This window comes from Carcharhinus amblyrhynchos, chromosome 11, assembly GCF_965287045.1.
Source record: "Carcharhinus amblyrhynchos chromosome 11, sCarAmb.v2.hapA, whole genome shotgun sequence".
Lineage (NCBI taxonomy): Eukaryota > Metazoa > Chordata > Chondrichthyes > Carcharhiniformes > Carcharhinidae > Carcharhinus > Carcharhinus amblyrhynchos.
In genome coordinates, this window is record NC_137334.1 from 27191700 (window position 1) to 27419085 (window position 227386).

The following is a 227386-nucleotide window of genomic DNA, read 5'->3' on the forward strand; positions in this document are numbered from 1 at the left end:
TGTGTGCAGTTTTGGGCGCCGCACCTGCGCAAGGATATTTTGGCCCTGGAGGAAGTGCAGAGGAGGTTTACTAGGCTGATACCGGAGTTGAGGGGATTGAGCTATGAGGAGAGGCTGAATAAACTAGGCTTGTACTCGTTAGAGTTTAGAAGAATGAGGGGAGATCTCATTGAGACGTATAAGATGATGAATGGGATGGATAGGATAGAGGTGGAGAGACTCTTCCCGCTCAAAAAAGACAGTAGGACTAGGGGGCACAGCCTCAAGATAAAGGGGAGGCGGTTTAGAACGGAGTTGAGGAGGAACTTCTTCACTCAAAGGGTGGTGAATCTCTGGAATTCTCTGCCCGTTGAAGTGGTGGAGGCTGCCTCGCTAAATATTTTTAAGAAGCGGGTTGATGGGTTTTTGATAAGAGAGGGGATTAAGGGTTATGGGGAGAGGGCGGGAAAGTGGAACTGAGCCACAACAGATCAGCCATGATCTTATTGAATGGCGGGGCAGGCTCGAAGGGCTAGATGGCCTACTCCTGCTCCTATTTCTTATGTTCTTATGTTCTTAAGGATGAACAAATCCTGAAGCCTGGCATCTGGCTTGGAGCCAGCTGAATCCTCACCTCCAGCCTGAGCCCTCGGATGTGCCCACTTCCAGCCAATGTACACTAGCAGCTGTGATGTGCTCACCAATAAGTGACCCAGAAGCCTCAGCACTAACATGACCAATCATGGTGATCATCTCTATGTTGACATTGGTGAGTTACGTTGTTAATGCCAGTGCTGATTCACTGGTGCTGAGCTCGGAGGATTCCTCAGGACCTCCCTCCAAGGTATTGTCTGAAGTGTCCAGGGGGTTATCTTCAGAAGCAGAAGGGAGGGGGGCTCCAACATCAGAAGGGCCTAGTACATCAGAATGAAGCACTTAAAAGAAGAGCACACGTTAGGGGAAGGAAAGGAAAACAGCTTGTGCAGTATGGCACTTACTTCAAAGAAGACTTAGAAGTAGGATTAAACTGATGCTGACTTGCATGCCAGATGCTGACCTAGCTGCCGGTGACCATTTGAGGCACGACATTCCCACCCGGGGGTGCGGATCACAGGAGTTGGAGGCAGTACTGGGGGATGTGGGGAAGGCCTTGATGGCTGCCTTTGAGGGGATGTTTTGACGTTGTAGGCACAGCACAGGTTGCAGAAAGTGATGCACGCTGACTGTTGCAACCTGAAGTATGTCATTCATTTTCTTGCAGCCAGTGATGCCCGGGTCAGCAGGGGATGGGGAGAGCAGTGATTTTGTTTTGCTGGGGGAAAGAGGGTGAATAGCCAGCAATGTCCGTGGGGGGTTGAGGCCAGCGATTTCAATGCTGGGAGGATTTGTTCAGCAATCCTCCAGAGATGAACGTGGCGACCAGGTCAGAATGCTGATTTCAGCCTCTGCAGGGCACAATGTGGGAGATTCATTTTGAAATTCCACTGAGAAAACTAGTGCAATTTACTCTTGTTACGCAAATTCAAGACCTAGAATTTCTTTGGGAGAGTCGCTCCTTTACTCTTTCATTTTAATTTTACCTTTTTCTTGACAGATACTGATGTGTTTAATTCTGTCCCAATTGTTTTGAAATTGGTTCCCCTATGGAGTATGTGTCAGTATCTTAAACATTTAATGATGCTGTTTGACTCTACTGGCCCCATTAATAATTTTGTGCAATGTTGTTTGTCAAATCCCTGAGGCCTGTGACCAGCGGTGTGCCTTGGATCGGTGCTGGTACCACTATTATTTGTCATTTATATTAATGATTTGGATGAGAGTATCGGAGGCATGGTTAGTAAGTTTGCAGATGATATCAAGATTGGTGGCATAGTGGACAGTAAGAAAGGTTATCTTGGATTGCAATAGGATCTTTATCATTGAGCCAGTGGGCTGATGAATGGCAGATGGAGTTTAATTTAGATAGATGCGAGATAATGCATTTTGGTAGATTGAACCAGGGCAGGGCTTACTGAGTTAATAGTAGAGCACTGGGGAGAGTTACAGACCAAAGTGATCTAGAGGTACAGGTTCATAGCTCCTTGAAAGTGGAGACACAGGTGAACAGCTTGGTGAAGAAGGCATTCAGCGTGCTTGGTTTCATTGGTCAGAACATTGAATACAGGAGTTGGGATGTCTTATTGAAGTTGTACAAGACATTGGTAAGGCCACACTTGGAATACCGTGTACAATTCTGGTCACCCTATTATAGAAAGGATATTATTAAATTAGAAAGAATGCAGAAAAGATTACTAGGATATACTGGGACTTGAGGGTTTGAGTTATAAGGAGAAGCTGGATAGACTGGGACTTTATTCTCTGGAGTGTAGGAGGCTGAGGGGTGATTTATAGAGGTCAAAAATTATAAATAATGAGGGGCATAGACAAGGTAGATAGTCAATGTCTTTTCCCAAAGGTAAGGAAGTCAAAAACTAGAGGGCTACAGGGCATATGTTTAAGGTGAGGGGGGAGAGATACAGAAGGGTTCAGAGGGACAATTCTTTCACGCAGAGGGTGGTGAGTGTCTGGGACAAGCTGCCAGAGGTAGTAGTAGAGGCGGGTATAATTTTGTCTTTTGAAGAGCACTTAGACAGTTACATGGGTAAGATGGGATAGAGAGATATGAGCCAAATGCAGGCAATTGGGACTAACTTAAGAGCTTTAAAAAAAAGTGCAGCATGGACAAGTTGGGCTGAAAGGCCTGTTTCCATGCTGTAAACCTCTATGACTCTAAATAGTGTGCATGTCTGAAATCTGTTCAGCAATATATAATTGCAAGCTCTTCCAGACCCTTAAATGGGCCCAATTTAGACTGATTTCCTACATATCAGTTTGTTCACATGTAACCCATCTGCCCATGTTTGAAGTCTTTACCCATATGGTCCAGATGCCTCGGGCGGCGGTCAGAGTATCAAATTTTGCTCTCTTAAAAAATGAACAAGAACACAAATATCACCAAAAGAAAGCTATCAGTTTACTAGCCCGTCAATACTTCCCTTTCGCTAGAATATATATTTGTTCCAAGTCAAAATACTCCAATGAATTCAATTGCACTCAATAATGCTGTTTAAATTCTGATTTCTATGTTCTCAATTACTTAATTCTATTCATTTTGCTTCATAACATCTTTAAAACAGAAATCAAATCTTTCTATTTGATTTCAGGCAATAACATATTTTGATTTTTTTTATCTTAAATAGCCTCATTTGTTAGGTAACTTGCATACAACACTATTTCTTATGTCAGAATTGTTCAAATCTAAAGAGTGTTGTGGGCTTTCAGATGTCCATTAGTGCCTCTTATCTCTTTTTTTAAAAATTCTCCCTACGTCCATAACTACCACCTAAACTGTGTTTTTACTTTTTTCTCTTAGAATCCCTTTAAAAGTCATTTTTCACCATTGTTGCTCTCAATATCCATTAAATGAATCCCACCTTTAATTCTATCCTTCTGTTCAATTATGAGCTCTGCTATAATGGCTCTTCTATTGCCCTGTTCACTTCCTCACATCTCATCTGCACATCACATACATGGTCCTTTAATGTTCATCTATCCCATTGGGTTATTTCTCTCATCCCTAACTATAATAATCTGTCAGTTTGTTGCAGGACCCGGCTTTCCCATTGAGCACACATCACTTCTGAAAGAGTTTTCAACCTCCCCTTTTTCAAAATTTGCACCAACGTGTGCTCTGTGTTTAGAACCATCTTTCCCAGCAATGTGATCAGTTCACTAACTTTGAACACCCACGCCACACAGGCCAACTAGAATGCTGTTGGGTCACTATGGCAGTGTAATAATTCCCATCATTATCTGCATGCATTAAGCCGGTACTGTTGCTAAAAGTTGTTCAAAAGTTGTGAATAACCTCAGGTTGATAATTGCTGCTATATTGAAAGTCTACAAATAAATTCTCAAATGTTTTAAAGCTACTGCAAATCTTGCTTTATTCACAGTTACCTGCAAAACAAAAACAAGAATATCCATCGTGCTTGGTTTAGAATGGGTTAATTAGCCGGAAGACATCTGACAATTCAAAACTTTAAAATCTTAAGTTGTTATTAGACAAGGGTTAATTCTCTGCTAGTTTCAAAAGGGGTGGAGTAAAGTTCTCAAATGGACATCATTATGTCATAGTCCAGGAATCATTCTCTCTCCTTTTCTTCCCCAGTATCTCAGAATTGTCCTTTTCGTGGTTCTAATTGTGTCAGGAGTAAATCTTTTGACCAGACAAGAAGTTTTAACCCAAGATCAATCCAACACAGGAATTGTCATAATCATTTCAAATATCCCAAATTTTAATCAACTATTCCAGTTAAAACTATCTCAATCTCATATGAGTTTGTATCTGGTTTAAAATTCTCACATGTTTCGCAAAATATCCTGGAATCGTGCTTCTGGCCATTGAAACATGAATCCATGAAATCTATAAAAAGAAACTTCACTAATTACACTTCCTCTATTTTTAAATTTATTTGACTTAGATCACAAACTATGATCACAAAATCATGCAGAAAACATTAAAGCAGAGAAACTTGGCACCCATTTTAAAACAACAATGAATTCCATAGCATTCTCCTGGTTCTGTTTTTAATCTTCTAAATTCCTGTAATTAAAAAAACCATGAAGTTATCTCCTTGGATAGAAAAACTTTTGAGTTTAAAACCAAAATAAACATCTATGAATGTCTAGATAAACCAAGCAGAACTCCTTACTTTATAGCTGCAATTCAACCCTTTCTCTAGACAGGTATTAATTAGTACCTAATTTAAGAGAGAGCTTGGCTTTCGCAGATTTGTTTCAAAAAAAAAGTTTTGAATATTTTTACTGCATCTCTTCCTATTCAATAATAAATTCAAATTCCACCTTCTCGGCTTCCGCCTGGTTGGCATTCACTTTCTTGGCCTTCGCCAAAGCGCATGTCTTGTTGACCACCACGCACTCACAAGGTTTTGTTTTAAAAACCTTTGAGGCCCTCCTGTCACCTTTTCAGTCCTCTTGTCTGGTCCACTTTACTTTGGGTTTGGATTTCACTTGATAAATTGGCTGCTGGATTGAGAATAGCACTCAGCTCAGAGTATTAATCAGACAATTCATGCTCACTGCTATCCCCAGCAGACTTGAGTAAAGTCTCATCTTCATCGCCAAATTTGTTACGAGGCTGTTACGATGGTTTTTTTGTTGTATTTAAAACTATTGTTCCCCTTAAGTAGCCTGACAAAGTCAGAGTGGTTTAAGATGATTTATTAAAGAAAACTGGTATTTAAATATGGCGCACGGACTTGGAACCCGCCAGCTGAGGGCAGTTGGACAAACTAGCTGCTGGTTTGCTGGGAGATTCAGAGGGCAACTTGCCTGTGCATAATTAATAAGGTTCCAAGCATTGAATCTGGTGCATAGAACATAGAACACTACAGCACAAACAGGTCCTTCGGCCCAAGAGTTGCGCCGATCACATCAACACCTACCAATCTATAGACCTATCTATAACGCCTAATCCCATTAAATCCCATATACTCAACCAGAAGTCTTTGAAAAGACCCCAGCGAGTTCGCCTCCACCACCACTGACGGCAGCCGATTCCATTCACTCACCACCCTCTGAGTGAAAAACTTACCCCAACATCACTTCTGTACTTGCCTCCCCGCACCTTAAATCTGTGTCCTCTCGTAGCGACCATTTCAACCCGGGGAAATAGCCTCTGAGAATCCACCCTATCTATTCCTCTCAACATTTTATAAACTTCTATCAGGTCGCCTCTCAACCTTCGTCTCTCCAGGGAAAAGAGTCCCAGCTCCCTCAACCTAACTTCATAAGGCATGCCTCCCAGTCCAGGCAACATCCTTGTAAATCTCCTCTGTACCCTTTCAATAGCTTCTACATCTTTCCTATAGTGAGGCAACCAGAACTGCGCACAGTACTCCAAATGAGGCCTGACAAGGGTCTTATAAAGTTGCAGCATTACCTCCCGATTCCTAAACTCAATCCCTCGATTAATGAAGGCCAGTACACCATACGCCTTCTTGACCACATCCTCCACCTGCGAGGCCGATTTAAGAGTCCTGTGGACCCGGACCCCAAGATCCTTCTGGTCTTCAACACTACTAAGACTCCTGCCCTTGATAGTGTACTCGTTCATCCCGTTGGTTCTGCCAAAATGGACGACTACGCATTTATCCGTGTTGAAGTCCATCTGCCACTTCTCCGCCCAGTCCTGCATCCTATTTATGTCCTGCTGCAACTTTTGACATCCAGACCATCCACAACACCACCGACCTTCGTGTCATCAGCGAACTTACTTACCCATCCCTCCACTTCCTCATCTAGGTCATTTATGAAAATGACAAACAGCAAGGGTCCTAGAACAGATCCTGGGGCACTCCACTGGTAACTGACCTCCATGCCGAAAAAGACCCATCCACAACCATTCTCTGCCTTCTGCAGGCAAGCCAGTTCTGGATCCACAAGGCCAAAGGCCCTTGGATCCCATGCCCTCTCACCTTCTCAAGAAGTCTTGCATGGGGGACCTTATCAAACGCCTTGCTGAAGTCCATGTACACCACGTCCACTGCACTTCCTTCGTCAATGTGTTCAGTCACATTTTCGAAGAACTGAACCAGGCTCGTAAGGCACGACCTGCCCTTGACAAATCCATGCTGACTATTTCTGATCATGTCAAACCTCTCCAAATGCTCGTAAATCTTGTCCCTCAGAAGCCTCTCCATCAGCTTACCAACCACTGAGGTCAGACTCACTGGTCGGTAATTTCCCAGGCTATCTCTGTTCCCTTTCTTGAAAATAGGAACTACATCCGCAATCCTCCAATCTTCCGGAACCTCTCCCGTCTCCATTGACAACGCAAAGATCATCGCCAGGGGCTCTGCAATCACTTCCCTCGCCTCCCACAGTATCCTGGGGTACATCCCATCTGGTCCCGGCGACTTATCTGTCTTGATAGAATTCAAAAGTTCTAATACATCCTCCTTAATATCCACATACTCAATCTTTTCCATCTGCTGCAAATCCGTAGCAAAATCTCCCAGATCAGTTTCCACTGTGAATACTGAGGCAAAGTACTCATTAAGCACCTCTGCCATTTCTTCTGGTTCCACACAGACCTTTCCCCCTTCGCCTTTTATAGGTCCTATCCCTTCTCTTCTTATCCTTTTACTTTTTACATATTTATAGAAGGCCTTGGGATTCTCCTTAATCTTACCCGCCAAGGTCTTCTCATGACCCCTTCTGGCTCTCCTAATTTCCCTTTTAAGCTCCCTTCTACAGTCCTTATACTCCTCAAGATCCTTAACCTCTCCTGGTTCCCTGAACCTTTTGTACACCTTCCTTTTCCTCCTGACTAGGTTCACCACAGCCTTCGTGCACCACGGTTCCCTCAACCTACCAAAACCCCCTTGTCTCATCGGAACGTTGTCATGCAGAGCTCCAGACAAACATTCCTTGAATATCCGCCACCTTCCTTCGGTACTTTTCCCTAAGAACGCCTCCTTCCAGTTTATTTGTCCAAGTAACTTCCTGACTTCTTCGTATTTCCCCTTACTCCAGACAAACACCTTCCTAGCCTGCCTGATCCTATCTCGTTCCAATGCAATTGTGAAGGAGATAGAATTATGATCACCATTCCCAAGATGCTCTCCTACCGAGAGATCCATCACCTGCCCTGGTTCATTCGCCAGTACCAGGTCAAGTACAGCCTCTCCCCTCGTGGGCTTATCCACGTACTGTGTCAGGAAACCTTCCTGAACACACCTAACAAACTCCTCCCCATCCAAACCCCTTACCCTAGGGATATTCCAGTCGATGTTTGGGAAATTGAAGTCTCCCATCACGACAACTCTGTTATTACTACATCTCTCTAGAATCTGTTTCCCTATCTGCACCTCAACTTCCCTGTCACTGTTGGGCGGCCTATAGAATACACCCTGCAAAGTTTTCGACCCTTTGCTGTTCCTAACTTCCACCCACAGAGATTCTGTAGACGGTCCCTCCACGGCATCCTCCTTCTCTGCAGCTATGACACTGTCCTTGATCAACAGTGCCACTCCACCACCTCTTCTGCCACCCTCCCTGTCCTTCCTGAAGCATCTGAATCCTGGCACCTGAAGTACCCAGTCCTGTCCCTGAGACATCCAAGTCTCCGTAATGGCCACCACATCACATTCCCAAGCAGCAATCCACGCCCTAAGCTCATCTACCTTATTCACTACACTCCTGGCGTTAAAATATATACACTTCAGCCCCTCAGTCTGGGCATTTCCCATCTCCACCCCCTGTCTAACCTCCCTCTCATACTGCCTGCAGTCCTCCCCTACCTGGGAGCTAACCTCCTCCGTCCCAGTCTCCCCATCACAATTCCCTCCCCCCATCCTTTCTAGTTTAAAGTCCCCATAATGGCAGTATCCGTCATTCTGGTCAGCAAGACTGGCATTGCCAGAGCTGTGTGTCACTGCATTAGTTTCAAAATGGTAGAATCCTACCCATTCTGTTGGTGAATGAAGATAGGGAGACCTTGGTGGGAGGATGTGCACTATTGTTTTGCTTGCAATGTCACAGTGCAGTCCCAGTGAGAGCCAGGAACTGAAGTAAGAGGAGGTTCTTCAGATTTGGGTAGTGTTCTTCCTGGGCCAACTAAAGGGCCACCCTAATAATCATATGTCAGTGGATGGAGAAACATGCTCAGGTGCTCTGTGATCAAACCCTGAATATAATAGCTGCATTCCTCCATAACTTGTGGGTCTTGTTGCAGCTTCATTCCAGCAATGTCTGGAGTAATAATCGAGCTGAAGACTCTTGACTATGGCTCAGTGGGTCAGTTGGAACCTCATGATGTCCAGGTGGTTAATGGTAATGAGTGGTGGGTGTTAAATATATGATGGTAGGACAGTGTCTACCACGTGTGTCTCAAGGGTTTTTGGAGAGAAGCTCAGTAGTGTCTGAGGGAGTGTCTGCAGACACGGCTTTTGCAACTCCAGAGCAGATAACATGTATCCATAAATAAGGATGTCTGAACAAAAGAATCACTTACCTGCGGTCCTCCAGTATGGCCTTTGTTATGCTGGTTTGTGTGTGGGAGGGATGTCAGGGCTAAGTACAGTCCTTTTCAATAAACTGAATTGATCAGGGACAGAAGGTGCATTTCAGACAATGTGATGGCTACATGGGTCACAGTACTGTGTTCACAAAACACCTCAGGCATCCCAGATGATGGCTGAAGGCAAACTTGCCATTTTGAGGAGAAGCAGGTGCAGCATAGCCCAGTACCAGGAACAGCAATAGCCAGAGCAACAAGTGTCTGAGGTTGCTTAAAAAGGCATTCTGAGGGATCTTAATTGGATCACAAATAGCTGCTTAGTGGCCAGATCTGCAAACCAAGATTTCAACTTCAACTGTGATGCCCAAGGATGTCTCCTACACAGTTCAGGATACTTATACCTTCCACAATAGATGAAATAAGACAATAAATGGTGGTAGCATAAGCCCATGTCATCCACAAGTGCTCAGGAATACAATAAGTATGGTGCAATGATACATTTATTTACAAATGTGATTGATGCTTACCTGTGCCACCTTTGTATCGTTATAATTTCTTAATCATTTCCTCTTATATGTGTAGGTGGAGGCAGCCTGCTGATTGCTATGGCCTGTTGAACTGTGATGACTTTGACAGATGGTCTGAAGTCTATAGGCTCTGGCTTGTTAAGGGCCACCAATCCAGATGCACCCTCCTTGGCCTGACCTACTGGAGGCGATGTGATCACTGGCCGGAAGGAAAGTTGAGCAATTGGAATATTATGGGATGAATCCCCCATGATGCCTTGCTAATATAGGTCTTCCCTGTGGGTGTGCAATGCCACTTCCCCGCCTCCTTGATGAGAAGCACATGGTGGAAGATCAATGTGCCCCATCCCCCTCTCACTTAGCCATTGCTTCACTGCACCCATAGCTAGAGCAATAGAGTGCAGATTCCAAGTGCATATCTGACAACTGCCATGTATTTTGCTGGATCTGGGTCTCCAAGATAGATGCAGCTCTTTCCAAAGAGGCAGCCAAAAGCTCACATGCTGGAAACACAACTGCAGACAGAACATGGACGGATTCCTCCAGCCTTTGGTCTAGCTTGTGCATGGCCTCTGGCACTTCTGCCTGATGTTCCGCTTGCACTCTGTCTATGCATCACCATCAGGAGTCTTATGACCAAGTCCAGTGGGCTTGTCATCTGCATGGTGCTATGCAGAGGCCCAGTGTCCAGAAATACCCCAGTATCAGAGACTCTGCCTATTAATACCTACACCAGCTGTGATCCTATGTCTATGATATGCTCAACAGATTGTGAACCTGAGCCTTCTCCAGAACATGAGGTGAATGTCAGTATAGGTGGAGGGTTCGGGTGAATGCCATGATGGTGCATCATCTGAAGCACCGTCCTCGGAGGTGAAATTGGGGATGGATCTTTGAGAAGTCTCCCATCTTTGCTTCTCCTTTTTCTTGCTGGATCTGTAGTGGAGAATAGAAAGATTTAATCTTAATGCAAGTTCTCTTACCAATGTCTCCCTCTATGGACACATCTGACACTGCAGACTGGAGGCATCCTCACTGGCTTCCTGGGGGAAAGGCTTGGTCCTGCTCTTCTCCAGCTGGTTCTGTGGTCTCCATTGTGAAGCTGGTTAGAATTCTAATGTCAGGCATAGCGCAGATGGCTTGGGATGGTTTTGCCTGCAGATAGACAGAAGGATTGATTATAATCCCAATAGATACATAAGCAGTCTAGAGGCATGCATGCCTATGCCAGCTCCTGAGCCCTCCTCAGTAAGTAATTAGCAAGCAGGATTTCTACAACTGATAGAACATTGAAAGCATGAAATGGCTGCCATAAATTCAGTACACATGTCCTGTCTACAGACTTAACTTCTGCCTGACAACTGTATGCACTTAGGCAGTTATACTGCCTCATGCCCTTATGCCTTTATGAATGTCATTTTGCAATCAGTATATGGTGCCACTTATCCCAATGTTTGTTCATCCTTTTCCAACATTGTTTGGCTGTTCTCCTGCAGGCCCCACGGGCACTAACTTCCACAGCAACTCCATCTAAGCCGTCATGATCAGACAGGAAAGCCTCCTGTTGCCATCCCAGGGAATTAGCATCTCCCACTTTCTGTGGACAGCCTGGAGGAGATCCTGAATCATGGGGCCACACATTGTCTTCTCTGGGCAGACTCCAGACTTGCATTGAGTGAATGACTATCCATGTGCTTTTAAAAATGACACCAAGCCCCTTGACCCCATGAGGTAATGACGTGGGTGGTGACTTCCTGCCCTGGGACTCACCTTGCATCTCATGCATGTGTAATAAGCTGAATAGTGCAAGATCACATGTGGCCAGCCATCCTGCTGTTCAACCAGCTCACACCTCCACCCCAGCAAGCCATGAAAATCGTTCACTTCCACTTGTGCCACCCAACCTATACTCCAGAACAGAAGATTACATCAAGAGTGTTCAATTTGTAATTTTGTTTTAACATAACAGGGCAAAATTACAAATTTTAGAAACACAATTTAGTTTGGAGATTGTGGCTGCTGCCTCAAGTTTGGAAAAATCAGTGAGTCAAAGTTCTTAAATACATAACATCAGTTTGTATTTATAATTTACTTAAATGTCCCAAGGTGCTTAACAGGAAGTTTATAAAATAAAGTATAACACTGAACCACAGAATGAGATATTGGATCAGAAGACCACAAGCTTGGTCAGAGATAGGTTCTAAGGAGTGTCTGCAAGGAGAAAAGCAAGGTAAAGAGACAGAGAAGATAAGGAAAGGGATTCCAGAGCTAAGAGCTATGGGAGCTGGCGAGCCGGCCACCATGGTGGAACAATTATAAGAATGCTGAAGAGGCCAGAATCTAAGGAGCATAAATATCTTGGCAAGCTATAAAGCTGCAGAAGATTATAAAGATGGGGAAGGCCAACGCCACAGAGGGATCTGAAAACAGAAATGAGAATTTTTAAGTGGAGGTATTGCTTAGCCGTGATCCAATGTAGGTCAGCAAGCGCAGGGTGATGTGTGAACAGGACTTGGTTTTGGAGAATATCAACTTTGCAGAGGGTAGAATGCAGGAGGCCAGCCAGAAGTGTGTTAGAATAGTCATATGCGGAGCCTTCATATCAACTTCCCACCCACTTCCATGCCATTCATTTATCCTCGAGAGCCACTTGCCTAGTATCCATTGTGGGAAGACTTCAGGAGCCATGTGGAGATGAAAACTAATTAAAGTTCTAATTGAGGTCTCACTCAAACACATTTGGCACTGAAAACTTTTGGCAATGTGAGATTGTAAGATCACATGAAAGGGAAAAAAACAGTGTTATGGTTCAGGTCAGAAACTCCAAAGTGTTTTATGGAGCTCATCTGGATCCTAAGTTTTGCATCTTGAATTTGGCCAGGATAAGCATGATATATTTCACTTGAGTTATGATTCAAATGATCCACTAGGGGCCAAACAAAGTGTAATTAAGAAAATGGTTAACATGTTTGGAAAGAAAATTAGCAATTAATTTTACCAATGAAAAACAAAAACAAAACAACCACGATAATGTATAACCCTCAACAAATATATATTTGTTCACTGTATAGGCAACAGGGAACAAATAAGATGCTTGAGGAGTATAAAAAGTGCAAGAAACTACTTAAGAAGGAAATCACAAGGGCTAAAAGAAGACATGAGGTTGCTTTGGCAGTCAAGGTGAATGATAATCCTAAGAGCTTCTATAGGTATATTAAGAGCAAAAGGATAGGAAGGGATAAAATTGGTCCCCTTGAAGATCAAAGTGTCGACTTTGTATGGAACCAAAAGAAATGGGGGAGATATTAAATGGGTCTTTTGCATCTATATTTACTAAGGAAACTGGCATGAAGTCTACAGAAATAAGGCAAACATCTGAATTATACCTCGCCCCTCTCACCCTAAGCCCGTGGCCCCTCGTGATTTTCGTATCCAACCTGGGAAAAAGCTTCCCACTGTTCACCCTATCTATACCCTTCATAATCTTATACACCTCTATTAGATCTCCCTGCATTCTCCGTCTTTCCAGGGAGAACAGCCCCAATTTGCCCAATCCTTCCTCATAGCTATGACCTTGCATACCAGGCAACATCCTGGTAAACCTCCTCTGCACTCTCTCCAAGGTCTCCACGTCCTTCCGGTAGTAAGGCGACCAGAACTGGATGCAGTACTCCAAATGCAGTCTAACCAACGTTCTATACAACTGCAACATTAGACTCCAGCTTTTATACTCTACACCCCTTCCTTTAAAGGCAAGCATACCTTCTTCGCCATCTTCTCCACCTGTACTGCCACCTTCAAGGACTTGTGTACTTGCACATCTAGGTCCCTCTGTGTTTCTATACTCTTAATAGTCCAACCTAGGCAGAGAAATGGTTCAGCACAGCCAAGAAGGGCCAACCATGCTGTAGTGTTCTATGGTGCTAACAGTACAGTACAGGCCCTTCAGCCCTCAATGAATATCTAAGATATTCCAATCAAACCAAAACCTTCCATAGCAAAAACCCTTTAAACAAATTCAACACAGAAAGTCTAATGCTCACATGATACTAGAATTGAGTCCTTTGGTAGAGAATTGACAACTCTCAGTCTTGTAAGCTCTAGTAGTTCTCCTGACACACCCAGAATAGTTTGAAGTCAGAACAGCTTCCCAGAACCCCAGGTATACTCTGGTCAAGCCACCGAGGACAGATTTCCTATTCCAGGAAGGCATACCTTATTTTCAGATAACCAGCAGAATTGCCAAATAAAACTTCTTTTCAGTTCGCTGTCCCTTCTAAAAACTAACCTGCAGCTCAGAACTGAAAATGAAAGAGCTCCTGTTACCAGTTTTCCTCTGAACAATGCAGGGCCACAAAACTAATCCCAGAGTAAACATAAACAACATCCATTTAAACAACTTTAGGAGCAATAAAAGGACTCCTTGAAGGCAGCCCAACAATAATTACATTAGCTAAGGCTGTGAGCTGCAGAGAGCATGATATTAAAAAAAACCCTTAAAGGTACACTAACATCACAATGTGAATCACACACATTGTCCCACCAGTTTCTATTTTACCAAACAGTCTTCCCAGGTGTGATGAGGAGCATGCCCAAGGTGATCAAGACATTAATTTGCATGCATTAGCATGCATCTCAATGTCATTAACACAGTTTTCTCACAATCATCCCTCTTCAGTTACCTTAACAACCTCATCAGCAAGACATCATGCTAGTGAGGAAAACATCTGCTCCATAAAAGTCTGCCACAGGCGCAGCAGTAGCAATGGGGAGTGAGGAGGTAAGTTGCTCTGACCATCATCCCCCATGTTGCAAGGAGAGGGGGGGGTGGTCATAGATGCAGCCAAGATGTATCTTGGGATGGGGGAGCCTGTTTGTGTGTCGGAGCTATTGGGGAAATGGTGCCAGTCATGGCTTTGCTGAGCTCAGGGCTTGGCCTGGTTGGGACCAGCAGTGGGGAGAAGGGGTGTGGAGTCTCCTTTGTGGGGATGCAGTACTCAGGCCACCAGGTGTGAGGGGAAGGGGGGGGCAGTGTGGAAGCAGCTGCAGTCTGGTGTTGCAGAGCTCAGGGATGGGGGGTTAGGGGCAACCTGAGCCTGCAGAGCCCAGGGTAGGGGGAGGGTGCAGAGCTTAGTCTTAGAGGGGAGAGTCTGGGAATGCAGTCCTTGGCGTGGGGCAGTCTAAGGGCTCAGTTCACGAGGTGGGGGAGATCAGAGGCTGGGGGTACAGAGGTTGGGAGTTGCCACTGGCTGCTGAGTGATCCCCAGTCGCCATGTCACACATCCATCAGCTACCATAGACCGAGTGGCTGACTGCTGACATTCCACCCCAGTAACCCCACTAACAGAAACAACAAGCAGGTTTCAGAGCTGCTGCTCCAAAAAAGGAGCACAGATGTTAACATGGCTCCTCACACAGCACAGACTCATCCATGGGAACCCATCATGTGATGGTAGCAAGGTTGTCTCTCCTCTGTCTGTATGAATTGCAAGCCATTCCTGGAAGACACTTGATGTGAAGATGCCTGTGTTGGACTGGGGTAAACACAGTAAGAAGTCTCACAACACCAGGTTAAAGTTCAAAAGGTTTATTTGGTAGGAAACGCCACTAGCTTTTGGAGCGCTGCACATTTGTCAGTTTGTGCCTTTATATTGCCTGTTTGTGATCAGAACTCCCCACTCACCTGATGAAGGAGCAGTGCTCTGAAAGCTAGTGGTGTTTCCTACCAAATAAACCTGTTGGACTTTAACCTGGTGTTGTGAGACTTCTTACTGTGGAAGATACTTCACCAGACTTCCAAGTGGCTGTACCCATGTTATGCTTCAAGTCTTTCCAATGGGGATCCTGCACAACCACCCATAAGCTCTCCATGCCCCATGACAAGGGTGCAGTGGCGTTCGCCATCCCATCCAGGTTCAGCATAAGATCAGACATATTGTCGGGTTGCCACCATCCACAACTCCCTGGGCTGCTGGGAGGGAGTGCAGCTCCCCAGATGGAACACCTGATGGAATTTATATATTGGTCTCCTCTCTCTCACTTCCCCCAAACCCCCCCTTCCCCCACTCCCACCTTCCAGGACAATGATGGACTTCGCCATGGAGCCAGAAGACTTGGCGGTCATTCTTGTAGCTGCGGAGGAGGAGGAGGAAGTGCAGGCACTGCATAGCCAGAGGCTGCAGCAGTAGGAGAGTCAGGCACCAGTGAGGGGCAGGAAGTGGGTTCCCATCGACCTGATAGGGTCCACACAAGGTATTGTGACCCCAGCAGTTCAGGGCACTCATATCCTTCGAGGAGCTGCCAGACTGTTTGTGCCGTTGTTGCAGGCTCCAGCTCTGCAAGGAGACAGTGGGGAACATGTGTCAGGTCCTCACGGACGTGGTTCTTCGAGGGACAGGGTGGGGACCCATTCCCAGTAGCAGTGAAGTCATGGTTGCCCTCAATTTTTATGCCATTCAGCGCTTCCAGGCCACCAACGGCAACTTATGTGGGATCTCCCAGTCCTCAGTCCACAGGCGTGTCTGCGAGGTGATGGAGATCCTGTTCACCCAGGCTGGCCAGTACATAAATTTCAATCTGGGCCACACCCAGCAGGAAACTCGGGATGCTGGATTTACCACTGGGATGATAAACATGCAGGGACAATCAATTGCACACACGTCTTCCTGCGTTCCCCACAATGCCACTTGCTATGTTTTGTCAACAGGAAGAGGTTCCACTCCCTGAAAGTTCAATTGGTGTGCAACCATAAGATGCACATCATGCGCATGTAATGCACATCACCCAGGGAGCATGCTTCATCCACAGGAGCTCTGACATTACAAAGTCTTGGAAGACCAGCCCAGGTCTTTTGGGATGGCTCCAAGGGGACTTGGCTGATGACGCCAGTGCGGAGACCACACATTGAGGCGGAAACCCATTATAATCAGGCCCACAATGCCACCAGATCTACTCTAGCGGGGCACTCCAATATAGTCCCCTGATAGTCTCCCGCATCATGGTGATCTCCTGTGCACAACCTGGTGCATCAACTGAGAGACTTATTAGATGAAGAGCAGGAGCAAGGTGATCAGCTTGACAGCCCTCGGAGGAGGTAACTCTGGAGGATCGGAAGAGGAGGAGAAAGTGCAAGAGGTGGATGACAACAAGGCTGAGGAAGAACCATGAAATGGAAAATTGCCAGCAGCAAGGATCCAGCATGGCAGGATGTGTGGGAGGCTTTTATCACCACAAAGGGGATGTGATGCTACAGCTGCAAAACCCACAACCTTCCCCTGTCCACCCACCCCTGGTGCTACAGTAGAGGGGAGGGCTATGCCAATGGTGAGGGCAAGTATGTGGGAGGGATCTCTGTGGGGTACCGATGCCCTTGAGGGGTGCCAATGTCCATGGGGCGGGGGGAGGTATATGTCTGTGGCAGGGGGTACCGCAGATCTCCCATTAAGCTGGGAGATTGGGATGCATGTATAGTGGCGCTCTTCGAGCTGAGCAGCCTGCTTGCTGACAAGATCAGGCCCCACCTTCCCCTCCCCCTGCTGGTGAGAATCACACTGGCTCTTTTTTTCAACTACGATTGGAATTTTTTCACTTGTCAAAAAAAGCATGTGTCAAATTTTCCTATTTTCTTACTCATTATGAACTTAGAATTTTTATCATATGATAGAAACATAGAATCGCCTCCCTAATTAATGAAATCCATTTTTCACACCTGTGATTCACACTCTGCCCTCTACACCTTGATGGCAAACATGAGAACTACAGAATTATTGAATCCCTGTAGTGCAGAAGAGGCCATTCAGCCCATCGGGTCTGCATCGACTCTCTGACAGAGTATTATGTACAGGCCCTCTCCTTTGCCCTATGCCTGTATCCTGACATATTTGCCATGGCCAATCCATTTGGCCTACACATCTTGGGACACTATGGGACATTTAGTACAGCCAATCCACCTAGCCTAAGGGGAAGTGATGGCCTAATGGTATTATCACTCGACTATTAATCCAGAAACTCAGCTAATGATCTGAGGACCCGGGTTCAAATCCTGTCACCGAAGATGGTAGCATTTCAATTTGATAAAATATATCTGGAATCAAGAATTTACTGATGTCCATGAAAACATTATCAATTGTTGGTAAAACCCACCTCGTTCACTCATGTCCTTTAGGGAAATCTGCCATCCTTACTTGGCTGGGCCTATATGTGACTCCAGAGCCACAGCAATGTGGTTAACTGTCAAATGCCCTCCAAAGGCAACTAGAGATGGGCAACAAATGCTGGTCATCCCACAAGTGAATTTTTTTTTTAATTTTTTAAACCTGCACGTATTTGGGAGGAAACTGGAGCACATGGAGGAAACCCACACAGACACAGGGAGAACATGCGGACTCCACACAGACAAGTCACCCAAGACCAGAATTGAACCCAGGTCTCTGGAGCTGTGAGACAGCAGTGCAAAGACCCACCATTTTTAAAGGTCTGCTGAGTCATCCAAAGTGAAAGCCCAGCCCCATATATTTCTTCTTTAATTGCAAAAATTTCAGTTTCAACTCCTTTAACCATCATTTCTTCACAGATGGAATTAAGTCAAGTTTTGTTTTGAGTATTACATATACAAACTGCATTAAACACTAAAATGTTGAAATACTGAGGTCACTTTGGTGCTTCGATACAAATGTATTGGTCCGCAGTTTTGACTGTAACTAGAAGGAAAAGTAACATTTCTACTCACTTGAGGCAATTACATTCATTACAGACAATAAGATATGTAATTACATGATTCCTTGTCACAGAAAAATTTCAGACCTTTCTGCCTTAGACCAAAGTTTTTGGATCTTTTTATCTTCAGTCTCATCCCTGGGTAATTCACTAGACTAGTCATCAACATATCCCTTGGGGAGACAGGTTCAAATCCCATTCAACAGCTGGTGCAACTTAAATTCTAAAGTAAATTTTAATTATTTAATAATTCTGGAGTTGAAAGCTGGTCACGATAATGGTGACTATGAAACTATCATCAATTATTATAAAAGCCCATCTGCTGTCACCAGTGTCCTTTAGGGAAGGCAATCTGCTGTCCTTACTTGGACTGACATACACGTGACTCCAAACCCACAACAATGTGGTTGATTCTTAACTACCCTCTGAAATAGCCCAGCAAGTCAGTCAATTATACCAAACCACTACAGAAAAGTCAAGAAGGAATAAAACCAGATAGACCATCTGTCATCTATCTAAGCACCAAAAATGGCATACTCAGTCATATTGATCCTGCAAAGTCCTTCTTACTAATGTCGGAGGCCTGTGCCAAAATTGAGAGATCAGTCCCAACAGCCTGTCATGGTCATATTCATTCCTTACAGCCAATGTCCAGACACCATCATCAAATTATTTGGTTGTGACCTGTCCCACCAACACCAAAGATTGGCAGCACAGTGATTTAAACTTGGGAAGGACGTTGTCCTGAGTGTCCTCATGGTGGCTCTGAATTCAAGTCTAACGGCAACAGGCCAAACATGGGTAAGGAAACTTCCTGATGACTACCATCGACAACAGCCCCCTCAGCTGATGAATATGAGTAAAGAAGTACAGAGTCTTCAGATGGCAGAATGCTTTGAAGGCTATGTTGAATCTAAAATTTGGTACAGATGGAATGTATTTACCAGCTCCTATTACCAGCCCTCCCCTGGTAGAATTCCAAAGGGACCGTTCTCTCCACAAACACCCTGGTTCACTCCTCAGGATCTCCAACATTTGTTCCTCCCCATGACACCTTTCCATGCAAATGTAAGGAATGTAACTTTTGCTCTTTTACCTCCTCTCTCCTTACCATCCAAGACTCTAAATATTCGTTTCAAGTGAAACTGTGGTTTACGTGCACTTCTTTCAATTTAGTATGCTGTATTCACTGCTCACAATGTCATCTTCTCTACATTGGGGGTGACCACACTATGGAATACCTCTATCATCAGTCTGCAAGCATGATCATGAGCTTCCGATGACCTACCATTTTAATTCATCACCTTGTTGCCACATGGACACCTTCATCCACGGCCTGCTGCAATGTTCCAACGAAGCTCGATGCAAACCCAAGGTACAGCACCTCACCTACTAATCAGGTTCCTGCAGCCGCCTGGACTCAACAATTTCAGACCATGAACTCTGTCTCCCACATTTTATTTCTTTTCTTTTGCTGTGCCTGTACAGAATATGAACCTAGTACACCCTCAATACAACAACATTCATCCTCCCACCCAGTGCAGTTCCACCAGTGCTCTCATTCTCTGCCAGCCAGACAACCCAGACTGCTGCTGTGCATGCCAAGATATTGCAGTCTAAAGCCAGGCCTAGAGATGCTGAAAGTCATCCTATCAGATATCAGATATATGCCATCTGCAGGTATCGCACTGAAAATTGGAAGTAAGATATGAAGAAGTAGGACAGACAAAGGCACATAGAGGACAGGAACTAGGGGAATTCATAAAGGTAATTAGTTATTGTTTATATGCAGCTTTGCAAGGTTTGATACGTAAATTTGGCTTGGAATTTTTTTTGTGTGGTGGCACACTGAAGTCACGTCATCAAAACATCGTTCTTGACACTCAGCAACCACCTTCTAGCTTGTCTTGGTAATTCAAATGCAGATTGTCTCTGTTACAGAATGGAAGTGTAAATGCTGCCAGGATACTGGGCATTGCTGTGCCTGTTACACTGAGACTGGGCAGAAATCAGCCTGGTTGTTATGTAGTCTGCATCAGAGGGAAGCCAGCAACCCTTGCAAAGCCACATGCTTAGTCCATCTGATTCTGATGAGAGAATTAAATGTCATTAGCTCTGAGAATACAGAGATTCAGTGACCTTTGTGCAACTGTCGATGGGAAACTGGGAAATGTTGCAAATATTGCCTGATCAAGCCTAGAATGAGTGAGATGCATAAAAAAAATGGCAAGTCAGCTTCACAAACAATGCAGTCCTTGTGCTACTCTGAAGCTGCAGGTGTGACCACAGCTGTTAGCAGCTTTCACTGAACACCTCCTCAGTAAAGTAGTTCTTATACGAATTGCTGCTTAACACGCTGAGGCAGCTAAATCCTTCTGTTGACAGCCCTTAATTTTCCCCCTTCAACATTTGCTCTACTTATTCTCCCTGTCATGTTCTAGTCCAAGTGGGTGCAAACTCCCATGTCTGAGAGCAAGTGGTTTGTGCCAAATCCCTGAAGTCAGCAAATGCCACACCTCAGCCCCAAGACTTCAGCAAAATAACTAAAAACCACCAAATATTTGTACAATCACAACAAGAGTCAGTCAAAATCAATCCACCAAGAGTAATAAAGGACAAAGGAGGGGAGCTATGTATCGAGTCTGAGGGAATGGGGGAGATCCTGAATGAATACTTTGCGTCGGTATTCACGAAGGAGAGGGGTTTGGTGTCTTGCAATGTCTTGGAGGGAGCTGTAGATCAGTGGAAGGAAATATCCATTACGAGGGAGGAAGTGCTAAGGTTTTTAGGTAACATAAAAACGGATAAAGCTCCAGGGCCTGATGGTATTTATCCCAGGCTGCTTAGGGAGATGAAAGTTGAAATTGCTGGGCCTCTGACGCAAATCTTCGTCTCTTCTTTGGACACAAGTGAGGTCCCAGAAGACTGGAGGGTAGCTAATGTAGTAGGGATAACCCTGGTAATTATAGACCAGTGAGTTTGACATCGGTGGTAGGAAAATTATTGGAAAAAATTCTTAGGGATAGGATGTATGAGCATTTGGAGCGTTGCGATCTGATTAGGGATACGCAACATGGCTTTGTTCGGGGGAGGTCTTGACTTACGAATCTGGTAGAATTCTTCAAGGAGGTGACAAAAACGGTTGACGATGGGCGAGCCGTTGATGTCATCTATATGGATTTCAGTAAGGCGTTTGACAAAGTCCCTCACGGTAGGCTGGTAGAAAAGGTTAAGGCACATGGGGTACAAGGACAGGTAGCTAGGTGGATTGAAAACTGGCTGGGCAATAGGCGACAGAGAGTAGTAGTGGAAGGGTCCTTTTCTGGCTGGAGGTCAGTCACCAGTGGTGTGCCGCAGGGCTCAGTACTGGGACCTCTCCTCTTTGTAGTATATATAAACGACTTGGAAGAGGGCGTACGTGGTGTGATCAGCAAGTTTGTGGATGACACCAAGATGGCAGGATTGGCAGATACTGAGGAGGACTGTCAGGTGACACAGCAGGATATAGATAGGTTGGTATATTGGGCAGATAGATGGCAGATGGAATTTAATCCTGACAAATGCAAGGTGATGCATTTTGGAAGGAATAATGCAGGGAGGAGTTACGTGATAAAAGGTAGACCGATTAAGAGTATAGAAATACAGAGGGACCTGGGAGTGCAGGTGCACAAGTCTCTGAAGGTGTCGACACAAGTAGAGAAGGTTGTGAAGAAAGCTTATGGAATGCTAGCCTTTATAGGAAGGGGTATAGAGTATAAGAGCTGCCGTCTAATGCTTCAGTTGTACAGAACGTTGGTTAGACCGCATTTGGAGTACTGCGTCCAGTTCTGGTCACCTTACTACCGGAAGGACGTGGCGACCCTGGAGAGGGTGCAGAGGAGGTTTACCAGGATGCTGCCTGGTATGGAAGGACTGAGTTACGAGGAAAGGTTGGAGAAACTGGGGCTCTTCTCCTTAGAAAGATGGAGGTTAAGGGGGGATATGATAGAGGTGTATAAAATAATGAAGGGAATAGATAGAGTCAACAGTGGTAGGCTTTTCCCTAGATTGGGGACAATTATGAGAGGTCACAATCTAAGGGTGAGGGGGGAGAAGTATAATTTGGATACAAGAGGAAGGTTTTTCACGCAGAGGGTCGTGGGGGTATGGAACGCGCTACCGAGTAGGGTGGTGGAGGCAGGCACGTTGGACTTGTTTAACGTTTACTTAGATAGGCACATGAACAAAACAAGGATGGAGGGTTATAGTAGAAGGTATTAAATAGGGTCAGAGCCTCGGGACGACACCGGAAATGTAGTATTACATGTTAATGTTTCGACTTTTTATTCCACAGATGTTGGTCCACCTTGTTGTCAAATGAGGGGCATGCACACGGTGGGTCGTGAGTGGGCTGCTCTTGGAGGTTCCGGGAGTGGCCTAGTACTTCGTGTCGTTGTGTATGCTTAATCCTGGACCAGCAGACGGGCACCACAACAGCTCAGTGACTATCACTGCTAGCTGTGCAGATACATGGATTTGGGCCTGTGTCTGTGGGAGTTTGCGCATTCTCCCTGTGGTTGCGTGGGTTTCCTCCGGGCGCTCCGGTTTCCTCCCACACCCCAAAGGTGTGCTCTTAGGCTGATTGGTGTACCAAATTGACACTATTCTCCCCTGAATCTGGCTACATTAGGGGTTCCACTCACATACACACAGGGCAGGGTAGGTGTAGGAAGATGCGGCGGCGTGGGCTCGTTGGGCCGAAGGGCCTGTTTCCCGTGCTGGGTTGTTCTTTGTTCTTTGTTCTAATAATTTCTCTCTGTCCACTTTACTGATACTATTCATGATTCTGAGTACGTCTGTCCAACCTTCTCCAAGAAGCACAACCCCAACTTTTTTGGGTGTTTGGCATAACAAGAGTTAACATGGGACTGAAGAACAGTGTCACCCTCAGTATGATATAGAGACACATGACAGGAGATAGAATTGCATGGAAATAGTCAAGAAGAAGTCAACATGAAGTTACCTCCTAGTTTGGGCTATGTTTTTAACATATGTAAATCATAGAATCAAAGAATTCCTACGATGCAGAAGGAAGCCATTCAGCCCATTGATTCTGCACCAACTCTCCAAAAGTGCAACCCCAGGTCACATCCTATCCCCATAACACCATGCATTTACCAAGGCTAATCCACCTAAGCTACACATCTTTGCACATTAAAGGGAAATTTAGCATGGCCAATCCATCTAAGCTGCACATTTTTGGAGTGTGAGAGGAAACCGAGGCAACTGGAAGAAACTCACACTGACACAGGAAGAACATGCAAACTTCACACAGGCAGCATCCAGAAGTCAGGATCTGAACCTGGGTCCCTGGTGCCGTGAGGCAGCAGTGCCAACTACTGTGCCACCATAAACAGTTACGTTGTTACCAATAAATATTACTGTTCAACCTTACAAGCCTCTAAACTTCTTAGTAAGACCAACTGCAAACCCTTACAACATGGTGGCAGCTCATAAACACAGAACCAAAGAAACCAATGAAGAACCCTAGTGTTGAAAGGAACACTAGCATGTTGACCTCACTGAACTAGAGTCACAGTCAGTAAAAAGAAGCTCTATTGCAGACATGAAGGCTGAAGGGTGGAAGAAAAATCCATAGTACAGCTAAAGGACTCCACTGCTGCATGTGGAGGTCCACTTTGAATCCCCATTGATTGCAGAGGCAAAGGACCTAGCAGGACTGAGCAAAGATTCACTTCCACATGAAATTTGTCTTTAACAGTCTGTAGGCAGTCAGTTTCGTTAATCACCGTACCCAGCACAGGTTTAGAGTCAGCGCCATACTATACCATGCAGCACTTCTCCGTCTTGTAAATAAAAGGTTATGATGATGGAAGACTGGCCTTGGTGAGATTATTACAGAGAACTTGGCTGAAACTTCAGTGACAGTAACTGTTCTATGTTACTGTCCATGAGCGTTGAGAAGCTCTCCATTTTCCTGATAGAGCTCAGCCTCAGGCTTCACATTACTTACTTTGTGAATTAAATCCATTTTATTGTAAAGCTGCATTATATGTAATAGAATCCACTATGATACTGTAGCCTGTCATTTTGTCACATAAATCCTTCGTAGAAAATTAAAAGTTTATTTGACTCACCTCACGTTAAAGTAATGATGTCAAGGTGGCCTTTAGAGAACTTTGGTGTGATGTTGTTATGGATCAGTAATGCTGAATGTGAATGTCAAAGATATCTGCTGTTTCCTGGCATAGATTTATAAACTGATGCAGATCAGATGATTTAATGGACTGATGAGCACGTAAAATAGCATTTTTACAAAGTACTTTAGAAACACAGGTTTTAGTACTATGTTATGTATTGCACAGTAACGTTCAGTACTTAATATTAAAGTTTTCATATTAATAATATGCAAACTTTAATATTAAATACTGAATGTTACTGTGCTGCTCTATTACTGTTTGTTTTTGTTGGGATCTAGGGTCATGTTCACCAGAGCCATCATCAAGCACACTATTGGGCTTCTCAAAATACACTTCCAATGCTTTGACTGGTCTGGAGGGACTCTACAATATGCTTCCCAGAGGTTGTCACAAATATTAATGGTCTGCTCTGCACTTCACAGCCTCAAGCTACAATTGCAAGGAGAAGAGTGTAAGGAGCATCAGCCCTCCTCAGATGATGAAGTATTGGAGGAAGCCATAAATTCAAATGAGTTTTCATGAATGCCAGAGTTACAGAAAGGTGTGCAAAGGATGCCAGGAACAACCTGATATACACAAAAGTTGCACAACAAGAATGTATCTGCATGACCCATCATTCCTTTGCCAGACTTCCATCACCCTCCTGGAGTGTAGACCTAGCCCTACTATCCTCCCTTGCCATGTTAACTATAAACCTGTGTCCTCTACCACCTATAATAGAATGGAGAGTGAAGCTTTGTCACACACACTCGCTAGTGAATGTTGATATGTAGACTATCTTGGCGGTACATGGATAGCCTGTTTCACCCAATTATTCTGATCCAGCACCATCTTTCAAGTTCTTTGAATGAAACTGCACCTGTCTCATTTCTACCCATTGAGCGTGAAGTGGACCAGTGTTGTCCAGAGTGCATAGATGGTTGGGGAACATGAGGTGCATCATGACTAATAACATTTGATACAAGAACAGGCTCCAATAAGTCTCAATAATTATAACAATTATGGAAAACAAACTTTATTTTACATCTATAAATGACTGAGACAGACATGGAACAATTACTGTGCAACCTGATGTTCACCGTCTTTTAAGTTTTCTTTTTCTTCCGCTGCATAATTATTATGATTATGCCTAACCATCTGACTCAATAACTTGTTCCTACTTGCCCCATATCCTTTAATCTGTTTAATCCAAAAAGCAACATCTAACTGCTTGTTGAAAACATACAATGTTTTGGCCTCAACTGCTTTCTTCGGTAGAAGATTCCATGAGAGACTCCTGTTAAATGCTGCGATACTAGCACTTATCTTTGTAGATTGGAGCAGGCCATTGACTCCTGCACTGAACCTAAGTTTGGCACATGACCCCACAGTTGCTCACTTGGTCTGTCACCGCTGTCCAGGCTGCCTTGGTCTGTTGGGAGCACTTTCTTATGTCATCATTATTTTTCTGATAGTCTGGAGGAGATTATGCAGGGAAAGTGTCACTGAACCATGGGGCTGGTCTGTATGGCAGTCACACATTTCTACATAAAATGTGGCACTCTCAGTCAATGGAGGATCCTGGCAGTGATGCACAGTCACCCTTTTTGAACACATGGATGGAGCATTGTCAATTGAGAGAGGGTTTCACCAATGAAAAGTTTCTCCTGTCATTAAATTGCACCCAGAATTTAAATTATAATGAGGCAGGATAGGGGAAATAGAGAGAAAGTAGAAGTGATGCACAACTCAGTTACAATATTGGTAATTAAATGCTGTTCACAAATTTTCAGCCTTTAGAAAAGACTGCCTGAAACAGTCCCTCCCTGCACCAGGGATGCAATATGTTGGCAATGTGTACCATCCCCAAAATGCACAAACTTTCCTTAAACAACATCTTCCAAACCCAGGATCCCTATCATTTATAAGAATAAGGGCAGCAGACGCACCACCACCTGCAAGATCCCTTCCAAGTCACACACTATCCTGATTTGGAAATATTTACCTATTTATTCATTAATACTGGATCAAAATCCAGGCAACCCCTAACAGCATTATGTGTGTACATAAACTACCTCGCTGCAGTGGTTTAAGAAAGTAGCTCACCAGAGGTTTCTAAATGGAAATTTGGATTGGACAATTAATACTGGTGTTGCCAACAATGTCCACATGCCATGAACAAATATAAAAAATGTCTACTCAATCTAATTGTAGTTATTTGTACATACTGTAAGTTATTTTATATTCAAGACGTGTTTACTCAAATTCCTATGTTCTGCACAGAGGAGATTATTTTTGTGATGTTTAAGAATTACATTTTTATTCATAACATAATTTCCTGATTTATGAAAAGTTGTAGAGCTGGTATGAATATTGTAACCCTCGTGGATTCTTTAAAAATTTGAATCCATTTCAGCATCATCTCTGAAAGGTTTATGGCTACTATAGTTCGATCTTGTCTAATCCACTATTTTTAAACTTTACCAAGAAGGCCTTTCTGTGGGAAACAGAACAAATTATAATATTTTCTTCCTGCTTATCAGTTTATCCTTATCATATGTGACAAATTTATTTCCTGAAACAAACTCTTGATTTGATGTGGTTTTCCAAATATCCAGGAACTATGCTTCAATTTGCAAATGAATGGCTTCAGCAGAATCTAAATCTCTCAGTGTGTTAACCATTCCTCTCAGATGCCAGAAACAGTTTCCTCTCAGGGATTTTACTTCCTTTCTGGAAATGATTTTAGTCTACAACCATTTTGGAACTTTCTACTTCAGACGGAGTTTCCATCTGCTGTTTGGACAGCCATCTGACTGGTTCCAGAGCACTTCTTCTCATCGCAGGTAATTCCATCCAAGTTTCATTCTTGCCTTTTATTTACTTGTTACTAACCCAGTTTAAGTCTGTGGGGACAGAAAGCTTGTGCCCACTATTATATTAATTAAGGGCCTTAGTATAGACTGACGTGGCATGAAAGGCTGTGATAAAGTGGAGCTCTGTGTGTGCAGCATTAATGGTTGTAACTAACTTTTAATTCCATGCTGCATGCAGGGTTTATACTTCAAGGGGTGGGGGACGCAAATGAGTGACATATGGCTTTAAAAGCATATGTAGAGCAACAGCTATGCTGTTTTTGTGAGTTCAGGGGCCCAGTTTCACTTTTAACTGACTTCAGGATTTATGGAGGCCAGAAGGCATAAGAGAAATTATAACTGCCCTTTGTTGAAATCAGAGCCACAGAACTCATGAGTTCTGACTTTTTGCAGAATCTGCCATGGGTTGTGGGCTAAGAAAGCTGGAAGAGCCTGATGATTGTAGCCCTGGCAAAATATTTTCGACCCTGAAGAGACCGCAAGTGGAAACAAAGACCGATATTTCATATGAATACCTTTTGCTGGATTTTACTTTGGATATTGGTGAGTCTCTTTTGCTTCACTGCTTTTTCTATTTGAAACTTCATTGCTGCTAATAATGCAGAGTTAAAAGCCTGTTAATAATCACTTCGATCAAAAAACTGTCTGTTATTTAAATATCTGTTTATACACATCACAGCCAGTAGTCTTCTAATTAATCAGTCCGATAGTTGTTCCACAGCATAAACATCTAACACCTCCAGAAGTGTGAGAAAAGCAATTGTGATTAAAGTTGTTTTATTTAAAAACAAAGAAATTTCAAAAGTAGTACCAAGGCACCCATTTGTTTCAATTTTGTAAAGTGAGACTTGAGTGCATATCATTAATGTAATGTTAGTTCTGTGTGTGCCATTACTTTTCTTATTTCAAAGTAGCAGCCTTCTCCACAGGCTGCAAATTTCACAAAGTCAGCACCCTCATCTTAAACTGAGCTATCTGCTGTTCCCAAGACAAATGCTGGTGGCATTCTGGAAACAGAATATCATTTTAATTTGAGGTTCAAATTGTGATAACAAGCTAAAATAGTTAACTCATAATTCTTTGAAAGCTTTTCAGTCACTCAATAATAAAGCCAGTGCAATCTGACTGTTGTTGGTTATTAAAATAATATGTTGTATTCAGTGAATGCTCCATGGTTGAAGTTAGTAGGATGAAAGTTAATGCCGTTTGTTCTTTCTTCCCTAGCTCTGATAAATTTCCATTCCCCTCTCCCCCCCTACTGAGCCTTTCTGAAGGTGCTCAGTCCTGTGCTGGTCTATGGTTTCATTGAAGCCAAGTGCCACACTGACTATTTGTCACCAGGTAATCTTATGCAGTGATTGTCAGCATTTTTTTCAGCTATGGTGTCCATTACCACAGAACGGATTTAACACAGCATCCATAAATAAAATATATATATCTGTAGAACATGGTCACTAGTAATTAGGAGTAAAAATCCTGACTGGATTTTCCTTGACCGCCTAAAGAATACTGAAAGCAATTGTTCCAATCCCACCGAGCCCCTGGCAATTGACACTGGAACCAGTTAGCGAGGATGAATCAGAAATTGGATATAGAACCGAAATGATCCAGAAAAGGAGATTTTATTCCTGAGCCCACAAGAGCAGCAAGTTCCTATTATTTAACTATTTTGGTGTTAAACAGTTCATATAATCCATACAGTGCAAAAGGAGGCCATTTGCCTCATTGACAACTCATGAACAACAATCCCACTCAGGCCCTATCCCCATAACCCCACATATTTACCCTGCTAGTCCCCCGAGACTAACAGGCAATTTAGCATGGCCAATTAACTTAACCCGCACATCTTTGGACTGTGGAAAGAAACCAGAGCACCCGGAGGAAATCCATGCAGACACAGGGAGAACGTGCAAACTCCACGCAGACAGTGGAATGAGGCTGGAATTGAACCCGGGTCCCTGGTGGTATGAGGCAGCAGTGCTAACTATTATGCCACCATGCCACCATGTTTTAAAGCATGAGTAGAAATCTTTTGATGTCCATACAAAAATCTGGAACTACTCTTCGTTTCTTTTTCATTCGTGGGGCATGGGCATCTCTTTTATTGCCCATCCCCAATTGCCCTTGAGAAGGAGGTGGTGAGCTGCGTTCTTGACAACTGGCTTGCTAGGCCATTTCAGAGGGCAGCTGAGAATCAACCACATTGTTATGGCTCTGGAGCAACATGTAGGCCAGACCAGTTAAGGATGGCAGATTTCAAAGAACAAAGAAAAGTACAGCACAGGAACAGGCCCTTCAACCCTCCAAACCTGCACCGATCACGATGCGTGCCTAAACTAAAACCATATGCACTTACAGAGTTTGTATCCTTCCATTGCCATCCTATTCATGTATTTGTCTAGTTGCCCCTTAAATGCCGCAATCGTACCTGATCCCATCACCTCCCCAGGCAGCATGTTCCAGACATTCACCACCCCCTGTGTAAAAAACTTGCCTCACACATTTCCTCTAAACCTTTCCCCCACGCACCTTAAACCCCTGTCCCATAGTACTTGACTTTTCTACCTCAGGAAAGAGCATCTGACTATTCACTCTGTCCATGCCATTCATAATCTTGTACACCTCTATCAGGCCACCCATCAATCTCTTCTGTTCCAGTGAGAACAAACCTCTCATCATAGCTAATATCTTCTAAACCAGGCAACATCCTGGTAAACCTCTTCTGCACTCCCACCAGAGCGTCCACATCCTTCCGGTAGTGTGGTGACCAGAATTGTACACAGTATTCCAAATGAGATCTAACTAAGGTTCTGTACAGTTGCAGCCTGACCCACCAATTTTTATACTCAATGCCCTGACCAATGAAGGCGAGTATGCCCTATACCTTCTTGACTACCTTATCCATCTGAGTTGCCACTTTCAGTGATCGGTGGACATGTATGCCTAGACCTGTCTGCCTGTCAATACTCCTAAGGTTTCTACCATTTACTGTATAATTCCTACATGCATTGGACCTTCCAAAATGCATTATCTTGTCCAGATTAAACTCCATGTGCCATTTCTCCACCCAACTCTCCAACCGATCTATATCTTGCTGTATCTCTGACAATCCCCTTCATTACCCATAGCTCCATCAGTTTTTGTGTCATCTGCAAACTTACTAATCAGACCATTACATTTTCCTCCAAATCATTTATATATACTACGAACAACAAAGGTCCCAGAACCTTCCATTCAGAAAAGCACCCTTCTACTGCTACCCTCTGTCTTCTATGGCCAAACCAGTTCTGTATCCATCTTGCCAGCTCTCCTCTGATCCCGTGTGACTTCACCTTTTGTACCAGTCTACCATGAGGTATCTTGTCAAAGGCCATGTAGTCCATGTATACAACATCCTTCCCTAAAGGAGATTAGTGAACCAGATGGATTTTCCCAACGATTAACAATGATTTCATGGTCATCAGTAGATTCTTCATTCCAAATACTTTTTTACAGAATTCAAATTCCACCATCTGTCATGGCGGGATTTGAACTGGGCCCCCAGAACATTAGCTAAGTTTCTGGAGTAATAGTCTAGTGATATTATCACTAGGACGTCACCTCCCAATAATATACCTTTTGTCATCTTGTCTTAGTCTCAACTTGGCTCAAACTTTCAGATGTTTCCCAAAGATATTCGCAGTAGACATATTCTAGGTGTTTTCTTAAAGTCCTTTGAACAAGAATTTATTAACAAAAACAGAAAATGTCAGAAATAGGTGCAGCTCCAGCAGAATCTGTGAAGAGAAAAGAAAGAACATTTCAGGTGTAGACCTTTCAATCAAAACTGCAGACTGGGTGATAATAAAATTCTTCATTGGTCTAAATGAAACAAAGGGAAAGCTGAAAGGAAAAGGTTGACTTCTATTTCATGGAAGAGTTAATGGACTGGATTTTTCTTTGTATTCCACCCAAGATTGCAGGAAAATGAAAATCAATCACAGTGCCCATTACTATATCCCTACTTTTACAAGTACAATTTCTATTCCTGTTACACTAGAGGAATATTAGCCTCGCAATGCTTGCCTGTCCTGACCCAATTAATTGATTGTGGAGATGAAGAGTACCTTGAAGACTTCCCTCCGCTGCTTGGCTATTCTCTTGCCTCTTTTTGTAAGTTGGTCAACTTGTGAAAAGGTTTAAAATTTTATTTGAAGTTACTTTGCCCTTTGCCTGTGCCTCTTATTTCTTTTGCTCCTTTCATGGATATCTCACTGCAAGACATACTGCTCCTTAATAGCAGAATGATCCCTCTTGGTAGCTGTCTTACATGCAAAATGTGCCATGACTCTGGGGTGGGGCTGGAAGTCCCAGTCTTACCCTCTGTTGCAGACAATCCCAAACTGGAGGAAGATTCAGTCCAATACACTTAAGTAGCAACATCTGAAGAGATGGAAAGAGCTGAAACTTGGATGAAGCATAAAACTTATTTTAAGTAAACAATGAACACCAAATCAAAGATTAAAAAACGTAAGTAGGAGCAGGAATAGCTAATCAGCACATGAAATCTGTTCCACCATCAACAAGATGTGGTTGATTCTACATCCTCAGCTCTACCTTCCCACATTATCTCAAATCCCCTGATTCCCCTAGTTTGGAAAAACCTCTTTTTTATATGTTAATGTTTTTCTATACTAATGTTGCTGTATTCTGGATTTCCACTGCTGGTTGATCTGTTTGTGTTCTCACAGAAGTCCTGGGTGTGAACCTGTCCAGGTCCCATCATAGCCTCAAAAAGGGGAAGCCCTTCTGCCCATCAGATGGAATTAGTCTGTTAAAACAGAACTAGCTTCACCCACACTAGGAGGTATTCTGAACATGTCACATGGAAGCTGCCGGAATACAAAAGGTGTATGCCCAAGAAATGTAAAGGTGTTGGATTCTAAAACACTGGAGTAAGGATAGACTAGACATTTCACCAGATGGCCACCAAGTTACAGGTATCAGCTAGGTCCCTCAGCTTTCCCATCACTACCCAGTAATACAGGTTACCAGAGTGGTCACTCGCCTTGTGGATACAATTAAAATCTTCCCCAATTATGCACTTGTCAGCATCAATGGAGCCAAGATGAATGGATACTTGTTTGAAGTAGCATGCTGCATGATGTTCTGGGGAGTGAATACATTCTCTAAGTGATATGTCCCTTAGCTGAATAGCGAAGTAAATGGCCTGGCACAAGCTCCCTGACTTCCAAGATCTCCGGCTGAAAATGTGGAGTCAGCAAGGTAACTACCCCTCCTTGCCATTTCTGGAGACTGGTCTAATCTTGCCTCCTGGAATGATACGGATGGAAACACAACACATACTCAACAAGAGCAAAGTACTGTGGATGCTGGAAATCTGAAATAAGAACAAAAAATGCTACAAAAAGTCAGCAGGTCAGGTGGCATCTGTGGAGAAAGAGAACTAAGTTTGAGGTTGATGAGCTTTCATCACAGCTGAAGAAATATATAAATAGAAGAGTTTTTAAGCTAGTGGGAAAGGGATGGGGACAGGAAGAATAAAGTAGAAGAGCTATGAGAGGGCAAAGACCAGGGAAGGCTGAATAATAAAAGACTTATTGATGCAACAGCCAAAGAGAATGGTAATGGAAATGATAAAGAAATAAAGTTTATGTCCAAATGAGGCATAATTATCTACATAAAAAATATCTGAATGCAACATGAAAGAATGTAGAAAGAGAAACGAGACTAACTCAGCAAAAGAAGAAGAAGATATATCGTACAAGATGAAGCAGAGGTTATGATCCAATGCTGTTGAACTCCAAATTGAATCCAAAAGGCTGCAGAGTGCAGAGTGGAAAGATAAGTTCTGTTCTTTGAGCTTGCAGCACTATTATACATAGAAACAGAAAATAGGAGCAAGAGAAGGCCATTCGGTCTTTTGATCCTGGTCTTCCATTCATTATGATTATGGCTGATCATCCAATCCAATGATCCCTCCCACACCTTCCCCACCCCCTGCAATATTATTTGACCCCCTTTGCCTCAAGCTATTTCTAGCTGCTACCAAAACACATACAATGTTTTGGGCTTCAACTACTTCCTGTGGTTGTGAATTCCACAGGTTGACCACTTTCTGGGTGAAGAAGTTTCTCCTCATCTCTGTCCTAAGCAGTCTGAGCTGTATCCTCAGACTGTGATCTTTGGTTCAGGACACCCTCACCACTGGGGACAACTTTCTTTCATCTACCCTGTCTAGTGCTGTTAGAATGTTATAGGTTTCTATGAGACCCTCCCCTCACTGCAATAAAAAACAAAAAGCTTTAAAAGAAAACATATGGGGTGGTGACAGGGGAGGGGGTGGGGGCGATTCTCCCATCCCGCTGCGCTGCTTTTTTAGTGCAGCAGGACAGGAGACTTTAGTGGTGGCTGATTTGCACGATTCGCACTGGATATCCGAGCCTCCACGCATCTCCTAGCGGATTTCTGCCGCCTTCAGCTCCGTGCTGATGGCTGCATAATATATGCAGATGATAATTTAAATCTATTTTAAATAGTATTAGTGGGCCTGGGGCTGCAGTTTCTGGGCCACTAGCGTCTTCACCCCACCCCGCCAGGAGTGGTTCACTCCAGCGGGGTTTACTATAGCTCCCCACATGCTAGTGACCTGACCCCCCTGGAGTGAAGAGAGGGACAATCAAGGCCAGCCAGAGGGTCAGTCATCTGTCACTTCCCAAGGAACAAAGTGCCAATGCCCAGGGGGCATGTGACACTGCCCACCAGGCATAGGGCAGTGCCAAAGGGACGGGGCCTGATGGGGGCAGGGCCTCGGGGGGGTGGTTGGAGTGATCTGTGGGGTGGGGACTCCACTGCCACTCTGCATTTGAGCTGAATGACAGAAGGGGGGGAGCCAGTGATCGGGGCTGGCCATCAGGGTGGGGTGGTCAGCCTACTGAGGGGTCAGAGCTGCAGGAGGCATGTCAGGACTGTGGGGAGGTTGTCAGGCTGCTGGGGGAAGGGGGGTGCTGTGGGGATCAGGGCTGTGGAGGAGGAGTTGAGACTGGCCTGAGCATTTGGGGGGGTCAGCAATCGGGCTGTGGGTGGCATGCAGGGCAGCAATAGGGGGTCATGGCTGGCCAGCAATGGTGAGGCCAGCAGACAGGGCCACTGCACATGCGCCAATCTCGACACTGACATATCAGCCAATACCCATCATTTTAATTTGAATCAGACTGGTGCACTCTGCAATGTACAGAGTGTGAGAGATACTTTTTCAAACTCTTGTTGAAAAAACCAGAGGGATTTGCCCCTGTTTTTACATGAATTCAATACTTAGAATCTTTTTGGGAGAATCGCCATGATTAACTTCAATTAAAATGTGATGGTGCACACCAGAACCGCTCCAGCCCCACCAGCCATTGGTTGTGGAAGGCTTCAAGATTATTGGTGGACACTGCATGCCCCTCTCCAGGGAACACCCAGATGTAGCTACAGCCATGGAAGAGAGGCAGATAGTCAGGATGAATGGCCCTTTAGAAACTGAGAAGCAGTCCCTTCCAGTAATTGAAGAAGGACTGCAAACTGTCACACTGAACTTAACAGTGAAACAAAGACTCCTCCAGGCTGCGTAAGTTACAGGAAATCGGTAAAAAAGTGCAATCACCTAGTGCAGAGGACTGCTGCACGTGACACGTCAAATGCCTGATGCTGAGTCCTTTATTGGAGTTAAAGTAAATCTCTCATTAATACTCACCACCTATTTATTTAGAACGCAATCAATATGCAATGAATATGCACATGTGCTGCACAACCACAGGAATGGCATGCAATTAGTGCCATGCATATTTTTGGAATGACTTATGTTTTTCTCATTAAGCTATTCATTGCTATGTTAGCTGTCTTATGTGGGAGGCTGCAGTATTTAGACTGTGGAGTTCAGTGTAACAACAATCAATGCTGTTCTGCTGCTGGTCTGCCTGGAAGACAAATAAAATACTATTGACAGAACACAGGTTACATAGAAATTACAACACAGAAACAAGTTGTGTTGTTATTGATTCTCCACATATGTGGTAGCTATGCTGTGCTCCTTTTGCTTTAATCCCTCTTTCCTTCAACAATCTAGCTTATTAAATGTTGTTATCTAGCTGAATTTTGCAGATACCCTCTCGGTAAGGCCAAAGGTTTATGACATTGATTCAGCAAGAAGTGGGAACTTCGGCTGAATTTTGCTGGTTGTAAACAATTAATTGGCTGCCACCATATTAAGTATGTGCCCTAGCCCTGAGAGCTCCTGTATTTAGAGGGATACAAATTCAGCAGCACCGCCATTAGTGGCGGCCACTGCTGGGGCTACAACTGGAAGAAGAAGATACATCAATGGGCATATATCCTCAAAGTAAGGTAAAGTAAGGCAGGCCCCAACAAGATGGATGCAGGTTGCCCTGGGCAGCATCCATACTACTCCAGTGCTCCTCCTTGGACCATTGACTATCCCTAAAGGAAAACCCCTCTCCCATCCTCCCAAACCAAAATCCACTGGGAGGTCATCAAAGTTCACCCAATGATCTCCCCAAGAGGCAGTGAGTGCCTTTGCAATTGGTAAAATGTCACAGAGGTGGTTGGAGCCATTTTAGTAGATCAATTGGGCTCCAGGCCAGCTGTCTACCACCTTTCTTACCCATGATAAAGTAGCTTCCCAGTGGCTTCATACACCATTTTACCAGCCTTCCCGCCTCCCAGTCTATCCACTAATTCCAGTAGTAGTGCATTCCACAGTCTCACAATCCTCTGTGCAAGGAAGATTTTCTTGCAGTCAACTCTATGGATCACATTTAATCTGATACCTGTGTATCTTATTGTAGACCCCTCAATCTCTGGAAAGCCAGTTTCAATCTAATCTGCCCTTTATTTTCCCATAGGTACCTCTCATTGAATAAGCATTAATTTTTGCCCTGACAGAAGTAGCTCCAAACTTTTGTCTTTCTTTACATTTCTATTTCTTCATATTCGGCAGCATTTATAGAGATTTCTTGGTAGTAATGTGAGGATTGTGATCAACTTCAAGAGAAGGTGAAATGGGCAGACATGTAGCAGATGAAATTAAATGCAGTGAAGCATGGGTAATTCATTTTGGTAGGAAGGAGGCGGAGAGGCAATATAACTTAAAGGTTACAATTTTAAAGGGGGTGAAATAGCAGAGAGATATGGGGTATTTGGGCACAAAACATTAAAGGTGGCATGACAGTTTGAGAAAACGGTTAATAAAGCATACAGAATGCTGGGTTTTCTAAATAGAGTAAGAAGTCTCACAACATCAGGTTAAAGTCCAACAGGTTTATTTGGTAGCACAAACCCTAGCTTTCGGAGCGCTGTTCCTTCATCAGGTAAGTGGGAGTTCTGTTCAAAAAAAGGGCATATGAAGACACAAACTTATCGTGATCTGTAGTCCTTTCGGTATCTTGTCTGCTTTCTTGCATCTTTATAGAAACTTGATGTCTGTGTCAATATGCACTATCTTCTTGGAGATCCTCTCCACTTGGAGCTGGCAGTTTGTGGTGTCAATTGGTAGCCATGATGTGGAGATGCCGGCATTGGACTGGCATAAACACAGTAAGAAGTCTCACAACACCAGGTTAAAGTCCAATAGGTTTATTTGGTAGCACAAACAACTAGCTTTCGGAGCACTGCTCCTTTATCAGGTAAGTGGGAGTTCTGTTCACAAACAGGGCATATAAAGACACAAACCCATCAAGATCTGTCCTAAACGCAGTTTCTGTCTTCTAAACCCTAGTGAATATAATTCTAACCAATTTAGTCACTCCTCATATGACAGACCTGCCATTTCAGAAATCAGTCTGGTAAACCTTTACTGTACTCTCTTTATAGCAAGGACTTCCATCCTCAGACAAGGACACCAAAACTGCACACAATACCCCAGGTGTGGCCTCATCAACACCCTACACAATTGCAGCAAAACGTTCCTATCCCAATACTCAAATTTTTTTGCTATGAAGGCCAACATACCATTTGCCTTCTTTACTGCCTTCTTTACAAGTGCACTTGCTTACAGCAACTGATGCACAAGAACACCAAGGTCTCGTTGAGTATCCACCTCTTTCAATTTACACCCATTCAAATAATAATCTGCTGAGCTAATTTTGCTACCAAAGTGGATAACCTGACAAATCTTGAAGCAGGAGGGCAGCAACTGTATAGTGCTCCTGCTACTTTACAGATTGGAAGACAGGGCACCATATTTAAGGGATATCCAGGCTGGTAATTCATTGTCAGCAATCAAAGAATGGCTCACTTCATCATCAAGCACCACCTTTGGAGATTGACACCCTCCCCCCCACCCCATCACGCCCATTCGAAGAGAGATGTCTGACACCAAACATCATGTGGCCTCCATTCACTTCACTGCAGACTGGTTCACCTCCAGGCTGTCTGGAAAAGGAGAGAGAGCTATTCTCTTTCCCAAGGGTGACAGCAGGACGCCGCCCACCAGACCAAGGCAGCCTGGATGGAAGTTGCCATACAGGTCAATACTTGTGGGGATCATCAGAGAACCTGACTCCAGTGCTGCAAGGGGATGAACGACCTGCTATAAGTGCCACCGTCTACTCGATGCAGTGTCACACTCATCAGGTCATGAAACGTTGCAAGTTTGCGACTGCAGAGAGCTGTCACAAAGAAGATTCAGTGATGGGCATTTTCATCAGATACATTATGTGGGCTGAATGTAATACTCCACATATTTTTAGTAGGTCTCATGCCTGTGCAGGGATTTAAAATAAAACAGAAAATGCTGAAAAATACTCAACAGGTTAGGCACTATCTGTGGGAGAAATGAAGTTAATATTTCAGATCTGTGACCTTTCACCAGGACTAGGAAAAGTTAGAGATGTAATGGGTTTTGAGCAAAGTGTGAATGGGACAAGGGCAAAGGCAAAAAGTGGTTTATTTTTTGAACAGGACAGAGATTATCTCAATTATACAAAAGTTATAATGCATGCCATTTTTATTCAATTTAAGTCTTTGCCAAAACAAGAACAGCTTATATTTAACAGCTTTAACTTTTCAAATTCCCCAGAGCAGATTCTTCTCACAAGTTAGGCAAACACAGCTGTGGGGGCCACAAGGGAATATAAATGCTGTGAAACTGCTCATGTATCCATGCCCATGTCTCTCAATGCTCCTCCCTGTCTGCAGAAGAACATGTACAATAAACACAATGTGCACAGACAGGAGGAGAGATGTCTGACATCAGGATTTTAACCCTGTTTGAGGAAGAGGCTGCGGAGCTGGGAGGAGAAAAAAATGACCGGGTCTGTGCTGGGACATTAGACTTGTCCAGCCATCTAGCAAGAATGCCTCCAGTCTGCTCCTTTCAGCTGGACATGTAGAAGTAAATGCTTTATACATATCTTCTGTATTGATTCTTTATTTTCTTCAATGCTGCCTCTGGAACCCATTCCCACTTCAGGCATAAGAGGCCCCTGTCCTTCAAGCCACCCCATCCCCACATCTGAATAGGAAGACTAAGGACCTTCAAGGGGTATACCATCAAGGCATTCATCTGCACCCTCCACCAACACAGAGACTTCCACCGCAGTGGGTATATGTTCTAGATTAGGTTCAGTCACAATCTGGTGACCACATCACTGACATGGGTTCGCAGATAGCAGAGGATGCGACAGTCAGGTCTCTGACATTCAGAGGGCTGCTGGAGACCAGGCCCCTGCTGAGCCCCATGCAGATGACGAGCCTCAGGATTCAGCCATTGGAGACCTGCTGGAGAAGCAGACAGGGAACATCAGGCAGCGATATCAAAGGCCATGCACTGACTTGAGCTATTCTGTTTGCTGTCATGGCTTCAGCATGCAAGCACTTGGCTGCTTCCTTGTGAAGGCTAGTGTCTGCTTTGGAGACCCAGGCCCAGCAATACAAGTGGCTACTAGATATGCACTCAGACATGCACTGTATTCCTCTAACCATGCATCAATAGCAAGGTAAGAGGAGGACAAAGCACCTTGACCTTGCTTCCAGGTGTACCTTCTCCTTAAAAAGCCAGGGAGATACCATTGTGCACCGACAGGAATGGAGGAGACACAGCCAGGCACTTTGGGGGCCTCATCCTAAGTAACTCTAAGGTTGCTGTGCACTCATACTCCTCCCTCCCAGTAACCGCATTGCCTCAAGTAGGTCGGGCTGAGGAGAATGCACCTGATTCTGTGCAGGAGACCTTCAGCAGGTCAGGGTCCACTAAACCTTGGGCCCCCAAAGTCATCACAGTCAACAGGAAATAGTAGTCCGTCTTCACCTCAGCTGTGGATGTCAGGGCTTCATTTAGGCATAGCAATGGAAAACAAATTAAGAAATTTTGAAGGCACACAGGTGACACTGGTGCCCAATGATTATATAAATCAGTCTACAATATTCAGTTTTGCTATATTATCATTCTGCTAGTTGCTGCAGTGCACATGAAGGATTTAATGACATGGCACTTTGTCCACAGATTCCAATGATGCAGATCTATCAATACATCATCTATTGTCTCACATTACCATCAATATGCATATGTTTAAGCCTTGGCCAGTATTCATGATATGAGGCAGAGGCATACGTCAGGCAACCCTGCAGAATTTGTTTACCTGGTTTTGAGCCCTCAGAGAATGCTGTCTGTGCAGCGTTTGCAGCCAGGTCATTGCATGTCCTGCCTTAATGTAATTTGTGAGGAGGATGTAAAATGACCTCAAAGGGAGATAGACAGGCTAAGTGAGTGGCCAGGAATGGAGTATGAGGGTCAAAAGTGTGAGGCCCTCCACTGTAGGCTGAGGAATAGAAAATCAGAGTCCTTCCTGGATAATGGGAAATCTAGATGGCCAAATGGACCTAGTTGCCCTTGTTCACAAGTAACTGTGAGCAAACATGCAGATGTGGTCAGCAAGTAAGGGGGCAATGGCAAGTTAGCCTTGATTATAAGAGAGATTGAGTGTAGGATTGAAAAGCTCCAGCAGCAGTTAACAACAGCCCTTCTGATACCTCACCTGGAGTTTTGTCTCCTGTAGGTCTCCTTACCTAGTAAAAGCTAGACCTCCCATCAAGGAATTGCAACGAAAGTTCACCAGGTTGATTCCAGGGACTGTGGGATTATCCTATGAGGAGACAGTATGGAGAATGACATGCATTCTGAGAGTGCAGAGGACTGAAAGACTATCTATGAGAAGCATGAAAGCTTTCCCAGGGCTCTGCAGGCTGTATGCATGAAGAATGTTTCCCATGGTTGGGGTGCTCAGAATCAGGAGTCATTAAGGAACCTTACCAAACTTTCTAAGGCTCAGACAAAAAATTGGAGCAAAGCTCTCCATCTCTAAAGACCAGCTTTCTCTCAGATTTTGAGTCACGGGATTGAAAAAAAGAGTGGGCATAGCTTATAGCATCACTATAGCTCGGTTGGCACCCAATCAGAACAAGAACTTCACAGCACCCGCCTCACCCCCCCCACCACCATGGAGGTATCTAGGATTCTCCCACTCCCATCCCACAATCAGCAACCAATATTCCCATTTCCCCCTACAGTCATCACCAACATTCCCAACTGCCCCCAGTGCCCATTATCCCCCTCTCACCACACATATATGAATCTGCCTCCATGAGGCTCCCAACTAGGATCATCTGTGCCGGGGGCAGTGCCAGGGCAGTGACCAATTATGAACCTCTTCCCCTCTACACTCCTGGGGCTATGCTTACGTCTGCTCCCCTCAACGAGATCCTTTTGACTGTCCCTCCTTTCACCAAACCTATTGTGAACTTTGCCAATGTGGCATCATGTTGACATAGTATGAATATTTAGTGAGGAGGGTATCAGGTGATGAGGGCCATTAATGATATATGAATACATTGAAATCTGTGTGTCTGTGGATGTGTGTCCTTTTGTGGGTATGAATCTCGTGACATTGCTGGCAAGGGACATGGAAAATCAGGAAACACCATCCCTCCAGAGAATATTGCGTTTCCTGATTCTCCCTGAATTATGTGTCCACACCAGTGATCGCATGCATGGAGAGTGTATCAGAGTGATATGTTGGCCACCTAAGATTGAGATATATAGAAACTTCTGCACGGAGGACGGTGGATGTTGGTAGTCTCTGTCATTATATATGCTCAATTAGGTAGATAGATTTCTAGCTGATAAAGATGTTAATGGAGATAGGGATATTGAGGGAAACTCGCCCGATCAAGCTGAAAGGTGAAGCATTCACCAGGAGCCAAATGGTTGACTCATGCTGCTTTTTCCCATATTTCTATGGCAAGAATTTTATACTCCACCCTCCATAACCCCTCCCCCTGCAGTAGTGGGTTTTAAGGTGGGGACAGCATGAAATTGCTCACGCCACCCCAGAAACAATTTTAAGGCGGAGTGGGCAGGATCCCGGGCAGTGCCTCAGGAATGGGGAGAGCCTGCCCTTCTCCTATAAATGATCATAGGTGATCATTTAATTGCCACGAAAAGGCCTATTCCCATCCAGCCTCAATTATTAGGCTGGTGGATGAATGACAGATTGGGAATAAGAAAAAATGACTACGCCTACATCTCGGGTTGATAGGGGCATGTGTGTGGGTGGGGAAGGAGAGGCCTCCATCAGAAGTCCCTTTCTGACCTAGGACAGTCTCCCCTCAAGACCCAGAGACAAAAGCCCATGGAATTGGAGGAAATGTGTTAGCATGAATTGAAAACTGGCTGTCAAATAGAAAACAGAGAGTTGGAATAAATGGGTCTTTTTCAGAGTGGAAAAATGAAACTAGAGCTGTACTGCAGAGATCAGTTCTTGGCCTGCAACTGTTCACTATTTACATTAATGACGTGGAGAAAGGAACAGAATGTAAGGTTTCCAAATTTGCCAATGATACAAAAATAGGTGGAAGGGTATATTGTGATGAGGATATTGTGATTCTGCAATGGGGTATAGATAGATTGGATGACTGGGTGAAAACTTGGCAAATGGAGTTTCATGTGGGAAGTGTGAGGTCATGCACTTTGGTAGGAGGAATCAAAAGGCAGATTATTATCTAAATGGAGAGAGACAGCAGGTGAGAGAAGTACAAAGGGACTTGGGTGTTCTAGTGCATGAATCACAAAAAGCTATCAAGCAGGTCTAACAGTTAGTTAAGAAGGCAAATGGCATTTTGACCTTTATTGCAAAAGAGTTGGAATTTAAAAATAAGGAGGTTTTGTTGCAATTGTACAGGGTGTTGGTGAAGCCTCATCTGGAATACTCCATACAGTTTTGGTTCCCTTACATAAAAAGGATATAATAACATTGGAGTCAGTCCAAAGAACATTCACCTGGGTAGTTCCTGGAATGAGAGGGTTGACCTGTCAAGAGAGGTTAAATAGCTTGGATCTGTATTCCTTGATCTTTAGAAGAGTGAGGGGTGACCTTACTCAAACATATAAGATCATGAAGGGACTTGACAGGGTAGATGGTGGGATGTTTTCACGAATGGGAGAATCTCGAACAAGGAGACATAACTACAAAATAAAGGACCGGTCCTTTAAGATTAAGTGCATAAAAATTTCTTCTTGCAGAGGGTGGTGAAGCTGTGGAATTCTCTGCCCCAAAGGGCAGTGAAGGCTGTATCAGTAGAAATATTTAATGTGGAGGTGGATAAATATTTGATAGGATAAAGGAATAGACGGCTATGGGGAAATGGCACAGAAAAGGAGTTGAGGCCAGCACAGATCAGCCATGATCATATTGAATGGCGGGGCAAGCTTGAAGGGCCTTGTGGCCTCTCCTGCTTCTATTTCTTGTGATCTTGTGATAGCAGCTTACAATCAATCTGAGTTCCATTGGCACGGTCTTCACCAAAATAGTTTGCCTGTCCAGAACCTTCTCAGTTTTGCTCATGACAGTCTTGATGGTGTAGATCCACAGAATTATCCTTATCCCAATCCTCAGTGCACTATATGGTCAAGTTTGGTCAGTAACTATCTTTGAGCAACAAAAACAGCTACCACCGGATCCTTGTATTTTCCTGTTGCCAGCTCCTGGATCCAGCCTTCCTTTTCTTCAACTATCCTGCGCTGCACCATCGAGTGATGAATGTTCAGGTGACTTCCAGTACTTTATCTGGTTTCAACCAGTTTCAGTTTCCCCTAAAATCTGAAGTTTTGGTTTCCTTAGAAACTTGAAGATTCAGTTTCCTAAGAAACCTGAAGATTTGGTTCCTATAAAAACCTGAAGATTCAGCTTTCCTAGAAATATGAAGATTTAGTTTCCCTTTCATTTAGGGTCTGACTCAAAAAAAATCAGCCTTTGAAATCAGGGTGAGTGCATCCAGCAAAATGTTTTGACATGCCGTCTGTTTAGACAACAGTTTGTACACTCTTCCCCTCTGGTCCCTCAAACTGTAGATTCCTTCACAAACATAACAGTAACTTTATGGTGATATGATTGTTATATTGTAAATGAATATAGACTCAGGGGCATGCGTCTGCCAGATGGAAATTAATAGTCCACGTGTTTCAAATTTTAGGAATTAGGATGCATCTGAATTCAAACTGTGTTCACCTTTAATGAGAGTGCTCACTTGCCCATCTTTTGTTCTTAACATTATAGGTTCTTCGAATCCAGATGTTATCAAGATCTCCTCTCTCCTGGACCTTAATTCTAAATTGGAAGGGTATTACAGGAAAGGATATGTTGTTGCCACCATTCACCCTACAATTCTTTCTGTGGGGCAAAGGAAACGGTCCCCATTGAGTTACATCTACAGAGTTATATTAACTAAAATGAAATCAGGGTAAGTTAAAGTTTTGTGATTTTTTTTGAATGTGCAATTAAGAGTTCTATATCAAAAATTGCAAGGGCTTCAAGTCAGATGCTTGTAATAATCGTCACATATTTGAAGCAGGGTATTATCATAGTGAAGCTAAAAAGTCAAAATCCAATTCTAATTCCAGGAGGACAGCATTGAGGCAGTATAACTATTTGTCTGCTGTGATCATTAGAATTTAGATGTAGTTAGCAATTTCTTTCATAATATACTCTCCTTGATCATTCAATTTGAAAGATGGCAAGGTGATACAGTGGTTGGCACTGCTGCCTCACAGTGCCAGAGACTTGGGTTCAATTCCGGCCTTGGATGACTGACTGTGTGGAGTTTGCACGTTCTCCCCAGGTCTGCATGGGTTTCTTCCGAGTTCTCCACTTTCCTCCCACAGTCCAAAGATGTGCAGGTTAGGTTGATTCACCATGCTAAATTGCCCTTAGTGTCAGAGAGTCTAGCAGGGTAAATGTGGGGGGCCACGGGAATAGGGCCTGGGTAGGATTGTTGTCAGTGCAGGCTTGATGGGTCAAATGGCCTCCTCCTGCATTGTAGGAATTCTATGAAAGAAGTTTTTTTAATTCAACACCAGCCTGAATCATATTCTAATTCAATGTGCTGCATACATAGCTGCTGACGTAACACTACTGCCCTTTACTTCAGGGATCTTCCAATTACAGGTGATAGAGAAACATCCAGCATCTCCTGGAAAGCTTCACCGGATCACAGTAGAGTCATGGGGTGGGGTGGGGGGAGCACACCCTCCTTTATATTTTGCTAAATATTTAAAGGTCCTGTCGGTCAATGAATGACTGGGGATGAGTGCATTGGTGTGTGAGTGAATGGGTACATGGGTGAGTGAGTACTTGGATGTGGCATATTCAGGTCTGGTTGGATGAGAGTGTACAAACAAAGAAAAGTACAGCACAGGAACAAGCCTTTTGGCCCTCCAAGCTTATGCTGATCATGATGCCCTAACTATCTTCTTTTCCCTCCCTATTCATGTTCCAAACCGGATGCCTGTTACCTATTGCTAATGTGCCTGCTTCCACCAATTCCTCAGGCAGAATATTCCAGGCACTCCCCACTCTCTACATAAATAACTTCCTCTGCACATCTCCCTTAAACTTTCCCTTTCTCACCTTGCACTTGTTCCCCCTGTAACTGACACTTTCACCCTGGGAAAAAGCCTCTGACCATCTACCCTGTCTATGGCTCTCATAATTTTGTAGACCTCTATCAGGTCTCCCCTCAGCCTCTGTCTTTCTAGTGAAAACAATCCTAGTTTATTCAACCTTTCCTCATAGCCTACACCCTCGAGGCCAAGCAACATCCTGGAGAACTTTCTTTGAACTGTCTCCAAAGCTTCCGTCCTTTTGGTAGTGTGGTGACCAGAACTGCACGCAATACTCCAAATGTGGCCTAACCAAGGTTTTATATAGCTGTAACATGGTTTGCCATCTGTAGTACTCAGTGCCCCAGCTGATGAAGGAAAGCATGTCATATATCTTGTTAATCACCTTGACCACCTGTGTTGCCACTTTTAGGGACCTGTGGACTGCATGCCCAGATCCTTCTGTATGTTAAATTTCCCAAGGGTTCTGCCATTTACAGTATAATTCGTACCTGAATTTGATCCTCCACAGTGCATCACCTTGCATTTGTCCAGATTAAACTCCACCTTCATTTCTGTTCCCAAATCCCCATTCTACCTATCTTCCCTTTGACAATCCCCAGCACTATCATCAACTCCACCAACCTTCTTGTCATCCACAAACTTACTAATTAGACCACTCACATTTTCCTCCATATCCTTTATATATACTACAAACAACAGAGGTCCCAGCACTGATCCCTGCAGAACACTAGTAGCTACAGATCCCCATTCTGAAAAACACTCTACCCTCTGTCTACACTGACCAAGATGTGGAGATGCCAGCATTGGACTGGGGTAAACACAGTAAGAAGTCTGACAACACCAGGTTTTCGTCCAACAGGTTTATTTGATAGTAAACTCACAAGATTTCGAGGTTCCCCTCTTCATCAGGTGAATGAAGACACAGGCGAATATATACACAGGATTTGCTCAGATGAGGAGGATCATGACAGACACCTCCAGACACTGAAAGATGCCCTCATAAGAACAGAATATGGCGCTCAACTCATTGATCGACAGTTCCAATGCGCCACAGAGAAAAACCGCACCGACCTCCTCAGAAGACAAACATGGGACACGGTGGATAGAGTACCCTTCGTCGTCCAGTACTTCCCCGGAGCGGAGAAGCTACGACATCTTCTCCGGAGTCTTCAACATATCATTGATAAAGACAAACATCTCGCCAGGGCCATCCCCACACCCCCACTTCTTGCCTTCAGACAACCACGCAACCTCAAACAGACCATTGTTCGCAGCAAACTACCCAGCCTTCAGGAGAACAGTGACCACGATACCACACAACCCTGCCACAGCAACCTCTGCAAGACATGCCAGATCATCGACATGGATGACATCATCACACGTGAGAATACCATCCACCAGGTACACGGTACATACTCTTGCAACTCGGCCAACGTTGTCTACCTAATATGTTGCAAGAAAGGATGTCCCGAAGCGTGGTACATTGGGGAGACCATGCAGACGCTACAACAACGGATGAATGAACCTCGCTCGACAATCACCAGGCAAGACTGTTCCCTTCCTGTTGGCGAACACTTCCGTGGTCACAGGCATTCGGCCTCTGACCTTTGGGTAAGCATTCTCCAAGGCAGCCTTCACGACACACGACAGCGCAGAGTCGCTGAGCAGAGACTGATAGCCAAGTTCCGCACACATGAGGACGGTCTCAACCGGGACCTTGGGTTCATGTCACACTTTCTGTAACCCCCATGACTTGCCTGGGTTTGTAAAACCTCACTTACTGTACTGTCTGGAGACAATACACATCTCTTTAACCTGTGCCCAGTGCTCCTTCCACTCACATTGTTAGCCACTTTAAGACTTGAATAGCAGGTTATGTGTAAAGATTCGCATTCTAATCAGTAATCTGTAAACTGTCTGTGCTTTATATGCTATGTCTGAGGCCAGAACTCTTCCTTCACTGACGAAGAGGGGAACCTCAAAAGCTTGTGAGCTTACTATCAAATAAATCGGCTGGACTTAAACCTGGTGTTATCAGACTTCTTACTCTGACCAAACCAGTTCTGTATCCATCTAGCTAGCCCACCCCGAATCCCACATGATTTTGGTTTTTGTACCAGTCTGCCATGTGGGATCTTGTCAGATGCCTTACTAAAGTCCATGTCAACTACATCCACAGCCCTGCCCTCATCAATTATCTTTGTCACCTCTTCAAAAATCTCAATCAAGTTGGTGAGACATGACCATCCCCATACAAAACCATGCTGCCTGTTACTAGCTAATCCATTTTCTTCCAAACTTGCATATATCCTGTCCCTCAGTATTTTCTCCAAAAGCTTCCCCCCCACTGACATCAGGCTCACTGGCCTTTAATTTCCTGGATTATCAGTGCTTCATTTCTTAAGCAAGAGAACAACATTAACTATTCTCTAGTCCTCTGGAACTTCACCTGTGGTCAAACAGGATGTGAAGATATTTATTAAGGCCCCAGCTATTTCTTCTCTTGCCTCCCGCAGCAACATGGGATAGATCCCATCTGACTCAGGGGACTTGTCTATCTTAATGCAATTTAGGATATCCAACAATTCCTTCTTCGATATATTGACATTCTCTAGAGCATTCACACAGCTGTCCCTGATCTCAACATGCATCATGTCCTTCTCCTTGGTGAATACCAATACAAAGTACTCATTAAAGATCTCACCACTTCCTGTGGCCTCCATGCATAACTTCCCTCCATTGTCCTTGAATGGGCAGAGTAGCCCATTCTCTTGTGACCCTCTTGCTCCTAATCCTTGGGATTCTCCTTAACCTTGTTTGCTAAAGACATTTCATGGCCCCTTTTAGCTCCCCTAATTCCACGTTTAAGTTCTTTCCTACTTTCATTATACTCCTCAAGAGCTTTGTCAGTTTTTAGTTGCCTGGACCTATCGTATGCTTCCTTTTCCCTTTTGACTAAGCTTACCATTTCCCTTGCAATCAATGGTTGCCTTTTCTATCATTCATTTTTTCAGGGACATGCCTGTCCTGCACTTCAATCAACTGGCCTTTAAAATCCTCCCACATGCCAGATATGGATTTGCCCTCAAATAGCCGCTCCTAATCCACATTCCCCAGTTCCAGTTTAATTTGGATGTAATTGGCCCTCGCCCAATTAAGCACCCTCACCCAAGAACCACTCTTGTTCTAATCCATTGACAACCCAAAATCTTATGGAATTATGGTCACGAAGCCCAAAATGCTCCCCCACTGAAATATCAATCACCTGGTCCAGCTCATTCCCCAATACCAAGTATAGTGTGGCCTCTTCCCTGGTTGGATTGTCAACATACTGTATCAAAAAACCCTCCTGGATACATCTAACAAATTGCTCTCCATCTGAGCCCCTGACTGCAAGGGAGTCCTCGTCAATATGGGGCAAGTGAAAGTTACCCACCACAACTACCCTACTTTTTTCACACCTTTCAGTATCTGACCATAGCGGTTTACAGCATGGAAACAGGCCCTTCAGCCCAACTTGTCCAGCTTATACAACTGCTCCTCTTTCTCCTGTGGGCTGTTGGGACACTTCCAATATTGTGATTTCACCCTTCATATTCCTGAGCTCCACCCATATCGTCTCACTGCAAGATCCCTCCAATGTGTCGTCCCTCAATGCAGCTGTGATGTGCTCCCTAATCAGCAATGCAAATCTCCTACCCCTTCTGCTTCCCCATCTGTCCCACCTAAAACAACGATATTGTGGAATGTTAAGCTGCCAGTCCTATCTCTCCTTTAACGATATCTCTGTAATTGCAACAACATCATAATTCCATGCAGTAATCCAGGCTCTCAGTTTGTCTGTCTACTTGTTATACTTCTTGCATTGAAGCAAATGCATTCCAGACTTCCAGCCCCGCTGAGCTTTGTGGCTTCCCTCTGCCTGCTCTTACTTTGTGCTGTGTTTATGTCAGTCTCATTTTCTTCTCCAGTCTCTGCACTTACTGAGCTGCTGTTCTGGTTCCCACCTCCCTGCTACTCTAGTTTAAATCCTTCAGAACAGCACTAGCAAACCTCCTGCCCAGGATATTGCTGCCCCTCCAGTTCAGGTGCAAGCCATCCTGCTTTTACAGCTCATACCTTCGCCAGAAGTCATTCCAGTCATCTATACATCTAAAGCCTTCACTCTTACACCAGCTCTTTAGCCACATGTTCAACTGTACCATCTCCCTGTTCAAAGCCCCAGTAGCATGTGGCACAGGGAATAATCCTGAGATTACTATCCTAGAAGTCCTGGTCTTAAGCTCCCTACCTAAATGCTTGAATTGTCTTTGCAGGACTCTTCCCTCTTCCTGCCTATGTCATTAGTGCCAATGTAGACAATGACATCTGTTGGTCTACTCTCCCATTTCAGGATGCCCCCACACAGAGGCAACACCATTCTACAGTCCCGTTTCCAGCCACAGGAACACCTATCTGTTCCCCTGACTATTGTCCATTGACTGTTGTCTACTTATCTTTGATACCTCCACGTGTTTGGCAGTGTTTCAGGACATTCATGACTTCCAGATACGTTTTTAAACCCTTATTTTCTAAGGCTAAGTTTAATTTAAATTTAACTACATATGTTTTTTATGTAACTTTCTTCAACACTGCTGCCATTCACTTCTGCTTGCCTAATGTTCAAAGACACCACCCACCATTATGCCAGATGCCACCACAAGATGTGTCCTTGCATCAGTGTTCCTGTTTTTGGGTATCAGGATTCAAAGTTGTGATTCCATCCCTGCCTCCTATCCTCATTTTGCTCCTCCTGACTCTCCTACCTGAGTCCTGCTATATCCTTTCCACAGCTCTGCAGGCTTAGCGGAATTTATCTTGAAAATGATTGTAATGCTACATTCTATTTATAGTACTAAAGAAACTGGCCCGTGGAAGGGATGAGGAGATGGGAAGAAAAGGGGTGGAAAGGAAAGGGGATATGAGAGGGAGGTTGGGCAACATGAATGAAAAAGAACATAAGAACTATGTACAGGTGTAGGCAATTTAACCCTTCAAGCCTGCTCCGCCATTTAATATGACCATGGCTGATCTCACCTTGGGGAGGCGATGACCTAGTGCTATTATCACTAGACTGTTAATCCAGAAATTTAGCTAATGTTCTGGGGACCTGGGTTCGAATCCTGCCACAGCAGATGGTGGAATCTGAATTCATTAAAAAATATCTGGAATTAAGAATCTACTGATGACTGTGAATCCAGTCAATTGTCAGAAAAACCCAACTGGTTCACTAATGTCCTTTAGAGAAGGAAATCTACTGTCTTTATCAGGTCTGGCCTACATGTGACTCCAGACCCACAGCAATGTGATTGACTCTCAACTGCCTTCTGAGATGGCCAAGTAAGACACTCAGTTCAAGGGCAACTAGAGATGGGCAATAAATGCTAGAGAGCCAGTGACTCCCGTGTCCCACAAATGAATAAAAAAATCTTGACCTCAATTTCACTTTCCTGCCCATTTACCATAGCCCTTCAAACCTTTTCTAATTAAATATCCAGTCCAAGACAGCACCAGAGCGAGGAGACTTCTTGCAAGCTGTGCCTAGCATACCTTCTAATTCTGCCTTTTACTCTTGTTCTAGGCTTCTGAAACTTCATTCTAACTCTTTTAAACTACACCCTAGCTATGACCATAACACTACATTCTGCACTCTCTCGTTTCCTTCTCTATCAATGGTATGTTTTGTCTGTATAGTGCACAAGAAGCAATATTTTTCACTGCATGTTGAAAGATTGACAATAATAAATCAAATCAAATCAGATATCTATCCACCAATTCCTTAAATTTACAAAATGTCCTGGCATCCACCATGCTCTGAGGTAGTGAATTCTACAAATCATAATTACTGCTGAACAACCTCACCGGCTCCGATAAGCTAATTTTATAAGCGTGCAGTATCATTCCCGCATAATATACAAAGAACAAAGTAAAGTACAGCACAGGAACTGGCCTTTTAGCCCACCAAGCCTGTGCCAATCATGATTCTTTGTGAGAAGGAATTTTCCATCATCTCTGTTTTAAATCTGCTACCTCTTATCCTAAAACTATGACCTCTTGTTCTAGATTACCTACAAGAGGAAACCTCCTCGCCACGTCTACTTTGCAATTTCCCCTCATCATTTTGTTCACTTCAATTAGATCTCCTCTCATGCTTCTAAACTCCAGGGAGTATTGGCCTAAAGTGCCCAATCTCTCTTCATAAGACAAACTTTTCTTATCTCTGGAATCAATCTTATGATGATGTGGAGATGCCGGCGTTGGACTGGGATAAACACCTGTCTGGAGACAATACACATCTCTTTAACCTATGCTTAATGCTATCTCCACTCACATTGTCTGCAGCTTTAAGACTTGATTAGCTGTAAAGACTCGCAATCTAATCAGTATTCTGTAAACTGAGTGTGTGTCTTTATATGCCCTGTTTGTGATCAGAACTCCCCACTCACCTGCTGAAGGGCAGAACCCCGAAAGATAGTGGTGTTTGCTACCAAATAAACCAGTTGGACTTTAACCTGGTGTTGTGAGACTTCTTACTGTATCAATCTTGTGATGATGTGGATGTGCCGGCGTTGGACTGGGGTAAACACAGTAAAAAGTCTGACAACACCAGGTTTTAGTCCAACCGATTTATTTGATAGTAAACGCACAACCTTTCGAGGTTTCCCTCTTCATCAGGTGAACAGAGAGTTCTGGCCTCGGACAGAGCATATAAAGCACAGTTCAATCTTGTGAACCAGAGAAGGGAGAAAACCTGTTTATTTTAAATATACAATTAGCATTTCAGAAACAGTTTTGTGATTTAGTTTTGTGATTTATTATTCAGTTAAAAATGCTGACTAGTAAATGTGACTAACTTGATCACAATTTAGCCACTAGCACTAGTTTCAGTGGAACACAACTTTCCTTACAGGCAAATGGACTTTGGTGTACATGTACATTTCTACAGGTAATAAAATATTGGCATGAAATTTAATTTGATGGATTTTACAGCATTACAAAATGTATGCACTCATCATCATTACTGTGTAAAAGTTACAGCAGCTTCCGACATCTACACACAAGCAATTAAGTGTGGAAATCTGATTCTTTCATAGGATATTCTGTTTCAATTTTGCTGATGTGGAATCGATACATAGTCAATGATTTGACATGAATTTCAAATTTTTACATATTATTCTTGCTGTAAAAATCATTTAAAATGTTAAATTTTGTTCAATGAAGCGCAACTGAGCTTTTAGTGATGTTTGAAATCATAATTACTGCTGAACAACCTCATTGATGCCAAAGAGCTAATTTTATAAGTTTGCAGTGTCATTGCCTCATAGTATACAAAGAACAAAGAAACAGGAACAGGCCGTTTAGCCCTCCAAGCCTGTGCCAATCATGATTGCCTAACTAAACTAAAAAAAACCTTCTGTCCTTAGTGCATATCCCTGTTTTCCCTTCCTATTCATGTACCCATCCAGATACTTCTTAAATGTTCTGCCTGCTCCACCAGCTCCTCTGGCAGTGCATCCAGGCACCCACCACTCTCCTCGTAAAAAGCCTCCCCTTAAAAAAAGCCTCTGACTATCCACCCTATCTATGCCTCTCATAATTTTGTTGACCTCCATCAAGTTTCCCCTCAGCCTCTGTCTTTCAAGTGAAAACAATCCTAGTTTATTCAACCTCTCCTCATAGCCAACATCCTCGAGACCAGGCAACATCCTGGTGAACCTTCTTTGCACTCTCTCCAAAGCTTCCATGTCCTTCTGATAATGTGGTGACCAGAACTGCACGCAATACTCCAAATGCAGCCTAACTATATATTGCTGCAACATTTCCCAACTCTCGTACTCAATGCCCCAGTCGATGAAGGCAAGCATACCATATGCCTTCTTAATGACCTTGGCCACCTGTGTTGCCACTTTAGGGAACTGCGGACCTCCAAGTCCAGATCCCTCTGTATGTTCATGTTCTTTAGAGTTCTGCCATTTACAGTATAATTCACACCTAAACTTAATCCTCTAAAATGCATCACTTTACATTGTCCAGATTAAACTCCATCTGCCATTTCTGTGCAAAAGTCTCCAATCTATTAATATGCTGTTGTATCCTCTGCCAATCTCTGGCACTATCAGCAACTCCACCAATCTTCATGTCATCCGCAAACTTGTTAATCAGACCACTCACATTTTCCTCCAGATCATTTATATGTACTACAAATAACAGATGTCCGAGCACTAATCCCTATGGAACACCGCTAGCTACCGATCTCCATTCTGAAAATCTCCCTTCTACCACTACTTTCTGTCTTCTATGACCAACCCAGTTCTGTATCCATCTAGCCAGCCCACCCCAAATCTCATATTGTTTTCAAATTTGCATTTGTTTTTAAATATTTGATTTTTCATGTTAATTTATTATATTTCAGCTTCTACCTTAACCCCATGTTAAAATTTCCAATTTTTTATTTTGCTTAGTGGAAAATTAAATTGAATTATAATCTGTGATTTTTACTTTCTGCTTTATTATCTGAGGATTTTAAAATCTGATTTCCTGATCAGTCTTCTTCATTACTTAACTGTTGCTGGATGCCACAGATCTTCTAGAACCCACTAAATCTTTGTGAGCTGCTTTCTTGAAGTCAATGGCAAGTTCTGTCTCTCTATTACTTACACAATTGCTGGCATATACTTTTGTAATCCAGAATACAAAGTCATTTCTAATAGGGGCTGAAGTTCTGTAATGGTTGCACCAGTCCACTGCGGGCATTATGGCAAGAGACTGGTAGAATTTCACTCCCTCCAACTTATTTTGCTCTTAATGTTATAATAGTGGAGTTTTAAGAATGAAGATTTTGAATTTACAATAGGAATACAAGGAAAAAGTAAACAATTTGCTTTGGTACTTCGTTTAGAGAAAAACAAACTGATCTCATCCAAAACTTTTTTATAAATTTGCAAGAGTTCTTTTCTCCCCTTTATGAGACAATGACTGCTTTAAGCAGAAACTAACTTGGATTGAAATATTTTATGATGAAATCAATTCTAAGATGAACATATAGCTATTTCCTCCAAATATCTAAAAGGAAACCGTAATTCTTAATTTATCATTCACTACTCTTATATGATTTCTGTTCATTTTACTTTAATACAGGAGAAAGAAGGCAGAACAAGGAGAGCAAAGAAACTGCAAGTTAGTTGTTGAAGAATGGTCCATAAGCAATCAAACACTCTCCACTGATGTTGTGAAGGGACTGTTAGACAAGGTATTCACTCTCAATGCTCACCTTAGTGAATCTTGTTCTGTCACTGTCAGAGTTGCGTCCACAGTAGATAATTAATAGATAAGTACTAAGTCAGATCAATGAGATAGTAGCCCAAAACTTCCAATCACAGCTAGAACCGCTGTGCCTGACACAGATCACACAGTAAACTACACATTTACATCCATTTAAAAGGCTCCAATCCACTTCTGATCCCCAGTGCTGAAGAGTTTCCTCAGTGCAGGAATCTTCAAAGAAAGCAGCAAAGAAAATCCACACAGAAGCCACACACACATTTTACAGCGCTCGTTGCCATGTTCTGGTAAGTTTTTAAATCTCCCCACAGGCTTCTCAATGTGTTAGTAAATTGGTGTGTAGTTTTGTAAATAGGTGTGTCAGTTTGTAAATGGGTGGGTGGATAAGGTGGCAACTGGGTAGGGTGGTGGATGGGTAGGGAAGTAATTGGGTAGGGTTGGTCAAGAGGGATTGTCAGGTCAGTGATAATCAAGTCAGGTCATGGGGAGTGTAAATTGGGTTTTCTGAGAAGGACGGGGAGTCTATGAGGAGTCTTCTTATTGTTCCTTAAGTGGTTTAAATGGGGGTTGTTTATGTTTACTCTGGGGTTAGTTTTATGGCCCTGCATTGTTAGGAGGAAAACTGGTTGGCAGGTCTGGTGACAGGAGCTCTTTCATTTTCAGTTCTGAGCTACTGTTAGTTTTTAGAAAGGACAGCAAACTGAAAAGAAGTGTTTCTCTCCCTGATTTATTTGGACATTCTGCTGGTTATGTGAAAACAAGGTCTTCCTTCCTGGACTAGAAAGCCTGCTGTCAGTGGCTTGACCAGAGTCTCCCTGGGATTCTGGGAAGCTGTTTTGACTTCGATCTATTCTGGGTGTGTCAAAAGAACTACTAGAACTTTCAAGACTGAGAGTTTTCAATTCTCTAACCAAAGGACTCAATTCTAGTATCATGTAAGCATTAGACTTTCTGTGTTGAACTTGTTTAAAGGGTTTTTCTATGGAAAGTTTTGGTTTGATTGGAACATCTTAGATATATTTATTAAGGGCTATGCATTATCATGGTTGTTTTGTTTTGTTTTTCATTGATAAAAGTTGTTGCTAATTTTCTTTCCATAATGTTAACTATATTCTTAATTAAACTTTGTTTAAAAAAGGGTACCTAGTGAGTCATTTGAATCATACCTGAAATGAAACATATCAAGCTTATCCTAGCCAAATTCAAGATGCAAAACTTATGATCCAGACAGGCTCTTTAAAACACTTTGGAGTTTCTGATCTGAACCATAACACTTTTCTTATTGCTTGTTCTTGCTATGCGATAATAGAGCTCCACTCTTGAAGTTGCTTAATAGGTAACCTCACTGAGCCACCAACTGCTGCATATGTTCCTTATGCACATTACTGCCAACCAGTTTTTAAAAATATAAGAATGTGTTAGTTTTGAAACTGACAGAAATGCAGTTTTTGCTTCAGTGTTGTTTAATTTTAGGTGAATGATTTAGCTTTAAAATTTCAATCTTGGTGTTTGCAATGGAATTGCTGTCACAAATATATACTCTGCATACATAGTAGTAACAACTACTGGCTGGACAGACATATCTTTCACAGTTGTGACCAGAGTGGATGTATTTCACTTCTATGAGCAAAATGACAACATTTGCTGATTTATTTGGGAGGCAGAGTGTGTTGCTCAGACTTAGAAGGCAGTAAATTTAGTGTATGTGTCAACTTTACCAGAACAAACCCTTTCTAAAATATACAATAAATTCCAATGGAAGTGTACACAGTCAAAATAATTCAGTACAAGGAGCCATAGGAGGAATGCAGCCCCCTTTCTGGAGTTGCACATCACACAGTTACTTTGGGGCAATGTTCAGTACAAGGGAGTGCTGTGCGATAATGGAGCTCCACTCCTGAAATTGCTTAATAGGTAATCTCACTGAGCCACCAGCTGCTGCACATGTGTATATGTTCCTTCTGCACATTACTGCCCAACCAGTTTTTAAAAGTATAAGAATGTGTTTGTTTTGAAATTGACAGAAATGCAATTTTTGCTTCTGTGTTGTTTAATTTTAGGTGAATGATTTAGCCAAAAAAGGAATGAAGTTTATTGGATTTTTAAATCAACTCAGTTCCCAGTCAAAGAACTGCAATGGCACAAAATCATCAAGAGAACCTGATACAGATTGCGGACAGGATGTCTACTTAAAATTGCCAGATCAAAGAAAGCATAATCCTGAGAACTACATAAAATGCAATGAGGGGACTTTGATCAGAAAAGCTGTGGAATTTGCTGCAGAAGGAGAACACTTATGCAATAAAGTCACTAATGTTTTAGAGAATGGGCCAGTCACAGATGAAGATCTTTTACATGGGAGAGAGAAAGGAATTGGAAATGAAAGCTGCCCACCTGGCCAACCAAAGGAAGGTTTGTCTTATTTATTGATCTTTAAAAATCAGTCTCCTCTTTCCTCTTTCATTCTGTGGTTAAAAATGGTATTTATTTGCAGACTACATTTTCATGTAGTCAGATACTCAAATATAGAAAGTTCACTCCAGTTTCATTATTATGGAACATCTGTTACAGTGTATGTCCAGATGAAATATAATCTGAAAAAGTTATACTCAATCCAGGATCCTATATAAGAATGAACCACTCTTAATACAAACAGAGGAATGACAAACTTTTTTTTATTTTGAGCGCGTACAGCTAGATTCTAATGCAAACTGTAGTGCGGTTTAAGTATCTGATCCTGTAGGGAACCCTTTGAGGGTCACATGCATGTCAAACTGAGGATGGAAAATCAGCTTATATTTCTGATATTGTTGTTCCTGTAAAAGCTCATGATGTAGAGGGTAGTATATTGGCATGGATTGAAGATTGACCAGCTAATAGGAAGCAAAGGATGGGTGTAAATGGGCCTTTTTTCTGATTGGCAAGATGTAACAAGTGATGTGCTACAGACATCAGTGCTAGGGCCTCAATATCTTACAATTTATATAATTGACTTTGATGAAGAGACCAAAGATATGGTTGCTAAATTTGCTGTTAATACAAAGAAAGGTAGGATAGTAAGATGTGAAAAGGACACAAGAAGGCCACAACAGGATGCAGATAGGTTGTGAGTGGGCAAAGATCTAGCAAATGGAGTATAATGCGAGAAAGTGTGAAATGGTCCATTTCGGCAAACAAAATAAAAAAAGAAACATATTATCTCAATGGTGAGAGATTGCAGAGCTCTGAGATGCATAAGGATATGGACATTCTTGTGCATGAATTGCAAAAAGCTAGCATGCACGTACAGCACCTAATTAGAAAGCTCACAGACGGTTATCAAACGTCTCAAGGGGAATTGAATACAGAAGTAGGATGGTTATGTTTCAGTTATACACGGTATCGGTGAGATTATGTCTGGAGTACTGTGTACAATATCGAACTCCTTATTTAAGGAAGGATATAAATGTATTAGAAGCAATTCAGAGAAGGTTTACTGGACTAATACCTGGGTTAGACTAATTGTTTTCAGTTGGACAGGCTAGGCTTCTATCTACTGGAGTTTTGAAGAATAAGAGGTGACTTCAATTAAACATATAAATTCCTGACGGGTCTTGACAGGGTGCATCTGGAGAGGAAGGTTTAATTTGTGAGAGAATCCAGAACTAGGTGTCACTTTAAAAATAAGGGGTGATCCAGTTAAGACAGAAATAAGGAGATATTTTTTCTGTCAGAAAGTCATGAGTCTTTGGAACTCTCTTCCTGAAAAGGCAGTGGAAGCATTCTTTGAATATTTTTAAAGCGGAGATAGATTCTTGATAAGCAAAGGGGAAGTGGTGAAAGGTTATGGGATGTAGGTGGGAGAGAGGAGTTGAAGTTGCAATCAGCCATGATCTCATTGAATGGCAGAACAGGCTCATAGAAACATAGAAAACAAGAACTGGAGGAGGTCATTTGGCCTTCGAGACTGCTCATTCATTACGATTCTGGTTGATCATCCAACTCAATAGCGTGATCTTGCTGTGTCCCCCATATCCTTTGATCCCCTTTGCCTCAAGTGGGACATCTAACTGTTTCTTGAAAACATACAAGGTGTTGGCCTCAACTACCTTCCTGACAAGTTCCATAGGCTGACCACTCCCTGGGTGAAAAGATTTCTCTTTATCTCTGTCCTAAACAGTTTACACTGTAGCCTTAGACTGTGACCCTGGATTCCGGGCTCCCCCTCATCGGAAACATCCTTCTTGCATCTACCCTGTCTAGTCCTGTTAGAGTTTTATAGGTTTCCATGAGAACCCCCCTCATTCTTCTAAACTCCATTGAATACATTCCCAACTGACTCAATCTCTCCTCATACATCAATCCTGCCATCCCAGGAATCAGTCTGGTAAACTTTCTCTGCACTCCCTCTGCAGCAAGAATATCCTTCTTCAGATAAGGAGACTAGAACTGCACACAATGGCCGTTATTCTCCCAAAAGTGCTGAATTGGTGGGAGAACCAATTCAGTTCTAAATCCCAACTGTTTTCTCAGTTCAGCTTCTCACCTCATTCTGTGCACTGTTGAGGTCCCAGTCACTCATTAAGCCTTGTGGAGCGGGGCCTATTCACGCCAAAGAGCCTGAAATCAGGATGTGCAGGAACCCATGCATGCGCATATCACTGGGAGATCACATAAAAGACATCCCAGCATCCAGATCACTGCCATCCAAACCCCAGACACATCGCTGGCCCCCACAACCCCCCCACACTCATCGTTGGCTCCTACAATCCTCCCACACACACTACTGGCCCCCACAACCCCCTCCACCTCCCCAACACATTGCTGGGCCCCACAAGCCTCCAACACACACAATACTGACCTCATTGCTGGCCCCTACAACTCCCCCACAGAAACAAGGCTGGCCTCATCGCTGCCACCCCACCTTGTCTCGCCCCACACACAGACATGGCCGCCTGCTCTCCTCATCTCCCATGGACCTGGATAATGCGGGTATGCAATCCCTCCATCCCTTAAACATACTATCCCCACTGCTGCCCTGCAGAGAACTAGCAATGTGCTGACATGCACAATCCTAGCTTGTGATCATTCCATCTTGAGTGGGAGTCTTGAGTATTGCACACCACCACCAGACCACCTCCCCCCTGCAACCCCACACACACACACACACACACACACACAGCAGCTAATCCATTAGGAGTCCTAAGAATTGCACCTCCCCTGAACACAACAGCCTATTGAATGGCAGCCAATCAGCAACTTGAGGGATGAATGACATTCAACTGAATGCAGCCTTCAAAATCTCTCAAGTATTTGTTGCCAACCGGCCCATAACTGGCCACATTCACAGCACCTGCAGTCCCCTAATAAGCCAGAACTGTATATAAGCTGCAGGAATGGACACACAGCCAGTCACACCTCAAAGATGGCTGCATGGAAACTGGCTCCAAGATTTTTGGAGGCAGACCAGGAGCACCTGCTAGATGCCATAGAATGAAGCATGATTGTCTGTTCCTAACCTGGGGGTGCAGCTGCCAAGGCATTGTGGGAGGAGATGGCAGAAGCAGTGAATGCCAGGAGTCTGACACTGCGCTCTGGCCAGCAGTGTCGAAAAAGATGTACGACATTCTGCAAGCAGCAAGGGTGAAAGAGCATCCCACTTGGAACCTGCAGATGCTTGGCATGGAATTCCAACCCTGCCTAGACACCTGAAGGGCATTCCCGAGGAACAGAATTTAACCCCTTCCTCTCATCCCTCAACGAGCACCCTTCAGTGGAGTCCGTTTTCCCCGGAACTGTCAGCATAATGCCCGAGACACAGGCAAGCATTGCACACCATGTACTACAATGTGTTGATGCTTGCTATCCACCTAGTGTCCCCACAGGAAAAGAAAATCCACAGCACATGGGAGACAACACAGACTGGTGGTGCTGTGCCTGACCTGGGGCAGCTGAATAGCATGGAGGAGCATGCCATGGAGCTGGCAGGGGATGATGGCAGTAAGAAGTTTAACAACACCAGGTTAAAGTCCAACAGGTTTATTTGGTAGCACAAGCCACAAGCTTTCGGAGCGCTGCTCCTTCATCAGATGAGTGGGAGTCATGTTCATGAACAGGGCATATAAAAACACAAACTCAATTTACAAGATAATGGTTCGAATGCGAGTCTATACAGGTAATCAAGTCTAAAAGATACAGATAATGTGACTGGAGAGAGCATTAAGCACAGGTTAAAGAGATGTGTATTGTCTCCAGACAGGACAGTTAGTGAGATTATGTAAGCCAGGCAAGTCATGTGGGTTACAGATAATGTGACATGAACCCCAGATCCCAATTAAGGCTGTCCTCATGTGTGTGGAACTTGACTATCAGTTTTTGCTCAGTGATTCTGCTTTGTCGTGTGTCGTGAAGGCCGCCTTGGAGAACGCTTACCCGAAGATCAGAGGCCAAATGCCCATGACTGCTGAAATGTTCCCCAACAGGAAGAGAACACTCCTGTCTGGTGATTGTCGAGCAGTGTTCATTCATCCGTTGTCGTAGCGTCTGCATGGTCTCCCCAATGTACCATGCCTCTGGACATCCTTTCCTGCAGTGTATCAGGCAGACAACGTTGGCCGAGTTGCAAGTGTGTACCTGGTAGATGGTATTCTCATATGAGATGATGGCATCCGTGTTGATAATCCAGCACATCTTGTAGAGGTTGCTGTGGCAGGGTTGTGTGACGTTGTGTCACTGTTCTCCTGAAGGCTGGGTAGTTTGCTGCGGACAATGGTCTGTTTGAGATTATGCGGTTGTTTGAAGGCAAGAAGTGGGGGTGTGGGGATGGCCTTGGCGAGATGTTCGTCTCCATCAATGACATGTTGAAGGGTCTGGAGAAGATGTCGTAGCTTCTCCGCTCCAGGGAAGTACTGGACGGTGAAGGATACTCTGTCTGCTGTGTCCCATGTTTGTCTTCTGAGGCAGTCGTGCGGTTTTTCATTGTGGTGCGTCGGAACTGTCGATCGAAGAGTCAAGCGCCATATCCTGTTCTTATGAGGGCATCTTTCAGCGCCTGGAAGTATCTGTTGTGATCCTCCTCTTCTGAACTGATCCTGTGTATACAGAGGGCTTGTCCGTAGGGGATGGCTTCTTTAATGTGTTTAGGGTGGAAGCTGGAGAAATGGAGCATTGTGACGTTACCTGTGGGCTTGAGGTACTGTGAAGTGCTGAGGTGACCGTCCTTGATGGAGATGCGTGTGTCCAAGAATGCAACCAATTCCGGAGAGTAGTCCGTGGTGAGTCTGATGGTGGGATGGAACTTGTTGATGTCATCATATAGTTGTTTCAGTGATAGTTCACTATGAATCCAAAGAAAGAAAATGTCATCAACATACCTTCAACGTTTGCATCGGTTGAAGGTCCTGTGCATGAAGATGTTGGCATATTGAGGTGCGAATTTAGTCCCCATGGCTGTTCCATGTTTCTAGATGAAGAACTGGTTGTTGAAGGTGAAGACATTGTGGTCCAGGATGAAGCAGATGGAGATGTAAAATTGCATCTGGAGATTGGCAGTTGTTGACGTTGAGTACTGAGGCAGTTGCAGCAATGCCACCATACACCTGATGAAGGAACAGCGCTCCAAAAGCTTGTGGTGTCTTTATATGTCCTGTTTATGAACATGACTCCCACTCACCTGATGAAGGAGCAGTGCTGCAAAAGCTTGTGGTTTGTGCTACCAAATAAACCTGTTGGACTTTAGCCTGGTGTTGTGAGACTTCTTACGGTGCTTACCCCAGTCCAACACCAGCATCTCCATATCAGGGGGTGATGGGCCATATCGAATGGTCACAGACAGCTAGGTCGGCGTACAGCATACAAGTGAGCAGAAGTGCACTCTCAATCTTGGTCCTCCTATAAAGAAGAGCGATGCTGCATGGAATGTTTTGCTCCCTCCCCCTAATGTGTGTGTTCTTTTTCCAGCTCTGGACCCAGAGGAGCCCGGCCCTTTGGGTATTGTTGCCACCCCCGCTGCTCTGGAGCACACTGTCCATGACCTCCTGGGTGACACCTCGGAGGGAGGTGCTGAGGAATCCTCCAAGGGCAGCACAACTGAAACATCATCAGCATGTACCACACAACACAGAGGTGATCACCACGGTGGGTAATTTTAGGGTTGAGGTTTCTGGGTCACAATTTGGTGAGCATATCACAGCTGCTGATGCACATCGGGTGGAGGTGGGCACATCCGAGGGCTCGGGCACACAGAAGTCTGCTGGAGGCCAGGATTCAACCGTCCCCGAGCCAGCTGCTGGGCCTCTGTTTGTTCCTCCCAAGGCTGGTGGAGATGCATCAGGAAATCCGGGCTGTCAGCAACCATGCTGCGACTGCAAGGCTGTTTAGGGAAGTCAAACAGAGTGCTGTTGCAGGAGGTGGTGCTGACACAGCATGAGACCCAGACCAACACTGCAAGGATGGTGACTGCAGTGGAAAGTCTGGCTCAGGAGTCTGTCCTCATGGGTGACAGGGTCCGTGCCATCCTGGAGACACTATGGGCCAGAGGCGAGTGTGTTTCTGGCATCCAAGAGGCACAACGTTTGATGGCCATGGGTGTCAGGGGCATGTGAGAGACACTGCTGGCCGTGGCTGGGATTCTCGCTGGCATTCTGGAAACACAGCAGACTGTGGCTGTGAGCCTCGACAACTTACTGCTGAGGGGCCCCAGAGCCTGGCTCGCTCACAGAATGCTATAGCGGAGGGACGCCAGAGCTTGGCTGAGTCTCAGAGGGCCAGGACTGAGAGGTCACACATCAAGGGCAGACACATCTAGACCTCCAGGGCTGGCAGAGCCAGCTGACACCAGAGCTTCTGGAACTCAGTCCAGCTACCCTGGCATTCCATTGAGTGCCCCTGGAGCCACTGGGCACCCCAAGAGAGGAAGAAGGGCTTGAGGCCATGTTGGTGTCTTCCACCCAGGAGATCCCGGATGTCCAGAGACCTTTCGATTTTCCTTCTCTTCTCACACCGGGGCATTTCAGGGCCAGCGAGATGAATAGGGTGACACCAAAACAGTACCATCCGCAAGCCAGTCGGGGCCCTCCAAGTCCTAGCCACCCGGGGACGTCCGCCAAGGGCATCACAGGCAACAGGGCGTGCATCACAGCCGGACACCTCGACCTTCACCTGTGATAGCGCCTAGGAGAAACAGTAGACAGCACCTAGTTGGAAAGTTGTAGTTCGCTAGAGGGCACATGTGAAGGTCAGCATTAGCCAGGGTTTGGTAATCATTTATGTTAAGAGCACAATAAACTGTTAATTGCACATCACGCTGTGATTAATGTGTTTCTAATTCTCTCCCCTCCCAACCCCCACTCCCCCCCCCCCCCCCCCGCCCCCATCTCAGTGTTCCCAACTCCTAAAGATAGAGGTGCTGTCTGTTGAGCCTTGCAGACTCAGCCCATGTTTCAGAGTGCCTGCCCTACCTTCCCCAACATCCTCCAGACCCTGGTACAAGTGCCTCTCTTGGCCAAAAAACATATGTCCCAATCCTTACAGCTACATGGACCAGGGTGGCAGTATGCATTTGGAGTACAGGTAGGAATTAGACTTGAATTGTGCCAGGAGCAGGATCCCAGGGTGCATCACAGCGAGTTGTCATCATCCTCCAGCCTTCAACCAAGACTCACAACCATTGCCAGTCCAGGCACATTGATAGAGTCGGGTGTTTCTGGGGGATAGGATGGTGGGATGACAGAAGTGGGGAAGGGTGATGTGGTGGTTTAAGGGCCCAGGTTGGTTTGGAGGGGGAAGAGCGGCTGCACTTGCTCCTGGCGTGTGGTGGATGTGTGGTGGTTGCATCCCCCTCATAGCACAGCACCACTAGGTGAAGCGGGATGCAATCAAGATGTCCTTCCCTGCCGGATACCTGCCATTGCCGCCCGCCGTCTTTTCTCCAGCTCTTCATATGGCTGGGCACCCATTTCGCTTCCTTGCTGCTCCTGCCCCTGCTCCAGCTGGCCTCCCCACTGCTGGGCAATGTTGTGCAGAATGCAGCAAACGATGCGTGAAGCATGCACAGGGTCATACTGTAGGCCTACCCCCAGAGCGGTCCGAGCAGCTGAACTGCAACTTCAGCAGGTCGATGCACCACTCAACGCATGGGTCTCCACCTCAGTCTGGGGCCTCCACACAGGAGCCATGACCTTAACAGATAACCCTTGTCACCTAGCAGCCATCCTGGGAGCCTGGGCTGGTCAAGAGCCCAGGGATGTCCGAATGCCAGATCACAAAGTTGCCATAGACACTCCCTGGGTAACACGCATCAACCTGCATGCTCTTCAGCCATTGGTCGCAGACAATTTGAACGTTCAGGGAATGGAATTCCTTCTGGTTCAAAAATTGCTGCAGGTCTGGATGGGGGGCCTGCAAGGCAATGTGTACGCCATCCACTGCGTCCTGCACATTTGGAATCCCAGCAATGGATGCGAAGCCGAGAGCCCGGGCCTCCTGCTGCTGTGCATGGCTCACATCGAAATTAATGTCCCTGTCCAGGCATACAGGATATCTGTGATGTCCCACACACATCTGTGCAACGAGGCCTGGGAAATCCCAGCTAGGTTGCCACCAGGAGCCTGGAATGACTTGGAGCCATAGAAATTGAGGGCTGCCGTCACCAAAGAGCAGGGACTGCTGCTCCCCCAAGGTGCCAGATGTGACAGCACCTCACAAATCTGTCGCACCGTGGTCTTGGACAGGTGCAACCAGCGACGGCATATCCCCTCAGAGGGCCTCGAAGGAAGTGTGGGGCCTGTACCTCCTTGGCTTCGGCACCATCCGCTTTTTGTGCACCCTTTCGGGAACCTGCTCACCCACCTCCTGGTCTTCAGAGGCAGCCCCCTGCCCTCCTTCCCGAGGGTCTAGTGGTGGCTGCTCTTGCGGTGGTGTCTCCAAGCCCACTACTCCTGAGCCTCCTCCTCCTCTGCCCCTGCTGCAACCAACACGGCCAGCTCCAGATCAAGCAAACCGAGATCCATCTGCACTGGGGTTTGGAAAGAGCATAGAGTGACGGATTATTATCATTGTCTCCACAGACCTAGCACCATCCCATTCCCTCATTTGGGCCCGAACCCCCACTTGTGAGAGCTGGCAACCCCACACAATCCATGGTGCCATGCATGGCCCAATTAGGGTTGCATGAGATTCCCATTATGATAAATGCTGGCACAGATTTTGCAGGTCAGTGTGCAGACATGGGCAATGTGCACCCTTGAGCCATTGCTATGTGTGCAACTGCAGCATCTGTTACAGGCATGTGTTGCAGGTTCATGTCACAGGGCAGGGACAGACTGCAAATCAGCACCGGATGTATGGCCGGTGACAGCAGATTCCATGCAGTCCATGTCTGAACCTCTGCATCCTGGCCTGGAGCAGCAGCTGCTTCATCTGGTTAGGCCTTAGTCAGCACATGGTACACTCCTCCCCCACCCCAGAACACCAACACTCAGTGGAGGCCCTGACTTCACTCTACGTCAAGACAACGCCATTGCAAAGTGCTGCGGAGGGGGAGGAGGGAGCAGGAGCCCATGAGGTTGCTTCCCACAGTGCACTACAGTGTTGTTTGGAGTGAGAGAGGGAGCGGGAGCCTTCAAGGCTGCTTCCCACAACGTGTGACAGAGCTGCCCAGGAAGAGGGGGGAGGCCAGTGAGACTCCCTGACGGAACCTCGCCTAGCAAGCCACCCCACAGGTATCACTGGTCCATGGGCCAACACCTGAAGGCAGCAGGAGGAAGGCCACCAGGTGTCTCCAGGACCTGCCTGCAACATCCCCGTGCTCCACTAGCAACACTTACCTCCTCACGCCAGATCAAGGCTGCCACACCAGGTTGCAACTTTTAAATATCTATTCTGATTTGCACGAAAGTTAACATCACACCAAAGGGTAAAGCAGACATGGGCAGAGATTGCCATGTGGATTCCAATAATTGCATGCAAAAGTATGTAAACTCATGCTAATCAGCATGTTGTGGGTTGCAATGTGAGAATTGCAGCCAATATTTCAGTGTGGCTTCACCAAGACATCTTTACTCACGTACTTGAGTACACTCACCATGAAGGCCAATGTACCATTTGCCTTTTTTTACAGCCTGCTATTCTTTTATATACTTACCTTCAGAGACTGGTATACAAGGATACCCAGGTCTTGTTGAATCTCCCCCTCGCCTAATTTTGGCCAGAAGGGTTGAGTATCCTACTCCTACTCTTCATTCATATGTTCAAGTGAGCTTGATATTTTATGAGCAAAAGCGTTATAATACAGCAGCCATAAAATATAAGGCTGGATTTTCAAATGCCAGTGAAAATGGGAACAAGTGCAGCTACACTGGATCCCACGTCCTCTGGAACACAATGCAATTTTAAAAGGGAAGGCAAGAACTATTTTGAAACCCACCCACTTCCAATTAAGTGCTCATTGAACTCATTAACAGACCTCAGAGGAGCAGCCTTTGCTGGTTAATCGAGGACAGTATTTGTCAAGGGAGAGGTAGGAGTCCTGGGAGGATCTTCAGGTTGTGGCATCACTTGCACAGTAAAGGTTGGCAGAGGAAGGCCTGACGGAATGGAATTTGGATCAAGTCATTCTGACATTGGACAAAATAGTGAGGAGAAACTTCAATAGAGGCATCCTCCTGATCAGAAGGAGACCCAGTAAGAAGTCTTACAACACCAAGTTAAAGTCCAACAGGTTTATTTGGTAGCAAAAGCCAGTAGCTTTCAGAGTGCTACTCCTTCATCAGGTGAGTGGGAGTTCTTTTCACAAACGAGGCATATAAAGACACAAACTCAATTTACAGAATGATTGGAGTGCAAGTCTTTACAGCTAGTCAAGACTTAAGGTACAGGCAATGTGAGTGAAGAGAGCGTTAAACACGGTTTAAAGAGATATGTATTATCTCCAGACAGGATATTAGTGAGATTTTGCAAGTCCAGGCAAGTCATGGGGGTTACAGACAGTGTAACATGAACCCAAGATCCCGTCCTCGTGTGCGGAATTTGGCTATCAGTCTCTGCTCAGTGACTGCGCTGTCGTGTGTCGTGAAGGCCGCCTTGGAGAACGCTTACCTGAAGATCAGAGGCCGAATGCCCGTGACCATCATGCCCGAAAACATGAAGGTAAAATCACCTCCATAGTGTCGGGTGGAATTAGCAGAGTGAGGTTATGGGGATGGGGCTTGGATGGGATTGTTGTCGGTGCAGGCTTGATGGGTTGAATGACTTCATTCTGCATTGTAGGGATTTATGATTCTACGAAACCCATTTTAAGACTGCGGGCTAGCACAGGCACAGAGGGCATTGGTCTTTGCTGTATTCCCATGGCTCCTGGGGGTCATTGATTATACACATGTAGCCATCAAGGCACCGACAAACTGGCCAGCCGGGATCCTGAACAGAACATTTATTCACTAAATGTCCAGCTGGCCTATGATCATTGGAAATGAATCTTACAGGCTGTGCTTGATTTTGGGCAACTGTCATGATTCCTTCATCTTTTGGTGTCTCAAGTCTTCAGACCAACATCCAGACTCCACGAGTGCCTGCTGGAAGATAAAGATTATCTTCTGAGGAGGTACCCATTCATTACCCTTTAGGGGTGGCACAGTGGTTAGCACTGCTGCCTTGTAGCGCCAGGGAACCGGGTTCGATTTCTGGCTTGGATCGCTGTCTGTGTGGAGCCTGAACGTTCTCCCTGTATCTCCGTGGATTTCCTCCAGGTGCTCCAGTTTCCTCCCACAGTCCAAAAGATGTGCGGGATAGGTTGATTAGCCATGTTAAATTGCCCCTTAGTGTCCTGGGATGCATAGGTTAGCGGGATGAGTGAGGTAAATACATGGAGATAGGGCCTGGGGGGGAATTGTTGTCAGTGCAGACTCAATGGGCTGAATGGCCTTCTGCACTGTAGGTTTCTATGATTTCTATGATTTACCCTCTGTAACACTGATGGGAATTGTGACAGAGTGAGATCAATTTGTAATTTCACCACCTGATCAAAATATACTGAATTGTTTTTAAAGACAAGAAAAGTCAGGGACCGAGGATGGCTGCTACAAGTTGCCTGATGTCTGGTATTATAAGTTAACCACCTTGCTAGAAATTTTCTATATGGATTGCATTGCAGATGTGCTCTGACATGTTGCTTATGGAATTTCACATCTAATGGTGTCAAGGTTCCTTTCAAAAGGAAACATTGACATATCATTTGCATCTATATAAGACTACCTCTCCTGTGGAGACAGAAAATATACCAGAACAATAGCTACCTGGAAGAGGATCATCAAAATGAAAAATAACTCCTTCAGAAGCTTATGATTGGGACATTTTAAGCCACGGAACAAACAACAGATTCAGACATCAACTAAATAAATTTCTTCTGAAATTATTGTGAGGAAATAAGGTCACATGACTACTAATCACATTTGAAATCTCTTGATACAGCGACTGAACTCAGAAGTAAAGGTAGTTTGCAGAAGCTGCTAATCGAAGAGTGGAGGTATTCCCTCCTCTCTTATTCAAATGTAAGATGGGTCTTTTTCTGCATGGAGGTCGGTCACCAGTGGAGTGCCCCAGGGATCTGTTTGGGACCCTTGCTGTTTATAATTTTCATAAATGACCTAGATGAGGAAGTGGAGGGATGGGTTGGTAAGTTTGCTGATGACACAAAGGTTGGTGGTGCAGTGGATAGTTTGGAGGGATGTCAGAAGTTGCAGCGTGACATAGATAGGATGCAAGACTGGGCAGAGAAGTGGCAGATGAGCTTCAACCTGGATAAATGTGTAGTGATCCAATTTGGCAGGTCAAATGGGATGAAGGAGTACAAAATAAAGGGTAAGACTCTTAGCAGTGTAGAGGATCAGAAGGACCTTGGGGTCCGGGTCCATAGGACTCTTAAATCAGCCTCACGGGTAGTGGATGTGGTTAAGAAGGCATATGGTTTACTGGCTTTCATCAATCGAGGTATTGAGTTTAGGAGTTGGGAGATAATGCTGCAGCTTTATAAGACCCTTGTTAGACCTCTCTTGGAAGACTGTGCGCAGTTCTGATTGCCTCATTACAGGAAGGATGTGGAAACTATTGAAAGGGTGCAGAGGAGGTTTACAAGGATGTTGCCTGGACTGGGTAGCATGCCTTATGAGGATAGGTTGAGAGAGCTCCGTCTTTTCTCCTTAGAGAGACGAAGGATGAGAGGTGACCTGATAGAGGTGTATAAGATGTTGAGAGGTATAGATCAGGTGGATTCTCAGAGGCTTTTTCCCAGGGCTGGAATGGTTGCTACGAGAGGACACAGGTTTAAGGTGCTGGGGAGTAGGTACAGAGGAGATGTCAGGGGTAAGTTTTTCACTCAGTGGGTGGTGGGTGAGTGGAATCGGCTGCCATTGGTGGTGGTGGAGGCAAATTCAATAGGGTCTTTCAAGAGACTTTTGGATGAGTACATGGGACTTAATAGAATTGAGGGTTATAGGTAAGCCTAGTAGGTACAGATATCATCAGCGCAACTTGTGGGCTGAAGGGCCTGTTTGTGCTGTAGTTTTTCTATGTTCTATGTTCAGATTAAAGCTCTATATCTTGCAGTTTAAAACCCACCCAGGGATGGTGAATTTCCCTCAAAAGAAACATCAGGAGTAAAGTTCATTTGAGTTCTGGAAAAGACTGATTATGGATTAAAATGGGAATTGTCACTGGCAATTGCAGTTTCACATAAACTGCAACTCAATCCCTGGAATTTAAAGGAAACTGAACAATTGTAGCCATAATGTCCAGCAAAGAATTCAAACTGTGTATCTCTTACCTTTTCAGTATTGACCTTTTAATTTGCTAAGAAAGTAAAAAGCTCCAGTATAACTTAAAAATGTAAAACTTTGGGCAAGTCTGCCCATGCAGACTTGACCATGCCAATGCCAGCCCATTCAGCACCTTCTTGAGACATATTCTCAGTGAAAGACAAGCCCAATCATGGCTGTTGCTCGCCTTTTCAAAGGGTTCTCCAGATCCCCGTCCTGTCACCGGCACTGCTGATTAGCCATTGCTCTTGCCTCAGGTCAGTTACGTATTTTACATTTGAAAATCACATCATGTCACTGACTCTGACACGATGCAGTGTTGGGATCCTGATTCAGAAATCCAGCCCACAGACCCAGCAAAAAAGGAGTAGTGAGAAATTATAACAAAACTTAAAAATAGACAATTTTACTTACAAGCATTTTTTGGGTCCATCAAGCTCTATAGCAGAATCCACTCCTATTTTCTAATCAACGGAATATATTATTAATTTAGAAATATTACAATGAACAGTGATATTAATATTAAGTAACATTAAGAGCACTTGTTTCACAGATCACATACTCGAGTACTAAAGATTTGTGACATTTGGTTGACTAATGACTTTTGATGAGATAGCTTACTTTCTCAACCAGATTTTCAGTGGAGCATTTCCTATGGGTCAGATGCATCTCAGCCATTACTTAGAAACATCCAATTGACTCGTGTTTTCTATTGACTGAACTGGTCAGAGTTGTTGCAACATGTTTTGGAGCATCAAATTGACGGAACTGGTGGAACTGCTGTTTGGTAATACATGCTGATGAATTACTGATCAATGGTACTGTGAAATATTATCAATCTGAGGCTAATGGAAGAGAATCCTAGCTTGCTGTTCTATTTCGCCTTTTGGTTCAATTTAATTCGGAAGCAATTTAGCTGTCTTCTTTCACTTTAGAAAATTCACAAAACTCTCAAAGAAGTGAAAGTGAAAAGGGCAGGGTAAGAACATATTGTTTCTTTCTGCACATCCACCACCAGTTCTGAAAAAAAAATCCGTAAATGGGGTCACTTTAGCCTAACCCATCTAGTGGAAAACTGGCAAGATTTGATCAGCCTCCCATTTTATAACCCTTTTCCCGATGAGGGAGTCACTTGTTTTAAACCCCCAATCTCCACAAATGGGATTGGATCAACTGTTCTCTCCAATGTAAAGTACAGCTTGCCAGTTGAGTTGTTAAAAAAAAAGACAAAATAAATAAAGTACCGTAAACGCTGAAATCTGAAACAAGAAGAGGATGCTGAAAAATCTCAGCAGGTCTGGAAGAGGAGAAAAGCAAAGTTAACATTTTGAGTCCTTTCAGCTCTTCGTCAGGACTCTATTTTCACAGTAACTTCATTGCAGTGTTAATGTAAGCCTACTTGTGACACTAATAAATACACTTCACTTCTGTCCTTCAATTCTGACAAAGAATTAGTTCAATGGCAATGAACTTCAGTTCTGACGAAGGACAAAACAGATTCAAAATGTTAACTCTGTTCTTTTTCCTTCCAGATGCTGCCAGACCTGCTGAGTTTTCCCAGCAACCTCTTCTTCTGTAAAAGTTACATTGATTTAAACCCATCAGTTTCAGTGCGAGGGAAGTTACCTATTCTATTATTCAATTACGTTTTGAATTATATCTCTCTAGGAAAAGTATATTTGATCTGTTGTCTTGCAACGTTTTGTGATTTTGTGCATTTTCCAATAATCTGAGAGTTTATTAATTATTATTCTAGATTTGAAACTGTTTGCTGTTTTCAATATTTCTGATGAAGACTTCTGTGGGCGGTCGTACCACGAAGGCAATATCTCTCTCCGAGTAACAAGGAAAGGCCAAACCATCTGTACCCTGGAAGCAGATTGGTTGGAGATCACAACAGCTTATTATAAAAGTGGCATGTCATTGGTGGATTCATTCATTGCCTGGGAAACAATGAAAGGTAAATATATACTGCATCAAAATTTACAACGAGAAGCTTTTGCAAATGCCACATCATCTGAGCTGGATACAATAATTTTACTTGTTCGAAGGTAATTGTCTAAAAGTTACTGCATTAGAAAATTGATAAATGTGTGTGCAATGACAAATGATTTGATTAATGTAAACTGAATGATTTGATTAATGTAAACAGGTAAACTGAAACATTCCTATCTTGTAAGATTTATGGGAACAAGCAAAGGACGATGGTTGTTAAATTTTGATTGAATGTAATCTCTCACAATAAATTACCTTGTCAGGATGTTAGAAAGTGTTTCAGTAACTACCAGGAAAAGGCATAGGAACCAGAATGGTGAGCAGTGGATCCTCCATTCAAAGATCACTGAAACTGTTTTGATTAATTTCAAAGATGCTTCATAGAATCCCTACAGTGCAGAAGGAGGCCACTCATCCAAGCCTGCACCAACAACAATCCCACCCAGGCCCTTTCCCTGCAACCCCACGCATTTACCCCACTAATCCCCCTGACACCTGGGGCAGTTTAGCATGGCCAATCAACCTAACCCACACATCTTTGGTGTGTGCGAGGAAACCCATGCAAACGCATGGGAGAACGTGCAAACTCCACACACATTGTCACCCAAGGCCAGAATTGAACCCAGGTTCCTGGTCCTGTGAGGCAGCAGTGCTAACCACTGTGCTGCCCTATGCACCACTTAAAAGTAATTGGAGAGCAGGATGCTGATTGGACCATTAGTGATTCTAGTAGGTGTCTTCGGGTGTGGTTGGGATTCTGTTGGGCTGACGGGCATCTCATCCAGCGAATAGAGAACCAGCAGGGAAGGCCTGTCAGCTCTATTGAGGAGGCCTTTCAGGCATTTAGGTGGCCACCATTGGGCCTTTCCCAGTATTAAGGTTTCCACAATCTGATCAGTCTCATATAATCTCATGAAATGATGGAGAAGTCTGGATGCCACAGGGAGTACCCCTACTTCTAATTTATATTTTTGTATGTATTTATGACATTCACTATTTCTCTTTTGTTTTTGATTCCAATTCTGAGTTACTGTTCAATTTGTTATGAGGCAGACATTGCAAAATAACAATTGCTGGTGATAGGAAATTCAGCTGGAATGTCAGAATTAGATTTGTTTATCTTGATGAATCTTAACTAGATCCATTTAACCGTAGTTTTCAAAGTCATAATCTAATGATGATTTCATTCTTAGTTATGTGTGAAATGATATTGGCATAAATCAATTATCTACTCTTCCAGTCCTATAACCTTTCAATTAGATGCTGTAAGACCAGTAAGCACCTGAATCAGAGGCCCAAGTATTGATGGGAATTGCTCCTTACATATTTGCTATACTGGTTACATTGCTTGAACAGAGATCTTAGTGGCCAGTTGATTCTGTGGCAGCAGACAAGTCCTGGGAGGAATAACTGGGAACTGTGTTAAAGAAGCACTTTTGTTCACTCCACAGGGTAAGTTTTCTCATAAGAATATTTTTAAATGACCTACCTGGAGCTGGGCCAGGTAGGCGATTGAAGTAGACCAGGCCCAATACCTACTCAATTTACTGCTGGTGCAGTCATCAGTGGAGTCCTTCAACAGACATTAGCGTCAAATTTACATATTTAATAGATGTAATACGCTTAAAAATACACCCTATCCAATGTAGCAGTTGGACCAATGGCTACACAAATCACCATAGTGCTTTGCGCTCATTTTGTACCCAAAAATAGGCACAACGCTTACAATTTCTACCCAATAATTTTTCTGCCCAATGACTTCTGTTGCCAGTTTGAGAATCAACTGGCAAAAAAAAGACTACCACAGTGAAGTGACATTCTTTTACAATTACTAAAAGTTTTACCCAGCTTGTTTGTTTCCCAGTGAACAAAATGCTATTTAAAATCTAACGTTAACTGATTTCCTCTCCATCTGAAAGCCAGCAACAACACACTGGTTTGCAATATGACTACTAATTGAATCAAATTTGTTACAACTTCAAAAGGAATGCTGCAAGAAGGGTTTTACATTTTGACTAAATTAATTGGGATGACCTCAAGCAAGAACTTGCAGTCTGATCATCGTGATCTGGAAGTTGAGCTTTGTATTGTCAATAAGAAGGGCAGCATGGTTTACAGTGGTTAGCACTGTTGCTTCACAGCTCCAGGGACCTGGGTTCAACTCCAGGGAGCTGGGTGCTGTCTCGATGGGCCAAATGGCCTCTTTCTGCACTGTAGGGTTTTTATGATTTCTATAAGTCCATCTCAGATGTAAATAACAATATTGAACACGAGATTGGCCTGTAGTATTCACCACCGTAGTACAAGGGACTGATTCCAGTTTTTGGCTCCCTCTTAGAAACTGGACTAAACCAGATGGACCATGCATCATGCGTGCTCTGGTTTTTCCAGATCCTTCAAAGAGACCACTAGAGGTCGCCACAGACATCAGTTTATGCAGGCAAAAGAAAGGCAAGTATTGCTGTATCTCAGATAAAATCAGAAGATGTCAGGATAAAAACACATCACTGCGGTTGCTGGAAGCTGAAACCAAAAGAGAAAATGCTGGAAAACCTCAGCAGGTCTGTTGCTGGAAGATGAGAGTTGAATTTGAATTTGAGACCAGAAGGCTGTAAACTGGAAGAACAGCTTCACGTCTTCCAGCGAGGCACATGACAGCCTTCCGGTCTCAACATCAAATTCAACAACTTCAGATGATTAGCTCAACCCACCTCAACCCCTTTGTTTTCATTTTATTTAACTTTTAACTGTTCTCAACCTTTTATTTCTTTATTGTCTTTAGCTTCCCCCCCCCCTATTTTATCCCCTTTACCTTTTATGCCTCCTTTGCTTCCCTTTTCTCACTTTTTCTCAATTTTACCTCTCTCCCACCCATCTCCCCCCTCGCCCCCCCCACATCTTCATCTGCCATGGTTAACCTCTGATTTCAGCTTCTCTGCTGTTTGGCCATTCATATCTTCTATTCTCTCTATGGAATGCCATTAACAGTCTTTCTCCTTTTTTTTATGGCTATGACTCATCTTTCATCCCCTCACCCTACAGTATAAATACCTTCCACTTTCTATGCCTTTGTGCTTTGACAAAGGGTCATCTGGACTCAATGCCACTCTTTTCCCCCCTTCCAGATGCTGCCAGACCTGCTGAGATGTTCCAGCATTTTTTCTTTTGGTTTCAGAAGATGCCAGAAATGCTCCGCAGGTCTGACAGTATTTGTGGAGAGAAAGAAATAGAATTAGCAGGCAGAAATTTCCTCAGGTGGGTTTTGTAGACCAAGTGGTCACACGAGAACGTGATGATATAGCTACAAAAGCATGGTGGGAGCACAGGCATTATTCCCGAAGTGTGGGCAGAGCACAAGTGTTGAAGTAGATGCTAAACTAGTGAATAAAATAATCTATGTTGAAAGTCCTTGCTGTCAGTGATTCAGGAAGCCAGTACATTTACATAGTGTCAGAGGTTGACAGTATGGCACAAGGATTTTACTGCATCCACCCACTCATCCTTGATGAAAATAATGCAGATTGGGAAATGTTTGAGAAGGAGTTGCATATTGACTCAGGTGATCATAGATCATAGAACCCCTACAGTGCAGAAAGAGACCCTTCGGCCCATCAAGTCTGCGCTGAACACAATCCCACCCAGGCCCGACCCCCATATCCCTACGACACTAAGGGGCAATTTCTTAGCATGGCCAATCAACCTAACCCACATATCTTTGGACTGTGGGAAGAAGCCAGAGTACCCGGAGGAAACCCACGCAGACACGAGAAGAACATGCAAACTCCACACAGACAGTGACCCGAGCTGGGAATCGAATCCAGGACCCTGGAGCTGTGAAGCAGTAATGCTAACCACTGTGCTACCATGCCACCCCAACGGTAGGTGCTGCATTGTCTGACAAGTCTAAAGAAGATACAGGCTTATACTCTATTAAATATAGCAGACCCCGAGGCCATCGAAAAATTTGGTTGTCTTCCAGGCAAAGGAAGAAAGAGGTCCCTGAAATGATCCTCAAATGTTCTGAGAATCTCTGTCCTCTGGTAAAAAACATAATCCTCTATGGACATGCATTCAATCCAAACTAAAGAGTGGAGAAACCAATACAATCTTACATGGCCATTCTGAAAATATTGGGAAAGAAATGTACGTTTGGAACTCTCACTGATGAACTAATTTGAGATCCAATGATTAGTGAATTATTATTGACAATTATTGTCAATTATGGGCAGCATGGTGGCACAGTGGTTAGTACTGCTGCCTTACAGTGCCAGGAACCCGGGTTCAATTCCAGCCTTGGATCACTGTCTGTGTAGAATTTGCACATTCTCCCTCTGTCTGTGTGGGTTTCCTCTGTGTGCTCCGGTTTCCTTCCACACTCCAAAGATGTGCGGATTAGGTTGATTGGCCATGATAAATTGACCCTAGTGTCAGGGGGATTAACAGGGTAAATAAATGGGGTTATGAGAATAGGGCCTGGGTGGGATTGTGGTTGGTGCAGACTTGATGGGTCGAATGTCCTCCTTCTGCACTGTAGGGTTTCTATGAACTCATAGTGATTTAGTCCACAAGCAGCTGCTGCAAGAAAAAGCTTTGGGGGGAGCGGGGGAGGAGGAGCCGGAGTCGGTGGAGGGAGAGGTGCAATCTTATGAAACAAATTCTAGGGCCTGGATGAGCATGAAAATATGAGACTTTCTGATCCATTTTTCGGGCAAATCCAAATCTGCCATATTGTGCACACAGTGCACGAAAAAGCAAAAACCACTTTTCGTGCATTGACATAGGGCGCAAAGCTTAAATCGCCCAAATGCTGGTTGAGAGCAGCCGAGGGTGCAATTGCACATGTGCAGGTCCCTCAGCTGTGAGAAGAGAAAACGTGTCATTCAACCTCTGCTGCTCTCAGCCAACCTCCATGACCTAAAGCAGTCAGCCCCCAGTCACAGCGGGGGCCCATGGCCTATTGCAACATTCCCCCACCAGACCTGTGACCCTGGACCAATCCCACCTCCCTCCTCTCATCGATCGCCGATCTGCAGAGTGGCAGCAGGTACTCCCTGCCACCACTCATCGCCCTACCTCAGCCTTGCCCCATCCCCCGGCACTGTGCAGTGGGCAGTGCCAGGCTGCCAGTCAGCAGTGTTGGGGGCCAGTCTGGTATTGCCCAAGGGGCACCCCCCATGCCCCCAACCTCCTGGGTGGAGCTTCAATGCCCTCCAGTCCTACTGGCTAGGCCATCATACCTGATCCCCATTACTGGGGACCAGTTGTGATTGTCACCAGAGAGAACCTCTCTTAGTGAGGCCACAGAGGCAAGTGAGCCCAGATGATATATTTAAATAATTGACCTTGCCAGATTTCTGCTGCCGGTAAGATTGCAAGGGATGAGAAATTGGACTCAAACCTGATTGCTCGCCTCTTGAGTGATCCTACCGGCTCACCCCGCCCATTGGCCAGTGAGGCACGATGGTAAGATTTCTCCCCCCTTCCCTCCCCCACCCCACCTCAATGTCATAAGCGTTATGTTAAATGAACAATCAGAAAAATGATGCCAAGATTTTCAGTGGGAAACAGAAGTATTCACAGTTCAGAGGGCACTCTGCTCTAACTGCAGTTGTCAGCATCCTCAGAACAGAACAGTTTGTTTTACACATGGTCAAATGCAACAAATGTGGGACATGCAATCACTTTGCTAAGTGCTGCAGATCGAAACCATGGCAGTCCTTCCCTGCCATAGCAACGTAGCAGCTAGTTGGGTGTCCACAGGTAGGAGCTTGAATGAATTAATAGGTAAATGGATTGGAGCTCAGCCGAAGCAACAAAGCTAGAGAGACTGTATTGTGAGAGTGTGGTCACTGTCACACATCCTCACCACCCTCAACATAATTGGTAGAAACACAAGGCTGAAGATAAAGATTGACATTGGAGCAAAGTGTTACATATTATCTAGCTAAATGTTATGGGAACTAGACCCATATGCAGCACCAGACCCCAGCATCCAGGCAGACCCCATGGTTTATAATCGACAAACCATCTGCACCGAAGGTGTAGGTACCATCTACTACCCACAGTAATCTAGGTTTTTGTATTAAATATTTCAGTTCAATAGCAAACTCTATCAGTGGTCTTGTTCTACAGATTGAAGAAACATGAATTTATATACATAATTCCCGTAGCAAGTTCTCCTTCTTGACCATCTTAGCTCAAGGAGTTGACCAAGGATGATGTGTGGTTTAACACAATAAAACTGAGAAAACCATTGCAGCAAGTTAACAGTCTTATGATCTCTACTGGTGATAAAACTTCAGATCAGGAGAAGCAATGAGGGAAAAAAATTATCAATGGTATTTTACTGTGTCATGTGCGATCTGTCTTCTATATATGTCTAATACTAAGCTTTTAGTTCATGAAGCAGGTTTATGAGGCAGATTTTTTAAAGGAAATAATCCACAACACTGCTTAATAATGACAGCAGTATTAGGTGCAATCACCAAAGATATTTTCTCACAGTCAATGATTATTTAGCACTGTAACAAGAAACAAAAAAATCGTGTTGAATATATCTTTTAGTAACATTTTCACATGAACAAATTACTGTATTAAGATTACCCACCAGGAGTGTATTTTTGGAATTGAATTCAATAACCTTTGGCAAAGATTAGTATTCCATAGTTAAGAATCACTAGACAGTGAAGGTTAGGTATCTACCTTCAAACAGCAAGAACAAGAATGAGTGCATTGTCATGTCCTGATTCCATATGGCTTGCATAATATTTTGGTACAGTTTGCACATTGGGCAATTTTTGTGTGCACCTAAAATTGATTTATGCATAACTATTTTTGTGTGTAACAAATCAGATATTTGTTAACACAACTTACTGGTAGGCACATTTTGTAACATGTCAGATGTCAATTTTATCCAATAAGCAGAAAATGTGTAGACTTTGATTTTTTTGGTGTTTCCTTTTTAAAAGACTCAGCTGAGCCATCAGGTACGCCACCTTATGGTGGTGTATTTATTAGAAGTAACAAATTATGTGCCAAAAGCATCTTTACACAGTATTGCAGCAAGAGACTAGGCACTGATAAATAAGGGATTGTGTGAAGTTGCCGTACGTAGCTGACACATACTCATTAAACAAGGTAGATGAAGCTTGTCTATTCCTTGTCTATTCCAGCGTAAGTAATTTTAATGGTATGATAAATCTTACATATTGCTAAACAACATTTTGGGCACTGAAAAATCATGTTTACAATTGTAGGAACTCATTACTTCAGCTTTTAACTATTAGAGAGCTTTTCAAAAAGTGAATATGCTTGAAATGTTATCTTTTTGTCTCACTGACCTCCTTTATTTATTTTTTATATCCCTCTTTGCTTCCAATATATGATTTGACATTGAATTAATATTGTAATAGTCACTTTCTGGTTCAAACTCTGCTCAGCTCAATATTGACTGTTTACTAAGGAAATAGACAGTTGACTGCCTTGTACAGAGAGGTGTTTGATCCTCTCAAAAAGCTGTTACACCAGTATGGCTTTCCAATCACAACATGTTCCAATGTAAAATCCCATTAGGAAGTCTGCAGGCAAATGTAACTGTGATAACAGTTCATGTCCTACTTTCATCACTGGCCATAAAATTTGTCCAATTGCTTTTATCTTTTTTATATATATTCATTTTCAATTCTAGGAGACTATTTATCGAAGTTTGTAGATGGAATGTTTATTTATGAAGAAAATCATTTTGGGGCAGTTGAGCCAAGAAAGGTACCAAATGATGCAATTGTTGTAGAACAGTGGACTGTCATTGAGGTAAGCATGTTAATATTTCAATCATATATATTTCCAAAATGTTTAGGATGTAGAAGGAGAAAACTATGTTTAGGCAATCTTTGCTGATTTTCTTTCAGAAGAGTATCTCATTTGGTTACTTTCTAAATGTACAGCAATGTTATTCCTTATAAATCATGCTGTCTACTATATAAAGCGAGGATTCTACCCAATTAACTCTGCATTTATCGATTTACTGGATCAATGTGCACACACATACAAACACATGTATTGAACAGGAAATAGGTGATTATTTAGTGTTTGATATGCTTATTGTTCTAATTAATTGTACACACTTTGAATAAGCCACTGCATGCAGCTGAGGAAATTAATGGGTAACTATCTTTGCTTCAGACCAGAAATCTCTCAATTCTACTTTACTACATATTGCAAGAACAGTATTATTTTTCAATGGAAAAGTATTTTCATTAAGGTTCTGCAATGAGACTTTGTACTCCAAGGGAGGTAGGAAGCTATACTCTAGTCATGCTAGTGAACATAAAATGTATTGCAGCTGGGTGGAAACAGCACACTGGTGTATTAAACTTTGTGTCGTGTAGAGATATAACCATGATTCTTAACTGTGGTTACTCTTTAACTTGCACTGTCACTGGCAATGGGAAATGATGTGGGTATGCCGGCGTTGGACTGGCGTAAACACAGTAAAAAGTCTGACAACACCAGGTTTTAGTCCAACCTATTTATTTGATAATATACTCGCAAGCTTTCGGGTTAGCCCCTTCGTCAGGTGAATGGAGAGTTCTGGCCAGAACTCTGGCCAGAGTTCTGGCCAGAACTCTCCATTCACCTGACGAAGGGGCTAACCCGAAAGCTTGCGAGTATATTATCAAATAAATAGGTTGGACTAAAACCTGGTGTTGTCAGACTTTTTAATGGGAAATGAGGCAGGCGAGTGCACATAATTGTGCAGGGGGTGGAATGTTGCTCCTCAGTGTCAGGATGAAAGTAATGAAATTAGGATGTCAGAAGATTGAAGGTAAATTGAGATTTTTGAGAGCAACCTGCAGAGCCTATTTGCAAGTCTTGTTTCTCATTAAAACACAAGTTCGCTATATTAAATGGTATCTTTGCAATTAATTCAGCCAACATGAACTATGAGATTTCAGATCATGATTGGTTAAAGATGGTCTGAAGCAGAGAGGGTAGTTTCCCGGTGGATTTGGGCTTTGTAGGAACATGCTTCTTTCATGAGAAGCTTTGTTGGCCACAAGAAAGATGACATTGTTGCATCAAGATCAGGTAGCAACCATACAGGGGAAAGGAACAGGAGGGAAGGTGCACCATTTTTATAAATGATCTGGATGAGGGTATAGTTGGGTGGATTAGTAAATTTGCTGATGACACCAAAGTCGGAGGTGTGGTAGATAGTGAGGAAGGGTGTCTTAGTTTACAGGGGGACTTGGACAAGTTGCAGAGCTGGGCTGAGAGGTGGCGGATGGAGTTTAACGTGGAAAAGTGTGAGGTAATTCACTTTGGCAGGAATAACAGATGTGTAGAGTATAGGGCTAACGGTAGGACTCTGAATAGTGTGGATGAACAGAGGGATCTAGGTGTATGTGTACATAGATCCCTGAAAGTTGGGAATCAAGTAGATAGGGTTGTTAGGAAGGCATACGGTGTCTTGGCGTTTATTGGTAGGGGGATTGAATTTAGGAGCTGCAGCGTCATGTTGCAACTGTACAAGACTCTGGTGCGGCCACACTTGGAGTATTGTGTGCAGTTCTGGTCCCCACATTATAGGAAGGATGTGGAGGCTTTGGAGAGGGTGCAGAGGAGGTATACCAGGATGTTGCCTGGTATGGAGGGGAGGTCCTATGAGGAGAGACTGAGGGATTTGAGGTTGTTTTCGTTAGAAAGAAGGCGGCTAAGAGGGGACCTTATTGAAACATATAAGATGATTAGAGGTTTAGATAGGGTGGACAGTGATAGCCTTTTTCCTCGGATGGAGAAAGCTAGCATGAGGGGGCATAGCTTTAAATTAAGGGGTGGTAGTTATAGGACGGATGTCAGGGGTAGGTTCTTTACCCAGAGGGTGGTGAGGGATTGGAATGCCCTGCCTGCTGCAGTTGTAAATGCGCCTAGTTTGGGGGCGTTTAAGAGATCCATGGATAGGTTTATGGATGGAAAGGGTTTGGTTTAGGTTAGAGGGTCATTGCTTTTTAACTGGTCGGCGCAACATCGTGGGCCAAAGGGCCTGTTCTGTGCTGTAACGTTCTACGTTCTATGTTCTATGGCAACTCATGAGGGACAGAGCGAGGAAGCTGAGCTGCATGAGGAAGGTCAGTGTCTATAGGCAGGATTTTCATTTAGTTTATGTATTAGTGTCATGTATAGGCTTGCATTAACATTGCAATGAAGTTACCATGGAAATCCCCTAGTCGCCACACCCCATCGCCCATTTGGGTACACTGAGGGAGAATTTAGCATGGTCAATGCAGCTAACCAGCACGTCTTTTTGGACTGTGGGAGGAAACTGGAGCATCCACACAGACACAGGAGAAAGTCAAAACTCCACACAGTGACCCAAAGCCAGAGTTGAACCCGGGCCCTGGTGCTGTGAGGAAGCAGTGTTAACCACTGTGCCACCGTGACGTCCCAGATTGTTGGGGGTGGGGTAGTGCAGCAGATCAGTGGTGATGGGATTGATCGATCGTGACAGAGGACAGCTCTAGGATGAATATAAGTCAAGCAAGAATGAAGGTGAATGGCTGGGGTAAAACAATAGTCAGGTTTGGCTGAAGAAGTGATGGTTGAGGATGATGAAGGGAAGATCAATGGTGACTCAGTGAGGGTGCAGGCTCGCTACTCCAGGATCAGTGTAGATGTTTGGATTTTCCATAGAATCCCTACAGTGCGGAAGGAGGCCATTTGGCCCATCAAGTCTGTACCAACTCTTCAAAAGAACATCTTATCCATGAATTAAAAACTATGCATCTCACATCCAGGCAGAAAAAAGTAACTTGTGCGATTCTTGCAAAGCAACCTATTATTGAATTAAAAGATTTGTGGATATAACAAATTGCTCTAAACTTGTATTGATTTTTGTTGGGTAAGGTTGACCAAGGATTGAGTAAGGGTGAAGGACTAACTGGAGTGCACCGTGGAGAGCTGGCATGGAATTGATGCACTGAATGGCCCCCTGCTTGTGTCATAAATAACTCCATGATATGATAATTTAACACAAGTATATTATTTAGCTTACATATTGAGAATTTAACCAGAGGGCATGGAGACAGATTTGAAGAGCTTGACTTAACTAGAGCAGTGGCCTGAGTTGGGACTTAATTTGGAGAACATTTACTCAAATGAGTGAATAAGTGTGATAGATTCATAGTGTAATAGCAAGGTCATATTTTATTAATCACGTTTCTTACTTACAAATTTTGGCCCATGTAAAAATGGTAAAGAGATGTTAGTTTTTTGTGAAGTGATAGAACTTGGATATTCATCTTGGGACGCCTATTATTGGGTGTGAAAAAACCCAGGAGGGTTAGTTACTAGAGGGCAGACTTGAAGACAACAAAAAGAACCAGGAAGGAAATGGGAAGAATTTTAGTTTAGAAATGCAGCAAGTTGTCTATGATCTTTGCTGCCTTAAAGGATGATGGGAGCAGATTCAATAGTAATTTTCAGAAGGGAGTTGGATATATATTTGAAAAGGAAAATGTTATGCGGCAATGAGGATTAATTGGATATCTTCGTTGAAAGAGCAGCCACAGCTTGATGAACCAATTAGCTTTCTTCTCTGCTGTAAGTTCTATTCTATATATTTTCTATCTTTGAATTATTTTGATAATTGATTCTTAATAATACTTTATTTGTTCCTACAGGGCTGTGAAGTAAAGACTGATTATGGCCCTTTGCTGCATACATTGGCAGAGTTTGGGTGGCTTGTTACTTGTGTGCTTGCCACACCTATCATTCGTCATGACAGGTAATATAGGTTTGATGGATGATTGTTTCAATGTCTTGTAATATTTTTTACTATTCATATATTTATATTCGTTTAGGTAAAGTATGTCAATGCTGTAGAAGTGGAATACATTTCCACTTTAAACACCTGATCCGACCACATGTGGAAGACTGAAATGACTTCTCTGTTCCCCACTCTGGGTTTAACCATAACAACAGGGTTTGTGCTTCACCAATAAAGAGTCCTTTTATTTATGCTTTTAGGCTTCAAGGAATTAGATAGGTCTTCTTAGGTTAAACAAAGAACAAGATAAGTTTATTGAAGTTTTAAAACCTAGGCAAAATGCAACCTTATACGCACATTTGTCTGGGCCCACATACACACACACATCAATATAGCCAGCAGGGTAAGAGATTAGGCTTATAGGACTTTTTATAGTTCATGAAAGATAAAACAAAGAGCTTACTTTTAGCTGTTCCTTGGCTGGTCTCGATGTGGTGGTTCCATGTTGTGGTCATTTTGTTCAACTGCCTTCTTGGGTGTAGTACTATGGAGCAGATTTCCATGTTTTTTTTTCTGAAAGTATCTCGGCAGATGTTAGATTTCTCTTCTTAGGATAGTTATTTTGCAAACCAGGGCAGAGCATTTCTGAAAGAGAGACATAGAGTACCCTCAGCTCCAAACAGCCTGTGTTCAATACAGCATTGTACTTTGTGTTCTCTTCTGCTTGCTAAGGGATCTTTGAAATACTTCGCTGGATGTATATTCCAGAGAAATTTGATTAATTTGTGTCTGCTGCAGTTATTGTTTCAGAATTTCAAAGGGGTACAGGTTCATGGTGAGGGGGGGGAAGTTTAAGGGAGAGAGTGGTGGGTACCTGGAATGCACTGCCAGATAATATGGTAGAAGCAGGCATATTAGCAACATTTAAGAGGCATCTGGATGGGTACATGGAGGGAATAGAGGGATATGGACCAAATAAAGGCAGAAGGTTTTTTAGTTTAGTTCGGGCATCATGATTGGCACAGGTTTGGAAGACCGAAGGGTCTGTTCCTGTGCTGTACTTTTCTTTGTTCTAGAACAGGCATTTTGATGTCTCATCTCAGGAACCAATGAACAGTCTCAGGAAGGTATTAGCCAACAGAAGATGGGGTCCTTCATGCTCCCCATGGGATTGAGTGTCTGTCTTCATCCTACTTGGTGGAATATGAATTATGTGTATAGAAAGGCCAAGTGCTGGTAAATGAGGTTAGGTGGGAGATTAGGTGTTTCACACGTGTTAATGAGACTCAGTGGGCAGAACTTCTGTACTTACGATTCTTTGAGTCTGCACAGTTTTGTCCTTTTCTACCTGCTGTCAACTACAGTAGCCATCTGTGATCCTGCAATATCATTCACTAGAATGAATTGAATACTTTAATGGGTATTGTTTTGATCACGCCTACCATGACTTCTCCTGTCATCAAGCTATTCTCTAAGCTTACTTTTATTAAATTTTTTTTTAGTTTTTCCATATATTCTGTGAATTAACACCTTCTTCTGCAACATCCTGTATCCCACTGCGTCAGAGATTGACTCACTGGTTTTTGTAATATTTTAATCTCCTTTCCTATTCCACCTGCCCACATCGAAATATTTTACCATTGCACTCAAAATCCTACGAGTCATTCTGCCCCTGTGCAGCTGGTGCACACCTTGTCATCCCTTTTGTCCCATCCCGCCTGCCGCAGGAATCGTAATGGGCGGAGAGCAGACCATGCAAAGGTAGGTTGGGTCTCGGATGGGATTTCCCGGTTTAGGGGCGAGTGCAGATGGAAAATCCCACCCCTGGTGTATCTATGTGACTGGCTTTTCTGCTTCCTCGGTTTCTAAATTTTCTTGATCCTATGAACAATTGATAACACCAATGGGATGACTGTTTAAACTTCAGCATACTCCCTGGTATGGCCCAGTTTATTGCAATGCCAACATCTGACTCTTTTCAATCTCTCACTCCACCAGTAGACTCGGGTTTATTTGGAGCTTCCTACCGCTTCCTTTCTTCCTGGTCTGTCTGGTCTCGCACCTTCCCAGTTTCTAGCTTTCTGTGATTTGAAGGTGGGTCTAAAGAAAAGCTTTCTTCTGTGAAGCAACTCAAAATTGTTCACAAGCTCTGACTCTTCCAACTTTTTCTTCCTTGACATGCGTTCTAATCATGGTAGGTCTTTAAATTCCTCCAGCAAAATTGCTTCATAGCTTTCAGCTATTTCCAGTGACCTTATCCATTTGTCAAACTGACTTTGGTTGACCCTTTCAAATTCAAGGTACATCTGCTGAAACTGTTTTCTTATAGCTCAAAACTGTTGTCTGGGAACCTCTGCAGCCAACCCATAAGCATTCAGGAAAGCTTTCTTTACTGCCTCATATTCTCCAGACATTTCCTCGGACAGAAATGCACAAATTCTACCTACAAATGTAGAGGAGATTCCATTGGCCTGGGCTAGTGCCTCCCAGCACTGGATTTCCAGCAGCGTCACATCCATGCTGGAAATCAGCTGGGAGGTACATGAATTATGGTAATACCCACTACCATATATTTTAAATGTGATTAGCATTCCCCCTGACCTCTCCCCAGTCAGAGTGGTTCACTCTAGCAGCGATTACTATAGCTCCCCACTTTTGGGGAGCTAACGACTTGGCCTCACTGAAGTGAAGGGAGCCCCACAGAGGGTCGGACGGTGGGGAGTGGTGCCCCTGGGCATTGGCACCTTGGCAGTGCCAGCCTGTGCATCCAGGGGGCACATTGGCAGTGACCATTAGGCAGAGCCAAGGGGTGGGGCCTACAGGGTGAGACCAGCTGGGGTAATCGATGGGGATCCCACTGCCATTCTTCATTGAGACTGGGGGGAGGGGGAGACAAAAGGCAGGGAATTATAGGCCGGTTAGTTTAACGTCTGTAGTTGGAAAAATGCTAGAATCCGTCATCAAAGAAGAAATAGCGAGGCACCTAGAAAAGAATGGTTTGATCGAGCAGACGCAGCACAGATTTGTTAAGGGGAAGTCATGTTTAACAAATTTATTGGATTTCTATGAGGATGTGACTAGTGCGGTAGACGGAGGGAACCGGTGGATGTGGTGTTTTTAGATTTCCAAAAGGCATTTGATAAGGTGCCTCAAAAGGTTGCTACAGAAGGTTAGGGTGCACGGAGTTGGGGGTAAGGTGTTAGTGTGGATAGAGGATTGGCTGTCTAATAGGAGGCAGAGAGTTGGTATCAATGGGTGCTATTCTGGTTGACAGTTGGTGACTAATCGAGTGCTGCAGGGATCGGTGCTGGGGCCTCAACTGTTTACCATTTATATAGATGATCTGGAGGAGGGGGCTGAGTGTCGGGTGTCGAAATTTGCTGATGACACGAAGATGAGTGGGAAAGCAAATTGCATGGAGGGTGTGGAAAGTCTGCAGAGGGATCTGGATAGGCTGAGCGAGTGGGCAAGAACCTGGCAGATGGAGTATAATGTTAGCAAGTGTGAGGTTATCCACTTTGGCAGAAATAATAGTAGTAGGGATTATTATTTAAAAGGTGAAAAGCTGCAGCATGCTACAGTGCAGAGGGACCTGAGGGTCCTTGTACACGAGTCGCAAAAACCCAGTCTGCAGGTGCAGCAGGTGATCAAGAAGGCGAATGGAATGCTGGCCTTTTTAGCGAGGGGGATAAAATATGAAAGTAGGGAGGTCTTGCTGCAACCGTACAGGGTACTGGTGAGGCCGCATCTGGAGTATTGTGTGCAGTTTTGGTCGTTGCACTTGCGGAAGGATATATTGGCCTTGGAGGGAGTGCAGAGGAGGTTCACTAGGCTGATACCAGAGATGAGGGGGTTAGCCTATGAAGAGAGACTGAATAGACTGGGTCTGTACTCGTTGCAGTTTAGAAGGATGAGGGGGGTCTTATAGAGATGTATAAGATAATGAAGGGGATGGATAGGGTAGAGGTAGAGAGATTCTTCCCGCTTAGAAAGGACAGCAGGACTAGAGGACATAGCCTCAAGATAAGGGGGGGTGCAGTTTAGATCGGAGTTGAGGAGGAACTTCTTTACTCAAAGGGTGGTGAATCTCTGGAATTCTCTGCCCGTTGAAGGCTACCTCACTAAATATATTTAAGTCACGGGTAGATAGGTTTCTGATAGACAGAGGAATTAAGGGTTATGGGGAGAAAGCGGGAAAGTGGAACTGATCCACTTCAAATCAGCCATGATCTTATTGAATGGCGGGGCAGGCTCGAAGGGCTAGATGGCCTACTCCTGCTCCTATTTCTTATGTTCTTATCATGAAGGAAGCCAGTGATCAGGGTTGGAGGGTGTCATGACTGCAAGTGGGGCAGGGAAGATTTGGGAGGGGGTGGGTGGCAGGAGATCAGACTGTTGGGGGTGGGGGGTGTGGAGGGCCGGCTTTGTGGGAGTGCGGGGCTGGCCAAATCAGGAAGCTGGCAGTGTGGGGCCACTGCACATGCACTGATCTTGGCGCTGACAAATCAGCACATGCGCAGTGGCTCACTCAGTGCTATGCTGCCGGCCTCCCAGGTGGGGATAAGCCCCACCCCCGAATGCTGGAGTGAATTACACTACTTCGTTCTGTAGTTCACAGGGGGGGGTGTGGGAAAATCATTTTGAAACTCCCACTGAAATCCCAGTGGTAAACATTGCTGCCTCACAGTGCCAGGGACCTGGGTTCGATTTCCAGCTTGGACATTGTATGGAGTTTGCACATTCTCCCCATGTCTGTCTGTGTGGGTTTCCTCCGGGTGCTCTGGTTTCTTCCCACTGTCCAAAGATGTGTGTATTATGTGGATTGGCCATGCTAAATTGTCCCTTAGTGTCAGGGGGACTAACTAGGGTAAATGTCTGGGGTTATGGGGATAGGGCCAGATGTGATTGTGGTTGGTGCAGACTTAATGGACTGAATGACCTACTTCTGCATTCAATGAATCTATGAAAAAAGCAGCATGATTTACTCTAGTTTTCATGCAAATTCGACACTTGAGAGAACTCCGGCCCAAATGTTCTGTGGCCATCGTATCTGTCTAGTTTTTCAAAAACACCAAAAGCAAGTCTCAGTTTCCTTTTCATCAGATTTTGGGATAACTTGTATATATTTGAACATTTCCCACTTTCTTCCTCATTCAGCTCTGTACCTGCAGACATTTGTTGCACTTTAATTTCAAGCTCTCCCTCTTTCTCTTTCTCTCTCGCTCCCTTTCTTCCATAGCTAACAGCTGTGTTTCAAATTCCCTTTGGAACTCTCTCTTTGGCTCTTTCCCTTTCTTCGTGTTCTTTCTCTCTTTTCCACATCTCTAGCTTCTTAATTGCTATGTCTCTTTCTACTTGAAGCTTAGCTAGTTCGATATCTTCCCTTCTCGGAAGGGATCTGGCTAACCCCTCTTGTAGGTTTAAATGCATTACTACTTTTAATTATCTCAGCTTTCTGAACACTTTAGATAAAGCCACATCCAATTCCGTCAATTTAGTTTTTGGCACACTTTTTAAATGCACTGCAGTTTTATTGTCTACTTCTAGGTAAGAGTGTATTACCTCCAGAGTCATTGTGCTGCTTTCCAATTTTAAATAACGTATTCTCACTTGGTTGCAAATGGCCCTTACACTTGTTAGGCTCAAAGACAAAAATCCCCTACATTCCTTACATTTAAGCGTTCTTAGAATCCAAGACGAGCCCCCAATTTTCTGTCACAAACCTGGCTGATGTTAACTGTGAGGGTATCCTAAATTAAAAAAGCCTGTCTATGGGGGAGTATAGTTTTGCTTTCAGGAACGGTATAAGGGGCCATGTGTGATACTGTTACAGGAATTGAATGAATGGTCCACGAGACTGTATAGAGCTTCAACAAAAACAGCTTTATTCAACATGCATGAGGGAGAGCAGCACTCGGAGCTGTAATTCAGCTTGCTTCTGAGCTACTCTGCTAATCATAGTTCTTACACATTCTTATACATTTTGTGTTACAATATGTTACATGCGAGATTTTAATTAGGTCATCATCTTGTTACCTTTAAACTTTCTAAAGTTCTATTTTTATCACATTGTGCTACTCCATTGTCCTGTGTGCTTTTATCTTCAATTGTTCATTGCACATATCCTGTTTACCTTGTTGTAATACCAAAGCCCTACAGTTACCTTCGAGCTTGCAAGTTTTAACTGTGTATGTCAATTGTCACCATCTCCCGATAATTGTTTAGTTTTCTACAGGCACAATGGATCTTGTGTATCTTCCCTAGATATTGTGAAGTCATGATAAGTGGTATTGATACTTTATTGTTGCTGTAATTTCTGAAGAGTATCACCTGGGGTGTGACTGTCTAGTGCTGTCTGAGAGGTGGTAATTTGTAATTTGTCATGTGTCTATCTACAGTCAGGCTGCCTGTTTAACCCTTCCCATTCTTTCCAATCTTGCTGAAGCCCAAGCTTCCCAAGGGAGCCCTACTGCAGATACCCAGCTTTAAGGCGCAAGGGGTAAGGTTTAAAGGGGATATGGGGGCATAACTATAAGATTCACAGTGGGAGATATAGGAGGAATGTCCGAGGTAGATTCTTTACTCAGAGAGTAGTTGGGGTGTGGAATGCACTGCCTGCTGTGATAGTGGAGTGGGACACTTTAGGAACTTTCAAGTGGTTATTGGATAGGCACATGGAACACACCAGAATGGTAGGGAGTGGGATAGTTTGATCTTGGGTTTGGACATAGCTCGGCACAACATTAAGGACCGAAGGGCCTGTATAGTGCTATACTGTTCTATGTTTATGTTCTATGAGATGTAACCACCCCAGACATAGTATAACACTTATGAAAAGATTATTTATTACAATAATGAAAAGGCACATATTCACAAACAGACTATAATAATCTAAGACAGTTGCATATAAGACTACTAAACATACACACAGTTTAAGTAGGAATTACCCTTCTGATCCAAAGTATGTGTGCAAGATCTGAACTCTTTCAGGATTTCCCTCTTCCCAAACAGCACCTAATCCAATCGATCTATAAGTAAAGGCCAGCTTGTAGTTAACACACTGTGTATATGACTGAGTAGGTATTTTGGAGAACATCACTTCTTGGTTCGATGAAGATTTGGGTTTTAACTGCCCCCACAAAAGTACAGGCTGTTAGCTGCACTCTGTGCCTCAGGATAATAGGTGGGTACTGCTTTCTGCTTCCACAGAAAGATTGCCAATTATATCATTGTTCCACTTTGAAAATTCTCTCTGTATATTTGGCTGTTTGTTCCCTCAGCTTCTAGAAAAAAGAAAATTACAGCACAGGAACAGGCCCTTCGGCCTTCCAAGCCTGTACTGACCTCATCTTAACTAAAACCACCTACCCTTCCGAAGACCATTCCCATCCTCTATGTATTTGTCAAGACACCCCTTAAAAGTCACTATCGTATCCGTTTCCACTACCTTCCCTGGCAGCAAGTTCCAGGCACCCACCACCCTCTGTGTAAAAAATCTGTCTCATATATCTCCTTTAAACCTTGTCCCTTGCGTCTTAAACCGGTCCCCCTAATAATTGACTCTTCCACCCTGGGAAAAAGCTTCTGACTATCCACTCTGTCCATGCCACTTCTATCAGGTCACCCCTCAACCTTCGTTGTTCCAGTGAGAACAAACCAAGTTCCCCCAACCTCTCCTCATAGCTAATGCCCTCCGTACCAGGCAACATCCTGGTAAATCTTTTCTGCTCCCTCGCCAAAACTTCCAGATCCTTCTGGTAGTCTGGTGACCAGAACTGAACACTATATTCCAAGTGCGGCCTAACTCTGTTAGTTCTAACATTAAGATATATATGGCTTCCCTGAATGGTACCATCACTTAGAATCATAGAATCCCTATAGTGCAGAAAGGGGTCACTCAGATCACCAAGTCTGCATCAACAATAATCCCATCCAGGCCCTAATCCCTTAACCCCATGTATTTATGCCGCTAATCCTCCTGACACTAAGGGGCGATTTAGTATGGCCAATCCACCCAAACCGCACATCGTTGGACTGTGGGAAGAAAACGGAACACCTGGAGGAAACCCACCAGGCTGTTAGCTGGGCTCAGGGAGAATGTGCAAACTCTGCCAGAATTGACCCTTGGATTCCTGGCGCTGTGAGGCAGCGCCAGGAATCCAAGGGTCAATTCTGGCAGCGCCACAGTGCCGCCCTGAAGTATTTCCTATTAGCAGGATGATGTATTTGTTTTGGGCTGTCTACAACTATTCGTTTTGTTATTGGAATTCACATCCTGTGAAATGGTGGTGACTTCCTACCTGCAGGGACATTCATGACAAAATGGTGCCAACAACAACTGATTACAAGTTCACCAGGCTGAACGTATCTATCCCAAATCCCATTGTGGCTTCAAAACTGGAGGATTTGCAACTGACATGATCATCTCTGTCCAGCAGCAACAGGGGAAATGCTATGATCAAAGGAGATAACTATATATTGCCTAACTGAATCTCTCTAAGATATGTGACCTTGTGAACTGAGACAGCCTATTTAAGCTCCTGGAGAAAATTGGCTGCCCACAGAAGATACTCAATGTGATCTCCTCTTTCCATGACAACAAGATGGGTAAGGTCAGGTATCAAGGGGCAGCATTGGAATACTTGAGATCTGCAGCGGGGTCAAACAGGGATGTGTCCTGGCACTGACTGTCTTTGACACAGTCTTCTCAATGCTGTTGTCATGTGCCTTTAGGTCATCTATAGAGTATGTCTACTTACTTGCCAGAGCGAATGGAAAGGTGTTCAGATTTGCTCGCCTATGTGCCAGGATCTTATCAGAGAGTTGCACTATGCTGACAATGCTGCACAAGCATCTTGAGGAACATCTTCAGTGACAGATAGTTTAATCAGCATCAGAAAGAAAGATTAATGTTTCAGGATGTTGCCATGTATCAGCATTGACATGAACCTAGAGGTTGTTGATAGGTTCACATATCTACAATCATACAGTGCAGAAAAGGCCCTTCAGCCTATCAAGTCTACACCGACAATAATTACCACTAAAAGTGTCTCATCCCATTTTCCTGCATGTGACCCACATCCTTGAATGTTGTGATATTTCAAGTGCTCATCCAAATATCTTTAAAGGTTGCAAGGTTTCCGGCCTTCACTACCTTCCCAGGCAGTGCTTTCCAGCTTCCCACCATCTTCTGGGTGAAAAGATTTTTTCTGAAATCCCCTCTGAATCTCCTGCTCCTTACTCTAAAACTATACCCCTCATGATTGACCCCTCAACCAAGGGGAGCAGCTGCTCCCTACTCACCTGTCCATACCACTCATAACCTTATACTCCTCAATCATGACCCCCCCCCAACCTTCTCTGCTCGAGAGAAAACAATCGAAGCCTATCCAGTCTCTCCTTATAGCTCAAATGCTCCATCCCAGGCAACATCCTGGTGAACTTTCTCTGTACCCCCTCTAGTGCTATCACATCCTTCCTATGGTGGGGTGACCAGAACTGCACACAGTATTCCAGCTGTGATCTAACCAATGCTCTATACAACTCCAACATTGCCTCCTTGCTCTTATACTCTACACCCTGACTGATGAAAGCTGATGTCCCATATACCTTCTTAAATATCCTATTCATGTTAAGCTCCACAATCACCAGCAATCTATCACTTGATGTTGGAATCAAGCTGCAGCTGTGATGTCCAATCTGACTAAGAGTGTGGAATAAAAGCCACCTGACTGCAAAAACCAAACTGTGAATCCACCAAGCTGTGTCTTCAGCACACTTCTCTACAATGGACAGACCTGGAAAACATTTGTTGGCAGAGAAAAGACTGAAAAGTTTCCACTTTTACTATCTCATAAGTAGCATGGCATCTTTTGGCAGAACAAGGTCACCAACTCAGAGGCCCTGCAGTATGATAATTCCATCAGTATACTCAATCAACAAGGTCTGGGCTGGTTTGCCCATGTTCATTGGATGGATGAGAGTCATATACCCCGTTCTATATGAAGAACTAGCCACAAGGGGTCATGACCTCCCGAGTGTCCATACCTCTGATGAAAGGATATGTGCAAGCAAAATTTGTAGATGGTGACACTGACAAGTGGGAAACAGTTGTTGCTAGTGACATCTGAAAGTTGTCTGTTTGGAAGGGCTTTGGAAGAGGCAAGTAGAAACAAAAAGCTCAGCATGCTGAGAACAGAGCCCAGAGGAAAGAGGTCAACAAATGGTGCACCTTTTCAGTCACTATCTTTCTCTGCACCAGGGGCTGCCATGCCAGAGTGTGGTTCTTGAGTCACATCAGGCAATACATAACAGAGCTGGCCACCATGGCACAAACCATCATCTTACAAGATGCAAGCCTGCCACTATCTTCTGGAATCACCACTCCGTCCTCCATTTTGCTGCCATATTTCCTGAGCACTGGGAAATGCAGCTGACAAATTTAAACCAAACTCCCAATTGCGCTCTGGAAGCCTTTCCTACTCCCTCGAGATGGCACACTGGTCTACCAGGAAACCTGTTGCTGTAAAAATGGCGATAAGCTTGTATGCCTCAGATTAAAACAATTTCACTTTTTATTGCATTTAACCCCCATCATCTTCCCACATTTTGCAAGGTGGTTATTATCAAGGGTCAGGTTTTCTTGGGGAGAATGGGAAAGTTTAAGGATAGAGGTGCTAATATCAATCAATATACATGAATTACTACCCATAGGGGTACCTGCACTATCATCACTACACTGTTCCAAAAAAAAAATACAGTTTCTATTTTGTTTTACTTCAGTATTCTGCATTCATTTATACCTAAAGTAACATTTCAGAATCTGATGCTCTTAGATGAGCTAAATCTGGCAAATCCCCAGAGATGTGCATTGTCTTTGGATGAATCAAAGAATCTCACGAAAGATACCCAACATTTAGCCAAGAGGGTGATTGGCCTTTGATACTATGCTCAACCATTGCTAGCAGCAATTCTGCAAAATCCAAAGAAGGTAGGTGATTTTTCTTTTCAACAAACTGCTCCCCGATCTCTGCTGAAGCAGTGCTTTGGGAAATCCTAAGTGAACTGAATTAGATAAAACTTGTTGGAGATATCATAGTCAATCACAGAAACCTTCTTTTAAATTTGATGGGGAATGGGAAAATGATCGTGTATCTTATCTGTTAACTTCTGAGCTTCCCACCCTCAAAAGAACAAAATGTATGAAAATAATTGCTGTTGACATGCCTATTGGTTTTTTTTTTACAGTAATTCAGATCTTAATCCAATTTCACATGCATTTTCATGTTTCCAGTGAAGGAAATTTAGCAACAAAACAAGTGATATTCTTACAGAGACCTGCTGCACCCAGCCCTGATCTGCATTTGGAAACATTAGAGGTAAGATAAATTAATGTTAACTCCAGGATTACAGCATTTCGTTTTTTTTTTGTGATTATCATTTTCTTAGTATTTCAAAATATTTGATCATGTGTACTGAACATTCCCAGTGACAGTGTAGATAATCTCTATGTTAATTCTGCACTGCTCTAATCGCAAATAAACAACCTGAGTTTGTATGTTCTACTTAGATAATGAAGTACATGGGGGGGAGGGGGTTGCTAAAATTGAGGGTGGTGTTAGGTAATGTAGCTATACCAGTCATAGCAAAATAGAAAATAGGTGTAGGAGTAGGCCATTTGGCCCTTCAAGCCTGCACCACCATTCAATATGATCATAGTTGCTCATGCACTTTTAATATCCCATTCCCACTTTCTCTCCATACCCCTTGATCCCTTTAGCTACAAGGACCACGCCCAGCTCCCTTTTGAACGTATTTAATGAACTATCGGACTAACAACACAGCGACACAGTGGTTAGCACTGTGTCAGGGTTCAGATCCAGATCCTGGCTTGGGTCACGGTTTGTGTGGAGTTTGTACATTCTGTCTGTGTGGATTTCTTCTGGGTGCTCTGGTTTCCTCCCACAGTCCAAATAAGATGTGTAGGTTAAGTGGATTAGCCATACTAAATTGCCACTTAGCATCAGGGAGGCTAGCTGGGTAAATGTATGGGGATAGTCCCTGGGTGGGATTGTGGTCGGTGCAGACTTGATGGATCGAATGGCCAGTTTCGGCACTGTAGGATTTTTTGATTCTATGAACTGGCCCCAACAGCTTTCTGTGGTAGAGAATTCCACAAGTTCACAATTCAGAGTGAAGAAATTCTTCCTTATCTCAGTCCTGAATGGTTTACCTCTTATTCTTAGACTTGACCCCTAGTTCTGTACTTTCGCATGGGGAATTCATAGAATCATAGAACCCTACAGTGCAGAAAGAGGCACTTCGGCCCATCGAGACTGGACCAAACACAATCCCACCCAGACTCTACCCCCATATCCCTACGTTTTTTTTTACCCACTAATCCCTCTAACCTATCATCCCAGGACACTAAGGGGCAATTTTTTTTAGCATGGCCAATTGTTGTAGGTAAAGATACCTCTGAGACTAATTGTGAGTCAAAGTACAGTAAGTTTATTCAAAAGCTTTTAGGAGATACACCTGGTACCTAACAGTGGTTCCTCAGGCTTCTCCCCGAACACAACTTAAGAGTATATATTTATACCCCCCAGTTACGTGTGCATCTTCTTGGTCTCAGCAGTTTCCCAGGCTGTGGGTTGTCCTCCATCGTGGGAACATGGCTGCCTCGGCATTTCTTCATGGTTATCTCAAGGCTGCAATTGACATGTGTGATTAGCCCTTAGCTAACATACAGGCTGACAAGACAAGTTAAAATTAACGGGACTGGTGTAACAATCTATGTTCATAAGTTGTATAGCATATAATATGTTGGTACATGACACATAAGCAGTACATAATGAGTAATAATAAATATATATTTAGGACATGCAAGCTTCACTATGTTAGGCGAAAGTCCACAAAATTAAAGACACAAACATAAATACAAGCTGGGTCAGCTACATTTCTGGACTATCATAAGCTTGTGTACAACAGCAAGGGCAGCTGCAGCCTCCCTGTCTGGGCACAGGAAAACAAAGTTTGTATCTATCTGAGATATATGAAAACAAGCTGCATGTAAGTTGCGCAATATTTTTTTCATTCTCCCAAGTATTACAAAGTTCATTAACCCATTCGCTACTGCCCTCCCCTCTGTTGGTCACGGGCCATTCAGACATGGCCCCATGACCAATTTAGAACCAATTGTTACTGGCCTTTGTCAGGAGGTCCCTGTACACTTGCGCCTGGTATGACTCGGGCTGTTACTGTTTTACGATAGATGTTCAATAATGTCCTACAAATACAGCAAGCAATAACAATTACAATTAATACAATTAATCCATGCATCAGGTAGGAACCCCACGACCCAAACCACTGCCCCAGCCAGCCTGGAGGATTATAGTCATGATATTTGTTCCCTTCATCTTGTATTGTCTTGGCTATTTGTTTGATATGATCTGCCAACGGAGTTATATTCTCCGAGGCATTGGGAATATACGTACAACATTCAGAGCCAACTATAGCACATGTTCCTCCTTGGGAGGCTAGCACATAATCGAGAGCCTATTGGTTCTGTAAGGCAACGGTCCGGAGAGCTACACCTCTGCTGATATCTCAGAGATGGTTATGCTTACCCCTCCGAACCCTTCTTTAGTCTCATTTGCAATTCTCTCTAGGGTCGAGGCCCTAAGTATAAGTTCCTGCGCTGCCTTTGCTGTCCCGTAGAATGGGTATGCTAGCATGAGGAATTGCTCTGTTCCAATAATGGCTCGCTTGGTCTTGAGCAGGTGTATCTTGGGTTGGTTCCGTAAGTCGGTGTAATGGTGAATATAGGGTACTACGTATGCTAGATAACATGACCCCAACCAGTCTCTCAGAAGCCAAGGGTAGGCATTGTTTTCACAGACAAAATAGGTGCCATTATAGGCAGTCATGCTGCTCAGATAGGCAGAGGAGAAACTAACGGAGACATTGGTTGTGGGGCAGTGATTGTGACCTGGTGTACCTGAGTCCAGGCACCACTGGTAACGTTAATCTGCTGAATACAGTAGCTGCAGCCAACAGGTATGGAACCATTTCTTACCAGGCAGATATAACCTCTCTGTTGATTTTTCACAACAAAGTGGGGTGGAGAGTCTGATCTATTATAGTAAGGCTGGTAACAGGGCCAAGGTCATGAGAAACAGCAGGAGAATCATCGTATCACTTAATTATAACTCATGTGACCGTTATACAATGGTCCAAAGGTCCGCGCGCAACCTTCTGCGAACCTGGTCACCCGTGCTGACGCGCAACTTTGCATGAACCCGATCATTTGCACGCAACTTCCCACGAGTCCAATCAACTTGCTTGGAGGTCAGCCATCTCTGTGAATTGGTGCTGGCATACTTTTTCAATTGAGCCCAGTGTTTCCAGACACCTCTCCCTTGCATGTCTGTGCAGGCACAGGTGTCACCACTGATGACAACCTTGTATAGGCCATCCCATTTGGGGGCAAACCCAGGTTTTCCAGGTAATGTCTTTACCATAACCTTGCTGCCCATCAGGGGTACCTCAGGGGTCTGTTGTAGTTCAATTTGTTCATCACTGGTTAATTGGTTTTCCCTTACTGTCTTTTGCATACCCTTAACTCTAAAACATATTGTCTAATTCTATCTTGTAGAGGGCCTATATCTGTTCCCCCGGTAACTATGGATTCATGCAATTGCATAGCCCTTCTGGTCATTAACTCATAAGGGTTACTCCGGTTTGTGATAGCTCTTACCCTTACTAGTATAGTGGGCAATATCTCAGTTCACATGTCTGTATGGCTTTAGCCAATGCATTATACATTTGATTACATACCCCCCTTCCATAGAAAGCTTAGTGTGAATCAAACACTTTGCACTGGCTTTTGGCTGTAGCAGGACATTCATTCATTTGTATGTAATCCCATAAAAAGACATCACTTTCCCCATTAAAATCACATGCCATACAGCTCCAATCTTTATATGATATACTCTTACATTATATCTATATTATATCTACATTATATCTGCAGACGCAGCACGGTTTCATTAAAGGGAAGTCGTGTCTGACAAATTTACTGGAGTTCTATGAGGATGTGTCTAGGGCAGTGGATAGAGGAGAGCCGGTGGATGTGGTCTTTCTAGATTTTCAGAAAGCGTTTGACAAAGTGCCTCACAAGAGGTTATTGCAGAAGGTCGAGGGACATGGAGTTGGGGGTAAGGTGTTAGCGTGGATAGAAGATTGGTTGTCAAATAGGAGGCAGAGAGTGGGGGTCAACGGGTGCTATTCGGATTGGCGGATGGTGACTAGTGGAGTGCCCCAGGGGTCGGTGCTGGGGCCTCAGCTTTTTACCATTTATATAGATGATCTGGAGGAGGGAACCGAGTGTAGAGTGTCGAAATTTGCTGATGACACCAAGATTGGGGGAACGGCAAATTGTGCGGAGGGTGTGGAGAGTCTGCAGAAGGATCTAGATAGGCTGGGCGAATGGGCCAGGAAATGGCAAATGGAATTTAATGTTGGCAAGTGTGAGGTGGTCCACTTTGGTAGGAAAAATGGTAGGAAGGACTATTACTTACGAGGCGAAAAACTGCAGCAGGCGACGGTGCAGAGGGACCTCGGGGTCCTTGTGCATGAGTCGCAAAAACCCAGCTTGCAGGTGCAGCAGGTGGTCAGGAAGGCGAATGGGATGCTGGCCTTCATAGCGAAGGGGATTGAATATAAAAGTAGGGAGGTCTTGCTGCAGCTGTATAGGGCATTGGTGAGGCCGCAACTGGAGTACTGTGTGCATTTTTGGGCGCCGCACCTGCGCAAAGATATTTTGGCCTTGGAGGGAGTGCAGAGGAGGTTTACTAGGCTGATACCGGAGTTGAGGGGGTTGAGCTATGAGGAGAGGCTGAATAAACTGGGCTTGTACTCGTTAGAGTTTAGAAGAATGAGAGGAGATCTCATTGAGACATATAAGATGATGAATGGGATGGATAGGATAGAGGTGGAAAGACTCTTCCCGCTCAAAAAAGACAATAGGACTAGGGGGCACAGCCTCAAGATAAAAGGGGGGCGGTTTAGAACAGAGTTGAGGAGGAACTTCTTCACTCAAAGGGTGGTGAATCTCTGGAATTCTCTGCCCGTTGAAGTGGTGGAGGCTGCCTCGCTAAATATTTTTAAGACACGGGTTGATGGGTTTTTGATAGGAGAGGGGATTAAGGGTTATGGGGAGAGGGCGGGAAAGTGGAACTGAGCAGCGACAGATCAGCCATGATCTTATTGAATGGCGGGGCAGGCTCGAAGGGCTGGATGGCCTACTCCTGCTCCTATTTCTTATGTTCTTATGTTCTTATCTAATTTGATAGTTTGTTTGACCACATTTGAAAGTGCGATGTTTAAGCAGAAATGATCCTTCTATAGAAGATTTTCTCATGAGGTAAGTAGCAGTGTTTCGTGGTCACAGATGCCAATTGTTTATGCAGCCAGACACAGTGTGTACCCAGCTCTTTAAAAACACAGATAACCGAAAAGTTGTAATGAGCTATGTGTTGTGTTCAGCCGAATGCTGCAAGATTTTTGAACTGGCTGCATAGTCAGTCTCCAACTCTTTCTCTATCTCTCTCTCGTAAGTAATCTGATTTCACTTCCTGTCATGTTAATGAAATTGGTTAAGGCTTTTCAGGATTTGATTTTATTCTCGGGTCTATATGGCAGTGCGATACTGTATAATCAAAATAATCACGCGACAGTTGTATTATACCACTTTACATATCAAAACCGTTATATTCAAACCTTTTTAAGTTAAGTTGTTTCTATTTTTAAACTGAGTTAAGTTTGCAATTCAAGGCAAACCTAGAACAATAGATGGCACATGAAATTCTAATGGCAGTATGTAATTGTCAGACATTCGTAAATCGAGATATGCTGCGTACTTCACTGACTTGATATATTTTAAACTGACTCATAGACAGTATATTTATTATTTCATTATTATTACAAAATCATTCTTTTGTTCCTACTTTTCTACCTTTCCACAAAGTTACTTATCGTCTTCTCAACTCTCGCGTAATTTCTATTTCAAGACAAAGGAAAGAGCGCATGGTTCCCTCCAAGGTTTATATCCTTTCTTAAACTTCAATTTACTTTCCAATTTTTATTTAAACTCTGTATCAAACCCACTGTTGTATAATCACAATCACATTAAAGCAAATGATTTTAATAAGGTTCCCCATGGTAGGCTACTGCAGAAAATGCAGATGCATGGGATTGAGGGTGATTTAGCAGTTTGGATCAGGAATTGGCTAGCTGATAGAAGACAGAGGGTGGTAGTTGATGGGAAATATTCAACCTGGAGTTCAGTTACAAGTGGTGTACCTCAAGGATCTATTTTGGTGCCACTGCAGTTTGTCACTTTTATAAATGACCTAGATGAAGGTGTAGAAGGGTGGATTAGTAAATTTGCTGACGACACCAAAGTCGGAGGAGTTGTAGACAGTGAGGATGGATGTTACAGTTTGCAGAGGGACATAGATAAGCTGCAGAGCTGGGCCGAGAGGTGGCAAATGGAGTTTAATACGGAAAAGTGTGAGGTGATTCACTTTGGTAAGAGTAACAGGAGCACAGAATATAGGGCTAATGGAAGGACTCTTAGTAGTGTTGACGAGCAGAGAGATCTCAGGATACACGTGCGTAGCTCCCTGAAGGTTGGCACACAGGTTGATAAGGTTGTTAAGATGGTGTACGGTGTGTTAGCTTTTATTGGTAGAGGGATTGCATTTCGGAGCCGTGAGGTCATGTTACAAATGTACAAAACTCTGGTGTGGCCGCACTTGGAGTATTGCGTACAGTTCTGGTCGCTGCATTATAAGAAAGATGTGGAGGCATTGGAAAGGGTGCAGAGGAGGTTTACCAGGATGTTGCCTGGTATGGTGGGAAGGTCTTACGAGGAAAGGCTGAGGGACTTGAGGTTATTTTCATTAGAGAGAAGAAGGTTACGAGGTGACCTAATTGAGGCATACAAGATGATCAGAGGATTGGATAGGGTGGACAGTGCTTTAAATTAAGGGGTGGTAGTTATAGGACAGATGTCAGAGGTAGGTTCTTTACTCAGAGGGTAGCAAGGGCGTGGAATGCCCTGCCTGCAGCAGTTGTGGACTTGCCAACTTTAAGGGCGTTCAAATGGTCAGTGGATAGGCATATGGATAACATTGGAACAGTTTAGGTTAGAGGGCCATTAGATTGGTTCCACTGGTCGGTGCAACATCGAGGGCCGAAGGCCCTGTACTGCGCTGTAATGTTCTATGTTCTAAATAATAAGGAAATATCCATGCAACCAATTTATTAAACACACACAGACACACATGGAAGCTTCCAACATGCATTCCAAAACGGATAAAGTCGCTTTCATTTGTCTTTCTTCCAAACTGTAATTAAACTCAAAACATAGAACATAGAACATTACAGCGCAGTACAGGCCCTTCGGCCCTCGATGTTGCACCGACCAGTGGAACCGACCTCTCCTCCATACCAGGCAACATCCTGGTAAACCTCCTCTGCACCCTCTCCAAAGCCTCCACGTCCTTCCTGTAGTGTGGGGACCAGAACTGCACACAGTACTCCAAGTGCGGCTGCACCAGAGTTGTAAATTTACAGAAGTAAATTTAAGAAATCTTATACTTCAACAGTTTTAACAATTTCTCAGCCCCTTTGAAGTTAAACTGAAATGTAAAGCATTGCTTTATTGCCCGCAATAAATACTCCACAAAAAGATAAGTGACCAGACTACACAAACATACTGAAATACAAAAACTAAGATTATAACAGGGTGTGCTTTGTGATCAGCTCTGCTCCAGGTTTGTAGTTGATTCACTACTTGCACACGTTTAAACACGCACTCCTATTCTACCTTATGTAACTCCCTTTTCTGTTAGTTTTTTTTAACTTTATGTCCTAAAATTACTGCAAGTCTTATAACATGAAGATCCATCCTGTCTGGGACAGAATGGATTAATTCTCTGTTTGTTTCAGCAGAAGGGCGGAGGGAGTAAGTTCACTCAGATGGACTCTTTAAACGCTTAGGAATAATTCTTTCATTGTCAGTTCTACCAAGAACACATTTTTAAATTTAACAAAAGCCTGATTCAGAAGATCCAAAATAAAATTTATTTTATCACCTTTAAATATCCCTATTAAATTAAGACCCTCGCACATTCACAATGAAATACTGAAAGCATTCCAATGTGCAGCAATCTACATGGTTAATTATTTTACCGCTCTGCCTTTGTAATCAACACAGACAAATACAAAATCAAATGTATTGTGTGCCTAAATGGTTAACTCTCCTTATAACTTTTCAGATGTGATGTAATGTAATGCCACCTTTCCCACGTGGCAGAGCTCAAATCTCTGTCCGATCCCTATGTAATTTATTAAACTTGAAGCAATTCACTTTGATTGGCTATACCCTACTACACCACATGAGGCTCTCGATTGCACAATTATGCCCTCTCTCTCTCTCTCTCTCTCTCTCTACCATACAGAGTCAGCCTGCGTGATCCTTTTTAACCCTTTACTGATGGGAGCTCACTGGCCTCTAATAAATCTGGCCATGTTTGATTTAGGTGCGTCATGTTGTGACAAATCCCCTTCTCCCTCAAACAGTCATATAGTCATGCACAATTCCAAATACATATCCACTATTGGTATAAATGTTCTCCCAGCAACTCAGTAAAAGCCTATGTCAGGGCTACCAGTTCTGCCACTTGTGCTGACATATCTCCCTCTACTCTTCCCATTCAGACCACTTGTAGGTCCATCCCATTCATGGTGACCCATCTATATACTTCCGTGACCCATCCACAAACAGGGTCTTCTCTGGTGCCTCCAGGGACACCTCCCTTATTCTACTTTCCTCTGCTCCCTCATCTACATTCCCACATGTATGTGGTCTTCCTTCATCTAACCTTCCTTCAGCGGGGTTTTCTCTCATGTCTCATACAATGAAAGGGGGGGGGGGGAGCACTGCCTCCCACTTCGCCCTTCTCATTGGCTTAGCCAATTTAGCAAATTCTGGCATAAAGTTGCAGCTATAATTAAATAAATCCAAAATCTTTCTTACCCCTCAGATGGTCACCAGCCTAGGCACTTACTATATGGTGGCTTTCCTGTCCACGGGCAACTCCTTGATCCGTTGGGATATTAAATGTCCCAGATATAACACCTTTCCTAATTGGACCTTTTCCAGATTTGCCTTTAGCCCTTGATCTTCTAAGTGCTTCAAGATCGAAGTTCCACTTTAGTTTCAAAGGCTATCAAAATATCATCTACATACTGTAAGATTGTGCTCCCTTTAGGGAGTTCCAGTTGTTCTAGAAATTGCTCATTGCTTGGTGAAATACATAGAACATAGAACATTACAGCGCAGAACAGGCCCTTCGGCCCACGATGTTGCGCCGACCAGTTAAAAAACAATGACCCACTAACCTAAACCAATCCCTTTTCGTCCATAAACCTATCCACGGATCTCTTAAACGCCCCCAAACTAGGCGCATTTACAACCGCAGCAGGCAGGGCATTCCAATACAACCAAGTTATTACGGAATCCCTGTGGGAGTCCAGTCCATGTATACTGCTTATCGCCTATTGTGAAGACAAATTTATCCCGTGAGTTAAAGTTCGAGGGGATGGACCAGAACTCATTAACTATATCTAATACCATAAATATCTTGTGAGACGATTATAATACCAAAATTTGGCATTTGCACTCCAGGGCTGGAGTTTTCCCAGTGACACTAGGATTTGATGTCTTTTCCCTGGTGTGAAGGATTTAAATTGGTCAGTGAGATTATTTACTGTTCCTCCCCTCGTTACCAGAGCAAAGTCGCAGACCTCCTCCTCAGTATCAAAGTCGCCCCCAGGCGCTGTGAGTTTCACAGTCATACTGCCAGGGTAGGGAGGTAATGTCCCCCTGCAGTGATCTTCTAACACTAGGTTTTGTTTCTCCAGTTCCCTTACTCTGAATTCTAATGCCCTAATCTTTTTTATCCTCACTCCACTTCTTAGTGGAAGTGATTACTTGTTCGATTAGTCCAGCTAACTGATATATTAACAATACTGCTATCTTCTTTGTCTGGTTTCTCTTTTCTAACGCTCTAATCTGTGATTCCGTTTTAATTCTCTCCGTGTCGTCAGTCCATTTTTTACCCGAGACTGAGACCTGTTCAATTAATCCAGTCAATTGGTAAACTAAGAGAACTCCAATTTTCTTAGTTCTGTCCTTCTTTCCTTTTCAACCATTTCCATTGTTGGTCTAGCGGGTGAGATGGATCCCATCCCCTTTCCTTATCTGTTTAATGAATTTGTCCCTCTCCATCATATACTCGATTATCAGGGATCCCGTGTCCCCACTGTCCTTGTCCCGCCATAGCACCGATAAGTTTATACTCACCAGCTGGAGTCCTCTATTCTCCTTTCTCGCTCTCCCGCTCCTAGGTCACTCTTATCAGAGTCCGGTGATACCTGTCAGGGGTGATCAGTGCCCTCCGTACCACCGCTTACACTCGTGGGCTTACACCCTTAAGCTCACACTATTAAGCCAGCTTTTAAGGGTGGCACGGTAGCACAGTGCTTAGCACTGCTGCTTCATAGCTGCAGGGTCCTGGGTTCGATTCCCAGCTCAGTTCATTGTCTGTGTGGAGTTTGCACATTCTCCTCGTGTCTGCGTGGGTTTACTCCGGTTTCCTCCCACAGTCCAAAGATGTGTGGGTTAGGTTGATTGGCCGTGCTAAGAAATTGCCCCTTAGAGTCCAGGGATGCATAGGTTAGAGGGATTAGTGGGTTTAATATGTAGGGGTATGGGGGTGGGGCCTGGGTGGGATTGTGTTCGATACAGACTCAATGGGCCAAAGGGCCTCTTTCTGCACTGTAGGGTTCCATGATTTTCCTTCTACTCCGGTGATCACTCAGACAGATTCTTTCTTACTCACATCTGAACATCACACCCCAGGCATCTTTCTCCAGCCTTCATACCCATTTCAAACTCTGACCTTCGCGTCGGGGGGCTACCCCTCTTAACAACCGGTCTAAGGATGAGTATAAAGACAGATGCCTCCTTGTCCGTACATGTTCAGTTCAGACCTCTCACACACTCTCACACTCTTTCATCACAGATAAGCACCTACTGCACCCACTGTACTTTGACCTTTAATTCGGTGATTTATTCCAGAGCTCTGGTTGTGGCCATTCAACCGGACCCATAAACAGATCCCGGGCTTCGGCACCAATTGTTGTAGGTAAAGATACCCCTGAGACTAATTGTGAGTCAAAGTACAGCAAGTTTATTCAAAAGCTTTTGGGAGATACACCTAGTACCTAACAGTGATTCCCCAGGCTTCTCCCCGAACACAACTTAAGAGCATACATTTATACCCCTCAGTTACGTGTGCATCTTCTTGGTCGCAGCAGTTTCCCAGGCTGTGGGTTGTCCTCCATCGTGGGAACATGGCTGCTTTGGCATTTCTTCATGGTTATCTCAAAGCTGCAATTGACATGTGTGATTAGCCCTTAGCTAACATACAGGCTGACGAGACAAGTTAAAATTAACGGGACTGGTGTAACAATCTATGTTCATAAGTTGTATGGCATATAATATGTTGGAACATGACACATAATTGAGGGATTGAGTTTAGGAATCGGGAGGTAATGCTGCAACTTTATAAGACCCTTGTCAGGCCTCATTTGGAGTACTGTGCGCAGTTCTGGTCGCTTCACTATAGGAAAGACGTAGAAGCTATTGAAAGGGTACAGAGGAGATTTACAAGGATGTTGCCTGGACTGGGAGGCATGCCTTATGAAGTTAGGTTGAGGGAGCTGGGACTCTTTTCCCTGGAGAGACGAAGGTTGAGAGGCGACCTGATAGAAGTTTATAAAATGTTGAGAGGAATAGATAGGGTGGATTCTCAGAGGCTATTTCCCCAGATTGAAATGGTCGCTACAAGAGGACACAGATTTAAGGTGCGGGGAGGAAAGTACAGAAGTGATGTTAGGGGTAAGTTTTTCACTCAGAGGATGGTGAGTGAATGGAATCGGCTGCCGTCAGTGGTGGTGGAGGCGAACTCGTTGGGGTCTTTTAAAAGACTTCTGGATGAGTATATGGGGTTTAATGGGATTGGGGGTTATAGATAGGTCTATAGATTGGTAGGTGTTGATGTGATCGGCGCAACTCATGGGCCGAAGGGCCTGTTTGTGCTGTAGTGTTCTATGTTCTATGTTCTACAAACATATGAATATATATTTAGGACATGCAAGCTTCACAATGTTAGGCGAAAGTCCACGAAATTAAGGACACAAACATAAATACAAGCTGGGTCAGCTACATTTCTGAACTATCATAAGCTTGTGTACAACAGCAAGGGCATCTGCAGCCTCTCTGTCTGGGCACACGAAAACAAAGTTTGTATCTATCTGAGATATATGAAAACAAGCTGCATGAAAGTTGCACAATTTTTTTTCATTCTCCCAAGTATCACAAAGTTCATTAACCCATTCACTACTGCACCAATCAACCTAACCCACACATCTTTGGACTGTGGGAGGAAACCAGAGCACCTGGAGGAAACCAACACAGACATGAGGAGAATGGGCAAACTCCACATAGACAGTGGCCCGAGCCAGGAATCGAACCCAGGACCCTGGAGCTGTGAAGCTGCAGTGCTAACCACTGTGCTACCTTGCCGCCCATTGTAATTCTTTACAATTGTAATTCTTTACAATTGTTCTGCTTTCACCAGGATGTTACCATGGCATCAAGGGGTACATTCTGGGGAGTATTTACATAAACTAGAAAGAGAAACAAAGATAAAGAAACTAAGACAAAGAGGACATCACCTTAAAATTAGAGCTACGCCATTAAAGAAAGGTTCTTAGAAGCATACAGCGCATTGAGCCTGCACTGACACATTAGAAACATCTGAACTCTCACTTAATCCTATCTGCCAGTACTTGGCCCGTAGCCCTGAATGTTATGACGTACCAAATGCTCATTCAGGCACTTTGTAAAGAATGTGAAGCAACCTGCCTCTACCACCATCCCAGGCAGCGCATTCCAGACTATCACCACCTTCTGGGTAAAAACAAAAGCTTTTTCTCATATCCCCCTCACCTTGAACCCATGTCCCCTCATGACTGATCCTTCAACTAAGGGAACCTTAATTGAACCTTATCCACTCTGTCCATGTCTCTCATAATCTTCTACACCTTGATCAGGTCACTCCTCGGTTTTCTCTGCTTCAACAAAAATAGCTCAAGCCTACGCAACCTCTCTTTACTTAAATGTTCCATCCCAGGCAAGTGTCCCATATGCCTTTTTCACCCCTGACTAATATGCTCTTCTGTTTTCAGAGATCTGTGGACAAAAACGCCAAGGTCCATTCATTGAGTACTTTCTTGTCAAATTACTCCTTCCAAAGTATATGACCTCACACTTTTCAGGGTTAAATTCCATCTACTACTTTTCTGCCCATTTGACCATTACATCTGTATCTTCTTGTAGTCCAAGGCAATCCACCTCACTGTTAACCACCTGTCCAATCTTTATGTAAACTTACTAATCCTACTACCCCGCATAATCATCAATGTCATTTATATAAGTGATGAATAATAGGGGCCCCAACACAGATCCCTGTGGTACACCATGGGACACTGGCTTCCAGTCAACTAAAGCAGCCTTCTGTCATCACCCTCTGTCTCCTACAACTGAACCAATTTTGAATCCACTTTATCAAATTACCCTGTATCCTATGTGAATTTACCTTCTTTACAAGTCTCCCATTTGGGATCTTGTCAAAGGCTTTGCAGAAATCCATATAAACTACATTGACTGTATTACCCTCGTCTACACACCTGGTCACCTCCTCAAAAAATTCAATCAAATTTGTTCGGCATGATCTCCCTGCAGAAAAATACGAAGTGATTCATTTTGGTAGGAAGAACAAGAAAGGGAAGATAAAATGAAGGGGGTTGCAGGTACAGAAGGACCTGGGTATATATTTGCATAGGGTAAGTTGTTAGAAGGTATTCTGAGAGACAGCATCTACAGGCATTTAGATGAGGCAGTGACTGATTAGGAACCATCAGCGTGGCTTTGTGAGTGGAAAATCATGTCTCATGAATTTCATTGAGTTTTTTTGAAGGGATAACCAAGAAGATAGATGAGGCAGTGTAGTTAGTGTCTTCATGGACTTTAGCAAGGTACCTTTGACAAGTACCGCATGGTAGGTTGTTGCGTAAGGTTATAAGGTTGCGTAGTTTATAAGGGCCTTTGGCCTTGTGGATCCAGAACTGGCTTGCCTGCAGAAGGCAGAGAGTGGTTGTGGATGGGGCTTTTTCTGAATGGAGGTCAGTCACCAGCGGAGTGCCTCAAGGATCTGTTCTGGGACCCTTGTTGTTTGTCATTTTCATAAATGACCTGGATGAGGAAGTGGAGGGATGGGTAAGTAAGTTCACTGATGACACGAAGGTCGGTGGTGTTGTGGATGATCTGGAAGGATGGCAAAAGTTGCAGCAGGACATAGATAGGATGCAGGACTGGGCGGAGAAGTGGCAGATGGACTTCAACGCGGATAAATGTGTAGTCGTCCATTTTGGCAGAACCAACGGGATGAACGAGTACACTATCAAGGGCAGAAGTCTGAGTAGTGTTGAGGAGCAGAAGGATCTTGGGGTCCGGGTCCACAGGACTCTTAAATCGGCCTCGCAGGTGGAGGAGGTGGTCAAGAAGGCGTATGGTGTACTGGCCTTCATTAATCGAGGGATTGAGTTTAGGAGTCGGGAGGTAATGCTGGAACTTTATAAGACCCTTGTCAGGCCTCATTTAGAGTATTGTGTGCAGTTCTGGTCGCCTCACTATAGGAAAGATGTAGAAGCTATTGAAAGGGTACAGAGGAGATTTACAAGGATGTTGCCTGGACTGGGAGGCATGCCTTACGAAGTTAGGTTGAGGGAGCTGGGACTCTTTTCCCTGGAGAGACGAAGGTTGAGAGGCGACCTGATAGAAGTTTACAAAATGTTGAGAGGAATAGATAGGCTGGACTCTCAGAGGCTATTTCCCCGGGTTGAAATGGTCGCTACGAGAGGACACAGATTTAAGGTGCGGGGAGGGAGGTTCAGAAGTGATGTTAGGGGTAAGTTTTTCACTCAGAGGGTGGTGAGTGAATGGAATCGGCTGCCGTCAGTGGTGGTGGAGGCGAACTCGCTGGGGTCTTTTAAAAGACTTCTGGATGAGTATATGGGGTTTAATGAGATTGAGGGTTATAGATAGGTCTGTAGGTTGGTAGGTGATGATGTGATCGGCGCAACTTGTGGGCCGAAGGGCCTGTTTGTGCTGTAGTGTTCTATGTTCTATGTTCTATGTTAAATCTCATGGGACCCAGAGTGAGGTAGCCAATTGGATACAAAGTTGATTTGACAACAGATAGTGGTTGTAGAGGTTTATCCTTCAAGCTGGAGGCCTGTGACCAGCAGTGGACAGTGATGAAGATAATCATTAGAATCCTACAATGCAGAAGGAGCTTATTCGGCCCATCAGGTCTGCACCAATCACAATCCCACCCAGGCCCTGTCCCCTTAAACCCATACATTTACCCTAGCTAGTCCCCCAACACTAATAGGCAATTTAGCATGGTTAATCTACCTAACCCATATGTCTTTGGACAGTGGGAAGAAACTGGAGCACCTGAAGGAAACCCATGTAGACACGTGGAGAATGTGCTAACTCCACACAGACAGTGACCCAAGCTCAGAATTGAACCTGGATCCTTGACTCTGAGAGGCAGTAGTGTTAACCATTGTGCCACAGGATTGCAACAGGATCTTGATTAATTGGGCCAGTGGACTGATGAATGGCAGATGGATTTTGGAATCATAGAGGTTTACAGCATGGAAACAGACTCTTCAGCCCAACTTGTCATGCCACCTTTTTTTTACTACTAAGATAGTCCCAATAGCTTGTGTTTGGCCCATATCCCTCTATATCTATCTTTTCCAAGTAACTTTCTAAATGCTTTTTAAAAGACAAAATAGATTTAATTTAAATAAATGCAAGGTAATGTATTTTGGTAGATCGAACCAGGACAGGACTTACTCAGTTAATAGTAGGGTGTTGGGAAGAGTTATAGAACAAAGAAATCTAGGGGGACAGATTCATAGCTCCTTGAAAGTGGAGTCACAAGTGGACGGATGGTGAAGAAGGCATTCGGCATGCTTGGTTTCATTGGTCAGAACATTGAATGCAGGAGCTGGGACGTCTTTGTGAAGTTGTACAAGACATTGTTAAGGCCACACTTGGAATACTGTGTACAGTTGTAGAAAGCATATTATTAAACTAGAAAGAGTGCAGAAAAGATTACTAGGATGCTACTGGGACTAAATAAAAGCAAATTACTGCTGATGCTGGAATTTGAAACCAAAAGAGAAAAGCTAAAAGTTTTGACAAAGGGGCGTCTGGACTCTTTTCTCCTTACAAATGCTGCCAGACGTGCTGAGATTTTCCAGCATTTTCTCTTTTGCTACCGAGACTTGATAGTTTGATTATAAGGAAAGACTGGATAGACTGGGACTTTTTTCTCTAGAGCGTAGGAGGCTTAGGGGTGATCTTATAGAGGTCTATAAAATAATGAGGGGCATAGATCAGGTAGATTGTCAACATCCTTACCCAAAGGTAGCAGTGTCTAAAACTAGAGGGCATAATTTTAAGGTGAGAGGGGAGAGATAGAAAAGGGTCCAGAGGGGCAGTTTTTTCACACAGAGCATGGTGAATGAGCTGCCAGAGGTAGTAGCAGAGACATTGGAATGAGCTGCCAGAAGTAGTAGTAGAGACAGGTACAATTTTGTCTTTCAAAAAGCATTTAGACAGTTGCATGGATAAAATTGGTATAGACGGATATGGGCCAAATGCGGTCATTTGCAAATAGCTTAGTAGTAAAAACTGGGCGGCATGGACAAGTTGGACCAAAGGGCCTGTTTCCATGCTGTAAACCTCTATGACTCTAAGTCAATAAGCATGGGAGGACAAATTGAGAGAGTGGCAAATAAAGAGTAAAGCATTCTAACCTTTATTCAAAGGAGTTTTGAGTACAAGAGCAGGGAGGTTATGTTAAATGTGTAAAGGCAAAGGGATTATTTTCCCTCAACTGGAGTATCACATCCACTCTGAGGCCATATTTTCAGAAGCATGTGAAGGTACTGGAGAGTGAGAATGTTTCCAGAGATGAGAAACTTCAGTTATTAGACTGGAGAAATTAAGACGGTCTCCTTTGGAGAAGTCAGTGGAAATTTGATAGAGGATTTCAAAATTATGAGGGTCTGAAGGGAGAAGATAGAGAGAAACTGTTTCCACTTGTACAGGGCTCAAGGACAAGAGGGCATGAATTTAAAAACTTAATTGACAAAAAAGCAGTAAATATTAGCTATGATATCTGAGAGTTCCCTATGAATAGTGCCTGGGATCTTTTAATCTAAAGGAGAGAACAGAGGAGGCATTAATGTCTAATCTGCAAGGCGGCATCTCTGAGGGTAACAAATGAGAGAAAACATTTTCACGCAGTAAGTAACGAAGGTCTGGAATGCGCTGAGTTTGATGGGTGCAGGTTCAATTGAAGAGATTAAGATTGTTATGGGTTATGGGGAGAAGGCAAGAGAATGGCACTAAAGGAATTGCTCATTTGGAGGACTGGTGCATACACAGTGGGCTGAATGACCAGCTGCCAATCTAATGATCCCATTCAATTGGAAGATAACAATTATTCAGAAAAAAAGAACAGAAAGTAGGAAACTACAGGGCCAATTAGCTTAACATCTGCTGTAGGGAAAATGTTAGAAGCTATTATTAAAAAGTTATAGCAGGGCACTTGATAAGCTCAAGACTGTCAGGCAGAGGCTACATAGTTTTGTGAAAGGGGAAGCATGCTTAACCAACTTACTGGCGTTCTCTGAGGAAATAATCTGTGCTGTGGATAAAGGGAAGCTGATGGATGTACTATACTTAGATTTCCAGAAGGCATTTGACAAGACACCACAAAGGTTATTGTGGAAAATAAAATGTTATTAAGGGTGACATATTGGCAGGATAGAAGATTGGCTGACTAACAAGAGGCAGACAGCTCGTAGGAATGGGTCTTTTTCAGCTTGGCAAGATGTAGTAAGTGGTGTGCCAGAAGGATCAGTGCTAGGACCTCAATTTACATAAATACTTGGATAAGGGAATTTTAGGGATGGTTGCCAAATTTGCTGATGACAAAAAACGTTCCTAAGTGTCAAATTCATGAGAAAATTGGAGTAAATCACACTGGTTTTTTTCTGTGGGAGTTCTCACTAGAATCTCCCACAGCCTGTGCAATGCAGAGGCCACCACTGTGTTAATTGTTAGATTTCAGGGGGCGAGGCCGATTCCTGCCCAAAAGACTGACAGTTCAGGGTCTCTGCGCATGCACAGTGGCCCCGAATTATCCTCCTAATTGCTGGCCAGCTAGATTGCTGGCCAGCCTGGGACCCCCAGAGTGCTGCCCCCCAACACCCCCCGCCCCCGTGGACCAATCACAGCCCTCACATCCATTCACGGTCAGTCCCAAACTTCCTCTCCCAACCATCCCTCTGCACAATCGCTGGCCTCTCTCCGGCCTCCATTGGTTGCAATGGCAGATTAGCAGTGGGACGCCCAGTTCCCACAGGTCCTGTCCCAACAAGGGGACAGGACCTGCTCCATGCCTGAGCATGGGCACTTTGTCCCTTGGGTGGTGCTGGGGGCACCACCCTCCCGCTGCCTGCCCCCTGGAGGGTCCCGATTGCCCCCTCCTTCACTCCAGTGGGGTCATCCTGCTAGTTCCCCAAAAGTGGGAGCTAGTCTGAACCCACAGGAGTGAAATGCTCCTGGTGGGGTGGGAGATGCTAGCGGGCCTGGTAATTCAGTGCCAGGTCCACTAATCACATACAAATTACATTAGATTAAAATGACTTACCTGGTATTCCCGCTGGGCAGCATGAATCAGATGACACCGGATATCCCTTGCTGGGAGATGCTCATGCGACAGGAACACATGCGCGAATCCCATGAATCAGCTGACAGCAATTCTCCCGGCCTGCCGCACTAAAAATTAGGAGAATTGCCCCCTAACTTTGAAGAGAACAGATACATTCAGTGAGTGTGCAAAGATCTGGCAAATGGAGTATAATGTGGGAAAATGTGAAATTGTCCAGGATGAATAAAAAAAACACCTTATCCAAAAGGTGAGAGATTGTAGAGCTCTAAAGTACAGAGGGATCTGAGTGTCCTAGTGAATCACAAAAGGTTATGTAGATAAAGCAAGTAATTAGGAAAGCTAATTGAATGTTATTGTTTGTTGCAAGGGAAATGAATACGAAAGTAAGGAAATAATGCAAGTAAGGAATAATAATAAAGTAAGGAAATAATGCTTCCATTGTACAGGGCTTCATGGGGGGGTGGAGACTAGGCTGGAACATGGTCAGGCTGCTGTGGGGAGTGAAGGACTGGCAGTATGGGGCCACTGTGCATGCACTGATCTCAGCACTGACAGATTGGCATATGCTCAGTGGCCTGCTCAGCGCCATGTTGCCTGCTGGGGATAGGCTCTGCCCCCGAATTCTGGAGTGTATCAAGCTGGTGCACTTTGCAGTGCAGAGACTTTGGGATGTTCCTTTTGAAACTCCGACTGAAAAAGCCAGCTTGGTTTACTCCGGTTTTCAAGCAAATTAGACACTTTTGGGAGAATTCCAGCCATTATCTTTAATTATACACTTGACTGAGTGCTGTAGTATATCAGCGGCCCATTTCAAAGAACTGATCCAAACCACAAGTGGACCAGACCAAGGGGGTAAGTGGCAAACAAAGCACCTGAGTTGTCAAGTTTCCCTGAAAGTGGTCAGTGAACCGTAGGCAAGCTGAGAGCAGTCAGCATACTGTGAGGGAGAAGGGGGAAATGAAGTTCCTAAATTGCCCCTTAGTGTCAGAGGTCTAGGGCCTGGGTGGGATTGTGGTCGATGCAGACTCGATGGGCCGAATGGCCTTCTTGTACACTGTAGGATTCTATGATTCTAAATTGTAGAGTTGTCCCATGAGCCGAGAGCAGTCAGAGTATCGTAGCATGAAAGCAGTTAGAGAAATCGCAAGCCATGGCGTCAAAAGGCGGAATGTTCCTCCACATAGCCTGAAAATATTATAAGCTAATTGAGAAAATACAAAAACAAGGATGGATTCCTTCCAACCCTCTGCTGCACAGGAAAAACTTTTGGGAGGCTCAAGCAAGTGACAGGACAGATGCAGCCACTTCATAATTTATTTGCAACAGCAACAAGCCTTAATCTTGTGGCAACCATAGCCCTTTATCCAAGTGGTGGAAGCACAGCACAACGACAGCCAGATAAGGAGCATCGTAATAGTGCCTTTTAATATCACAAAGAGACAAATGTTCTTTCAGGAGGTACTCAGCCCTAACAAAACTAATTTTAAAAAACTTAGGTTGTAAATGAAACACAGCTTTGTGTTAAACAGTTCTTGCATCAGTTCTCTGGTCTGTTAGTCATAGGATCAGAATTTGTAGAATTCCTTTGGAAGGCGAATTATAATTCATCTGATGCAAGCAGCTGTAAGTTTCTGTCACATTGTCAGGGTCAGAGGCAGTTTGGCAATGACCCAAGGTGAACTTTTCAAAATTTAAAATTGAGTTTTGTCGTTGGAGATGTTTTTTAAATTACGTGAAATGTTGCAATTGTATGTCACGTTCTCTCCACTCACTCCCAAACCCTTTAGATTCTCCAGCAAAGTTAGTCATGTCCACAGACCATTAGCTTTTCTATTCCCTGGAGATTTGAGTGCCTATGATAATATGTGCATCCATGTTCTTTTAAATAAGGTTTAATTGTTGATTTAATGAAACACAACAATTTATTGTGTTATCACATCATCCCCAGATAAAGAACAGATATTTAGTAGGTGATCATGTGTTTGGGATTATTAAATCAGCCCCTAGAAATTGCTTTAAATGGAATTAAAAAGTTCAGTTATAATGATGGAAGATCTTGTGTCTTTTAAGTAAGGGAATGTGAGCTTGTCGTGCGTTTAAGACATTATAGCTGCAAGAGAGTGCTGAAAATTAATTACTTGAAATTTACAAGTTGTGAGAATCGTTATGGGTGATGTTTATTTATCCTAACTTTAATTATAGGCATTGTAAGTTTAAAAACAGAACTACTAGAACACCAACAAAATTCATTTTGGTGGTTGTTGTTTTAAGGCCCTTGCTATGTTTCTCTGTTTGTGATGGATGATACATGTGTATTGTATGCTTCAAATTTTAATGCCTTTTTTCTGATATTGTGATTTAAGTCAAACAGCTAAAAAAAAAGGAAGTCTCATTAATAAAGTCTTCTTTTCAAGTTATGAATCTGGAATCATGTTTACTGGCCAGAATCATGATTCCAGGATATAAAGGACGGAAACCAACGAGCCCACGCCACCATGTCAACATTGAGTCCCATCTCCAGCCATGACCCTTGTCTATGCTAATGGCATTCCACAGTGGAAACCAGATTGAGGGGAGACTAATATTTTGATAAACATTTGGGAATTTTAATCCATTTGCAAATTCATACATATGAGAATGAGATAGTTTTAATTTGGAATATTTTAAATTATTATGACCAATCATGGGTGAAAACATCATCAGGTTTGAAGAGACATAATTTGGAATGAGATTGGATACTGGGGAAAATGTTTGAATGGAGAGATTGTTGAATTGAAAATGACTATGTTCTGGTTCAATTAAAACAAAAGAAAGGTGGCAAGGATGTCCATCTGAGAATTTTTACTCCATCCCTTTCAAACTAGTTGATGTTATCGGATCACAGCTGAAGATTTATTTAGAGTTTTGTGAGAATTGGGAGTTACAGACTTGAAATTTTTGAATTGCAAGATACGTCCAGATGAATTAACCCATTGTGGGCCATGCAGAATGGATCTTTTATGGTTTGCTTTGCAGGTGACTACAAGTGGAACAAGATTTGCAGTAGCTTCAACAAGGAGAATTTATTTATAGATTTATAGACTCTATAGCCAATAGTCAACCCAAATTGAAATCTAGTGAAATTGAGAGGGGAAACCTCGTGAGGAGTTACAACAGGCAGAATGAATGGAGGGGTGAGATTAAATTCACCTGTCTTTAAAAAACTCCTAGCAATAGTACTAGCATTGGGAATTCCAGATTTGACTTGCATTTCACGTATACTCCCAAAATAATGGGGATTACTACACTGCCGCAGGGACCCAATAACATGGCGATCATAAGTGACCTGGAGCTTATTACTTTAACAAACAATCAACAGGGCTGTGGGATTAACCAGATGTATTCAATCTTTGGATTAACTGCAACATGGGCAGTTAAAGTGACAAACCATTGGGGGAAGTGATCCCACACACAGCAGTACAGACTCTGAACATGGGAAGATTGAAAATGGTTTCGGATACTAGGAGGACCCAATGGGAAAGCCTGCTGTTCCCAACAAACGGGCAGATTACTACAGGTAGAGATGAAGAGTAATAATCCAGCGGGATACATGAACTTTGAGGGAACATTGAGATGGAATCAAGATATTGAACAGGCGGGATCAGCATATTAAATCCACATTTAAGTGGGATTTAATATCCACTTGTAAGATTACAAGGGGCGAGAAATCTGGCGCAAACCCAATTTATGCTTCTCTCATGTCCTTACTGGCTCACCCCACCCATTGACAAGTGGGACGAGAAGGTAAGATTGTCCCCAAAATTTAGTTTGAAGAAGAGAAGAATTAATAGAAATCTCCCAGCCCAACAACACTGATGGTTGAATTGGGACAGTTCTGAGATGTGAGAAGTGTGGTTTTTAAAAAATGATGTAATCTAACATAAAGAACAAGCAATCAAAACATGTTAATGCTTGGAATCAAATAGAAATGTATGATTTCTGTTTTAAAGATATGATATGAGAATACTTTATTGGACTACAAGATTTCTCCAGGACTCGTGACTAGAATAGGACAGTAACTAGTGGGATGCATCATATTAGAATTAATTGAGGGTAGACGATGGAGGCTTGAAATCGGAACAGTAAATGGGATATTGAGTGCAATTCCATGGAATATTTCAGTCTGGCATTGATGTATACTCTAGAGAAAGTATAGACATTGTTTTAGCCTGTTCACCACCCATCCCCCACACTGTGCCAGTCATGTTGGAATTCTACTTTGGTGGGGCACTTATAGAGTAGAGGCTATTCTAGCATGAGGAGACACTGTTTAAAACTAAGAGGTCTCCATTTTACAAGGGAAGAGGGAAAAAAATTCTCTGACGATTGTTAGTCTGTGAAATTTTATTTCCCTGACAGCAGTGGAGGCTGTGTCATTGAATCCATTCATGGCTGAGTTAGATAGATTTTTGATAAGGGAGTCGAGGTTCATAGAAACTCTAAGGTGTAGAAGGAAGCCATTCAGCCCATCAAGTCTGTACTAACAACAATCCTACCAAGAGCTTATCTCCATCACCTTACATATTTACCCCGCTAATCCCTCTAACCTACATATCCCAGGACACTAAGGGGCAACTTAACCCAGGTCCGTGGAACTGTGAGGCAGCAGTGCTAACCACTGTCCCACTGTGGAAACATGCTAAGGGGAAGATGAGGTATCCATGGCTGACGAGGGAAATCAAGGACTGCATAAAAGGAAAAGAAAAAGCATACAAAGTGGCAAGGATTAGTAGGAAGCCAGAGGATTGGGAAGCCTTTAAAAGTGAGCAGAGGACAACTGAAAAAACAATAAGGGGGGAGATGAGAAAGCTAGTAATATAAAAGAAGATAAAAAGAGTTTTTTTTCAATATATAAAAGATGAGAAAGAGGCAAAATTAGACATTGGACCACTGGATAATGAGGCTGGAGAAGTAATAATAGGAAACAAAGAAATGGCAGAGGAACCAAATAGTTACTTTGCATTGGTTTTCACGGTGGAAGTCACCAGAGCTCCAGGAGAATCGGGGGGCACAGGTGAGTGCAGTGGCCATCACTGAGGAGAAGGTTCTGGGGAAACTGAAATGTCTGAAGGTGGATAAATCACCTGGACCAGATGGATTACACCCCAGGCTTCTAAAAGAGATAGCTGAGGAAATTGTGGAGGCATTACTGGTGATCTTTCAGGAATCACTGGAGGCAAGGAGGTCCCAGAGGACTTGTAACGCCGCTGTTTAAGAAGGAGGGAAGCAGCAGGTGGGAAATCATAGGCCGAGGCCGCAGCTGGATTACTGTGTGCAGTTTTGGGCGCCGCACCTGCGCAAAGATATTTTGGCCTTGGAGGGAGTGCAGAGGAGGTTTACTAGGCTGATACCGGAGTTGAGGGGGTTGAGCTATGAGGAGAGGCTGAATAAACTAGGCTTGTACTCGTTAGAGTTTAGAAGAATGAGGGGAGATCTCATTGAGACGTATAAGATGATGAATGGGATGGATAGGATAGAGGTGGAGAGACTCTTCCCGCTCAGAAAGGATAGTAGGACTAGGGGGCACAGCCTCAAGATAAAGGGGGGGCAGTTTAGAACGGAGTTGAGGAGGAACTTCTTCACTCAAAGGGTGGTGAATCTCTAGAATTCTCTGCCCGTTGAAGTGGTGGAGGCTGCCTCGCTAAATATTTTTAAGACGCGGGTTGATGGGTTTTTGATAAGAGAGGGGATTAAGGGTTATGGGGAGAGGGCGGGAAAGTGGAATTGAGCCACGACAGATCAGCCATGATCTTATTGAATGGCGGGGCAGGCTCGAGGGGCTGGATGGCCTACTGCTCCTATTTCTTATGTTAGCCTGACTTTGGCTATTGGCAAGATTTTAGAATCCATTATTAATGATGAGATTGCAGAATATTTGGAAGTGCATGATAAAATAGGACTGAGTCAGCAAGGCTTTATCAAGGGGAGGTCGTGTCTGACAAATCTGTTGGAGTTCTTTGAGGAGGTAACAAGGAGGTTAGATGAAGAGAACCAGTGGACATGATTTATTTAGATTTCCAGAAGGCCTTTGACAAGGTGCCACATAATAAGTTAAGAGCCCATGGTGTTAAGGGTAAGATCCTGGCATGAATAGAGAATTGGCTGACTGGCAGAAGGCAGAGAGTGGGGGGGAAAAGGGGGGTTTTTCAGGTTGGCAGCCGATGACTAGTGGAGTGTCTCAGGGGTCAGTTCTAAGACCACAACTTTTCACAATTATACATTAATGATTTGGAAGAAGGAACTGAAGGCACTGTTGCTAAGTTTGCAGATGGTACAAGATATGTAGAGGTACAGGTAGTATCGAAGAAGCAGGGAAGATGCAGAAGGACTTGGACAGATTAGAAGAGTGGGCAAAGAAGTGGCAGATGGAATACAATGTGGAAAAATGTGAGGTTGTGCACTTTGGAAGGAGGTATGGAGTCATAGACTATGTTCTAAATGGAAAATGCTTAAAAAATCAGAAGCACAAAGAGACTTGAAAGTCCTTGTTCAAGATTCTCTTAAGATTAATGTGCAGGTTCAGTCGGCAAATGCAATGTTAGCATTCATGTCGAGAGGGCTAGAATACAAGATCAGGATTTAACTTCTGAAGCTGTGTAAGGCTCTGGTCAGACCCCATTTGCAGTATTGTGAGCAGTTTTGGGCCCCGTATCTAAGGACGGATGTGCTGGCCTTGGAAAGGGTCCAGAGGATGTTCACAAGAATGATCCCTGGAATGAAGAGCTTGTCATATGAGGAATGGTTGAGAACTCTGGGTCTGTACTCAAGGGGTTTAGAAGGATGAGGAGGGATCTTATTGAAACTTAAGGATACCGCTATGCCTGGATAGCGTGGATGTGGAGAGGATGTTTCCATCATTAGGAAAAACTAGAACCAGAGGGCACAACCTCAGACTAAAGGGATGATCCTTTAAAACAGAGATGAGAAGGAATTTTTTCAGCCTGAGGGTGGTAGATCTGTGGAGCTGTGCTGCAGAAGGCTGTAGAGGCCAGGCCATTGTGTCTTTACGACAGAGATAGTTTATTGATTAATAAGGGGATCAGGGGTTATGGTGAAAAGGCAGGAGAATGAGGATGGGAAAAATATCAGTCATGTTTGATTGGTGGAGCAGACTCGATGGGCCAAGTGGCGTAATTCTGCTTCTCTGTCTATGTCTACGGTACCGCATATAGAATCCCTACAGTTCAGGAGGTTATTTGGGGGGGGGGATGCGGGGAGACAGACAGAAGATGGAGATCACAATCATATCAACCTTGATCTTATTGAATTATGAGCCAGTTCCTCCTCTGCTAGATGTTATTCTGCTACAGCCACCAACTCCTGAAAGTCCATCAGCTTTCCTTGTCTGAACCACCTCCTGATGTTTAGGGTAGAGCTCAGATGAATTAGTCCAGCCCCACAATCTACACTTACTTAATTGTCTTGGGCTGTAATCATTGCCAGGCCAGACCAGGTGTATAAAGTCCTAAATCTGTAGTCTCAGATGTTTCCCCACCTCATAAACCCAAGCTTAAAACTTACAACTATAACTGTGGGAGCCACTGCAGTTGAGGTCAGGATTTCCTCCATTAATGTCTGATAATCAATTGCATGCATGGTTTTCAGTCAAAGTTTGCCCTTTGGGCAACTCCAACAAAACAAAGCACCATAATCCCTGCCCATTGTCCTTTTAGGCACTTTTCTCACTTTGCTGATCGTTGAGGGCCTAGAAGGTGTACACACCTATCATCATGTGAAATTTTGCAAGGCCAGTTAAGCAGCAGCTCTATCACCTAGGATCCTAGGACCCAGTAGACAAGTAGACAAATAGATTAAAGCTGAGTGTTTTAAACAAGTAAAGTGTATTCACCTAAGGTAGTAGTGTCTTTAAGTGCAAAGATGAACAAAATAAGAACAGGAATGACTCCCAGCAAATGCACTTTCTTTCTCCCAAACAGAGCTGTTTTTCTGCAGTATATCCTTTGTAGGCTGGGAGTCATTCCTGATTCATCTTAATTACCTTTAAATAGCTTTTAAAGCTATTTTAAAGCAAGATTTGGTCAATCTGACATTTTACACCATTTCTCAAAGTAGACACAGAACTCCCAAAAGCCTATAGGTCAGATACTGATCTTCTCTCATTATGTAATCCTATTCTAAATCCCTTCTCTTATAGCCTGTAATTTTTTCTCTTTTAATCCACAGGTGCTTCGGTCCACCTTGTTGTCCAACAAGGGGCATACACGCGGCGGGTCGTGCGAGGGCTGCTCTTGGTTGTTTCGAGAGTTGCCTAGTGCTTCACGTCGTGAGTGTATGCTTAAACTGGACCAGCTGATGGGCAACACGACAGCTCAGTGACTATCATTGTTTGCTGTGCAGATACATGGATTTGGGCCGGTGTCTGCGGGAGTTTGCACATTCTCCCTGTACTTGCGTGGGTTTTCTCCGGGTGCTCTGGTTTCCTCCCACACCCCAAAGGTGACTGATTGGTGTAACAAATTGTCCCTAAATTAGTCTTCCCTCAATCTGGTTTCCAATATGGAATGCCATAAGTGTAGACAAAGGTCATGGGTGGAAGAGGGAACTCACAATGTTAAAATGGCAGTGCGGGCTCATTGGGCTGAAGGGCCTGTTTCCCGTGCTGTGTTGTTCTTTTTTCTTTGTTATTCTGCTGTTTCAACTCCCTTTAAATGGTAATATAGATTCCACCCATGTGCACTTACAGATAATCAGAGTAAGTTTAATGGCAGAAGCTTGGGAACAGATAGCCTGTCCACCCTTCTGAATGGGAAACTGCATATTAGGAGGCATGGAAAAGAAATATTAGCAGTGGATGAGGAGATAAACTGCTTAATATGTTTAGGTTGAAAAGTCATCATTAAAGGTCAGTTCTGTGATTTCCCCAAAGTTTGTGTGAGAATTCAATCTCATTTGGTTTAATTATCCACAATAGATCATTTTTTTCAGTATTCTTTTCAATTCTGCAAGCCACTTTATTGATTCTTATTTACAGAAAAAGTCTACGCAGCAAGCAAAAGCCAATGAAAAAAGCAAAAACTGGAACAGAAATGTGGGTGTGAGCACCTATAAAACCAAGCCTTCAGAAACTGAGTGTCCTGAGGATTTTTGTCCTACTTCAGAAAGAAATTTCCGGATCCAAGAGCCATCCTATCAATACGGAGACATTTCTGGAGTGTCTCTCACTGATGATATTTTCAGAGACTTGGATGATGGGCAGTTGGATCAAGAGGAAGAAATACCTCAAGTTACCTGCATATAACACTGCACAATTCCATAAGATACAAAAGGCAATCAGACTTTTTCAAATGTACTTTGATTGACAGACACTAATAGCTTTGTGAGATGTGAATATTTTTCTTTCCAAACGGAAAGCTATGTTTGAAAATATGCCTTTCTTCACTTTTCTATAATCTTCCAACATGTATTAACAAATATTTGACCTCTCAGGATTATGCACACAGGGATTTCTTTAACAAATCCTAATGGTCGATTACAAATTGTTCGTAGAAAGAACTTCACCTGATGATTCAAAATAACTCAACTTATTTTGTTAAACTTCACATGGGAGATTTAGATACCTGCAGGTATTTATATTTAGTTTTAAATTCTCAAGTCATATTTTTCCATTTTTTTTCTATTTGTATTATGTGCGTGCTAATTTCTTAAAATTATAGTTTACCTTTTCTTCTTCCTACAGTTCTGGGATTGTACTTTGTATTCATATAGTTATAGAATATGCTCACATAAAACAGTGTTATCTCTGCATTCTCCAAAGGATCAATTAAAGCACTGTTCAGTCAAGATGATGGTAGTTGTCCTGTCAAATAATGTATAAATAGCAATGAATTATAGATAAAATAACCTTTACCTCTGTTCCTTTGGAGTCAGCTACTTTTATTCTTCATGAGATTTGGGCATCACTAGCAATGTCAGCAATTATTGCTCTTAAGAAGGTGATGATGAGCTGACTTCTTGAAGACTGTGTGGTGAATGTCTTCCCACAGTACCTTTTGGATAAGGAGTTCTAGGATTTTTGACTCAGTGATGATGAATAAATGTATTTAAAAATCATGATGATGTGTGACAGGAAGGTGAAATTGCAGATGGTACTGTCAACATGCACTTATTGCCCTTGTGTTTCTAAGTGGTAGAAGTCACAGATTTAGGAACTGTTAAAGTAACCTTGGTGGGTTGATACAGTGCAATTTGCAAGCATGGTACATGAGTGATGAAGGAGGTGAATGTTTATTGTTGTTGATGGGGTGCCAATTAAGTGACTGCTTTATCTTGGATGGTGCTGAGCTTCTTGAATATTGTTGGAGCTGTATTCATCGTAGCAAGTAAAGAGTATTCCACCACATTCCTGACTTGTGCTTGATGGAAAGGCTTAAGAGTCACAAGGAGAGTCGCCTGGTCTTACAGCCACAGTATTGTTGTTACTGGTCCAGTTAAGTTCCTGGTCAGTTATGACTCCCAAGATGTTGGAACTGGGGAGCTTGTCAAAGATTTTGTTAAGGGGAGGTGGTTAAGAATCCTCCTGTTGGAGATGATCATCGCCTGGCACTTGGTGAGCCATGAATGTTACTTTTCACTCTTAAGCCCAAACCTGCACATTGTCCAAGTTTCCCTGCATGTGGGCACCGACAGTTTCATTATCTGAGAAGTAACAAATGCAACTGAATACTGAAGTTAAACATACTGTTGGGATTAGTAGCTTTAAATAATAACTATTTAATAAGAATCTGATTGGTACTGGTGTCAATGCACAATTCTCTCACTTAAAATATTTATTTCTTCAGCACATCAAAAAAAAAACTTAAACTCCTATGATTGAAAGGTATGAAGAACCAGTTTTTCAATTTGTGCTTGAAGTACAATTTTAGTTGAGGTACTTAACTGAATCATGTACTCATTTTGGATCATAGTGGATCTTTTCACTCATGGTTCTGCACAATGTTCAGTCTTCATATCCTAATACTGAAGAAATAATAGGATTCCTTGTATCAGCCAGGGCAATAATTGCAATGCCATGTGCCAGATACAGTAAGAAGTCTCACAACACCAGGTTAAAGTCCAACAGGTTTATGTGTCACGAAGGCTGCTTTGAAGAATGAGTGACAATCATTAGGCAATTTTGGAGAACGAGTAACAATCATCAGGCACCAGCGTCCTCTTCCTGTTGGGGAACACTTCAGCAGTCACAGGCATTTGGCCTCTGATCTTTGGGGAAGCGTTCTCCAAAGCAGCCTTCACGACACACGACAATGTAGAATCGCTGAGTAGAGACTGATAGCCAACTTCTGCACACATGAGGATGGCCTCAACTGGGATCTTGGGTTCATGTCACATTATCTATAACCCCCGCGACTTGACTAGGCTTGCAAAATCTCACTCTGGAGACAATCTCTTTAACCTGTGCTTAATGCTCTCTCTCCACTCACATTGTCTGTACTTTAAGACTTGATTACCTATAATGATTTGTATTCCAACCGTTATTTTGTAAATTGAGTTTGTGTCTTCATATGCCCTGTTTGTAAACAGAACCCCACTCACCTGACGAAGGAGCTAGTGGATTTTTCTACCAAATAAACCTGTTGGATTTTAACCTGGTGTTGTGAGACTTCTGACTGTGTTTACCCCAATCCAACACCGGCATCTCCATATCGTGTGCCAAATAGCCAACCCTTCAGTACTGTAAAAGATTCTGACTTCAGGTATAACTTCTGATAGTTTAGTCATACCTCAAATCTAATACAGAAATGGGAGCCATCCTTTTGTTGCATATCCACCAGTAAATTAACTTTTTTTATTGATTAAATGAAAAGTGTTCTTTGAAGAGTCTCAGATTAAACCTTTTGTTTATGAGGTCGCTTCCAGTGTTATAAAAATTTCCATGAACTCCCTTTAATACAGGTGTTTTTTTCTGTATTAAAAATTAGTTACAATTTATGCATATAATTATTTTGCTTTCAACGTAGTCTGTTTTCTCACTCTCCAATGCCTCTACCCCATAGAATGGGAAAAGATTCATTAGATTATAATAACAGAACTGCCCCACAATGGACAAAACAATGGGTATAAATTAGTTATGAATTATTAGTTAGATATTTTTTGTTGTTTTGTGGGATGGCACGATGGCACAGTGGTTAGCACTGCTGCCTCACAACACTAGGGACCCAGGTTCAATTCACGGCTTGGTCACTGTCTGTGTGCAGTTTGCACATTTTCCTCCTGTCTGTGTAGGTATCTTCCTGGGTGCTTTGAGTTCCTCCCACAGGCCAAAGCTGTGCGGGTTAGGTGGATTGCCATGCTAAATTGCCCCTTGGTGTCAGGGGGACTAGGTAGATTAAATGCGTAATGGGGATAGGGTCTGTGTGAGATTGTGGTTGATGCCAAATGGCCTCCTTCTGCACTGTAGGGATTCTTTGATTCTGTAACTGTGAAGTTTCACTGAATTAACTGCTTTGAAAACCTTCACCTTAAGAAATTCCAGCCCAGGTTTTTGCTCCATCTGTTTCTGCAACTTTGAAGCTGGTTCCATATTAGAATTCCAACTATCTTGGGTAATTCCAAGGTTTTTAAAACCTTCCCCTCTTGTTCCCCTGAGATCACTGATGAAACACTGATTTATCTCGGTGAGTCTAGGGGCCGCATTTTACCAGTCTTTGGCATGAGAGGGGAGTGATGGTGTTCAGATGAGGATTATGTTGCTAAACTGCAGGAAGTCGTATCGAGTCAGCTCCTGAACACAGTTCTGTTGCTGGAAACGGCGACATTTTGCCACAGGTGAGTCCACCAGTTTAATGGAGGCGGATCCCCTGCAGTAGCCTTGGGGGCCAGGGGATGCATCAGAGGCTCGATGGTTCAAAGAAGGGATTGCGGGCAGGAAGGCAGAAAGGGCAAGAAAGATGCTAGAGTTCCAACTATCTCCCTGAAGGATTTTGCCCTCCAATTTTCAGACCCTTGAATTTCTACAATTTTTATTCATTTGCATGCTCGAGGCTCAAGGTGTCCTGCTTGCTTCAGCAGTAGTTACTTCTCCTAGCCATGCTGCTGAAGTTTCGAAGTTGCTAGATTTCTAACTAGGCTGGCAGCATCAGGAGCCTCTCTGCCATCCTTAATTGGATGGTAGACCCACAGGCAGCCAATTAGGAGGCTGTCTGTGTTAAACTTGCCCAAGCTGGTCTCACTGCCAACAAGTGCATGTTCCAGACTTGCTGTCCACCCTATCACTGGAACTTCAAAATACATCCACCCTATGTGAAATGAGCAATGTGATTCCTTAGAAGCATCTTAACAGAAACTTGCTTCCGTCACTCGGAGTGACAAGAAGCTGTGGTAAATCCTCTTTCCCAGCAGTTCCTCAAGACAACCTACCTTTGTCACTCTGAATATCAGACACTCTGGTCAACTGATTTACCCCGAAGCTTCTCAAAGGCCAGAAACTGGCCAATCAACACAGCCAGAAGACAAGATTTGGACATTATTCCAGCTGAAAATGGCTCGCACTTGGTTTAATATATTTCTAATTAGCGGTGATCTTTCTTTGTGCTCCTGCAAACATGTTGACTTCTATGGGCCTACAGATTTCTGATTAATAACCTTTTTCTTAAATAGTCAAAGGGAAAGATTGAGGATCTAGCATAGCTGGAGAATAACTGCTGGTTGGCCGGCGGCAGCACTGGCAATAAGTAGATGGCAACTTTCCATTGGCCTGGTGGATATCAGGAAAAACACAAAGTAAACGTTTACCAAAATGCTCTGACATATTATTTTACAAAATCTTTGTAATGTTTAAAAAACTGATTACAATCATTACAGAAAATCATCTTAATAGTACTAAGTACATACTTACTTGTGCAGAAAAATGTTAATTAGCACTGTTGAATGCTTGACAGTTTTTAACTGTCATTCTTTAGAACTAAATTAAATGGATCTTATGAATGTTTGTTTCTATGAAAGACTGTAATGGAAGTGAGTAAATGAATCTGAAATGTCTTTAAGTTTGTTTGTTGTCACAAAAGGAAACAATGTATTAATATCATGTTGAATAATATAGATTACGGGTAGTTGGGAGAGAGTACAGAAGATATGATCAAAAGTGCTGCAATTAAATCACAGGCTTACACTTTTAACATATATAATGGTTTCAGTTGAATGACAATAATATACCACAGGACATAGAAGACTCAATAATTATTCTGATAGCATCACTGCAGAATGACAAACTCCAGCAAATGATTGACAGAGTATTCAATGAAAGATTCACTTTGCAATGATAATGTTATTGTGACTGTAGCTATTAGGAATATGTATTCTAAGCATTATCTTAAGATTTTTAAATTATGTATCCCTTACTTCCTGTTTTTAAGTTCTCTTAACCTTTTTTCAATATCAACTCATTGTTTTTCTGTTATTTTTACACCATGTCTTCTAGTTACATATTCAAAGCGGGAAAAGATTGTATGCAACAAATCCAAATAAATATTCTGACTTTTTTTTTAATTTTGGCTTCTTAAATTGAAATATTAAAGTACAAAAGTTCAAGACATGTATGCCAAACTTCATATTGATCAAGTACAATACTTCTTACAATTTCTACATCAAAAATAGAAACCCATAAAATAGTACTGTGCATGTATTTACTTTGCTGAATAGTTTTAAAATCAAGAATTTATATTTCCATTAACATTGCAAACGTAGAAAAAAAATGCAAACATTGAAAATCTGAAATAAAAACAGAATATGTTGGAAATATGCAGGAGGGAAACAGAGTTAAGGGGCAATTTTGTACTAAAAAATGGCAGTGTTGTTTAGAAACATAGAAACATCGAAAAAAAAACCGCACAACACAGGCCCCTCAGCCCACAAAGTTGTGCTGAACATGTCCCTACCTTAGAGATTACTAGGCTTACTTATAATCCTCTATCTTACTAAGTTCCATGTACTTATGTAAAAGTCTCTTAAAAGACCCTATCGCATCTGCCTCCACCACCATTGCTGGCAGCCCATTCCATGCACCTATCACCCTCTGAATGAAAAACTTACCCCTGGTATCTCCTCTGTACCTACTCCCCAGCACCTTAAACCTGTGCCTACTTATGGCACCCATTTCAGCCCTGGGAAAAAGCCTCTGACTTGATCAATACCTCTCACCATCTTATACACCTCTATCAGGTCACCCCTCATCCTTCGTCTCTCCAAGGAAAAAAGGCTGAGCTCCCTCAACCTATCCTCATAAGATATGCTCCCCAGTCCAGGCAACATCAATTTCCTCTGCACCTTTTCTATGGTTTCCAAATCCTTCCTGTAATGAGGCAACCAGAACTGAGCACAGTACTGGGGTCAGACAAAGTGGGGTCTGACCAGGGTCCTATATAGCTGCAACATTATCTCTCGACTCCTAAACTCAATTCCTCGATTGATGAAGGCCAGTACACCATACGCCTTCTTAACCACGGCCTCAACCTGCGCAGCTGCTTTGAACTGGTTTCTGGCGAGAATGTCAGTTTTCTCTCCAGATTCTACCACACTTGGCCAAAAAAAAACCAATAGACACAATTCATGGTGTCATAGGGGTGGATGGGGATTAAACCTGCAAACCTGGCTGCTTAGAAATCAGGGCACCCTGATCAGAGCTCCAATAAATCTCCTCCCACCAATCTCCTTGGGCCTCAGGGGGTCCCCTCCCCTCTCCATTCCTAATTGGAGTATTCACTCCGAACATCGCTCAATAATCACCAGGCAAGAGTGTTCTCTTCCTGTTGGGGAACACTTCAGCAGTCACAGGCATTCGGCCTCTGATCTTCAAGTAAGCGTTCTCCAAGGCAGCCTTCACGACACACAATAACACAGAGTCACTAAGCAGAGCCTGATAACCAAGTTCCGCACCCATGAGGATGGCCTCAACCAGGATCTTGGGTCCATGGCACTGTAACCCCCCCATGACTTGCCTAGACTTGCAAAATCTCACTAACTGTCCTGGCTGGTGACAATATACATCTCTTTAACCTGTGCTTAACCCTCTTTCCACTCACATTGTCTGTACCTTTAAGACTTGATTACCTGTAAAGGCTCGCATTCCAACCATTATTTTGTAAATTGTGTTTGTGTCTTTATATGCCCTGTTTGTAATCAGAACTCCCACTCACCTGACGATGAAGCAGCACTCCAAAAGCTAGTGGCTTTTGCTATCAAATAAACCTGTTGGACTTCAACCTAGTGTTGTGAGACCTTTTTACTGTGTTTTCCTCAAAATAGCCCAGCAGTGGGAACATGTAAACAGACTGTGACCCACCAACCAATAATGAAAAGCTACCTGCCTGCTTCCAAACTCACTTTCATTTCAGGATTAAAATTCTGCCCAATGTGTGTGAAAATATAGTCAGTTTAACATTTAAAATTGACAGTTTATCCAATTCAAATAACATTTCTTTGCAAGTTATTGAATCCCTTGTGTAGGTCTTCAAATTCCATACAAATGTAAATAACTTTCCAGGTTTCACCAATATAATGTTTAAATAGGCCACCAAACAATACAAGAGGATGGTCCATTGATACTCTCTTCCTCCCTTCACCATCATATACCCACAGGGAGGTGCCTGTCTTCCACTTGGTGTTTCTTCAAAGCAATGCAACTGTGACTTACAAGTCAACAATGATAATCTGCTACCATAACTTTCACCTCACCAAACCCATGGATCAAGCATTGAAGTTCCAATAACCTGGGCATCCAATGCAATTCCTAACATATACATCTTAAATATGCCATTAGCTTTAGCCCAAAAAAAAATCAACAGAATAAATTGACAAATTTGATTCCAGGACAGGCAACAAAATACATTTTTAGATGTGTGATTGGTCTTTGTCCCTCCCCTGCAATTTACAGTTCAGCTCATTCAATTTTGCATTTATGTGCATAAGAAGCACCAAGTCTAACACCTACATATAATCTGACAGCTTGCTGTCTGTGTGGAGTTTGCACATTCTACCCATGTCTGCATAGGTTTCCTTCAGGTGCTCTGGTTCCACCTATCTGAAGATATTCATTTTAAGTGGATTGGCCATCATAAATTGCTCCTTAGTGTCCCAAGATGTTTAAATTGGAGGAATTAGTAAGGTACAAATATATGGGGGGGGGGGGGGGGGGGGGGAGGTACAGAGATAGAGCAGAGAGAGGACCTGGATAAGATACTCTGTCAGAGAGTCGGTGCAGATTTGATAGGTCATATGGCCTCCTTCTGCACTGTAGGAATTCTATGATTCTATTATACACCTCATTTACTGATTTAAGAAAGGTAACAATTTCAGGGAACAGATCTAAAAATCTCTGGAGAACTTTTCCTCGACTTAACCACCTCACATCTGCATGAAGGATTAGCTCACCATAGGCGGCATCAAGCTCATCGAGTAACAATTTGAACAAGCGATGTTGCAGAGCTTTGGCACGAATTGAATTAATGATCGTAACGACATTTTCATTACATGAGAAAAATCAATAATCTTGTTCACTAGCACTTTGTAGGTGGATAACACAGTGGCAATTAACAAAGGAAGGGAATTCAGGATAATTGTTGTAAGGTGCAACAAAGCCTGCATTGACACCCAGCATCGATTGTGCACCATCAGTTGTGATTGCAACCAGTTTATTGATTGGAATATTTTTCTCAGTCACTTGCCTTTTCCTTTTAAATTAGCTATAGACGTCCTTGTCTCTTGTCCTTTCTTTTGGTGACAAAAGAATGAGGAAACCTTCCTTATTGTTGTATCTTTAAATGCCATGCGAACAAAAACAATCAGCTGGGCATATCAGTCATGTCTACTGACTCATCAAACTGCAATGAGAAACATTCATAGCCTGATAATGTTGGGATATTTGCTGAAGCACATTCTCAGACAACAATTTGAACCTTCTGACCACTGTTAAAGCACCAAGTGGCATGCTCCTGATGACTGTCATAATTTCATCTTTGCTTTTGAAGTCCTTAAACAAGATGTCAGCAGCCACCACTATAGCCTCATGGTAACTTCACCATCGGTGAACAGTTCCTTATGTTTCCCCAGCAGATGGCTAATTCCAAAGGACACCTTTTTTAAAACCTTGTCTTTAGCCACAGGTTTTGAAAAGAGTGACTGTTGAGCTTGCAACAGTCCCTTTAACTCCCCAACTTTCTTAGTCCAAATGGCACTGTTTGAAGGGAAATGTTCTTGAAATTTTGCACGCATTGTCTTTTGATGCCGTTCCAAATTATTTCTTTTAAGCAAGGCTACATTCTGCTGACAGATGGATTTGCCTTTGACATTCGTTAAAATAAATTCACTTTCCCATTTCTGGTGGGAATGGTAGATTTTTGCCCTCTTGGAGGTCCCTTGCTCCTCACTCACTATTTCGTCAAGACCCAGTTTACTGCATGCTTTGGTACTATGATTCAGCAGTCAATGAGCTAATTCATTCACCATCATAAGAAATCCAAGTCCTGGCATTTTCAGCAGCGATTTGGCAGCCAATGACAATCAACTTTTTGGGACTCCAGGATCAACCTTTCGATCACAGCTGACTATTTGGAAACTACTGCTCTGGACGATTAATTTCATTCTATCTTGGCATTGGACAGACTGATAAAAGTATAAACATTTACAAAACTTGATATTCCTAACACTTCCTGGGACTTGCACCTGTCAGTCAGCACAGCCACTCAGGTCATAATGGAGATGTGAATGTCTTGCGCCTTCTTCCCAATGAAACAACACCCACATCCAACCCCAAGCTTGAAAAGCCAAGCTATGCAAGCTTATGGTCAGTGAAATTCAGAGCAGGTCTCACGACACCTTCATTCCTTTATCTTACCAAAAAGACCAAGTCCCAAAGCATAACAACCTTATAAAATCTCGCACTTTTAAGAAAATGCACTCCAGTTAAATCCAGAAAAGGGCATGATCACACCTGGGTCTAACCTGCTGGCATATTTTAAGCCTATAAAATCCACATGCACTGAACCTGCACCTGAACCAATGTTGAGAAGTGGAAAATGATCAGAATTTAAAACTCATTTTGGAGTTGAACAAGATGCCAAGTTCACAAATAGTTTGCTTTAGCCCGAGGAAGTGACGGGGGTTAGGGGTGGAGGCACGAACAAGGGAACAGAGCTTGTGGCAGCCCGGAAGAAATGGATTTGATCTTGATGATACTGAAATGGAGCAAGCTAAGAGTCATACAATTTTGATGTCAGACAAACTGCATATGGCAGCATAGAATCATAGAATAGTACAACACAGAAAGAGATAAAGAGTTAACCTAAAACTTAAGTAACATGAAGCAATGTCAAATGCTTAAGTAACTGAGGCCTGGTGGGAAGCAGAAATGCAATCTCATGTGAAGTACTGAGATGTACATATAACTGTAATATAAACAAAAATATTTTGTTTATATTACAGTTATTCTTAAGGTAACAGCCAAAACTCTAAAGAAACCCCATCTAAACCCTGAACACATGACGAAACAATGTGGCAGTTGGCAGTGTGTAAAAGACCCAAGAAAATCTTAAACGACCCCTGAACCTTTGCAAAAGGACAGGAAGAAAATTCTGGACTTCTCTGGAAACGAGGCTTGGAGGATACATGCAACAAAGTCCAGAAAGCAATGATCCAGATCACAGTCAAACAGCCAAACTACTGAAGCAGCAAAAGATCCAACATTTAGGGCAAGCATGGAGTCAATATTGCTACTCACAGCACCTTTCCAAAGCATTGAAGGCTTGCAATAGGTTCCACCAAAGAACTTCAGATTGCGACAACCAATTTGGGAGGAGTGCACTGTCTGTCTCTAGTTCCTTTAATCCATAGGTTTCAACATGCAATTAAATTATTTTTCCAGCTAACTATATGACCAAACAAATGCTTTACCCACAAATCTCAGAAGACCACTTAAATGCCCTGGTTTCTTTGACAAACAATAAAATAATTAGTTTGTTAAAAAACTAAGCTTTTCAAGTAAAGAAACGAAGCTTATTAACATATGATATGAAATTTAAACACAGTAAGAAGTCTCACAACACTAGGTTAAAATCCAACAGGTTTATTTGGTGGAACAAGCCACTGCTAGCTTTCGGAGCGCTGCTCTTTCATCAGGTAAGTTCTGTTCACAAACAGAGCATTTAAAGACACAAACTCAATTTACGAAATAATGGTTGGAATGCGAGTCTTTACAGCTAATCAAGTCTTAAAGGTACAGACAATGCGAGTGGAGAGAGCATTAAGCACAGGTTAAAGAGATGTGCACAGTCTCCAGCCTGGAGAGAATTTGCAAGCCCAGACAAGTCGTGGGAGTTAGATAGTATGATATGAACCCAAGATCCTGGTTGAGGCTGTCCTCATGTGTGCGGAACTTGGCTATCAGTTTCTGCTCAGCGACTCTGCATTGTCAGGTGTCGTGAAGGCCGCCTTGGAGAATGCTTACCCGAAGATCAGAGGCTGAATGCCCGTGACCGTTGAAGTGTTCCCCAACAGGAAAAGAACAGTCTTGCCTGGTGATTGTCAAGCAGTGTTCATTCATCTGTTGTCGTAACGTCTGCATGGTGTCCCCAGTGTACCAAGCCTCGGGACATCTTTTCCTGCAGCATATTAGGTAGACAACGTTGGCCGAGTTGTAAGTGAATGTACCGTGTACCTGGTGGATGGTGTTCTCACGTGAAATGATGGCATCCGTGTCGATGATCCGGCATGTCTTGCAGAGGTTGCTGTGGCAGGATTGTGTAGTTTTGTGGTCACTGTTCTCCTGAAGGCTGGGTAGTTTGCAAACCACTAGCTGTAACCCCCACGACTTGCCTGGGCTTGCAAAATCGCACTAACTCTCCTGGCTGGAGACAATACACATCCCTTTAACGTGTGCTTAACCCTCACATTGTCTATACCTTTAAGAGTTGATTACCTGTAAAGACTTGCAATCCAACCATGATTTTGTAGATTGAGTTTGTATCTTTACAGGCCCTGTTTGTGAACAGAACTCCCACTTACCTGATGAAGGAGCAGCGCTCTGAAGCCTGGTGGCTAGTACTACCAAATAAACCTGTTGGACTTTAACCTGGTGTTGTGAGACTTCTTACTGTGTTTACCCCAGTCCAACATTGGCATCTCCACATCACGAAATACGAAAACATAGCAGTTACTTTCTCTAAATCCTCTATCTCTCACACGCACACCAAAAAGTAATAAAAATTGTGGAATTCTGGAAGATTAAATTTAATGGTTTAAGGGAGAGCGATAGATAGTGGAGTCTTTGAAATTGTGTTCAGGTTATACGGTTAGTTTCTCAGCACTGGCCTGTGAAACAGTCAACGACTCTTGCATTACTTTTTAGGTGGACTCGAGGAAAATTGTGGACACTCAATTTTCAAACAGAGAACAACTTAAGAGCAGCTTCAATTCACACCTGACTTTGGACTGGTGCTGGACTATAAGGAGCTGTGATGAAAAAGTTGATCCTTCTGGTCTCCAAACAAAAAAACAGTTTTTAAATGCAGTTTTCCAGGCATCATTTTTCCTTCAAAGCCATAAAAGCACCAGTTGACTCTTTTGTAAACAATCCACCAAGGTTCAGAGATTTTCAGCTTCTTTGAACCTGTTTAATTATCTTTTCTTGTAAAGTGCTGTCTTTTTTCAGGAATAGCAACAACCAGAGTCTTTGAGCTAACTCTCTCTTTTAAAAAACACAAATTCTTCCAAAATACTCTTAGGCCTTGAAGAAAAACCATTTTCTGCGAGTAAAATATTTATGGCGCTTCTCACCATGAAGAAATTAAATGCTATATTTATATGCAATTCACTACAGAGTGTAAAAAAAAACAAAAACACATCGACACGCTCATTCATCATCATTGAGCACAATGCCAGGTGGTTTGAAGAGAATCGACTGCACAGCATTATGGTGGAGGCAGTCACAAAGAAGAATCTTTGTGATATAAGACATCCCAATTGTTGTGGTGCCAGAAAATGACCCTCAGTTTGATGAACTGCCCCATTGCATTGTCCAGGAATATGATTTAGTGCATATCCTCAGTCTAACAAAGAAGCAGAACCCACCTTAATTACAGAAGCTCACAGCTAAAACACAGGTTCTCACCATTGAAACTATTGACGGGAAGATGGCTGTGAACACAGCTTCCAGCTCTGCAAAAAAAAACTACACCATAACATTACCTCAGATTTAGGAAAATGTGAGGAGCAATGAAGAGATAGTCAAGCTTATAATTTCAAATTCAGGCTACAGTCCAGGGAGAGAGTTTGGATACAAGTTCAGCAGAAAGAAGAAGGCCCACAACAAAGATCTTATAGAATTGAGACAGACCAAAGAGCCCTGACATAATTGGGAAGAAAACCAATGGAACCTTGGACATATTATTTAGACCCAGACGGAGATAAGGAATCAGAAACAAGTAGAAACTCTACAATCAGCCAGATTGAACACAAATTTGAATGACACAAGTGCAGTTCATCCTCAACCACAAAATGAAATCAGGGCCAGAGCAGGGTAACTAACCACAGAGACTAACCATTTATTGTGCAAGGTCATGTAGTTAAGTACTGAGATGTGGTGGGAAGCAGAATTACAAGCTTGTGTGGAGCATTGAGATGGAGATTGATCTGTAAATAAACAAGCATGTTTTTAACAAATGACATTCTAATATACTTACTGGAACAGGCAAACCCTAAAGAAACCCAACTAGACCCTGAACTCCAGATTACAAAGGAGGTCACTCATCTCAGTTAACTGAGTCTGTACTGGCTCTTTTGAAAAGCAATTCAGCTAATTCGGTGCTGGGGCCTCAGCTATTTACCATTTATATAGATGATCTGGAGGAGGGAACCGAGTGTAGGGTGTCGAAATTTGCTGATGACACCAAGATTGGGGGAACGGCAAATTGTGCGGAGGGTGTGGAGAGTCTGCAGAAGGATCTAGATAGGCTGGGCGAATGGGCCAGGAAATGGCAAATGGAATTTAATGTTGGCAAGTGTGAGGTGGTCCACTTTGGTAGGAAGAATGGTAGGAAGGACTATTACTTACGTGGCGAAAAACTGCAGCAGGCGACGGTGCAGAGGGACCTCGGGGTCCTTGTGCATGAGTCGCAAAAACCCAGCCTGCAGGTGCAGCAGGTGGTCAGGAAGGCGAATGGGATGCTGGCCTTCATAGCGAGGGGGATTGAATATAAAAGTAGGGAGGTCTTGCTGCAGCTGTATAGGGCATTGGTGAGGCCGCAGCTGGAGTACTGTGTGCAGTTTTGGGCGCCGCACTTGCGCAAGGATATTTTGGCCTTGGAGGGAGTGCAGAGGAGGTTTACTAGGCTGATACCGGAGTTGAGGGGGTTGAGCTATGAGGAGAGGCTGAATAAACTAGGCTTGTACTCGTTAGAGTTTAGAAGAATGAGGGGAGATCTCATTGAGATGTATAAGATGATGAATGGGATGGATAGGATAGAGGTGGAGAGACTCTTCCCGCTCAAAAAAGACAGTAGGACTAGGGGGCACAGCCTCAAGATAAAGGGGGGGCGGTTTAGAACGGAGTTGAGGAGGAACTTCTTCACTCAAAGGGTGGTGAATCTCTGGAATTCTCTGCCCGTTGAAGTGGTGGAGGCTGCCTCGCTAAATATTTTTAAGAAGCGGGTTGATGGGTTTTTGATAAGAGATGGGATTAAGGGTTATGGGGAGAGGGCGGGAAAGTGGAACTGAGCCACGACAGATCAGCCATGATCTTATTGAATGGCGGGGCAGGCTCGAAGGGCTGGATGGCCTACTCCTGCTCCTATTTCTTATGTTCTTATGTTCTTAATGCCACTCACCCACTCTTTACCCGTACCCCTGCAAGATTTTTTTTCTCACAGTATTGATCCAATTCCTATTGAAACCTGAAGCTGAATCTATACCCCCACCTCATCAGGCAGCGCATTCCAAATCCTAACAAAATGTTTTTTTTCAAATTTGGCCTGTTTCTTTCACCAATCATTTTTAAATCTGTGTTTCCTGATTCTTGGCCTTTCAGCTGTTGGAAACAATAGAACATAGAACATTACAGCGCAGAACAGGCCCTTCGGCCCACGATGTTGCGCCGACCAGTTAAAAAACAATGACCCACTAACCTAAACCAATCCCTTTTCGTCCATAAACCTATCCACGGATCTCTTAAACGCCCCCAAACTAGGCGCATTTACAACCGCAGCAGGCAGGGCATTCCAATCCCTCACCACCCTCTGGGTAAAGAACCTACCCCTGACATCCGTCCTATAACTACCCCCCCTTAATTTAAAGCCATGCCCCCTCGTGCTAGCATTCTCCATCCGAGGAAAAAGGCTATCACTGTCCACCCTATCTAAACCTCTAATCATCTTATATGTTTCAATAAGATCCCCTCTTAGCCGCCTTCTTTTCAGCAAAAATTTCACTTTATTTATTCTAACTAAAGCCTTCATAATTTTAGGCACTTCTATAAAATCTCTTTAGCTTCATAGAATCCTACAGTGCAGAAAGAGGCCCTTTGGCCAATCAAGTCTGCACCAAACACAATCCCACCCAGGCCCTACCCCCATATCCTACATATTATACCCACTAATCCCTCTAACCTACGCATCCTTGGACACCAAGGGGCAATTTCTTAGCATGGCCAATCAACCTAACCCGCACATCTTTGGACTGTGGGAGGAAACCGGAGTACCCGGAGGAAACCCACACAGACATGAGGAGAATGTGCAAGCTCCACAAAGACAGTGACCCCAGCCGGGAATCAAACGCAGGACCCTGGAGCTGTGAAGCAGCAGTGCTAACCACTGTGCTATCATGCCGCCCTTATCTAGACCCTGAACTCCAGATTACAAAGGACGTCACTCATCTCAGTTAACTGAGTCTGTACTGGTTCTTAAAGCTTGTCTGCTTTAAAGAGAATAATGCTTCTTCAGTGCATTCAAGTGATTAAAATCCTTGAAACCATTCTAGTAAATCTCTTTCGTAACCTTTTCAAAGTCGTTGTGTTGCTTAAAGTGTGGTGTCCAGATTTAAGCACAATATTCCAAATTATTGCTTTATATAAATTTGGTGTAACTTCCTAATTTTTGTATTCTATGCCTCAAATTATAAATTCATAAGCTTTACCAACTGCATTGTTGATGCTGTGCGTGAACACTCAAGGTCTCTCTTCATCCAATTTCTTTAAAATTATGCATTTTAACATATGTGCCTTTTAACAATCCTCATTCTTCATAGCAAAATACTTTCTTGCATTGAATTCTATCTGATACATGTCCACCTTTCAGCAGCTTTTCTCTTTAAGTATATTAATGGGTGGAATTAATGGGGGGGAAGGCTGCGCAGGGGCAACCACGGGAGGACTTCCCACTGACTTAAAACTTGATTTGGGCCTTTATGTGAGATTTTTCCACTCCAGTCACCAAACACAACCACAGGTGCGGAAAATCCTGGCCACTCTTTTCACTGTTGACAACATTTTCAAGTATTGCTTATCTGCCAATTTTGAAACTGTGCCCTGTACCCTCAAATCCAAGTCAGTGATGCACATCAAAAATTTGAGTAATCGTACTACTGAGCTCTGAAATGGCTGGAAGGATCCAAGGGATAAACAATCTAGCTATAGTCAAAATCTTTCCTGACTTTTAAATGATCAAATCAAAGCTATCCAATACCAGATTAGAAATTGAATAAAGATCCACCTACATTCGTCAGTACAAATGCCTGACAAACGCTCCTCAAATCTGGAATTATAACAAATCTGCAATAGTAATCCAGATACAGTCAGCTCAAGGATTTAAGTGTTATCTGATCACCAAGGCCAGGAAGAAATCTCTATTTGATTTATCAGTGCTATTTTACATATCATTCTGAGCACAATTCAGTTACTATCTTATAAGGCCAATGCCATTTAAATAAATAAACATGCAATTGAGTAATCCCAAAATGGAGGGACTTGATTACAACACTGGTGATAAAAATATTCCTTTGTCCAGAATTAACAGTCTTCATCTTGATGAGAACAGGAGTTCACCTTCCTTCACTCTCACAACTCCCACGCCCTTCACACCTTCCTCATCACTGGCCAAACTAAAATTCCTCACAAGCGAAGAATATCAATCTCAAAATATTGGGAATAAGAATACTGCACGCCTCTGGCAAATTGCCAGAGGCGTGCAGTATTTTATTTTTAAATTACAGTAATTTATTTTTAAATTACAGTAATTTATTTTTAAATTACGAGTAAAAAGATTTTTAATTCTTTGTGATTTTCTTAAGTTTGATTTTTTCAGAAGTGGCAAATAGAAAGATTTCTGTAATGTTATCATATTTGAAAATTTTTGACACAAATTGATATTTTTAATTCACGTTTTTCCACACGATTACTGCGAAGTTTTCCACATTCTCTTTTAAAAGATGAATTTATATACAAGGCTTTTTCGAAGCCAATGTAGAGCTCAGTTGGCTGGATAGCTGGTTAGTGACGCAGAGCAATGCCAAGTGGCCAAGTGAGGGAACCACGGTTCACAAAAGAGGTTGAATGTCTTGTCAAAAGGAAAAAGGAAGCGTATGTAAGGATGATAAAACAAGGCTCAGTTGGGTCGCTTGAGAGTTACAAGGTAGCTAGGAATGAGTTTAAAAAAAGGCTTAGGAGAGCTAGGAGGGGGCATGAGAAGTTCTCGGCAGGTCAGATCAAGGAAAACCCCAAGGCTTTTTACTCTTATGTGAGAAATAAAAGAATGACCAGAGTGAGGTCAAGAATAGTAGTGGGAACTTGTGCATGCAGTCAGAAGAGATAGGTGAGGCATTGAATGAATATTTTTCTTCAGTGTTCACTAAAGAGAAGGGTTTTTGAGGATGAGTGTGAGATACAGGCTGATAGGATGGAGGAGGCAGATGTTCTGAGGGAAAATGTATTAACAATTTTGAAAAACCTAAGGGTCGATAAGTCCCTGGGCCAGATGGAATACATCCTAGGGTTCTTTGGGAGGCAAGGGATGAGATTGCAGAGCCTTTGGCTTTGATCCTTGGGTCCTCACTGTCCACAGGGATAGTGCCAGAGGAATGGAGAGTGGCAAATGTTGTTCCTCTGTTCAAGAAAGGAAACAGGAATGACCCTGGTAAATTATAGGCCAGTTAGTCTTACTTTGGTGGTCGGTAAGTTAATGGAAACGGTCCTGAGGGATAGGATTTATGACTATTTGGAAAGATGCAGCTTAATCCAGGATAGGCAGCACGGATTCATGAAGGGTAAGTCTTGCTTCACAAATTTGATTGAATTCTTTGAGGAAGTAACTAAGTGTGTAGATGAAGGTAGAGCAGTTAACATTGTATACATGAATTTTAGTAAGGTGTTTGATAAGGTTCCCAATGGTAGGCTCAGGCAGAAGGTGAGGAGGTGTGGGATAGAAGGAAATTTGGCAGATTGGATAAGTAACTGACTATCTCATTGAAGACAGAGGATGGTGATGGAGGGAAAATTTTCAGACTGGAGGCATTACCAGTGGTGTACCACAGGGATCAGTGTGCGGTCCTCTGCTATTTGTGATTTTTATCAATGATTTGGAAGAGGGGGGCTGAAGGGTGAGTTAGTAAATTTGCTGATGATACCAAGATTGGTGAAGTAGTGGATGAAGTGGAGTGCTCTTGTAGGATGCAGAGCTGGGCTGAGAAGTGGCAGATGGAATTTAACCCTGATAAGTGTGAGGTGATTCATTTTGGTAGGACAAACTTGAATGTGGATTATAGGGTCAACAGCAGGGTTCTGAGGAATGTGGGGGAAGAGAGAGATCTTGGGGTTCATATCCACAAATCTCTGAAGGTTGCCACTCAAGTGGCTAGAGCTGTGAAGGCTTATAGAGTGTTAGCATTCACTAAGAGGGTTTGAGTTTGAGAGTCGTGGGGTTATGCTGCAACTCTACATTTGGAATATTGTGTGCAGTTCTGGTCACCTCACTATAAGAAGGATGTGGAAGCTCTGGAGAGAGTGCAGACATTTACCAGGATGCTGCCTTGTTTGAAGGGTAGATCTTATGAGGAAAGGTTGAGGGAGCTGGATCTTTACTCTTTAGAGCAGAGGAGGATGAGAGGCGTCTTAATAGATGTTTATAAGATGATGAGGGGGATAGATAGAGTGAGTGTTCAGAGACTATTTCCTCAGGTGGATGTAGCTGTTACTAGGGGGCATAACTATAAAGGTTCATGGTGGGAGATATAGGATGGATCCAAGGTAGATTATTATTCAGAGCGGTTGGGGTGTGGAATGCACTGCCTGCTGTGATTGTGGAGTTGGGACACTTTAAGAACTTTCAAGCAGTTACAAGTAGACACATGGAGCACACCAGACTGATAGGGAGTGGGATAGTTTGATCTTGGGTTTAGACATAGCTTGGCACAACATCGAGGGCCAAACAGCCTGCACTGTGCTGTACTATTTTATATTTCTATCCACACCCCATCCCTTGAAAAACTATTCCCCAAGTAAACAGTAATTTCAAAATCCCAACTATTTAAGATTCAACTACATCACTGTGGATATTGCTGAGTCACGTTTATGGTAGATTTTCTTCTCTAAAGGAAATTAATGAACTAGGTTTTTGTTTAAACAATTGATAAGTTCCATGATCATCATTACTATTATTAATTTTCAATTCTAGATTTTAATAACTCAGTGATGACATGCAATTCTACCTCACCATTATCACTCTTAACCCTTCTGCTATTGAATATAAAAGTAGGGAGGTCTTGCTGCAGCTGTATAGGGCATTGGTGAGGCCACAGCTGGAGTACTGTGTGCAGTTTTGGGCACCGCACCTGCGCAAAGATATTTTGGCCTTGGAGGGAGTGCAGAGGAGGTTTACTAGGCTGATACCGGAGTTGAGGGGGTTGAGCTATGAGGAGAGGCTGAATAAACTAGGCTTGTACTCGTTAGAGTTTAGAAGAATGAGGGGAGATCTCATTGAGACGTATAAGATGATGAATGGGATGGATAGGATAGAGGTGGACTCTTCCCGCTTAAAAAAGACAGTAGGACTAGGGGGCACAGCCTCAAGATAAAAGGGGGGCGGTTTAGAACGGAGTTGAGGAGGAACTTCTTCACTCAAAGGGTGGTGAATCTCTGGAATTCTCTGCCCGTTGAAGTGGTGGAGGCTGCCTCGCTAAATATTTTTAAGACGCGGGTTGATGGGTTTTTGATAAGAGAGGGGATTAAGGGTTATGGGGAGAAAGCGGGAAAGTGGAACTGAGCAGCGACAGATCAGCCATGATCTTATTGAATGGCGGGGCAGGCTCAAAAGGGCTAGATGGCCTACTCCTGCTCCTATTTCTTATGTTATGTTCTTATAAGATACTGGATGATTGTACATTTATTCCAAATATTTAAGACTAACAGCATTCTGTTTGATACCCAGTGTCATGCCCCAAGAATTCCAACCCTTTCCCCTGGCTAAAGTTTTGTGATTACATTGCAATCTTGATCCCCAGGTGAACTTCCAACCTCATCTGTGCCAACATTAAGGCTTCTTCACCTCTGTAACATTGCTTGAAACTGCCCTTCTCAGTTCATCTGTTGGTGAAATTCATCAATAACCCCTTTTTAGTTCTCAATTTGACTATCCTGGCTGGTCTTTCACAATCTACCCCACCCCCCCCAATAAACTTGGCACCCAAAATCTCTGCCCACCATGTCTTAACATGCAGCAAGTCTATCCCTCTTACTCACATCTGCTCCTAGTCAAACAATGTCTTGACATCAAAATATTCATCCTTATTTTTAAATGCCTTCTTGGCCTTTCACCTCTATCTCTAACTCCCTCCAGCCACACAACCAAGACATTTACACTCCTCTAATTCTGGCCTTTTCTGTATTCTCAATTATTTTGTTCTACAATTGATGGCTGTGTTTTCAGTTGCCATGATCCAATGCTCTTGAATTCCAACAACTCTCCACTTACTCTTCGATCAAGCATCTGACCTAATATCCTCTTACGTGGCTCAGTTTACTTTGTTTTATAATCCTCCTGCAAAGCACCTTAGAATGTTTCATTAAGTTAAAAGGTGATGTACAAGTATTTGTTGTTGTTTGAGGCCTGGGTGGAAAGTGGAGGTGAAGTTTTAAGAAGATGACTGACAAGAAGCAATTGGGTAGTTCTTTGATTTCTGAATGATCCTGGCATATAGTGCAATTCCCAAGAATGCTTGATATGATTGTCAACCCTAGCAATGAATAGCTAAAGCAGTTGCCCACCACATACACAAATCTGCACTTCTTGAACTTAAGGAAACAAAAGATGGAGGCAATACAACAAGGACAACAGGCACAAGTACAACAAGAGACAGTTAAGGGAGTGATTATATAGACCAACAAATGAATTCTGACAAATGGAGGGCCAAGACAGTTGAAAATAGCATCTTAAGCAAATTTGAACAGTTTTTTTCCAGGGCAGCCATTGGAAGGAAATGAAGATGGAAGGGGGCTGGTAGTAGTGAGGGGCGGTCTTTCGACAAGCAAGCAATCAGCTGCTCTTGTCCTCAATTCAAAGAGAAAAATAGTATAAATGAGGTGATAATGTCAAGGGCAGTTTGAAATGGCCTGGCAAGTAGGGATGGACAATTAATGCTGGCCAACCAACCACACCCATGTTCCATGAATTAATAAAAAAAAAGTGTCTCTCTTATTTGTATTCGTCACACTAACCATTTTGGTATCATTGTCCTACACCACTTTCCAAATAAAAACTTTAATTTTAAAAAGCGATGAGTCCATCAATTTAGATTCACAAGTTTTGCACCTAATTTCAAAGGTTCAAGTGAACCAAATATATATTTAATCAGGTATAATGTTGTAAGCAGTTGCAGTTCACAGAACATATGGGTTTAACATGGAATTTATTGTACCAAAGTTCAAAAAAATGGTATTTACATTCTGAAACAAAAAGACAAGTACTTCATGGAATGGTCAGTTTCTTAAAACTGAGAGCAACATCCAGAATTTATGCTGTATATTTTCCAAGAATATCTCCATCTCTAAACAAGTAGTAATCCTGAAAGAGAGAATAAAATTATTAGGGGAAAACAAAAAACACCCAACTATATTGAAAATTACTAGATAGATAATAAATAGCCTCTAGATAATAACCTTATCTTCCAAGACAACTTTAGTCCCTCCATATTCTGGAAGTAGAACTGTTTCACCAACTTTTACATTAACTGGTTGGATTTCACCATTCTGAAACAAAAATGCAAATGAACCAAATATGAAAATGTTCTTTAATGCTTGCAATCAATGCTCTTTTGTAACATCACTCAAATTGTTAAAAACTTAATCTACCATTTTACAGAAATTTACTTGCTGAAAGAATTTACAGGTAACTCAATAAATTGAGATAAAGGGACAAGTGATTTCCTTACAACTGTTGCTCCATGGGAAAAAAAATCAAAAGCAGCATGGAGGCAGTGGTTAGCACTGACCCAATTGAGCAAGATCCCACTGCAATCCTGGATAAGGCAGCACAGTGGCACTGTGGTTAACACTACTGCCTCATAATGCCAAGGATCCAGGTTCAATTCTGGTCTCGGGTCACTGTCCGTGTAGAGTTTGCACGTTGTGTGGGTATCCTCCCACAGTCCAAAGCTGCGTGGGTTAGGTTGATTGGCCAAGCTAAGTAGCAGGAGGATTAGCAAGGTAAATGTGTAAGGTTTAGAGGGCTTGGGTGGGATTGTGGTCAGTGTAGACTGTGTTGTTTCTGATTCTCAGAAAATTCACCTATTGTAACATGATTGAGAGACTTTCATCAGGTATCTTAGAACCCCCATGAATATCCCCAAGAAGGAAAACTGATAGTTCATGTGTGCCAAAACTTTTAATTAAAAAGTGTAGGAAAAAAGATAGTATCAATGCCATCCACCAGGGGACCGGACTTCACTTCTTAAGTACGCAGTACAGGTCACTTTATGGAAGTATAATCCACCATGAATCACAAGAATTTAGGTAAATATGGCCACTTAAAGAAACTGACCTTTACTCGGTTACCAGGTCCAACCGCTACAACTGTTGCTTGAAGCACTTTTCCCTGGGATTTTTCTGGAAGCATGATGCCGCCTTTTGTTACTTTTTCTGCTGCAACCCTTTCCACCAAAACGCGATCAAAGAGGGGTAGAAATTTTTTGAACGCCTGACCTGCCTATTTAAAAAAACGTTAACCGACAAGTTACAAACCATATTTGTTCATTAATATACTTTTTAAAAAGCGATTCTGGAGTTTACAAATAATCGTAAATATGATTTAATGTTGGGAAATTTGGAGTTATAAAGAACTAGATAAAATTTTCACAGGTGGATATTGGTGTCTAAACGTAGTAAATAATACAAGGAATGAAAGTTGTCACAATTTGAAATAATGAAGCGTGATTGAAATGTTTATATTTTTAGATACCCACGTTGCGAAAAGAATTCGCTTAGAGACATCAACGTGAAAGTAATTTTACACAAAATAAACGTCGAGGACGTTCTCCGTTCTCAAAAAGGACGTTTTCTCCCAAAATCTAAAAGGCTCATTTGACCTTGTAAACCCCCCCCAAAAAGGTCGCGCACGAAATGCACGCATATGGGTTATTCGTTTCCATCCGACTAGCAGTTCGTGTTACAAAGTAGCAGATATTTGTATCAAGTTCTTCAATCAACAATACTTTTGTTACAAACGGATTGCTGATACCGACGAGCAAAAGCTGCATCAGGAGCACGTTGCTCATTCATTGCCATTGTAACTAGTGCCGTGATTAAGCACTTCCCTTTCAAGATGACAAGGGTTTTAGATTTGTAGCTAGATTTTTTTTGCACTTTAGCGATGGGAAAATTGAGTTGTAACTGAATTTTTTTGTATTTTAATACAAATACATGCCGCATCCAATAATTACACGCACTTAAAATTGCCCCACTTATCGTGTCAAATAATTACAAAATAAATCATTTTGTTCACCAAGAATACCACGATAAACTGATTAATTCTTCTCCTTCAGCCCATAAAATCTAAAACGCAGAAAGAGTAGCTCACCATGCCTGCTACCGTCTGTAGAAAGTGCTAGAAACAAGGCGAGCCTCTTGCAGCAGCCTCTCCACGTGAACAAATACCTTCGAACCCGGAGACGTGACCTCGAACGTCAGGAGAATGTTACATTGGGAAATGTCTCAATTCTGCAACTTTACAAACTCCTACAACAGCTCCAGCTGCATTTTATAGCCACAGCGCTTCGGGGGAAGTTTAAAATGCAATTTTAGGGAGGAAATGCGAAAAAATAAAATTATTGCGCAAGGTCAGCGTGCACTTTGAACCCGCCCACGTCGAACGTCTGGAAGTTTCTGGAACTCGAGCCCCAGAAGCTGTATAAGAGCCTGGTCCCGGGCTCCTGCTTATCAGCGAACAGACTACATTTGCATTGCAGCTGGCTCTGAGCTACCGGCCGAGAGCAGTGAAGAGGCGGGTATTTGCTGGTTAGGGACTGTCTGTCGCTGTGTTTGAACGAGGTTGCTGACTGTAGGATATTCAGACTGCGGGGTGGCCGGCTGGCCCCTTTCTTCCCCCCCTCCCCCGGGCGGGCCCACGTGCTCCCATAGACAGAGCCAGTCCCGCGAATCGTGCAGTTTGTGCGTAGTTGCAGAACCGGTCTGAAGGCAGGGCTGGAACTGTCTGAATAACTACTTTTTTTTTGTTTTTTTTTAAATAAACCAAATCAGTAAGTATGGATTATTGGAAAATCAGTTCGGTAAAATACATTTTGCAAACTGCATCCGTCTTTTTTTTTGTTGCAAATAAAATCGGTCAATGAATGAAGTGCAGGAACCAGGCTCCATTGCTGGATATCTTATTACAGACTGACCGACAACTGCACGTTTTTACGGATCTAGATGCTGTAGAAGTTGAGTCGTTATCTTTTCGTGCATTTCCATGATTTTGCGGAATCATGCGCTACTTTAATTTGACCTTGTGACGTGTGTCCGCTGGTGACATGTGGAGAGGCCCATGTTGCAGCCTCCCATCTCTCAGCCTCTTCTAAATTTTAGTGTGTGGCTGAAAAGTTGATTTTTTTTTCTGTTGTAGACAATGCTCCGTTTGCCAACCGTTTTGCGCCAGGCAAGACCCCTGTCTCGTCTACTTGCACCACATCTCACCAGAGCCTATGCCAAGGATGTGAAATTTGGATCTGAAGCCCGGGCTCTGATGTTGAAAGGAGTCGATCTTCTCGCTGATGCTGTAGCAGTTACGATGGGACCAAAGGTCAGGATTCTGCCATGTCCTTAACGGGCTGGAGCTAAATAGTTTGGTGTTCTAGAAATATTCTTATTATACTTATGTTGATCAGCCTAGGTTGTGTAATGCATAATGCCGGCGTTAATGCATAACATCTGCTGTTGGAGGATTATTATTTTTGGACATAAGTTTTAGTTTTTTTTTGGTATTCGATTAATCCGTTTGGTAATGGATAATTGGTGGAATACCCAGTTATTTGAGAATTTTCAGAAATGTTTGTTGTGCTGCAGTTTACAGTCGCAACATTGTTATTTTCTTCAATATATCATATCATGAACTTCCCTTCAAAACAAGTGGGTAGTGATTTATACTAACTGACCAGAGGGTTTCACTCAGTAGACACACTTTATGCACGTGAGGTTTTGTGTTTTTTTTGCCGGGGTTGGAGGATGTGGAGGTCTGCGGTCGGGCTTGCATGGAAACTCATGTTTTCGGATTGTCTACTCAAAACCAAACCACAGAAGTTCACGTGCGAATCCAACACTATCAACAACAAAGAAAATGTTGGAAAATCTTACACTTAACAAAGGCATTCATACAATCCCTACGGTGCAGAGGGAGGCCATTCGGCCCATCAAGTCTGCATCAACTCTCCTACAGAGCATATTACCCAAGCCTTATCCCTATAATCCCACATATTTACCACACAAATTCCCCTTGCCTAATCTAGGAGACAAATTACCATGACCAATCAACCTAACCTGCACATCTTTGGACTATGGGAGGAAACCCATACAGGCATGGGAGAACATGCAGACTTAAAAGATATAAAAGTCTGAGGTCATGTACCAACCCACTCAACAACAGCTTCTTCCCTGCTCCTTTTTGAAAGGACTTGCCTTGCATTAAATTGATCTTTCTCTATAGCCTAGCTATGACTGTAACACTACAGTTTACACTCATTTCATTTTCTATAAATGGTAATGTTTTGTCTGTGTAGCAGGCAAGAAATAATACATTTATACATGTATCAAATCAAAGGTTCCTGGCCTTGAGAATTAGCAGTGCTAACCATTGTGCCTCCGTGCCACATTAAATGCATGACAATGGATATACTTATCTCCACCTTTTAGAAAAAGAAGCTCTCATCTATCACTGATTCTTGTAGCAAATTTTCATCTTAGATAAAATCAAAGAATTGGTGTATACACCAATAGCTGGCAGTTTGTTCACAAGATGTTAGGTTGAAAGCTTTAACAGAAATTCAATGAAAGCAATGCAAAGGTTTCTCCTGTGATTTTAAGTGTTAATATTCAGTCTTGACTAAAGCCACTATTTACCTCCAGTCTCGAGTAAATTGTTTTTATTTACACGATGGTGGTCTAAGTACATTTACTTTACCTGCCGTGTTGTCCTGTTTGGAAAAGCCACTAATGTCCCACAACACCTCAATTTCACTGGTTCTCTTTTGAATAGGAATTGGAATTGCATTTTAAAACACAATTCCTCAGCTTCTGAAGAACAGCTGAGTTTGGGGTTGTGTATTACATGTTGCTGATTTCATAGACCATTGATATCTCTTCTCCAATCCTCCTTTCGGCTCAGGAATTCAGCAGGAACATAGCTTGTTCTTGCTATTTTATCACTAATTTACTGTTATACTATTAATTATACAAAGCATGGTAAACATTGTCCAAATGAGTTACTGAGTTGGGCTTTCTACTCCTTGGGCTTTGCAACCCATTAGAATGGGTTCTACTGTGCCGATTAGTTTGGGTACAGTCGCATTATAAAATTCACTCCAGGTTTTAAGAATGTCCTCATGGGTTTACAAAAGAGCAGAAAAACAGTCATTCGTTGGCAGAAGCCAACAGGAATTCTTTAAGCATGAACTTAGGCAGTGGAAAAATGATTTAAGATCATATTTATGTAATCGTGATGCCTTGGAATTAAAACATTCTGAATACGATGCATCATAATCACCTTTGCAAAAATTCACTTGCTCTAAAGAAGCATCAAGGACACATGAAAGCACTCTGCTTTTGCCTAATGGCTCCCCTCATTCATAGTCAACTTCACAGGGAACTTAATGAACTCTCCTGCAGAGCATATTACCCAGGCCTTATCCCTGTAATTCCACATATTTACCCCACAAATTCCCCTTACCTGTAATCTTGAGACACCTAAGGGACAATTTAACTCTTTGATCAATTTTTTTGTTATCTGTTATAATATCTCCTCGTGTGGCTAACTGTCATTTTCTTTCATAATGCTGCTGTGAAGCACATTGAGATGTTTCATTATGTTCAAGATGCTAGTTAAACATAAGTTGCTTATTCCACAGAAGACAAATCATGGTTTTGCGAATTGTGTGGTATAATTTGTACAATTTTTGGTATATTCTGTAGCAAAGCACATTAAGGCTAGTCAACCCCAGTGGGTTATCTTAGTCAACTTAAATAAGTAATCTTTCTGTACTTGGCCTACTATGCAGAATAGATCTCTTCTGTGCTTTGGTTCAAGTCTGCGTTCTGGATTTTGTAGCCTTTCTTGGTACCTGAACAGATCAGAAAGACTTCGAATACTAAGGAGTAAGAATGTGTTTGAAAAACCAGGCATACCATTAAATTGCTTAGTATTTTGGGCCAGTTTTCAATTTGATAATTTTTCAAATGACCAGAATCCATGCTTGAGCAGTTGACTCTCTTTTTAAACAAGCGGTCAGTCAAACCACATTGTTGAAAAATGGCCAAAGTATTCCATATTGTGATTTGGGGTTTTAGCACCATGCTTACCAGAAAATATTCCATTACTTGCAAACTGAGATGTTAACTGACAGCTTTGTAGTCAGTTAAGCCTATGATTTCCAAAGTGAATTTGTCAGATATTGCTTTCGACCAGTTTGTGGCCTGTTCGTCAAACAGTAACCATTTAGAATCAGAACTTTACAACATGGAAACAGGCCCTTTGGCCCAACTTGTCCATGCTGCCCAATTTTTACCTCTAAGCTAGTCCCAGTTGCCTGCACTTTGCCCATATCCTTCTATACCCATGTAATTATCTAAATTATTATTAAAAGACAAAATTATACCTGCCTCTACTACTCCCTCTGGCAGCTTGTTCAAGATGATCGCCACCCTCTGGGGGAAGAAAATGCCCCTCTGGACCCTTTTGTATCTCCCCCCTCCCACCTTAAACCTATGCTCTTGTTTTAGACTCTCTTATCTTTGGGGAAAGGCGTCGACTATCTAGCTGATCTATGTCCCTCGTTATTTTATGGACCTCTAAAAGATAATTCTTAATCCTCCTATGCTCCAGGGAAAAAAGACCTAGTCTCCTTACAACTCAAACTGTCAAGTCCAAGTAGCATTCTAGTAAACCTTTCTAGTTTAATATCGTTTTTATAATGGGGTGACCAGAACTGTACACCGTATTCCAAGTATGGCCATACTAATGTCTTGTACAATTTCAAGACATTCCAACTCCTGTATTCAGTGTTCTGACCAGTGAAACCAAGCATGCCAAATGACTTCTTCACCACCTTGTCTACCTGAGACTCCATTTTCAAGGAGCTATGAGCCTGTATTTCTAGATCTTTGTTCAATGACTCTCCCCAACGTCCTACCATTAACTGGGTAGGTCCTGCCCTGATTCAGTCTACCAAAATGCATCACCTCAATGCTCTATCTGCCATTCGTCAGCCCACTGACCCAATTAATCAAGATCCTGTTGCAATTGGAGATAACTTTCTTCACTGTCCACTATGCACCAATCTTGGTGTCATCTGCAAACTTACTAACCAGGCTCCTAAATTCTCATTCACATCATTTTGAGATTTTTTTTCACACTTAAAACCATGCTGACTGTCCCTAATCTGTCCTTTCCTCTCTAAATAGCTGGAGATCATGTCTCTCAGAATACCTTCTTGCCCACTACAGATGGGTATCCTCCAATCTTCAGGCACCTCCCCTGAAGATTCAAATATCTCTGCTAGAGGACCTGCAATTTCTTCCCTAGCCTCCCAGAATGTCTTGGGATACATTTTCATCAGGTCCTGGGGATTTATCTACCTTGATGCGCTTTAAGACTTCCAGCACCACCACCTCTGTAAATGTACACTCCTGAAGACATCACTCTTTATTTTCCCCAACATCCATGCCTTTCTCAACAGTAAGAACCAGTGAGAAATGTTCACTTAGGATTTCACCCATCTCTTGTGGATCTGCACATAAATGATCTTGTTGATGCTTAAGAGGCCTTACTCTCTCTGTAGTTACTCTTTTGCCCTTTATGTATTTGTAGAAGCTCTTTGCTTTGAATGAACCAAAAGAGAATTCCATCTTTTTCCCCTGATTTCTCTTAACTCTACTCCTACACTCTCCTTACTCTTCAAGGGATCCACTTGATCCCAGCTGCCTATCCATGTCATATGCCTCCTCCTTTTTGATCTGGGTTCCATACTTCTATAAGCCTTGCCCTTCACTCTGAAAGGAATATGCTTACTCTGAATCCTGGTTGACACACTTGAAAGCCGTCCACTTACTAGACATCCCTTCACCTGCCAACAGGTTTCCCTAATCAACTTTTGAAAGTTCCTGTCTAATACCATCAAAATTGGCCTTGACCCAATTTAGAATTTCAACTTTTAGGCCAGACATATCATTCTCCATAGTTAGTTTAAAACTAATGGAATTATGGTCATTGGTCCCAACGCAATCACTCACTAACACTTCTGTCACCTGCCCTTTCTTATTTCCCTAGTCGGATCATCCATATCTCCACACAGTAAATGAGAAATTCCTCTTGAACACACAACAAATTTCTGTCCATCCAAGACCTTAAAGCTATGGCTGCCCCAGTCAATGTTGGGAAAGTTCAAGTCCATTATTACCATCCTACTTTTCTTGCAGTTGTCTGTAATGTCCTTACATATTTGCTCCTTAATTTCCTGCTGATTATTTGCTGGCCTGTAGCATAGTCCTACCAAAGCGATCTCTCTTTATTTTTCAGTTCTACCCATTTGGCTTAATGTGCGAATCCTTGGATGCATCCCCTCTCAGTATTGTTGTGATATTTTCCCTAATCAAAAACACACCCCTTCCCCTCTGCTGTAGCTTTCGGGATGCTAGAATATTGAGTTGCCAGTCCTGCCACTCCCTTAGCCATGTATCAGTAGAGCTATAATATCCCAGTCCAACATACCTATCCATGCTGAGTTCATCTGCCTTGCCTGTCAGAGCTCTTGCATTGAAATAAATGGAGTTTAATCTAGACTTTCCTTGCTCTCTGCCCTGCTTTCTCAGAATGTGGAGGTGCTGGCAATGGACTGGGGTAAACACAGTAAAAAGTCTCAATACTGGGTTAAAGTCCAACCAGTTTATTTGATAGTAAACCCACAACCCACTGTTCCTTCGTCAGGTGTGTGGAAGGTTCTGATCAGAGAAGGGCATATGGAGGCACACACCTGATGAAGGAACAGCATTTCCAAAAGTTTGTGGGTTTACTATCGAATGAACGGTTGGACTTTAACCTGGTGTTGTGAGACTCTTTACTCTGCTTTCTCAGACCATCTGTCTGGTCACATTTTGTGCACTGTCATTTTATTTTATTTCTCTTTTACTGTACCCATTCACTGAGTTCTTCACCCTCTGACTGGCTCTTTTTTATTTTTGACTTTGGTTTCTCTGCTTTTCCCCTTACTGTCTTTTGTTTCTGTCTCCACTTCCCTCTGACTTACCCCTTTGGTTCCCGGCTCCCTGCGTGCTAGTTTAAGCCCTCCCCAACATCGCCAGCTCCCCTTAGGACATTGGTTCCAGTCCTGTCCGGGTGCAGAGCATCCACTGTTGCAGACCGATTTTGTGCTGGTCCCACTTAGCCATTGGAACCGTTTCCAATGTCCCAGGAATTTGAAGCTCTCCTTTTTGCACCATTTCTCAAGCCACATGGTCATCTTGGCTATCCTGACTTTCCTACTGTGACTAGCATGTGGCACTGATAGCAATCCTGAGATTACTAATTTTGAGGTCCAATTTTAAGTCCTAACTCTCAATTCAGCTTGTAGGACTCATCTTTTTTTTAACCTATATCATGGTGTGTATATGAACCACAACAGGTGGCTGTTCACCCTCCCTCTCCAGCATGTCCTGCAGCTGCTCAGTCATTCTTGACCCTTGCACCAGAGAGGCAACATATCATCGTGAAGTCTTGTTTGCGTCCTCAGAAATACCTGTCCATTTCCCTTACAGTAAGAAGTCTCTCAACACCAGGTTAAAGTTCAACAGGTTTATTTGGTAGCACGAGCTTTCAGACCTCGAGCAGTGCTCCACGAGCTCATGCTACCAAATAATCTTGTCAAATTTTAATGTGATGTTGTGAGACTTCTTACTGTGCCCACCCCAATCCAATGCCGGCATCTCCACATTTCCCTTACAATTGAGTCCCCTATCACCATAACTCTGCCACTCTTATTTCCTGGCCTCCTGTACAGCAGAGCCAGCTACGGTGCCATGAATCTGGCTGTTGCCACCTTCTCCTGGCAAGCCCAACAGTATCCAAAATGGTACGTCTGTTCTAGAGAGATGACTGCACGGGACCCACTACCTTCCTACTCTTCTGTCTGATGTCACCATTTCCTATCTCCTTCAGTAATTTTAATCTGTAGTGTGACCAACTCACTGGAGCATCCACAATGCTGAGGTAGTCATGGCTAGCACGTTCAAAGTGAATTCATCAGCTCCAGAGCCATCAAGTGATCTAATGGGCGCTGCAGTTGGACATAGTACTTGACATGATGGACCAAGGATACTGGAAGGGTCACTGAATTCCCACATAGCACAAGAGGAGTGTGACACGGGTTTGAAATCTCCTGTCATTACTTAACTCTTAAGTTAACTTCCAACAACAACTACAATGCCAAGTCACCAGCCAATCACTTAACTGCTGACATCTGTGATGTCACGGTTCCATTTATTTCTACCTCTCACTTGCCCTCAAGACTCCCTCGCAGGTCAGCCTCTCTGCTCTTTCCAAAAATAAGCACCTCTTTCTCCTCAGCACTGAATTCCCACTCCATTCCAAATTCCTGATTCCTTTACTCCGGCTGAAATCTCACTTTGACCGACTGGTCCTGCGTGAGTGTCTAAGTAACTTTAGTCAAGACTTGTGCATTAAAGATTTACCATTTCTGCAAGGTGCTCAAAGGCTGAAGGAGTCTGGAACCATACAGCTGTACAGCAGTACTTAGTATTGAGGAAATTAAAAAACTGAATGTAGTACACGTATAATTAATAGTAGCCCAACGTGTTTACTATTTTCATCTAGGGTCGAACAGTTATTCTAGAACAGAGTTGGGGAAGTCCTAAAGTGACAAAAGATGGAGTAACGGTAGCTAAAGCAATCGACTTAAAAGATAAGTACCAAAACATCGGTGCTAAGCTAGTACAAGATGTTGCCAACAACACAAATGAAGAGGCAGGTGATGGAACCACCACAGCAACAGTTCTTGCAAGAGCCATCGCTAAAGAAGGGTTTGAGAAAATCAGTAAAGGAGCTAATCCGGTGGAGATAAGACGAGGTTAGTTTTTGATGCTTTTTCTCAGTGATTACCTAATTCTTATAATATTTGTGATATTTAACAAAGTATGCATTTTCCAACCTGAACACCTCATCCTCCTGATGTATATTGAGCATTTGTGGTTTTCTAAATAATTGAAATAAACAGCAGTGTGCTCCATACTGTAGTGACATGAAGAACTAATTTGTTGTTTTGGTGGTGTTAGTTAAGTCCACCTGGTGTGGGCAAACCAGTGTGTTTTGTTGATCCCAATCTGGATAAATAGAGTGGGTTGATGGCAGGAAGAGCATCCAGCTGTAAAACCATCCACCAAATCAGACCAACATTGTGGCTATCCCATGCAACGTGGGAAAAGGTAAGAGGAGGGAAGGTGATGTTGGTAAGAGCGCTTAAGATAAATCACTGTTCTCTGAATAGTACCATAGGATGTTTTTAATATCAATGTTCCTTTAAACTGAATGGGTGCATGGCCTTGAAGCATCTGGAACTTGCTATGCACGAGGGGAAGAAAAGCCACATAACAAAAACCCCACAGGAAACATTTGGATGACACCTTTTGCTCGCTGCCTGAGTTGTCCTCCATGTATATGCTCTCTTCCAGCCTTTTTATCCTGAAAAATGCATTTAATCTTGACATCATAGAGATTTACAGCATGGAAACAGGCCCTTCGGCCTAACTTGTCCATGCCGCCCTTTTTTTTTAGTTTAAAACACGAGGACAAAATCTCCAGTAAACTTACACTGATGTAGCCAAAAGTCTTATGGTTTAATAAAAAAAACTATTCTCTGAAAAATGTACCATTTGGAACTAAAAGTAAAATATCAAATCTCTCAAATGGTTAAGTTATCCATTGCTAAATAACTCACTATTGTAATGTTATTGGAGACAGTTTGGTGTGGTCCAGTATTACATTCACTGTTGTATTCTCTGAGAGTTGGTGTTTAATTTGAATTAATACTGTACTGGTGTTCATCTCTTGAAGTTATTCATTCACCTATATTTTGAGATGGAGGTTCTGAGCATTACAATGCTTGGTCTCTGAGGCTGTTGGATCTCTAGGGTGAAGATAAGGATGTTACAGTTGACTTCTGTTTGGCTAACACACTCCGTTTTTAATGTTGGGGTTGTGGTGGGGGGTGGAAACGAACCAGTATGACTTCTGTGGGAATGTTTGTGGCAATGGGTGAGCACAAGGTGTGTTTGGCTATGGCACTGTTTAACTGAATTCGCACGTGAAAGGCTCTTCAAGGTTGATATCACTGCAGTGATTTTCACTCTTTCATTTAGGATAACATATCTGCATTCCTGTATTTTTCTCCTTCACTAGCACACTGCAACCATGTAGCTGCTAATACAGAAGATTGTTGATAAGTAGTTGTTTAGATTAAGAGCCCAGATTCTTCAAGTTTTTTTTCCTTGCACCTCTTTCCTTTGACACCAGTAATTGGGCTTTGGCTCTTCTGTGCTGTCTCAATGGCTTTTTGTTTATGCTTCGGGTGATCAACGTTGAATGGGTATTCTGGATTCACTCGGCCCATTTGGGACGGTTTCAGCATGACAGCTGACATATTTGGGCCTGCAATAATAATTGGTTTTCTTATCAGTGTTTTTAAATTGCTGCTTTTGAGTGATTTGGTGTTTGTGTTGAAGTTATTACTTTGCTAGATATCTCTCTTCTGAACAGACCTATGTCATTCATCGAATGTTTACAATATCTTGTCAGCATCTTGAATTTAAAAGTTTGGAATTTCACCTGCTGTTGAGTCATCCAACAATCGGTTTATCAAATTCCTTTTGTCAGTTGCTGGCTGTTTTGTTCATCTCAGCAGCTCCCTTGTTGAATACCATCTGTGATCTTGACTACTTTGTGTTAGCTTTCCAAATCCAATGTATTGAATAGATTTGGATACTAATGGGGTCACAGTGCCAGATTTTAGATGACTGTATTTGGTATTAATCTCTCTGGACCCACCCTGGCTCACTCACTCACCAACACATACCTGCCACTTGCTTTCTTTTCTCCTTCCAATTCCTTATCCCTGCCCAGATTTTACCATAAATTCAGACAGCCTTCAGCTTTTTTAGGTTTCTTGATTTTTTTTTGAGGAATGCTGATGCCCAACAGACTTGCCCTAAAAGGGGATGTGGGCAAATGACTTGTATTAGTTTTTAATGTAAAATATGAACTGTTTTAAGAGCAGTTTTTTAATTTAAATTTCTACACTGTCTGTTCCCTTGCAGCACTTGTTGGCCCTGATCCAATCCTTCTCCTTTGGAACATTATTTGCATTTGTCACATTTGAATTTATGGTATTCAGTTGTTAAATTGCATTCTCCAAATTAATAAAATTTTCTTGCAACTGAGCTGTATAATTGGCATAGTACATGCAACATTTTTCTGTAATATCTCTTACAAGCTGCTGCTTTGTACATGTTAAGCAATTAATATTGATTGGAACAACAATTCTGACCACTAAGTGCTGCTGTTTTACTATGCAGCACCATCAAGTGATCAGAATACAGTACTGTAAGGCCCTCCTCACTTGCTGTTGGAGTAGCCATGGAACCTTTTATAGTAACTTGTAGGGAAGAACCAACTTTGTATTTTACTTGAAAGTAAGCTGAAAATCACCTTTCCCTGTGACTTCATTCCTGGTCTGTATGTTAACTTGTATTAAAAAGCAATCTTTGAATTAAATGCCATAAAAAGACAGCAGTGAATTTTGAGCTTGAATATTTATCACACACGTTTAAAAATACACTGCACGTAAAAATTGGAATAAATGAAAATTGACCAAGATTGATCAAAATAAAATTTTTAAAATAAACAAATCTCTGGTGAAATTGCCTATTATTTTTCCAGGAGCCTTTCCAAAATGCTGGTGTTAAGAATAATCAACACTGGTTGTTTATCATCAAGTAACCTGCTGCTCAAAGTGATGTGTTGCTGTATTTGGGAAATTAGTGAAGACGGTCAGGAACCAGATAAACAAATGCACATACCCAGAAAGTCATTGTGGCAAATGTGAGACTTTCAGGAAATACTGAAATGCCAAAAAGATCAAATACTGAGTTTTTTTTATTTTAAAATAATGGGTCAACAATCTACATAAGCAAGGAAACTATGTCAAAATGACATTGGATCAACTTTATTGTCTGATGTTACCTATAATTCTAAAAGACTGCTACAAATGGGAAGGTTGCCTAGTAATGTCCAGTCATAGGTAAGACTACAAATTTGAAACATTTGGTATGCAATGGAATTTCTGCAGACTGGTTTTTAAAAAAGTCCGCTGGCAATTTTAACAAATTGCAAAACTATAAACAATTTTAATGTACCCATTAATTTTAACTTTTTTATAGGTGTAATGCTGGCTGTAGATACTGTAATTGGTGAGCTGAAAAAAATGTCCAAACCAGTTACAACCCCAGAAGAAATTGCTCAGGTATTTTCTGTTTTCATTTTCTGTTGGATATAGCTCTTGGGGCTAAAGGGATCAAGAGATATGGGGGAAAGTAGGATATTGAATTTGATGATCAGCCATGATCAAAATGAATGGCTCCGCAGGTTTGGAGGGCCAAATGGCATACTCTTGTTTCTAATTTCTAAGTAACACATAACTGAGAGGGCTATCTGCAAGAGTCTGTGCTGCTGTTTTTGGTTTTTCCATAACTTAGCCATATATAACTGCACACTTGAAAATTTAAGGTTATTCAAAATATAACACACTGGCTCAGGCTTTTACTTGAAATGGCAAAATTAAGACTTGTTTTGTAGGTTTCTGTAAAATGTGTAGGATTGATTTTTTTTTCATATAAGTAGACAAATTCTAGTTACTGCTGCCCTACTCAGCTCTCCATCTTTGGCCTTCTGTATTGTTCTGTCTGAGCTCAATGCAAGCTTCGGGAATATATTTCTTTTATTGATCTGAAAATTGATCCTGGAGCTGCTCCTGTTTCCCTGCTGTGACTGAACATCTTTCTATTAGCAGGGCTGATGGCAAATTTATAGCAGAATTCTGGGTCAATAACTTAATGAAACGTAGACCCTAGCTTTCATCCCTCATAACAAATGATTGTGTAGATAATGTTTCACCTTTAAATTGGTAGTTGTTGATGTCATTTGTTGTAAGGTTGATTGTCTAGCAACTTTTTTAACCTCACAAACCAGTATCAACATTATTGTATATGATTGCAGTTATTGATGGCTGCAATATAGCCTAACTGTCTCCTTAACTATTCTGTAACTTGTAACCAGTGTTCTTGGGAGAAAAAATGACTTTCTTGCCTTTTGTTATAGGTAGCAACTATTTCAGCCAATGGAGACAAGGAAATTGGTGAACTTATCTCTGATGCAATGAAGAAAGTTGGGCGAAAGGGTGTCATCACTGTCAAGGTGAGTACAATAGATAGGAGAGTTCAATCTCTATTCCTATACTTCAACGCTTTTTTAAAAAAAGTATTGTTCTGAAGGTCTCTTTGCCTTTTGTGTGAACAGGATGGTAAAACACTCCATGATGAGCTTGAACTCATCGAAGGAATGAAATTTGATAGAGGTTACATCTCGCCATACTTCATCAACACTGCTAAAGGTATGTAATTCTTCCAAACTGCCTCTATTACAACTTAAAACAAACATTCCCAGGTCAGAACCACAGCATCCTTTCTGCTTTCCCTTTCTTATAAAGATTCCTTGAACATTGCTGGGTCAATGTCCAGGAACTGCCTACCTCACAGCTTTGAGAATACCAGCTATGTGGGCTGCAGAGACACAAATCTCAGCATCTTCTTTTCTAAGGGGTAGAAATTAAATGATGCCCTTGGCAGTGATATCCATATGTTAAGGTGGAATTTATTTTTTAAAAGGTCATCTGGTATTTTGCCGAGTATCCTTTCTTTGTGCAAACTTAGTGAGTTTTGCTGAACTATTTTGCCATCAAAGGTACTTAGCCTTTATCTTTGAGTGATTGTCATCTCTGCTTTAAACTAACTAGGTAACTTGCCTACATCTTGGCAATATGTGATTTAGTCGAAATGTAAGAAAAAATAGTCCATTTAAAGGTTTGATAGATTATTCTTGGCTGCCATTTTTCCTCTTGCTATTCCCCATTGAGAGATAGATCAAATGAGTTTTAGCTGGTACTTGAACTCAACACTTTGGGTTGGATTTTGAGTACTTGAGTATTCCCAGTTGCTGATTTGGTCAGTTATTGAGAATGGTGATGTATTTACAATAAAAAAATTAACATACTCCTAACTTTTAACAGGGCAAAAATGTGAATTCCAAGATGCATACCTTCTGCTTAGTGAAAAGAAAATCTCAAATGTACAGTCCATCGTGCCTGCCTTGGAGATTGCCAATGCACACCGTAAACCTCTAGTTATTGTTGCTGAAGATATTGATGGAGAAGCACTCAGCACATTGGTTTTGAATAGGTTAGTTTTCCTGCTTTCCTTCAACTTGGGAGACCTAGAAAAATATACTTTATAAATATATGCTTATTATGTTTTGGGTAATAGATCAAAATTAATGTGTTTTGTATACAATAATTGGGATGAATTGATATGTAGTATCGTCATGAGAATTCACCCCCCCTGCCCAACCCCCAAAAAACAACAATCTGCTTTCATCCTGAACACCATTAGTAGTTTGCTAAATGATTGCAAAACCATTAGGTATTTTAGTTCCTGAAATAACTTGGATTTGTTAAATTCTATCACCTTAGTTTTTTCTTTCAATTAAAATGTTTTAAAACTGATTTATATTCTGTACATTTTTCCTCCATTCAGGCTGAAGGTTGGCTTGCAAGTTGTGGCTGTTAAAGCACCTGGATTTGGTGACAACAGAAAGAACCAACTGAAGGACATGGCCATCGCTACTGGTGGTACGGTGAGTAGTCAAATAATGCTTGGAGCAAAAATAAGAAATTGAGACATGGGGGTTAAGGCAAAAGCTTTTCAAAACATCATGGAGAAATTTGACATTCCATGTATGTATCCAAAAAATGTTCAGCATTAGTTATAAACTTGGGACTGTTTGAAAACAGCTATTTCATTCAACAGGTCTAACTTTCCCAGGCTCTTTTTTTTAACAATGAAACTAATACTTTGAAAAGTACACGTTTTCATCAGTTCAGTAATTTCTAATTGCTTTGTAAATGTACCCTGTGGAGAAGCGTAAAATCACTGCCAGCAAGTTGTGGATTCCTGTAATTCACACAATATGTAGGTTCCAGAAGTTGCTGTCTGTCAAAGTGAACGCTGACCATTTCACCATTATTACCACATTATCCAGGTTAATACATTACTTGAGTAGCCACTGATTTTGGGTTAACTTGCACAATTGAACTTGAGTATTTAAGTTATTGGTAGTGAAATTGAAGTTCAAATGTACAAACTGAAATACTCCCATATATACAGTGTGAGAAAGGACTTGAGGATTGGTCAGTTCAGAATTGAGGAAGATTGTCTTAATGACGTACAAATGTAAAACTTGGATAAATTTTGCTGGTGGAAAATTAAAATACAGTAGCCAAAACACAATACACATCAAGACAGCAATTAAAGTATTTGACCTTGAATATTTGACTGTCTCTGTAGATTTGATGTGGTTTGGGCTTCACTGCTTTTCTCAATTGAGAAATAGTTGCCTAAAGGAAATTATAAATGTTTGAGGTTGGTTCAAAAGGGAGTTTGTTTCAAAATCAGTTAAAGTAATCTGAATTTAGAACATAAGAAATAGGAGCAGGAGTAGGCCACCTAGCCCTTCGAGCCTGCCCCGTCATTCAATAAGATCATGGCTGAAGTGGATCAGTTCCACTTCTGCTTTCTCCCCATAACCCTTAATTCCCTTGTCTATCAGAAACCTATCTACCTGTGACTTAAATATATTCAGCAAGGTAGCCTCCACCATTTCAATGGTCAAAGAATTCTGGAGATTCACCATCCTTTTTGAGTGAAGAAGTTCGTCCTCAACTTGGATCTAAACTGTTCTCCCCCCCCCCCCCCTTATTTTGAGGCTGTGCCCTCTAGTTCTGCTATCCTTTCTAAGTGGGAAGAATCTCTCTACCTCTACCCTATCTAGCCCCCTCATTATCTTATTTGTCTCTAAGATCCCCCCTCAGCCTCTAAACTCTAACGAGTACAGACCCAGTCTATTCGATCTCTCTTCATAGGCTAATCCCCTCATCTCTGGTATCAGCCTAGTGAACCTTCTCTGTACTCCCTCCAAGGCAAATATATCCTTTCACAAATGCGGTGACCAAAACCGCGCACAGTACTCCAGTTGCGGCCTCACCAGTGCCCTGTACAGTTGCAGCAAGACCTCCCTGCTTTTATATTCTATCCCCCTCGCTGTAAAGGCCAACATTCCATTCGCCTTCTTGATCACCTGCTGTACCTGCAGACTGAGTTTTTGCGATTCGTGCACAAGGACCCCTAAGTTCCTCTGCACTGTAGCATGCTGCAGCTTTTCACCCTTTAAATAATCCCTCCTACTATTATTTCTTCCAAAGTGGATAACCTCACATTTGCTAACGTTATACTCCATCTGCCAGGTCCTCGCCCACTCACTCAGCCTATCCAGATCTCTCTGCAGACTTTCTGCGCCTTCCACACAATTTGCTTTTCCACTCATCTTTGTGTCGTCGGCAAATTTTGTTACCCTACACTCCGCCCCCTCCTCCAGATTGTCTATGTAAATGGTAAACAGTTGAGGCCCCAGCACTGATCCCTGCGGCACTCCACTAGTCACCAACTGCCAACCAGAATAGCACCCATTGATTCCAACTCTCTGCTTCCTGTTAGATAACCAATCCTCAATCCACGCTAACACCTTACCCCCAACTCCATGCACCCTAACCTTTTGCAGCACCCTTTTGTGAGGCATCTTATCAAACGCCTTTTGAAAATCTAGAAACACCACATCCATCGGTTCCCCTCTGTCTACCGCACTAGTCACATCCTCAGAAATCCAATAAGTTCGTTAAACACGACTTCCCTTCACAATTCTGTGCTGCATCTGCTTGATCAAACCATTCTTTCTAGGTGTCTCGCTATTTCTTCTTTGACGGATTCTAGCATTTTTCCAACTACGGACGTTAAGCTAACCGGCCTATAATTCCCTGCCTTTTGTCTGCTACCTTTTTTAAACAGCGGCGTGACATTAGCCATTTTCCAATCTTCCGGCACTTCCCCAGAGTCCAGCAAATTTTGATAAATAATTACTAAGGCATCCGCTATCACCTCTACCATTTCTTTCAGAACCCTAGGGTGCATTCCATCCGGTCCCGGGGACTTGTCTACCTTCAGTCCCATTAGTCTATCGAGCACTACCTCTCTAGTGACAGTAATTGCATTAAGGACCTCATCTCCTACCATCCTTCTATCTTTAATATTCGGCGTATAAATTTGAATTTATTTTCTGAACCTTGTTTTTGAGAGATTATGATTTTGAGGCCTCTGCAGACTAAAGCCTGAAATTTGAGTAAACGTGATACAGATTGGCATCAAACCTCATTTTGAGGTTTGATACTGTTCAGTATTGATGGAACTACGACAAGTGGATTATTGACCTAATCCATCTCTTTACAAGCAGTAAATCCTAATCCTATGTGCAGCCAGCCTTCGTTTCCTTAACCAGTTACCTTTTCTTAAATGTTTACATGGTCTCTACAGTAATCACTAATTACAATAATGCACACTACAATGCCTCAGTGCTGTGTTTTTCCTCCTTGTCCTAAATTATTTACTTTAATCTTCACTAGCAAGTCTATTTCTATCTGCTAAGATCCATCCATTCATAATTTAAATGTCAAATAAAACTTTAAATCAACTGTGTGCTAAAGAAATCAGGCTTGTTTAACACTTTTCTACCAGAGATGGAATTGTAAAAATTTGAAGGAAAAAAAGATCAGGATATATTTTAGGATTTAAAGTGGGGTGGTCATGGTGGGGGATGATTTGTGGTCAAGAATGTTTTCCCTTTCCTCAACACTAATGATAACCTCTTCAGATATAATGCATTCACTGTATAACTATTGTAAATATAGTGTATTTTTACCTAAATAACACTTTTTAAACTATGGCACACACTGAATCGTGGGCAAATGCATTGTCTGGCTTGATCCCTGATTGTACTAAGTGAACTAATATCCAGGATTCCTGCTTATGATCATTATTCTTGGCTCTTATTGAAATATGAGCATGAGGGTGAAGATTTACTGTTTGTGTTGGTGAATAGTTCTAATACAAACAATAACCATTAGGAGGAAGCCTATTGATAGAGCTTGGTAAACTTCTTGAGCATCAATACTCTGTACTTTTTTAGAAGAGACAGGGTTAAAATCATAGGAATATATTGACTTTATTATGTTATTAAATGTCTCCATGTACAAGTTATTATTAAACATTTAAATCCATTTTTTAATATAATTGTGCATGGTGTCTGTTCGATGTATTCACTTCAACTGAGCACCTACAACATGCAAACTCCACAGTCACCCTTGACCAAAGTGAACCATGTCCCCAGTGCTCTGAGATAGCAGTGCTAACCACTGTGCCACCCGCACTGAGCCATCATGCCATCTGTAAGAGTTGAATAAGAGATTAACCTTGAATTGTGTTTTTCTGCAGAAGAGCGTAACAAGTGCATCATGATTTGATTTCTGCTTGAGCTCAAACATCTAACTGTGCAAACGTTTGTAGGTATTTGGAGATGAAGCACTCGGACTGAATGTTGATGATATCCAGGCGCATGACTTTGGCAAAGTTGGTGAAGTTGTTGTCACCAAAGATGACACCATGCTGTTGAAAGGGAAAGGTGACAAGACTGCAATTGAAAAGCGTGTTCAAGAAATTGTGGAAATGTTGGATGTTACAACAAGTGAATATGAGAAAGAAAAGTTAAATGAAAGGCTGGCTAAATTATCAGATGGTGTTGCAGTGCTCAAGGTAAAGAATTTGTAGACTTGCATGATTTGTGAGCACAAACAATGCAATTCCATGTACATATTGATACTGTAACTATAGTTGGAAAGTTGGATTTGTATTCATCGTAGTGGAGCTGATGCCAAAAGAGTTGGGAATTTCAGCTGTGTCCTTAAAAACCATTATTGGGAATACAACGTGCAGCATGGCTACAAAATGTGGCAGGAATGTGCCTAATCCTGAAAGCTGTGCATTTGGATCTGCTAATAATTGCAAGATCCCACAACAATAAGATTGTTTTGACTTCCTGAATTCAAATACACTTTAGCAGGTGTTAACTGAGTATTGTTTTTCTTGACCCTGTCTACATTGAAGCTTCCTGTAGAAAGGAAACTAGCTGAACACCTCCACCTCCACTTTTAGTTAATTGCCAAATTTTGTCTTTGATACTTTCCAAGTTGAAACTGTCTTTACCAATGGCATTTGTGGACCTGCAGAGTCAGCATTTAGCTTTGTGTTGTGTGATTTGCCTACAAGCATGACAATTAATATTTATACTTCCTGCTACATTGATTTTAATTGTGAATAGATTGGTGGTACTAGTGACGTAGAGGTTAATGAGAAGAAAGACAGAGTAACTGATGCACTTAATGCTACTCGAGCCGCTGTGGAGGAGGGTATTGTTCTTGGTGGTGGATGTGCTCTACTGCGGTGCATCCCAGCATTGGATGCTCTCCGACCAATCAATGAAGACCAAAAAGTTGGTAAGTGATCCAGTAGTACTGTAATTGCTTTTCTATTTGCTCATTCATTTTCAGCTACTAAAAACATTACTTTGACTATAGCAGGCAAGTTACATAAAGATATTTGAAAATGACAAGGTTGAAGGCTTTGTCAGTAAATGGAGATATTGAAATAACTGTCACAAAGGACATTTCCATGATGAGCTTTTACTTGTATAAAAGCATTTTGCTTCTAGGCTCCATGGCTGATATTCAAGAATATTCGCAATCAATGTTATCTAACTTGTTTCTGCTCTACCCAACTAGTTTGTTGTACTGTGCAGTCCCTTTTTAAGATTGATCTGTAGCTATGCAGGAGTTTTTAGTATTTTTATCTCCAAGCTGAGTAATTGGCATATGATTTGAGGATATTTGTGGAGGAGTTGTGGTTAAATGATGTAAATGTTTTTATGTGCTGACCTTCTTTCCAATTTCAACAGGAATTGAAATTGTTGCTAAAGCTCTGAAAATACCAGCTATCACAATTGTCAAAAATGCTGGAGTTGAAGGAAGTCTAATTGTTGAGAAGATCTTGCAGAGTCCACCAGAGATTGGCTATGATGCAATGGCTGGGGAGTTTGTGAAGATGGTTGAAAAAGGGATTATTGATCCTACAAAGGTATACCATTTGATCTATAACTTGTTTATAATTTCTGGATGTCTATCAAGCCATGATCATTTACTATTTTCAGACACTACATTAGACTCCTATTTAAACTTCAAATGCCTGTATCCTTTTGGGTACTATTTGAGTAAAGTCACCTTTGAGCTGTGTTATGGAGTATTACAACTGGGAAGGCCAACTTGAAGTTCAGAAGTCAAAAAGTGAATGAATCTCAAATTTTCAATTTTCTTGTTTTAAATGGAACCTGGAGTACTAACTGGTAACTTTCTTGTATATTTTCACTTATAGGTAGTGAGGACTGCTTTGTTGGATGCAGCGGGTGTTGCCTCTCTTCTAGCAACAGCAGAAACTGTAGTTACAGAACTCCCAAAGGATGATAAGGTGCAAGGAATGGGTGGTATGGGGGGAATGGGTGGTGCAGGTATGGGTGGTGATATGTTTTAATTCCCTTACTGCAGATCTTTTCTTATGAAAAGAGGTGACTGACATGTTTATGGTCCCAAGTGAATGGCTGCTTCCAAACGTGAAGACTACAAGATGAATGAGTATGAACCAGGCTTTGTGGAAAATGGCTCAAAATATTTGTAATTAAGTTAGTGGAGCTGAGTTTTCCTGCACTGTGCTGGATCTCATAACTAACTTGTTTACTGCTGTCTGTCAGTGCTAAGAATTGTAATTTATTTTGTATTCTGAATAAAATCAACATTTGTACATTCCTGGAAGTGTGAACCACATACTTAAATTCATTGGTTTTATTGTAATGGTACTGGACTGACTTTTAAAAAGTATAGGTAACAAGTTAAATGATCAAGGCAGGTTTTCTGTGAAAAACAAGACTCAGATCTGTACCCTTTCCAGTGCAGTACAAGATTATATCATGTAACAATGCCATAAATAAAAGATGGTTATCATTCTGTTTTGTGACTTGGAGTGGTTTTATGGTTTGGAAAACTTAGTGAAGTGCTGCATTGTTACCAGTTTTCCTAGCCACTAGAGCAATGAATAAGACAATCAGTGGAATTCTGTTTATTGAGCAGTGGCAAGATTGAACTACACAAATCCCAAAACACTATATACACACTTTACAAAGATCTTAGACTGAAACCTTGTGCAAGAGTAGCACATTAAATTGTGCTCTTTATTTATAAACCTTTACCTGGTATTTCAAACACTCAAATACAAATTTGTCAGACTCCTGATTTTTTTGAAGTACTTAAAAGTATTTCTCAATTTAGGATGGATATTATTAACGTATATTTATTCACAATAGTTCTTCTTTTCTCAATTCAAAGTTTGAAAAAAATCAGAGGCACAAAGATATACATTAAATCACAGAGCATTTTTTTTGTGTAGCTGCACAAGTGAGTCAGTCTCTGGCCTATGAGGCAGTTCAATTTTTACTTATGGCTGCCTGAGGATTACTAAATATTTCAACTTCACAGTTGTTCTTGAACTTTTCATCCATGATTGTGTTCCCTGTTGACATAACTACTGGTTACACCAGCATGTTAACTTGTGCATTAGTTATGCATCATATACAGTAGTCTGTAGGACAATGTGCTCAAGATCTCCATGCAGTACAGCAGTTCATTCAAAAAAGTAGTTTAGTACCACACTGGACCAATTTGCAAGAGGGAATTTCCAGCTGTTTAGTTACTAGGGAGAACATATCAAGCTGCCATTTTTTTGAGACAAGTGATTAAAGGCTGAAAAAGTGTTATGGATATTTATGTAATTGTTACCAGGTTACCCTGGTGCTTAATAATTTGGAACCAAAATGATTTGTCAATTAACACAAGCTTATGATTGAATTTACAGCTGGACCTCAGCTGGCTGGGATTAGAGTAAAAGTTTAAGGCATACAGCTAACAAAGTTGCATGAAAATGTCAGCTACTAAAATGTATAATTTGACAATGGAATTAGTGTTTGACACTAAAATCTCACTGCTCACGTTACCTGAACAGCCCAAAATATATCTATATAAATAGAAACTTGGCTGCCTTCTCCATCGGCACAGGCTTAAAACAAGTTATTGCAGCCAGTTAAGCTTAATGCACCACAACATGTGGGAATACAATTAGTTACAGCTGAAATTATACTTTATATACATGTATACTTACATCTATATAATGCATCTTATGTAACACTTTGCTAGGATGCCTTTCCAAAAAGGTTACTGTGTTGTATTATAAAATCAAGTGATACACGTAGGTAAAGGAAGTCACCACACTAATAAATAAATTATACAACTTTTAAAGAGGACCTACAACGGTTCCTTCCGACCTTTATTTACGTGTGATGCACCTCGTGGAGCATAAGTTCTCGTGGGATGTTAGTTTCTGGACCATACAGTTTCTTCGCTCTTCTTTCAAATGCTGCGACCATCTGCTTAACGACTTCATCAAAGAAAACAGTAGCAAGCTGCGAGTGCAGCAAAGAACGGAATTCAAAAGAAATCTGTAGGTTTAAAAAGAAAGGCTTTTACATCTTGGAGAACAGTACAGAATAAAATATTTCACTTAATATAAACAAAGTGTGATTGTTGCCAGACAATCATAGCAGCTTGAAATAAATTGCAAAACAGCCTCTGATGTAGCATGTCCTTCATTCTAAGATCAGCTCTGGGTTACCTCAATTCCCCTTTAGATCAATGATAATCTGCTTGTGAGAAACATTTAACTTTTTTCAGTATTTGTCTATTTATTTACTCAGTTTCATCGCTTAGTTTAGGTCTGCTTATCCTACATTCTTGCCCTTCAATTCCTAATTTACATTCTTCACTCCTTGTTTCACTTCATGTACAGTTTTGTGTAGTGCCTCTTCTGTCATTGCAATCTGCATCACAAGTTGATGCTCAACCCACCAATGCTGCAACCTGGTAGATCTTCCATGTCTATGAAGATGACTTCAGTGTACAGGATAAGTCAGGACCAGCTTTGTCAAGAAGAAGGATGTGTTAAAGAAATTGAATCCCAGGAAAAGAATGCAAAAGGTATTAAATCTCATCACCCACGTTATATGTTTAAAAACATGGACAATCAATGAAAAGACTATTAGTAAGTTAAAGATGTGAACACAGGAGGATTCTGTATATCCTACACAGACTAATGAGATGTTGGGGAAAAATAAATCCATGTACAACATCATACACATGACTATTTCAATCACCCAGCAAATCTCTGACCTTACACCCTCTGAAAACAAGCTGCTGCATTTTGATTTACACCTAATCCCATTCATCCATCACCCAAAATCGCTGCCCTACACTAGTTCCCGGTTTACCAATGTCTGAATTTTAAAAATTTTCATCCTATTTTCAAATACCCCTGGGCCTCATTACTTCTCACAGCCTTAAAGTAGTGCAAGATCTGTGCTCCCAAGTTCATTACTACAATTCTGGCTTGTGCATTCAGATTCTACCAATCCTTGTTTGACTGTTGTGACTCCAGATGGGTGGGCCCTAGGCTCTTGAATTCACTCCCTACTCTTCCTTTAAGATAACCTTTGGTTACCTGTCCCAAATACCTCAACAAGAGAAAAGTGCTACAAATCTGAAACAAAAACTAGAAAAGGTTTAACAAACTATCCAGTATCTGGGGAGAGAAACACGCAATGTTTCAACAACCGTAAAAGGTACTAAAGAAACAAGTAATTATTGTTTCACAGATAGCAATTCGAGATGTTGAGTAAGGATAAATATTGGTCAGGATAGCAAGAAAGCTTCTCCAGCTCATCTTCAAAAAAGCACATCGGGCTTTTTTTTAAAAAGAAAGCATACGTTGAGAATATCTTGGTTTATGTCTCAGCTGAAAGAGAGCACCTCCCAACACTACTGCCAGTAGCAGCCTCAATTTTATATTCAAGTCTCTAGATTAGGATCTGAGTGCACATTCTAACTAAAAAAAGGTGCCATTACTGAGCCATAGCTAGATATTGCCATTGCCTGTGCAAGTTTGCCCTTCATCTTTTTCCAGAAAGGAGGGGACCAACCCAAAGTTAAAGGAACTTTCTTGACACACGTTGCAACCTATTGCATAAGATTGACAAAATAGATTCATGCAAGTGTAATTTTATTAGGTGAAACATCTGAAAGATGTTTAAAAAAGTGACAAATCTGGTATTCATCTTCTGGGGTCAAAGTGTGATGATACTGCGCTATTGATATGTTTTATATTTAATGGGATTACTTTCAAGTTTTTTTTTATAGGTCGTCTGTCTGGATGGAATACAGCTCAGATGCTGGGAAAGCAGGATAGTTGCTCATTTTTCACCATAAAATTTTTTATAGGAGAGAATTAATGGACTCTTGTTTACAAAAAAGATCCCCTTTATTGATTGAAGGAATGGAAAATGGGTTTAGGTATGCAGAGTCATGAGATAATGTGGTTAATGGGAAGAACTAGGTTTCTAACAAGAAACAGCTCTGTTCAGCTCCTGGCTAGGGTGGTTCACAGGCAGGATTCTGCATGCTACTTAAAGTCAAAATCTCTGAAAGCTTCATGGCTATTCTCAATTTATAGCAAGTATGCTGGGTTTGCTAACTATCTAAAGGGGCATTTGAGTACAAGAGAACGGTTAGTTATATGGAACTGAAGTGTTCCTTTTTTTAAAAAAAACTTTCAACTGCTAGAAAATGCTTCATTTTGTTAGAGTCATACTCAAACTTACGAATAAAGCTTGTTTTGATTTTAAAAAACCACAATTCAATAGAATTACTCCTGGAGTAATGCACCCAATCCTCACATTTATGCTAAAATAGCAGAATTATTGGAGTCTACTCGGCTTCACAATATACCTTGGGGGGTTTGGGTCCAGGACTTAAAAATTAGGGGCTGTTGCCAGAATTAAAAAGTATAATTTCTCATTTGGCTTGGGATTATTGAATTCAAAGATAGTGGATGTTGAGGAACTGGTGCTTTCTTTCAGCTGTTGTATTTAAGTGGGGGTGCCTTGTGAAAACAGCTCTTTCCATGGCTAAAGATTTTTTGGGTGTGGAAGAGACACAGTGGTTTACAGAAAGGTGGTTAAAGCAAAACTTTTGGATTTGTACTTGAAGGGGTGCGGAAGGCAGGAGATAATTTCAGTGACAGTTCAACATTAAATTTGCCACTAAAATAATCTGAAGCTTTGGAGTTGGCTAGAATTCAAATCCAAATGAGAGTTCGAATTCGAAGCAAAGAGAGAGTGCTTTTGAACTTTCAGAAACTGGAACTGAAACAATATAAATGATTCGGATGGGAGGACAAAATGTAACATCTCAAAGTTTGCATATGATACCAAGTTAGGTGGGAGGGTGAACTGTAACAAGGATGCAGAGACCCTTCACAATGATTTGGACAGGTTGGGTGAGTAGGCAAATCAACAGCAGATGCAGTATAATTTGAGTAAATGTGAAGTTATTCACTTTGGAAGCAAAGACAAGGTGGCAGATTACTACCTGAATGCCTGTAAATTGGAGAGGGGAGAGTGCAGCAGGACTGGATGTCCTTGTGCACCAGTTGCTGCTTGTTGATGGGAAATGTTCATCCTGGAGTTCAGTTACTACTGGTGTACTACAAGGATCTGTTTTGGGGCCACTGCTGTTTGTCATTTTTATAAATGATCTGGATGAGGGCATAGGAGGATGGGTTAGTAAATTTACAGATGATACTAAAGTGGCTGGAGTTGTGGACAGTGCGGAAGGAAGTTGCAGGTAACACAGGGACATTGATAAGTTGCAGAGCTGGGCTGAGATGGCAATGGAGTTTAATGCGGAAAAGTGTGAAGTGATTCACTTTGGAAGGAGTAATGGGAATACAGAGTAATGGGCTAATGGTAAGTTATTTGGTAGTGTGGATGAACAGAGAGATCTCGGTGTCCACATACATAGATCCCTGAAAATTGGCACCCAAGTTGACAGGGTTGTTAAGGTAGCATACGGTATGATTTTATTGGTAAAAGGGATTGAGTTGTGTCCAACGAGGGGCATACACACGATGGGTCGCACTTGGACTGCTCTTGGTTGTTCGAGATTGGCCTAGTGCTTCATGTCGTTAGTGTGTGCCTAAACTGGACCAGATACAGGGCAAGACGACAGCTCAGTGACTATCACTGATTGCTGTGCAGACACATGGATTTGGGCCAGTGTCTGTGGGAGTTTGCACATTCTCCCTGTGCTTGCGTGGGTTTTCTCCGAGTGCTCTGGTTTCCTCCCACACCCCAAAGATGTGCTGTTAGGCTGATTGGCAGTAATAAATTGTCCTTAAATTAGTTTCCCTCAATGTGGATGGCCATAAAACATTAGACAAAGGTCATGGGTGGAGAGGGGGACGGTTGGTGTTGGGATGGTGGCGTGGGCTCGTTGGGCCGAAGGGCCTGTTTCCCGGGCTGTTTATGTTCTTTGTTCTTTTGAGTTTTGGAGCCATGAGGTCATGTTGCAGCTATATAAAACTGGTGCAGCCACACTTGGAGTATTGCGTACAGTTCTGGTCACTGCATTACAGGAAGGATATGGATGCATTGGAAAGGGTGCAGAGGAGATCTACCAGGATGTTGCCTGGTACAGTGGGAAGGTCTTATAAGGAAAGGTTGAGGGACTCGAGGCTGTTTTCGTTAGAGAGAAGGTTAAGAGGTGACTTAATAGAGGCATATAAGATGGTCAGAGGATTAGTGTGAACCTTTTTCCTCAGATGGAGATAGCTAGCACAAGAGGACATAGCTTTAAATTGAGGGGTGATAGATACAGGACGGATGACAGAGGTAGGTTCTTTACTCAGAGTTGTAAGGGCGTGGAATGCAAATCCACTAGTGGATTTGCCAACATTAAGGGCATTTAAATGATCACTGGATAAGCATATGGATAATATTGGAATAGTGTAGGTTAAATGGGCTTTAGATTGGTTTCACAGGTCAGCGCACCATCGAGGGCTGAAGGGCCTGTACTGTTCTATGAAAAGAGAACATAGACTTAAAATGGTGGAGGCAAAGATTGAGAAGACAGATGAGGAAAGGGAGGGGGAAAATCAATCCCTCTTATTCAAAGGCCTAGTGGGGATATATTTAAATATATTCAAGCGCTGCCAGGGTGTGACAATAAGAATGTACAAGCCTTGATTTCATTTGAGAAAGCAGCTAAATTATTAAAAAGGCCTTGTGGGTGTTGTTGGTTCAAAGGAAGTTGTTAAGTAGAGTTAATGAAGTGCTTGCATCACTATTAGAGTATCATCAAGGGACAAACAGAAAAAAGTCATCCTTCAGACAAAAGTTTAGAAATCTAAGAAATCAGGTCAGACATAGAGAATCTGAAAGAATCAAATGAAATAACTTGAAAGGTGGATAACAGCATTTAGAATAGACCAAATGTATGACTTTTAGGGAAACAGTTATTTTGGAGGAATTTTAAAATGCACTTCGCAAAGAACCCTTGTGGAAGAGCTAAGGGTTAAAACTGCAAGACAGGCAGCAAAAATGGCAGATGATTTTGAATTTGTTCATAAATCAAGGTTTGATTTGTAAAATTAATTTCAATTTATGAAGGATAGAAACTGGGGAAAGATCCATAGGTGATCAAGGCAAAGGAGGTCTTGTTGGAGATAGCATGGACAGTTTCTGCAAGTTAAAAGGAAACATACGAAGGTGGAAGAGACAAAAAACCTTAAATGTTTTTCATTGTAATAAAGGTTGGACACACCAAGTTGTAGTGTTGGTGGCTTAAGTACTGGGAAGTCAGACATGTTGAAACAGGATAAACCAGTAGGATTAGTTAAATTGGCAAAGGAGACTGGATAAAGCTGAAGAGGTGCAAAAGACTGTGCAGCCTATTCAGAAGTTGGTTGACAGGCAAATGTCAGATTGATTTTTAAAGATTTTATTTGTGTGGGTAAGATTAACTTGTGCATAGGGTGCAGGTAAAGAGATTAAAATCTTAAGGGGTAGAGGAACGGGTCAATCTTTGATGGCGAGAGATGGTTCAGAAAGAGCATTGCCAGAAAAGGTGTAATATGCGGAATTAGAAGGGAGTAGTGTTCCCTTGTGGAAGACTGAAGTCCGGTGGATAGTAATGGTAGGAGTAATAGAGAAATGATCTTTTCAGGGGTACAGTTTATCCTGGATAACAGGGGGGAGTGATGCCCGAGGTTGAAAAAAAATCAAACAACTGTTTTGCAAGAAGCATATCCTGGGATGTTTCCCGATTGTGTGGTATTGGGTTCACAAAGCCACAGGTTGAGACAGGAGGAGGAAAAAGAAAATCAAAGGAGTAAGATTAGGAGGCTGAGGTTCAGTTATCAAATAATACCAGATGGTTGATAAAGAACATCAATAAGTGGACGATGAAGCAGATATCTTCACTTCAATAAAGTTGCCAGAACCACAGAAAGATGGAGATGAAGCAATTATATCAGAAAGCATACATGGAAGACAGCCTGAATGTATTACTATAGAAATAATGTCTTGATGAAGGAGAGCTTTACATATTTGGGCAGAAGTTCATCAAATTGTATGACTGGGGAGTTAAAGAAAGTTGTTTCAGGTAGCACATGAGGTTCCAGCAGATGGTGATTTAGGAGCAAGGAAATCTCAAAGCAAAAATACAAAAACACTTCTATTGGCCAGGACTGTACAAGGGTCATAGAATCATAGTGAAGATGGATCTTCAGCCCGAGACTGCACCAATGTGAGAGACACCTGATCTCCCATCTACTCCCATTTACCAACACTTGGCACATAGCCTTAAAATGTTATGTACCAAATGCTTATCCAGGTACTTTTCAAAGGATGTGAGGAAATTCACCTTTACCACCCTCTCAGGCAGAGCATTCTACACTGTCACTACTTTCTGGGTAATAAAGCTTTTCCTCACATCTCTCCCCTAAACCTCAAACTCATCTCCTTGTGACAAATCCTTTAACTAAACAGAACAGTTGCTCCCTATCCACTTTGTCCATGCCCCCTCAATCTAGTACACCTCGATCAGGTTGCCCCTCAATCTTCTCTGCACCAACAAAAACAACCCAAACCTATCCAACCATTCTCCATAACTTAAAATGTTCCATCCCTGGCAGCATCCTGGCAACTCCAATATAAACACATCCTTCCCAGACCAGAACCCAGTTTGTCAACCCAAAGTTCTATACAACTCCATGACTTCCCTGCTTTTGTAATCTATGTCTCGATTGATAAAGGCAATTCCCACATGTCTTTCACCTACTACTAACATGCTCTTCCATCTTCAGAGATCTATCGACAAATACCCAGCACAATCCCTGTGTATGCTACCGGACATTGGCTTCCAGTCACTAAAGCTGCCTTCTGACATCACTCTGTCTCCTACTGAGCAAATTGAGTCAAATTACCCTGTATCCCATGTGCATTCTTCTTTGTACATCTCCCAAGTAGGGCCATATCAAAAGCTTTGCTGAAATCAGATAAACTACATCAATACACTACCTTCATCTATACCTCTGGTCACTTTCTCATAATTCAGTTACATTTGTTAAGCATGACCTCCCTCTGGTGAAACCATGCTGACTATCCCTAATCAAGCCTTGCCTCTCCAAGTGGAGACAGATGCTCTGTTCAGAATTTTCTCTCAGTTTCTGTACCACTGATGCAAGGCTTACTTGTCTGTAGTATCCTGGCTTATCTCTACAGCCCTTCTTAAATCGTGGAATGACGTTGATGTTCTCCAGTTCTCTGGCACCTCAATCGCAACCAAAGAGAAATTAACATTTTGGGTCAGAGCCCCGGCAATCTCCTCCTTTGCCTCCCACAGCACCTGGGACACAATTTGTCCGTGTTCAAGCCTGAAAACGCCTCCAATACTTTGTTCTTCTGTGTGCCAATCTGCTCAAGAACCTCAGTCTCTCCCTGAATTCCACACTTCATCCTTTCTTGGATGAAAACAGATTTGAAGTATTCATTCAAGAATGATGTCCCACAGATTGTCCCCTTGGTCCCTGATGGATCATACTGTTTCCTTCATTATCCTCTTCCCATTAATATACTTAGAGAATATCTTGGGATTTTCCCTACTTTTACAAGACAGCTTTCTCAAGCTCCACCCTGCACTCTCTACTTGACGAATGCTGCCACTGATCCTCTTACACCTTCTAAAAACCTTTTCTTTCTCATCATATCCTGAATATCCATAAATGGTTCTCTGGGTTTACTATTGCTTCCTATCACCCTAGGGGGAACAAGCTCAGCTTGTTCCCCCTAGGGTGTGTTATTCAACATCGTGCTATTCAGTACAAGACTGCCCTAACAATTGTGTGCTGGGTCACTTGATCCATTCTCTTAAAGGGGCATATGCCCAACTGCATAGAACATAACCATTTAATTTGGTTAAAATGGATATTAACCCCAACGTTATATTCACAGATATACATGAAACATGAACAAGTTTAATGTCTAATTTTATAGTTCACAGTAATGTCTACATTGACCAGCCTTTTTTGGGGTGGGGGGAGACAATAGTTTCTGTACAGATGTTTCACTGACTCAGCAGCCTTCTTGGCCATTAGTCTGAATGACCAGGAGCTCTCATTGCACATCTATAGCTTCCTCTTGATACCGAGGACCGTCTTCTATAGACACTGCCAATGTCTCCTCTCTGGGGACAAATATCCCCATCTCAGAGACACTATGTTTCATCGATTCCTCTAGCTCTGTCTGCAATAATTCAAGGTCTGGGAAGGCTTCCCTCCTTTAGACCAGCGAGCCTCCTCCAGACCAGCTCATCCTGGGTCTCTACAGCATGGGCCACTGTTGCTGGCCCCATTTCTCAGTGTAGTTACTTGCCAACATGGTTTCTCTCTTCCAGAAGCTCCTGCACTTGGAATTCCCCTCCCTGTGGGCCATCTGATCTTCCTGATTCTCTGCCATCACTTCTCATATGACACATACCTAGAAATCGATTTACAAACCTTTCAAGGGATACCTCCTGCACCTGTTTCACAGTCTGGACTAACTTTTCTGCCTAGCCATTTGACACAGGGGGTATGGAGCAGACCTCACCTAGCAGACTCCTTGGTGGTCGAGGTACTCCCCAAACTCCTTCATTACAAAGTGTAGTCTATTTTTGCTCACATGTTCAGGATTTCCAAATCTCTCAAACAATGAATCAAGGCAATCTATTATGACTTCTGCATGCGGATACAGGACTTCACAATTGCTACTTCTGGCCACTTTCGACCACTACCAATCCTTCCTTCCAGACAAGCAAAGTCTGTGTGAGTCTTTGCCAAGGAGCTTCAGCCATTCCCATGGGTGCAGGGACACCAACAGAGCCACCCTCTGCACTAGAACACAGGATTCATAACTGGCAGTCAACATTTGGCTGCCAAAAACACCTTCTAGAAATCTCCTTCATTTGCACCATCTTCCCTCAATGTGGGAGGAATGACCACTCTTGCCCCCACAATAGACACCCATCCAATTTGGATAATTCCCATCTCCTGGACAGGTAGGGAAATCAGGCCGATTTTTACTTTCCTTTGCACGACTAGATCCATAACTTGACTAAAACTGGGTCATTCTATGTAATGTTCCGCAATTGGGCTGCAGCCACTGGTGCTTAAAATTATATATTTTGTCAAGATGTTAAATTCTAATCAGGAGCAATTGTTCCTCCAGAAAGAAGCAGCCTTCAAACAGCATCTACGTTGCCATGCTTCTCTGACTGTTGATATCGTATGTCATAGGAGTATGCTGAGAGAAGTAGGGCCCATCTTTGTAAGCAAGCTACCTCCATGGATGGTATTCTGATAAAGGACCCAAAAATGGTCATGAGGGGGCCTGTGATCAATCATGAAATACTGACATGAGAATTTCTTCATCCCAAACACTATTCAATCCTTTCTTTATGACCTGGGTATAGTTTTCCTCCATTTTAAAAGATCTTGATGCAAAGGCAATGGCTATGTCTGCTCCATTAGACAATATGTGACAATACAGCACCAATCCCATAAGGCGAGGCACTGCAGGCCAATTGCAGTAGCAAATTCAGGTCAAAATGGGTTAGCACTCACAACCATGAGACCTGTTTTACTCCAGGTAAGGCTCCTCATACCCTGGGTCCAGCTCCATGGTCAGCCTTTACCAAGCAGTCATTAAGGTTTTAGCACAGTCGCCAGATATGGCACAAACTTTTCATAGTAATTTATCAACCCCAGGAACAATGAAAATTTAGATATATTCTCTGGTCTAGGAATCTTCATAATGGCATCCATTTTTTGGGTGCCTTGTGTAGATCTTCACTGACAATGACATGGCCCAGGTATTTGATTGAATCACAGAATCCTACAATGCAGAAGGAGGCCATTCAGCCTGTCGCGTCTGCATCAACCATAATCCAACCAGGCCTTTTCCCCATGTATTTAGCTTAGCTAGTCTCCCTGACACTAAAGGGCAATTTAGCATCACCAATCCACCTAACCCACACATCTTTGGACGGTGGAAGAAACCTATTAGGCATGGAGAGAATGTGCAAGCTCTGCACAGACAGTGACCCAAGCTGGGAATCAAACCCAGGTCCCTGGCGCTATGGGACAGCAGTGCTAACCACTGTGCCACCCTAAAATCTGTAAAAAAAAATTTGCATCTTTCTTTTATTTGCAGACCACACTCCAGCAGGCTCCTGTGGTTCTCTTCAAGGTTCTTCAAATGCTCCTCTTCATTAGAGCCCGTCGTCAAAGTATCACCCAGGTAACAATGGATCCTCGGTAACCTATTTAGAATTTGATCCATTACCCTCTGGAAAATGACTGGCACCAACATGATACTGAAAGATACTTGTAACAGAAAATTCCCCAAATGAGTTACAACCACCAGAGACGGCTGGGACTCTTCTGCAACATCCTTTTTCGAGTTTGCTGATGACACCACCGTAGTGGGTCAGATCTCAAACAACGGTGAGACAAAGTACAGAACGAGATAAAGAATCTGGTGAATTGGTGCAGCAACATTAATCTCTCCCTCAAATGTCAACAAAATGAAGATTATCATCGACTTCAGGAAGTGGACAAGAGAACATGCCCCTGTCTACATCAACAGGAGCAAAGTAGAAAGGTTGAGAGCTTCAACTTGTCCTGGTCCACCATGCCCACACTATAGTTTAGCCCACCAACACCGCTACATTCTCAGAAGGAAATTTGGCATGTCAGCCACGACTCTCACCAACTTTTACAGAGCAGAAGCATTCTTTCTGGTTGTATCACAGCTTGGTGTGGGGCTCCTGCTCCATCCAAGACTGCAAGAAACTACAAAAGGTCATGAATGTAGCCCATCCATTACGCAAACCAACCTCCCATCGATGCTGCCTCGGCGAAGCAGTCAGCATAATTAAGAACCCCACACACCCCAGACGTTCTCTCTTCCACCTTCTTCCATCAGGAAGATAGAGAAGTCTGAGGTTACATACCAACCAACTCAAGAACAGCTTCTTCCCTGCTGCCATCAGACTTTTGACTGGACCTACCTTGCAATAACTGATCTTTCTCTACACCCTAGCTAAGACTTTAACACTACATTCTGCAGAGTTTTGTTTCCTTCTTTATAAACAGTATGCTTTGTCTGTATAACATGCAAGAAACAATACACTTCACTATATGCTAATACATGTGACAATAATGAATCAAATTTGGAGGTAGGCCATTTTCTTCCCACCCGCTTCAAGAGGAAATGGGTATTAATCCACCCAGAGTACCAGATTGACAGTGACCTTTCCTCCCCCCCACCTCACATCCTCCTCAACTTCCTCCCTCACCTCTCCATTATTATCTCCTACCCTTACCCCTCCCTAACCTCTCCACCACCACCTCCTCCCCTACCACCCCCACCAAATCTCTCCACCGCCACCACCTCCTCCTGCTCCTCTTTGCCTTCCATCCCCATACATACAAAATCCATAGCCCAGGATTGTAATGTCATGAATTATTTCGTTTCCAAGTCAGTGTCCTCGGAACAGACTGTCAAGGTATGCATCAAGTATGGAGTTACGTCAGTCTTTACAGGATCACATCTGCCTTAAGGGGTCTAGCTGTGTTCATAGGAAAAGATACGATTCCAGTTGTGTGCATGGGAAAGTGATAGTTTTGTTTTTAAAAGTTGATTTCTGTGATGAGTCACAAGCTGGAATTTGATTTATGGTTTTAAAAGTCAGGAATTCCCAATGTTTTTCCTCTCAAAACTTTTAAAGAGAGTTTTGCCTCTTTAAAATGAGAACATGGTTAGGAGTTAATGGCTTGATAGATTTGATGACCTTCTCATTTTTCCTCAAGTTCAACATCAGGGTGGCACGGTAGCACAGTGGTTAGCACTGCTGCTTCACAGCTCCTGGGTCTTGGGTTCGATTCCCTGCTTAGGTCACTGCCTGTGTGGAGTTTGCACATTCTCCTCGTGTCTGCGTGGGTTTCCTCCAGGTGCTCCGGTTTCCTCCCACAGTCCAAAGATGTGCCGGTTAGGTTGATTGGCCATACTAAGAAATTGCCCCTTCGTGTCCAGGGATGCGTGGGTTAGAGGGATTAGTGGGCAAAATATGTAGGTATATGGGGGTAGGGCCTAGGTGGGATGTGTTCGGTGCAGACACAATGGGCCGGAAGGCCTCTGTGCACTGTGGGGTTCTATGATTCTATCCTTTTGATTTGCTCAAACAACGTAAAGAATACAAAACGAAGAAAAATATTTCCCTTATTATAACAGCACAGCACACATTAGAAAGCACTGTAAGGGTTGAATTGAATCAGTTACATCTGAACTTCAAGAACTGATAGTTTTTCCACTCAGGAAAGCTTAGTGTCAATTTAAAATTAGAACAGTTTGAAGCAAATTTCATATAGCATACCGAAAAATCTACAGTGCAGGTCCTAGGATATCCAGGAACTCCAGGGCTAAATCGCCAATTTGTCTCCAAATGATTAAATAGTCTCCCATCAGTACAAGAAGCCTGCAATGAATGGTGATAATGTTAGCTGCATTAAAAATGTGCCATAATTCAGTAGATTTTTCAAAACAATTCCTTCAAAAAAAAAGATTGAACATTGCACCAGTTAAAAAAAATTGCTCTCCAGGTGTGGACAATGCTGGTAAGGCTGCATTTAATAGCCTTTGTTGCTTCAAGAAGCTGCTTCTTAGTACACATTAAGGAGGGTTGACTATGTGTGATGGTGGGTGTGCAGGGGAATAAATCATCCAAGTATTGCAGATTAGAGTCAGATATAAACCAAGTAAATATGACAGGCTACAAAATAACCAGAATGCAGTTTCACAATTTGTCAGTGTCAATACGAATTTGAGACTGCTGGTTCAGTCCTGTAACCACTACACTACTGTAGCCTGTGTTTGTAGTCATTTTCCCTTCTCTTCCCACTCATTCTGGTCACGTTGGTAGGTGATACCAGTGGCCTTCCTCATTCAGAGATCCGAAGCATTTTGGTTTTTCAGCCAGTTACATTATGTGGGGTACAGAATATCCTGTAAAGTACCAACATTGATTATTGTCTAATGATTAAACTTCATAGACATATGAGATGAAGTTGGGGTATAAGAGCTACAGGGAGATGTGAGAAAAGAAAATTTGCAGTGCTTTAAAATGCCACACACCAGTATAGTAGAATATAGTTTATAGCTGTGATTTTCCCATAAAGGAAGTTGAACTGTGCCACAAAAGGTGAAACAGATTTGATTAAGGTTTTTCCTCATATGCAAAGGAGGAAAATCACAGCAGACAAAGCAGTACGTACATCTTTAGTGCTCCTTTAAAGGTTTGCAGAAATATGGGAACAGTTTCCAAGCCAACATTGATATTAGTGGTAGACATGAGAAAGGAAGGAAGGGAATAACAAAATAAAAGTGAAAATTTAATTTCTTCTTTCTGATACTTGTCACAAAATGCAACAATTAAACCAGAGCTTACGATTAAATTCACAAATTTGAGACAGACAGAAGAAAAAGAACCCAGCACAAAAAAAAAACTTGCCAGTGACTCAGTTGGTAAAGTACTGAGTAGCTAAGTCATATAAACAAGTTGGTTTCAAGTTAGACTTCTGATTCCGCTGATTTTAGCTAGGATCAAGAGTAAGACATTTACTTATCAGACCTGGGTGTTCTTCGGTCAAACAAAGAAGAGAAAATCATGTAGGTTTCCTATTCCTGATGATTACCCAACAATTTATGGTGTGAACAGTTTCCTGTTTAATTTGTACTGATGTAATGTACTGTGTTCTTGAATAGCCAGTACTTATTGGAGGGTAGCTAATGTAATCCCACTATTTAAAACAAAAGGAGGTAGAGAGAAAATAGGGAATTATAGACCACCAAGTCCGACATCAGATGAATATAGCACTTGGGGTGAAAAGCATCAAAGGTTGGTACACGCACACGCGGAGTTGGGGGGGGGGGGGGCTTTGAAGTACAGAAAGAAAAGAATTGTACAGTGCAGAAGAGCCAGCAAGTCTGCGCTGACACGCAAGAAACACATGACCTTCCACCTAATCCCATTCACCAACACTTTGTCCATAGTCTTGAATGCTATGAAGACTTCTGGATGAGTATATGGGATTTAAACGGGATTGGGAGTTACAGATAGTTCTATGGCCTGGTAGTTATGGACGTGATTGGTGCAACTTGTGGGCCGAAGTTCTATGTTCTATGTAAACCAAGTGGTGATCCAGGTACTTCTTAAAAAATGTGAGGCAACCTGCCTCTACCATCCTCCCAGCCAGTGCATTCCAGACCACCAGTTGGGTAAAGAAACTATTCCTCAAATTCCCCCTAAACCCCCTGTCCCTCATCTTGAATCTATGTCCCCTCGTGACTGAGTCTTCAATTAAAGGGAAACAGTTGCTTCTTATCCACTCTGTCCATGCTCCCTCAATCAGGTTGCCTCTCAGCCTTCTCTGCTTCAAGAAAGAACAAACCAAGCCTGTCCTACCTCTCTTCATAAATGAGTGTTCCCAGGCACCATCCTGGTGAATCTTCTCTGCATCCTTCCAGTGCAATCATATCCTTCCTATTACGTGGTGACCAGTATCGCACACAATACACTGTGGCCTCAAACTTCTACACAACTCCCAACATGACATCTCTGCTTCTACAATCAATGCCTCGATTGATTAAGGCAAATATCCCATATACCTTTTTCACCATGCTTCTAACATGTCCATCCAACTTCAGAAATCTATGGACAAACATATCCAAGGTCCCTTTATTCTACAGAATTTCTTAGTGTCATGCCAGTCATTGCATACTTCATTGTCAAATTACTCCTTCCCAGGCTTTTCAGAGTTAAATTCCTTCTTAAACTTAGTTGCCCATCCTGTCTATTTCTTCTTGTAACTCAAGACACTCAACCTCACTGTTAACCACCCAGCCAATCTTTGTGTTCGCTCTCTTGGGTGAAGACTGATGCAAAGTGTTTCTTCAACACTATATCAATGTCCTCTGGCTCCATCCAGAGATTGTCCCGTGTCCCTAATCAGCTCTACTCTGATAATCCTCTTCCAATTAATATACTTATAATATATGCTGGGATCTTTTTTTAAGCAGCCAGAGTGTTCTCATATCCACCTCTTTCTCCATATCCTGAACATCTCTAGTTCTCTGGGCTTGTTAGATCCTCCTATCATCCTAAAGGGAAGATGTTGGGCTGATATCCTCCATTTCCTTTTTGAAAAATTCCCACTCTTCTCCTGTATATTTCCCCACAACTAGCTGTTCCCAGTCTACCTTGACTAGAGATCCTGCTCTCCAATCAAAAATATTTTTGCAACTTGTCTATAACAAACTTAAATTGTACTATGTTGTGATCTGGGTGGGAATGAAGTGTGTGGGCAGGCATGGGGTGGGGAAGTGGTGTTGGACAGTTACAATTTTGCAACTGTGGCAATGCATTTCAACCATCCAAAGCTTCAGCATTACATCATCTCATTTAATAAAACAGAATTGGGTGAATTTACTGAAACTATGAGCAAGAAATGAACATTAGATCATTGGTCACCTTGGGATTTTCTTGGTTGAAAACATTGGTATAATACATTTTGAGTAATAATATGGCAATTACAAACTTCCTTGATGGTTCAGGGGTGTTAGCTAGTGGGTAGCTAAATGATGTAAACCAGGAATGTTCTGGATTTGATCACCTGTCTACGCTGATTGAGCAGCGACAGTGACAAAAGCGCAACAACTGACCTTAACTCCCCAGTGTCAGTAAGGGGCAAGGGGAATAAACTGATCACAGTTTCTATCCCATTCTATAATCAGCCATCCCTCATGAAGTGGGTAGTTGAAAAGAGTTGCCATTGGTTGTAACGGTCAAGGATCATGGCAATAAAGGATTTTTGCACTGTCAAGGATCATGGCAATAAAGTCCATTTGGGCCAGGTTTACTAGTGCCTACAATCAAAGGATAGTTAAAACATCGTAAGAGGCCATTTGGTCTGTCATTCCTGTGCCACTCTGTTTCAATGAGGAATCAACAACTTTGGTAGCAAGAGGAGAAATTCAGAAAGAAAAAAAATTTAAATAAAATATCCTAATCATAAGTCTCAATTTAAAAATATATAAAAAGAGAATATTCCAAAATCAGTACATTACCTTAACTAAATGTGGTCGTACCAGAGTCACAACAGAAGTGTACCGTTCGACTACAGGGGGAAATCCTATTTCTAGTTGAGCTTTAGCATACCCTGAGCGTTTAGATATGATGTCTGATTTCTTGCACCATGGTACAAAATGCTTGTAGTCAGCAACCCCAGACACTACATTGTACATTTCAAGCATAGAAAACCTAAAACAAAAAAGAAAATTCAAATTTATCATAAAGGCTGATACGCAAGTGGCAAAATAAATTCAGACAACACCAAAACTACAAACCCCATTACTCGTCTCTCAGAATACTCTTTCTTCTTGTTTATTAGTGGCCCAGCAAGGTTGAAAAAACTTCTTTGTTGTGTAAGGCAATGTTTGTGTGTCTTGAGTACTGGAGTTCTGTTCATTAGAATGCCACAAGATGACAGATACCTGTTATCGGGAACATTATAGTTAAATATTACAATAAAGACGGAGTCTATTGTAGAAAATAAAGTTGAGTTTGGCATACAGTTTGTTGTACAATATAAAAGACAAAAAATGATAATCTGACTTGGTTCAAGTTTCTCCCCCCCCCATTGTTAACCATTTTAGCCACTTCCTTCTGGGTCCACTGAAACTTACTTTAAAATTGAACAAATTCTCAAAATAAATTTTTAAACCTTCATCATTTCCCCTTATACAAACAGAAGCACAACTTTATCAACTTCGGTCATTTCATAAATAGACTTCTTAGCTAGGCAAATTGCGGACTCCAGTTAACCTCCATTTGAATGTATCTGACACGATTTCAGCTGACAGTGCCATGCTAACAGTACCGAGACATGATTAGGGTGCCAAACGTCTTCAATATAAAACTTGGATAACTAAGTATAACTAAATGGATCTCTTCCATTGGCTGAGGTGACATGCACAAAATTTACTGAAGGGTAGAGAGGAAAGTAATAATGTACCAAGGAGAAGATATAATGTCAAACATTGCGCTAAATTGTGGGACCAAGCTATATACACCAGGAAAGTCAAAAGTTCAAGTTTTAATCTGCTGGCCTACCATTGGGGTGCTGTTGCTGATCAATTTCTCTGGATTATGCAGAAGGAAAACAAAAATCAACCAACATTTTCATTCCTGAACGATCCCTGCAAAAAAAACACTATCCATTTCCAGTATAACTTGGCAAGCAATTTTGCAATGTCTAGGTTAATACACTCATATGGTACAAGTATCTGAACTCTACAAGGCATCATTCATTGCCTAGAGGAAGAATGAAGAATAATTTGAAATGCAATTATTCCTTTAACTTTCCTGGCAGATCTTACAATTTAAAGGATATCATAGAAACCCTACAGTACAGAGAGGGGCCATTTGGCCCATCAAGTCTACACCAACTACAATCCCACCCAGGCCCTACCCCTAAATATTTTACCCATTAATTTCCCTAACCTACGCATCTCAGGACACTAAGGGGCAATTTACTATGGCCAATCAACCTAACCTGTACATCTTTGGACAGTGGGACGAGGAGAATGCAGACACGAGGAGAATGTGCAAACTCCACACAGACAGTGACCCAAGCCAGGAATCAAACCCAGGTCCCTGGAGCTGTGAAGGAGCAGTGCTAACCATGTGATACCCTGCTGCCCATATGGATAAGCTGATCTGTCAGGACTCAGCCCCCTACAGAAAATGCTGGAAATATTCAGGAGATCAGTCATTCAAGGACTGTGGAAAGAGAAGCAAGATAACATTTCAGGTCAATGGTCTTTCACCAGAGCTAGAAAAGTTGAGACAGACAACAGGTTTTATGCAAGTATAGAATAGAGAAGTGGTGGGGGTGGCAAAAGAGGGAAGGTTATGTGGAAGAGAAATTAAATAATAAAAGGAATGATGGTCCAAAAGTAAAAGCAGATAGTAACAGGATAAGAAGCAAAAAAAGGTCAAGAGGCGTAATTAGAATTGGCAGAATCATCACAAACATCTGTCGTCCAAAAAAAAGGGTCACAGGTTACAAGCTGAAAGTCAAATTCCTACAGTGCAGAAGGAGCCTATTTAGCCCACTGAACCAGCACCAACAACAATCCCGCCCAGGCCCTATCCCCAGAACCCTACATATTTACCCTGCTAACCCCCGACACTAAGTGGCAGTTCATCATGGCCACTCCATGATGGAGGAAACCAGAACACCTAGAGAAAACCCACAGAGGCACAGGGAACAGACAAACTCCATACAGACAGACAGACAATCACCTGAGGTTAGAAATGAACATGGTTCCCAGGTGCTGAGAGGCAGCCGTGCTAACCACTGTGTCCCACTGTTAAGACTTAATGCTACTCCAGAAAATTGTAAAAACGTCTAATCAAAAGATTATATGCTGCTCGAGTTTCCATCAAAACGCTATTGGAGGCTAAGGACAGAGGTGACAAAGTTGGATTAGGCATAACATTAATAAGTGACTGGAAGCTCAAGGTCACATTTGCAGACTGAACGGAGCTGTTCAACAAAGCAGTGACCAATTCTGTTTGGGCTTCCCAACATAGGTGACTGCATCATCAGTACCGAATACAATGTGCTGAATTAAAATCATGCAAATTGTTTTTCATCTGGAAGTGGGTGAGAGGAGGTTAAAAAGGGCAGATTATACATTTTCTGCTCTTTAATCTCCTCTCTTCCCAAAGTCCAAGGCTCAAGAACATCCAATCCCTCTACATCTCTATCTTTCTCACCAGCACAGCCAAGTGGGCAGGTTCTCAGCTTATTTGAGGAAATGCCCAGAGCCCATTCACCACATTCTCAAACTAAACAGGTCTGCTTTGACTTTACTCACTTCTTCCAAATGCAATGGGAATTCATATGGGTCCAAGTTATTCTTGTCTTTTCTGGCATCTGTGGAATATTCTTGACTCCAGTCTCCTGCACAGCTTATTCAATTACACTGGAATCAGTGCCGTTCCCTGCTTTTGCCCCAACTTTGCTTCCAATTTCAACTCTTTCCTCATCCTCATACGGTCCTATTCTTTCCTTTCTTGGCTTCTCTGGGGATAGACTGTCAAATGAATATCCACTAAAAGCCCACTGATTTTGTGATTACATTGCCTTACACAATGCTTTCTGTAAGGACTCTTCTCCCAGTTTCTCTGTCTCATCTGTTCTATAGATACAGCCTTCCATATCAGTTTCTCTCAGATGGGTTTCCTTTTTCCGTCAGTCAAGATTCCCCCCACCCTAAATAAAACAGAAAATTATGGAAATATTCAGGCCTGGCAGCACCTGCGAAGATGTTAGCTTCAATTTACTGAAAACAGACATGTTGCTGAAGCTTTTCATTTTGCACTCACCAGAAAAAAAACCAAGAATGTCAAATTACAAAGGATCACAAAAAATATACCAAAGGAAAAAAGAATGTTAATTAGTTGGGAAATCAGCTCTGATTGGTCAAGATGTTGCCATGGTAAAAGCAATGTTCCCCATGCTTCAAATAATTCAAAAAGTACAAAGCTTGAGTATTACCCTTCTGTTTACAGAACAGAGATTCTTGCAGATAAGTATATGTGGCCTCGAGCAAACGTTGAGGTCAACCGATTGTTTTAAACTGCTATAGGTGCCATTAGCACACAGGATTGTTCAGCAAAGGCACAGCTTCAGAATAAAGACTCATCCCTTTGGGACCGAGAAAAGGAGGAATTTCTTCAGTTAGAGGGTGATGAATCTATGGAATTCATTGCACAGGAAGTTGTAGAGTGTATTTAGTCAGAGATAGATAGGTTCTTGATTGGTAAGGGGATCAAAGGTTACAGGGAAACTGCAGGAGAATTGGGTGGAGAAACTTAGCCATGATTGAATGGCAGAGCAGACTTGATGAGCCAAATGGCCTAATTCTGCTCCCATCTCTTATGGGATGACCAATTAAAAAAAAATCAGGGATATTCTGCAAGGAAAAGTGTGCAAGGTTATGGGGAGGTGACAGGAGAACGGCACTTAAATTGTTTATTCAGCAAGCTGGTGCAGACAGGATGGGGATGAGCTGAATAATCTCATTCTGCTGTGTTAAAATTCTTCATTTCTATTTTGGTGTTACAAGTATGAGCTGCACTCTGTTCCTCAGTCAGAGGAGCATGTAAATAATATACACAATCCTAAATGGGCTAATAATTCTGCTAACAACCAGTTTAAGATGTTCACTCAGACATGTTAGAAGCCAAAACATTTACAGGAAAAGACCAGTTCTCCACAAACAAAAGAATCATTTTTTTGAATTATTCAGAAGCATGATGTGCGAGTTAGATTGATTGGCCTGCTACATTGAACTTTAGTGTCAGGGGATTAGCAGGGTCAATATATGGGGTCACAGGGATAGAGCCTGGGTGGAATTGTCATCAGTGCAGACTCAATGGGCCAAATGGCCTCCAGCACTATATGGATTCTATAATTCCATGAGGAGCCAATAGTTCCTGATACTTTCTCTATAGCAATAACTTGGTCTATCAGAATTGACTTGCCAAACAATCAGTACTCTTTTCTCCAGTGTATAATTTTTTGAGATCCTTTAAATTTTGCATTTTTGTGCTTGATCGTAGAGTGCAAGATTAAAAAACATCAGCAACATCTCTCTTTACAGCAATTTTCAAGCCCTTTTACTACCAAAAGTTTCTTGCCAGAAACTATTTCAGGTGACGGATTTTTCACCCTTTACGGGGTGAAAAATTCTCACAACTTGACCAAGTCCATTCCTCCTTCTAAATTGTTCACTTTTTACCCACCCTCCTAAAATAATGGCAGGGGTACGCCTTGTTTACATCTTCGGCACTACCAATCTCCACATTCAAATCCAACTGAATACATACTTTCGTTCAGTCTTCACAAGAGGACACAAAAAGTTACAAATGTTGGAGAACACAGGTTTGAGGGAGGGAGGGAGGGGCAGAGATCAGTATTAGTAGAAAAATACTGTTGGGGAAACTGATGGGATTGAAGGCTGATAAATCCCCAGGGCCTGATTTACATCTGAGTACTTAAGGAAGTGGACTGAGAAAGTGGATGCATTTGTGGTCATCTTCCAAGACTCTATAGACCCCAGAACAGTTCCTACAGATTGGAGAGTAGCTAATGTAACCCACCATTTAAAAAGGGAGGTTGAGAGCAAGTAGGAAATTATGACCAAGTCTGACATTATATAGATATAGTACCTGAGTGAAAGGCATCAAAGGCTTTGTTTTTTCTTTGGGGCGGGTGGGGGGGTGCAGAAATCAAGTTGGATGATCAGCCTTAAAATCAATGAATGTGAGAGGCCCAAATGCTTCCTCCTGCTAATTTCTACTGTCACACAGAGTTGGTACACTATTGAGATACTGGACTTCATGATGTGTCACAAGTTATGAAAGGATATCATGCCTGACAATTCAACTGGAATTCTTTGAAGTAATTAGTAAGTTGAAGGGTAGCCTGTGGATGCAGATTACTTGGATTTTCAAATGGCTTTCAAAGTCCCACATAAGAGATTAGCATGTAAAACTACAGCATATGGGATTGGGGGTAGTACATTGAGATGGATAGAAAACTGGTTGGCATTCAGGAAATAGTTGAAATAAACTGGTCTTTTTTTCAAAAAACATGAGGCAGTGACTAGTGGAGTACCACAGGGATCAATGCTGGGACCCCAACAATTCATTATTAATGATTTGAGAGAACTAATGTAATACCTCCAAATTTGCAGATGACACAAAGCTGGGTGGGAGGGTCAACTGCGAGGAGGATGCAGAGATGCTTCAGTGTGATTTGGACAAGTTGAACAAGTGGGCAAATGAATGGCAGATGCACTATCGTTTGGATAAATGTGAGGTTCAGTAATCTGCCTTCATGTTTTTATTACTATCTGAATGGCCATAAATTGAGAGAAGGGAATGTGTATTGAGACCTGATGTCCTGTACACCAGTCACTGAAACTAAGCATGCAAGTGCAGCAGGTAGCAAAGAAAAGACAAATGGTACATTGGCCTTCGTAGCAAAAGGGTGTGTACCGGAGTAGGATAGAACAGTACAGGCCCTTCGGCCCTCGATGTTGTGTCGAGCTATGTCCAAACCCAAGATCAAGCTATCCCACTCCCCATCATTCTGATGTGCTCCATGTGCTTATCCAATAACAGCTTGAAAATTCCTAAAGTGTCCGACTCCACTATCATGGCAGGTAGTGCATTCCACGTGCCAACCACTCTCTGATTAAAGAACCTACCTTGAACAACCCTCATATGTCCCACCATGAACCTTATAGTTATGCCCCCTAGAAACAGCTACATCCACCCAAGGAAATAGAGTAGACATGCAGAGACTATCTATCCCCCTCATCTTATAAATCTCTATTAAGTAGCCTCTTATCCTCCTCCATTCTAAAGAAAAAAAAAGCCCCAGCTCCCTGAACCCTTCCTCATAAGACCTACTCTCCAAACCAGGCAGCATCCTGGTAAATCTCCTCTGCACTCTCTCCAATGCTTCCACATCCTTCTTATAGTGAGGTGACCAGAACTGCACACAATATTCCAAACGTGGTCCTGTATAGTTGCACCATAACCCCATGACTCAAACCCCCTGTTAATAAACATTGACACATTATAGGCCTTCTTCACGGCTTTATCCACTTGAATAGCAACCTTCAGAGATCTGTGGTTATGAACTCCAAGATCTTTTTTCCTCCACATTCCTCAGAACCCTGCCATTGACCCTGATACAATTATATAGGGCTTTCGTGATGCCACACTTGAAATATTGTGTGCAGTTTTGGCCTCCTTATCTGAGGAAGGATGTTTTTGCTCTGGAGGGAATGCAGAGGAGTTTTACCAGGCTGATTCCTGGGATGATGGAATTGACATATGAGAGATCAAGTCTGTTTGGATTGTATTCACTGGAGTTCAAACGAATGAGGGCCAATCTCACAGAAATCTATTAAGTTCTAACGTGACTAGCAACATCAGGTTACAGTCCAACAGGTTGATTTGATCACAAAAGCCACTAGCTTTCAGAGCACTTGCTGCACCTTTGTCAGCTAAGTGGGATTTCAGTTCATAAACACGGCATATAAAGACACAAGCCCAATTTACAAAATAATGGCTGGAATGAGAGTCTTTACAGGGAATCAAGTCTTAAAAGGTACAGACAATGTGAGTGGAGAGCACGTTAAGCACAAGTTAAAGAGACAAGTATTGTCTCCAGCCAGGTTAGTTAGTGAGATTATGCAAGCCCAGGCAAGTCATGGGGGTTTCAGATAATGTGACATGAACCCAAGGTCCCAGTTGAGGCCATCCGCTGTATGCGGAACTTGGTTACCAGTCTCAGCTCAGCAACTTTGTGCTGTCATGTGTCATGAAGGCCACCTTACCCAAAGGTCAGAGGACAAATGCCCACGACCACTGAAGTGTTTCCCAACAGGAAGAGAACGGTCTTGTCAGGTGATTGTCGAGTGATGTTCATTCATCTGTTGTCTTAGTGTCAGCATAGTCTCCCCAATGTACCATGCCTCAGAACATCCTTTCCTGCAGCATATCAGGTAGACAATGTTGGCCGAGTTGCAAGTGTACATACCGTGTACCTGGTGGATGGTGTTCTCACATGAGATGATGGAATCCGTGTCGATGATCCAGCTTGTCTCAGAGGTTGCTGTGGCAGGGTTCTGTGATGTCATGGTCACTGTTCTCCTGAAGGCTGGGTAGTTTGCTGTGGACAATGGTCTGTTTGAGGTTGTGCGGTTGTTTGAAGGCAAGAATTGGAGGTGTGGGGATAGCCTTGGCGAGATGTTTGTCTTCATAAATTACATGTTGAAGATGCCAGAGACAATGATGTAGCTTCGCCACTCCAGGAAAGTATTAGATGAAGGGTACTCTGTTCACCATGCCATCATCTCACGTGAGAACACCATCCACCAGGTACACAGTACAAACACTTGCAACCCAGCCAACATTCTGTTCATCAAGCCTGTAGCTGATACACTGCAGGAAAGGATGTCCCGAGGCATGATACATTGGGAAGACCATGCAGACACTACAACAACAAACGAACGAACACTGCTCGACAATCACCAGGCAAGAGTGTACTCTTCCTGTTGGGGAACACTTCAGTGGTCATGGGCATTCGGCCTCTGATCTTTGAGAAAGCGTTCTCTAGGGTGGCCTTCACAACACATGACAGTGCAGAGTTGCTGAGCAGAGACTGATAGCCAAGTTCCACACATGAGAACGGCCTCAACCAGGATCTTGGGTTCACGTCACACTATCTGTAGCCCCCACAACTTGCCTGGGCTTGCAAAATCTTACTAATTGTCCTGACTGGAGACATTTCTTTAATCTGTGCTTAACCCACTCTCCACTCACATTCTCTATACCTTTTGAGACTCGATTACCTGTAAAGACTCGCATTCCAACCACTATTTTGTAAATTGAATCTGTGTCTTTATATGCCTTGTTTGTGAATGAAATCCCACTCATCTGATGTAGGAGAAGCAAGCGCTCTGAAAGCTAGTGGCTTTTGCTACCAAATTAACCCTGCTGGACTTTAAACTGGTGTTGAAAAACTTCTCACTGTGTTTTCTCCAGTCCAATGCCAGCATCTCCACGTCATGGATAACATGACTAGACAGGGTAGATGCAAGAAGGTTAATCCTGATGGCAGGGTTGTGCAAAACCAGGAATCAGAGTCTGAGGATACAAGGTAGACGGTTTAGGACAGATGAGGGAGAAATTTCTTTGCCCAGAGAGGAGTCGACCTTCAGCCTATGGAATTCACTACCAGAGAAAATTGTTGAGGCCAAAACATTGTAGGTTTTCAAGAAGCAGTTAGACATAGCACAAGGCAAAGAGGTTCAAAGGCAGGGATGGGCAGGCAGGATCAGGTTATTGAGTTGGATGATCAGCCATGATCATAATGAATGAAGCAAGTCTGAAGGGCTGACTGGCCTCCTCTTACTCCTAACTTCTACGTTTGGAAAAGGATCACTTTCATCACTTCCAAACATATATTTCCTTCTCCTCCTCTCCCAAAATTCTGAAGGCATCATTCCCTCTACAACACCCTGGTGCACTCTTCAATCTTCATTACATGTCCGTTCCCACAGCACTGTCCTATGGATGAGATGCAATACCTACCTTTTTACATCCACCCTTCCAAAAATGCCAGGCACCAAGCATTCCAAGCAGCAAATGTCTTGTACTTTCAAATGTGGTATTCTGTATTCTCTGCTTATGAAGCAGACTTGCCAATAGTACAGAAACCAAACACACATTGGGTGACAATCCTGCAGAGCACCTTCCAATCTGAAAGTGTGATCCCAAACTTCCAGTCACTGCTATTTCAATATTCTAGCCCAGTCCCACTTTGACCTTTGCCCTCAGTCTCCCACACTTTTCCAAAAAAGCTCAATGAGCTCAAGAAGCAGTACTTCGTCTTTTAATTACAACCTTCCAATCTCTGAGTTCCATAATTTCAGATTTATAACCTCTCCCCATTCTCTCCCAGAAAATAGCTGTTACTGACACTTTCGCCAATTCGGGATCTATTGTTTGAATCTTGAATTAAAACAGCTTTTTTGTCATTTAAATCTACCTTTCATCTAATCAGAGACCTCCAGGTTTGTTCTTTCCTCCCACACCTCCTTTCCCTGTCTGTTTTTGCAGAAGTAGCTCTTTTTAATTTTGAAATAAGATCAACCCCCTGAAAGAACCCTGTTTCTTCACTCATGTGCGCGGAACTTGGCTATCAGTCTCTGCTCAGCGGCTGAGCAGAGGCTGATAGCCAAGTTCTGCACACGAGGACAGTCTCAACAGGGATCCTGGGTTCATGTTGCACTATCTGTAACCCCCATAACTTGCCTGGGTTTGTAAAACCTCACACTGTACTCTCTGGAGACAATACACATCTCTTTAACCTGTGCTCAATGCTCCTTCCACTCACATTGTTGGCCACTTTAAGACTTGAATAGCAGGTTGGGTGTAAAGATTCACATTCTAATCAGTAATCTGTAAACTGCCTGTGCTGTTATATGCTCTGTCTGAGGCCAGTACTCTCCATTCACCTGACGAAGAGGCAAACCTCGAAAGCTTGTAAGTTTACTATCAAATAAATCGGTTGGAATTAAACCTGGTGTTGTCAGACTTCTTACTGTGTTTACCCCAGTCCAACGCTGGCAACTCCACATCATGCCAACTGTATCTTATCCAGGCCTGCTCCTCAACCTAGGCCCTGTAACCCCATACATTTACCACTGCTAATCCATCGAAGGGGCAATTTATCATGGCCAATCCACATGACCTGCACATCTTTGTCCTGTGAGTACTTCAGCATTTTACTTTTATTTAAGTTTTATATTTGTTTGCCAAATAAAACATGCATCAAGGTTAAAACAATGTGTCGCTATTGAGTCACCAACTGGTCACCTTGCACAACATTCCCACTACAGAAAATCAAATACGTTTCCCTTTGCTTTCTCTGACGTCAGTTTTACTTACATAAGAACATAAGAAATAGCAGGAGTAGGCCATCTAGCCCCTTGAGCCTGCCCCACCATTCAATAAGATCATGGCTGATCTGAAGTGGCTCAGTTCCACTTTCCCGCCTTCTCCCCATAACCTTTAATCCCCTTGCCTACCAAAAACCTATCTACCCGCGTCTTAAATATATTTAGTGAGGCAGCCTCCACCACTTCAACGGGCAGAGAATTCCAGAGATTCACCACCCTTTGAGTGAAGTTCCTCCTGAACTCCTTTCTAAACTGTCCCCCCTTATCTTGAGGCTGTGCCCTCTAGTCCTATTGTCCTTTGAGTGGGAAGAACCTCTCCACCTCTACCCTATCCATCCCATTCATCATCTTGTACGTCTCAATGAGATCTCCCCTCACCCTTCTAAACTCTAACGAGTACAAGCCTAGTTTATTCAGCCTCTCCTCATAGCTCAACCCCCTCAACTCCAGTATCAGCCTAGTGAACCTCCTCTGCACTCCCTCCAAGGCCAAAATATCCTTGCGTAAGTGCGGCGACCAAAACTGCACACAGTACTCCAGCTGCGGCCTCACCAATGCCCTGTACAATTGCAGCAAGACCTCTCTACTTTTATATTCAATCCCCCTCGCTATGAAGGCCAGCATCCCATTCACCTTCCTGACCACCTGCTGCACCTGCAGGCTGGGTTTTTGCAACTCATGCACAAGGACCCCCAGGTCCCTCTGCACTGTAGCATGCTGCAGCTTTTTGCCATGTAAGTAGTAGTCCTTCCTACCATTATTCCTACCAAAGTGGACAACCTCACACTTGCCAACATTAAATTCCATTTGCCAGTTCCTCACCCATTCGCTCAGCCTATCTAGATCCCTCTGCAGACTTTCCACACCCTCCGCACAATTTGCCGTTCCACCAATCTTGGTGTCATCAGCAAACTTCGACACCTTACACTCGGTTCCCTCCTCCAGATCATCTATATAAATGGTAAATAGCTGAGGCCCCAGCACCGACCCCTGGGGCACTCCACTAGTCACCAACCGCCAATCCGAATAGCACCCATTGACACCCACTCTCTGCCTCCTATTTGACAGCCAATCCCCTATCCACACTAACACCCTACCCCCAACTCCACATCCCCTAACCTTCTGTAACAACCTCTTGTGTGGCACCTTATCAAACGCCTTCTGAAAATCAAGAAACACCACATCCACCGGTTCCCCTCTATCCAACACACTAGACACATCCTCATAGAATTCCAATAAATTCGTCAGACACGACTTCCCCTTAACGAAACCGTGCTGCATCTGCTCTACCAAACAATTCTCCTTAAGATGCCTCGCTATTTTCTCCTTAATTACGGATTCAAGCATTTTACCTACAACAGACGTTAAACTAACCGGCCTATAATTCCCTGCCTTTTGCCTACTACCCTTTTTAAACAACAGCGTAACATTAGCTGTTTTCCAATCGTCCAGCGAGGATTGTATTACTTCGTAATGCAATAATGGAATCCAGGACAAACAAAAAGTCAATTCTTTAATAGAACAAAAAGATGTTATCACTGGTAAAGCAATGGAAATTATGTGACTGCTGTACACTTAAAATTAGTCTGAAGTTCTAAAAAGGAGTCATGAAGGTTTTTCAAAAAAAGGTGGGAGATAATTCAAGACACGTACAACAGAATATAATCTTCCTTCTCTAGTTAAGAGTGACCACAGCTCATCAGCAGTAACATAGTAGCATCTCAATGTGAATAACATTTAAAGACTAAGTTTTGGGGAAAATATTCACTGCTACAGGATCACAGAACAATCATATCTAGGGGAGTTTCACAGTAATTTAATTCCAGTGTGAATGTAAGCCTACTTGTGTTTGTTTAAAAAGTTTAAGTTTATTTTAGTCACATCAGGTTCCACATGTACTCTAATGACACTCAATTTTGCTTCACTATCACTTTTCTTAACCTGTTGTCAATTGGCTGACATCCAGTTCTAGGCTTTCCAATCCTAAAACACCTGGAAACTAAAGCCACTGCCTTCCGACTGCTATAAACTTTGTTCCCTAGCGAATGATTCATCCCTCTTCCTAGTCACTTCTCAGGCTAGGAATCTGTTGCATGTGGTGTTGAAGTACCAACCATCAGCCCATCTGATGTCAAACCCACATTCTTTTCACATTCAGAACTAACTATCCTGATGCTTTTCCGGCCAGCATTCCATTTTTCACCCATGAACTTATGCTCAAAGACTGTACTGTCTGTAGCCTAACTCACACCAAAGCTTACTTATCCCGCACCTCCAAAACTGCATGGACTCCCAGTTAACCAAAACACTTACTTTCTCACATTCAAATCTATCCATAGACTTTGCCCATCCTTATCCCCAAAGCCACCCCCAGGCCAATAGCATTCTGAGCCTTAAACTTGTCTCCCTCTCCTTCTTTAAAATATTCCTGAAAACTAACCTCATTGACCAAATTTTTGATCACTTGTCCTGATTATGTCCCACTCTGTCAATTTTTGTTTGATTATGCTCCTGTAAAGCACACTATTCTATAAACTGTTTCTTTTGAAGCTCATGAATAACGTTTGCTTACACATTTATGGAGGATCAGTGTAAGCAGAATTTCACTTAACACCACTTGTTAGTCATTTTGAATGATATTCCCACAATTTTTTTTGCAGGTTCTTGTCAAAAGTATTATATTTCCCTATTCACACAACCAGATTCAAAGTTTGCAATGTGAAGTGCTGACCAAATAAAGTTAAATCCAATGAAGAAAGATTTTACAAATACAATTTCAAGCTACCACTCCAATACATGAAATGTTTTGTGAAGGTATGAAGCTGAGTTCAAATGCAGTAAATTTCTCACACAAGCCATATGGCATCACGCATAGAAACTTAAAAGGAAGTCACTGCTTGCTGTTATCTAGCAATAAATGCAGCCAGCTCATGAAGACAGCAATCTGGTTGCCAACCTGTTTCCTAGTATCAGTAAAAAAGTCTGACAACACCAGGTTTTAGTCCAACCTATTTATTTGATAATATACTCACAAGCTTTCGGGGTTAGCCCCTTCGTCAGGTGAATGGAGAATTCTGGCCTCAGACAGAGCATATAAAGCACAGACAGTTTAGAGATTACTGATTAGAATGCGAATCCTTACACCTAACCTGCTGTTCAAGACCTGAAGTGGCTGATAATGTGCGTGGAAGGAGCACTGATCACAGTTTAAAGAGATGTGTATTGTCTCCAGACAGTACAGTAAGTGAGGTTTTTGCAAACCCATTCATGTCGCACTATCTGTAACCCCTGTGACTTGCCTGGGTTTGCAAAACCTCACTTACTGTACTGTCTGGAGACAATACACATCTCTTTAAACTGTGATCAGTGCTCCTTCCACTCACATTATCAGCCACTTCAGGTCTTGAACAGCAGGTTAGGTGTAAGGATTCGCATTCTAATCAGTAATCTCTAAACTGTTTGTGCTTTATATGCTCTGTCTGAGGCCAGAACTCTCCATTCACCTGACGAAGGGGCTAACCCCGAAAGCTTGTGAGTATATTATCAAATAAATAGGTTGGACTAAAACCTGGTGTTGTCAGACTTTTTACTGTGTTTACGCCAGTCCAACGCCAGCATACCCACATCATCCTAGTATCAGAACAGGGCACAAATAGGTGTAACACAAAGGTGATTTAATTATAATTCTACATACTGGTAACATAATGGATATCAAAAGGCAAGCTTTCATGCTGGAAAACGGGCATGAAACTTAATCCAGAGTTTATTTTCCTTGTTATTGTTTGCTGTTCAAGGTGATGCATGTTAGTATTGCAATATGGAACATTACTCATTTTGAGGCACCGACCACTCCAGGTGAGGCAAGCACAGGCAAGACGGTGGCACAAAGTCAGATGAAGCGTTGATATATTTTATCTAATCAAGTCTTTAAAATATCCAACACCCAAAATCAGCCGCTGTTGCGATAAGTTTGATTGTTGTTTTCATCTTATTATTTTAGTACACGTAACCGCAGAGATACCGTTGTACTAATGCAATAATGACCACTGCAATTTTAAACAGATGTGACAGGATCCTGATATAATAAATGGCCTGATGTGCCAAGGGTATCACAACGATGAGAATCTGCCCACTTGTTACAGTTTAAAAGTCGCGCTCTGAACATCTCCCCCTCCCGCAAATGTTAAAATTGCGACCCAGATTCCAACCCATACAGGCTCAGAACTGCCTCACTACCCTGCTGCGCTGAACCACGTCCGCTCGCAACGAAACGAGAGACCGGGCCTTTAGCACTGAAAACCAAAAGCGATCCCCAACCCAAACTTTCCAAGGTCGGCAGTTTGGAGACAGAGGGTGGGGCGGCTCGGTGGCACGTGAACCACGCCGGAAAGCAGATTAAAGCTGTCTGAAAAGCTACCTCACGGCGTATTTAGCCTGTCTCTCCCGGACGAGGTAGACGGGAAATTCGAAGACATCACGAAGAACCTTCCGTAAAGGCCTACCGCTTCTCGCCATTTCACCCTTTGTGAAGACCGGCCAACCGCCCTCCTGTGACGTCAGCAAGTAGCCCCGCCCCGTCTGACGCGTGGCTCCCTAGCCCCGCCCCTCGCGTCCACATTCTGCCTTCTGACTGGCTGCGCCACCATACCGGAGTGGGCGGGGGTGGGTTGCCGAGCGACCCAGAACGTCAGTCCTGTGATGTCACAATATTTCCACTGGCAGGTTATGTAAAGGTTTGTCACGGGATTCGGCGGCGTTGCCAGCGGGCGGATTTACCTCGAGACAAACATGTCTTAGACATATATGGTAACTGCTTTTAAAAATACCCTGCAAATGTGACCAACATTAAGGGTCAGGTACAAACGGACTTAAATTATTACTTTACCGATCACAAGCCTGGCGGTTACACTACCTTTTTGCAATTTCGAAAAGGAAAAATAAACTTTTCAAAAATCAAATTAATTAAATAATCAGCTAACACGTAAAAGGCAGAATTCTTCTCGAAAGAAATACAGAAGGTAAAACTCGCAAGTTGGGAAAAGATATACTGCTTTTGGAAATGCTTTCTATTTCCCTGAAACTTCAATTCTATGAAAGGACACAGCATTATATGTACCCTAAATCCGCGATAACAGAACAACTGAATAGAGAGTATAACACGATCCAAAATGTTGGGATTGGAGTTAGGCTCAAAGTTAGCACCCCCCCCCCCCCCCACCCCCGAAGTTCTGCTTCAACCTCAATGGTTTAGATTGCTCCCTACCATTTATTCTTACCACTGTCATCATAATTAGAGTTTTATTATATATACTTTCATGCCATGTGACTGGTTTAAAAATAACATTCTGTGCACTTTAAAACCACATGACTATGTACCATGGTCTTCTCCTCATGAAAGTTTAAAATATTGCTTTGGAGACAGAGAATGAGGGCCTTTCAATACCGCCTGTAACTACAATTTCCTTATATATCAGCTTGGACGAAGAGTCATCTTGAGTCAAAACGTTGGCATTACTCTCTATAAATGCTGTCAGACCTGCTGAGATTTTCCAGCATTTCCTGTTCTTGTTCTTGCGGGTTGAACCAAGTAAACAATCTTAAATTACGTTCGGACAAAGAAAAAGGGGGCGGCTCCCCAAAAGAGGGGGAATGGTCCGAACGGAAACAAAAAGTACAAAGGAAACTTAAGACAAGTCAAATCAAAATGTGATTGTCGGGGTCTATAAGGCACCTCAGCCCCTGCGGTGCCCAACAGGCACGGAAGGCCTCCACTGTGCCCGCGGACACCGCGTGCTCCCTCTCCAGGGACACCTGGCCGCGAACGTAACCGCGGTAGAGGGGCAGGCAGTCGGGACGGACGGCCCCGTCGATCGCCCGCTGCCTGGACCTGTTGAGCATTTCCTGTTCTTGCTCCTTATATTTCTTCCCGTTTTAGACCTCAAATGCATATTCCCTGTGCTCAAAAGGGCAAAGCTGTTGGATTGTTCATACTTCCTCATAAGTCTTGGCTGACTATCAGAAAAAAGGCTTCTATTGATATAGCGATTTACACATAATCTATGTGCTTCATAATCTATGAAATATTTAGTCACTGGTGTGCAAGGCAAATTCCCACAAACAGCAACCTGAGAATGAGTGGTTAATTTTATGTTAGTTGATGGATCAATATTGGCAAAAACTCTCCTGCTTGTCTTCAAAATAACACCACGGGATTTCTCACAGCTACCCGAATATAATGTCTCATCTGATCAGAGAGACTTGCATGCAACCCTGATTTAGTACAGACTCTTTCTTGACTTTGGAATTCCCCAGTTTTGTTGGTGATCTTTACAGATTAGTCAAATCAGTAGTTTGTCAGAGATGTACATGACACATAATAATTTATATTAAATAATGGCCTGAAGAACAAATATGATGCATTCTCAGCCAATTACATTCACGCCAGATTTCACAATCCTTATATTGACTTTTTTGAGACATAAGTCAGGTTTTTTTTTTAAAAATCAAGTTGAAATTACGAATTTCTATCCTTTCAGGTTTATAAATTCAAAAGGATTGGCAAAGTTGAGATTTCAAACAAGTAACTTTTACCTTTAAATTGCATCCTCCATTTCAACAATTCATGAAGTTTACTTGTCTTTACTGCAGAAAGCTGCAACACAAATGGACTTTGGGGCACTTCTGCATGAAATACAGAAAGCTGGCACACAGGTGCAGCAGATAATCAGGAAGGAATGTTAGCCGTTATTTGATTTGATTTATTAATGTCAGATGAATTGTTATACAATGAAAAATATTGTTCTGTACAGGCAAAACATATCATTCACAAAGTACATAGGTGAGAAGGAATAAGGTCAGATATAGTGATCCAGTTACAGATTGGGTGACGAGAAAAATTAGCTTAATATATGTTAGGACCATTCAAAAATCTGGCAACACGGAGAAAGCTGTTCTTGAGACAGTTGGTATGTGTTTTCAGACTTTGTATCTTTTTCTTGACGAAAGAAGGTGGAAGAGAATATGTCCAGAATGTGTGGGGTACTTGATTATGCTGGCTGCTTTCCTGAGGTAGCAGGAAGTATAGACAGAGTCAATGGATGAGGGGCTAGTTTGTGTAATGGACTGGGCTACATTCACAATCCATTGCAGTTTCTTGCAGCCTTGGTTACAGCAGGAGCCATACCAAGATGTGATATATCCAGAAATGATACTTTCTATGTTGCATTTGTAAAAATTGGTGAGAGTTGTAGTAGACATGTTGACAAATTGTTGATGATCTGAACATCTCGAAAATTGACGCTCTTGACCATCTCCACTTCACCACTATTGATGTAGAACAACTATGTTTCCTGAAGTCAATGACTATCTCCTTCGCTTTATTGATATTGAGGAAAAAATGATTGTATTTCAAGGTGGTTGGAGTATTAGGGTAGGAAAGTCTTGCTGCAATTGCACATGGTACTGGTAAGACCTCATCTGGAGTACTGTGAGCAGTTTGGTTCCCTTTTTTAATGAATTATTTCATCGAAAATAGTTCAGAAAAAGTTCACTAGGATGTTCCCCAGTATAGATATCTTATGAGGAAAGGTTAAACAGCTTGGGCCTCTACTCTTTGGAATTTAGAAGATTGCGCAGTGGTCTCATTAAAACATATAGGATCCTTAAAGAGCTTGATAGGGTAGATGCTGGGAGATCTTCCCCTCGTGGGACAGTCTAGGACCAGGGGGCAAAGAATAAAGAGGTGCCAATTTATTACTGGGTAAAGTAAGTAGTCTCACAACACCAGGTTAAAGTCCAACAATTATTTGGTAGCATGAGCTTTCGGAGCCGCTCCTTCATCAGGTGAGTGCAGGATTTGTTTCACAAACAAGGTATATATATAGACATAAATTCAATTACAAGATTGAGATTGGAATGCAAGTCTTAACAGGTAATCAAGCCATCCCCTACGGACAAGCTTTCCACATATGCAGGATCTGCTCAGATGAGGAGGATCGAGACACCTACAGATGCTGAAAGACACCCTCGTAAGAAGAGGATCTGGCACTCGACTCATCGATCGACAGTTCTGATGTGCCACAGTGAAAAACTGCACAGACCTCCTCAGAAGACAAACATGGGACACGGCAGACAGAGTACCCTTTGTCATCTGGTACTTTCCTGGAGCGGAGAAGCTATGACATCTTCCCCGGAGCCTTCAACATGTCGTCAATGAAGACGAACATCTCACCAAGGTCATCCCCACGCCCCCACTATTTGCTTTCAAACAACTGCACAATCTCAAACAGACCGTTGTACGCAGCAAACTACCCAGCTTTCAGGGGAACAGTAACCATGACACCACCTGTGCAAGATGTGCCAGATCATCGACATAGATGCCATCCTCTCACGTGAGAACACCATCCACCAGGTACACAGTACATATTCTTGTGGCTCAGCCAACATTGTCTACCTGATACGCTGCAGGACAGGACATCCCAAGCTACATTGACAAGACTATGCAGATGCTACAACAATGGATGAATGGACACCGCTCAACAATCATCAGGCAGGAGTGTTCCCTTCCTTTCGGGGAACACTTCAGCAGTCAAGGACATTCAGCCTCTGACCTTCAGTTAAGCGTTCTCCAAGGTGATCTTCATACACATGACAGCGCAGAATTGCTGAGCAGAAACTGATAGCCAAGTTCCGCACACATGAGGATGGCCTCAACCAGGATCTTGGGTTCATATCACACTACCTGTAACCCCCACAACTTGCCTGGGCTTGCAAAATCTCACTAACTGTCCTGGCTGCAGACAATTCACATCTCTTTCATCTGTAATTAACCCTCCCTCCACTCACACTATCTGCACTTTTAAAGACTTGATTAACTTATTAAGACTCACATTCCAACAATGATCTTGTAATTGAGTTTGTGTCTGTATATGACCTGTTTGTGAAACAAATCCTGCACTCACCTGATGAAGGAGTGATGCTCCAAAAGCTCGCACTACCAAATAAACCTGTTGGACTTTAACCTGGTGTTGTGAGATTACTTACTGTGCCTACCCCAGTCCAATGCCGGCAACTCCACATCAATTTATGACTGGGCTAAGGAGGAATTTCTTCTGTCAAAGGGTTGCGAATCTTTGAAACTTCTTGCCACAGAGAGCTGTCAGGGCAGAGTCCTTATGTATTTTGATTTGATTTGATTTCTTATTGTCACATGTATTAACATACAGTGAAAAGTATTGTTTCTTGCGTGCTATACAGACAAAACATACCATTCATAGAGAAGGAAACGAGAGAGTGCAGAATGTAGTGTTACAGTCATAGCTAGGGTGTAGCAAAAGATCAACTTAATGCAAGATAAGTCCATTCAAAAGTCTGACAGCAGCAGGGAAAAAGCTGTTCATAAGTTGGTTGGTACGTGACCCTCAGACTTTTGTATCTTTTTCCCAAAGGAAGAAGGTGGAAGAGAGAATGCCTGAGATGTGTAGGGTCCTTAATTATGCTGACTGCTTTGCCGAGGCAACAGGAAGTGCAGACAGAGTCAATGGATGGGAGGCTGGTTTGTGTAATGGATTGGGCTACATTCACGATCTTTTGTAGTTTCTTGTGGTCTTGAGCAGAGCAGGAGCTGTACCAAGCTTTGATACAATCAGAAAGAATGCTTTCTATGGTGCATCAGTAAAAGTTGGTGAGAGTCATTGTTGACCTGCCAAGTTTCCTTAGTCTTCTGAGAAAGTAGAGTGGGTGGTGGACTTAACTATTGTGTTGGCATGGGGGGACCAGGACAGGTTGCTGGTGATCTGGACACCTAAAAACTTGAAGTTCTTGACTCTTTCTACTTTGTCCCCATTGATGTAGACAGGGGCATGTTTTCTTTAACGCTTCCTGAAGTGGATGACAATCTCCTTCATTTTGTTGACATTGAGGGAGAGATTATTGTTGTCATACCTGTTCACCAGATTTATTTAGGGCTGAGATAGTTAGAGTAGTAATGGAATAACATAAGAACATAAGAAATAGGAGCAGGAGTAGGCCATCTAGCCCTTCAAGCCTGCCCCGCCATTCAATAAGATCACGGCTGATTTGTTGTGGCTCAGTTCCACATTCCCGCCCTCTCCCCATAACCCTTAATCCCCTCTCTTATCAAAAACCCATCAACCCGTGTCTTAAAAATATTTAGCGAGGTAGTCTCCACCACTTCAACGGGCAGAGAATTCCAGAGATTCACCACCCTTTGAGTGAAGAAGTTCCTCCTCAACTCCGTTCTAAACCGCCCCCCCCTTTATCTTGAGGCTGTGCCCCCTAGTCCTACTATCCATTCTGAGCGGGAAGAGTATCTCCACCTCTATCCTATCCATCCCATTCATCATCTTATACGTCTCAATGAGATCTCCCCTCATTCTTCTGAACTCTAACGTGTACAAGCCTAATTTATTCAGCCTCTCCTCATAGCTCAACCCCCTCAACTCTGGCATCAGCCTAGTAAACCTCCTCTGCACTCCCTCCAAGGCCAAAATATCCTTGCGTAAGTATGGCGCCCAAAACTGCACACAGTACTCCAGCTGCGGCCTCACCAATGCCCTATACAGCCGCAGCAAGACCTCCCTACTTTTATATTCAATCCCCCTCGCTATGAAGGCCAGCATCCCATTCACCTTCCTGACCACCTGCTGCACCTGCAAGCTGGGTTTTTGCGACTCATGCACAAGGACCCCGAGGTCCCTCTGCACCGTCGCCTGCTGCAGTTTTTCGCCACATAAGTAATAATCCTTCCTACTATTATTCCTACCAAAGTGGACCACCTCACACTTGCCAACATTAAATTCCATTTGCCATTTCCTGGCCCATTCGCCCAGCCTATCTAGATCCTTCTGCAGACTCTCCACACCCTCCGCACAATTTGCCGTTCCACCAATCTTGGTGTCATCAGCAAATTTCGACACCCTACACTCGGTTCCCTCCTCCAGATCATCTATATAAATGGTAAAAAGCTGAGGCCCCAGCACCGACCCCTGGGGCACTCCACTAGTCACCATCCGCCAATCCGAATAGCACCCATTGACCCCCACTCTCTGCCTCCTATTTGACAACCAATCCTCTATCCACGCTAACACCCTACCCCCAATTCCATGTCCCCTGACCTTCTGCAATAACCTCTTGTGAGGTACCTTGTCAAACGCCTTCTGAAAGTCAAGAAAGACCACATCCACCGGCTCTCCTCTATCCACCGCCCTAGACACATCCTCATAGAACTCCAGTAAATTTGTCAGACACGACTTCCCTTTAATGAAACCGTGCTGCGTCTGCTCTATCAAGCAATTCCCCTCAAGATGCCTCGCTATTTCCTCCTTGATGACGGATTCTAACATTTTACCTACAACAGACGTTAAACTAACCGGCCTATAATTCCCCGCCTTTTGCCTGGCACCCTTCTTAAACAACGGCGTAACATTAGCTGTTTTCCAATCTTCCGGCACTTCCACGGAATCCAGCGATGTCTGGAAAATAACCACCAAAGCATCCACTATCACCTCCGCCATTTCTTTCAGAACCCTCAGATGCATTCCATCCGGTCGTGGCGACTTGTCCATAATCAGCCCCTCCAGTCTGTCGAGCACCGCCTCTCTAGTAACAGTAATGTCATTGAGACCCTCCAGTCCTACCACCTTTCCATCTCTAACACCCGGCAAATTATTCACGCCCTCCTCCGTGAAGACAGAAACAAAAACAAAATCAAGGAATCAAGGATTACGAGGAAAAAGCAAGAAAGTGATCCTATTGAATGGTGGAGCAGGCTCAAGGGCCTACTCCTCCTCCAATTTCTTATGGTTTTTTGTGGTATTATGATAACCAAAGATAATTTACTTTAGCTGTACACAATTTCTAATGGTTTATTCCTCTTACCGTCTCATGCATGAATCATTCTCTTACTTGCTGCTTGGACAATCAGAATCAAAGCACATGGAAAGAAAAGCTATCTGATCAAATGTTAATTGCCAGCCAAGGTGAAAGAATAGTGCATTATATTATTGGTCCATTGTATTTTGTAAATGATGACCTATATATTTTAAATATTATAAAGCAAAATAAAATGTATAAAGTTATATTTAAATAATTGTGTACGTGTAAGGAGAAAAAGACTTGCATTTAGATAGCATATTTCAAGATCTCTGAATATCCAAAAGCTTGCTAAGCTGATGAAACATGTTTGAAATGCAATTATTGTTATAATGTTGGGACTTCTAGCCACCGTTATAATAACAACACTCCTTTTTTTACTAATCTTAATTTGGGTTACAAAATTGACCAATGTTTGTATTTGGACACTTTAGAAGCAGATCACTCAACGGAGCAAAGAAGAGTCTACTGGCTTTGGGCCAGTTGAACAAGGCACATGTGGAATAATGGGCAGGACACCTCCAAACAAAGAGGATAGCATGAAAAATGACATTCGACCCATTATGCCTGTAATGGCACTTTGCAAGAGCTATGCAATTTGTTCAGATTATCTGTCCTTTCCCCATAGCCCTGTAAATTTTTATCCTTCAATTATTTATCCAGTTCCTTTTTGGAAGTTTCAGGCAGAGCATTCCAGATCAATACGTAAAAAATGATTCTTCCAATATAGCCTCCAGTTCTTTTGTTAGTTAGCTTTAATTACCATTACCAATTCCTCTGTCACTGGAAACTATTTCTCATCATTTATTTTAACAAAATGCTTCCTGATTTTGAACAGCTCTATCAAACCCCCACTTAACTTTCTGAGTTTTAAGGAGAATGAAGTAGCGAAAGGGTTAATGAATTTTGTATCTAGAATATATCATAAACATAACCCTTCATCATGGCTGATCTTCCCAGGCTTATATTGCTCCTGGCATTAATGTAAATGACTTGTTCATTTCTTTCATTCTTTAACACTCATAAAGACAAATGATCAGATGTGAATGTAAAGACAAATGGTCAGATGTGAATGTTATTTTGCAGACATTGCAAGCCTTGCCTGTTTATGTTAATCACACAAGTAACTTCAAAGACAGAGATGCCAAAGCAGTCATAGGCATTGTAATTGAAGAAGGAAGATCAAAGATTTTGACGGAATTGCAAGTTTGTGTCATGTTTGTTACTAAGACTTATGATGTATAAATACCTGCTTGTGTTTGTGTTCCATGAGAAGTCTACCTGTCCTTGTTTGGAACCAGTTTCTCCCAAAGCTCTGGAATAAAAGCCAGGGCTTTGAAATAAAAATTTTGACTCACTAACAGTCTCAGAGGTGTTATTTTACCTACAACAATTTGGTGCCGAAACGCAGGATCTGTTTGTGGGCTTAGGTTGAATGGCCACAATCTGGGTACTGGAATAGATCACCGAACTCAATAGGGTGAGACGCTTCGCAGCCTTTTGGCTAAGATCAAGTGTAGTATCGACATGCTGTGCTTGGTTGAAGTCATTAGGTTACATTTCGGCTTCATTTGAAGCAACTTTTAAAAGTGGCATCTCGGTCTTTCGGCTAAGATGCAAATGAGATCAAGCCTTGGAGGAGGAGCCACACTTACTCCAATCAGCTTGGATCATGTAGATCAAGCCCAAGACAGGAGGTGAGAGCCCTGTCTTATCAGCTTGGATCGAGAATGTCTCAATTTGTTGAGACTCTGAATTGGACGTGATTGGATTGAATTGGAATAAAAACAAAAAAAAATTAGGGTCAGTCAAACTACAGTGGGAAATCATCTGTGCTGAGAGTCTGTGATGGTAGAGTGTAAACACAGTAAAAAGTCTGACAACACCAGGTTTTAGTCCAACCGATTTATTTGATAATAGACTCACAAGCTTTTGAGGTTTCCCTCTTTGTCAGGTGAATGGAGAGTTCTGGCCTCAGACAGAGCACATAAAGCACAGACAGTTTAGAGATTACTGATTCTAATTCTAATCAGTAATCTCTAAACTGTCTGTGCTTTATATGCTCTGTCTGAGGCCAGAACTCTCCATTCACCTGACGAAGAGAGAAACCTCGAAAGCTTGTGAGTCTATTATCAAATAAATCGGTTGGACTAAAACCTGGTGTTGTCAGACTTTTTACTGTGTTTACGCCAGTCCAACGCCGGCATACCCACATCATGGGAGAGTGTGACAGAGTTCTGAACTGAACATATACGGATAAGGAGGCATTTGTTTTTAAAACACCCAGCCTTAGACCGGTTGTTAAGAGGGAAAATCCCCCACACAATGGTCAGGAATTTGAAGTGGGTGTAAAAGACTGGAGCAAGGTGCCTGGAGTATGATGTTCAGATGTGAGTGGGAAAGAGACTGTCCGAAGTGGTCACTGGAGTTGAAGGAAAAGCCGGCTTAAGTTTAAAAGTGTAGGCTTACTAGTGTAAGCGGTGGTACGGAGCGCACTGATCACTGGACTCTGATAAGAGCAGCCAACGAGTGGGAGAGCAAGATGGGAGAATAGAGGACTCCAGGTGGTGGGTATAAACTTATCTGTTATGGCAGGATCACAAGGACAGTGGGGACCCCTGGGATCCCTCATAGAGGAATATTTGACTGAGAGGGACAAATTCATTGAACAGATGAGAAAAGGGAGGTGGGTCTCATCTCACCCATTAGACCAACAATGAAAATGGTTGGGAAAGGAAAGGAAAGACAGACCTAAGAAAATTGGAGTTCTCTTAGTTCACCAATTGGCCGGATTAATTGAACAAGTCTCAGTGTCTCGGGTAAGAAATGGGCTGACGACAAAGCAAAAATCAAAATATTGGAATTACGCAATAGAGAACTAGAAAAGAGAAACCAAATTTTAAATGACCCCAGTTGGGGATCCTTGCCTCCCTATAGGTCGGCCATAAAACCCACAGCACCCGGAGGAGACTTCGACCCCAATGAGGAAGAGGTCTATGATCTCACTCCCATAATTCGGGGTGGGACATTACAGAAACGTATATAAACCCTTTACCCCAGGAGAAAGACAACAAGTTTTGGCTTCCCTGGGAAGGCTCCAGCCCCAGAGTAACAACAGCAAATTTTGGGTTTGCCCAAGACACCATTTGGGTTGGACACCAGTTACGCTTGCAGGACATACAGCGGTTGGTATGGGCTGCTTGCCCACAGGACAAGTGGAGACTAATGGGTGATGGAGCAGGCCAGCCACCGACTGAGCTCGGTTGGATTACCGAGGCAGAAGGTGGCCGTATGTGATACAGACAACTACCGAGATCGCTGCAATGGTGGAACAATTTAATCAGTTTAAGGCAGAAGTCCAATGATTCTTGGACAATGCACCAACCAAATGGTCCAGAATTACCAATACTAAACAACAAAGGAGTGAAGAAGCTTCCGAATTACCAATACTAAACAACAAAGGGGTGAAGAAGCTTCCAAATTTGGGGAGCGACTCTTTAGAGTATATCAAGAATGTTCGGGAGTGGCCAAACCTGCCCGAACAGACAAGTGTTTAAAGATGGGCTGTCATCAGCTCACCAAAAAAATTCCTTAAAATGGGAATTCTTAGTACGCAGAACTATGATGAATTAGTAGGATGGGCATAGACCAGATGAGAGACCATAAGGAGAAACCTTAGGTTTTGTGTTTCAGTGTGTTTGTGGGATCTGTTGCTTGTTGACCGTAGGTGGTTGTTGTTGTACTAGATTGAAAGCAAGAGTTGTTAAAGCCTGTGTGCTCTTGTAGAGTATTTATTGTGGACAATAAATGCAATGCTTTATACTTTGTTTCACCTTCAAAGGGGCGGGCTGTTAAAACTGTTAAATTTTAAGTACAAGATTTCTTGAATTTACTTTTTTGAGTTTAATTACAGTTTGGAAGAAAGAAGTATGAAGACAACTAAAAGAAAACAAAGAAAATAGATTAAAACAATGTTCTATTTTCATCCCAGTTTAGAATGTTGGATTTGAATAAAGGATAATGTGGAATGAATGTTGGAAGCTTCCATGTATGTCTGTGTGTGTTTAATAAAGTGGATGGGATGTTTTTGTTTTTGTTGTTTTTAGTATTTTCCCTAATTGTGATTTTACAACAGTGTGTTTGATACAGAACTTAAATGAAAACTAGAAAGTAAATTGATATTTCAAAATTAAAGTATATAAATTGAAGTTTGAGATAACCACTTTGAATTTTGAATAATCCTGGGTTCAAATTTTGTTAAGAAAGGATTTAAACCTTGGAAGGAACTATGTGCTCTTTCCTTTGTCTTGAAGAAGTCATTTGAGACTAAATCAGCTGGCTTGTGAATGACAAGTCTAGTTGCAAGATTGTTTATCACAACCTAGTGATAACTGAGACTTGAAGAGTTTGGTTCATTCAGATTTTCTATTGTTAACTTCCAAATTAAAGTGATTAGTTACTCTTAAGTGTTACAGTTTCTGACATTTAAATTGAGTGCAAAATAACCAGCTTATAAATGGGAAGTTGTCTGAATTCTAAAGAAGTAAACAAGTTTAATTTTGACAAATAAAGGGTAATGGAAAGAGACTCTGTATGGGTTTTGTGTTTCAAAGAGGGATGCATTGAAATATGTTCTCAGTTTATGATGTAACCATTTGAATGTGAGGTAATATTACTAAGTAATATCTGTTTGTTTTGTGACTTTCCTATACTAAATAAATGTTATCTGTGGTAATCCTCACTTTCACATGTAAAGTTTGTTGATTCAATGCATGTAAATGCTAATATGTTGGGAGTTAAATTTTCTGAAAAGCTAAGGGCTCTGTGGAGTGTCAATGACTTTATAACAGATGACAGGATTTTTCCTAGTGCTTAGTTACTTGGGGTTACAGGGGTTAAAATGCTTAAATGGGAACAAATAAACCATTTGTGCAAGTTATGTTATTCATAAATTGGTGAAGTGGACAAAATGATGGAGGTGTTTCTTCTATAATTTGTTAAACTTCAACAATGGAAAACATTTGAATTACTTTTGCTTTGTAGTTTGGCTACATTGTGTTAATTGGGTCATAAAAGAACATAGTATGTGTATGCCAGAAGGTGATAGATTTTGAGCCGTGACTGTAGAAGTTTAAATCTAATTGGTAACTGTGACAAAAGAATGGTTATTATGCAAATTTGGATCATTTTAAAATAACGAATATTTTGGAGAGTTAAACCTACCTCTTCCGCACTTTTTGGGTGCATGACCCTTCAAGATCCAAATTTGAATGTTATTTCCTTTGCATTTGTATCAATGATTTATTGTCCTGTGCATAATTCTGAATCTAAAATGGTATTTAGAATATGTGATTATTTGTATTTGTAGCATGTTGTCTGTAGCTTCTGGAATATCAATATGTTGTGGGGATGTATTATTACTGCGCTTGACTGTTGAGTGACTGGGGAAATCCTGACAGACACTGGCCCTGAGTTTATTCGGTGCTATTCGGATTGGCGGATGGTGACTAGTGGAGTGCCCCAGGGGTCGGTGCTGGGGCCTCAGCTTTTTACCATTTATATAGATGATCTGGAGGAGGGAACCGAGTGTAGGGTGTCGAAATTTGCTGATGACACCAAGATTGGGGGAACGGCAAATTGTGCGGAGGGTGTGGAGAGTCTGCAGAAGGATCTAGATAGGCTGGGCGAATGGGCCAGGAAATGGCAAATGGAATTTAATGTTGGCAAGTGTGAGGTGGTCCACTTTGGTAGGAAGAATGGTAGGAAGGACTATTACTTACGGGGCGAAAAACTGCAGCAGGCGGCGGTGCAGAGGGACCTCGGGGTCCTTGTGCATGAGTCGCAAAAACCCAGCTTGCAGGTGCAGCAGGTGGTCAGGAAGGCGAATGGGATGCTGGCCTTCATAGCGAGGGGGATTGAATATAAAAGTAGGGAGGTCTTGCTGCAGCTGTATAGGGCATTGGTGAGGCCGCAGCTGGAGTACTGTGTGCAGTTTTGGGCGCCGCACCTGCGCAAAGATATTTTGGCCTTGGAGGGAGTGCAGAGGAGGTTTACTAGGCTGATACCGGAGTTGAGGGGGTTGAGCTATGAGGAGAGGCTGAATAAACTAGGCTTGTACTCGTTAGAGTTTAGAAGAATGAGGGGAGATCTCATTGAGACGTATAAGATGATGAATGGGATGGATAGGATAGAGGTGGAGAGACTCTTCCCGCTCAAAAAAGACAGTAGGACTAGGGGGCACAGCCTCAAGATAAAAGGGGGGCGGTTTAGAACGGAGTTGAGGAGGAACTTCTTCACTCAAAGGGTGGTGAATCTCTGGAATTCTCTGCCCATTGAAGTGGTGGAGGCTGCCTCGCTAAATATTTTTAAGACGCGGGTTGATGGGTTTTTGATAAGAGAGGGGATTAAGGGTTATGGGGAGAGGGCGGGAAAGTGGAACTGAGCAGCGACAGATCAGCCATGATCTTATTGAATGGCGGGGCAGGCTCGAAGGGCTAGATGGCCTACTCCTGCTCCTATTTCTTATGTTCTTATGTTCTTATGTTTGTGATCCGCCATGCTTCGTGTTCAGGATGAAAGGGAGATATGTAACTCGGTATGGCAGCACCTGACTGGACTTTTATTGATCAGGGGGATCAAGTCCTGACTGATTGGCAATGACCAATAGGGGAGTGAAACCTAACCAGAAACATGTTACAACAATGGTGACCATCGCCAGTGATGACCAGCACAAGGAGAGCCAGCACACCCGAGAAGGGCTGAAGGAAAACTAAAGCCAGAGTGCCAGGCCAGACCAAAGAACTAGACTACGCAGAGGACGACCGAGACTGATGCACAGGTAAAGGCCAGTGTTTGCTTGGGTGCTTGCCGATCATGCAAGGTTAAGTCAAGGTCTCATATTGGATTTGAACTTTGGTATTTTCCTGTAACATAACATTGTTGGTTGCGTGGGTGCTTATTGATTATGTGGGCACAAAGAACCCCAAGTTGTCCTTTGTTTTTTAACTGGGGTAGGCCCATATGCTGATAACATTTGGCTTTGAATTGGTCTTGGGGCCATCTTGGGCCTGGCCCTGGATCAAAAGGGGGGACTGAAGTAGGGAAAGGGTTAATGAATTTTGTACCTAGAATATATCACAAACATATCCCTTCATTATGGCTGATCTTCCCAGACTTATATAGCTCTTGGTGTTAATGCAAATTACTTGTTCATGTCTTTCATTCTTTAACTCTCCTAAAGACAAATGGTCAGATGTGAATATAAAGACAGATGATCAGGTGTGAATTTTATTTTGCTGACATTGCAAGCCTTGCCTGTTTATGTTAATCCCACAAGTAACTTCAAAGACAGAGATGCCGAAGCAGTCACAGGCGTTGTAATTGAAGAAGGAAAATCAAAGATTTGACCAGAATTGGAAGTTTGTGTCTTGTTTGTTACTAAGGCTCATGATGTACAAATACCCACTTGTATTTGTGTTCCATAAGAAGTCTGGCAGTCATTGTTTGGAACCAGTTTCTCCCAAAGCTCTGGAGTAAAAGCCAGGGCTTTGAAATAAAAACCACTGTATTTTGACTCACTAACAGTCTCAGAGGAGACTGACCTACAACTGACCTTTTACCTACAACAGAGAACAACCCCATATTTACTATTCTATGCATCTAACTGAAGTTCACATTTTCTGTACTATTCTAGTCAATTTCCATTCTACACCTTCATTAAGACTTTGACATCCTGTTAAATGATGCCCACAATTGGACACAATACCTTAGCTGATGCCTATCAAGGTTTTGCATAAATTCCTTGTTCTTGCACTTTAGATCTGCATTTATAAAGTCAAGGTCCTGTATGTTTTTTAACTTATCTGGGTTAACCTCAAAGATTGTACATACAACTTTGTATCTTTTTGTCACTGCATCCCCCATCTCCCATGAAGTTGTACATTCAGGAGAACTAGGTTTAAAACATGGGGAATAATTGGACCAGGCTCACAAATGTAAATGATTTAAAGTCATATTTTGTATCATTTTTAAATATTACTTTGTTTTGATACATATACTATAACAAAATTTATGACAACTTAAGGAACAGTGTTTCAGAGTTTTTCTTTGAACACAAGATTGCTGCGTAGCCTGAGGTATTGGGAATTGCAAAACTGAATTGTTACAGTGCAACCACTGTTAGAATATTTGTACCATGTGAAGTTTATATGGGCAGTTTCTATTATATATGTAGCTACAAGAATTTAAGACACTTTATAAAATCTATCTCTTTGGTCATCTATCATGCCTACGTGTCAAATTTTGTCTGATTTTGTAAAGTGTCTTTTAAGATGTTTTACTATGTTAAAGGCTCCACATAAATGTAATGGAAAAAATAAATTCTCTACAATTAATTATTTTCCTCTGTCACCAAAACCAGGCTTCATTCGAACTCCTGACTTGTCTCTAAGTGATGTAAGCGCAGGATGATTATGGATGAAGAGGATCATGCGACCAATATTAATTGATCCATCCAGAAAAATCCTGGAATCACTCCACTGCAGCATCCAATTGTTTCTTAAATGCATCCATGATTTTCGTTGATACTATTGAGAAGTTCATTCCCAACAAGAGCTGGATGAAGAATTCTAGGAGCCGTGGGCACAAAAGGATATTCTGGGCCTCTGCATCTTCTGCAGTACATTCTTGACTCCTGATCCATTAACACGGTAATTTTTAATGTTGAATTATTTTGATCCAGAAATTTTGTGCTGTTAATCTGGATTATGGTGAGCATTTGAAATAGCCTCATGTTTGACTGGAGCTCCTGGGCAATTGATGCATCAGTTCCTGATTTCAAATGTTGATCATTCCTTGTGTAAGAACTTCCTAATATCATTCCCAAAGTTGCCAATTGTGAGATTTAACCTTTTCTGTCTCTTTGTTTTACCCCATAATTTAATTTGAAGTAATAGTTCCAATTTTTCTTATATTTGTTTGTTTATATACCTCTATAAGATTACCACTTGCATACTTCCTATGAACAACATCGCATAGAAATACAACATGGAAACAGATCATTCAGCTCAATGGGCTTTTGCTGTTCTGCCCTAATTTGAAAAGAGGCCGAATCCCTTACACCAGCCTGTTGCAATATCCCTTTAATTCTCTTTCATTCAAGTACCCCTTGACATCAGGAGCCAATGATCTTTATCTCAAACTTGGCTACTTTAGCCAAACTACTTGGCTAAATCAACATTCTAACATTTAAGGTCAGTGAACCTTTTCGGAACTCATCAACTTGAAAATTTAACAATTTTTCTGTCTCTGCAGATGCTATTAGATCTGCTGACTATTCTTGCATTTTCTACTTTAATTTCAGATTTCCAGCATCCAGTCATTTTTGTACTTAGTGATTAATTTGCAAAGGTACCAAGACAAGTAAAGAAATAACATATAGATCTAAAAGAGGAATAAATGGTTGCAGCAGAATAGCGGAGTGGGGAGGGAAGAATAAAAAGCCTGGCAAAGAAAAGAACATTCTCATGCTCCAGTAATGAACAGTGGATAGACTACAGGAGTGGAGACCACTCCACCAACCATAGACTGACAAGGAGATCCTCATCCCAAGTACCAACTCCCCCAACCACCACCCCCCCAATCCCAGAGACCCTGGTGCATTACCAGCATAGTGTTTAAGATGTAAAATTGTTAAAGTTTATGTTAAGCGCAAAAGGCTTTCAAGTGGCAATAGAAACAGAAGTAAGCCTTTTGGTCCCTTAGGCCTGCTCCACTGTTCAATAAGGTCAGTGCTGATCGGCTGTGGTCATAACTCCATTTTCCTTCTGCATCCCTCACAACCCCTCACCCTCAACCCAATATCACCCAACTCCCATGTAGATCAAAAATTGAGTTATTGAAAAATGAAGGTATTGTTCCTTATATTTGTGCTGAAGATCAGTGGAACAGTGTAGAGGACTAGAACAAACAATGGGAAGACAAAGAAAAAATAACGGGAAGAGGGTCTTTGCAGACAGCATTGTCCTGAAGCAGTCTGAGTGTCCTTGCAGGCACCATCATTGAGAAACAGTCTGGGAAGAGTGTCCTTGTAGAATCTATCACCTTGAAACAGTCTGTGAAGAGTGTCCTCACAGACACCATGAAGCAGAGAACGCGAAGACATGGTTTGTTCTTCTTGCTCATGTGGGAGGCTGGACTCAGTTCCAGTAACTGAGACAAGCATGTGTGCAGGAAGTGTGTCTAGCAGTAGTGCCTGGAAACTCGACTTTCGAGAATGAGGCTAGGGGGACTGTGGAGCCTCCACGAGTCTGAAGAAATTGTGGTTAGTATGTTTAGAAAGGTGGTCATACCTGAAAGGAGCCAAGGAAAGCAATGGGTGACCACCAGGTAGTCCAAGAGAAGTAGGCAGGTAATTTAGAAATCCCTTCGGGTCATGCCAGCAAATTGGTATTCCATTTTTGAAGCTGATGAGGGCGATGGTGTACTGCCTCCCTGGTGTTAGGGTCCGGGATGTCACTGAAAGGCAGCAGGGCACTCTGAAGGGGGAGGGTGATAAGGCAGAGTCATTGCATGTGTTGGTACCAATGACTTAGGTAGAAAGGGGAATGAGATCTTGCATCAAGAATTCAGGGAGCTAGGCAGCAGACTAAAAAGCAAGATCTCTCGGGTTGTAATCTGGATTACTCCCAGTGCTGTGTGCTAACAAGCACAGAAATAAGAGAATAGTGCAGGTGAATGCATGGCTTAAGTGTTGTACAGAAGGGAGGGTTTAGATTCCTGGATGACTGGGATTACTTCTGGGGAAAGTGGGACCTGTACCAGTGGGATGATCTACATCTGAACCAAAACAGAACTAACATCTTTCTGTTGTTGGGGAGGGGGGGTGGGATTAAACTAATTTAGTATGGGGAGGGACACAGACTGTTGGCAGAATAAGGGCACAGCATCATACAGTAAAACTATCAAGTTAGAGAGAGTGTGGCTGTATTAAGTTTCAAGAGAGTAAGGCAAGACTAGATGGCTTCCACTTTAATGCCAGGGCAATGATTTGACACGTGGAATTGTGATATAGTAGCCATCAAAGAGATCTGGTTGAGGGAGGGACAGAATTGGTGCAAAAAAGCAGAATATTATTTGAATGGGTATAAATTGAGACAGGTGGATAATCAGTGAGATTTTGGTATCATAAGAACATAAGAACATAAGAAATAGGAGCAGGAGTAGGCCATCTGGCCCTTCGAGCCTGCCCCGCCATTCAATAAGATCATGGCTGATCTGTCGTGGCTCAGTTCCACTTTCCCGCCCTCTCCCCATAACCCTTAATCCCCTCTCTTATCAAAAACCCATCAACCCGCTTCTTAAAAATATTTAGCGAGGCAGCCTCCACCACTTCAACGGGCAGAGAATTCCAGAGATTCACCACCCTTTGAGTGAAGAAGTTCCTCCTCAACTCCGTTCTGAACCGCCCCCCCTTTATCTTGAGGCTGTGCCCCCTAGTCCTACTGTCTTTTTTGAGCGGGAAGAGTCTTTCCACCTCTATCCTATCCATCCCATTCATCATCTTATACGTCTCAATGAGATCTCCCCTCATTCTTCTAAACTCTAACGAGTACAAGCCTAGTTTATTCAGCCTCTCCTCATAGCTCAACCCCCTCAACTCCGGTATCAGCCTAGTAAACCTCCTCTGCACTCCCTCCAAGGCCAAAATATCCTTGCGCAGGTGCGGCGCCCAAAACTGCACACAGTACTCCAGCTGCGGCCTCACCAGTGCCCTATACAGCTGCAGCAAGACCTCCCTACTTTTATATTCAATCCCCCTCGCTATGAAGGCCAGCATCCCATTCGCCTTCCTGACCACCTGCTGCACCTGCAGGCTGGGTTTTTGCGACTCATGCACAAGGACCCCGAGGTCCCTCTGCACCGTCGCCTGCTGCAGTTTTTCGCCACGTAAGTAATAGTCCTTCCTACCATTCTTCCTACCAAAGTGGACCACCTCACACTTGCCAACATTAAATTCCATTTGCCATTTCCTGGCCCATTCGCCCAGCCTATCTAGATCCTTCTGCAGACTCTCCACACCCTCCGCACAATTTGCCTTTCCCCCAATCTTGGTGTCATCAGCAAATTTCGACACCCTACACTCGGTTCCCTCCTCCAGATCATCTATATAAATGGTAAATAGCTGAGGCCCCAGCACCGACCCCTGGGGCACCCCACTAGTCACCAACCGCCAATCTGAATAGCACCCATTGACCCCCACTCTCTGCCTCCTATTTGACAACCAATCCTCTATCCACGCTAACACCCTACCCCCAACTCCATGTCCTCTGACCTTCTGCAGTAACCTCTTGTGAGGTACCTTATCAAACGCCTTCTGAAAATCCAGAAAGACCACATCCACCGGCTCTCCTCTATCCACCGCCCTAGACACATCCTCATAGAACTCCAGTATCCTTGTGCATCAGTTGCTAAACGCACAGGTACAACAGGCAATAAAGGAGGAAAATGATATGTTGGCCTTCCCAGCAAGAGGATTTGAGTGTGGGAATAGAAATGTTTTACTGCAATAGTATAGTGCATTGATGAGGCTACACCTGGAGTATTTTCCATAGTTTTGTTGTCCTTATCTGAGGAAGGATGTCCTTGCTATAGAGGGAGTACAGCAAAGGTTTACCAGGCAGATTTCTGGGATGGCAGGTCTGTCATATAAGGAGACAGTAAATTGGCTAGGATTATATTCATTGGAGTTTACGAGAGGGGATTACACAGAAACTTAGAAAATTCTAACAGATTAGACAGATTAGATTCAGAAAAAATGTTCCCGATAGTGGGGGAATCCAGAACTAGGAGTCATACTTTGAGGATAGGATTGAGGTGAGGAGAAATTTCTTCACTCTGAGAGAGGAGAACGTGTGGCATTCACTATCACAGAAAGTAGTTGAGGCCAAAATGTTGTGTGATTTCAAGAAGAAATTATGATGTGAAGATACTAGTGTTGGAGTGGGAGATCACATGATAGCAGGTTATAGTTGACTGAGGTATTTTGAGAGACAGGATGTACAGGCATTTAGAGATGCAAGGGCTGATCAGGGACAATCAGCATGGCTTTCTGAGTGGAAAATCATGTCTCACAAATGTAATTGAGTTTTTTGAAGAGGTAACCAAGAAGTTAGAAGAGGGCAGTGCAGTTGATGTTGTCTACATGGACTTTAGCAAGGCCTTTGACAAGATACCACATGGTAGGTTGTTGCATAAAGTTAAACTTCACAGGATCCAGGGTGAGGTATCTGAATGGATACAAAATTGCCTGTTGTACCTGTGCGTTTAGCAACTGATGCACAAGGATACCAAGATCTCACTGATTATCCACCTGTCTCAATTTATACCCATTCAAATAATATTCTGCTTTTTTGCACCAATTCTGTCCCTCCCTCAACCAGATCTACACACAGCTTGATGCAGGATTTACATGAGAGCCTCACCTACCCTCCTTCTGACTTAAGAGGTGGCAAACATACTCTAAGTTATCCCCTTTGTCTGGGTTTATATACCTGTAATTACCTCACAGTGTTCTTGCAATCTGAGTGGCTTGAGGTGTCAACAACCCTCACATTTGAATTCCATTGGCTCTGCGTCTCTTTGCTTTAAATTCATTGGTCCAATTCAAAATTCTCTGCAATTTAAAACCCACGCATAAGACATCTGCTTTTAAAGAGACAATGCTATATGATTTCTTCTTTTTGCTTCAACATTTCTTTTCACTATTTACACTTGCTAAACATCACATTTTTAACCTTATATATGCAACTTCACAACAATAAGTCATCAACTTCAGAAGTGTAGTGGAGGACATACTTCTGTCTGCAGCAACAGGGATGAAGCGAAAATGGTTGAGACCTTCAAGTTTCTAGGTGTCCAGATCAGCAATAACCTTTCTTGGTCCCTTCACGCCGACGATATAGTTAAGAAAGTCCAACAACGCCTTTGCTTCTTCAGGAGACTGGGGAAATTCGGCATGTCCACTACGACTCTTTATAGATGCACCACAGAAAACTTTCTGTTTGTATTACAGCTTGGTATGGCCCCTGCTCTGTCCAAGACCACAAGAAACTACAAAGGGTCATGAATGAAGCCCAGTCCATTGCCATAATTAGCCTACCATCCATTAACTCTGTCTATACTTTCCACTGCCTTGGAAAAGCAGCCAGCATAATCAAGGGCCCCACACACCCTGGACACACTCTCTTCCGCCTTCTTTTGTCAGGAAAAAGTTACAAAAGTCTGAAGTCACGTACCAACCAACTCTTCCCTGCTGCCATCAGATTTTTGAATGGATCTACCTCCAATTAAGATGATCTTTCTCTACACCCTAACTATGACTGTAACACAACATTCTGCACCCTCTCATTTCCTTCTCTATGAAGGATATGCTTTGTCTGTATAGCATGCATGAAACAATACTAATACATGTGACAATAGTAAATCAGGTCGTGGTGGCACAGTAGTTAGCACTGCTGCCTCACAGCACCAGGGACCCAGATTCAATTCCAGCTTTGGATAACTGTCTGTGTGGAGTTTGCACGTTCTCCCTGTGCTTGTGTGGGTTTCCTCCGGGTGCTTCGGTTTCCTCCCACAGGCTAAAGATATGCGGGTTAGGCTGATTGGCCATGGTATATTGCCCCTTATTGTCAGGCAGATTAGCAGGGTAAATATGTGGGGTTACAGGGATGGGGCCTGGGTGGGATTACTGTTGGTGCAGGCTTGATAGGCCAAATGGCTTCCTTCTGCACTGTAGGTATTCTATGAAGTGCTTAAGAAAGCAATTTGGAAAGCAAAAAAGGATATGAGAAAGCTCTGTCTGGTAAAACTATAGAAAATACCAACATATTCTGTAAGTAAATCAATGGCCCAACAGGAACCAAGATGGCAATCTGTGGGTGGAGCAAGAGAACATTAGAAGAGTGCTGAATGAATACTTCACATCCATCTTCACCCAAGGAAATGAGGGTGGAGGTATGGAATTCAGGCAGAGAAACTACAAGGTTCTTGAGCAAATTAACATAGGGAAGAACATGGGGGGTGTTGGCAGGCTTAAAATTGAGCAAATCTCCAGGTCTGGATGAATTATGTCCCAGGCCTCTGTGGAAGGCAAGGGAGAAGATTGCAGGGGCTCGGACCCAAATTTTAAATTCCTGTATGGCCACGGGGGAGGTGTCAATGCATTGAAGAACAGCCAGTGTGAATTTGCTATTTAAGAAGGGTTGTAGAGATAAGCCAGGGAACCACAAAGTCTCACATCAGTGGTAGAGAAAGAGCAACTATCTCTACTTGTAGAAGCAAAGCATGGCTTTGTCAGACGAAGGTCATGCCTAACAAATTTGACTGAATTTTTTGAGAAGGTGACCAGGTGTGTAGATGAAGGTAGTGCAGTTGATGTAGTTTATATGGATTTCAACAAATCCTTTGACATGGCCCCACATGGGAGACTTATAAAGAAAAATGCAGATGGGATACAAGGTAATTTGAAAAAATGGATTCAACATTTGCTCAATTCTGGGAGTCAGAGGATGATGACAGAAAGCTACATTAGTGATTAGTGGAAGCCAGTGTCCAGTGGTGTATCATGGGGATCTATGCTGGTCCCCTATTATTCATCATTTATATAAATGACACAGATGACTGTACGGGGTGTAAGATTACTAAGTCTGCTTATGGCACAAAGATTGGTCAGGTGGTTAACATTGAGGCCGAGTGTCTTGGGCTGCAGGAAAATCTGGATGGGATGTTCAAATGGGCAGATAAAATTTAACCATGAAAAGTGTGAGGTGATGCATTTTGGAAGGAGTAATTTGACAAGGAAGTGTTCAATGAATATCATGACACTAGGAATTCCTGTAGCACAAAGGGATGTTGAGAGTGTTCATTGATCTGTGAAGGTGGATGGGCATGTTAATAGTGTGGTGAAAAAGGCATATGAGACACTTGCCTTAATCAATCATGACTACAAATGCAGGGAAGTCATCTTGGAATTGTATAGAACTTTGGTGCCGCAACAGCTAGAATACTGTGTGCAGTTCTGGTTGTCATATTATCGGAAGGATATGATTGCACTGGAAGGGGTGAAGAGGAGGTTTACAAGGATGGTGCCAGGGATGCAACATTTAAGTTTTGAAGAGTGGTTGGACAGGCTTTGGTTGTTTTCTTTGGATCTGATCGAAGTGTACATGATTTTGAGGTGCATGGACAGGGTGGAATAGGGTGCATCTGTTCCCCTTAATTGAAGGGTCAATCACGAGGGGACATAGGTTCAAGATGAAGAACAGGAGGTTTAGAGGGGATGTGCAGAAAAACCTTTTCACCGAGAAGGTGGTGATGGTCTTGAATGTGCTGTCTGGAAGGATGGTAGAGGTGAGTTGCTCACCTTTAAAAAGTACCTGGAAGAGCACTTGGCACGTCATAACATTCATGGCTACAGGCAAGTGCTGGTAAATGGGATTAGATGGGAGATCAGGTGTTTCTCGCATGTTGGTGCATGGGCCAAAGGACCTCTTCTGCACTGTTTGATTCTATGGTTCTGTGATTCTATCGGTCAGAGTCATAGAGGGATGGAGAATTCAAGTGGTAAGTGACCTGAAGCTGAGGGTCACACTTGTGGCCTGACTGAGGTGTTCATTGGAAAGTGAAGTTGTGAAAGGCATTATATAAATGCAAGTCTGTCTTTTCAGCAATGTGATGATCACCCAATCTGTTTGGTCTGCTGTTGAGGAGGCCATAGTATGAGCATTGAGTATGAGGTGTGAATTTGAAAGAAGTATAAGTAAATCTGTTTCACTGGACAAGAGTGTCTTGAGTATAAGCAAATTACTGCAGATGCTGGAATCTGAAACCAAAACAGAAAATGCTGGAAAACCTCACTAGGTCTGACAGCATCTGTAGAGAGAGAACAGAGCTAATATTTCAAGTCTGGATGACTCTTCATCAGAGCTAAGGAGAACTGGAAATAGGATGTGATTTATATTGTTGTCAGGGAGATGGGGCTGTGCAGCAGTAGAGGCTGGATAGATGGCCAGCGATAAATGAAAGCTGGAGAGAGGGAAACAAAGGTGTCATGGACAAAAGACAAAGGGAATAACAAAGAAAGAACAAAGAACAACCCAGCATGGGAAACAGGCCCTTCAGCCCAACAAGCCCGCGCCGCCGCATCACCCTACACCTATTCTACCCTGCATATCTACGAATGGAACGCCTAACTTAGCCAGATTCAGGGGAGAATAGTGTCAATTTGGTAAAACCAATCAGCCTAAGAGCACATCTTTGGGGTGTGGGAGGAAACCGGAGCGCCCGGAGGAAACCCATGCAACCACAGGGAGAATGTGCAAACTCCCACAGACACAGACCCAAATCCATGTATCTGCACAGCTAGCAGTGCTAGTCACCGAGCTGTTGCGGCGCCCGTCTACCAGTCCAGGATCAAGCACACACACCGACACGAAGTGCTAGGCCACTCCCGGAACTTCCAAGAGCAGCCCACACACGACCCACCGTGTGCATGCCCCTCATTTGACACGAGGTGGACCTCCACCTGCGGAATAAAAAGACAAAAACGTTAATCTTACATGCCTGCTTTTCCGGAATATAAATGACTAAGAAAGCTGCTGATAGTGGCACATTAATAAGAACATAAGAACATAAGAAATAGGAGCAGGAGTAGGCCATCTAGCCCCTCGAGCCTGCCCCGCCATTCAATAAGATCATGGCTGATCTGTCGTGTCTCAGATCCACATTCCCGCCCTCTCCCCATAACCCTTAATCCCCTTGCCTATCAAAAACCTATCAACCCGCGTCTTAAATATATTTAGTGAGGCAGACTCCACCACTTCAACGGGCAGAGAATTCCAGAGATTCACCACCCTTTGAGTGAAGAAGTTCCTCCTCAACTCCGTTCTAAACCCCTTTATCTTGAGGCTTTATCTAGAGATCAGAATGTGCTAATAGCAAAACAAAGGTAGGCAGTGTGACAAGCAGTGTCTGGAGCCCTGCATGGCATCTCCTGTGCTTCCATTGGAAAGTGATGTGCAATGGAAGGGAGTATTGGAGAATTGTCATAGGTGTTGCAGAGGAAACAATCCTTTCAGAATGCTGAAAGAGGAGACAATGTATTGGTATTGTGATGCAAGTTGCAGAAATGGCAATTTGAATGTGGAGATTGGAAGGGTGGAAAATGAGGACAAGAGAAACCCTGTCATGGTTTTTGAAAGGGAATGGAAAGGCAGAACTGCAGGAAATGTGGTGAAATTGGTTGATAGCTTGGACAAGTCAACCACAAAGGAGGGCGCTCTTTGGCTGAAGAAGGGTTATGGGGAGAGGGCGGGAATGTGGAACTGAGCCACGACAGATCAGCCATGATCTTATTGAATGGCGGGGCAGGCTCGAAGGGCTAGATGGCCTACTCCTGCTCCTATTTCTTATGTTCTTATGAAACTCTGGTTGCCCATGTTTAGCATTGAGTGAATCACATATTTTTCTGTCTAGTATATTAGAATCATAGAATCCCTACAGTGCAAAAGTAGGCCATTTGGCCCATTGAGTCTGCACTTTCTAACAGCATCTTACCAAGGCCCTTTCCCCGGAACCCACATATTCCAACGAATGTTCCATTTGTTGACTGTCTACACATCCTGCTGCCTTGGAAAAGCAGCCAGCCTAATCAAGGACTCCACACACCTCAGACATACTCTCTCCCACCTTCTTCCATCCAGAAAAAAATACAAAAGCCTGAGGTCATAGACCAACTGACTGAAAAACAGCTTCTTCCCTCCTCCCATCAGCCTTTTGAATGGACCTACCAGGTATTAAGCTGATCTTTCTTTACATCCTAGCTATGACTGCAATACTACACTCTGCATCCTCCCCTTCTCACTGTATGGTATGCTTTGTCTGTTTAGCGTGCGAGAAACAATACTTTTCACTGTGTAGTAATGCACGTAATAATAGAGTAATACGGTAACAATAAATCAAAACATTCAACGCC

The 227386-nt window shown here is 42.6% G+C and overlaps 4 protein-coding genes across 4 annotated transcripts; 2 read left to right on the forward strand and 2 right to left on the reverse strand.

Annotated features, from left to right (window-relative positions):
• The first annotated feature begins 25032 nt into the window (after nt 1-25032).
• Nucleotides 25033-129072, forward strand: rftn2 (raftlin family member 2). The gene is made up of 12 exons (XM_080198776.1): nt 25033-25047; nt 27104-27331; nt 27755-27904; nt 43972-44155; nt 54495-54606; nt 56699-57050; nt 62577-62753; nt 72183-72386; nt 80109-80230; nt 84100-84203; nt 95479-95563; nt 123237-129072. Exons 3-12 carry the CDS (start codon nt 27763-27765, stop codon nt 123501-123503), a joined length of 1749 nt encoding a protein of 582 aa, XP_080054902.1. The 5' UTR covers nt 25033-25047; nt 27104-27331; nt 27755-27762; the 3' UTR covers nt 123504-129072.
• Nucleotides 129073-145121: 16049 nt separating this feature from the next.
• Nucleotides 145122-147558, reverse strand: hspe1 (heat shock 10 protein 1). Its single transcript, XM_080198779.1, has 4 exons — nt 147304-147558; nt 146269-146433; nt 145389-145478; nt 145122-145293 (listed from the first exon to the last, which is right to left on the reverse strand). The coding sequence occupies exons 1-4, from the start codon at nt 147304-147306 to the stop codon at nt 145243-145245; spliced, it is 309 nt and encodes a 102-aa protein (XP_080054905.1). The 5' UTR covers nt 147307-147558; the 3' UTR covers nt 145122-145242.
• A 290-nt stretch (nt 147559-147848) lies between these two features.
• Nucleotides 147849-168321, forward strand: hspd1 (heat shock 60 protein 1). Its single transcript, XM_080198777.1, has 12 exons — nt 147849-147982; nt 148348-148524; nt 155818-156070; nt 159435-159517; nt 160372-160467; nt 160570-160663; nt 161339-161507; nt 161862-161961; nt 165777-166022; nt 166588-166762; nt 167221-167399; nt 167694-168321. Exons 2-12 carry the CDS (start codon nt 148351-148353, stop codon nt 167847-167849), a joined length of 1725 nt encoding a protein of 574 aa, XP_080054903.1. The 5' UTR covers nt 147849-147982; nt 148348-148350; the 3' UTR covers nt 167850-168321.
• A 95-nt stretch (nt 168322-168416) lies between these two features.
• Nucleotides 168417-201030, reverse strand: coq10b (coenzyme Q10B). The gene is made up of 5 exons (XM_080198778.1): nt 200882-201030; nt 186256-186402; nt 185977-186169; nt 182228-182329; nt 168417-169863 (listed from the first exon to the last, which is right to left on the reverse strand). The coding sequence occupies exons 1-5, from the start codon at nt 200977-200979 to the stop codon at nt 169696-169698; spliced, it is 708 nt and encodes a 235-aa protein (XP_080054904.1). The 5' UTR covers nt 200980-201030; the 3' UTR covers nt 168417-169695.
• Between the last annotated feature and the right edge of the window lie 26356 nt (nt 201031-227386).

Excerpts from the sequence above, each read along its gene's own strand:
- rftn2 (XM_080198776.1), top strand. The coding sequence starts at position 27,763 with ATGGGTTGTGGGCTAAGAAAGCTGGAAGAGCCTGATGATTGTAGCCCT. Across the intron at positions 44,156-54,494 it reads TTAACTAAAATGAAATCAGG|GAGAAAGAAGGCAGAACAAG; the intron begins GTAAGTTAAAGT and ends ACTTTAATACAG. Across the intron at positions 84,204-95,478 it reads CCTATCATTCGTCATGACAG|TGAAGGAAATTTAGCAACAA; the intron begins GTAATATAGGTT and ends TCATGTTTCCAG.
- hspe1 (XM_080198779.1), bottom strand. Across the intron at positions 145,479-146,268 it reads GACCTGGTAACCGAGTAAAG|AATGGTGAAATCCAACCAGT; the intron begins GTCAGTTTCTTT and ends TTTTTGTTTCAG. Across the intron at positions 145,294-145,388 it reads AAGTTGTCTTGGAAGATAAG|GATTACTACTTGTTTAGAGA; the intron begins GTTATTATCTAG and ends TCTCTCTTTCAG.
- hspd1 (XM_080198777.1), top strand. The coding sequence starts at position 148,351 with ATGCTCCGTTTGCCAACCGTTTTGCGCCAGGCAAGACCCCTGTCTCGT. Across the intron at positions 160,664-161,338 it reads CTTCATCAACACTGCTAAAG|GGCAAAAATGTGAATTCCAA; the intron begins GTATGTAATTCT and ends AACTTTTAACAG. Across the intron at positions 167,400-167,693 it reads GGATTATTGATCCTACAAAG|GTAGTGAGGACTGCTTTGTT; the intron begins GTATACCATTTG and ends TTTCACTTATAG.
- coq10b (XM_080198778.1), bottom strand. The coding sequence starts at position 200,979 with ATGGCGAGAAGCGGTAGGCCTTTACGGAAGGTTCTTCGTGATGTCTTC. Across the intron at positions 186,170-186,255 it reads TCTGAGAGACGAGTAATGGG|GTTTTCTATGCTTGAAATGT; the intron begins GTTTGTAGTTTT and ends TTTTTGTTTTAG. Across the intron at positions 182,330-185,976 it reads TACGACCACATTTAGTTAAG|GCTTCTTGTACTGATGGGAG; the intron begins GTAATGTACTGA and ends CATTCATTGCAG.